This window comes from Rhinolophus hipposideros, assembly GCF_964194185.1.
Source record: "Rhinolophus hipposideros genome assembly, chromosome: 3".
NCBI classification, from domain to species: Eukaryota; Metazoa; Chordata; class Mammalia; order Chiroptera; family Rhinolophidae; genus Rhinolophus; species Rhinolophus hipposideros.
This window is the reverse complement of record NC_138049.1, coordinates 66,500,518-66,754,977: the sequence shown is the minus strand read 5'-3', so window position 1 is coordinate 66,754,977 and position 254,460 is coordinate 66,500,518. Positions and strand designations below refer to the sequence as shown.

At 36.2% G+C, this 254,460-nt stretch overlaps 2 protein-coding genes across 14 annotated transcripts; one reads left to right on the top strand and one right to left on the bottom strand.

Moving 5' to 3' along the window:
* The first annotated feature begins 11,730 nt into the window (after positions 1–11,730).
* On the top strand, positions 11,731–25,265 carry PRSS35 (serine protease 35). Its single transcript, XM_081039846.1, has 2 exons — positions 11,731–11,913; positions 22,421–25,265. Exon 2 carries the CDS (start codon positions 22,437–22,439, stop codon positions 23,676–23,678), a length of 1,242 nt encoding a protein of 413 aa, XP_080895972.1. The 5' UTR covers positions 11,731–11,913; positions 22,421–22,436; the 3' UTR covers positions 23,679–25,265.
* Positions 25,266–33,818: 8,553 nt separating this feature from the next.
* Positions 33,819–172,979, bottom strand: SNAP91 (synaptosome associated protein 91). 13 transcript variants are annotated; one of them, XM_081040042.1, is made up of 29 exons: positions 172,862–172,979; positions 171,285–171,444; positions 132,622–132,764; positions 131,881–131,956; positions 131,024–131,126; positions 129,130–129,223; positions 127,354–127,465; positions 120,781–120,887; positions 111,167–111,208; positions 99,286–99,356; positions 93,583–93,610; positions 90,680–90,789; positions 88,484–88,602; positions 74,148–74,162; positions 73,839–74,006; positions 67,783–67,890; positions 66,890–67,156; positions 66,567–66,644; positions 66,340–66,411; positions 65,842–65,925; positions 64,500–64,583; positions 59,409–59,543; positions 57,601–57,750; positions 51,806–51,836; positions 50,793–50,904; positions 41,408–41,491; positions 40,661–40,765; positions 37,105–37,207; positions 33,819–35,233 (listed from the first exon to the last, which is right to left on the bottom strand). In XM_081040042.1, exons 2-28 carry the CDS (start codon positions 171,412–171,414, stop codon positions 37,115–37,117), a joined length of 2,721 nt encoding a protein of 906 aa, XP_080896168.1. In that variant the 5' UTR covers positions 171,415–171,444; positions 172,862–172,979; the 3' UTR covers positions 33,819–35,233; positions 37,105–37,114. The 13 variants fall into 13 exon arrangements, with proteins under 13 accessions (XP_080896168.1, XP_080896167.1, XP_080896165.1 ...); XM_081040041.1 differs by lacking the exon at positions 172,862–172,979 and adding an exon at positions 172,691–172,820; XM_081040039.1 differs by lacking the exon at positions 172,862–172,979 and adding an exon at positions 172,661–172,789.
* Between the last annotated feature and the right edge of the window lie 81,481 nt (positions 172,980–254,460).

Sequence of the window (254,460 nt, the reverse complement as noted above, 5' to 3'; positions counted from 1 at the left end):
GAGTCTTTGTGGTTCAGACCCAATGTTTTAGTCCTAGCTGCATTCCCTGGAGTTAATGTCCTCTTCAGATTTTTTTATTTCACACTTATTTGTGATGGTTCTAGGTTAACTCGCAGTGATTTCTGTGGGAAATCCAGTTTCTTCTGATTGCCTTCTCTATTCTCTCTAAATACAGATGAGGATGGCAGAGAATCTCTTGATTCTGGTCCATTTTTGGAGACTTTTTCATTTTCTCAGTTAATATTCATTAAACATCTAAATTCTAGATCCTGCACTTAGTGCTGGAGATATGAAAGTTTTACTGCCCTTGAGGCTCTCATAGTCCAGTTTGGGAGGCAGACATGGAAAACAAGTAATTCCAAGAAAGTGTGACACGTACTCAGATTCAGTGCTGGCACACAGGAAGGAGAGATCAACACTGTCTATCAGAGACAGCAGGTCCAAAGTGGAGGATGGGGCTACACCATGGCTGAAATGAGGGACCCAACTTTCAGATATTTTTTTTGGTAGGACATAATTGCTTATTCTTGAGCCACACAGAAAGATGGAGGAAGTCAATGGTTCTGCAGGTTTGGAAAGCCAGTAACTCTTCCTCAAATTAGCTGATTGCAGGTGGTTCCTTTCAGAGTAAGTATAATCTGAGGACAAATGACACCTTTCCTTCTAATTTTTCTTACTATTGCATTTGCTTAATTATCTTAGTTTGTCTCAACCAACGGGCCCTGGGTTTTTAAACATGCAGATCCATGTTCCTACTACCCAGTGAGCAAAACGTTTTGTTCAAACCTTGGAATTAAAATTTAACAGGAAAGATTACAGCCACAGCAAGCCATGCCCCTTCTACAAGGTTGAGTCATCACTTAGACCTTTATCATGAACCATGAAGCATCACCTCTTCGTGTCTTTCCATTGTTAAAAATTTCCAAGTATATTTCCATGGCAAATAATATTTAGCTTTGGAAAGGAAGCTGTTCTATTTTGGTCTGAGTCTCTTGAGAAATCAAATCTTGGAAAAAAAGGTAAAGTGGTATAGCCTCAATCATGGCCAGGCCTGACATGGGTCACCACGTCAGAATATCCCCAATGGCCTGAAATATGACAAGAAATATATCCAGACCTCTTGGCCCATTTCCGGAGAGGTATATAAATGTCTCCATTAGGGAAGGGGCCCCACACATAATAGGTAGTTCTGAATTCTATTGCTGCATTAATGGAGGGTTTGGGTTGTATCAAAGTAATTTGATGAAATCTTTGGTCACGATGGTCACAATATTTGACGACCAAGTCTAGGAGTATTGAGGAAAGAAAGCTATAAATTTCATTATTAGCGTTTTTAAAAAAAATATAACATTTCCTACAATGCATTATTTACTAAAATAGCAGGAGTCATATTGTATAAAGTGTTCATTCTCATGTAGAAAACTGGTTGAAGAGCATTGGAAAATTGTAGGATCATAATAATAGGACAAAAGTGGGGGAACTTAAAGGGTTGGGAAGGGGCCTTTTTCGGATATAGTAGCATACAGGTTGCTCATTGCTTATACAAGGCGACAGAAAACCTGAGGGATTGAGCTAGGCCAGCCAGGAGAGGGGATCCTGGTTAAGAGAAGGCAGAATCCTAGGACCAGAGAAGCAGTAATAATCAAGCATCAGGGCAGATGAGTTAAAACTAGAAATTAATTAGTTCATTAATTTTTTAAAAAGTCAAGTTGATGCTAAGACAACCTCGAACAGATCCAGAAGTAGAGTGCACTAGGGAAGTGATGTCACCAAGATGGCAAAGTAGGAGACCTCAGCATCCATCCTCCACAAAGATCAATAGTTAGCTATCCATGAACAAAAACAGATCTGGAAAAGCTCTAGAGTTCACTTAAGAAACTTCAGCCACACAATGGAACAAAAACCCTTCAGGATAACCACATTAGAAGGTGGTTAGAAAGAACAGGCTAACAGGCTGAAAGAACAGCTTCATTTACCTGCATTATCACATCCCCCAAGTTGGTATTGCTTGACACCAAGAGGAAACTGCCCAGCTAACGAGTTGCCCTCACAGGGAAATGAAGCAAGAGGTGAGTGACCAGCTTCCTCAGGCTGTCATAGAACCCCATGAAGGTGCTGCTTTCGTTCACTCACCTAGAGATTAGCAAAGTTGACACGTATAAAGATGGTTAGAAACGAGGGAAAAAAGCAGGGGCACCAATAACAGCCATGCAATGCAGTGGGAGTAATCATGGTTCCTAGTGACCTGCTCTATAGACAAACCCAGCAACTTTTGCCACTGAATAGCAATGGCCAGCACAACCACCACGGTCCCCTTGCAGTTTTCATTGGCTTTCATAGTTGGCCCTGACCCTTGCTGCCTGTCGTGGCCCCCACTACTACACGTGTGTTTGCCACTAGCCCCTGCCACTACACAGGCACATGCTACCGCTCGCTGCAGCTGAGCCACTGTGGCTATGGCCACTACCAGTGCTTGCCCTTGCCCCTAGCTGTTGTACTTGAAGGTGTTACAGAGCACCCAAACAGCTCTAGCAGCCTCTGCATATCACCTGTAGTGCTCATCTACGACTGTATGGTGGTTGATGCTCTGGACCCCAATGGCCTGAGCTGACAAGCCACCATGCCCCCCTGGATCTGGGGCTGCCACACATTCTGCACTGGCCTGCAGCAGGGCTAGGGGAGGTAGCTTCAACCTCCAAAATACTGAGTATGATCCTGCTGTTAAAATGCAATAAGCTGGCTTTGAACTTTGGGCAGAGGAAGATAATCTACTCAACAGGGAAAATTAATTCACATTAGCAATTGTTTATTTTAACATGTAATGAGCACATAGGCTAAACAATCTCACGTCTAAATACATGAAACAGATTCTTAAAAGTGTACAGGTTTCTGAGCTGTCTGGAAGAAAAGTTTGGAGAGTTCAATCTTTTCTCATACTAAAGGAGCTCCTCTAATATTTCCCTTAAAAAAATAAAATTCCAAATGATGCTTGGCCACTACTTTCAAGCCTAGCTGTCTTATTTGGCTGAGATTTTCACATTCTTTCTTCAACTTGTAAACCAGATTCTAAGCATAATTCTCCAAGCAGCAAAATATGACTTTTATAATCCTCTGTAGAGACAATTTTCTTGGGATAAAACGAGAATTTCAGAAGTGAGTAGGAGTAATAAAGGGGGGGGGGGACACCTAGATAGGACGTGCAGCCTCTTTTCAAATCAATGACACTATAAAAGGGTCAGAGGAATCAGGCCACAATGTTTCTACATCTTTCAAAAACTTTATTATAGGAAATGTCCAAACTACGCGAAAAGTAGAATGAAAAGTATTTTAAGAAGTGGAGAAAAAAGTATATCCACATGCACTCAACACCCAGCTTCAACAATTATCAATATTTTGCCAGTCTTGTTTTATCTAGGTCTCCGCCCCCCTTTTTAAAAAGCAATTCCAAGACTTTTGAATTTCATTTTACCTTCTCATTTAAAAAAATGTTTTCCACTGCTCCTTTTGCTGACCTGTGAAGCCAAGTTCATGAGAAAGAAAGAGGGAAAGAGTGAGAGAGAGGAGAGAGAGAAAAGAGAAGACAGAAGAGAGACTGATGGATTCTAGCTTTCATAGTAACCCTGCCAAAGAGGCTTTCAAACTAGATTAAACTGATTGGGAGGCTAAAAGGTAGAATCCCTGGGAAAGTGAGAACAAAGGGGAAGATGTTATGGTAATTGACAATGAAACACTTGGAGTGGACTAGGTAGTCAGACCCCAAATACAAAGGAAAGTTTTAAATAGCAATTACCCTAGACTTCTGATAATAGGGAAATATATCCCAAAACTTCTAGGAGAAAACTTGCATTCTTTCTGTCTCTGAAACTTTTGAATCTTATCATGTCTTTGAAATGTAAACACCCCAAAGCTAACCAAAACATTGCCCAGGAAACAAGTTTAAAAGAGCCCTTTTTAAAATACAGACTGCTGTAGCCAAAATTGATTTGTAAAAGAGCTAAGGTTTTTTACAAAACTCCCAGAACATAATAAGGATGAAAGAAAATGACTGTATATGGAAAGTGGGATGTATGTTTTCTGTAAAAGTAGGTGTGAAAAGAAAGGAGATGCGTTTTTGTTGAGGGAAAGGAAAATAGAATGTGTTTTTTAGCTAAGGAACGATGGAAAAGACATAGTATTTTATAGTATGTTGTTTTTTTGTTTTGTTTTGTTTTCTATTGGTAAAGGAAAAAAATAATTTTGTCCTAAAGTAAAACGATTGTTTCAAAATAAAAAAGGAGAGGATTGGACAAAAGCTGAAGGGTATATACAAAAGGTTTATGGAAAATGAAGCTTGAGAAAAGAATTTTATGTGTGCTCAAGCTGACCAAGGGTGGAATGGATAATGAAGTCAATTGCATCATTTTGGTTTATATGTGAACTCTCATCAGATCCTTAATCATGGACATTTTTACGTCTTGTCATTTGCAGACTGTCATTATTTTACTCTGATGCCTTTGCAAAAGTGTTCCTGCCAAGACGCTTGATCTTCAAGGAGATTCATGGAAAGACTGGCAAGTACAGACTGACAAGTACAGATTTCTGATAACTGAGATCAATTTGCCTTCATGTGGGAGGGACAATGATAATCTTCCAAACGCTTCCCCAAGGCTGCCTGCATAACCCCATAATAGGTCACGGGATTGTAGCCCAGGACCTGGCCCTGTTGTCCTCCCCCAACTCAGTAAAATGTTAACTTGTGAAGACTTGCCTTTGCTGCAGGACACTGCATGCTTTGCTGGAATATATGCCAGGGCAAAGATGGATGGTAAACCCACAGAAAATTCAAGGCCCAGCCTCTGCTTGAAGGTGTTTAGGAATTGTTAGGTCAGGTAAGACCCATGTTGTCCCAGAAACTAGGTTTGATGAGAGGCTAGCCTATCCACATCCTACGAATGTAAAGGAGAGGCAAGCCTTTGTAGGGGACTTTTATTCCCCACCTGGCACAGTTCCTCCTTCCCTTACACTTACTGGTAAAGGAAGGGCTTAGGTGGGACTGGGGCTCAGAGCAATAAGCCTTACCCTTTGAGAAGGCAAAAATACTAATGAAGCAGATTAAAGCTTCGGATAGCTCCCAAAGCAGGCTCTCATCTGAGTTAGATGTGTCTGTGACTCTGGAACCATGGCAGAGACAACAGAAGGAGAGAGTGCCCCTAAGATTTTGGTCCCAGCTCTAGAAGGGGTCAGAAACCTGATGTACCCCCATAGAGCTGGAGCTCCTGACAAACAGTGTATACAGCACTCCTCCAGGGGGAGCCTCTCAGGCAGGAATGAACCCCAGTAGGCAATGGACTGAACTCAGAATTTTTTGGCTGGTGACCATAGATGAGCTCTTTCATCCTTTGCACTGAGAGTTAGGCGGTTCTAAAGAGATTAACCCTATGGTTTGGACAATGGGAAGCTGAGGGGTGGATAATTCATGAGTAGGTCCTTATGTAGAGGGACATTTGGGTTTACCTACGTGAGCCTGAGGCAATCCTCACTGTCTTCCATGTCTCGGCTCATAAGGTATTGACATTTCCTGGCAATCAAGAAGTTGATGCCCTAACTCAGGTATGAGGTCTAGCAACTGACCCTTCCATAGATACAGCAGATTGGGTGCATAGAAAGAATAGCTACCACACACCTGGGTGGCATGGCATATTGCCAAGGATGCCGAATTGCCCTTGAAATACAATGACATGGTTAATGCAGTAACAGCATGCGTTATGTGTTCTTAACAATGCCCAAGGTAACTGTCAAAGGAGGCTAGGCCATCTATCAGAGTTGGGTGTGTGGACACTGATCTGGTTTAACACAAGCTTCTCTCTGTTGCTGTGCAAACCAGATTACCACCATTAGGGGATTAAAGAAGCTGAGTACCATGTATGTATACCCTTATCAGATAGATAATGATCAGGTCACATTTCAAAGGTCATGATATGCAAGACTGGGCAAAAGAACATGACATTGAATGGAGATTCCATGCCCCCTATAATTCGTAAGCAGCAGGGTTGATAGAAAGGAAACATGGAATATTAAAGCAGCAGATTCATTTACTAAAGAGTAAAACCACGTTGGCTGGGTGGAATAGTGTACAATCCCAGACTGTAATACATTTGAGTGATCAATCAATAGGGCCTATTGCCGCATATGCCAGAACTGGGGATCTCTGCCAAGGCACCCAACATTTAAATGCACTATACCTGGAATGGAACACATAGCATTGACAGCAGAGAGAAAATGGGGTTCTGGTCTGGCACATGCTGCCTCCAGCCCATCTGCTCACCCCTGACAGTGTTGCCTTTCCCAGCCAACATGTATGGTATGCACCACCAACTCAAATTCCTTAAGTTGCTAACCTCCCTCTCCTCAAGGCCACATGGGCATGTTCTGTTTCCCACTGGTACAATTATTTGACTGCCATCTTCATGTAGAAGCCCTTAGTAAATTCACCCGGCAAGCTTTGAGTGATAGTCCACAAAGCCTGTCTTTACTGAGCACTGAGCTGTCTCTAATGAGAAAAGCTCTCCTCCAAAACAGAATGGTCTTGGATATTATTACTGCCTTGCAACGAGGCACCTGTGCCATTATCTGTACAGAAGGCTGTGTTTTCATACTTGATGAATCTGCTAATGTGTCATCTGTTAAATCACAGGAGGCACAAGTGGACACCCTGACTGATCTAACCCCCAGCCCAGAAGACTTAATAAGTCAATGGTTTAGATCATGGGGCTCTTGGTGGAAAATGTTGTAATTGATTATGGGAATCATTGTCTTAAGCTGTGTTTTTTCTTACATGTGCCTATACTGTTGCTGTGACATCTGCCTCCAATGCAGCCAGATATCTGCCAAACAAGCCACCTCCATGCTAGTGAAAGCCGTTGTCGACTGCTCAGGGCACACTGCAGAAGAGGGGGCATACATGATTGTAAGAGCTGGTCACAAGGAGTAGAATATTGGGAAAGGTCATCAAGACGTGACCACTCATTTGACACATGAGCTGGACTGAGGCAATCAGAGGCTCTCCACCCCCTCCTCTGTGTTTTGGAATGTGTACTTCACTTGCCTTCCCTGCTCCAAGGATACAGCCTTTAGATTGAAATGTAGTGTTGAGACTATCTGGACTTGTTATGTAACTGACTCCAGTTAAAGCCTCCTATGTGTGTGACTGACCCCAGTTAAGATTTGATAGGCAAATCTTAAAAGTTTATATAGAGGCTTTAAACTACATAAAGTGTGGAGAACTACTCATCTTGAGGCTACACAAGACAAATCTCATAAGTAAATTCCATGACTTATGAAACTTGCCACCAATCAATCTGGAGTGGTCTACCTTTTCCTTCAATCTCTCTCTGCTCTCTGCATATTGGGGCCGGATTCAGGTTTTACCTGGGAAGCTCCTGAACAGGTTGAAACTCAATAATCCCTGAAGAATATGGATGCAAAAATTTTCAACAAGGTACTAGCAAACTGAATTCAACAGCACATTTTAAGGGTCATTCATCATGATCAGGTGGGATTTATCCTTAGAAGGCAAGGATGTTTCAACGCACATAAATAAATAAATGTGAAACACCATATTAGTAGAATAAAATAAAAAAAATCATATGATCACTTCAATAGATGCATAAAAAGCAATTGACAAAATTCACATCCTTTCATGATAAAAACCTCTCAAAAAACTGGGTTTAGAAGGAGCATATCTCAAAATAATAAAGGGCATACAACAAGTCTACAATTAACACCATACTCACCAGTGAAAGGTTAAAAGCTTTCCCTGTAAGATAAGGCACAAGACAAGGGTACCCAGTCTTATCAGTCTTATTCATCATAGCATTGGGTGTCCTAGCCAGAGCAATTAGGTAAATAAATAAATAAATAAATCTAAATAGGAAAGGAAGAAGTAAAATCGTCTCTGCTGATGACATGATCTTGTATATAGAAAATCTTAAGGATACCACCAAAAAACTAGACATAATAAGCAAATTCAGTAAATTTCAGGATATAAAATCATACACAAATCAGTTATGTTTTCATACCCTAATAAGCAGTTATCTGAAAATGAAATAAAACAATCCCATTTACAATAGCATCAAAAACAATCAAATACTTAGGAGAAAAATCAACCAACGAAGTGAAACATTTATATAGCAAAAACTATAAGGAGAGAAACTGAAGAAAATAAAATCAATGGAAAGATATCCTGTGTTGGTAGAGCAAAAGAGTTAATATTGTTAAAATGTCCACACTACAAAACCATCTATAGATTCAATGCAATCCCTATGAAAATTCCAATGCCATTTTACACAGAAATGGAAAAACAATCCTAAAATTTGTATGGAACCACACACACACACACACACACACACACACACACACACACTCAAAAAGCCAAAGTAATCTTGAGAAAGAACAAAGCACAAGGCATTATACTTCTTGATTTCAAACTATAGTACAAAACTACAGTAATCAAATAGTAAGATATTGACATAAAAGCAGATACATATAACATTGGAATAGAAACAAGAACCCAGAAATAAACTCACACATATATGGACAATATTTGATGAGAAAGCCAAGAATACTTAATGGGAAAAGGATAGCCTCTTCAATAAATTGTGTTAGGGATACTGGATATCCACATGCAAAAGAATGAAAATGAACCGTTATCTTCCTTATCTTAACACTGCTCACAAAAATTAACTCAAAATGGGTTAAGGACTTAACATATGATCTAAAACCATAAAACTCCCGGAGAAAACAGAGCAAAAAAGCCACTTGAGATTGGTCTTGGCAATGATTTTTTGATTTAACACCAAAAGCACACCAAATGCCAAAATAAATAAATGGGACTATGTCAAACTAAAAGCACAGCAAAGAAACAACAAAATGAAAAGGCAACCTTTGGAATGGGAGAAAACATTTGCAAGCCATCATCTCATAGGGGGTTAATAGGTTAATATCCAAAATATATATATAAAAAAAGCTCATACAATTCAAAACCAAAAACAATAACAACAAAACAAACAAACAAACAAAAAAAACCCATCCAATTAATAAATGGGCTGATGACTTGAATGGACATTTTTGCAAAGAAGACATAGGAATGTCCAACAAGTACATGAAAAGGTGCTCAACATCACTAATCATCAGGGAAATGCAAATCAAAACCACAATGAGATATCACCTCTCACCTGTTGCATGACTACTATCAAAACTACAAGAAATAACAAATGCTGGTGAGGATGTGGAGAAAAGGAAACTGGTGAACTCTTGGTGGGATGCAAATTAATACAGCCACTATGGAAAACAGTATAAAGGTTCCTCAAAAAGTTAAAAATAGAACTATCATGTGATCCAGCAATTCCACTCTGGGTATATATCTGAAGAAGATGAAATCACTATTTTAAAGAGATATCTGCACACCCATGTGCACTGCAGTATTATTCGCAATAGCTAAGTCATAGAAACAACAGATAAATGGATAAAGAAATGTGACACACAAACACACTCTGTCTCTCTCTCTCTCTTTCTCTCTCTCTCTCTCTCTCTCTCTCTCTCTCTCTCTCTCTCTCTCTCGCTCTCTCTCACTCTCTCTCACACACACAGATAAATATTATTCAGCCATAAAAAAGAAAAAAATCCTGCCATTTGGGACAACATGGATGGATCTTGAGGGTATTATGCTAAGTGAAATAAACCAGACAGAGAAAGATCAATTCTGTATGATCTCATATGTGAAATCTAAAAACATCAAACTCATACAAAACAGAAAGTAGAATGCTGGTTACCATGGACTGAGGGGTAGGAGAAATGGGGAAATGTTGGTCAACAGGTACAAACTTTCAATGATATGTTCCAGAATCTAATGTCCAGCATGGTGACTATAGTTAGCAATACTGTAGTGTATATTTGACAGTTGCTATGAGAGTAGATCTTAAATGTTCTTACCACAACAATAACAAAATGGTACTTATGTGCTGTAAAGGATGTGTTAACTAACCTTATCGTGGCAAACATTTTGCAATGTATCCATGTATCAAATCATCACACTGTACATCTTAAACTTACACAGTGTCATATGTCAATAAAGCTGGGAAAAAGGAGGGCTTGGGGTAAAAGACTCAGGAAGGCCACCTGGAATATGTGAGAGCCCTTGAAGTCAGCTGTATGTGAGGTCCGGGAGGGGTGCTGACTGAATCAGACCTGGGTTGACATTAAATCCTCCTGGATTTATGCAGTGCTAGAATCTCAAAACTGTTTGAGAAGTGCAGACTAATGAACTCCTTCCACCCAACATTCTTAATTTACTGGTGAAGAAGTTGAGGCCCAGGGCACAGCTATTTAGTGTCAGACAGGACTTCCCTTTCTGGACTCTGGGCTTTCTCTATGACTTTCCCGCACTCCGTTTCACTGGGAAACTTTTTCAGTTCAACACGTAATCAGCACCCATTATATGCCAGGCTCTGGGGTAGAGGGTGGTGATTCAAAAATACATACAAATGAAACTTATGATCTAATTGGCGAGATGGAGAGATTCAGAACTAATTATATTATACCAGATAAACATTACTAATAGATTTTAATTATGTGGTAAGGACATAAATGAAAATGCTAAGTGAAAAACAAAACAGGAAACAAAATTGTATATATGTTCTGATCTCATTCTGTTAAAGAAAACACACAGGAACTTGAGAAATGCAATAACTCACTAATGAACCAAGTGTTATAGGACATGCTAAGACCTTGCGTCATAAATACTTGTGCACTTACTTGATTTCCCTGCCTCCAGGGGCAGGCCAGAGTTTTTGTGTTCATTGTTGTATCTGTGCGTCTTGCCCCAGATTTGCCACCCAGTAGAAACTCACATGTTGAATCAATGAAGTTCCCTTCCTCACTCTGTTCCCACCCCAAAGCAGCACCTCTCTCCTAAGGGAGAGAATAAAAGAGTGAGAAAAGATAAAGTTAGTATTCAGGTGGACTGGGAAGGGCAAGGATCCTAAAGAACACTCCTCAAAAGTTAAAAAAAGAAAAAAAACAACAACAACAAAAACCAAAACGCCTACTACCCTCCTGACAAATGGAAACTGACGCGCTCCCCCTGGAGGCGGCATAGGACGCCCACAAGACTCAGCAACTCAGTCTGGTCGCGGGTCCTCCAGTGGGGTGTTGGGTGCCTGCGGGAACCTTGGGCTACAGGTGACTTCACCCTTGGTCCTGGCACAAATCGGATTTGCTTTGTGCGGTGTGTGCCCTGGGAAGCGAGGGCCCCGATAAAGGCTGGCTTGAGATGGGGTTGGAACGCCTGGTTCTGCTGTATGGCTGGGGTCTAAACAGGGAGCCAAGGGAATGAGACTCAAAGAACTCTCCTGTCCCCACACACTTTAGACTATCTTCTTGAGATATTTAAGGGATGAATACTATCATAGGATCAGACGTCTCCTGTGAACCCATTCATGAATTTTTCCTGATGCTTAATTAATTCACTCCTGGGACAAAGATGCTGGGGTGGGAGGTTGCCCGGTGTGCCCCGCCTTCCAAGTGAAGCCCCCCCCCCTCGCCCCCTGGCCCCTTCTCCTTCGTCCTCTCTCCCTCCTCTCCTCTGGCCCACCTCCTTCCCCCTTTGACTCCCCCCGCGTGCGCTCGGCGTCATCGCCCCCTTTCCCCTCCCATCTCCCCTCCTTGGCGCGCCACTTGGCTCTCGCCTCCTCCGCAGTCTCTGCCGCGAGCTCCTGGTGCTAGCCGGGCAGTGGCGGGCGGCCTCCGGCTCTGGCAGTCTGCTAGGCTCGTAGCAGCAGCGCCCCCGCCCTCCCTGCCTTGCCAGCGTTGGTGACCATCTCGGGGGCTCTTTGATTTGAGCTGGGCAGCGCCCCGGGGACTCAATAAGCTTCACAGGTAAGGATGGAGCCGCCCCACCCCCACCCCAGGGCGAGACCCTAGAACTTGGAAGTTTCTCTGAGAAAGGCAGAACCCATCTGAGGAGAGCTTCTTTGAAGGGCTCTAAAGATAGCGATAAAACATCGCACTTTTAAGTCCTCAAAGAAACGAACTTCTCTTCCATTCGGCCTCTGCACAGTTTAACGGTAACAGTAATAAATGTTTGCATTGGAATATAAATGGAATTCTTTCTACTTAAGCAGTACCCGAGGGGACCCTCTTTATTTTTATCATTATTAACAGATGCCATTGAAAAAGGTGTAAAACGCATCCCTGGAAAGTCTACTGTTGTTGAAAGCCTCTTTGGCAGGGTTACTATGAAAGCTAGAATCCATCAGTCTCTCTCTGTCTTCTTTTCTCTCCTCTCCTTTCTTCTTTTCTTCTCTTCCCTCCCTCTCTCTAATCAACTTGGCTGCACAGCTCAGCAAAAGGAGCAGTGGAAAACATTTTTTTAAATGAGAAGGTGAAATTAAATTCAAAAGTCTTGGACTTGCTTTAAAATACTTTAGCAAAAAAAAAAAAGGGAGGTAGATAAAACAAGATTGGCAAAATATTGATAATTGTTGAAGCGTTAAAGCTGGGTGATGAGCACATGTGGATATACTTTTTTTCTCCACTTCTTAAAATACTTTTCATTCTACTTTTTGTGTAGTTTGGACATTATCTATAATAAAAAGCTTTTGAAAGTTGTAGAAACATTGTGGCCTGATTCCTCTGACCCTTTTATAGTGTCATTGATTTGAAAAGAGGCTGCACGTCCTATCTAGGTGTTTTTCCCCCCTTTTATTACTCCTACTCACTTCTGAAAGTCTCATTTTATCCCAAGAAAATTTGTCCCTACAGAGGATTATAAAAGTCATATTTTGCTGCTTGGAGAATTATGCTTAGAATCTGGTTTACAAGTTGAAGAAAGAATGTGAAAATCTCAGCCAAATAAGACAGCTAGGCTTGAAAGTAGTGGCCAAGCATCATTTGGAATTTTATTTTTTTAAGGGAAATATTAGAGGAGCTCCTTTAGTATGAGAAAAGATTGAACTCTCCAAACTTTTCTTCCAGACAGCTCAGAAACCTGTACACTTTTAAGAATCTGTTTCATGTATTTAGACGTGAGATTGTTTAGCCTATGTGCTCATTACATGTTAAAATAAACAATTGCTAATGTGAATTAATTTTCCTTATTGAGTAGATTATCTTCCTCTGCCCAAAGTTCAAAGCAAGCTTATTACATTTTAACAGCAGGATCATACTCAGAATTTTAGAGGCTGAAGCTACCTCACCTAGCACTGAGTTAACTTGGCAGATGAGAAATCTGAGATGACAGGTTAGGAAACAGCAAAGTCAAGTTATAAAATAATAACACTTGTTATAATTAATTCTTATTAATAACACTTAATAATAATAAGTATTATTTTATAACTTTGCTTAATTAAAAGTTTTTCTAAAGCTTCAAAGAGGTTAAACTGACATATGATTAGTGAACATCATTACGATCATACAATGCTTTAAAGCCTGAACATTTACAAACATTCTTTGCTTTCACAGATCAACCTGCAAGATACAAATATAAGTCGGGAGCTATATGTTGAGTTCTTCCTGTCAGTGCATGAGCCAACCAGCAGAGGGTTCCCTTGGTGCTCCCTTACTGCCATTCACCCCAAATTCGATTCGCGTGTCCATTGCATAAATTGAAATGTACAAGTCCTGGAAAAATAACTAAAAAAACAAAGGGAATGTATTTTTTATTGTGATGAGAAACAGAAGATGTGGGTTACCGTAAAAATAATCAACTGTGTAACTTTACCGTCTTCCTTTCCCTCAAGTACTGCCAAACTCTTAAAGCAGACATTACTTTGTCTCCATTCCTGAAACTAAACTTGAAAATAGTGCTATGGTATAATAGTTTGAATAGACATTGGCACATTGTCAATGAACTTTCTTGCCATTTATTTTCAGCATTAAATTAGCAGAGAGCATATCCTTTAGGAATGGATTATAAAGTATCTGATAAACATATGTGAAATATTTGGCAGGTTGGAGATTTTCCTTTGTGTTGAAATGCATTGCAGCCATTTGGGGACTATTTAGCAGTGCTGTAGGTCATAGTGGAAATGTGCTGGCACTACAATAGTTTTTAGAAAACCACCTGCCAGAAAATTGTCTGGCTGTGGATAGCATTATCAGTTCTCAGTTCATCAGGATGGGCTCTATGGCCTGTAGGTGGGTTTTCTAACTGATAAATTCCATATGTGACAACCATTTTGTATTATTATTAGCCATAATAATACATAATACATAATAATTAGCCATAATAATACATATTACATAATAATTTTGTAGTATTATCTCCCCCTGCTGAATCCCATATGCTTTTAAAATAAATTCTATATCACAGCTCAGTGAATGTAAACAATTTAAACGCAGGAGCTTAGATTTGTCATCAACAGGCTAACGTTGCCATCTTGTGGTAGAAATATGGATAGCAGGAAAGTTCCAACTCCCGAGGACTAGGAATTGCGGTTTCTTGAGGATGGATCACTGATGAGTAAGTTGTGTTTCCTCATTTGTGGTTTAATATAGGACTTTAGAGCTGAAAGAGATCTTAGAAATTTTCTAGTGCAACTCAATAGCTAAGAAGAACTATTATAGGTTCTTTTTTTAAAACTGATATTAACAGGGTGACATTAGTTAATAAAATTATATAGGTTTAGAGTGTACAATTGTATTATATAATACACCATCTGTATATTACATTCTGTGTTCACCACCCAAAGTCAAATTTTCGTCACCATATATTTAACCCCCTTCACCGTCTTCTATCTCCCTCCCCCCCTTTTCCTCTGGTAACCACTAAACTGTTATCAATGTCTGAGTTTTTGTGTTTTTCTTTTTTGTCGTTTGTACGTTTGTTGCTTTCACTCTTATACCCCACATATGAGTGAAATCATATGGTTCTCGACTTTCTCCAGTGATTCTTAAACAAGGAAAGAGGCTTGGAAATGATGCATAGGCCTCAATATCCAATTTGTTGAATAAACAAATTTATCTATCCTGTTCCAAGTCTCTTTTCTCTCTTAAAATACTGCTCCATGCCACCATAAAGTTTTATGTTTTTAGTTCTACAATTGCATGTTTGGATACTTAAAATGAAATTTTTCATTTATGTTTAAGTTTCTGAACCAAACATTCTTTTCCACTTTGTATCACTCCCTACTACTTTTTTCTTTCTAAACATTCAGGGCGGACACTTTAAAAAAACTAGATTCTTACCTTTATAAGTGTATGAATTTTCTATTGCTGCTGTAACAAATTACCGAAAACTTAGTGACTTAAAATAACACTTTATCTTATCGTTCTGTAGGCCAGAAGTCTAAAGCAGGTCAACAGGGTTGCATTTCTTCTGGAAGTCCAAGGAATCTGTTTCCCGGCTTTTTTTCAGGTTCTAGAGGCCACCCTGCATTCCTTGTGACCCTGCATCTCTCTGATCTCTGCCTCCATCTTTGCGGCTCCTTCTCACTCTAGGTCTTCCTGCGTCCTTCTTATGAGGATCCTTGTAATTACATTGGGCTCACCTGCATAATCCAAGCTAATCTCATCTCAGAATCCTTAATCACATTTGCAAAAGCTCTTTTACCTTGTAAGGAACAGTTCCTAAGTTTTGGGAGTCAGAATGTGGCTCTTAGGGAGCCATTATTTGGCATAAACAATGAGGGACACAGCAGTTAGCGGTGTATAACATCCTTTGTAAATACCACCTATGTTTGGACTCCCATTGTTTGAGATTAGCAATAATAATTGCTGCCTTTTGTTGAATGTTTTTTTTTGTGTGTTTTTTTTTTTTGTGCTCTGGGCATTGTGCTTATATTAGATCCTATTAGTTCCTCAGAAAAATACTCTAAAATATTATTTCTGTTTATCAAATGCGGAAAATAATGTTTGGAGAGATTAAGTAACCTTCACAAAGTCACACAGCTAAGAGGTAGCAAGTGTACTTAAAGTGCCCACTGCCTCCATAATGACTGAAATACCTTAGTTCTTACTCCCCAGGCTCATTAACGTCACTAACACTGTTATTTGCTCATGGCTGTAATTTCGTACACCTTTGAATGCTCTAGTCGGTGATTAACAGTCAGTGAGGGCCTAAAGGGGGTGGGGAATTGAACTTTATAAAACACCTATTCTTCTCTACATCTGCCCCGAATTTGTGAAAGTGACTATTAAAGTTTTTACAAGTATTCTCCAAAACCTAATCCATTTAATGCTTGCTTTACACCTGTTTACTCTAATTAGTAATGTGGCCCTTGCTGTGGCCTTTGCCGAAACTAGCACTTCTCTGGGTACTTATTTAGAATATCTGGGCCAGGCTACAGTATCTACCTGTTGTGTGTCACTCTTTACTGAGCAGGTGGAGGAGGAAGATGGCTGGTGTATGTTTTCACATTAATGTATGCATGTAAATGTAGGCAGTGATGTTGGAGGGTGCTTGGGATCGTGGATGGCTAAAAAAAGGACCAGCAAGTTGTAAAAAGTGGTTATATAATCGTTGGTGTGTCCTAACATACACATTAAGGTGGAAGTTGGTGTCATCCCTGTGAGATCATTGAACTGACTGAGCAGTCCCTGACCCACACCGGCCCCCTCCCCAAAAATGTTTAACAGGTTAATGCAAAATTGTGTTCCATGCAGCATACTATACACATAAATATGGACAACTACCTAACTATACGTTACAAGGGACAGGTGAAAAGACAGGCCTGAGTAGGTGTGAAACTAACACCTGGTGAGGGAAAGCAATTCAGTGGAGATCGTTGATGGTAGGTCAGCAGCCTCATTTTTCATATACAAGAAAATTTATTTGAAATGTTTAACGTAGTGAGGAATCACTGGCCCTACCGAAGTTAAACTATAAATATGTCATGCCACAGTAATACTCTAGAGACACTCTCTCAAAACGTTAGTTTTTTTCTTTCACTGTAAGTCATTCCCTTAGAATAATTATTTTGACATGGACTCTGTTTCTTTTTAGGCTGAGTGCCTGATTCAGTTCCAGAATTCCTAATGTAGACCCAGGCTATAAATAAGACGCAGGAAATGCACTTCAAGTGTTCTGTGGCTGGGTAATGTTTGATCATACTGAAGTTTAATAGTAACGAGAAAAATATATTACAAAACCACAGATATTCATAGAAGGGAGTAATTAGGAAAAAATTCATTTGGGAAGTCTCTAAAGTGAAGCTGTCCTTAAGCAAAACAAAACAAAGCAAAACAGAATCAAGAAAAAAGGAAATTTGAGTGTTACAAACCATCCTGAAATAAAAATATTTGACTGCATAATTGATGTTTTTTTTAGAAAACTAAAAGCACTATAACTTTGGTTTATGCATAAATTGTTTTAAAGTGGTAGTTATTTACCCATGAAGGTAGAACCGTAGTGATAAAAGAACCTGTTATTGATGCTTACCATGCTTCAGGCTCAGTGGAGATTTTTTGCATACATCATCTCATTTAACCCCCAAAATTATGTTATAAAGGTAGAAGATCATTATTGCCCCCACTTTGCAGGTGAGGAAACTGAAACTAAAGTGAACTTAATGAACTTAACGAGTGGTCCAAATTCATATGCCTACTAAGTGGTAAAGATGAGACTTAGCCCAAGTCTTCTCATTTCTTGGTCTGCATTTGTAACCACTAGGCTGGTATAGATACTCAAATAGTCTATACTATCAGCAATCACATTTCTGAGAAAGCATAAGCAAACACATAAAAAATAGTCATCTTTTGTTATGTGTGGTTTTTTCTATTAATATAAACCGGATACAAATTCGGAATAATACTTGCTGTATCAGTAAAAGTTCATTTGCATATCCTGATAATCTTCCTTCCTAATTCCCTTGCACTCCATTTGTTTCCATGGTCCATCCAACCCATCATCAGCTTTGTGTTCACTGATTCGTGGTGGAGAGCCATGACTGCAACCTCACTTTCATTAACCAAAATTGGAATTTGGAGCCCCAAATCCAAGCCATCTGGAAAGTGACAGCGAAGGTCACATTTATAATGAATGATAGGAAAAAGGAGGATGAGGGAAGACAAGGGATACGAAGACTTTCCAAATATTACAGCTGCCCCACCAGCTGGGACTGTGTTTCTTTAGATCAATGACTTAGTGCTTTTAGGATGATGGGTATATGTAGCTGTATCCGCAGAACCATGGATTACTCTATCAGTAAAAGCTGTCATTTCCATTACATTGACATTTTGCCACAGGCAAACTTAGATTTTCCAAAAGAAAGTGTCCTTAAACATTTGCCCAATTTTAAATTACAGGCCAAATTAGGCTAACTGAATCCATGTCCTCTTATTACTGTGATTCTGAGGTCACATTACAAGGCTCTGCCCTTCCCATGCCCGAGGATAGATGTGGGCATGGTTTTATTTTTGTGGGGAACTGCAACAGAGCTCCCTCAAAAGGCACCAGACGGGGCTGGCGAACCAATGCCCTTGCATGATCCGTGGCATTGGATGATGGAGGTATTACATGCAAGCCTACTGAGTTTGAATCGTTTCTTTTTCTGCATTAAATGGGGGGACCATTCAATATTAGTAGTTGCTAACATAGCAAAAGAGCAAAGTTCAGAATACATTTGTTTTGTACACAAACGTGAGGCAGATGTCATTCGGTTAAGCAGTCATCCCTGGAAAGACTGCTTTCTGGGGTGTGGCTCAAGCTGCTGTTACACCAGGGCCTTGGCTGCCGCCGGGATTCTCAAACTAATGAGTGTCAGGATTGCCTGGAAGGCTGGTTAAAACGTAGATGGTTAGGAACCTGCTCCACTCCTGGAGAGTTTTGGACAGTAGGTGACTGGGCCTTGAAATTAGCATTTTAAACAAGTTCCCAGGTGATTCCAACCCTGCTGGTCTGGGGACTATAAGCTGGACATCCTTTGATATGACAGAGTTTATGTTTTGCCATACACAAGTACTGAATTTTATTAACAAACTAGTAACAATCTTTTGAGTTGATTGTGTTTCATTTTGAGTCCAAAGGCAGGCAAAAACCACTGTCCCAGCTCAAAGCAGTCAGGCAGCAGGAGTTTCCTCTTACAGAGGAGTCAGCCTTTTTATTTATTTATTTTTTTTTTAAAGGAAACAGTGTGTACTTCCAGGCCTTTTTCCCAAGTCAAGTTGTTGTCCTTTCAATCTTAATTGTGGAGGGTGCCGTTCAGCTTCAAGTTGTTGTCCTTTCAGTCTTAGTTGTGGAGGGCACAGCTCAGGTCCAGTTGCAGTTGCTAGTTGCAGGGGGCACAGCCTACCATCCCTTGCGGGCGTCGAGGAATCGAACTGGCAACCTTGTGGATGAGAGTCCACTGGCCCATGTGGGAATCGAACCAGCAGCCTTGGAGTTAGGAGCATGGAGCTCTAACCGCCTGAGCCACCGGGCCGGGCCAGCCTTTTTATTCTATACAGGCCTTCTACTGATTGGAGGAGGCCCACCCACATTAGAGGGAAACTGCTTTCCTCAGTCTACCGATTGAAATATTAATCTCATCTGAAAAGACCCTCACAGACACACCCAGCATAATGTTTGACCAAATATCTGGGCTCCCAGTGGCCTATTCAAGTCGACACATAAAACTAACCATTACATGGGGCTTTCTTAAGTTTGCCTACAGAATTATGGCACAGAATGCATGTTTTATTTGGTAAAGAGTAGGGGAACTTATGTATTTTTGGTTCATATGCTAGTTCAATGATTTGTATAGTAAAAGATCATCTTGTGAGCTATTTAATATTTGCATTTTGCCTTTCTAATCCCCAGCTAGCTAAAAAGTTGCAAGACTAAGTACTGAAAACAATTAAACCTAACTGGGGAAGAAATACCACACTATGATGATTTAGATATCCTCTATTTTGCCTAGGAATGACTTGTACACATTTATTACTCCACAGATCATTAGTATCAACTGTTTATGTACAAAGTGATTGTATATATTTTTCAATGAGGATATTTGACTGACTTTCAGTATTTGATTTGTAATCATATATTAAGTATGCAATAGATAGCTGTTATCTAAAGGGCTATATGAAAAATCAGTTTTCAAATTTTTGTTTCCCAGACCAAGTAATTCCCTTGATTGAAATATTGATCACAATCAAGTGGATAGAATATATATATATATATCTTTTTGATCTTCTATTGTGGTCTATTGGTAAACTAAGAGGCAGCATATAACTCTCTGATTTTAGGTTGTTGTTGTTTTCTTTTTGGCAAAGGCATAATTTTTCATCTTGGTAACTACCCAGTTAAACATAGGATTTCAAGGTCTCAGTAGAATTACTGAGTTAGCCTTTTTGCACTCCAATACAATTGAATAAAATTGATGAAATATTCATTGTGAAAATTGCATAGAAGATCACAAAAGAAAATACTGTGTGGCTCAATAAAATCATTATCAATATAATTACTACTTTGTATAAAGTTAAATTTGCCATGGTAAGGATTAGAAAATAATTGTGACATACCCTGTTTCCCCAAAAATAAGACCTAACTGGACCATCAGCTCTAACACATCTTTTGGAGCAAAAATTAATATAAGACCTGGTCTTATATTAATATCCATCATTTCTACAGAAGAATGCCGTCACGCGAATAAAACAAATTACAAGCTACTTAGCAAACAATACAGTCTAATATTAACCAGTGTCACCATTACTTAGCATTCAAGTGTGAGCAGATAAAAAAATGGAAATTGCAAAAGTTCTATGTAATCTTGCTGATGTCAAGGTATGGTAGAGATTACTATTAGGTTGGTGCAAAAGTAATGGCGGTTTTTGCAATGATTTTTTTTTTTAACCTCTTAAAGAGCAATTACTTTAACACCAAACTAATATAAACTTATTTAACATGTTCAAATGTATGATGATTCAAGTTAATTATGCCATGTTTTGGTGAATAGATGTTTAAACAGTAAAGGGGTTCATGTATATTTTTTGTTTTATCAAAAAGATGTTATTAGTTTATTAATGAAATTCTGTGCTCACATATGGCAAAATGAACTCATATCAAGAGATGCCCATATTCAACTTTGCATCAGAGACAACTTCTGCTTTTCATGCCCTGCGTGTACCCTGGGTTGAGGAACATTCCCAACAGGCAAAAAAAGTTTATCAGAAAGCATTGAGAGTACAAATATTGTAGGAATAATCTGACCTTAAATTTACAAAGTGTAAATCATTTGCTAAGCCGGGATGTTTTAGCTATTAGTTAAAAACTACTTGGAGCATAGCTTATGATTTCAAAATTGCTGCTCCTAAGAGTGCTACCACTCCCCGCACTCTCAAAACGGACAAACATCTGTTCCACTAAAATGATTAACATACTAGTGAGCCTAGAGAAGTGGGAAAAGAGGTCAAGAAGATGTAAACAATTGAAGAGGTATGATGATTTATCAACTACTGTACTGACAACTTTAAAAATACTTAACACAAAAGCACTGCTCTTCAATGATGTGACCCGTGATGAAAGGGAGTATATTTAATCATGGTCATATTCCCCCAACTGGCTAATTCAGACTCATAGCCTGTGCTCCATAAATTCTTACAACTAATTTTAACATGCAATAAAATCCCACTAGGAAGCATTTTTCTATGTTGCTTTGGTTAGATGGTAGTTCCAGGCACAATGCTGTTTAAAAACCAAAAAAAAAAAAAAAAAAAAAAGTGCAGGGTACATTTTTATTTCTTTAGCCTAAAATGGCCTGTGGACATTTTCTTTTTTTATGATAAGGGGCTCTGCTTATAAAAATAAAGCAGGTCAATAGTAGATGGACCTATTTATTTATTTAAAAAACCTCTACTGACTTTAGAATATTACCCGGTGATTTACATTACACCATCAGTCAGTTAGGTCTGCAAACGATGGTTGAGGGAAATTCACTGTATTCCAATGAATTTTTTGAACTCTGTGCTACACATTTACACTCTAGAGATGAGGAATTTATGATCCCTGCTTTTAAGGAGCTAAGGACGGGAAAAGTGCAGGATATCTGCTGCTATCTTTACATCTGTCATCTGGAAATAAGGTTGTAGGAGACCTAGGAAGGAAGAGAGTGTGGGGTAGGCAACAAAGGCCCCAGTTAACCATCCTTTCCTACTCTCCCATGCATTGTGCTGTCTGGGGAGGTAGAGGTGGAGATGGCAGCTGGGGGTTGAGGGAGGTGGGTTAGGGCTAGTGGAGGGAAGGTTGGGTAAAAAACGATTGACTGATTTTGGAAATCTGGATGAGCCTACTTAGCAGGGTGTTTAATCTCAGTAAAACCTAAGTATGGTGAAAATAAGGAATCCTATTTGTGGTGAAGGTGCATTTAGCCCCCGAGGTCTAAATGAAATAGATAAATAACATTTAAAAAGGAAACATGTAAAATCTATCTTTCTCTCTCCCTCACCCATCCCCTTTTCTATTTTTAAGGACAAAGAAGAACAAAATGGAAAACATGCTATTTTGGTTGATATGTTTCATGCTTGGGTGGACCATGGTTGATGGATCAGAGATGGAACAGGATTTTATGTGGCACTTGAGAAAAATACCCCGGCTTGTCAATGAAAGGACTTTCCATCTCACCAGCCCCACATTTGAGGCAGATGCTAAGATGGTGTTAAAGAGAGTGTGTGGCATCGAATGTCAGAAAGAACTCCCCGCTCCCAGCCTGACTGAACTGGAAGATTCTCTTGCATACGAGACTGTCTTTGAGAATGGCACCCGAACCTTGACCAGAGTGAAAGTTCAAGGTTTGGTCCTTGAGCCAACGCAAAATACCACCACAAAAGGAGCATCTGTTAGGAGAAAGAGACAGGTGTATGGCACAGATAGTAGGTTCAGCATCTTGGACAAAAGATTCTTGACCAATTTCCCTTTCAATACAGCCGTGAAGCTCTCCACGGGCTGCAGCGGCATTCTCATCTCCCCTAATCACGTTCTCACAGCTGCCCACTGCGTTCATGATGGAAAGGACTACATCAAAGGCAGTAAAAAGCTTAGGGTAGGGTTGTTGAAGATGAGAAATAAAGGCGGTGGCAAGAAACGTAGGGGTTCTAAGAAGAGCAGGAGAGAAGCGAATGGTGGTGAGCAGACAGAGGGTAGCAAGGAGAATCTGAAGGAGAGAGCCACGGTGGGAAGAAGAAGAAAGGCAGACGCTCGGGGTCAGAGAGGAGCTGAGGGGAGGCCCTCCTTCCAGTGGACCCGGGTCAAGAATACCCACATTCCCAAAGGCTGGGCTACAGGAGGCAGGGGAGACGCCGCTTTGGACTACGACTACGCTCTTCTGGAGCTGAAGCGCGCTCACAAAAAGAAGTACATGGAACTCGGCATCAGTCCCACCATCAAGAAGCTGCCGGGCGGAATGATTCACTTCTCAGGATTTGATCACGATAGGGCAGATCAGCTGGTCTACCGCTTTTGCAGTGTGTCCGATGAATCCAATGATCTCCTCTACCAGTACTGCGATGCCGAGTCAGGCTCCACTGGCTCCGGCGTCTATCTGCGTCTGAAAGAGCCCGACAAAAAGAGCTGGAAGCGCAAAATCATCGCCGTCTATTCAGGCCACCAGTGGGTGGACGTCCATGGTGTGCAGAAGGATTACAACGTGGCCGTGCGCATCACGCCCCTCAAGTTCGCCCAGATTTGCCTCTGGATTCACGGAACTGAGGCCAACTGTACTTACGGATGACAGAAACCTGAAACCAGGCCGTGGATTATCTGAATCGCACAGAAAACCAATGCTGATTATTGTAGCAAGATCACTTCACAGGTTAGGCTCGAGCTTGAACCCTATCAGATAGAGTTTTGATATTCTTATAAATTTCCTTTTTTTCAAATTTAGGAGATTTTCATACATTTAAAAATGTTTAGGTGAAGACTGAAACTAGATGGGCATTGCAATGCTAAGTATATAGTCTTATATTCTTTACATGGTGATAAGCTTCATTTGTTGGAAATTGTTTTTTTCTGGCTTTTTAAAAAAATTAGACACTCTTTAAAACTTCAAGCTGGTACTATAACTAATATGTGATTTCTCAATGGACTTATTCTCAGGGTCCTATTCTAAGAAGAATCTAATAGGATGCCAGTTGCATATTAAATGTGAAACTGCATATACAGAGGTAGACGGTAACGTAATTAGAATCAAGTTAGAGACAAAAATTTACAACAGTTATTACCACTCTGAGAAGGACCCATTTAGTTCATGCCCTCAGTGTTCATATTGTGTTTTCTGTTGGGTCTCAGAAACTTCAGTTTTGTTTTTGTTTTTGAAGGATTACAAGGAACAGCAAACCGTATAAACAAAACTATGAACTATTTTACCGCTTAAAAAAGTATCAGCTGAAGTGTGTATTATATGAAAATGAGAGAAATACTTTGTTCTATGAAATAAATCTAGTTCAAAAATAGGGAAGCTTAGAGTTTAAGAACTGAAGTTTTTAATTAATATTCAAAATATGCACTTTTCATGTATACATAGTGAAGACAGCTCCAAAATGATAAATGATCACGCATTGAAAGGCACACCACTTTATGCTCCACATTCTCCTATATATGAGATGTTAAAATTTTAGGACAAGGACTTCTAGTCGTTTTTAAAAGAGAGCCTTTTTCTCCCCCTTGACAAATTCAGCTTTTTTAATAAGGCCATAGGCATATTATGTTGGTGAATTCCCTAATGAGTAATTTTAGATATGTCCATTCCTAAAAATGAATATAATTATGAATATAATTTTCAAAAGAAGGTTCTGATTATTTTGACTAGGGACCAAGGCTGTACACTCACTATGGCCATCATGGCAACCTAAGCTGACAGAGAGAGCCCAGTGGCTGCCCTGGGACACTCAATCCAGATTTCCTGAATGAACAGATATTTACTGAATGCCTGTAAAAGAGTGTTAGTTCAGGCCCTTATGTTTAAAGGGTTGTAGTGATTTGTAGTTGAGTGAGTCATAAAATTCAGGAACTGCAGGCCTAATTTTTGGTCTTCTTTTCCTGGTGGTTTCTAGGGCACACATTCTTTTCTCTCATCACACACCCAAGTCACTGATTCTGCTGGAGTTCAAATTTATTTTCCTTGTTATTTTTTTTTTTAAGCAAGGGGTGTTGTATCTTGACTAATATGCAAAGGAATATTTGATCAGATTACGATAAAATGATCTTGTAAATGGTATCCAAAATAGCTAAAATTCAGTACAAGTGTACATTCTTTTGTAATGTGAATCAGTTAAAAGTCATTCAATAAAAATTAAGAAATAAATGAATTATAACTCTTATTGTATGTGTATATGTTTTATATACAGGGTTTCAGTAAGTATTAACTGTCATTTATTTTAAAATGATTCTATTTAATTCTAAACACATCTCACTGAGTAGTATTTTATCATTGGTACTAGTGGAATAGGGCTACTGACTTGAAAGTTTTGTTCAGATCTTTCCCAGAGAATTACCTATATGATCACTGCAACGAAAAATGTTTCAAGGTGAACTTTTCACACTTATTGCAAACACACACACACACACAAAATCTTCATCTTAGATTCTTAGAAAATTCCTGGGATTTGAGTAAATTAGGATTAATTTAGAGTGCTGTGTCAATAGTTTGGTACTTAAGGTTAAATTCTAAATATACATATTTTCTTTAAAATCATTGTACTACTTTTCAAAAATACATTTAGCTCATTTTCTTTGCAGAGGTTTACTTGATTCTCTCATCTTTTTTCTAACTGAATCATGAATCTTATATGAGCTATTTAGGACCACTGAAATATACTTGTTCTGTTATGCTTAACAGATTTGAAATAGAAAATCTGAATTCATTTAGCTAAACAAATATACTCTACACATACGACATCTACTTTGTGCAAAGGACTACATATTGACTTACTGTTTAAAGAAACTAAGCAAGTTTTGGAGGCTGGAAAGTTTGCCAAGGTAAGTTTAAGTGATACAATTGAAAGAAAGAAAGACTGGAATACTCTAAGAGCAGAAACCAGCAATCATTTATCCCAGAATTAGTGTGTGTGTGTGTGAGTGTGTGTGCTGGTGTACATGTTGGGAGGATTGTAGCGAGGCAGCTCTTGTTCTCTGAAACTACTCATCCTCCCCTCTCTACCATTCTGTTACTTCAAAACTTCTAGCTTACTGGTGTTTAGCTAACAACCCAGTGGTTTTCTAAGAACTGCCTATTAAGGAGTTTGTTTTTTCTCCACTAGATAAATAATTCATGGACTTCACGAGAATAATCCTTAGAGTCCAGAGGTTTCTGGAAGATGAGGAAGAAAATCCCCTTTCTGTTCTATGCTCCCTTCTTCCCCTTACCAGTCTTTTCATTCCCATTAGTTGACAGGAGTCCTGACTATGCAATTTTTATTTTACTTAGAATTTAAAGTAGTGCTACTGACCCAGATACCAGATCACAGAACAACATAAAGCAGGATATAGGCCAAAAACCTGTACTAATATACAGCAGAGAGATCTGGGAAGACGTGAATTTTTCCCCTCAAACTTATTTAAATGGATCAGTTGTTAGAAAAATTTGTAGCTAACAACTTAGACGATACAACTTTTTAAATTTCCCAATTTTTTTTATTGCAATACCTGCAAAAGTGCCGTTCATTTTTTCATTTTGTTTTGTTTTAAAAATCAGGATGCGGTTGGTGCCAACATTCAACTGCCAAACGAAAGTACCACTTCATCAAGCAATTGCCTAAAAATAAAAATGTGTTATTTTTGAGAGAACTGAATTTAGTATTCTGCCACTGCACTTGGAACTTTTACTTAAAAAGCTTTCTTTGTGGCCTGACAAAATAAGCGACACTATTGCAGCCACCAAATGGACAGTTGTGCCACTTCATGTAGACGGGTACATGACTGATGTGGCTCCATAAACGGATGTCCTGGGCCCACATATGACAGTAAGCCTCTCCTGCACACACTCCTAAATGAAAGCTTGGGTTTTCCTGAAAACTGGTGTATGTATCATAATGCTACATGGACCACCTTTTTATAACTAGCAACTCAATGTGTCAATTTTTAGGCTAGATTAAACAAAATACTCTTTGTGGCTTTCCTATTTTGAAATTTTCTCTTTTGCTGGAATCATCTGTAACTTTCAAACAGAGCTACACACTGTGAGTCCACGGGGTTTATGATATGTCAGTGGTTTCCCTTAGCCTCGTGGTTTTCAAATTTGGCTGCTCACTGGAATAACCTAGGGAATTTTAGAAAGCCCATTTCCAGGTCCTCACCAAGATCTTCCCTGGAACCCCTAAGAGTGAGGCCCAGAAATCTGTATATGATAAAGCTCTCTAAGTAACTATGGTGATCATTCAGCTTTAGGAGTCACTGTCACAACCTATCTTTCCTAAACTAATTGTTCTCCCACCTCCAGGAGTTCTCCCTTGTGCACAATGACGTTTTCCTTTTTCTTCCAGGTTAAATGTCTTCACAGTTTCACCTGCCTTTATATTTTTTCTTGTTAACAACCTCAAGTACTTTGGTAAGGAATGTGGTGGTAAAACTATCAAATATTTAGATGGCATTCTTTTCAGTATTTTTATAAAACGAAAGTATATTTTAGCAATAACGTTGTCATAATAGTGTTTTATGATGGTAAGAAATGAGTTGAATTTACAAAACTTCTGAACATATGGGATCATTTTACAATCGGTGGCAAAATCCAATTTTTCTTATTTCCTTTTTTCCCTTTTCCTTATTTCCTTATTTCCTGGAAATTAGATACATATACCCCCATCTGAGGGCGATATGTTGCAGGACCACCGATGGATGCCTAAAACCACATATACTACTGAACCCTATATCTACACTATGCTTTTTTCTTATACCTACATACCTATAATAAACTTTAATTTATAAATTAGGCACAATAAGAGATTAACAATAACTAATAAAATATAACAATTTAAACAATACACTGTAATAAAAGTTATGTGAATGTGGCATTATGAAGTAAAATAAGTGTTAGTTGAACACAGGCACTGTGATACTGCGACGGTCACTCTGACAACTGAGACAGCTCCTAAGTGACAAACAGGTAGCATATGCAGCGTGGGTACACTGGACAAAGGGATGATTGATTCATGTCATGGGCTGGACAAAGTGAGATGGGAGTGAGATTTCTTCATGCTACTCAGAACAGCACGCAATTTAAAACTGATGAATTGTTTATTTCTGGAATTTTCCATTAAATATTTCAGACCTAGATTGACTGCAGGCAACTGAAACCCCAGAAAGCAGAACCACGGATAAGAACCATGGAACTGCTATACCATACATATATATGTTTTTATTCCTAATCCACTTTACAATATAGGTTAGATTAATTCAATATAGTTCAACAAACTTTTATTGAGTCCAATCTTTGGCACATACTGTGTTTCCCCTAAAATAAGACCTAACCGGAAAATAAGCCCTACCATGATTTTTCAGGATGATATTCCTTGAACATAAGCCCAAATGCATCTTTTGGAGCAAAAATTAATGTAAGACCCAGTCTTATTTTCAGAGAAACACAGTAGATGCTAGAATTAAGGCATAGATTCTTACCTTACTAAAAGAATTCATAACAAAGAAGTCAGATATATTTTTTAAAAATAATAGTGTGAAAAAAGTGAAGTAAATATAAGGTGCTGAAGGAACACATTTAAGAAGGATCAACTGTATCAGGGTGGGCAGATACGATGAAAAGACAGGTTTCCTAAAAGAGGTGACACCTAGGTTGGGTTTTGAAGGATGAGTTAGAGTTTTCCAGCCTATCAGTGGGGAGCATAGGGTAGTGGAGGGCATATTTGGAAGAAGAAATAGCTTGTGGAAAGGTATGATGAGCGTGAGACACTGCATGGTGTGTTTAAGATACAGCAAGTATTTGGGAATTGCTGCCATAGAAGGTTAACTCCTCCTAGTGGCGATGAATGGCAAGAAATGAGGCTTCTGAGTTAGACTTCTAGCCATGGATAGACTTCTGGTCTTGAATGCCATGCTAAAGAGTTTGGACTTTAACCTTTAGATGACCAAGAATTGAGGCAGGTTTTTAAGTCAGGGAAATGTGATCAGATGGGAAATTTGAGAAGGAAACCTGGCAGCACCAAATGGCTGGGTTGGGGTGGGTTTGTGTGGGGATTAGAGACTAAGAGCCCAGTAAAGAGATACTGTACTAAGGAAGTGGCAGTGGGAATGGCAGAAGAGACATTCCAAGAGCAGAACGTTCAGTATACTTAGTGACTCACTGAATGTAGGAGAGAAGAGTTGAGTGTGTCATGTCACCCAAATTTCTGGCTTAAGAGATAAGGTAGTAAGACCACCAACCAAGACAGAAAAACTAAGCTTGAGGAAAAAAATGAGTTCACTCTTAGACATGCAAGTTTAACATTTCTGTAGAATATTCATCAATAAGATTGATAAAACCTATACACAAAGAAGCAATGACAAGAAAGTTAAACAATTAACATTATATAATTTTATAGTGAACTAATCCATTAGCTAACATAACCAACCTGTAATTCATGGTATATTTTATTCTGCACCCAATCAAATATCAAACACACTTTTGTTAATCTATTCTACACTAAATGCTCCTTTTAATTTAGCTTTGAACCTTTTTGTTTAACCTGAGAGAATGTGGATAGGTTTTCTAAAAATGTGACCCAAAATTTACATCTGACTTAGTACATACATGGTACATGTACATGGTACATGGTACATACTCAGTGGTGCATGTGTTTTGTAGGGCACCAAAGTCCATGTGACCCAAAATAACAGATGATTTAAAAAAGTAATTCCAGATTTTCTTGGGACATATTTATAAGCCTTTTCAGGCTGTAAGGTTTAACTTTCTGTTTACGTTTTACAAAGATAATTATAAATTATAAAATTAGTTGTCTTACCCCCAAATGTTCCTACTCTGAGAGACAAACCACGGATGTCTGGGTATCTAGAAATGAATCTACTATTAAAGATTGGGTTAACAGCAGAGAACACAATCAGTAAGAATGATTGTCTCTTCCTCCCTTTATTGGGATGAGACCCTTCTAGGTCCTGGCCCTTTGTAGGCCTCTTGCCTGCAGGCCTGGGTTCTGTTCCAGGCTATAGTCTCTTGTAGCCACAGGCTTTCATTCAAAAATTTCCCACTCCTGCAGCCCTGTTGGCTGCCACCTGCACATGCTATGTCCATTCTGGATATTTTTAACTTCAGCAGCATCTTCCATCTCATTCAAATCATCACTCAATATTTCTTCTATTTTTTTTTAAGCCACTGTCAAAGTATATTTGTTAAACTTCTTGATTTCCAAGTAGGAACACTTTTAATTTTACCATTGGCCAAAAGCATCGATCATATCAGCATCTTTCATTTATGTTCTTAAAAAGTATTGTTAGATATTGGAAACTGTGTTTGAGAAGGAATCTCTAGGAAGCTTAGTTTAACTTAGTGGTGCATATGGTTTGTACCTGGTCCAGACACCCTTTCCCAGCTGAGGATGCACTAATTCTCCACTTTTGTGTTGAATTGTGAGTTGTAGTTACATGTGTAATAGGCATTTATATTTCCCAAATTTTTAAACATATTTATTTAGTTCTTCATTAAGGAATATTTCTTAATAATATTAATATTAATTGAGATTATTGACTATTTTTATACTCCTGTCTTCATCCTTTAATGTCCTTACAATTGCAGACAAATGACAAAAACTATAGCAAAAATAACCATTTTTAAAGTAATAACAGCAATATTTATCAAGCACTACTTTTTGCCAAGTGTTTTCCATGCATGATCTCGTTAAATAATAAGCACATAGATAGAAACTTTCTCCATTCCACAGACAAGAAAACTGAACTCTGGAGACGTTAAGGAACTTGCCTTAGGTAACCATAGATGGTTGAGCAGGGATTCCCTTCCGTGCAGGCCGATGCAGACTCACATTCCTGCACAAGACTTAGCAACACTTGAAATGGAATGTGGGGGGTGGGGGGTGGAGGTGGATATTTGGAGAGACACTGAACAAAAAAGAGTGCTCGTGGTGGAGTTATTCTGTACACATACACACACACACAACAATGCAATCTATTAATTAGCAATTTTCTTTCTTTCTTTCAAAGAACAGGAGAACAATTCTTTTAGATTTAAAGAACAGTTCTCAAAGTATGTTCTGGAGACTCCTGAAATTACCAGAGACCCTTTCAAAGGGTCTTTGAGATCAAACTTATTTTTATAACAATACTGTGAGGTAAAAATTATTTTCATAATAATACTAAGACACTCATTTTCTCACAAGTGTGCTCACAGTGGAATTTTCCAGTGACTGTATATAACATATTGAATGCAAAAGCAGATATAAGAATGCAGCTGTCTTCTGTTAAGTCTAACAGTAAAGAGATCTGCAAAGATGGCAAAACTTTTCTAAATTATTTTTTTGGAAACTGCAATTTTTCATAAAAATATTTCATTTGCTACTATATAATGGTTGTACTATTTTAATTTTCAAATGGATTAAAGAAATATGTAAAATTTTGTTTTAATTTCTAAAGTAGTTGAGAATTGACAGATATAACCCAGATAAACAAAGCTTTTGGAGGTCCTCAATATATTTTAAATTTTAGTACTGACACCAAAGAGTTTGAAAACCTTTGTTCTGTAAATCAGAGTTATAGAATACTATTATAGACTCAATTATAGAATGTCTTATTTTTCAGAATCATTTGAACATGCATGTAAAAAGTAGAAATGAATGTGGAAGATTTAGCACTACAGCTCTAAGAGTTTAGTTAAGGTTAATTACCATACCATATGATTACATAACATTGCTCCTTCATGCATTTCCACTCACAGAGGAGATCTGAATAATGGATCCAGTAGTGAAATCTGCTGTCAGCCAGGCTACAAGAAACAGAAATTTTCTCACTGCCCAAGAGGATGAATGACAAACTACCACAAAATTTGTTGCTTCAAAAATATAGACCAACATGACTGATTTTTCAACTAAAATAGCTCTACTTCCACACAAGAAACACTGTAATCAGTGTTGCAAGATCATGCCCCTTTTCCACCGACAATAATCTGCAGACATTATTGTTAAAGGTATCTATTGAAGAGGCACAACGAAGGCTTTGCCCAGCTTATCTTCTGCGAGTCAAGTTCTTATTTCTTTTTTCATATCCACTCCTTTCCTTCTCTTCTGAACCTTAAGACTCCTCCCAAAAAGTCTTTGGTCTTTCGTCTTTACTTTTTTTTTTTTTAAGTACAGCAAATGACATGAAAAATAGAGAACAAAGGAGACATGTTAATACTGAGGGAGCCATTTGCAATCATTATACCATATGTAAAGTGATTCCAATCTTAAACTCAAGATGAGTTTTTAATTGGTGTTAGTTCTTCTATTACAATGAGCTGACAGTGAGCTATGAAAACTCTCATAACATTTGACAATAAAAGCACAAGAGTTATTCTTCAGTCATCAGAAATGTAGTAACAGCCGAGCAGGATCCATGTAAGTGAAGCAACCTCTAAGAACTGAAGTACTGTATTCATCCTTCAGACACTTATCTGGCACCTACTGAAGTACTAGGGGCTAAGGACATGAGGAGATGTTTCCTGCCTTTGAGGCTCACAATCACCCAGAGTAGATGTCATCTTCATAGCTGATTATAACACAGGAAGTTAAGTGCCATAAAAGCTGTTGAAAATTGTGCTCTGACAAGAACAGGGTGGGAGTCGTGCTGGACCAGTGAGATTCAGCTGTACTGTGGGGTTAGTGAGGCAATTTCAGATCGAAGGCCCTGTGTGGGCCAGCAAAGTACTTGCTTCCTCTGAATGAGTAGCATGGCCACACACAGAACAGTGTGCTTGTACAGAGGGTGGAACTGAGGCAGAGGTTACGCTAGAAAGGCATCTCACCATGTGAAGGGACACCACAGACAAACGGGATCTGAGCTGAAAATGATCCAGAGAGATGAATTTTTTACGTATCCAAGGGACTTCATCCAGAATATCATCTGTAAGAGAATTTCTCCACAAGGACACCAAGACTCTCACTCTCAAGGATCCAGTGTCTGATTTAAAAATAATACTCTCATAGCTTTGCCTATTAAGAATTTATACCACAGTCAATGAAGAGAAAAGCTTCTTTTAAAATAGTCAATATTAAACTTAAAATTATTTGCAATCTAACACATTTTTATTACAATATGCCCACAAAGTAATATATGATCATATGTAATCAATAAAAACCATTATTACATAATCAGATACTAGTTCTTGAAAGCAGGTCTTGAGATACAAAACTAGGTAACTAAGGAAAAGATAGTTTTAGAAATGAGAGTGTGCTTCTAATTGATTAATACTTCTATTTGAGATTGGACTACTTTTTGAGATGTAACAACGTAGTTCTAAACATAACATCATCCAATTTTACTATAATAGGCTAATCTACATTTTGTGTCTGATGACTGCATGCAAGTGTGTGAGTGAACGACAACCTACAGTCACGTGATTCTTCAACTTCCATGGAGAATTCTCATGAAACTATTATAAGAATTTCACAGTGTATTTTAAAAGAAAGTTCATCCTTTTCTTTTTTGGAATATGGAATTTCAGTTTATTTGGCAGCAGCCACAGAGTCCCAAGTTTAATGACAGCTGCTTAAAATAGTTCTTTTTTTACTTGTTTTTAATTTATTGTAGAATTAACAAAACTATGTCTGCATGGACAGCATTTCTCACCCTTAATTTTTTTTTTATTTTCAATATTTTGTATGTGCTATGTGTATCACTAGGAACTGACTTTTTCCCCTAAAAAATAACCAGAGAGAAAGATAATGATTGCATTTTCTTTGTTCAAGGTGTTTATTGCATCTCAGAGGGCGTACATGCACTGGGTTTTTAAACTGAAATACAAAGAAAGCCATTTTGAAATTGGTTTTAGGTAATTTTCCCCCATTACAGTGTATGTTATCCCCACAGTAAAGTCAGATACAACCACTTTTAAATGGTACCATACATCTATTAAATAATTTGAAAAATAGGCAAACACCTTTCCAACCCAATATGCTTTTACAAAGAGCTGCCAAGCCACTAGCAACACTGATCAACAGTGACCTCATTTATGCATCAAAATCTTAAGCCAAGCCATCAGCACAGACAGTATGACAACAAATTAAAAATTAAAGAATACAGTATGTACAGTAAAGGATACAACTCTCTGAATTAGTTTAAATTCTAATCACAATGGTACAACAAAACCTACTTTGAGCTCAAGTGAGGGATGGAAGAACAACTAGTCTACAGAACATACAAAGAAATACTAAATTAACAGATGTACATAAAATTCACAATAAAATTAAAATATTTGCAGTAATCTTTAAATTACAAATATACCTTAAGGTGCCTTCATAATATCACTTGAATAGCACATCTCTAATTGCATTTGCATGGACATGATAGAAGTGGACCCTTTATTTTTCAGTGCATTTAATCAAGAATGAATAAGTAGGTCAATTTAGATGCAAAACCTGTCAAACATAATTAAAATATATATTTTAATATAGCAGTGATTAAATATGGAATTCTTTCCATATTATTTTTTTTCATTCTTGATAAGGTATCTTCAAGGAGAAATATTTATTATGGACGTTAACCTTTACATTTTTTAAAATAAAGTTTCTTAACATATATAGTGCCACAAAAATAAACATTTCTCACAACAGTTGAAGTTCCTGTGATTGGAAAAATGTACTCCACACTGAAAAAAGTTTTGTATATTTAAGTGTTTTCCTTACTATTTGATGTTATCACACTATGTTTGTAACAGAGATACAGAAGAAAAGAGAATTTATGGGGAGAGTTTAGGTTTGTCCAAAAGTTATATATACATTGAAACCTTCAAAAACACAGACACATCTTTCCAAATGGCTCACCACACACCAGCTTCATCATCCGTCCATGGGTGAGGTCCAGAAAAGCACTAAAGGCATCAGCAACATCCATTCATTGTTTACATCATACAACACACAAAGAACCCAGATACACTACAATTTTGGGAGTCGGGATAACAGCTAAGGTAGTACACATTCCTAATGTTCACTTTCACAGCTGTGCTACACATTTTGGAAGAGAAGTTATGAGTAAGCATTGGGTTTGGTACTGGTGGCTCACTTTGTAACTCTGAGCATCAGTCTTATTTGAAGTCTCCAAACTCAATTTTTTTTTCCTATTCAGTCACAAAAATTGCAGCTGTAAAGATAAAAAGCACTAAATTAAAAAAAACACAAAAACAACAATATTACATATTCCTCAAACGTTTTTACCATCCTTGCAATTTTATTTCAGTCAGTATGAAAAATCTTTATGCAAACCATTTCTACATTATCAAAATCACATTTATATATTGTTTGCAATTTAAAACAAACTTAAAATTTCAGTCAGAAAACAATTTTAAAAACCTTTTAAAGAATAGTTTTGTTTTAGAAAAATTGTGTCAGCAAAATTTTGGAAATTTGGAGACTTAAAAACCTTAGTTTCAACTCAGCATTCAAGTAAGAACAGCTAACCTTCATAAAAAGGGCAGTGGAAAAAACGGACTGTGAGTGACTTCCATTATTATTATTATTTTTTTTATTTTTAGTTACGGTGTTTAATAGTCACCAAACAGTTGAACAAGCGACAGAAGAAAAGAGAAGGGAGATATTCCTGGTGATTCAATACCTTCACTTACACGACTCCCCACTTATGTCCTTGGCTAATCCAAGCTTTAGCAGTCATTTCTGCCAAGAAACCTTTCCTGGGGTCTTAAGCATTAGCCCTGTGGGTAACTCTTCTTCAGAAAATAGTGTGTGTGTCCCTCTTGACTGTTACTCTTTAAGGGTAGGGACTAGCTCAAGGATCTCTGTTTTGGGAACGTATCAGCATTCCTGGCATATGATAAGAGCAATATTTACTGAATAAGAGGTAGATATAAAAGTCTGCTCTATGCAGTGTCCTTGGTCACTCCTCAAATTTCAATTGCTACAATAAGTGCTCATTGTCTTATTTATGCCTGGATCAGCCCAGTCCAACACAAAGTGGAATATAAAAGTTAGACACAAGGAGAAATTACTTGGCTGAGATATCAAGGTTGTAAAATGGCAAAATATTACTCTTATATAAGAAAAAGAATCATAAATCAGGAATTCAAAATATCTTAGTAGGCATTAGAGAAAGTTAAAAAAAAATATATATATAGGTATAGATGTGTAATAAAAATAACTGGACAGTGGTCCAAACACTTCCGCACTCTTACTGCTCTTTCAGTGTGACCTCACGCTAATCACTTAATGCTTTGGATCAGTTCCTTTAGCTGTGAAATGGAGACAAAAGCACCTGGCTAGTTTATCTCACAGGATTTGATCTTCAGAGATGATTAAAGAAGTTAAGGACGGGGAAGGCAGAAAAAGTACTGTACAAATGAAAATCAGCATTATTACTGTTCATCCACAGTCAGCAAGGATTTGTTGAGAACCTACCCACTGTGGTAGGGGTTGGAGTTAATAGTAAACTTTTTCCTTCATCAGTTTCCTTTCATAAGTTCATTGTTAATCATTTCATAAATTACATTAGAAATCTAAAACTAGAATGTTAAAATTTAAAATTCTGCTTGAATATCAGAAATTCAAAGGATAATAATTGAAGTTTTATTTGATGAGGCCAAAAACAGATAAACAAATAAAAATATGATATGTATCCAAATACATTCTTAGATGTTTTATAAATACGGTATTATAAATGTTACCTTTCTATAAATTCCAATGATCAAGTAATAAAGTGGCAATTTTCTAATTTACCAAGTGGCTTGGACAACTTTTTGCTTTATCAGTATAATCTCTGTGCTTTCCAGTGTAAGGACCATGTGGAGGTTTCTCTTCCTCTTAGTTTTATAAATGGAGATTTTAAAAATGTCATTGATAGCTTTTAATACTGATTTAAAAGTATAAACATTCCAGCTGTTGTTGTTATTATTATTATTAACATATATTCAAAACACAGAAGTACAAATATCATACCTGAAATAGCTAAGCAGTACATAGATCATTATTACAATCCCACAGGTAAAGCTCTATATTAGATACCTTAAATTGTTTACAAGAAATCCTTGATGTTAAGATCCGCTAATGGGTCCTTTGCTGGAGGTTTCTTGGGACTCTGAGTGGCAGGTGTAGGACTTGGAGAAAGCTAATGTGGAAAAGCCAGCCCAAAAGAGCAGAAATAGAAAGCAAACAGAGAGATAGATAAGCATTAGCCAGAGCACATACCACAGAAAACAAACATGCAGAAGATTAGATGGCTAAAGGTTTATAAAATCTACTTTGTTCTACTTAGTCACAGTTGTGTTTAATTTCGGATTTGTAAAAGACACTGCAAATGATATTTGGCTTTCTTGAAATTCTTTGACATCAGATGTAGCCAAAGTAGAATTTGAGGACTCTGGTAGAACAATATGGATATGAGTTAGAGAAGATGTGAAAAACTAGTCACATGAAGATATTACGAATATATAGTAAACAAAACATTTTTTCTAAACAAAAGCATTCTGACTTTGAGTTATGAGTACCACTGAACTAATAAAGGAACTTAAGTGACTTTTCTTATAGTGAGAGTGAGTTTGAAGGAAAAATTGAAAGTAAACAGTTTGCAGAAAGCCACATAAGAAATTTCTTTAAATTATTAGTTAACTATATTACGATTTCATATAAAGTGTTTTAAGTGAAAACCAGTCAAGTTTGGGGCACTTGACTGGACGAGCAAAAAGTTTTGGACGAGCAAATAGTTTCCTAAATAATGAATGCCACTAAATTTCAATATTGCCTGTCCAGTTTACAGCAAAGACTAATTATTAAACACTATAGCAAAGAGTCATACCTAACATACAGCAAAAGCAACAAGGAATTTATCTTGTTTCTGTTTAATTAACACCTAAATTATTTTACTGTGTGACAGAAATAAATTCTGGGAGCAGGCTTTTGCAGAAATGTTACGGTACAAGGCCTTGAAAATGTCTGTAATCGATATAGAGCAATAATTGACACATGTCCTTTGAGTCCAGTTAATCTCCTATGCTTATAACACGATGGAATTCTCAATAATCTGGGATTGTGGGGCAGGGATGTATGTTTCTATTGGTTCCATAAACAGAGCTCCAGAAGTAAGGGTTTTCAGATTTGTTCCTATGTCCAGAAACTGCTGACTTGCTGTAGAATCTATCAGTCAGATTTCCATTTTAAAACTTGATTCAAACATCATAGGTCAGGAAAAAATAAGTGTAAGGATTGAACTTGTTTGGAAGATAAGAAATGCCAAGATTAGTCCATAATTAATAATTAGGTGAGATGACAAGAACATCATGATACCAACCGAGGAATAACGGAATAGTCCAGACATCAGTAATGAAAAGCTGTTTTGTTCTCTGAAGCTACAAAGTCATGTTTGTTTTATTATCTAGTATAATCAGCTATGCTTCTTTTCTGATATAGGGTATACAATCTAAAAATTGTATAAATATGGCATACCATTTCTTAAATTACTATAAATTCAATTACATGATTGAAACACCATGTTTTCGTATCATCTATTTTTCATTTCCATTCTTGGAGGTAAGTAAATTGATGCTATGTAACACTGGCATTATGCAAGAAGACAACTACCTTAAGTAATACAATTGTATTAATTTACTTCTAAAGTTTTTAGCACACCAAATACAATCGATTTTTAAAATCTCAATAACATTCTTCAAATTTCATAAAAATAGAAACATTCTTCCTTTTTTTCAAAAAGGTGGTAAATAGTCATGGATATATTCAACCACCAAGGAAACACTCCTAATTAATGACAGCCTTCCTAGAATATAAATATATCTACACTAATTTTAACTCCAACTATTAACCCCCAAACCTTCTTCATTCTCCCCACAAACAACTCTAGGCAGGGTTCATTAGTCTCAGAGCAGACTAGAAAATTTCTCATGAAGACAGTGCTTTGGTTGCAGGCATTAAAGGCGAGGCTTTTTCATATTCTAAATTTATCTCTTTGAATACCTACAATGCTCTCTCCTGGTCACTGTGGCTTTTGAGAGGTTGAAGTAAAGAAGTTGAAAGCAAATTCTGGAAATAGCTAGAGAATGGATTTAGAGATGATTCAAGGAAGAAAAGGGGATTAATATACAGTTAGAAAGTTCACAGTAGGACTCCTATGGATCAAACAATATAAATACCCATCTGGTAAGTTAAAAATATAGAAGTGAAACCATTTACTGACATCATTCAAATGTATTTGAGTTATTTGTTTTGGTTTGCTCAGCATAGCACTAGTGAAGTTATAACTTGGTGTTCTGATTCTATCCGAATCTTTTTCTAATAATGAAAACTGCTCTGGTTCTACACATAGCTCCACCTTGGCCAGACGATTTATAAGAGGAATCAAAAAAAGGCTGACGCATGACTATCATCAACATGACTGTAACTATTAGCAGCAAAAACAGTTCAATAAACTGCATATATTTTAGCACCATTGTCAATGAAGTTAAGCCCATCGTGTAGTAAGAAATTTCACTTTACCTACAAAGAGGTTTGCCCTTTGTCCTGGATCCTGGTAGGTAACATCTAACCCTTGTAGTTTCTGGATGATAGGGATGCTTTGTTATTCAGAGTGGCTTCTTGGAAGCGCACCTGATAAGTTCATACTAACAAGATATCCCAGAGTAGGGCTGGCCATGACGGAAACACCAACCTTGGGATTAGAGAGTTAAGTCTTTAGGCCACATGGTATTAGCCTGACTTCAAGGAGAGAGTGGGGCTGGAGATTGAGTTCAACCACACTGGTAATAATTCAACCATCCCTATACAAGGAAACCTCAATAAAAACTGCACACTGAGGATCAGGTGAACATCCTGGGTTGGCGATACGGCATGCGTATGGTCACACATTGATGTCAGGTTGGTAACACATCTCTGAGGACAAAAAAGCTTCATCCTTGGAACCCTCCCAGAATTTGCCCGACGCATCTTTTCTTCTGGCTGCATCTAATTTGCATCCTTGCGCTATAATAAAACTGTAACTGTAGTTAGTATTTTCCTGAGCTCTGTGAGTCTTCTAGGAAGTTGTCTAATCTGTGGGTGGTCCTGGGAACACTCAAACTTGTAGGCAGATGATCTAAAGTGAGGGTGGCCCATGGGACTCCCAAACTTGTGGCTACTGTCTAAAGTGAGGGAAGTCTTATGGAGACTGCTCCCTTAGACTTTGCAGTTTCGTAAATTCATTGCAGTTAGTGTCACAAGTCTTGGGCAAACTTGACAGTCTGAGTTTGGCTAACTCTAGGAACATATAACTATGGATCAGAAGTGCTCATTTTTCTGGAATAAGTGCATAGATATATTTTAAATGCCTGGTTGTTCTCAGGAACCATTCTGAATTAAGTAGGAGAGGAATAGAGGGCCTTTAGAACAGTTAGTTATTTCTAGAATTTTCTTCCAAACCTCACACTATTGCTAATCTGTCTTCCATGTTACCTTTACCTCTGAACCAACAGATATGAGGCTCATAGTAAGGAAAACATTTTAAAACAGTTTTCCAGACAACAGTTTTATACTTGTAACTTATTGCCATTATTTTGTGGACATATAAAAAGCTGACCTGTGTGCCAGGTACAGCTGCAGCTCCAAAGGGTGGCCTCATCATGGGCTGTGCAAACATGACTGGCTGCTGAGGCATCATGGGCATGCCCGTCCCGGCAGGAGGCTGAAAAAGAAATGTGGTTCACAGCATGAGGGGAATCCACTATGGCAAGGCCCTGACATTTATGTCTTTAATATGCTTCAGAAAAGTTTTCAGGAATCCAGGTCCATGAGAAAGTATAATTTGTAGTTCTGAACGCTGGGTGCTCTGTGGCTTCTGGATGGCAGAGAAGCACAGTGTACAGTAGAAGGCTGGCTGGCCACATCGCATCCTCATCCCAACCAGGCTTTGTTGCTGTCTGTCTTCCATAAGCATAAGTTTTGAAGAGATAAAAACTTGTTTCTCTAGGGAAGATGGCCCTAAAATTTGCTAGTGATAAAAGCAGTAAGTGAAAAGTCCTAGTATAGTGATTAAGAGTTGATTTTGATGATTGAAATAAGAATATGCTTGATAAATATTACTCCAAAAATAACGTCACAACATACTATAGAAATTATTTTGATGGAAATAATTTTAAGTATTTTATATGTGACTTTATCACATCATGGGTACACTACTAATGTCGAAAGCAGATGACCTAACTTTTTAAGTTTTACTTGACTGCATTTTGGGGAGAATTATATTTCTATAGCAGTGTTTGTCACTCTGGAATTTGGCAAAGGCCTTAGATGTCCATTACAATTTTTAGCACAGGTCGTCACTCACCATTCCAAATCCCGCTCCTGGCTGTCCAACAGATGGGGCGCCGGCAACAGGAGGAACTGAGCTGGTTGGAGGTACAGCTCCTTGCTATCATAAAAACCACAAAACAAACACACACACAAAACAACAAAGAACCAACACAATTTGGTTTTAAAATGACAGAATATAATTTTTAGAATGCATGCCCCTTAGGTATGTGTGGATATGTAAAGAAATCGTAAATTTCAGATTTAAATATAAAAAATTGACTCTAGCGTAATGCTATTTATATAAATAAGGTTACTATGTTTGCTGTTGTGGTGTTATTTGGACTCATGGGCTAGCCGATTTACACACAGCATTGGGTTTCCTCTCTACCATCTTACACCCTCACTATAAATGAATCACATTTCTCTAAGCTTGTCTTTTCTTGTCATTATATCCCCTGACAGGCATTGGGTTAGACATTTGAGGAATGTGTTTTCATTTACATTTCCAGTGTTTGGTTTCCAATTCCCCCCCACACACCATTTTTAAATTATTCTTTTCTGTGCTGTACTTGTTTCTCTCTGACTTTTGACAGTTATAGATTTATACAAGTATCAACATTAATTCTCAGTTTTAGGATGTATTTAAAAGACTGCACATAATACAGCACACATGTCCCATTTCAGGTACACGTCTAATAGTTTTCAGTCATACATCAAAACCCCCTAATATTTCCTTTATGTTTAAAATTAACCCTACTGCAATGCCTTACATTTCAGTTAACCATTAGAGCAAAACCCTAATTAAAAAGAAAATAACACAGTGATGTCAGCAAAAATAGTGAAGTAAGGAACTCTAAAAGCCTCCCCCATAAAAATAATAGAAAAACAGGCAAAACCTCATACTCAAGTGTTTTGGCACTCTGGAAATTAAGAGCTTTCAGCAACGTAGAAGGTACTTATTCAAGAAAACCAGCTGAATCTTGGCAAGAATAGTGAGCTTTGAGGCATTTAACTTACCCTAGTTCCATTTACTGTTTTTCAGCTCAGCTGTAGTCTTGAAAATAACAGCATACACTCCAAATAGTTCAAGAGTGAGCAACATATATTTAACTGTTTGTTTTATCTTGTCTGGGTGGCTCCCTGGAAAGAGTGGCTCAAAAGGCTTGTCTTTATTTTGCCAAACTGAGAATGTACCTAGTGATAAGGTTGTTACCTGAAGCCATTTGTGGAAAACATTTATAGGAAAATGTTTTAGTTGTTGCTCACTGAGGCAATGAATAACAGTTAGGGCAAACAGTGGACTAAACAAAAAGCTTGGAAAGAAAGTCTGGAGAATGAGATGCTTTGGAGATTTAGAGATTGAAAAGCTCAAATACGCTCCTAGGGATGTAAAAGGCCATGCACATACCCAGGGCTATGAGCATGCTCAGGAAAGACTTGAGAAGGCCCTGGCTGACCGTGAGGCTTTGAGCGAGCAGTAAGTGGTTGCCAAGGAAGGCTTGCAAACTGCCCAACTGAGTTTGAAGACATGCCCCAGCAAACACTCTGAGCCTTCTGCAAAGGCTGAGAGACATTTTTAGTTCTAGGAGTTTAAGTAATGTCTATCTAATGATTAGCTGGCCACTTAAAGGAACAAGAGACTTCAGTGGTCACAGTTGACAAAGAACACAGACTACAAAATCAGTTCAGAATGTTCACTAAACAAAAAAATACAAACTACAAAAAGTAGCAACAAACCTTTGGGGAAGGGGTACAATCTAATTTTGATGCCACATTATAATATACAAAATTCTGAGCTTTCAGAAAAAAATTATGAGGCACACAAAGAAACAAGAATATATAGCCGAGGGGCGGCCAGATGGCTCAGTTGGTTAGAGCGCAAGCTCTGAACAACAGGGTTGCTTGTTCGATTCCCACATGGGCCAGTGAGCTGCGCCCTCCATAGCTAGAGTGAAGATATGGAGCTGCTGCTGAGCTTCCGGAGGGGCGGCCAGATGGCTCAGTTTGTTAGAGCGCGAGCTCTTAATGACAAGGTTGCCAATTCAATTCCCACAGGGGATGGTGGGCTGCGCCCCCTGCAACTAAGATTGAAAACGGCAACTAGACTTGGAGCTGAGCTGTGCTCTCCATAACTAGATTGAAGGACAACAACTTGGAAGTGATGGGCCCTGGAGAAACACTGTTTCTCAATATCCCCCAATAAAAAATTTAAAGAAAAATATAAAAAGAATGTATAGCCCATATGCAGGAGAAAGAACTCAAATCAATAACTTAAACTTCCACCTAAAAAACTAGAAAAGAGAAGAATACACTAAATCCAAAGTAAGCAGAGGAAGTAAATAATAAATATTAGAGTGGAGATAAATGAAACAGAGAACAGAAAAACAAAAGAGAAAAATAGAAGAAATCAGAAGCTTGTTCTTTGAAAAGATCAATAAAATTTTCAGTAGACAAAATTTCAGTAGGTAAACCAAGGAAAAAAAGAGAGAAACTTAATCAACAAAATAAGGAAGGAACTGGGGACATTACTACCAACCTTACAGAAATAAAAATGATTGTAAGGAAATATTATGAGAAATTATATGCTAAAACATTAGATAACAGACAAAATGATCAAATTCCTAGAAAGACACAAACTATAAAAACCGGCTCAAAAAAAAAAAAAAAAGAAAATCTAAATAGATATATAACAAACAAAGAGACTATTAGTCAAAAAATGTCCATTATAGAAAAGCCCAGAACTAAATGGCTTCACTGTTAAATTCTACTGAAAGTATAAAGAAGAATTAATATCAATCCTTCTCAAGCTCTTCTCTCTAAAAAAAGACCACTTTCTGATTATTCTTTGATGCCAGCATTACCCTGATACCTAAGCCAGACAATGAAATCACAACAAAAAAGAAACTATAGATCAATATCCTTCATGAACATTGATGCAAAAATTCTCAACAAAATACTAGCATACTGAATCCAACAGCATATAAGAAGAATTATACACCATGACCAAGTGAGATTTATCCCAGGAATGCAAGATAGGCTCAACCAACGTAATATGTCCTATTAATAGGATATAAGGAAAAAACAAACAAACCCACATGATCATTTCAATAGATGCAGAATAAGCATTTGACAAAAATCCAACACCCTTTCATAACAAGACCAACAACAACAACAACAAAAACGCTCAACAAACTAGGAATAGATGGGAAATTCCTCAACCTGATAAAGAACATCTACAAAGAACCCTCATGACTAATATTGTATTTAATGCTGAATGACTGAACAAGGAAAAGATGTACTGGGAGTTCTAATCAGGGCAATTAGGTAAGAAAAAGAAATAAATAGCATCCAGATAAAATAGGAAGGAATAGGCTTACATGGTCAAGCTAAGACAAAGGAGGCAAGGATATACAATGTGATAAAGACAGTTTCTTTAATAAGCGGTGTTGGGAAAACTGGACAGATACAGGAAAAAATGAAACTGGATTATTTACTTACACAATATACAAAAAAACAAAAACAAAAAAACAAAACTTCAAAACGGATTAAAGACTTAAATGTAAGACCTGAAACCATAAAGCTCCTAGAAGAAAAGATAGCTAGTAAACTTTTTGACATTGCTCCTAGCAATATATTTCTAGATGTGTCTTTTGGGGAAAGGAAAAAAAGAAAAAGAAAATGGTATTACGTCAAACTAAAAAGTTTTTGCATGGCGAAGGAAACATCAACAAAATGAAAAGACAACCTACTGAATGGAAGAAAATGTTCTCCAATGATACATCTGACAAGAGGTAAATATACAAAATACAATCCAATTAAAAACCAGGCAGAAGACTTGAATAGGTATTTCACCAGAGAGGACATACAGATGTCCAACAGACACATAAAAAGATGCTCAACATCACTAACAATCAGGGAAATGCAAATCAAAACCACAATGTGATATCACCTTATACCTTAGATAATAGCTACCATCAAAAAAATCAACAAATAAATCCTGACAAGGATGTGGAGAAAAGGGAACCCTTGTACACTGTTGGTGGGATTATAAATTAGTGCAGCCATTATGGAAAACAGTATGGAAGTTCCTCAAAAAATTACAGTTTCCATATGACCCAACAATTCCACTTCTGGATATTTATTCAAAGAAAACAAAAATATCAATTTGAAAAGATATATGCACCCCTATGTCATTGCAGATTTACTAGTTATAGCCAAGATATGGAAGTAACCTAGCTGTCCATCAATAGATGAATGGATAAAGGAGATGTGGTACATATATACAGTTGAGATCTTATAGATAGAGAGCCCTAAGGAATCCACACACAAAAAACTATCAGAGTTAATCAACAAGTTCAGCAAAGTTACACGATACAAAATCAATACACAAAATCAGTGTAATCTTCACTGTACACTAGCAATGAACAATCAATAAATGCAATTTCAAAAACATTTTCATTCACAATAGCATTAAAAATAATAAAATACTTGGAAATAAATTTACCAAGAGAAGAACAAAATTTTTACACTGAACTCTATAAAACATTATTGAAAGAAATTGTAGAAGACTTAGATAAATAGAAAGGTATCCTGTGTTCATGGATCGGAAGACTTAATATTGTTAAGACGGCAATACTTCCCAAATTGCTTTATAGACTCAGTGCAATCCTTATCAAAATTTCAACTGCTTCTTTTGGAAATTGACAATCTGAACCTAAAATTCATATGGGAATGCAAGGGGCCCAGAATAGCCAAAACAATCTTGAAAACAAAAAACAAATTTGGAGGACTTGCATTTCCTGATTTCAAAACTTGCTATGAAGCTATATTAATCAAAACAGTGTGGCACTGGCATAGGACAGATACATACACCAATTGAACAGAATAAAGAGTTTGAAAATAATCCCTGATCTACGGTCAACTGATTTTTTACAAGTATGCCAAGACCAATGACTGAAGAAAGAATAGTCTCTTTAATAAAAGGTTCTGGGACAAGTAGATTTCCATATGCAAAACAATGAATTTGGACCCCTATCTCACACCATATATAAAAGTGAGCCTAAAATAAGTCAAAGACCTAATGTAAGAGATAAAACTATACAACACAGGTGTAAATCTTTAAGACCTTGGATTAGGCAATAGTTTCTTAAGTATGACAACAAAGGCACAAACAACAACAAAAATAGACAAATTGGAGTTTATCAAAATTAAATACTTTTGTGTATCAAAGAACACAATCAAGAAAATAAAAATACAACTCACAAAATGGGAGAAAATATTTGCAAATCATACATCTGATAAGCATCTAGTAGTATCCAGAATATATAAAGATATTTTAAAGCTCAACAATAAAAAGACAACCCAATTATAACATGGGCGAGGATGTGAATAGACGTTTCTCCAAAAAAAATATACACAAATGGCCAATAAGCACATGAAAAGATCCCCAGCAGCATTAGTAACTAGGGAAATGCATATCAAAACCACAATTGAAACCCTATGCATTGCTGGTGGGAAAGTAAAATAATGCAGCTATTGTGGAAAAGTTTCTGTTTTTCTCTTATTAATCTGTCTTTTATTTCAGGAGTTCTAGACAAGAACTCAGAACAGTAGAGGGAAAGTTATGTTCCTCCCCCACACATATAGTTCAGATTCACTCTTTTCTCATTATTTCAACAGGCTAGGTGGTAAGCTATTCACCAGACCCAGAATTGTATCATTTACTGGAATTGTGTCATTTATCAGAATTGAGTTATACAATAATGATTGTATTATTTACCAGGACTGTATCATTAGGACTTAAGGCTATGAAAGAAAAAAACGTTTTTTAATTAGTCATCAAAATAAAATGAGCTCGCAGAAATTCCTGGTCAAATATAAATGGGACAAATAATTTGTAAAGAGTTTCTAAGTTAGTCATTTTGCTCAAATGGTAGATTAACCTAACAACTACTCTCCAAATACTATTTATCTTAAGGTTTTGAAATTGTTTTCTTTAACACTCACCTGGATATTTTATCTATAGTCATAAAAGGTTGTTTTCAGAGAGAATTGCAGATTCTGTGGCCTTCTGTAAAATGCACGTATTTCTGAATTGCAAGCATCTTCTCATTTTGTGTGATGGAAACTTAACAGGTCTCATGTGCATTGGGAAACAGAGCTAAATAGCTCTGGAAACAAGGCTCTTGAGGGCCCTGCCAGCAGACGTACTTCAAATATACAAGTCCTGTTAAGGTTTCTAAATCTGACATGGGTTTTCTGATCTGAAAAATTTTATAGTTGTACCTTCAAGTAGCAATTGAGGGAAATTTGACACAAATTGGAGAAAGCAACTTTAACTCTTGTCTACTAATAAAAACTTTACAAAGCAGCAGAAGGATCCTCCTCTCCATTTCTGCCCCTTCATCTCCTACTCAAAGATCAAGTCCTGCAGATTACCAGGAAAATTTGTAAACTCTGCTCTGCTGCTTTCTGAAGACCAAGTCTTGGCTGTCTCTCCTCTTCTTCTTGAATATTCTTAGAAAAAGAAACTCAAACATATTTTAAGGAATAGGAAAATGGAAAAGGTGTTTTATGTGAGAACTGGGTGGAGGGAAGCCAAAGGCCCTCAACGTGAATTCTGAGGCAAAAGTAAAGCCAGCGCTTTGTTAAGGAAGAAGAGCTTTGCAGTAAATGGAGCAAGTGGTAGTGAAGTTATATGGAATACTTATAAGAATAAGTGAGTTAATAAGGATACAATCGTTCTGCATGAGAGCCTTTGTGTTGTTGCCTAAATGTGAAGGAAAACAAATAAAAGAAATAGAACTACACGTAACTAACTCTGCCCTACCAATAAATTATTTGTTTTAATTTCTTTCCAGAGCTGCTGTCGCTACTTTATGCTAAAACCTACTGTTTTTAATTTTCTGTAGTTTAAATAATAACAACTTAAAGTTTTCTGCAACGTAAATAAACACAAGGAGCTTCTGAGATTAAAAAAAAAAGAGAGAATATTAATCTCAGTCTCAGCGATGGTGCCTGCCAATCAGACAATTGGTGGTCCTGTTGCCCTGAAGAAGCAAAACTGTTGTAATAAAGTATCTGATGAATTCTTAACCTATATGATTAAAATCTTGAAACTGTACACTTCAAATCTTGATACTGTATGGTTAAAATCTCGATCTCAGGGGAGGTGATGGACAAGGAAGGTCTCCAACTTAATACTATTTTTAAAGTATTTCTCTCTTCTTCCTCTTTTTGGTTAATGGCCTCATTATTTAGCAAACTGTCCTACAGAGAAACCTGGGCAACCACTGTCTTGATGGCTTCATTCACAATGATCCCCAGTCATGTGGATCTACCTGAGAATTGTCTGTCTTGTCTTCCTTTTCACCTTCACCTCAGGCTCTCAACCATTTTTTTTTTCTTTTTAACCTACAGCTGATATGCCCAATATCAGTATTTTTACCACACTTTCTCCACTCCCCTTCACTCCACCTTAGACTCTGCTATCACCTGACTGTTCTGAAACTAACTTGTTATAAAACTATTAAAAACTATCCTGCTGATAAGGGCAAAACTACTAAAGTATAAACTCCTCAGAACAGCACATATGTCTTCTTTAATTTTGCACAGAATACGAAAATTCGTTCCTTTAATTTGATAATAGTAATATAAATTGTGAGATTTAATGTAAATGTATAGCATTAATAGATTTCTAAAAGCGTTTTCCTTCTTTGGAGATTTTATTTACATTTATTAAATTACTCTCCTTTTACCCTCAACAAGACAGTGGCTCGCTGTCAGATGTTTTTATATCTAAGAATGGGGTGCAGCCCCCTATGCCTGGAGCGCTACTTGCTTATGATTTTAGCATCAATCTGAGTCACTAGCTACAGGTATATGCTTGGTGTCCCAGGATAATACTTATGCTCCATTTCACCTTCAAATAAGTCATAGTTTGGACAATAATAAATTAAATGGTGATCCTTGGCATAATCAGTTTAAAAGAGAAATGCAGTTCTCTACTAAGTATCCTTTGTAAAAATCAAAATAGAATTCTCATTTTATAGCAAAATACAAAAACAGTCCTCTTAAGCATTGTTTTTAAATAAAAAGATTGGAAGGGATACCTAGATACAATAGGCAGTTTTCCCATTGTTGTGCTAGAAATCACTTCTTAAAATTAAGTTCTTTCAGACTTTGAACTCACCAAAGGCAGACACTATTAGTCCTTGAATTTCCTGCTCTTAGTAACACCACCGACTGGGGGGGATTACTGGAAGAAGCGGTTTCGAGAACCAAAGTCCGAGCACAGGATGTATTTTCCTATAGAAACTATGGTACAGATTGTAATTCATTTAATACTGTTAGCTCTGCTTAGTGGTAAATTTTGGTTTGAAAGGTATTTTTCAGATTGGTTTGAACTTTTATTTATATATATACTTTTATTTATATATACAAACATTACTATTTATAAAATTATTTAAAAGATACTGTGTTCTAAATTCTAAAACTCAGATATTTAAATTAATTTCTGGAACACAATATTTTTAATGGAGTCTATTTAAAATGTTTGTATTTTAATTTATATTAATTCACTTCCATGCATGTTGCTTGGCTGGGGTTGACGGGTGATAGGAATTAATTTAGGCAACAAGCGGTGGATGGCATCAAGAAAGCCTTTGAGATGGGTATGATTTAGATAGGTGAAGGTGGTAAGCAAAAGTGAAAAATTAAGAGTGAACTTGGGAAACAGATTAGCCTAGTTTTGCTAAACATGTGGCAAATATAGGAAAACAACAAGTTTTCCTACGCTGGTAATATCCTTTTTGTGGTGGCATATTCACAAAATAATAATTAGTTTTTATTTTCAGTGACATGCTGTTTCACAGAGTGAATGGTGGTATTAATATATTAATAGATATTTAATATACAGAAATAATACCTATTTAAATTCTATAGAAAAGATGGTGTTAGTAATTTTCAATTTTTAAAATGGTAAGCAGAATAAGTAGGGTTTTAAAATGAAAGTTCACTTACACAATAGAAAACTGCCCAATCTTTCTGGTAAGAAAAAAAAGTTTGCATTACTTATTAAGACAATCAAGAAGTTCGGGCAAGAATTGTAATAAAATATAGACAATTATCAATGATATTAAGTGCTTTTGAAAAATTATTTCCATAACTGTACAAATACAATATCTCATGAAGCCAAATACTATTTTGAAATAATTAAAATTAAAAAATAGGTCATAATCTTTATTAAATATAAAGTGAGTAAGATTTCCATTTTGGTAAATATTGCATCTTGTTTATATTTCCTCAGTGTGGATGAAGAAGTAGTGTCAGTCACAAAATTAAGTACAATGCGCTGTGCTCTATACCCGTGGTAACTGACAAACTGCCCCCACTTTTTTTAGCCTCTGGTGGTTACATACCAAAGGTGCACTTGATGGAACGCCTGCTGACCAGGTTGCTGGGGCTACTTTCGGCTGCCAGTTGGCTCCACCCGTCAACTTTTTCTCTCCAGCATTCCACTGAAGATCTCCCCTAAAATCAAACATGCAAAACAAACAAAAACCAAAAACACACTAATCAGACGAAAATAGTAGGCGGCACCTTAGATAACTTTTATTTGGGGTGAGAAGCAGTCTGAGTCAAGTGGTAGTAATGAGAACAGGTTAAAACTTACAAAGGAGTCTTACCATGTTGTTACCTAAGAAAGCTTAAAAACGTTAGACAAAAAATAATTTTGAGTTTGGACCTCAATGAGAACAGGAATTTTCTATCACTCCTAATAGAAAAATAGGTCACAAAATTCAACTGAATTCCTCACTGGTTATAAAAAATTCCAAGTAAGTATATCATAGATAGTGTATACCTATACTTTCTTGAATTTAAAATGTATCCATGATAGTACTCACTGGATCTTAGAGGGCTCAATAGAAGGTTTCACAGAACTGTATCACGACTACAACCTGCCTTAAAGTGATCGTAAGATGCCATCTATTGTAAAATAGATCTCAATTTCAGATGTTGAAATATGCATCTAAAAAAGGATACACTGTTTATCATTCTTATTATCCTTCCTTAAAATTGATCCTCCATGAGAGACGTTTTAAAATCAATGTTAGTTAGGAACAGTACAATGATCTTCAATTTAAAGCTATTAAAATATTCAAACCAAAATCCCTCACTATTTCTAGACATAACATAGTGACAATATGGGAGACTGAAATAGATTATTCCTTTTCATTGCCAGAATCAAGAGTTTGGAGGTTCAACTAGCATAACAACAAAAACAAAAATCCAGAATGAAATACAAACCAACTCTGAAATTACCTAGAAGACTGAAAATGAGTAATTATTCCAATGAGTACAATGTTTGATAGTCTCAAATAAATACAAATACATCGTCACAAGGAAACCAGATAATTTCAAAAACACTTACTTTTTGGATGTGGTACCAGAAATTCCAAGATCTATAAATGGATAAAAGAAAAAAGAACTTAAATCTCTATACTCAGCTTAAATGATATGACATTTAAAAGATCAAAGAATCAGAGGTCTAGAAACAGTCCGTATTTTGCCTAGGAATGACTGCATTCAGTTTTACAAAGGGTAACTATGTTAGGAAACATTCACAAATCTAACATTTTCTTTTACTTCACGTTATACTTAAGGATCACATTTTAATGTCAACTAGTGTTCAGAAAAGAGTAAACAGAGCAGGCTTGAGACTGCTATCCTAGAAAGGTCTGTGTGGCTCGCTGGCATCTGGGAACCTGTCTAGTTTATACCGAGATGAAACTTCTCCCAATGATAGGCTTACCGTGTCTAAACAGTGCAAACAACGTGGTTTATGCTGCACACCTGCTTTCCTTCTACGAGACTGAAATTTTGGTACATGCTAGGCAGAGAGCGCCCACACAATCAGCATCCAATACAAATCCTGGGTGCTGAGTCTCTAAAGGGCTTCCTTGGGCAGAAACATCATATATGTTGTGACATTTTTGCATGCTCTTCCCCTCACACAAAAAGGGGAGGCATAAAGAAGTCTGTGTATGGATTCTTCCAGACTCTGCCGGTGTCTTTTCCCCTGACGATCCAGCTCTGCATCCTTACTAGACTGCTGGAATAAATCTCAGCTGTGAGCACAAGTATGTGCTGAGTCCCCTCCGTCCCTCTAGTGAACCTACGAATGTAAGATCTTGGGGACCTTGACACAATTGGCTTCATCACTCTGCTTTAATCTCAGTTCATTTATTTTTTCAGCAAATATTTACTGAGCCCCTACATATGCCAGGCACCATTCCAAGCACTTGGGATACGTTACTGAAGAATAAAAACTCTAATCCTGGATAACTTGCATTCTAATAGGTCGAGACGGATGGTAAAATGATAAAATAACGAAAAAGTAAATTATGTAGCCTGCTAGAAGGTGATATGGACAGCCTCAGGAAAAATGAAAAGGAAGACAGGGTAGAGGGATCAGGGGGGGTGGAATGAGAGTGAGGGGCAGACAGTATTAAATAGGATGCTCAGGGAAGAAGGTGAGACTTGTGCAGAGCTGAGCAGAGATCTGGGGGAAGAGCTTCCTCGGCTGTCATGTGGTGCACTCTCTGCTTAACGGTAACTCTATGTTTAACATTTGGAGAAACTGCCAAACTGCTTTCCACAGTAGCTGCCCAATATTACATTCTCACCAGCAGTGTTAGAGGGGTTCAATTTCTCTACATCCTCATCAATACTGGTTATTATTTGTCTTTTTTTATTATAGCCATTGTAATGGGTGTGAGGTAACATCTCATTGTGGTCATGATAAGTATTTGATAAGTATTTCACAAATGACTGATGCTGAACATCTTTTCATGTGCAAATTGGCCACATATTCTTTGTTTGTTATTTGTCTTTTCATTATTGAGTTGTAAAAGTTCTTTAGTCTGGATACAATCCTTATCAGATACGTGTTTTCTTTCATTCTGTTGTTTGTTTTTCACTTTTTTTAAAAAACTTTTTTTTTTAAATTTAAGTGTGTTTTTCCAGGACCCATCAGCTCCAAGTCAAGTAGTTGTTTCAATCTAGTTGTGGAGGGCACAGCTCACTGTGGCCCATGAGGGGATCGAACCGGCAACCTTGTTGTTAAGAGCATCATGCTCTAACCAACTGAGCTAACCGTTCGCCCCTTGTTTTTCACTTTCTTGATGGTATCATTTGTAGCACAAAAGTTTTTAATTTTGATGCAGTCCTATTTACCTATTTTTTAAATAACATTGCATGTGCTTTTGGTGCCATATTTAAGAACACTACTAATAAAAGATCATGAAGACTTACTCATGTATTTTCTTCTAAGAGTTTTATAGTTTTGATTCCCACACTTAGTTCTATGATCCATTTTGATTAATTACTTTGGAGTAAGTAAAGAGTTTAACTGAATTATTTTGCATATGGATATATTTACCCAGGACCATTTGTTAAAAAGATGATTATTTTCCCACTGAATTGTCTCGGCACATTTGTTGAAAATTAATTGACCAGAGATATATAGGTTTACTTCTAGACTTTCCATTGATGTATCCCTATGTAGTACCATCTGTCTTATTTACTGTAGCTTTGTAGTAAGTTTTGAAATCATAAAGTGCGAGTCTTATCGTTATTCTTTTTTATTCAAGATGTTTTGATTATTTTGGCTTCCTTGCATTTCCGTATGAATTTTACATTCAGACTGTCAATTTCTATAAAAAAGTAAGATGGAATATTGGTAAGGCCTGTGTAGGTAAATTTCTTTTCAGTTTTGGAATACATTTTAATTAAAATATTTACTTATAGTGAAATTCATTGGGCTTTTTTGGCAGGGTGATACATTTATACAAATTTTGGTAAATACATGGGTTCCTGTAATCATCACTACAATCGGTATACATAGGAATTTAATTACCCAAAAATACTCTCTCGTTGACTTCCGTAATTAAAACTTCCCCTTACTCCTAACCCTAACAATGGATATATTCCTGGTCCCTACAGCTTTGCCTTAACAATAAAAAAATCATATAAATGTAATACTACAGCATATACAGCATGGCTTCTTTCATTTAGCATAATGTACTTGAGAGTCATACACAAGTTGTGTATATCAACAGTTCATTCCTTTTTATTTCTAAGTAGTATTGTATTGAATGAGTTTACCACAGTTTGTATATATATTCACCCATTGAAGGACAGACATTTGGGTTGTTTCTGGAATTTCTGAATAATACTGCTATAAGATACATGTAAAGATTTTTACATGAACATCTTTTTATTTCTTTAGGATAAATACTTAGAAATGGGTTTACTGAGTCATATAAATATAGGTTTAACTATAAGAAACTGCTAAACTGATTTCTAGAATGGCTAAACCTTTTTTGTATTTCCACTAGCAAAGTTTAAGAATTCCAGATGATCCATATCCTTGTAAGTATATAGTATTATCAGTATTCTTTCATTTTAAAATTTTAGTCTTTCAAATGGGTGTATAGTGAGGTGATATTTCTAAAAAAACTTGATATATCAAAAGATCCATACTTTTAGAGTAAAATTCAGTGCAAAAAGTATGTTCACAACATTGTGAAATCATTACCACACTGTAATTCCAAAACATTTTTATCACCCCAAAAGAATCCTCATATTCATTAGCAATCACTCCCATTCCCTCCTGCCTTAAACCCTGGACCACCACTCATTTACTTTCTGTTTCTAAAAATTTCCCTGTTCTGGACATTTCATATAAATAGAATTATGTGCTATGTGTCTTTTTTTTTTTTTTTTGGTGGGTGTGTGTGTGTGTGTGTGTGTGTGTGTGTGTGTTTGGCTTCTTTTCACTTAGCAAAATATTTTCAAGGTTCATCTATATTGTAGCAAATATCATTACTTTGTTTCTTCTTATAGTTGAACAATTATTATGTTATGGATATACCACATTTTGTTTATCCATTCACCAGTTGATGGACATTTAGGTAGTTTCCACTTTATGGCTATTATGACAATTGGTGCTATAAATATTTGTGTATAAGTTATGTGGACCTACACTTTCAATTCTCTTGGGTATACACCTAGGAATAGAATTGTCTGGTCATATGGTGACTCTCTGCTTAACTTCTGAAGAACTATAAAACTGTTTTCCAAAGTGGCTGCATCATTTTTCATCTTACCAGAGATCATCTTATTTCTCTATATCCTAGCCAACACTTGTTATTCTTTTTGACTATGGAGTTCCCAATGAATGTGAAGTAGCCTGTGTTTGTGGTTTTGATTTGCATTTCCCTAATGGCCAGTGATGTTCAAGATTTTTTCAGGTACTTATTGGCCACTTGTATCTTCTATGGATAAATTTTTATTCAAATCCTTTGCCAATTTTTAAATTTCTTTTTATTACTGAATTGTAGAGTTCTTTATATATCATGGATACAAGTCCCTTAGGAGATAAATGATTTGGAAATATTTGTTCTCATTCTGTGGATTGTTTTTTTCACTTTCTTGATGGTATCATTTGTAACACAAAAGTTTATAATTTTCATGAATTCTTATTAATTCATTTTTTCTTTGATTGCTTGTATTTTGGGTATTATATCTAAGAAGCCACAGCATAATCTCAGGTCATGAAGATTTACACATAAGTTTTTTCTTTAAGAGTTTTATAGCTTTATGTCTTATATTTAGGTCTTTCATACACTTTGATTTTTGTGGATGGCATAAGGAAGAGGCCCAACTTCATCCTTTTGCATGTGGCCATCCGGCTGTCCTAGCACATTTTTTGAAAAGACTCTTTTCCCACTTTCAGTGGTCCTGGCACCTTGCAGAAAATTGACAATGTATATCAGGTATATTTCTGGGCTCTTTATCTATTTTATTAATCTAATTGGTCTATCTTTATACCAGTACCATTTGTGCTGATTACCATAGCTTTCATAAGTTTTGATATTGAAAAGTGTGACTTCTTGAAATTTGTTCTTCTTTATACAGTTTGGCTATTCCTCTAATGGATTCGCTTTATTCAGCTGAGAGAATTCTCAAAGACAACATCTGAAGGCTGTGTGCTGGTGGCACTCTCAGAAGCTGGAGGTAGAAATTCTGTATTTCTGGAGAAGGACCTGGGTGGTACATTATAATCTCTGGGAAAAGCAGTTACCACTGAAGACTATCTATCAGTGAGATGAAATTTTAGAGTAGGAAGAAATATTCAAATAACCTCTCCATGGAATCATCAAAGCATTTTCATGGATGCCCAGCTGAAGGATGATGAATAGGAAACAAAAGTATGTCCACAAGATAATGCATAGGAAAAAAAAAATCTGTATCAAAGATCTGCTAAACCTTTGATATAACCTTGAGTAAAATGAAAGGTATCTGCAATGCTAAACCCATTCACCTTAATAAAAAAATCAAATTGAAAATTAAAAGAAAAGGCTGACCTTTGTCATAGCTGCCTTCATCTCCTAGGACTCTCTCCTTCACTTACCTAGCTCCAGACACCAGTCTCCTTGATATTCCTTGAATATGCCTGGCAATCTTCTGCCCCAATGCCTTTGCACTGGCTCTCTCCTTTGCCCGCGAATGTTGTTCTTCACATATCCACATGGTTCATTCCTTTACCTTTAAATCTTTGCTCAGATTTTACCTTCCCAGTGAGTCCTACTCTAACTCCCACTCAGTAGCACTCCTCATCCCTCTTTGCCTGTTCTGTTTTTCCCCATGGCACTTATGGCCTAACACACTGTAGAATTTATTTATTTGAAAATGTTTAAGGTTTGTTTCTGTCCTTCCTGAACACCGTAAGAACAGAAATGTATACCTGTTTTGTTCACTAATTTATCTGTAGAGCCTGAAAGAGTGCCTGGTACTCAATAAATATTTGTTGAATGAATAACTGAGACTCACTTGGATATTCAATTGGCAAATACACTGCATTTAAGTTACTCTATGTTCTCATTTCAAAAAAAAATTAAGTACTTATTATACATGATGCAGTTGGTTTCATACTTGTATATGCTAATTCTTCCTTTGGTAATTTAGATAAAAAATGGCATGGGCAGTGCTTGTGAGACAATGACGTAGTAACTACTTATCTTCCAAGGAACTACACTCAGTAACGCACTAAGAATATCTGTCCACTCCTTAATACACTCACCCGCAGTGAATCCAGACACACTACATATGAAAAGACGGAAAAAAACATATGATTCAATTAAATAAAACTATATTACTCACTGCCTACTAAGCTGGCAAGAGATGAGTCAAGGTCACTCCCAAGGGCTTTGCTTGCTGCCATTGCGGGACTGGGAGGTACCATGGAGATGGGTGCAGGCTGCCCCACTGGTGCCATGGTTGGCATCAGAAGATCACCTAGACCATCAAACACTGGAAATCAAATAGACTAGGTTCAGAATAATTGAAGGAATAAAAGGATCACACGGAAAATTGAAGGGAAATTGTCTTTTGAAAAAAAAAAAAACTATGGAAACAAGTGAATGTATAATCTTATAAAAGAAGGCATGTAATTCACACTTATGACTATAACAGCGAAAAGAACATCTCTACATATGTCTACTCATAAAGTATGGAAATACTAATGAACATGAACAAAGATGGAACAAAAATTCTGTGTAATGTACAGAAAGAACACAGACTTTGGAGTCAGAATTGAGGTTAAACTCAGTTACATGCTGCATTAGCTGTGACTTTAAGAAAGTTACTATCTGAGCTTTAGTTTTCTTTTCTGTAAATAGGGAGAGTACCATTACTACATGGATTTATTGTGAAGATTAAATTATATAATATACATTATGTCTTTATGATGTTTGCACTATATAAGGCACTCAATAAATGGTAGCTATGGTTATTCTTATTAAAAACTATCACTAAAACACTTTTTATTCAAAATGGTAGCGATTTATCAAAGTTTAAATGGTTTACTCTAAAATCCTACAACGTTTACTTTTAAAACAATTCTTAAATGAGAAAAGAAGGCTGAATCTCCTAGTTTAATGTGAAATTAATGTCGGAATAAAACCTGATCTAATGGTCAGTACCTAGTAATGAGTACCTGCAAAACAGTTGACAATATTTTAGAAGAATTTTGATTTTTTTCCTCCCATTGTAACAATCACCTTTTGTTTTAACTTTAAGGGAATATTTAAAGTAAACACTATTTTAAGTAATAGGAGTCATGCCATTATTAATGGTTCCTGATTACCATGTAACAAATTACCACTTGTTTAGTTCCTAGAATACACAAAGACCATTCAAAACGCAGACTCATAGGATTTGCATAAGTTATCACTAATATCCATGTAAAAATTTTGTGTTTAATTTTTATCAAAAAACTATGCATATTTACTATACATACAAGAAATCTAAATTGAACTAGGCATTCAACTAGGCACTGGCAATAGAAGCAACCAAATTGTCAGGCAGGGGATATATTTAGGGTGTTTCTGAAACACATTTAATTGCCAAAAACTCACCAATTGAAAATTTGTAGTAAGGACCCAGCATGGGAAGAGTAGAATGAAAGAGAATACAAACAAAATGACAGCAGGATGAAAGGTTAAAGGCAGGCAAAGAATACTGTTTGTGTCTCAACTTCATAAAACCGAGGGCCATGCAAGCATCAGAGAGTGTAAGCAACAGCAGGGGGAATGTCCACATATTCAGATACTGTGCAAAAATTTAGTAAAGTACTTGTTTTTCCCTTAACCATCTCTAAACCATGTGCATGTAAGGTCAGCCGAACAGATGGTGTGCGTGTTAAGTTAAATTTCTGCTAAAAATTAAAAACAGAAACACAAAAAGGGACTGCAGGTTATTCTTAAAGCTACCAAAATATACTGAAAATATTTACTTGGTTACTGAATGAAAGATTTATTAGATTACTGAATGAGAGATTTATTGAACAGTTGTAAAACCAAGTCATCATTCAATATTGCACATACATTTCCTGATACCATACTAACCTTAGATGGTGTTATCTCATAGTCAGAACAAATGAAAAGAATATCTGAAAATCACTGCCTCACCTGATGGATCGAAGGAGCTGCTGCTAGAAGTTGAAGGTGTTGTTCCAAAAGCTGCCTCAAAATTGGGCTGTAGCAGGTTATTTGGAGCAGGAGTCACTGGTGATGGAGAAGGGGCCATGAAAGAGCCCCCAAATCCTGGGGGAAAAAAATAGTTCCAGAAAACTATAAGCAGAAACAACTAAATATGGGTAAAGGCCATAAAAACAGTCAGAAAAAGTTACAGAAGCCCAAAAAGGAACTGAATGCATGTAGACGAAAAGTCAGTAACGACACCTGGGAAGTTAGTTTTTAAAAAGTTTTTCAAATATCTTGATACTTGTCATGTATTCATGAGCGATTTAATTAGTTAGAAATAAGACAGCACACACGAATATACACCCTTGTCAAGAGAACCTGTGGCAACCAAACCTATTTCTACAATGGAGTTCATAAAGCTAAGAAGGTCTCACTAGGGTTAAAATTCAGATACTTACTGTCATTGTATTTAAATTTTGTTTCTTCAAATCAAAATACCAGATAGTTAGAAAATATTTAGTCGTCCACATTGAATCAATATAATAACAAACTACAAATCAGAAAAATACACACGCACTAGCCACCAAATGCTTTTAAATCTCTTCCATGTATGTTCTAGTCCCATTGCTGCTACTGCCACGTTTAGGCTCTCCCAACACTGCTCTCAGGATTCATAGTCACCCAAGAGGCTTCTAGTCTGGACTTCCTCCAATCTAGTCTCTGCAGTGCAGCCAGAGAGATTTTTCTGAGTGGAAAATGTTGACCAAGTTACTTCTCTAAAATCCTTCTCTGGCTCCCCATAACTTTCAGATCCACAGAATGCAGATTCCTTTTTATAGCAATCAAGGTGTTCTGTCTCTGGCTGCCTTCCCATTCCTGCAAACTATGCTGCTGCCTATGCACCGTCGCAGTGAGTCAGATGCCTGCTCTCGTAGGGCTCCTTGCCTCACATTGTCACACACTGCTATCAGCCACATCTACCCCTGCCCCATCCACACTGCATACGAGTGAGTTCTGTGCTCTGCTTCTGTGTCCTCAGCACCTGGCACACATTTCCATTCTACTCCCATCAGACTTCTTCATTCTGACTCCCAACTTCCTACACCAGGGATGGTCTTTTAATGTCGGGAACCGTGTCTTCTTTTCCCATCTCTTCCACTAATATTGAGCAAAATGCCTAAAATATTGAATTAATGTTTATTGAATTAAGGAAACTTTTGAATACAAAAGGTGAGGAGAAATCAGACTATTGTAAAGTAACCAAACTTCAAATTAAATATTTAACTTTTGAAGGCTGGAAGCAAATCATTTCTCTCAATCAACAAACAGAAGCAGAAGCAGAGCTCATCTGTATCGCTTCTCTACAAAAATATGCAACTGTGAAGAAAGTGATTTCTTAATAAGGCATTAGATCATGTCCTATTATCAAAGAGTTTATTACTAGCAGAAGTCTTTTTTATACTCAGTTTGAATATATATATATATGTGTATATATATACATATATATATACACATATATATATTCCTTTTTAATATAGCTATATCTTTTCTTCAGAAACTTCTTGCAAAGAAAAACACGGACAATAACACATGGCTCATCTGCTTAGTGCTACTGAATTCCATAAGATAACTAGATCACATCCATAGGTGAATAAATAACACTATTCAATGAAAAAAATTTAGTGTATTCTCTAAGAAAGTGAAGGATGAAGCCAAATTAGCAGGAGGCTTACCAAGTTCACCCACTATTCTAAGCATTACTTTAGGTTGAACCATATGAACCACATGAATTTCCAATAGACCATTTTGGTCCTACACAAACAGCAATTTTATATCATTCAACCTAAAATAAATATTAGCTCATTTAATCCTCACAACAACCCCATGAAGTTTCACAGATGAGGAAACTGAGGACAGAGAGGGTAAATAATTTGCCCAAGGTCAAATTATGACAAATGCAGAGCCAGGATTCCACACGGAAGTCTTCCAAACCCTGGGTTCGTCACCACAATACTACACGGCCTCTTTCCCACAACCAGGACTAACGCCAGAGTGGACCCTTCCTACAGGTTTACAAACTTGACAGAGATTTGGACAGATGACTTTTTCCATTATACTCAGTTCTGATGAAATAAGTGCCCTCACAAACCTAATTTAAAAGCTAAAAAGTGACATAAAATAACCAACTGATTATCTTAAAGAAAAAAATCTGTTGCTGTACTCTAAATGAAGAGCTAAAGAGAAAAATTATAGACATCAATAAGATATTTGAGGAACAACTCCTGTTCAGTGGAAAGTTTTAGAACCCTAGAATAAAGGTCGGTAATAAGAAAAACCAAACCTCTAATGTTTCTTTATACGTGGTTCTAAATTATGCTAAGAAAGGTGTTCCACAGAATTGAAAGTAAGGTAATAATCAGTAGGCTTTTGGATATTTGAACTGTCCTACACTACAACTGAATTGCCAGCTATCTTTAGGTGCTCGACCATCTGCAGACACACTGCCTTTGTCACAGGTGATTTGTCTTTAGAGAGACAGATATATCTCTCTAAAAGAGAACAGCCTACACACTTAATAAAGTTTTATCAATACAGACATAGCAAAACTGACATTCGCAGTCTACATAACACATCGTATCATTTGGGTCAAGAGAGTAAAAATTTGAAACTATTGGTAGATAAACAAACTCCCACACATACTCTCTCTCCATCCACATTTGCTCCATTGTGTTAAAGATGATGTCATTTCAATTATTCTCAGTGGTACATTCCATTAACCAAGATCAATCTTAGTCAGTATTTCTAGGAATAGCCTGAGAACCTTTTGTCTCACACGTTTCAGTCTGTTTCCCATACCGAGGGAGGATGAAATTTTTGGTCATCTGTAGCCCTTCCCATTTAGTGAAAATTATTATTTATTAATTCAACACTGAACATTTTAATACTTTAAATCAGTTCAAGGATTTCTATGGCTCTGATAAAAAGTCATTTGTGTCATGTAGTTAGCAGAGAATACAAAACTGAAAGGGCCTCATTAGGCTGGCTGATACTCTTCCCTATCTTTGGAATTAAAGATAGGATGTGACACATTCCTGCATCAGCACAGATTTATGGTACAGTCACTCTATAATTGGGTCTGTTATGGAAGAAAATGGTTTTCCTGCTTCGTGTCAACCTCACAAGTTAGGCATATCCTTCAACACACCTAATCTCCCTTAATAATCCATTTTCACATCCGTCATCCAATATCAGTCTATAGCTTTCAAACATCTATATTTTCGGCTGGCATATCATGAGAGGCGTTTGACAGCTTTGATTTTCTCTGTGTAAAATAATATTTTCTTTTATTTGTTATAAACTTAATTCTCAAGTTTCCAGGCAGACTTCATTTGAGATATGGATAATATCTGCTTCCTACCAGTAATCTCAATGACTTGGAGAGAATACCCAGAGAGAAAATATATACTTCTTGGAATTCTGCAAAATGCCAGAACACTTGATTACATATACCATTTCAACCTAATCATAACTTCAAAGCAAAAGCTTATAATCAGTAATCTCATTCTAAAACTGACAAGGTCATTTCCCCTAAATAGCCATTTAAACTATGCTATTTCTTTGGCAACCTATTAAAATCTATGGCTACACTTGAAAATCTGCGTTAAGTTTATTGGTTTAGTAAGAGCTTGAAAGTTTCTTTGAACAATTTGAAGCTATTATGAAGACTATTTGGGCCAGGACAAAAGCCAGATAAGCTAGTATTTTTTTCACCAAGCAATCGGTTGTGGCTTAGGTTAAGTGCAGTGCCTCTTATCCTATCTGCAACTTCCAAAATGAAACCCTGGATCATCATCATTCAGGAAAATGCCAGCTGGCAGTCACTGGTATGAAATGGATTCAGCAAATAGGACTATCATGTTTCCGGGAGAGGATGGGAAAGACACAAAGAATGCTATCGCACTTGGGGAAGATTGTTAAATAGACAGTTTGAATTATTGATGGAAGGAAAGATCAACAGTAGGGCTGTGATTACCCCCTCATCCCTTTAAGACCTGACCTCATGTCAAATGTCTTCCTACAACTCTGAAGGTTGATGAGGGCCCTTTAATGAGGCTTTCATTTATTATTAATCCAAAAATGAATGTTCCTTCAGCCCCTTGCCAACCTCATGACCAAAATACATCCATTGTGGTGATGGTGGAGGGACAACGGAAGATGCATCTGAATATCTGAGGCCTCTGTGATGCTGCTGAGGTGCTTTCTGTTATGTACTGTTCTAAGTCAGAATGAGGTAAACCAGCAGTGTCTTGTGAATGTAATTGACAACTGGAACCTGAAACTCACTATTGCAGTCTTGCAATTGGCAAGTGCTTTGCCTATAAAAATAATAATTTCTAACTGGTTGTCATTAAGCACACTTTGCTTTGCTCCCAGGGAAGACTGACAGTTGACTGTTACTGTCTTTGAGTCCTTGAAATGTTTCCCTTTATTCTACCTATCCCATTCTGGCACTAAGTAATAATCCCAGGCATCTTGTGTCCATCTATTCCACAACACGGTCCTAAGGAACTGGGATCACGTCAGGGGTTTTCAGATAGAAAACTGATCAGCTTGTCATATATGGCAGCAGCTTCAACCCAATGGTAGAAATCTACAAGAGTTTCTCCTAGTGTGGTTCATATATTATAGAAACAATTGTCAAACACCATAGTACTTTTTCTCATAAGTTCCCTAAAAAGAAAAAAAAAAAAGAAAGATGGGAGTAGGTAACACAAGATAAAAAAACTGCTAATACAAACAAATTATCTCTTTAATAAACAAAAAGAAATGTGCTCCCTGAAAGTATGGCAGATTAGGAGCCACCCACAGGTGGCATGTATACAAATGTGATTTTAAGACTAATATCACAAAATCCTGGGAAATAATCAACCCTCTATTATATAATGTTTTGTTTTCCAATTTCAAGTCTCAAAGAAAACATGCATCTTAAAATTTATATAATATCTGTTACTTATAAAAAATATATCCAAACTTAACTTCCACACAATATCATTTTATTTTAATTTAATAAATTACCAGCTAGTAGGTCTGCCGATGCTGACGAACTAGAAGCAGCCTGAGGTGCAGGTTGGGGTTCAGAAGCACTACTTCCAAATGCATCTACCCATTATCCATTATGCAGCAAAAAAGTAAAACAGGTGTAAACAGTAAGTACAGTAAGTAATTTAAGTGTTTTGCAGAGAAACGCATAGATGTGGAGCTTTGTATGGTGAGCTTTTCTCCTGTGGATATGTGAAATGATGGAGTGAACTGAATTATGCTCTGACCAGTTTATTCTCTCAAAAAAAAAAGTTCTAGAATATTTAAGAATTAACACCTTTGTAAGAGTAAGAGAATTTTTCGTTTTAAGAATAAAACTTTTGGACCAAATCCTGTCATCTATCAAGATAGGATCAAGGTGTTAAAATTTTGCCCAAAGGTAATAAAATAGAATTTGCCCATTTGGAACTCTATTAAACTTAAAAAAAAAACCACACTTTTATTTTTAACAAACTTAATTCAAGCAGCAGCAACAGCCCCCTTGTACCTATATATCAAGGCTCAGTGTTTATTTGCCACAATTTTTGAGCCTCTGAATGTCAGTGACATTGACATCTTTGCACTCATGTACCCTACCAGCACTGCACATGATGTTTCAACGTATAGTAGCTACTCAATGTGGGGTTAACTTGCAAAAGATGGTATTTTGGCCCATAGCAAAGACATTTATGAATATTCATGAAGAAAGCACTTCAAATTCTGTACTGTTCCCTATACATTTACGGCTAACAGAATACTTTAAACATATCATACAAAGAAGTAATCCAAGAGTTAATTCAACGAATGTCCCTGCCTTTAAATAACATATAAAGGAAGAGGCGAATACATTTAAGTCAGTGAAACATCTTCCGATTCTCTGGAAAGATTTTAAAACATTAAACTCAACATAAATAAACTCAACAGAATAATGCATGACATCTAGACTTATACTTTCAGTTTGCGTGTCTTATTGTTTTCAATTCTGAATTATCTAGTTAATTTTTATATCACTTTTAAGAACTTAGAAACATTGATTTAGCCCACAGATCAGGGTCACCAAGGAAGAACAGTGGAAGAAAATTCCAATGAGCTGATAGGATGAACAGAAAGTTAAAAACACAATGATCTGGTGTTGGTAGGCCACGCACTGAAAATTATGATGAACTGATGAGGATGAAGATGATAATGGAAAAGAAGTGGAAAAGATCTTAAAACTCAGGTTTACATTTAAGAGATGGAAATGACTGGTCAAAATATATATATCATGAAACAGAAGATCTAAACACTATTCTGAGGGAAAAAAAGATTCTTTAAGTATTGAAGGAGGAGAGATACGCACCCCCAAAAAGGTCTATCACACCTGAGGAATCCACCTTTGCTGGAGAGGCAGTGGTTGCAGGAGATGGTGCTGCAAATGTATCCACTGCAGTGAAGCACATAACAGGAAAAATTGCATGTCACCCAAAGGAAAAAATGAAACCACAAAGCCAAATAGCTTTTTGAGATTTCATGTTTAACAACAGACAGTAAGACTACAGATAATCTTAACAGTTAAGGAAAAGCAAATGGATTTTAAAATATACACTTTTCAGAATAAAATAAAATTTGACTTATTGAGATCAGAGGGTTTAAGTGTGAAAAAAGCGTTGTCTTTTCATTGTGTTAGATAAGAAACATTAACCCCCATCAGTGGTCATGGGCCAAAGAATGAGATTTTAAAAAGTGATTTTTGAGTATAAAGGAACTCAAGACAAACCCGCATGTGTTCATATCGGTCTCTCCACACATAATCCCCACAAGACATCTCTGAAGGCTTGACTTTGGCAAAAGGACTCACCGGATAAGAGGTCAGCAGTGAGAGAACTCTCAGGCACAGGAGAGGCCCCTTGTGGTGGAGAGGAGAAAGCATCTTCCAAAAGAAAAATCAAAACCAAGCAGAAGTAAGTAGAAAGCTGAAATCAAAGTCAAACATCTAACAAGTGCATTATCACAGGTGAGTACAAAGAGCTTAACCATGAAAACATCTAGGAAAACTAATGCAAGAAAAGGGTTGCTTTGTTTTACCTGTACCAAATAGGTCTATGCTAGGAGCAGCATCTGCCTTAGGCACTGCAGCGACTTCAGGAGCAGACTCAAATAAATCTAAGACCAAGAACAGACATGCCTTTACTCAGTTGGACAAACCAGCCTGAAACAGTTATCACTTTCCAGTTCTGAATTAGCACTCTAGAGAATTCCGAAATAAGTGGCAAATGGTTTCCAGGGAACCATTTCATTACACAGTGTTCATGCAGTAACAGTTGTGGATGCAGTATATCTCAAGTACCAGAATTCGATCCACCAGATGGAAAGAGTTCAACAACAACAACAACAACAACAAAAATTACCACCAAAGATATCTAGAGCAGGAGGAGCGGTGGTGGTGGTAGTGGTAGCAGAGGTGGTGGCAGTGGTGGCGGCGGCGGTGGTAGCAGCGGTAGTGGCAGCAGTGGCAGCTGCAACGGCGGGAGCAGGAGAAGGAGCAGTGACGGGAACCGGAGGGGCTGTGCTAGCTGTAGGGGTAACTACAGGAACACTGGTCTCAGGTGGCTTCATTGCAAAGAGGTCCAGCTCAGGTGCAGCCTCTGCACTACCTTCAGACGGGGCAAAGGGGTCTTTGGAAAGGAAAGTGGAGACACATACGGCATTGATAAGGAAAGAGACAAGAGAGAGGCGTCATAACCATGGGTAAGAGACACCTGACACAGGTATTTACACACTAGTTAGGCATTAGGTTGCTTGCATTGAACTACTTTCCTATTAGCAGAGGGTCAGTGATTAGGATGTTTTTGTAAAGAAAAAAAAATTTAGCAGGTACCGCAAGTTAAGAAACTGAAACACTGCAAAGTACTATAAGATTCACCTACAGTCTAGCATCGGAGATTGTTCTTCTATTCCTTACTTAATGTGGCAATCTGGTAGCTTTGAACATTCATTAAAACATGCCTATATAATTGAACTCTGTGTTACAAAAGAGTACAATATAGCATTAGAGAAAAAAAACATTAAGTGAGCATACTTGCACTGACAAAAATTGTCAATCTTGAGAAATTGTCAATTTTGATAAGTATGCACGTCATTGTCTTAATGTTTTAAGTGTCAGCATTATTTATTCAGTTATGATGAATGATACTTTATACTCAGAAGAAATTAAAATCAGAAGAACACATGGCCACATCTACTAGGGGAGTTTCACATTAGGACGGAAAAACAAGAGACGGGCTCATGACTTTAAACCCACCATTTCCTGAACATGCATCAAGAGCTGCTGCTACAGGGGTTGGGGTAGCTGGTGCGGCGGCCCCTTCGGATGCTGCAGGGGCCTCCCCAGGAGAAGCTGCAAAGGCATCTTGGGTGCAGTTTTTAAAACAGTAGAAATTAAAGGAATAAAAAGAGAAGAAAATATAGTAAAAGAACCAAGTTAAATTGTGAAAAAGGCTCCCTTATACAACATGAATTTCTTAAAATGCATTTTTATGGCCCATGCATTGTTGGCAATCACAAAACAACAATTCTTTGTGCCCCTTCATGTTAATTACATGCAAGTGGTACAGTGCTGATAGTGTGAGGCCTATTAGAACTCAAAAGGTAACAAGATTCTCATTGTATAAGGGCTCTGAGAAGCATGTTTTATGTATCATTAGAAATTAATGGATATGAAAATTAAAACACAAAAATAACTTTATTATGTAATTTAAGACATTAATTAAACTTTGATGGTCAGGTAATACTAATTCACTATGTTACTATGAAATCTTTGACTAGTGGTTTCTAGAAAACATGGATGTCTTCTTTAATGCCAATAAAATGAAATATATGATGGTAATGTAAACAAACAATTCTAGTTTAAAATTTTTATCGTCTAGTACAGGCAAAATTATACAGTTAATATGAAAGGTTTACTAAGTATTCATAAAGTTAAATCTTCATTATCCTTGAAAAGCATTTGCAGACACAACCAAGGAGTTGCTTTAAAGAAATAAAAAGAAAATAAAATTAGGGGGTGACACCATAATGCCATTATTTTGACTTAAATTTATTGTTCTTTTAAAATATTGTATTGCTCTAGTTATTTGGAAAATGATCTATTTCAACAGATTAAAATATAGTTTCCTGTTTTAAGAATATGTGTTCTTACTGTTTAGAGTAGAAAATCCATTAAAATACAGGCAACCCAAATTTACAAATGACTGAAGTGTATAAATGGTTCGCATTGTGTTTCTACCAATAAACCATGTTAATTATGGTAAAAAAAAATCCTGGAGTTTTCAAAGCAACTCTATAGTTCCAAAGTACAAAACGAATGAAGCCATCATAAGTATGACTTGCTTAGGAGAAGAAACTCCTGGAAAGAGGGGACCAAAACCCACCTAGAACCTGCCATTTACCTGCTCAACTTCCCACTCTAAAATACTGCCTTCCATAATCTCTACCAGAGTTCCTTAGAACATGTTCATCTGGTCACTAAAACAACTTATCAGTTATGCGTGGGAAATCCTACACAGTATATATCCCCTTTCTCGGACATTCACATAGTATATTAGGCTGTAGGAAGTCCGACAGTCAAAACACCTGTTTCTCAGTTTAACTAAGTATGTTCCAAATTGATCTGAATGTGAAACACACTTTAGTAATGTCTTTAAAGGTCCTTCACAAAAACACAAATATCCCTAGAAGGGACAATCAATTATTCTTATAGATTTATTTGATCTGATTGCTTCTCTCAGCTACACTAAGTGAATATATGTTCTGAGGAGAGGTCAGTTAGGGAAGAGGCCAAATAATAATACTGGAGTATGAACAATACATCAGGGGATAGGGCATGCCTCCTTCCCCAGATTCATGTTAAAGGCACTATAATAGAGGACTCAGAGCAACATGAAACCCCAAGAGCTGGGGCAGAACACAGGAAAAGTCTAAGAGGTGGTTGGGAGGGCTCAAAATATTTTGCTGTGAGTCAGCTCTATTTTCTTTCTTTTTATTCTAATAAAACCTGGAACTGAGGCTAATAATATTGGAAACAGCAGAAACAGTAATATTACCATTTAGTATTTATGTGCCAGTCACTGTGTAAGTATTTTATATGCATTATTAAATTTAATTCCTACATATTTTGTGATGTAGGTTCTATCTCCACTTTGTAGATAAGAGAGTGGAAGCCTGGAGCGTCTGAGTGAATGGACAAAGGTCACACAGCCAGCAAAGGGCAGAACGTGGATTTGGCCGTAAATTGTCTGACTGAGGTTTGTGTGTTTACCCACCACACCATGATGCTATGAACTATGCCACATTCTACTATACTATTTCCTCCATGTAACATGGAATAAGCACCAGTTATGTCAGGGCTAGGGGTCAAATCTTCATGGGCTGACTTGCTGGTCTCTTTATCACTTACGTGTAAGCAGGTGAGACATATTTATAGCTCTAGCCTCAGGAGAGGTGGGTTTTGTTTGCTTTCCTGTCTGCAATCTCCTTTTAATGCTTCTCCTGTTATTTACAACTAAATATTATAAACTCAACTCTTTCACTCCCATCGAAACTTCTTTAAGGATAGGAGCCCAGTTACTCTAGCCCCAGGCTGTTAAGTATTGCCAGTCCAGGAGGTGGAGATACGAATGAGCAAGACTGCAAATGACTGCAGTCCCAGCCACTGTCTGAATGTGGCCACAGAAGTGATCCTGAACGAGAACCATCCAGCTGAGCTCAGTCAGCGCCCAGAACTGAGGGACATGATAAAATTTTGACTTTTTTTATACCTAGCCTTCTTTCATTATCAATGGCAACGTTATCCTTCCAGTTTTGAAAACTAAACCTATTTCCAATCCAGTTCTCCTTCCCTGGTTACCCATTTGTAGTTCATTTCTACATTCTGCCAATTTCAACCAGTGTTATTTCCTGGAAATGCATATCCCTGCTGTTCTATAATTATGGACTCAGTCAAGGCCTTACCCAGCAAAATGGTCTCTCTAACACTGATGTAGACTACTCTTCTTTTCCTTCTAGCAAACTAGGAAGAATTTTCTCTCAAACTTTTTATCATGTGACTAGCTCTCTAAATATTTCTAATAGCTGTCATTTTCCCCAACCTGAACTACTCTCCCCATCTTCTCCAGCCATATAAGTCATCTTTAAATGACATACTCACCACAAAGTTATGAGCCCAAGAGTTCTCAACAACCCAAGATTCACCATTCCAGTTCCTTTTCTTCTAAAGTCAGTTTGTTAATCAACATGTACAAAGGAAGTCAGGCTTGTGAGGTAAGTTTCTTGGTTTCCCTGCCACTTGGTTTTGTGTTCAGACTACCATTCTTAGGAAGGCTTGCTCACAAATTGACACAGTTGATTGAAAGGGTAGCCTGGGGCTTGTGCAAAGGACTTAGGATCAATTTAGCATTCTAGTGCTTAGGAAACCCTGTGTTGTTACAACCTAATGCGATGTTGTTGGTAAGATTTTCATAAATAAAAAATAGAAACGTTTTTAAGGATGTTGTCTCTTATTTTGTATCTGTAAGTTTTACTAAAATTTTTAAACGTAACATTGCCTTGTAGTCCTGTTACATATAACCACAGAAAACAGATTTTATTTAAATGTTCTTTAAAAAATAAAACATTTAGTAAATAGAACATTTCTGAAAAAAACATTTTAATAAGTTACACTAAGTACCTAAAATGTTATGTGGGTATAATATGAATATTTTAAAATAACAGACATTTCCTGTTTTTTAAATTTGTAATAAAAATATAAAATTAAAATACATAAAAATGTTAATGTTTTAACATTTCATATCCATGGAATTAAACAGTTAGCCATTTTTTCAGAAATTAAAATTCCTTAAACTTATTTCTGAAGAAATCTACTTAATACTGCTGTATATGTTACATAAAATCTCAAAAGAGCATGTTTTAAAGGTTTGTAAACAAAATACCTGATGCCCTCATTATTCCAGAGTTCTACCACTTGCCCATTATAGAGATAATTTTTTTAAATGGTCATACATAATGTCCAAAGAGAATTTAGTTTAAGTTTTTATTTAAAATCCCATCTCTAGAGGTGGCTGGTTAGCTTAGTTGGTTAGAGATCGGAGCTCTTAACAACAAAGTTGCCGGTTCGATCCCCACATGGGCCACTGTGAGCTGCAACTTCCACAACTAGACTGAAACAACTACTTAACTTGGAGCTGATGGGTTCTGAAAAAACAACACTTAAATAAATAAGAAAGTTAAAAAAAGATCTTAAAATCCCATCTCTATATGATTCCTTATAAATCAACAGAAGAGCAGGAAAAAAATTAGGGAATGTCACTGAAAACTGCAAAACAGACAGTGACACATATAGACAGACTCCTGAAACATAAAGCATAGAGATTTTATAGCTGTCAGAATCCAGGAGACCGTTTACAGAACTATACAGGTCAATAAAAACAATTGCGATGAGATTTGCAGATGTACGCAACCTCCAGCCAGATGACTAGAAAGGATGTAGGTAAAATCACAAGGAGAGCCCCATTCTTAGGCATTAAGTTATATGATTTTCTGCAACACTACTCCTTTAAATTTGCATTTTAGGGTAGAAAGAATGCCATCATGAAAATATTTCCAAACATACATACTTCTCTACTTGACGGATGTAGTCAAAGCAGTAATAAATGAAAAATACAAACAGCACAATGGCATAAAGAATATTTCAAAGAAATATCTTAAGCTTTATTCTAAAGAGCCATGAGGGAAGCAATGGAGTTGATTGATTTCTTAGAGGCAATGAAGTTCCTTACAAATAGACTGGAAAAACAAAAATCTAAATAGCAAAAGGTATAGAAATATTTAAGCACAAAATTGTTCTCCATCCTGTCAATATTTTTCTTGAAGTTCTTCTGTCAACATGAGCCTATGACAAACCACCCATACCCAACACCAACAAAGGGGGGAGGGGTACCTTACCCCCTTTACTGAGGAAAGGGGAAAGAAGGTGTGAAGAAGTTGATTTTATAAATTTAAGCTAAAACTTTATTTTTTGCTCTCAAAATTTATAGAGAAATAACTGAAAAACTAACTTTCTCCAGTGGATAATGCTTTATGATAAATTATTTGAGAGTCTGCAAACCAAGTCCCCTTTATTTTAAAAAAAAGACAACAACATGTTTCTCCTGTAGTAGGAATGGCCTTGCAAATTCCTGGCAGCAAGGCAGCAGCAAATTCCTTGCATGAAACAGTGGCTGTGATGCTGTGTCTAGTGGAATGCTTGTCTTAGGCAATCCTGGCAAACTCCTGAGCCTGGGGTACGGTATGTAGCACAGTGGTATGTGACAGCGTGTAAGTGTATGCTCCCAGGAGTGTACGTCATATATTACCTCCACCAGAGCCTGCCAAATCTCTCCTGCCCTCTCCACATTTGCTTCCTCCGATTTCATTACCATAATCTCAAAATGCCCTGGGAATGATGTTATATTGTAAGAAGAAACACAAAACTATGATGAATAGAACACTACTCGGTGGATTTGATACAAGCACTTCTCCAGGTTTGCACATTGCACCACTCACAAGGGAACACGTAAAGAACCTGGCTTCAGATGGCTCATCAGATCCAGGAACACTATACTGGCAGAGTCTAGGATATCTGACTCAAGCCCACAGCTGTAAATCAACTCTGAGTTAGAATGTATATTTGCAGGGAAAGCGTATTTTCAGACAGTCATTTCAAAGTCTGACCTAAACCTGTTTTCAATCTATTTTAAATGCTGATTTGAATAAGCTTTCAAAGTCTCAAATCCAAAGATGATCCAAGCTTTTGCTTAAACAGTACAAGCTTAAAGTTGTAAAAATGGGCATATCTGAACTCTCTTCAGAGGCCTCAAAATCTGAAATACTCTCAGATGATTTTTTGTCCTAAATCTTAAGAAATAACTCAGGGCAGGATTTCCCGTCCCATATTCCCCAAATGTTTTTCTCTCTGTGAGTTTCAGTCCCTCCAAAAAGCCAAACCTAAATATGATAGAGAGTCTGGTACCACTCATATGGATACTGAGGATAGGAGCATGTATGGGACAAAAGTTCTAGCAGCAATTTAAATCCTAACTTTTAAGAAGTGGAAAATTAAATGGATCTAAAGCAGTGCAACCTCTGCTCTAAAACCACTAAAATTAAGTGAAGATATATGTACATGAATAAACACTTAAAAAGTACTTAAACACTGTGACATGTTGGTATATACACATGTACAATTTTCTGAACACCTTAACTTGAAGGTAATTTTAGCAATCGTGGAAGGAAAATTCAAGATCAGTGATGTGACTAACTAACCTCCAAAGAGATCCACTTCAGCAGTGACAGCAGTAACAGTTGTAGTAGTTGAGGCAGAAGCTGAGGCAGTTGCAATTTCAGCAGTTGTAGTAGGAGGAGTAGGTTCTGGTGCAAATGGATCTGAAATCGGAGCTTCAGAGGGAACAGAGGAAAGTGTAGCCAAAGAATCTATGTTGCACCAGAGATGGAGAAAAATAGAAGAAAAGGAAAGGACAAAAGATATACCAGGCTCCCAATGATCAAAATGAGGACAGTTATTAAGATATGGAAGTCTCTCAAAACAACAGTTTAAAATAAAGCTTTACTCACCCTCTCCCAAAAGGTCTATCCATGTCCATTATGCGTCAGCATTTGAAGAAATAAAGAGACAAAGCTGAAACATTCAACCACACCAATATCCTAGGGAGGCACCTACTGAAGAAATCTTAGCTTTCTGGAGCGTTTGTATTAGAAAAGGAAACGCACAGTCATCCCTCTGTATCAGCAGATTCCACATCCATGGATTCAACCAACCACGGGTCAAAAATATTTGAAAAGAAATGTTACGTTGTTGCTGATATGTACTCTGTAGTTAGGCCTACCAGGGTTACATCTGTACTGAACACATACAGACTTTTTTCTTGTCATTATTCCCTAAAAAACAACTATTCATATAGCATTTACGTTGTATTGGGTATTATACGTAATCTAGAGATGATTTTAAAGTATACAGGAGGACGTGCGTCGGTTATATGCAAATACTCCCCATTTTGTATAAGGGATTTGAATATTTGCAGATTTTGGTATCCGAGGGGGTCCTGTAACCAATGTGTTGTGGATACTGAGGGATGACTGTATTATCTACTATCATCATGGAACTTTTGAGCTGGAAGGGACCTTAATGATTCTCTAGACCAAGTTTCTAATTTCACAGATGGGAAAGTTGAGAACAAGGGAGGTCAGGATACTTACCTTAAGTCAGCTCTACACAATTTTCACAAACTACTTATTTCTTAGCAGATTTACCATTTCATCTGCTTTGGTTGATTTCACTATACTATAAATGTCAATTCTGAAGACACTGTAGTTAACCAAACTTTATTGATCTTTATTATTTGATTTACTACTGCAGCCCGTAATAAGTGGAGACTTTTATAGTAGCTATAATGTGATGTAGAACATACATACAAAACATAGTCAAAGAAAGGAATGTAAGTTTAGGGGTTAGAAAAAAGAAACCCTAACCTAAACCGTTTTCTTCTTCAGAAGTTTCACATTATCAGATATTTAAACATTTTAATACATAATCTTAACATTTAAAAACATTATGTAATAACAGAAATATTTTAAAGACAAATGTGACATATTATACATCATCAAAACTCTTCAGCCCTTCTAAGGTCAGCATTCCACTGGGAAGTTCATACTTTCTTAGTGTTCAACAGTGAGATTACAGTTGGCAACCTAAATAAAAAGCTAGGAGGGGTTATTCGCAACCATACTATGACTTCGGGTTAAACATTTAGCGTGTCCAATGACATTCTTCTACTCTCAGTCACATAATACACCTCAGCGCTGAAATCTGAATTCATGAATATTACTGGAAATTTTACCATAAAAAAATTTACCAGACTCATTGGAAAGACATTTTTGTCAAAGTCTTAAAAACAAATGAGAACTCAGTAAACCAAAGGTTCTAGAAGACATTTAAAAAACTGAGAGACATAAATTTGGCACAAAAAATAATCACATTCATTTAATTGTGCATTTGGCTTTCCCAATACTATGTAGAGCCCTCTACAGATATACTGCCCTGTTTCCCGAAAATAAGACCAAGCTCAGAAGACCAGGTCTTATATTAATTTTTTTCTCCAAAAGACTCATTAGAGCTGATGGTCTGGCTAGGTCTTATTTTCGGGGAAACATGGTAAGATAATCAAGACTCTTCCTAACCAAATCTTACCTATTTCATAACAACATTAGAAAATTACAGCACATGGTTATTTCACATTAAAAACAGTTTGAAACGTGAGGATGTATACTTAATAAATAGAGGCAAAAAAGGATCTATGTTGACTTGAGGCTAGGGTATATTCTGCTGTTAGATGGCCAGGTTCCAAATCCTAACGAACAGAAGGTCCTTCCAATAATTCTTCAATAGTACCTGGGTCAATACATGCATTACTCCATAGTCACACTTCCTAAAAATATTAATTAGAAAGCAAAGTGAGTCATCAGAAGCCAGACAGACTTGGCTGCTCTCTTCTCTTGGTGTTTGCGGGACCCTCCCTCTCCCTGCCCTTATCAATGGCTATTTCAAGCTGCAATGTGACATAGCAAAAGAGCTAAGAACCATGTGATTTAACAGTTTGCAGACCTGCTATTGTCTATGACAGGGAATGAGCAGCTTATTTCGTACATTTGCTAAGTGAGAGAAAAACAGACTTACTATGTGTACTAGGCGAAATAAAAAGATTTTTAAAAAGAAGTATACAAGATTAAAATATTAGTTCTTGCTTTTGACTAGTGTTTTGTTTAGCTGGAAGGTGTTGAGACTTCCTGCAATAATATGATGGAAAATGAAAGTAAAATTTCCTTGGAAATTGTGCAATTATTAAGAATATTGGTGGATAATTGAAACTGAAAAACTTTCCACTCCTGGAAACCACAGGGTTTAGTCTCCAAAATCTTAATTTTCTAGATGAACTATAACTTATGTTTACTTATTCCTTGTTTTATATAAATTTTTCTCTACTATAAATGGAAGTCCCTTCATTTCATTTAGGATGATGGGGACAGTTATTAAATATTTCTCAAAACTACCACTTTTTGTAAAGAATTAAACTATACAAAAAACCTACAGCAGTGCAGTTCATATGTAAGTAGTACATAATCATAGATGTTTTTGCATTATAGAAATTACTAGAAAATATTCATTGTAATTGAGGAAACAGAAGTACAAAATTAACACGGAAATCTATATTCTGCTGAGATGTAGATAAACTTTTATGTTATTATGAAGATTAAATGTGTTAATATATTTATTACGTGCTCACCCATGATAGCAAATAATAGTAATAAGTAATATTTAAGTCAAATTATGATTTTCATTATTGAACTGCGAATTTCAAAACTTCTATAAATCTCTCAGTGTTTGTGTGCATGTGTGTTTGCGTATTTGCATGTGTATGAAAACGGACTATAAATATGTCCCCTAGATTTAATTAACAAGAAAATGGTAATATGGGTTGCAAAAACTGCTTGTACTATAGCTAATATTCCACATGGAAACTATTAAAGTCATATGATCATATAATATTGATGAGCTTTCAAATGTATGTTGATAATTTCTATTCGGTCTATTAATTCTAATAAAATCTTAGCAGTGATTCCATGTTTCCCAAAAAATAAAAATTTCACTTCAAGCATTTATAGTAAGAAATTATCTGTTTACCCACTTCTAAGATACAAAAAAATATGACACACACACTCACTTGTTTGTGCTGAGAGATTAATTTATTATGACGAAAGCAATGCTCTCCTCATTATGGGTCCAAAGGTAGGAATTTTAAACACACTTAGTATTCTTTTAAACATGTTCATTGTTACTGCACATGATGTCAAATATTATATGCATTATTTAAATTAAATTTACTAAAATGTGCATCTACTAAAATTTGGTTGCTTTACACTAACAAGAAAAATTAATGTCATTTACAAAATATCCCCTAAAATGGCAGTATTTACCAGTACCTACAACTTCCAAAAGAACTTCATAAAGACCTGAAGTGGTGACAGTCTTTGGAAAATGAAATCTTACTATGGTTAGGGTCAGATAAAAACATCCAAATAGGTCCAAAAAGTTTTAAAGTTTGTATTCTACAGTCTAGTTATACAGAAATCAAATATGCTTCAATAATAGAAGCAGCCTGATCTCATCAAACATGATTGAGAATGTGATTTTATTTTATTGTTCTGCTTAATCAAATGAGCCAAAACGTATTTGTTACAATTTAGCATCATCTTCAATCACGACCAAGTATCTGTAGGATAAATGCAAACTGAAGGTAACTATTACACTAGTTTACTCCAATTTCTTAAGGTTTATAATTTTTACTGTTTTGCTTAGAAAATGTATTTGTTGGTGTTTTCTCCCTACCTGGCTTTTCTACTACTGTGCAATACTGCAGTTGTAGATGTTTTGTTGAGACAGAAGACTAATGCTGTCTAATCATCAAAAAGTGACCATGAGGCCCTAAGTAAGGTTTTTGGTAGCCTACAAGGTGCTCAATACTAATTATAATAAATAAATAAATAAATAAATAAATAAATAAATAAATAAATAAATAAATGAAGTGCCAGCAGATTAGAAAAAGAAAAGCACCTTTTTCTCCAGGATCGTGGCAGGCTCTCAGCTTGGCTAGAAGCAGGCTGGATATGAGCCCCTCCCATCCTGCCTTTGAGTATCACACAAACTACATGTCCATGTCAGACAGCCAAAAACCACATTATTCTGCTTTCTTCTGTATCCACCATGATATTGGGATGTTTCAATCAATTATCAATAGTTACTTATTTCTAACAAGTAACTATTATTTCTAACAAGACTGAAATGTATTCTAATAAAATTAGTTACTATAACTTATTCTTACAAAGATTATGTTTTAGCAAAAAGTCCTTGGAGATGAGTATGGATGAAAATGTTATACTGAAATTTAAAAAGAGTTCACCTAGGTTTTTCTTTTGTAAATGAAAATGTGTCTTTGTAATAAATCAATGATTGAAAGTAACCTCACAGGGTGATCTGATAATAGATTTCTAATTGAGCAGGTCATGGTGGGGAGTCAGCCCTAGGCCTATAATTTCTTTAGTAAAAGGTTTATCTTTGCCTTAAGCAAGTCCTGTCCATTGTTCTTGCACATCTATCTAGGTTAGCACACCTTTGAAATGCCAGAGTAATCCTCCTTTTCAGACTCCTCAGAGGCAGTAACCACCCTCAAGGTAGTGCAGAATCTTGTGAAGCATCCTGTAATCCAATCAGAGAGATTTCCCTGCCTTGCTTTCTCCCATCTTCATGTAATCTTTCTTATGATCTCTTCTTAATTCCAAACATATAAAAGAAACTGCAAAACTACCATTCTCGGGAGCATCTGAGATCTTGCTTCCTGGTATGTCATCAGTTTGGCTCAAATAAACTCATAAAAATTCTCTACAGGTTTGGACATTTCTTATGTCAACATTTTTTATTTGACATTCTTTTGGTGCCAAAAGTTAAAAAAGAGATAAAAATTTCTCTTCAATTTCATGCTAGAGAATAAGGTTAAAGGAGATAGTTTGCAGTTTCACGGTTCATTAAAGTCCTAAATAAATCACTAAATGTTTGGTAAGTTCTAAAAAGCACGAAGAGTGAAATACATACTGATTTAAACAGTTGAATTACAGAGTTAATACAGTCATATAAAACTGAAAAAAATGTATTTATAACCCCATAAATTTATAATTAACACTAAAATTTAAAACACAAAAGTTCTATAGAAGTTATTTATATGAATTTTATGTTGGAGAAAGAATGATTTAAAAATATGGTTTTGAAGGATCTTAAATAGGAAAACATAATACACTGTGTATTGTATAAGACACTGTGCTGATGAAAATAAATTATTAGTAAATTGAAAAAAATCAAACATTTTAAAAAAATGAAGCTCAAAATGAAAACATATGAACCAGAAGAATGCCTTTATAAAGTCTCTTCAGCATAATTTTCCTTTACTAAATGAAATTTAATTAAGTTAAATGAAGTGGAAAGAACAATTTTATTTAAAAATTGGTAACTGTACACTTTGGAGCTGAACATTTCAACATAGGAATGGGTTTAAATATTTAAAATGGAAAAGCACCTATATTTAAAATGTTCCCATTTATAGTTAGCAACTTTATTTCAGAGCTGGTTATCTTTTGTTTACTTTGTAACCAAAAAAACTTGGAAATAAAATTAAGAGATTATAGTATATACTTTGGATGTCATACTGACAAACTCTTTACCAAGCCCACCCAAGGATTATTTAATTATCTAGGGGAATGTAACTGCATTTGAATTTGAAATTTGTTAATTAAGGACTCTGAATCTGAGATGATATATAAAATTACAGATCTTGTCTGTTAGTGATGCAAATATTTTGTCTGGGAGAAAAGATGACTTCAAGATATGATTTTTATTGCCCTATCAGACATTAACCAGTTTTGTATCTATCCAAACCACCTTATTCTAATATTCCTTTTCAAATGTCTATACTCACTTTCTCAAAATGTTCTTTGAACTAGAGTTAAAATTTTGTTTCCTCATCAGAAAGTTAATGTCTTTACCTGTGTTGTTTCTTCTCCCTCCTAGCTTTACTGAGGTATAATGGACAAACAAGAATTGTACATATTTAAGATGCACAATGTGGTAGTTTGATATACCGTGTATAAGGCACTCCCATGTATAATGCACTCCCACATTTTTGGCCCAAACTTTCAAGGAAAAATATCTTTTGTTTTAATTTTTAATTCAAAATTTTATTTGTTTACACTTAGGTACTTGTTTTTTGTATTATAAAGGCATTTAACACTCATTTTTTAACATATTATAAGAAATTTCATGTAACAAATATTTACAAAACACAAGAACAGATACAAGTTCCAAGAAATTTTATGTACTGGTAACAAATTAATGATATTTATGCATCATAGAAGGCCAAGAGCTCTTCGTGGCTGCAAGTTCCTTACGAGTTCAACAAAACTGATTATCATATTCCAGGGTATTAGTTTGCATACAGATATCATTATTGATTTCCAGAGTTATACTTTTAACTCATAAGCATAAATAAAAGAATTAAAAACATTTATATAGATATGGAATTAGTACTACCCATGTTTAATGTGCATCCTTATTTTTCTCTCATAAATTTGGGCCAAAAAGTGCGCATTATACATGGCAAAATACGGTGTGTGTATATATATATTGTGAAATGATTACCACAATCAAACTAATTAATAACACAGTCATCATCTCACATAGTTACTATCTTTATTTTTGTGGTGAGAATACTTAATTTTATTCTCTAAGTAAATTTCAAGTGTACAGTAGAGTATTATTACCTATAGTCACAATACCATATATTAGATCTCCAAAACTTATTCATCTTACAAGCGACCAGTTTTGTACCCTTTGGTCAACATCTCCCCATCCTGTACCCTGCCCTCAATCCTCCATTCCCCACCTCCAGCCCTTGGCAACCAACATTCTACTTTCTGCTTCTATGGGTTTGACTTTTTTAGATTCCACATCTAAGTGAGATCATACAGTATTTGTGTTTCTGTGTCTGGCTTATTCACTGAGCATAATGTCTTCCATGCTCATCCACGTTTCATCACTGGAAGGATTTCTTTCTTTTTTTTAGGGTTGAATAACATTCAGTTGAATAGAGATATAATATATTTTCCTTATCCTTTTGTCCATTGATGGAAATTTAGGTTATTTCCATATCTTGCCTACTGTGAAAAATGATGCAGCGAACATGAGAATGTAAGTATCTCTTTTATTTATATCCTAATATATTATATCCATATCCATATCCAAATCCACATGTATATATCCAGAAGTGGGATTGGTTAATTCAGTGGCAGTTCTATTTTTGAGTTTTTGAGGAATCTCCATACTGTTTTCCAACTGGCTGTACCAATGCCCACCAACAGTATACCTGGGTTCCCTTTGCTCCACACTGTCACCAACACTTGTTATCTCTTGTCTTACTGATAACAGCCATCCTAAAAGGTGTGAGGTGATATCTCATTGTGGTTTTGATTTGCATTTTCCTAATGATTAGTGATATTGAGCACTTTTTCATATACCTGTGGTCATTTGTATGTCTTCTTTGGAAAATATCTGTTCAGGTCCTTTGCCCATTTTTTAATCAAGTTACTTGCTTCTTTGCTATTGAATTCTCTTATATATTTTGGACATTAACCCCTCATTAGGTAGATGGTATCCAAATAATTTTTTCCCATTCCATAGGTTGCATTTTCATTTTGTTGACTGTTTCCTTTGCTGCGCAAAAGCTTTTTAGTCTGATGTAGTCCCACTTCCTTATTTTTGCTTTTGTTGCGTGTGTTTTTGGTTTCCTCAAAAATTCACTGCTAAGACTAAAGTCTAGGAATTTTCCCCTTATGTTTTCTTCTAGTTTTATGGTTTAAGGTCTTATATTTAAGTCTTTAATCTGTTTGAGTTAATTTTTGTGTATGGTTTAAGATAAAGTTCCAATTTCATTTTTTTTTTTTGCATGTGGATATCCAGTTTTCCCAACTACATTTATTAGAGATTATCTTTCCCCTATTGTGTATTCTTGGTGTTTTTGTCAAAGGTTAGTTAACTGTATAGGTGTGGATTTATTTCTGGGCTCTATTCTCTTCCACTGGTTGAAGTATCTGTTTTTACGTAAGTACCATAACATTTGGATTACTATAGTTTTGAACTATAGTTTGAAATCTGGAAGTGTCATGCCTCCAGCTTTGTTCTTTCTCAAGATTGCTTTGGCTATTTGGGATCTTTTGTGGCCTGTATGAATGACAGAATTATTTTTTCTATTTATGGACAAATGCTGGGATTGCATTGAATTTGTAGATCACTTTGGGTAGTATGAACCTTTTAACAATGTTAATTCTTCCAATACATGAACAAGGTTATTTTTCGATTTCTTCGTGTCTTCTATTTCTTCCACCAATATTTTATAGTTTTAACATACAGATCTTTCACTTCTCTGGTTAAATTTATTCCTAAGTATTTTATTCTTTGTTAATGCCATTGTAAATGATTGCTGTCTTCATTGCTTTTTCAGATAGTCTATTGTTAGTGTACAGAAATGCAATTGATTTTCGTATGTTGTGTATCTTTCAACCTTACTGAAGTAATTCATTAGTTCTACTAGTTTTATGGTGGGGTCTTTAGGCCTTCATACATGTAAGTCGTTAGGGCTTTCTACACATATGTCATCTGAAGAGACAATTTTACTTCTTCCTTTCCAATTTGGATGACTTTTATTGCATTTTCTTGCCTAACTGCTCTGGCTAAGACTTTCAGTAGGATGTTGAGTAGAAGTGGAGAGAGTGGGCATCCTTGTCTTTTTCCTAATCTTAGAGGAAAACATTTCAGCTTTTTTCCATTGAGTATGATAGCTGTGAGCTTGTCATATATGACCTTCATTATGGGGTACAATCCTTCTATACCGAATTTGTTGGGAGGTTTTATCATGAGAGAATGTTGAATTTTGTTAAATGTTTTTTCCTGCACTTATTGAGATGATATACTTTTTATCCTTCATATTTATGATATGGTGTGTTATGTTTATTGATTTGCATATGTTGAACCATCTTTGCATTCTAGGGATAAATCCCACATGATTGTTGTGTATATCCAATTTATTGTGGAATTGGGTTTAATATTTGTTGAGGATTTTTGTAGCTATGTTCACCAGGGAGTGGCCTGTAATTAATTTTTCTGTAGTTTCCTTATCTGTTTTTGGTAGGGTAATACTAGCCTTAAAAAAAACATGAGTTTGGAAATGTTTCCTCCTTTTCAATTTTTTTGAAAGAGTTTGACAAGGATTGTCATTAATTCTTGTTTGAATGTTTGGTAGAGTTTACCTGTGAAGCTATCTGGTCAGGGGTTTTTCTTTGGTGGGAGGTTTTGGATTATTGCTTCAATCTCCTTATTCATTATGAGTCTGTTCAGATCTCTATTTCATCATGATTCTGTGTTGGTCAGCTCTGTGTTTCTAGAAATTTATCCATTTCTTCTAGGTTATGCAATTTGATGGCATCTAATTGTTCATAGCAGTGTCTTATGATCCTTGCATTTCTATGGTTATCAGTTGTAACATTATTTATGATTTTACTTTTGAGTCCTTGTTCTTTTTTTTCTTGGTTAGTCTAGCTAAAGGTTTGTCATTTTAAAAAATCTTTTTAATTTTTTTGAAACAACTCTAGTTTGATCTTTTCTATTGTTTTTCTAGTCTTTATTTCTGCTCAAATCTTTATTATTTCCTTCCTTTTGCTTACTTTGACTAAGTCTGTTCTTCCTCTAGTTCCTTCAGGTGTAAAGTTTGGTTGTTTGAGATCTTTCTTTTTCTTTTCCTTAAATGCCTAAATGTAGGCATTTATCACTATTAACTTCCCTCTTACATCTGTTTTTGTGGCACCCCATAGGTTTTGGTGTGTTGTGTTTCCATTTTCGCGTGTCTCAAGATACTTTTTGATTTCTTTATTTCTTCTTTGATCCATTGGCTGGTCATGAGTATGTTATTTAATCTCCACATATTTGTAAATTTTCCAATTTTCCTTCTGTTACTGATTTCTAGTTTCATATCGCTGAGTTCTAAAAAGATATCTGATATAATTTAAAACTTCTTTAAAACTGTTAAGATTTGTTTTGTGTCCTAATATCCTGGAGAATGTTATATGCATACTTGAGAAGAACATATACAGGTATCTTCCACTTCTCAAAAGTTCACTTTTCGCCACTGGACTTCTACAAAAGACCTACAATAGTGCTGTTTTTGCTAACTGAAGGAAATCTGAAGAGGATTTTTGCTATTACAAAAAAAGGTAAAAAGCAAAAATAGTGTTTAGCATTTGTCTGAGTATCCTTAAACTTAATGTAAGCCTCCTGTAGACAGCATATTGTTGGATCATGACCCACTCTGTCTTTTGATTGGCGAATTTAATCCATTTCCATTTAAACTAATTATCGATAGATAAGGGCTTACTATTGCCTTTTTATTATTTTCTGTTTTGTAGTTCCTTTTTTCTTTCTCTCTTGCTGTCTTCCTTTTCGATTTGTTGATTTTCCTCAATGGTATGCTTTGATTCCTTTCTCTTTCTCTTTTAGAATCTACTAGAAGTTTTTTTCTGTTTACCATGGGCTTACATAAGACATCTTATAACAGTCTATTTTAAGCTGAAAACAATTTAACTTCAATCTCATATAAAAACTCTACACTTTTACTTTTCTTCCCCCTTATATTTTATGCTTTGATATCACACTTAACATCTTTTTGTTTTTATTAATTATTTATTTATATTGGGGAATATTGGGGAGCAGTGTGTTTCTCCAGGTCCCATCAGAGCTCCATGTCGTTATCTTTCAATCTAGTTGTGGAGGGCGCAGCTCAGCTCCAAGTCCTGTTGCCTATTTCAATCTTTAGTTGCAGGGGGCACACATCCTATGTGGGAATTGAACTGGCAACCTTCTTTTTTTTTTTTTTTTTTTTTTTTTTTTTTTTTTTTTTTTTTTACCTATCTTGTAATTTTATTTTATTTTATTTTTTTTTATTTTATTTTTTTTTTTTTGAGTTTTATTCTTTTTTTTTTTTTTATTAATTAATTTATTTATTAGTTTCAGGTGTACAAAACAAGGTAATACTTAGACGTTCATCATTTATATCCCTCATACTGTGAACCCCCCTCCCCCCATCCACTATCCCTCCGACCTCACACTGAACCATCACATTATATATATAAAATTATAGTTGGCATTCATTAATGTTTAGCTTCTGATGTACAATGCCATGATCAGTTATCCACAGTATCCCTGAGGTGGTCTCCCAAATAGGACGCATGTCCATCGGATACCCAACAAAATCTTTACAACATTATAGAATACCTTCCCCAAATTAATTTTCAAAAGAAAAACCCTGAGGTGAACTGGCAACCTTCTTGTTGAGAGCTTCCACTCTAACCGAGTCATTTGTCCGCCCCTCTGGAAGCTCAAAGGCAGCTCGTTGTCTTCAATCTAGTTGAGGAGGGCGCAGCTATCTGGCCCATGTGGGAATCGAACAAGCAACCCTGTGTTCAGAGCTCGTGCTCTAACCAACTGAGCCATCGGCTGCCCGTTAACATCTTTTTATATATTAACAAGTTATTATAGTTTTAGTTATTTTTATTTCTTTTGTCTTCTAATTTTTATGCCAGTTAAAAGTGATTTACCTACCATTATTACAGTATTAGAATATTATGAATTTGACTATATATTTACCAATGAGTTTTATACTTTCATATATTTTCTTGTTGTTACTTAACATCCTTTTGTTTTAATTTGAAGAACTCCCTGTAGCATTTCTTGTCTAAGGTAGGTTCAGTAGATATGAACTCCCTCAGCTTTTGTTTGTTGGGGAATGTCTATCTTCGTTTCTGAAGGTCTGATTTACTTGGTATAGTACTCTGGGTTGGCAGTTATTTTCTTTCAGCACTTCGAATATATTATCCTACTCTCTTCTGGTCTCTCAGCAGGAATCAGCAGGGTTTCTGCTGATAAATGTGCTGATAGCCGTTCCAGGATTCCCTTGTATCTATCTAATTTAAGTCAATTTTCTCTTCCTTTTCTCAAACTTTTCCCTTTGTCATTGATTTCTGACAATTAGTTAACACTGTGTCTTGGGGTAATCTTCTTTGGGATGATCTTGCTTGGGCCTTTTGAACTTTATGAATGTGAGTGTCCATTTCCTTCCCAGGACTTAGGAAGTTTTTAGCCATTATTTCCTTAAATAAGCTTCCCCTTTCTCTCTTTCTTCTCCTTCTGGGACTCCCATAATGCACATATTTGTTCATTTGATGGAATCCTATAGGTCTTGTATGCTTTATTCAATCTTTTTCCTTTTAGTTCCTCTAAGTGGATATTTTATAGTGATCTGTCCTTGAGTATGCTGATGCTTTATTCTGTCTGATCCAGTGTGATGTTGAAACTTTCTTGAGTTTTTCAGTTCATTCATTGTGTTCTGAAGCTCCAGGATTTCTGTTTGGGTCTTTTTTACGATTTCTATTTCTTTATTAAACTTCTCGTTTTATTCACGTATTATTTTCTTGATTTCATCTAGTTGTCTATTTATGTTCTCTTGCATATTATTGAGTTCCTTTAAGATGATTATTTTGAATTCTTTGTCAGGCAATTCATAGATCTCCATTTCTTTGGGGTAAGTTACTAGATCTTGATTTGTTTCTTTTGGTGGTGTCATGTTTGTTTGCCTGATTCTTTGTGATCCATGTAGCCCTGCATTGGTATCTATACATTTGAAAAAGCAAACACCTCTTTCAGTCTTTAAAAACTGGTTTTGACAGGGAAAGACTTTTTCCTGTCAGGTCTCTGGGCTGATGGTATTGCCCCCAGGACTGCTGTTGAATGGGGATGGAGCTGAGCCATGTGGCTGTTGCTGAGTCTGCTATGGGTCCATGGCTGGTGGGTCTATAAAAGGGGCTTGGGTGGGTATGGATCCTGTCTGATCCCTGGGTGGATGAGACTGCCTTCAGGACCTTGGTCATTAGTGCTGGAGTTGGGACAAAGGTCTACTTCAGTGTCTGCAGTTGGGTACACAGATGGCAGGCTTGTTACCAGGAGCATGGATGGATGTGGCTCCTGCTGGGCTGCTGGGCAGACAGGAGTAGCCCTGGACCACATCTCAGTGTGTCTGGAACTTAGTTAGAGGGTGTGTCTCACACCGGCCCCTTGGTTGGGTACAACTACTTCCTGACTGAGGCAGGAGGGGCTGGAGCTGAGTCATAAGACTGCTGCAGGATCTGAGGTTGGACAAAGGTGGGTGGGACTACCTCTGAGGTTTATCCCACTGAATCCCTGGGCAGGCAGGACTGCTTCTAGACCATGAATGAAATGGGCTAGAGCTGAATCACAGGTCATTTCAGGGTCCACAGGCGTAGGCTAGCCTTCTCTAAACAACCCTCCTCAGTCTTGGGCTTCACTGAGGTTTTGCAGCCTGGATCTCAATGCTCTTACAAAGGTACTTTTGTCCATGGAAGGTTGTCAAATTATTGTTGCTGTGGGGAGATAAGATGGAGCACCTCCTATTCCACCATATTGCTTATGTCACTTTATCGGTATTGTTTCTATAGTGAGTCCATTTTAAACTTAAAAAAATTATTTTCATAGTTTGATGCAGTAGGGCAAGGTATTAAAACCAACTCTGTGCACCTTTGAGAATTGTGCAGTAATTAATTTTTACATTAGCATTACAAACACTTTTTAAATCAAATACTTAGAAGACCTTATTTTTCCCCTGAGATCTAAGGATAAAATGGGAAGGCAGCACTTAGGTGGCAGTCCTCTCAATCAGTTTAGTGTGGATCTTTCCTGGCACAAAGAAGAATCTATCCCAGATTTCAACTGCGTTACGTTTTAGCAACTGCAATGTCAATAAAACCAATTCAGGTCTAAAGGAATCCATGAAGGAGGCTATATGTGAACAAACCACACTAGAAATGCTGCCTTGGAGTAATTTCATAAATTTGCAGGAATACCTAATTCTCTAAAGCCTGTACTTTAGAGAACTACCAAAAATAATCAAAATTTTAGAATAGCAAGAAAGGAATGCCTTTATTCTAACATATAAAAAACAACTATATGACTACTTGAACGTTTATAGGCACTTTATTACTGTATTATAGGTACTTCTTCTGTCTCTGTCTCTCTCTCAATAGATATTTCAATCAATATATGCCATTTTGAGCATTTTCTCTCCAAAGATTTTAGCACCATTTTGGATCCTCAGAAGGTAAGTGTAACAATTATATAGCCTGAGTAAAAACCCCTGAAGAGAAAAATGGCATGGCTATCTGGTTTCACTCACCTCCCCATGTGGTGGCTCCTCCAGAAGGGGGTGGTGGTGCTGGTGCTGCAGCTGCTGCCGCCCCTCCAGAGGAAAAGTCTGGTTGGAGGTCCAGGAGATCACTAGATGGTTTAGAAGTGCTGAAAGGAAAATATAATTTTAAAATCAGATTTTGACGTTTTATGATGTAAATATATTCTTAAAGACTCATGCAAAAAACATCAAAGATTTTGTATATTTTAAATCAAATAAGAGAATAATATTTTGGAAAAATATAGCAGTATAGCATATGTCCTTCTATGAAGGGCTGGCAAACTACTTTTGTAGAGGGCTAGATGCTAAGTATTTTAGGTTTCTGTGCACGATGATCTCTATCACTACTTGACTCTGCCATTGTAGAATGAGACATAGTGCATAAACAAAGAAATGTGTCTTTGTTCCAATAAAATGTTATTTACAAAATTAGACAGTGGGCTAGATTTGAGCTCTGGGTCAAAGTTTGCCAACTCTTGCTCTACAGACAATAACAAAGTTAAAACATATTTCAAACAATGGGTCACTCACCAAGTCATAGAGCGGAAATTAAAAGGGAGAACCTAAATGCTTCAAAGTAAGGTGGAATTTTCTTAAACATGTTATGAAATGCTGATTATGAAGACTATGACAAAGGAAACACACTCGAAATAGTAAAGATATTAGGGTAATAAAATTATGGGTAATTTTTTTTCCTTTTCTCTATTTTCTAAGTATTTCTTTTTTTGTATGGAAAATTTCTTGTTTTTAGAAGAAAAATTATTTATAAGCCAAAGATACTAAAATGAATAATTACTAATGTAGCTCTTCTCTAAATAAACTACAATATATCAAGTTTGCCTGTTAGGAGGCCTCATCTAAAAATACTTCTATATTTTTTATTCTTATTCACTTGACGCTATGCTTTTCAATACCCCTTCATCTGTAGAAGTTCTAAGGAGGAGCCTAGAGCTTTGCTATTCCAAGTATCGTTCCCAAAATAGTAGCATCCTGAAACCTTGTTAGAAATGCAACATCTCAGGCTTATCCCATATCTACTATATCACAATCTTTATTTTAACATGACCCCAGGTGTTTCACATGTACATTCAGGTTTAAGGAGCACTGGCCTAAAAGTTACCAGATCAGAGACCAAGCCATCAGGGTCCCGGGGTCCCCACCTCTCTTTGTAAACAGTAGTTCCATCTTTACCTTTTCACATGTTAGATTTTCAACTAACATTCTTTTGAAGAAAGGATTATGATGCTTTAAAAAGTTTCAAAACCCCTGAAACTTGCCTAGTTTTGATGTCCATTTCATAAACACAACTGGTGTTAAGTGCCAGGATAGGGAAACATTTATTATTAAGACCCAAGTGAAAACTTTTATAAGAAGCGACTTAGTATAGAGGCAGAAAGGACTTGGTTTTACCAAGTGTGAGGATATAAAAAGCAGAACTAAGCAAGTAGAGGGTAACACAAATAGCTAACATGGGTACATTAGTTGGATTTATTGCTCAGTTCAAAATTTAATTCTCAAAATATAGGACATTCATAATCAGAGTCACAGATACTCTAAAATTAGATTAGAATCCTTTCAAGGCAAAACAGTCAAACAAAGAGTTGACCTAAAATTATTATTTGAGGAAACTCCCATAAGCTGGGGCTTCATTTTAGGGAGCCCTGAAATTTCACAGAATTCAGTCATCCCCACCTTTCTCACTTCTGACCTGTAGGTGCTTTAAAAGCTGATTAGGGATACCACTGCAGTCTCTTCCTACCACCAGAGTTTTGAGTCCCTCAGATGCACCAGCTAATTCATCTCCAACTGCAAGCTTTTTTAAAAAGCACTTTAAGACACCCTTTCAATTTCCCACAAGAAGAAACTACTTTAGAAAACATTTTCCACATCAGCAAATTTCAGAACTTGAAGTGTGTGCAGCATTTTTCCACTTCCTTTTCCAAATGCGTGAGCAACAAGGTGATCACCACAACTTAGGTCTTTCTAACACTTTGAGAGGTACAGGCCTAAGTAACTGTAAAAGGTACAAAATAACTTATTTGTGTACCTAAAAATAATAAAAATATATCACTTGTTAGGACTAGCTTTCATTTGTCTGAAATAATTTGGGTTCAGTACAGAAAAGCAAAACAAGAATTTCATCAAAATATTAATAAACAATTCACTGCATACTCGTTAACTAACCTGACTGGGACAGCCGCAGATGCAGTTGCAAATAAATCAACCGGTGGGGATGTGTCAATAGTTTTAGCTGGTGTAGAACTAGGAGATGTAACAGTTGTGGCTGGAGAAGACTGAAAGTGAAGATGTACAACACACTCTAGTCAAATACGAATCCACAAGACACAGAACAACAGGACTTTCACTTTGCAGACCCATGACATTCACAGCAAGTGTCTGGTAACTCATATTGGGAGAAAACACTCAAGAAAATTTGAAATAAACAATTGTAATAAATAATAAATAGTGGACAACACATCTTTCAAATCTTAAAAGTTAAATGTAATTTGTATAAAATGATAAAACGATTTGGCTTAACATTGCAAAGACTTCTATTCATGTATTTAAAATCAAAGCTAAATGTATTTCGTGGACAAAAAAATCGGTGGGAGTGATTTCTCTAACTGCCAAAAAAATTTTAAATTACCAGCTGAAATAGTTGTTATAAAATCAAGGCCATTCACTTTCCTTCACATCCTAGACAGACTTCATGTTAAGTCTTCTCAGGTGCCTTTAAAAATCTAGAAATCTAACTTACAAAATAGGTCACAGATGGCAGAGAATAATTCACAAAAAAGATTCAAGTCACTGATAGCTTGAGGATATCATGACTATCTCATCACTGATATGACAGAGATCAAACTAAAAAAGTGAAATAAAAGCTAACATGTATTGTCCTGGACTGGTTTATTTTTCAGAAGAGGACTTAACAGTCAACTTAACATATTTATAAATTAAAATTCTTATTGAGTTACTATGCCAATTCTACTGTCTTTTATTTTGTATATTTAATTCTCCACATAGTCACAAGAGAAAGATTATGGGAACATCTCGAAACAGTCCACTGATATTTAGTTCTGTAAGTGGAAATGAGCTATGATAGCAAGTAAAGTACACGAAGACCAAGACCAAGCAAGGGCTCCTAGATATAGCTGTAACTGGACATCTGACTTCAAATAGACCAAACTTAAAAGACATTTCAAACAGAATATTTTAAGCAAAAGGACTGAGGAGATGAGAAATTTTTAAAAATTTCTAGACGTATCTAGTATCTGTCCAATGCCTGTTTGTCTAAGAATATAACTAATTAGGAAGTCAAAATTCAACAGATACACAAGTGCCAAACATTCAGCCCTTCAAGAAAGACAAAGTATAAGCACTACGGCTGTTACTCAGAAAACATTAACTCAAACCTCTCTTCACTCAAATTTCAAATTTTCCAAATGGAATGTGAAAGATTATCAAGGGAATGGAAAGGGCTAACTAAAATTAATTTGCACGTCATCCACTGAGGACACTGAAAAATTCCTCCAAAAGAATTTTTTTTTAAAGCAACACAGGTAAATGAGCTTAAAAAGGTGTATGAAATACCACCAAGAACTTAATGACAGCAATGAATCTACAAACATAAATACAGAAACGAAGGTCTTCAAAGGCCCATTAAAATCTGCCTTGTAACAGCAATTTCTGAAGAGATGAGAGAGCTAGGGAAACAGAACCAAAATAACCCCATTATTATAAAAAGTCAGTAAAATTCAATTTGGCCAAAATGCAGAAACAGACCATCCCAAAGGATGTCGTAATTTTACCACACTCTTCTCAACAGTCATATATTGGAATTTTTCACAGACATAATGATTTTTAAATTTCGCTTTGTATCAGAATCACCACTGTTTGTTTTATTTGATTGTTTGTTCTAGCTTTCCTAGGGAGTCTTAGGTAGCCAGCCAGGCACTGGCACAGAATAGGGTGTCTGGGACCCACCAGTGCAGCCATGATGACATCCTTCATGTCTGTAATGACAGCAATTATATAATGGAAATTTGTCAAAGAGGAAAGAACACATCACATTTTTTTTTTTGCCTGAAAAATACAATGACAAATATGAACCACAGACCTACAGAAGTAAATGCTCTTGTCACTGATAACCCTCATCCTGTCCTTCAACACGCTAAAAAAGAGACAGGGAGGTGAAAGGGTTATTAAATTCATTAAAGTAGACTGTGTAAAAAGGCATGCTTGTGGAAAGATACCCAATTGCAACTGGCTACTCTGCCATTAAAACATGCATATTATATGCCTTACCTATCTCATAGGGCTGTGATACAGGTATATAAAAAGTGCTTCGTAACTAGTAAAATGTTACACTGATATGTTTTCAGTTGTAATAGAAATGTATGAAATTTCTTCTACTTAAAAAAAAATTTAAGTCCAAATAGAGGACTAAGTAAACTGCTATATTACAATGGACTTCAAAAATATAAAGAAGAATATATAAACTTACTTTACCTTTCATCAAAAAATTAAAAATAAAATTACTGTATGATCCAGCAATTCCCCTTCTGGGTACATACTCAAAACAATTGAAACCAGGGACTTGGACAGATATTTGTACACCCATGTTCACAGCAGCATTGTTTACAATAGCCAAAAGGTGGAAGCGACCCAAGTATTCATTAACAAATAAGTGGGTGAACAAAATGTTCAAGCATAAAATGGAATATTATTCAGCCTTAAAAAGGAAGGGAAATCTGACATATGCTGCAACATAGATGAACCTTGAAGATATGCTAAGAAAAATAGGGCAATCACCAAAGGACAAATACTGGATGATTCTACTTACTTGAGGTACCTAAAGTACTCAAAGTCATAGAGACAGAAAGTAAAATGGTGGCTGCTTAGGACTGGGAAAAGGGGAAATGGAGACATAGTGTTTAAAGAGTACAGAATTTCAGTTTTGGAAGATAAAAAAAGTTTTGAAAATGGATGATAGGATGTAGTACAACAATGTGAATGCACTTAATTCCACTGACCTGTACACTCAAAAATGGTTAAAATGGTTAAAACAAAACAAAAAACAAACTTACCTTACTTAAAGGAGAGGGAGCACCAGATCTAAAAGGCAACAAAAAAATTAAAACTGAATGTACTCAGGAACATTTACAGAAGCATTTAAATTTGATAATATTACTTGGTCAAACATTAACTTGTTTAAATATAAATTTTTTAGTAATGGACACACTATTTTTAAAAAATACTTTTTATCTTTTACTCAATTATGACATCCTCTCCTAATATTTTCCATCCACTTAATTTCTAGTACTAGAAATTCTTACATTTAAAATTCTTTTCTATGTCTTTAGTAATTCAATTCTTCGAGATGATCATTATTGCTTATGTCCATCAAAAATACACTGTCCAAATTGGAATTTTAAACATTTTGCCAAGATTTGGGAAAATGTTTTATAGAATTAAAAAAGAAAAGCCCCTGGTTTATTATTTTCAAAAGTTAGAAAACTCATTAGGTCAAAGTACATTGTGATTCATTTAATCCTATTTGTGTTGCATAAGAGGAACATCAGAATAATAATAGTAAAAAAATCCCTATGAGCCCTGTGCCTGAAACGTGTCTCAGTGTCCACATTCACACTCCTGAACCTTTTCTGTTCTTTTATGGCTGTAATGAAATCTATGAAAAATATTCCTATTATCCTATAGTTAGAACTAGAGGGAGCTTGAAAAAGAACAGTGACTTCAATGCTTGTTTCTAACGGAGTGAAGGAAAATTAGGAAGAAGTAAACACTTTTTTTAGTGAGATTATGAGTAGCAGTGATTAGTGCCCATCATTTCTAGCAAAGTGCTTTAGAAATAACTGCCTAAACAGCTTACATTTTACTAACCTGAGTTGATGAAAAATTAATAATAAAATAAAATGAATAAAAAATACGTTTCAATAAGAAGCCTACTGTCAGGGTCCTACAGAATGGCAGGGATGGCTTACTACTTATCACAGAGAAAATATCACATGTAGCAGTAGCAGAACAAAATTAGCAGAGATTTAGTAACTGAAATTCTATACAATATCATGAATTTTTGTTTTATTGATGTAGCAAAAGAAATCTAGCAGTTATTATATGCTCGCTTAGTACTTTTTACATTCAACTTCATTTGTAAATACTCATAACATGTCTGCCATTTTGTTTCAATTTAGTTTTTACTTAAAATGAACATAAATAACATCAAGTAAGGGCACAGAGATTTCTGATATATAATGAAGGTAAAGCAGAAGGGTAACTCTTAATTCAGTCATGTGTAGTTTGGCTAAATGTTATCTTAAGAGTAACATATCCTATGAAGAAAATAATATACATTTGTCTGTATTACTCATTTCAAAGGGTTTACTGAAACAAATGAAATCACAGTGTTCTCTGTATCTACAAAAAGTTCTTAGGCACCTAAAAACCTACTACAACATAAGGTTGAAAATTCCCCAGTGAGTTTTTGACTAATAATTTCTCCACTCCTACCTTTTTTCCTTTATATATGTGGCAAAGGAAGGGAGTTAAATATAAATAAAAATCCAACAAAATAGTGGCTTTAACTCAGCAAAAAAAAATTAGAAGCCATTTGACATGGTCACTTCCTAAGAATGAAAAAAATTGAAATTAACTTGTTTACCTCTCAAGTAATTTCTAAAACCAATTCTCAGTGGTACTGACACAATGAGAAATACTATTACAAAAAAGAAGTGAGGATAACCAAGAACTTTTTGACATATTTCCAAACTAACAGGTAAAAATTTCTGAAATATTCTATCATCCATAGCAAGAATAAAAATATAGTAACAATGATAAAATTGCTCTACCTGTTATTAAAGAACATGATGTTTAAATCTAAGTATAAAATATCAAAATTGGCACATCAGTTTGCCAAGCTCCGACATGAACAACTATTTACTAAATGACACTTGTAATTACTCCATGGATTAAGCGGACATGAAAATCGCCACTCTCTATGTCAAGCTATCATGCGACTTACTGTATTGTATCTTAATTCTCCGTTCAAGTTTCTGCCTTCTCCTGTGGATGCTAAGTTCTTTGAAGTGACGGCACCCATCTCAATGTTTCATACCCCACCAGCACTTTACAGAGCTCCTGGTATTGTGCAGGTACTGAAATACCTATATCTCTGCATTATCTGAATTTTAAATGACAATAATTCATGCACTCTTTATATAAAAAAATAAATTAACCAAAAGTCTTAAATATTATTTTGCAGGAAACTAAACTATCAGGATGTGTGCCTCTGTTCCCATGGATCAGATCCAGCCTTTTACCCAGATTTTATTAAAAAGGTGAGAACCATTGTGAAGGGATTCTATCTTGAATAGAATAGCCTATCAAACTATTGCATTAAACTGAGAGGTAAATAACTTGCCAAAGTCTCATCATTCTTTAATGGTGGATTTAAGACTCTTGTCCAAGTCTGATGCTTGGAGCCTGTGCTCATTTCACATTCCAGCCTGCCCTGATGGAAATATAAATGAGCCTTGCACATTTGTTCCTCTCTTAAACAATACATAAATTGCTTCCTTTTACCCATACCTGGGTTAGTGCTCTACTCTACCAGTCATTGGTTATTTCTCCTTTATAAAAGAAAATGCTACAATATTTTATATACTGATAATGACATTTATTAAAGATCAAAATTTATTTTAAATATTTCAGCTAGAGAAATCTAGTACACAGCAAAACCATGTTTGGAAATTAAATAAAACATGAATATAATTTTAGAAGTGAATGAATAACCATATAGTACTCTACGCTAAATTCTGTAAAATGCTACAAACAAGTATGTGGGTTTTTACAATAGATAAAGCAAATGCCAAGGTTTACTTCCAAGTTGCTAATAGTAAGCTATCAAAAGAGGAAATTTTGTTATTTCTTATTCACAACAATAACCCCTACATAGTTCTGGTTACAAATGCTGGCTAGGAAAACAAACAAAAACCAAAACACAGGTGTGAAAAATCTGTCTTCCAAATAATTTCTATTACAATGGACTTAGCTTGCGTTTTCTATACCCTCAACACTTCGTAAACCCACATGTAAAATAAAATCAACTTCTCTCCTTTGTTCTGTGGAATCACAGAAAGAGACAATATACAAAAGTGTATCATACAATAAAATTTCAAAAATAAATATCAGTGGATATAAGGCACTGAATATAAAGAACATGCATTTTTTTTATAGTAGACATTTGAAAAAGTTTTGTTTTATCCATTTACTTGACTTAGAGGGTAGAATAACTTTATACTTCTAGTGGAAGATAAAGAAAACAAGCTTAAGTAACTCACTTTCTTTATAAAATTGTCTTTGGGCACTTATGCCATGTGACATGAAAAAAATCTTTTGTTTAGGAAACAAATGAAAAAACCTTTGATTTTTAAAATCTGAAAGAAATATATATCTATACCTATGAGAGATTGCTAGTCTTGATGTAAGAAGACCAAAATAAAGTAAAACCATTTATGCTAGTCACCTTGGGAGACAAATAAAAGTACAGTGAAAAAACACAGGTGTGTAAAATTGACAGAAATCAGTTAAAAATGTTCTAAATACCACATGTGGGCTCTTAAAAGAGTGTTTTTTGCATTTTTAGTAATAACCAAATGCAAAAAAGTCACTCAGTATAGTACTCACCCTTCACTTAAGTTCCCAGGTAAGCACAAACATACAAAGAAGAAAATAGTTAACTACTACAGTTCATTTACTTTAAAAATAGGGAATAAGCAAAAGACAAGTTCATATGTGGTCTCAGCCAACTCAGAAAAGAAATCTGACAAGCATAAATTGATTTTAAAAGAGAGAGAAAATTTATGCTTAGCAAAGGTAACTAAAAATAGAAGTTTTTGTTTCACTGCTCTTAGAAATGTAACTATACATAGCTGAATTTTTCAAAAATAGTTTGCAGCAGCCACAAGGGGGCGAATTTAGACTAGAAGTAAGGGCTAATGAAATCCACTCCTGAAGGCCACTTCTCCTGTGACTGCAGCCCTGGGAGATTTAACAAGGGAAAAGTGTGGATCTGTGCAGGGTATGGGAGACTCTGAAAGGGAAAAAGTGCAGAGAAGTTGACTTTTCACTGATGCGCATCCCACATTGACCAAGGGAGAGGCTCTAAGTCTTGGGGATATGCACTGTATTTCCTTACTAAAGAGGTTCTTCTGCCGCAGGAGCAGGGACATTTCTCAGGCTTCCTGCCTCCTTCTGCTTTAAACCTACGCAACTCACTTGGCTTCCCAGATACCCCACAAGGTGGCTCCAGCAGTAACTGGAAGCGGGCGCCTTCTATTGTGACTTAATACACTCTCACGTCTTTTTAGCTGACATCAACCTATCCACAAAAGTCTGATCCTCCACAGCCTCACTGAAGCTGGGGCAGATGTGGCAGACGTGGGAACAAATTTACTAGAACCCCTGAGAAATCCTGCCATCCATCATTCCAAATAGCTCTGCCATAACTGCCTGAGACTCCTACACACACTGTCGCTTCTCACTGAAAAATTTAAAACATGCAATAATTTTTATACTAACTTGGAAAAGATGATAGAAATAACACTTAGCTAATAAACTGAGAAACAAAAAAGTAGCATCAAGACTTGAATCTAGATTCTGGGTGAATGCCCAGAGGGAAGAAAGCAGAAAGAAGTTGCATTTTGAAAGCTATATCATAGGTGAAATCCACGATCAGCCTACAACCCTGCAATGACCACTTCTTAGGTTGTCTCTACTGTCAGTCTACATGGAATAAACGATGACCCACAAAGACATTTCAAGCTGACTCTATAGACAGAGCTACACAGTGTTCACGTGGAGATAATGAAATATAAAATACTCCCTGACCTTTAGAATCCGAAAAATCTATTTAAACCACATATGTGGGGGGAAAAAATTGCCCAAACAAAGGGCATGATTAAGGAAGTCTTCATGAGATGGCCCTCCCAGGATGTATAAGATTTACAGAGATAAGGAGGGTAGACATCCAAGAATAGCAGAATTATCATTTGAGCAAGGAACAAAGACTGGAAAGCACTGGGTCTCGTGAATACACAAGTTTGCCACCTGCTAGAGTGAAGAAAAGAAATGGAACCTGGACTTTTATTTTTTTGCATGCAACGAGGAAAAAATACTCAAAAATGTAAGTGCACAACACAAAGTTATGACAATCCAGTAAAACTGCATTTATTGCTGCTTGTTTGCTACTCTCTCTATTAAAAGATCTCTGAGTAAAATGTAAGCAGCATGCCATTCTTAATGGTTCAAGTGGGTGAGAGTCTTGAGTCTAAAACATTATAATTGAGGGCTTGTTAACATAACAAAACTATACTTGTGGGGTTGTTAACATCTCAGAGTATTCAAGACTGTTTGAAATTATGATTGTTTTTTTCACTCATCCCCAATGATAACAGCCTCAGTTTTTAAACATTAGCAACTCTTTCTCTGTGTATTGTGAATTCCTTCTAAGGGCAAGTTCGGTCAACACAGGTAGAACCTATTAATTTGTTGCATTAGTTTGTAGATATACAAACTAATGTAGCCTATACATGAGAGTCACACTCTTATAAGTTAATGGGAAGGAGGGGGATTTTAAGGGAACCCAGAAGAATTACAATAAAACATACCCTAAAACTGTAGTAGTAAGTATAAGTTGTACCATGATAAATCTCATTTGTGTAAAGAACGACTGGCATTTTTCATCTTACTTAGAATACACAACTAATGCGTACTTGTTTCCAGGTTTCTTCCCTTCTAATGTATTTAGATGCTGTTCAAGGGTCTCCATAAGACTGCTGGGAGCCTACAATAAGAAAGTAAAAATAAATTTCTGTATTGCTTGCTTTCAGGGTAAATACACTGCAACATCACTGTAACTTTGTATGGCGGAAGTCTGTGGGTGGACCCCAACACACATGTGAGATAATTTCATTCCAGGTTCTCTTAGTATTTAAATATTTAAATTCTATGGAATCTCAGACAGTCCCATCTTATATAAACTTAACTCCCCTGAATAACAAAGAGTGTTACAGCGTGGCTTCAGTGTACAGATTACATTGGATACACTTTTCCTAAGATATTATTTACATGCAGTAAACTCAATTTAATCAAGTTCACCATACGTTACCATAAAACCACAGTGAAAAAAGAACAGGTATTTGTATCCAAGTCAAAAATAAGTCAAAATAAGTGCCCAAATACAAACTTACAGAAATTTGAAAATACAGTAAAATCTCACTTATCCACATTTGACTGATATACTCGGAAAATTGCTACTATATTTAAAAAAGGGGGGCGGGTGAGTGATAGTTGGAAGGAAGAATACAACTTTAGTAATAAACAATAAGATTTTCTCATTGAGCTATTTAATTTATATATAAAATAAAGTTACTTTAGCAAATATAGTAATGTTATAATAGACTGTGTATTGGCAGGTTTGATATATTTCAACTGTTTTATTTTAAAAAGTGACTGTTTTTGTAAAAAAGTAACTGACCATTTTTATAGTTTAGGCAATATAAAGTGACGGCATTTTACTGTATATTAGAAAGAGAAATAATAGGTTCATATAAATATTCCAGCCCATCTATTCCTCAAGCATTAGAAATTTAAGTCAAACTTTCTCAAATAATTATAACCTAAATTAGACCTTAACAGCAGCGCAGGCATTCAAAAAATAGAATTTCATGAATGAAATATGTAACTACATTTATAGTTACGTTGAATTTTGACAATTGTTCTTTGTATTAATATGAAATTAATTTTGAAGGACTTTAAAGTATGTAATTGTTGAAAAAGCTCACATAATTGAAGGAAATTCATATCACTGTACATTTTACATTGTACCTATAATGACAAAAATAAAATTCATATTAAAATTTTTAATTTTGAAAGGGTTATTTATTTAACATTCATTTTAATTTCCCAAATAGACCCATAAACTGTAACAGCAATTATGTGATTTTATATATGTAATTATATGATTATTGTAAGTGTAAATTACTAAGTGAACCAAACGTAAATTTATAAATATAAATTACTAAGTGAACAAAATATTAGTATGATCAAAGTGATGAAGGCAAGGTATAAAGAAACAGCTCTATGAACATTATCTAAAACATTATGAACTATAGTGTACAACGAATAAGGACTATAAGGGGATATAATAAGTTTAGAAAGTTATAAAAATTAAAAATTTTAAATTAAAGTTATAAAAATTAAAAATATAAAAATTAAAAATTTTAAAGTTTAAAAAAGTTTAGGTGAAAGTGGATTTACTCAACAAATTCCAGTAAACTACAATTAGGAGTATGTTTCCAAGTATAAAAAAATGAATTTTTAAGAGATAAAAGAAATTTTGCTCTATAGAATAGTCAACTATAAACATTTCCTCATTTAATAAAGAGAATGTAAACTGTAACCTTAAAAAGAAAATAAAAATGACATCATAATTTTTAGGTGAATTCACATCTGATATCTCCAAATTTTCATATTAATTATCATCATAATTATTATTGTCATATTAATGGAACCTGGGCCTATAACTTCAAACTTTTCATATTTCCCTTTTTTCACTGATATCACAATAAGAAAAAAATATTATCAAGCTGTAGATCCTTTCTCTAGTTAGAAGACTTAGGTCCTCTGAATGTTAAACACAATGTAAAAAAAATGTGATTCTATGCTAAACCTGTTACAAAAATGCTATTTATAAGTAATAAACTAGAGAACAACATGGGATAACAATAAAAGAGGTAGTATTTTTTTCTGTAATGTTTCTTAGTTGTCTAAAAACAACAACAAAAACTCAGAACCAGGAAGATAGTTTGCAATTTCATTCTTTTTGCAATTTCTTAATAATTTAAGGGGGAAAAAATTAAAATACAGTCACAACAGTCACAATAGTAATTTGATCAAGAACACAGACTACAAAATTGAGTTCTGTTTTTAAGGGAAGATATTTTGTAATACATTGCACATAAATTAAATTTGGAGCATTTTACCTTAGAGGCTTAAAAATTCTTCATCATTTATATTACTTATAAGGACTTATGAAATCTAATAGAAATAAATTCTTCAAATGTATTCAAAGGGTAAAGAAATTTTGATAGTAATGTTCAGGAGTGCTATCGGCCGACTTCTCAGCTGTAGCTATGGGACTGAGCACAGCTGGCATGTAGTAGGCAATAAACAAATACTGTCTCAAATGTCCAAGGAAAAGCTTTGAGAATGCCTCTGCTGTTGTAAAAGGAATTGAATATTAACAAAGTATAATTATCAGTATCTTTAGTTGCTTATTTTTAAAAATGCCAAAGTCAATAGACCAATCAGATGGAAACACCAGCCCAAAGAACAAGAGTCAGCCTGTGAAAGCTAATAGATAACAGCAATATATCACGGTTACCGATTCATCAGTGGTACAGTCTTTAAAAGGAGACTTTTCTTTACCAGTAGTTTTCAGATCAACCAGAATTTCTGACATCAAAACCTAAGATGTTTTTCATAAACGGAGATAATTTTAAATTTGGATTGCGCACTCACACACACCAAACAGGAAATAATATTTTTAAAGTCCTTTTCTTAGAACAAATTCATAGATAATTTTGAGTCCAGAATCAAAAAGGATGCATTCATCTACAATTCAGATACTTTAGATTCTAAAGCATCATTAAAACCAAATGGAAAAAAAAAGCAACCAAAAAATCATTCAAAATTTTGATCATTAGCTCTAAGAAAACAATTGAAAGTGCTGAGGAGAAATATTTCAGTTCTGATATCATATTCACTTCTTACCCTTAACAGCACTTTTGAATGTTTCTAAAATTTTTTCACTGATAGTCATAAATCATTTAAATGCAGCTATGATGATATTATGTGCACAATTTAAAAAGGGCTACAGACGTCCATACTGGTATTTACTGTGCATTTTCTAACCTAAAATATATCTTAACTCCCAGTCAGTAGGTAGCCCTTCCGGTCTCCATCTCTTCTTTAATCATCTCCCATGTTTGGTGTTTTGTTCATTGCCATGGCTAGATTCAGTGCCATCGTGGCCACAGAGAAACTTGGCAGAGAGCAGAACCTAATCCCAAAAGTGTTAAACTGAGTCCACACAACCTGGCACTTCTGACCCACCTCCAGATTAATGCTGGTCTAGCACTCTCTAAAGGATTAACCCTACATAGAGTAGCTTACATTCCACTTTGGACCTGTCTATACTGTCAGAGTGGGTCTAAATCTTCAGTTCAATTACAGTTCTCCGTTAGACCTGTGGAAGGGGCTTGAATGAGAATTAGGGAGTGTTTAGTTCTATTGCTCATAATCTCAACAGAAACCACAATTGGGTAATTTATTAAGAAATTTCAGAGGCACACGATACTCTTCTACTGAGACATAAATATATGCTAAGGAAATAAACTACAGAATTTTTTTTAATGAGGAGGTAATTTTAAAATAAATGTTAATAATTTATGTGGCTCTTAAGGTCATAACAAAAGTAGAGGATATGAGATAACAGATTCTAATGAATCTCTACCACAGAAAAGCTTTTTACTAGACCCAGGACAAGATTTTACCTTAAGGATTTTATCTCTATTCCCCAAATTGTGATAACACACAATGTATATCATTAAATAAAATATTATGTCTCTGGACTTCTTGAAGGAGATTATATAAATTATAATATTATATATAGTATTATTAAAAATTAAACCCAAGTATGTGAATCCTTCTTTCAATGATATACTATAATCTTCTAATTTTAAAAACAAAGAGGTAGTATGTATTCTTTCAAACATTTTCTTGTCTCTCTTCAGACTGCCCAAACTGAGACAAACGAGGACCTATTTTCTTATTAACTGAGAGCCTCTCTAACAATATAGCTAGTTTTTCTTTTATTCTACAGTGAGCTGTCTGTAGAGTTGAATAAAGATGAGTTAGCATTTCTAAAAGCTATTCATTAAGCTAAGTATTTTAATACCCAACTTTTTTTTTTTTTTTTTTAATTAATTTTATTGGGGTGACAATTGTTAGTAAATTTACATAGATTTCAGGTGTACAATTCTGTATTACATCGTCTATAAATCCCATTGTGTGTTCACCACCCAGAGTCAGTTCTCCTTCCATCACCATATATTTGATCCCCTTTACCCTCATCACCCACCCCCCACCCCCTTACCCTCTGGTAACCACTAAATTATTGTCTGTGTCTATGAGTTTTTGTTTCTCATTTGTTTGTCTTGTTCTTTTTGGTCTATATACCACATATCAGTGAAATCATAGGGTTCTCTGCTTTTTCTGTCTGACTTGTTTCACTTAGCATTATTCTCTCGAGATCCATCCATGTTGTCACAAATGTTCCTATATCATCTTTCCTTAACGCCGAATAGTATTCCATTGTGTATATGTACCACAACTTCTTTATCCATTCATCTATCGAAGGACATTTTGGTTGTTTCCATGTCTTGGCCACCGTAAACAAAGCTGCAATGAACATTGGAGTACACGTGTCTCTATAGAGAAATGCTTTTATATTTTTGGGGTAGATACCCAGGAGAGCGATTGCTGGGTCATATGGTAATTCTATTCGTAATTTCTTGAGGAACCTCCACACTGCCTTCCATAGCGGCTGCACCAGTCTGCATTCCCACCAACAGTGTATGAGAGTTCCTTTTTCTCCACAGCCTCTCCAACACTTGTTACTATTTGTTTTGTTGATGAAAGCCATTCTGACTGGGGTGAGGTGATATCTCATTGTGGTTTTCATTTGCATTTCTCTGATGATTAGCGATGTTGAGCATTTTTTCATATGTCTATTTGCCATTTGTATATCCTCTTTGGAGAAATGTCTCTTCAGGTCCTCTGTCCATTTTTCAATTGGGTTGTTTGTTTTTTTGTTGTTGAGTTTCATGAGTTCCTTGTATATTTTGGATATTAGCCCCTTATCAGAGGAACTGTTTGCGAAAATCTTCTCCCATTCAGTTGGTTGCCTCATTATTTTGTCAATAGTTTCTTTTGCTGTGCAGAAGCTTTTCAGTTTCATATAATCCCATTTGTTTATTTTAGTTTTTACTTCCATTGCCTTTGGAGTCAAATTCATAAAATGCTCTTTGAACCCAAGGTCCATAAGTTTAGTACCTATGTTTTCTTCAATGCAGTTTATTGTGTCAGGTCTTATGCTTAAGTCTTTGATCCATTTTGAATTAATTTTGGTACATGGTGACAGATAGCAGTCCAGTTTCATTCTTTTGCATGTAGCTATCCAATTCTGCCAGCACCATTTATTGAAGAGGCTGTCTTTCCTCCATCGTATGTTTTTAGCTTCTTTGTCAAAAATTATCTGTCCATATTTATATGGTTTTATTTCTGGGTTCTCAATTCTATTCCATTGGTCTATGTGTCTGTTTTTCCGCCAATACCAAGCTGTTTTGATTATTGTAGCCCTGTAGTACAAGGAAAAATCAGGGAGTGTAATACCTCCAGTATTGTTCTTTTTTTTTAATATTGCTTTGGCTATTCGGGGTCTTTTGTGGTTCCAAACAAATCTGATGATTTTTTGTTCTATTTCTTTAAAAAATGCCATTGGGATTTTAATGGGGATTGCATTAAATCTGTATATGGCTTTGGGTAATATGGCCATTTTAACTATGTTGATTCTTCCAATCCATGAGCACGGAATGTCTTTCCATTTCTTTGTGTCTTCTTCAATTTCTTTCAAAAATGTCTTATAGTTTTCAGCATATAAATCCTTCACATCCTTGGTTAAGTTTATTCCTAGGTATTTTATTCTTTTTGCTGCAATTGCAAAAGGAATTGTTTTTTCTATCTCTTTTCCTGAGATTTCATTGTTGGTATATAGGAAAGCAATGGACTTTTGTACATTGATTTTGTAGCCAGCAACTTTACTATATTCATTGATTGTTTCTAATAGCTTTTTGGTGGAGTCTTTAGGGTTTTCTATGTATAGCATCATGTCATCTGCAAAAAGTGACAATTTAACTTCTTCATTCCCAATTTGGATGCCTTTTATTTCTTTCTCTTGCCTGATAGCTCTGGCGAGGACTTCCAACACTATGTTGAAAAGCAGAGGTGATAGGGGACAACCTTGTCGTGTTCCTGAACGTAGAGCAAAGGGCTTCAGCTTTTCACCATTAATTATGAGGTTAGCTGAGGGCTTGTCGTATATGGCCTTTATTATGTTGAGGTATTTTCCTTCTATACCAATTTTAGTAAGTGTTTTAATCATAAATGGATGTTGTATCTTATCAAATGCTTTTTCTGCATCAATTGATAGAATCATATGATTTTTGTCCTTTATTTTGTTTATGTGATGTATCACATGGATGGATTTGCGAATGTTGAACCATCCTTGTGCCCCGGGGATGAACCCCACTTGGTCGTGATGAATAATCTTTTTAATGCATTGTTGTATTCGATTTGCTAGAATTTTGTTTAGGATTTTAGCATCTGTATTCATCAGAGATATAGGTCTGTAGTTTTCTTTTTTTGTGTTGTCCTTACCAGGTTTTGGTATCAGGGTAATGTTGGCCTCATAAAATGAGTTAGGGAGTACTGACTCTTCTTCAATTTTTTGGAAGAGTTTGAGCAGGATTGGTATTAGATCCTCTTTGAAGGTTTGGTAGAATTCACTGGTGAAGCCATCTGGTCCAGGACTTTTGATTTTGGGAAGGTTTTTGATGACTGATTCAATTTCCTTACTGGTGATCGGCCTGTTAAGATTTTCCAGTTCTTCATGATTCAGCCTTGGAAGGCTATATGTTTCTAAGAACTTGTCCATTTCTTCTAAGTTATTAAATTTGGTGGCATATAGTCCTTCATAGTATTCTTGGATAATCCTTTGTATTTCTGTGGTGTCCGTGATAACTTCCCCTTTTTCATTTCTGATTTTGTTAATTAGTGTCTTCTCTCTTTTTATCTTAGTGAGTCTAGCCAAGGGTTTGTCGATTTTGTTAATCTTTTCAAAGAACCAGCTTTTTGTCACATTAATTTTTTCTATTGTCTTTTTGTTCTCTATTTCATTTAGTTCTGCTCTGATTTTTGTTATTTCCTTTCTTCTGCTGACCTTGGGTTTCGCTTGTTCTTCTTTTTCTAGTTTTTTAAGGTGTAACATGAGGTTATTTATTTGGGATTTTTCTTGTTTCTTGAGATAGGCCTGTAATGATATAAATTTCCCTCTTAAAACTGCTTTCGCGGCATCCCAAAAATTTTGGTAGGATGTATTTTCATTGTCATTTGTTTCTATGTATCTTTTGAGCTCTCCTCTAATTTCTTCTTTGACCCAGTCGTTCTTTAAAAGTATGTTGTTTAATCTCCATGTATTTGTGTTTTTTCCTGCTTTCTTTTTGCAGTTGATATCCAATTTCAAAGCTTTGTGATCAGAGAATATGCTTGGTATGATTTCAATCTTCTTAAATTTGCTGAGGCTGATTTTGTGTCCCAATATATGGTCTATCCTTGAGAATGTTCCATGTACACTAGAAAAGAATGTATAGTCTGATGTTTTAGGATGAAGTGCTCTATATATGTCAATTATGTCCAATTCATCTAATGTGTCATTTAGGGCTGCGATTTCGTTATTTATCTTCTGTTTGGATGATCTATCCATAGCTGTCAATGATGTATTTAAGTCCCCTAATATAATTGTGTTTTGGTCAATTTCTCCCTTTAGTTCTGTTAGTAGTTGCTTGGTATATTTCGGTGCTCCCTGATTGGGGGCATAAATATTGATGACTGTTATGTCTTCTTGTTGTATAGTCCCCTTTACCATTATGAAATGTCCATCTTTGTCTCTTGTTATCTTTTTCACCCTGAAGTCTGTTTCATCGGAAATCATCATGGCTACACCTGATTTTTTCTGGGTACCATTTGCTTGAAGTGTCAATTTCCACCCTTTCACTTTGAGTCTATGCTTGTCCTTGTAGCTGAGATGTGTCTCTTGTAGGCAGCATATGGTTGGGTTTAGTTTTTTGATCCAATCTGCTACTCTGTGTCTCTTTATTGGTGAGTTCAGTCCATTTACATTTAGGGTGATTATTCATATGTGAGGATTTCCTGTCATTCTGTCTTTAGTTTTCTGGTAAGGCTGTGTCTCCATTGTTTCTTTGCCTTTTTGTTGTTGTCTGTTATTTCTGTGTGGTAGTATTCTATGATGTTTCCCTCTGTTTCTTCTTTTATTACAGTATATATTTCAGATTTGGATGTTTTTTGAGTGGTTACCCTTGAGTTTATGTAAAAGAAAGTTTGATATTTAGAGTATTCCAGTTTCTTCAGTACGCTTACTTTCTCTATTCCCATATTCCAGTTCAGGCCTTTACGCTCCCCCTTTTTATGTTTCGGTTGCCACAAGTTGTCCCTGTTGATGGTGGTCTAATAGCCTCCTTTAGTATTTCTTGTAGTGCAGGTCGTGTATTAGAAAATTCCCTCAGCTTCTGGATGTCTGGAAAGGTCTTTATTCCTCCTTCATATCTAAAGGAGATCTTTGCTGGATATATTATTCTTGGCTCATGATTTCTCTCTTTCAATAGTTTGAATATTTGGTTCCATTCCCTCCTAGCTTGTAGAGTTTCTGCTGAAAAATCTGATGATAATCTAATGGGCTTTCCTTTGTAAGTTACCGTCTTCTTTTCCCTGGCTGCCATGAGGATTCTTTCTTTATCATTGATTTTAGACAGCTTCAATACAATGTGCCTTGGTGAAGGCCTGTTGGGATTGAGGTAATTAGGTGTTCTATTTGCTTCTTGGATTCGAGGATCCAGTTCTGTCCACAAATTTGGGAAGTTCTCATCGACGATTTGTTTGAATATATTCTCTGTTCCCTTCCCTCTTTCTTCTCCTTCTGGTATGCCCATTATTCTTATATTGCTCTTTCTGATGGAGTCAGAAAGTTCTTGTAGAGTTCTTTCATTTCTTTTAAGTCTCAAGTCTCTTTCTTCTTCCCTCTGTGTAAATTCCAGGTTCCTATCTTCGATGTCACTGATTCTTTCCTCCATCTGGTCAACTCTACTACCTAAGCTGGATATTTTATTGTTAATTTCTTCTATTGAGTTCTTAATCTCCAGAAATTCTATTTGGTTCTTTTTCAAGATTTCAATCTCTTTTGTAAAATGCTCATGGTGTTCTTTGATTGTGTTTCTGAGTTCATTAAACTGCCTTTCTGTGTTTTCTTGCATCTCGTTCAGTTTTTTCAGAATTGCGATCTTGAATTCTCTGTCATTTAAATCACAAAGGTCCATATCTCTAAGTTCCTTTTCTGGAGACTTTTCACTTTCTTTCTGAGCTATCTTGTTGCCTTGGTTATTCATGGCAATCACTGATTTACTATTTCTCTTCCTAGACATCTACAGGAGTGTCTTCTGCAACAGGTTGATAGTTATGCGAAGAGCTTTTGGAGTTCCAAAGCTCTTTCTGCACCAGATTCAGAGCCCGTTTGTTTCAGCAGTTCTGTTTACTCCTGCAGGGATCCGCCCAGATAGGTGGGGCCAGGGGCGGGGTGAGTTGTGAGAGGTGGCCCAGAGCAATGGCGGCGACCACCACCACAGCCAGTCCTGCTTCCACAGCTCCCTCCCCTTTGCCGGAACTAGTTGAGCTGCGAATCTGTGTCTGCGGTCCACAGTTCTCAGAGCAGCAAATATTCTGTCCTTTGATCCGACACTGCTACTTTATCGCTTCTAGCACGGGGCAGGTGGGGGCGGGGCGAGCTCTGGGAGGGTAGGGAGGGGGTGGCTAGTCTCCGTGCCTAGGGCTTCCGTTCTCCGCTGGGCAGTGAGGGCTTAAACCACCGATTTCAGCCCTCTTCCCTCAGTCTTTGCTCCGAGGTCTGCCGTGAGCGTTGGGTTCAGCGGTTTTGTATGCTGCCCCCTCAGCTGTGGGCCGTAAGCGGAGCCCTAGCAGTCCGAGTCCTTCCCTCTCCCACAGAGGCGGTAGTTCCGGGAGCAGCGGGCTCCGAGCACTGAGCTAGGTCTGTGTCCTGCGCCCGCGCGGCTCCGTCTCCGCACTTCTCCTCTCCCTCCTCCCCCGCTCGCGCGATTCACCCACCTGGAGGTGAATTCAGTAGTCGGCCTCTTCGTCTTGCCTGTCTGCTGTGCAAGGAGTCCTTTGTGGAGTTATTGTTGTCCGATTCGTTGTAAATTCCAGGGGAGCGTTACAGAGGCTCACCTCACGCCGCCATTTTTTTTCCCCCTCAATACCCAACTTTTTAGGTTAACATGCATTATTTATTTGGGCTATTTTACAAAACTTCAAATAAAAACACAATGATTCTCTTTGCTTTTTATTAGTGCTATAAAATTCAAAAATCTATTATCTAATGAAGAGAATTTTTTTATAAAGAGATTTTTAACAGTACTTTGTGCACACTTAATTTTTTAGCCGTATCCAAAATGATACCAATATCTTATTCAGATAGTTATCTGATCATCTTCTCATAGTAGCAAAAATATTTTATACTAATATTCTGTCTACTAGGAGCTCTCTTCTAACTTTTAAGTAAACAACAGAATGTCATCATATTCTGAACTGTTCTGTGAATTTTGTTTATGAAAAATTCTTGGTAATTCATTGGTATTTTAACAATATACATACAGAGACCAATTACATTAGATTTCTCTAATTTTTAATAAAAATTTAAAGTTAACATGATTTTAAATATGGAAACATTTTAAGGAATTAAAGAACGTAAATTGTTAAAAATATTTTGATGTTATTAAAAAGTGAAATGGATAATCATTCATTATGACACTTTTCTTCTATTGCAATGATTTCTTTATTTACAAAGACAGAAAACTTATATATTCATTACTGGTGTAACGGCTCTATAATCTCTCCTACTATCTCGACTGTGTCTAGTTGAAAGAAATGTTTGGGATAGAAATTTACCACAACAGAATGAAGAGCTGATTAAATAAAAATAGTTCCTGCCAATTATGAAAAAGGTCATATAGTAATTTTGTACATGTGAATGACCTTGATTTTTTACCTTAGGACCCTCTTGACAAATACAAGGATTGATAAGGAAGCCCACTACTGTTTTTGCTTACTAGATGGCCCCCGGAAAAATCACTCATCTACCACTACTACTTTTTAAACAAGATTCTTTTATATATGGAAATTTCCCCACTTCAAAGGGGAGACAAGAATCAGTATAGTAGAACTATGTCAGAGTTCATACAATTCACACCCCTCCTTCATCCTCAGAATATGTTGAAATCTAGAAGCACAAACAGGACGAACAGTTGACATGTTCTGATTATCATGCCTATGAATAATCATTTTCATGAATACAACACTTTTTTAACATTATTAAAGGCTTCCTTTGGACTCAAGTTCAAGAATGAAAAGATGAGCTGAATAAGTAAGCTCAGTTGCCTTTAAAGAAGAGACTATGTCATAAGGACAGAAAAATCTTCATATTACCACCAGAAATATATTCAAATAGCTAGAAAAAATAAGTGAAAATAATTGCTAAGAAAGTTGGTTGGCCTAAATTCAAAATACACTAAATGCTTACAAGACTATGGCCTACATAAGACCTTTTATGGCAAATTATGGAATAAAAATTTCATGCACACTGAATCTTCCACTCAGAGAATCACTTACCTGTGTGAGGTCAGGAATGTCACCTTTATCAATGCCAACTTGCTGTGCATTAAAAAGAATAGAAAAAGACGTTACTTAGTGAGAATTTAATAAACGTAATTTCTCTGAATTTAATTGAAGATCATCACAGAATTAGTTAAAACCACAGCTCAAACTTGGTATATTAATCTCATTTTGAGCATATGCTCTGTGTAGTTTTCCATCAATATGATAAAACAATCATTTTATTAATACTGTTAGATATCACAGGTATACAGAATTATATTAGAACCAAAATATAGAACTTAAAAAAACTGAAGTGTAAAATTTAAAGGTTCCCTCCATGGTTAACAGCAGCTAAAACACTAAAAAAAAGCAAAACAATGCTTTGACTAAATTTAAATAGTTAATTATGCCAAGTAACTTTCCTGTACAGGCAATGTCCACTTATTTTTTTAAATTTATTTTTAATTAAAAAAAATTATTCAATTTATTTAAACAGAAAACCCCTCAAAAAACAGTTCATCCATTTCTCCCACCTCCATCACCCACCTCTTGCTACCACCAATCTGTTCTCTCTCTCTATGACCTTAGATGCTTTTCTTCCCCCTAGATTGCACATATGAGTATAAGAGAGATCATACAGCATTTGCTTCCTCTGACTTATTTCACATAGGATAATGCCCTCGAGGTCCATCCATCTTACAACAATGGCAAGGTTTCATTCTTTTTTATGGCTAAATAATATTACATTGTGTGAATAATATTACATCTACATAACATTTTCTTTATCCACTCACCCATCAACAGACACTTAGGCTGTTTCCGTATCTTCACTAATATAAATAACGCTGTAACGAACATGGGGGTGCATATATCTTTTCATTAGTGTTTTCTTCAGATAAATACCCAGAACTAAGATTAGTGGATCATACAGCAGTCCTGTTTTTATTTTTTTGAAAGTATCTCATATTTAATTTATTTATTTGATTGGCAAAGCTTGCAATCCTGGCATTTTTGGTTGTTGTTTTTTTAAATTCAATTTATTGGGGTGACATTGGTTAGTAAAATTATATAACTTTTTGAGGAACCTCCATACTGTTTTCCATAGTGGTCACATCAATTTATATTCCAACCAACAGTTCTCAAGGGCTCCTTTTTCTCCACATCCTAACCAATGATTGTTATTTATGGTTTCTTTTTTTTTTGATAAAAGCCATTCCAACTGGTATGAGGTGATATTTCATTTCAGTTTTTATTTGCATTTCCTTGACGATTAACGATGTTGATCATCTTTTTATGTATCTGTTGACCATTAGTATGTCTTCTTTGAGAAAATGTCTATTCAGATCTATTTTAAATTGGATTGTTGTTTTTTTGCTACTGAGTTGTAGGAGTTCTTTATATGTTTTGGATATTAGCCCCTTATCAGACATACGATTTTTAATTATTTTCTCCCATTTGGTAGGTTTCCTTTTCATTTTGTTGAGGATTTCCTTCGCTGTGCAGAAGCTTATTAGTTTGATGTAGTCCCACTTGTTTATTTTTGCTTTTGTTGCTTTTTCTTTTGGTATTGGATTTAAAAAATTATTGTCAAGACTTATGTTAGATTATTGCTTATGTTTTCTTCAGGAGTTTTGTGGTTTCAAGTCTTATGTTCAAATCTTTAATCCATTTTGAGTTAATTTTTATGTATGGTGTAAGATAGTAGTCGTTTCATTCTTTTGCATGTGGCTGTCCAATTTTCTCAACACCATTTACTGAAGACACTGTCCTTTCCATATTGTATATTCTTGGCTCTTTTGTCATAAATTAATTGACCATATATGTGTGGGTTTACTTCTGGGCTCCCCATTATGTTCTATTGACCTATGTGTCTGTTTTGATGCCGATACCATCCTGTTTTAATTACTATAACCTTTATAACATATTTTGAAATCAAGGAATGTGATGTCTCCAGCTTTGTTCTTCTTTTTCAAGATCGCTTTAGCTACTTGGAGTCTTGTGGTTCCATATCAGTTTTAGGATTGTCTTTTCTATTTCTGTGAAATTGCCACTGGAATTTTGAATCCGTATATATTGCTTTGGGTAGTATGAATATTTTAACAATATTAATTCTTCCAATCCATGAGCATGGAATATCTTTTCAATTATTTGTATGTTCTTCAATTTCTTTTGTTAATAGTCAATATACAGGTCTTTCATCTCCTCGGTTAAATTTATTTCTAGGTATTTTATTATTTTTGATTCAACTGTAAATGGGATTGCTTTCTTAATTTTTCTGATAGTTCATTATCAGTGTAAAGAAACGCAACAGATTTTTGTGTATTGATTTTGTAGCCTCAAACTTTACCTAATTTGTCTATTACTTGTAACAATTTTGATGGGAGTCTTTGGGATTTTCTATATATATCATGTCATCTGCGAATGGTAAGTTTTACTTCTTCCTTTCCAATTTGGATGCTCTTTATTTCTCTTTCTTGCCTAATTGCTCTTGCTAGGTCTTCAAATACTACGTTGAATTAAAGTGAAGAGAGTGGTTATTGTTGTGCTTTCCTGATCTTAGAGGGAATGCTTCCAGCTTTTCACCATTGAGTCTGGTATTAGCTGTGGTCTCGTCATATATGCCCTGTATTGAAGTACATGTCCTCTCTACCTGCTTCGCTGAATTTTTTAAAAAATTATAAATAGACATTCAATTTTGTCAAATACTTTTTCTGCACCTATTGAGATATTTTAATCCTTCATTTTCTTAATGTGCTGTATCACATTGTCTGATATGCAGATGTTGAACCATCCTTACATCCATGGAATAAATCCCACTTGATAATGGTGTATGATCCTTTTAATGTATTGTTGAATTCAGTTTGCTAATATTTTGTTGAGGATTTTTTTTTGCATCTATGTTAATAAGAGATAATGGCGTGTAATTTTCTTTTTTTGTGGCGTCTTTATCTGATTTTGGTATCAGGGTAATGCTGGCCTTATAAAGTGAGTTTGGAAGAGTTTCCCCCTCCTGTATTTTTTGAAAGAGTTTGAGAAAAACTAATATTAATTCATCTGTGAATGTTTATAAGAATTCACCAGTAAAGACGTTTGGTCCTGGACTTTTGTTAGTTGGGGGATTTTTCACTACTAATTCAATCTCCTTGCTAGTAATCAGTCTGTTCAGGTTTTCTATTTCATCTAATTCAATCTTGGTAGGTTGTATATTTCTAGGAATTTATCCATTTCTTCTAGATTGTTCTATTTGATGGTGTGCAATTGTTCATAATAGTCTCTTATGATCCTTTGTATTCCTATGGTATCAGTTGTAATATCTCTTTCATTTCTTTTTATTTATTTGAGTCCTATCTCTTTTTTGTTGGTGAGTCTAAATGAAGGTTTGTTAATTTTGTTTATCTTTGCAAAGCGCAAGCTCTCAGTTTCATTGATCTTTTCTATTATCTTTTAAGTCTCTATTTCATTTATTTCTGCGGTAATCTTTATTTTCTTCCTTCTACCTTTGGACTTTGTTTTTCTTTTCTTGTTCTTTGAGGTGTAAAGTTAGGTTATTTGAGACTTTTCTTGTTTCTTAAAGGCAGTTATCACTATGAAATGCTTTTTCTGCATCCCAGAAATTTTGATATGTTACATTTCTACTTTTGTTTGTCTCAAGGTATTTTTTAATTTATCTTTTTATTTCTTTTTTAACCCACTGGTTGTTCAGTAACATATTCTTTAATCTCCACATATTTGTGAATTTTCTAGTTTTCTTTGTGTAATAAATTTCTGGTTTCATACCACTGTGGTCAGAAAATATGCCCAATATGATTTCAATCCTATTAAATTTATAAAGACTTGTTTCGTGGCCTAATATATGATTTATCTTGAAAAATATCCCATGTGCACTTGAGAATAATGTGTATTCCATTGCTTTGGGATGGAATTTTCTGTAACATTGTTATCAGTTTAAAGTCGACTGTTACAGATAAAAGTTGTATGTAAGCTTCATGGTAACCACAAAGGAAAAACCTATAGGAAATACACAAAAGATAAATAGAAAGGTATCTAAGCATACTACTAAAAAAGCTCACCAGAGAACAAAAGAAGAAGAAAGGAGCAGAGAGGAACTACAGAAACAGCTAGAAAACAATTAACAAAATGGCAATAAGCTCAGACCTATTAATAATTACTTTAAATGTAAATGGGTAAGTTCTCCAATCAAAAGACAGAGTGGCTGAATGGATAAAAAAACAAGACCCATTTATCACTACAAAAGACGCACTTCAGATGTAAGGATACACACATAGTGAAAGTGAAAAGTTGGAAAAGATATTCCATGCAAATGGAAATCACAAGAAAGCTGGAGTAACTATACTTATATTAGACAAAATAGACTTTAAAACAGACTGTAATAAGAAGAAGGGTGTTAAATAATGATAAAGGGATCAATCTAACAAGAGGATGTAACATTTGTAAGTATTTATGCACTTAACACAGGAGCACCTAAATATATATAAGGCAAATATTAACAGACAAAAGTGAAAAACAAACAGCAATATAATAATAGGAGACTTTAATACCCCATTTACATCAAAGGACAGATTGTCTAGATAGAAAATCGATAAAAAAACCTTGGCCTTAAATGACGTGTTATATCAGATAGACTTAGCAGATATCATAGAACATTCCATCCAAAAGCAGCAAAGTACACATTCAGTTTTAATAACTTGTTCAGGATATAGTTTTCATTCCTTCTTTCACAAAGAGAACCATTTAATTTATTTCTTATGTATCCTTCCAGAGTTTCTTTATGTGCATCCAAGGAAATGTGAGATATATAAATATTTACCCTATTATTATACAATAATAGTGTATTATATACAGTGAGCTTATATTTTTCATTTAACAATTTATATTAGTGCTATATCCATATTAATACACACAGTTTCCTTATTTTTTTAACAGCTACCTTGTCCTATAATTTATTTAACAAGTCACCTATTAACAGATGTTGAAGTTGCTTCCAATCTCTTGCCATTGCGAGCAATGCTGTACACACTATTTTGCACCTGTGTGGACACATCTGTAGGATTATTTGTAGAAGTGGAATTATTAGGTAAAAGCATACAGCAATTTTTAACTTTTGTAGGTTGGAGACAGAAGAAAGCTAACTAGGAGCAGAAGGAAAGAGCATGCAAGCACACAAATATGAGACTATATTAATAAAGGAGAATCAATGAGGAGAGTATATAGGTGTTCACCTATGCTACTTTAATCAAGTGTTCTGTAAGTGTGAAAATTATTCAAAATAATTAGAAAAAATGCAAATCATAATTTCAATTAGATATCTAATTTTATACAATGATGAAATTTAGTCACAAAGAAACAAAGTGAGTTAAACCAAAGTCTCTCTCTTTGAAAAATGAAGTACTTTGATTATGCTAATGGAAATGTAGAAGCAAATACATGGGGCGTAAGTGTTCGGCTCCTATAGAGAAAATAAAGCAAACTGGAGATGGGAAGATCTACTTGTGGGTCAAGTGCTGAGTTAAGTTCTTTTTTGGTCCTTCCTTCCTTCCTCCCTCCCTCCCTCCCTCCCTCCCTCCCTCCCTCCCTCCCTCCCTCCCTCCCTTCTTTCCCTCCTTCCCTCCCTCCCTCCCTCCCTCTCCTTTTTCTCTCTCTTTCTCATTCATTCACTCATTCATTCATCTAAATTTATTGGGGTGACAATGGTTACTAAAATGATATAGGTTTCAAGTATACGTTTCATCCTTTGCCTTTTCTATGACTAGATCAGTCTCGCTCAGTCTGGACGCTATTGACATTTTGAAATAATTCTTTCTTGGGAGCTGTTTTGGGCACTGCAGTATATTAGCAAAATCTTTGATCTCTACCCACTGGATGCTAGTAGCCCTCCCCATCTTCTCTATTCATCCACTGATATAAGTGGGGTATTAAATTCCCCTACTATTATTGTTTTGCTATCTATTTGGTAGTTACAACCAAAAATGTCTCCAGATGTGTCTTGGGGAGGAGGAGGGAACAGAACTGCCCACTGTGGAGAACCACTGGTGTAGGGAGCACTGGCCCTCAACTTACTAAATCAACTTACTCTGGAGATTCCTCCCCAAAATACAGACTTTAACTGCTAATGACTGAACTCTGGCTTTAGGGAAGCCACTGATGCTTCCCTATAATCACTTCTATTATACAAATTATGGAAATTATAAACTAAGGCAACTTCATTCCATTTATCTCCATATTTAATGCCTCTTTAGATGATCCATTAAAATATTAATATGAATGAAGGTGGCATTCTTTATTATATTGTAACAAATATAAATATTAAAAAAATTTGTTTCAGCTAAAGTTGGCATTCAATATTATTTTATATTAGTTTCAGGTGTACAGCATAGTGGTTAGACATTTACATAATTGAAGAAGTGATCCCTTGACTAGTCTGGTACCCACCTTGCACTATACATACCATTGCAACAATATGCATGGACCTAGAGGGTATTATGCTAAGTGAAATAAGTCAGAATGAGAAAGACAAATACCACATGATTTCATTTGTATTTGGAATATAAAGAATAAAATAAAAGAATAAAACAAAACTGAAACAGACTCATAAATACACAGAGCAAACTGATGGCTGCCAAGGGAGGACTGTTGGGGAGCTGGTTGGAAGAGGTGAAGGGATTAAGAAGTACAAATTGGTATTTACAAAATAGTCAGGGAGAATTCAGCATTATTTAAATAAATATATTATGGATCCCTAATATTAGAGTCACTTTGGTAAAGGATGATGTGTTTCTATTAAATGGATAATTCGGTTAAAGACACAATTTAGGAATTCTTCCTTGACATTGCTAATTTTACCACCCTGAACTTCTGAACCACAATGTAATTAGAGGATTGAGCTGAGGTGTGATTGTATTGCATAAATCTCCTCACTTTGCGTCTGCAAATATTCTGGGAGACATAACTCCTACGACGTGGTATTTACCTTGAAATAGCAAACTGAAAATAACTTGGTTCTATAAAAGGAAAGTGTGTTCAGTAGAAATGCCTGTTACCTGTAAAACCAACATTTTACAAAGCTTCAGTTGCCTGCTTTAGGAGTCTTTAATACAGTCAGTCCTCCATATTCATGGATTCAAACAATCATAGATCAAAAATATTTGTAGTAAAAAGTTAAGCTGTTGCTGATGTGTACTAGGTATGTAGTTAGGTCTATGATGGTTATGTCTACATTGAGCATGTATAGGCTCTTTTTTCTTGCCCTTATTCCCTAAAGAATACAGTATAACTATTTATATAGCATTTATACTATATTAGATATTATAAGTCATCTACGGACGACTTAAAGTATATGAGAGGATGTGTGTAATTTATAGGCAAACACTTTGACATTTTATATAAGGGACTTGAGCATCTGCAGATTTTGGTATCTGTAGGGGGCCCTGGAATCAATCCTCTGTGGATACTGAGGGACAATGACTCTTTAATAATACAAAACACGATAAGTTTTCTGCACTTCAACAAATTCCTCTGGGAAATTTGAGTATTTCCATAGAAATTATTCTACTACTCTACATTTCTTTTAATATGATGAACAACTTATTGCTAACATTTGCCGAATACCCAAGACAGCTGAATTTTTTAAATGACATTCTGGAAGTCTTCTACACACTCTTTAGGCAAATGGTACTAACTACAGGATAGATATTGGGTATGAGTCCATACATCCACATACACTATACGAATACTAACTGGAAGAGAAAGAAGCTTTGTACATTTGTCCAAAATTTCTGTATTAATTAATCATAACCAATCCACTAACACTGGTATTCAAACAATTAGCATTTAAATTATGAACAAAGTAATTTTAATGTAAAAGAAAACACAAATGATTATGGTTATCCATTGCAATTTAATGTTTATTATATTAAAAATAATTTTGTAAATTAATATCCATTCCATAAAACATTAATTATAATGTTCAAATATAAGTAAAATATTTATTGTTCAGTTATTTAAAGATAGGCTCTCAAAATGATGTCTTGACTTTTGTAGCTCTCATTTACAATGGCCTGAATTGGGCCTATGCTAATGTCAAGAGACACAAAGTAAAATTTTACATGTAACAATAGAAGGAACTGATAAACAACTACCCCTTTTCTCATGGAGACCTTGAGCTCAGCATCATTAAGCTGATTAGAGAAATGCATATCCCAGACGTCACATATCCAGCTCCTTAGTTATCCGATATAAACAATAACAAATGAGAAAATTGGGAAGCATGCACACCAGGAATTAGTGGAACAATGAAATAACCCGCTCTGGGTGCTTAGGCATAATTGATATTTTCACAGAAAGAAATCAGGCAAATTTTACTATATTATGTTGATAATTACAGTTAAACCATGGGAAAATCATACCAAATACAAAAAATTAAACTTGTGTAACAGCAAAAGCAAAAGTTTCAAGCAATTCTATCCTTCCTTAAAGACCAAACATGAACATGCTTTAATGTGTATGTAATTTACATAAGCTAATCTTTACCTTTTGTTTCCCATGTTACGTAAAAAAATAATTTTACTCTGATCACAAGCCATCTGGATCAAAGCTGAAGAGGTAGCATTTTACAATATTATTTTGGTCTCAGAATTTGAATTTGACAATTATAATAATTGTCAAATATTGTCAATACTGTCAATTTATAATGTAACAATTATTATAAATAATTTGACAATTATTATTCCTGCAAATAAATGAGACTCAAAGTATAACATGGGCTAGAATGCTTTTGAAATTGTATATATAATATGCTTATTCTGTGCTCTCTCCTCAAAATAGCAAACACATAAATCCTCAAAAACATGGCATGAATGGCCCACGTCCAAAACATCGTATGCTTTGATGTTTAGCTTCAGAATCCCTTGCACAGAGTATCTCTGCCAGTCCTAGCAATCAGTTAGTTGACATGCAAGATAAAAACCCATTTGTCATCTTGCCAAAGAACTACAATAACAATGTCATAATTCCCAATATGAGTATGAATCAATAATTGGATTTTATAAGAGAAAAGACCAACTTACAGATAACCCAAGAACATCAACTATATGGTTACAGCTATTTTGATTACGTATAAAAAACATCCTTATGAAACAATTTATAAACTTTACAAAATCTATTATATTTTATGTTTTATTTCTTCATTGCTTCAATCATTGACAAGTAAGAAAGGTCAGATATTTTATGATTTATCATTTATACACTAAGAATGGTGGATAGACTTTTCTAAGGCTCTTTTCTAGAGTTCAGTAAAAAGTAAGCACTTTCTTACAATCAAAAATCACCATTAGGTAGAATGGAGGAATGGATACCTTGCAAAGCAGTAAATGAGCTCATATCCATGAAACCTTTATTTGAAGATAGAATGATCATCTAATTGGGATGTAGGAATGCAAAGTACAGCTCTGAATGAAAAGTTGGATGAAATGATTTTTAAGGTTACTTCCAACCCTAATACAATGTAACTCTGTGGCAGAATGTCTTGCCAGACTACAAATTTTATCAGTTACTCCAGGTACATGAGCTAATATTTTAAAATCATAGTCCCAACAAAGCTTAATATTACTTACCTCTGCAACTTTGAGAAATTCAGAAACTCTTGTCATTCTAGTCAGAAATCGTTTGTAAATTTCTAGAGCATCTTTACATTGTCCTTTCTTCATTTCAAAAAACTTTTCTAGAAGAGATGGACATTTTGAAAAGAGTTTTATACTTGATTTTATTAAAGCTTATATTAACAGTATTACTTAAAACTTAAATATGTTTGAATCAAAACATTTGGCACTAAAATCTATGAGGTTCTAAGCACCTAAACAAGGGGACCTAAGTAGTTTAAAAAAGGTGTTATGCTGTAAGGTATGTCACATGAAACAATTTAAATAATGAAAACACAGTTAAAGCAGAAGAACATAAGAATTGTCACAACAGATTCAATTCATGACCCATATATAGCAGTATTCTGTTTTGGAAAACAGTATCAAATTCTTTATAACAATCTCAAAAGTTATGACTGCATTCAACAGCATTCTTATTTTTTTACTAGCTCACTATAAACCAATAATTTACACATCATAAAGCAATCATCTATAAAGTTCCCTGAATTAAAGAATTCTCTAAGTTATCTACACTCTGTATAAATTGATACTTCCTTTACTGACCATAAATTAATTCTTTCAAACATTATAAAGTGTCTTTTAGTTATGAAATAGTGAAGTTTTGTGAAAAACATTTGGTTTACTAAACTCTTCATGACCTTCCAATCTATAATTCTATCCTCTTGCTCAACCTGTAGCTTTCTAGACAGAAAAGCAGAGGATCCATTTGCTGTTGTTCTTTTCTGCACTCCCAAGATTAGATTAGACTTCACAGTCACTAAGGTATATTACACTAAGCTCCATTACAATTGCAGCACGAGAGTGTATTTTTCTTCACAGTTTTGAAGAAAACCAGCAGTTTATCAGTGTTTTTGCCAGCCAGTCATTCATTAAGTCACTCAGTCAATAATTATTGACACTGCAGATGGAGATATAGTAGGCCAACGTCTACAACAGAATAAAGGCAACGTGGGTCACAACCGATGACTCAGTATCTTCATTATTTAATATCGGCACATGGTTAAACACATGCTATTTTTGTATTCTCCCATACTTTAAAGTCCTTGATTTCATTCAGCATGTAATTTTACTAGCTCAAAAGTATTTTTAATTTTTTCAAGAAAGGTTTAATAATATATAATTACACAAAGAACTAATTATTGAGGGTAGCTACTCCTGTTGACAGTCTTTTCGTAATTTTACGTTTGGCACGGACCACCCCTGTAGGGTACTCAAGGGAAGCAAAAAGATCAAGAAAATAAACACATGCTGTGTTCTACATGTAAAGATTTGAGAAGGAAGTGAGTCTTTTAAAAAATGGCCAAATCTAAGGATACTTTCTTCTTCCACTCTATCCTGGTTTTTAATGATACAGATAGAATTGTGACATGATAAAGGAACAAATCTTTTTTAGTTTAAACTTTTGAAAATAAGGACTTATTCTGGTAAAACATACTTTCATGCAAAACTAAAGATCAGAATAAAGGCAAGGACTGAAATAATAGATTTGGGACTCATAATAATGGAGATAATAGGTTTTCCAGTGAAGAACATACTACAGAAAGGGAACGGTAGATGACTAGAAATTAACTTTAGCAAAAGCTCACATTTAGGAGAGATACGGAAGAGTAAGATCAGTCAGGAAATGAAAATGGGAAAATCTGTTTTATTTGGATTACCGATAAACTCTCCCACCTGAAATAAAGGTAACTGGTTTTGAACTGCATATTATGGACAACAATCTTTCCCCACTGAAGGTAAAACCTCCAAGAGCACTGTATGCAATGTGGGTGATTGGCTCAAAAACCTCCATTCTATTTTTTCCCCTAGACTCATGGAAGGCAGGGTTCTGGACGAAAATTTAGTTCTGCAAGTCAGACAGACCTGTGGAAGATCTGGAAGGTGAAACTGAGGCAGAAGCTTGTCTTTCCTGTACCTTTTTAGCTGCTTCTTAACACAACTTTTATGATCCTGGAAATGTGAGATTATCTTTTGGCAGCATTCTACAATCTACCCACCAGCTTCCTGGGTTTTGAGGAGTAATGATTATGGTCATAGCCACTTAATCTGGCTCCCTACCACCTGGATTATAGCTTCTGGGATCCATTCTCCAGTTTCCTAGGGTTGCAAAGCAGCAGAGGTGGTAGCGGCAGCTTCTTGTTTTTAGCATATATTAAAGAGGTGGCCTCAGTAGTCGCATCCCTAGTGTGTAAGAATTTACTATTTCAGTAGTCATCTCAGGAGGCTGAGTTTAGAACCAGTTCCTGTAGGCTTCCAATAATTACATAAGTACACAACTCCCTTTATTAAATCCCTTTTATTTAGAATATGTAGATTGGTTTCTGTTTCTTGAACAGACAATAGTACTAAGTACAAGAAGTGATTGTAGAAATCAGACCCTCAAAAATGGGAATCTGGGATTAGAGATGTAATCCGATTGGATTTTGAGGCAGTGATGAGCACCTGCAGCTATTGGAAAATTGGAGTCTCATAGTCTGTGCTGCACAGGAGCAAAATAATTACTTAAATGATCATCTATCATTTTCTGAAATGAACACCCGGAATGAAGCTTATCAAACCAAGTAACTGCTGGGACACACCACCATGATGGGAACAAGGCAAGCAGAACCGTGTGTGGATGGCTGCTCTTTACTGGAAAGCTTAAAAGGAAAATGAGAACACAAGATTTTAAATTATTGACTCAAGGCTCCATTCAGACTGGGGTACTTTAAGCTTCCCTAAAATAACCTTAACTCTTGCAGACACAGGGCTGTCACAGCTGAAAGTCAGATAGAGCGTCTAATCTCATGAGCTGCCAAATTATAACATATGTGGGTAAGTGAAATTTCCAGCCTCACCATGGTCTCCTTTGTGAAAGTTAAGATATTAATTATGAAAGAAAACTGGAAAAAAAACCCTTGGGTAGATTTTAACCCAAATGAGCTATACATGCTGGAAAAATCTTCTCCCTCTCAATTTCAAGAAGCTGGTCCTGCCTACCTTGGAGAGCCTGTAAATAACCCACCTCTCATGAGGGAATCAAAATTCTCCTCATGCCCTATCTCTCTACTTCTTACCCCTTCCGCCTGCGAAGTGCCTCAGTACCTAGAATGAAATTAGAATCCAGCAATTCCAGCATGCTTGAGGGAGACCAGCACAAAATCTGACCCAGGAGGAAAAAATATACATACTAAAAGAAGTGCAAGATTTTGTAAATTTATGTTCGCAATAGGATTGTCAGACAAAATGCAAGACACTACGTTAAATTTAAATTGTAAATAACAAATAATTTTTAGTATGCGCATGTCCCCAATATTGCATGTATTAATACAAAGAAAGTCATTTATGTTGATCTGAATACAAATTTAACTGGGCGTCTTGTATTTTTTCCCTCTTCTGAGCAGAAATCAAGGATTATTATATTAGATTTTAGAGTGTAATTCATCATCTATCAATTTGGGTGAACATACCAAAAAGTGGGGATTCAAAATGCTAGCCTGAGCACCTAGAAGTGGCTCTAACACACTGGTTTACAAACTGAAGTCCCCAGACCAGCAGCAGTAGCCCTGCTCAGGACCTTATTAGAAATACAAATTCTCAGGCCCTTCCCCAGACCTACTGAATTAGAAACTCTGGGTTAGGGTCTAGCAACCTGAATTTCAATAAGCCCTCCAAGTATTCTTGAGGAAGATCCTAGAAGCATAGCCAAGGCTCTTTTTCATCTCCTGTAAAGGAACCATTATCAGAGTGACTATGCACAGGGGAAAGGGACATACTTTTCAGGGACTCACGAAGCTGATGCTACTCAGTGGGGACCCAAAATGTCACTTACGTTCTATCAATCTCAGCAGAGGTTTCATGAGGATTAGGGGATAAAGGAAAACTCTGTCCAGTGGGTGCATGAAAATATCTGTGGTTATTTCCCCAATTTTATGTATAGTTGGAATAGATATACTTTGAAACTAGCAAAATCCTCCCATTGGTTTCCTAATCTCTGCAAAGATACAGGGCGAGCATTCCATCATATCTCCAGTTAACCTGAATATCTGGTTTGTACAAAAGATGAATAGACTGTAGAGATTAACAGTAGGTTACTGTAAACTTAATCAGTGATCACCCCCTACTTGCAGAGGTCCAGATAATGTCCGCCTTAGCAATGTAAAATCAGCACAGTTCCCGACAGGCAGCTATCAAACTAGCAAATTCTTTTATCTCTATCCCAATAAACAGACCCCATCAAAAGTAGTTAGCTTTCATCTTGCAGGGATGCCAGTATACTCTCACTGTCTTATTTCAAGGATATCAACTTCTCTAGCTGTCATAATCCCAGGGGATATCACTTTGATGACATTAGGCTGCTTGTATCTAGTGGGCAAGAATTTCAGGTATGCTAGGAGCCTTGATAAGACACATGCAAATCAAAGGGTAAGAGATAGAATTTATGAAAGTTCAGGGACCTGATACCTCAGTGAAGTTTCTGGAGGTCCAAAAGTCCCCTTTGTGTGCAAGACAAATTACTACACCTTGTCCTCCCTATAACTAAAACGCAAGCAAAAGTTTGCTAAGCTTTTGTGGTTTTGGTGGTAACTTGTACACAAGCACGTATTGCTCTAAATAGAGTATCTGCTATGGTGTCAAACATAAATAGGGTCCAGATGAAGGGAAGGCTCTGCAACTGCTCCAAACTGGGGCCACACGGGCCTTTGTTCCAGCAGATCTGAAGGCACTCAAGTTGCTGGCAGCAGACCCGAATGCTGCAGAATGCCTCTGGCACACTAGAATAGGATAAGAAAGTAGAAGAAGCTCCAGTGCCTTGGAGCAGAGCCACGGCTGCTTCAGACAGTAACTGACACCCTTTGGAATATTTGCTCTTGGCTTGCTTCTAGAGACGTAAGATTCTGACCACAGAATATCAAGTAATTGTAAGATCTCAAGTATTATACCAAACCATAAAGTTGGACAAGTGCACGAGTGCTCCATCATGACATTGAAGCTGTACATCAGAGATCAGCCTCAAGCACATCCTGAATACCCATGTAGGTTGTAGGAACAGATGGCTCTTATTCTCAGGGTACCTACGCTTCTGTACTGACATTTCTCCCTCAAATCACACCTATGACCTCTGGGGAGTTCCCTATCACCAGCTAACTGAAGAAAAATAGACCTCAAACTTGGTTTGGAGATGGTTTCTCATGCTGGCACCAGCTGAAGAGGTTTGCTGAATCATTACATCCCCACAAAGGAGTGGCCTTGACAGTAGAAAGAAATCTTGTATTATAAGCCAAGCTTCAAGCAATATATCTATCTGATTTTCCACTTTATGTTGAAGGGAAGATGGTGAGATGTATGGAACTACAGGAAAATATGTGCAGTAACTAACTGCTGGCCTGGATAACCACGGACTTGGAAAACATAACATTGGAAGATTGGTGGAAGACAGTCTTGAGAAAAGGTAGTGGATAGACCTTTCAAACTGAATCAAGAGCATGAGACTATTTTCATCCCTTGCAAATGCAGACCAAAGGGCATATACAGCACAGAAAGGCTCTCAGTAATTGGAGGCTAGGAGGGATCTATAGGTTGATGAACGACGTGTCCATTATATCAGAAATGGAGGCTATGAATAGGTTCAACAACACGGGCTGATATATGCGCTATCATTGCTAAGTCTTAGTCTGTCCAAATTCAAGATCAATGCTGCACTTCCACCATAGCATTATACTCCAGGGAGTATGGAGTCATCCACCAGGTAACAGGATAAGGATTAATTCCTAGGGAGGAGAGAAGCAATCTCTATACTGTAACAGACAGTTTATCCTGGATATGGATTTACCATCTCTGCTCATGTTGCTCTGCCAGAACCACCATCTGGGGAATTACTCACCATCATGGTATCTCACACAACACTGCCTCTATTTTTACTGCACAAGAAGTGAGACAACAGACTCACCCCACAGAATTCATCAGTCTTAGCACGAATCCCATCAGTCCAGAAGTAGCTGGCCTTACATAATGATGAAATGGTTTGCAGAAGAATTCATTTCAAACCTGCTCTATAAATATACTTTAAGAAGTCAGGGATTCTAGTATGTACTCTGAACTGTTGATCAGTATATGGTACACTGTTCACCACAGCTAGAGTACATGGGTCTGAGAATCTAGGAGCGAAAGTGGCCCCTCTCACTATTAATGACGTGGCTTCTCGTTTCCTGCACATCCCCAGGATGTGGTATCAGTGGTAGCTGTTAGCAGAGATGAGCAGTTATTTATTGTTATGGGACTTATTCCAAGACACAAACCTAGAACCTACTCCTTCAGGCATTCTAGAATTTCATAAGCACGAAAATCCCTGTATGAAATCCCTTCCTCCTTAAAACGTCTAGAGTGCTTTCCGTTTCCCGCACTTAATCTTGACTGATGTCAGAATCCACAGATAAATGGGACCTGAATGAATTATACATTTAGATTTTTATGTATTTCGCCTGCAGTATCCAAATCTTTGCATTCTTATGTCTTTATTCAAAGATACCATTCAGTAGTTCTACCTACCAAGTAAGTTAATAACTCCATCATTGTAGCAAGCAAAAAGTTTGATAAGATCTTTGAAAAGAAGCATAAATGCAGCATTTATGACACCATTTGTTAGCTCATTTGGATGCACCTAGAAGGAAATGAAAATTTAATATGTTAAATTATATCATCAAATGACAGTTTTTCTCAGAGCACATTAAAATATCTTAAATGATTACTAAGAAATTCATTCATATTCTATAAATGTTGTATAATTCTTTTAGTAACCCTACCAATATCAAAAGATAGATTTCATTTTTTTTTGCTTCAATTTAATACAATGAAGTGAGTCCTATTAATTATAAGACACATACATTCTATTTGATCAGTGAGCTATAGATTACTCAAATCCAGCTTTTGAACATCCACTCGTTTTTTGCTTTTACTATGTCACATTACATTCTTCTAATTCCCCTACGGAATATTCTCTGAGGAAGGGTTCGGGCTCCAGGGGCCTGCAGTGACTCAGTGAGGAAGCATAGCATGGGGAATAGGTTACCAGCTGCCCCTGAAACAATTCTTGAGACTCACAGCATTAACCCATCCGCCAAATACTCTAATCACCAACACAAAGAAGAAGAATCCCCCAATCCTTGTCCACAACTTCTCAAGCTCTGTTCTTTTTCCCTTTATGACTTTTCTCCTTTAAGATAGTAGTACCATTACTAAGGGCAAGAAAGGCAAACAAGAATAAATGCGCAAAAAGAAAAACAAAGTTGAGAGAAGTAATTCCATAAATACCTAGTGAAGTCCTTACTGTATCATCTGTCAAAAAACAAGATGATTTGCTGCTTTTACTGAAATGTCATAGGAGCTGGGTGTTGTGACTAAGGCTCAATTATAGATTAAACCATGCAACTGTAACAGACTTTAAGTTATTAATATTTGAGGAAAATTGCTTTAAACAACCACCAAAATAGAGGAAAGCTAACAATGTGAGTTAAGAATCTTACTACATGTCAGAATATTTTATTTTAATGAATCAGATGTTTATTTAAACTTGTTATCATGAAATAACTGTAAATCCATATGCAGTTGTAAAAAATATAGAGATTCTCATGTACCATCTACCCATTTTCTCCCAATGGTAATATCTTGTAAAACTATAGTACAATATCACAGCCAGGATATTGATATTGATACAATCTACCAGTCTTATTCAGATTCCCTCTATTTTACTTGTGTTCATTGTGTGTGTGTGTATGTATGTGTGTGTGTATGTGTGTGTGTGTTCAGTTTTATGCAGTCTTATCACATGTGAGGTTAGTGTATTTACTACCACAACCAAGATACAGGTATAGTTTTAAGAGACCAGTCATGTTGGTATTGCCAAGAAGAAGGACCAAGAAAGAACAAAAATAATTCTCTTTGGTGGACAATATCATTTAAGCAGTCTCTATAAAATGGCTTCTAACAGCAGGTGGCGTTGCTTAGCTTCCTGAACGTACATTTGCAGCTACATCCTCTCGAACACAATAGGCCACTACCATCCTGCTCCAAACATGGGGTTCCAAGAACACATCGCTGATGTTTTTCCATGATTTAAGTAAATACCCGGTAAACTGCTCAGACAATCTGGGCAGCCCAAATCATCTCTACTGTGCTAACAGCCTAAACTAAGTGTTTATTTAATTCGTTTCAATGAGGGAGATCAAAATCTGCTTCCTGAGGATATTCCCAGCTTTATCTAGAGCCCACCTTCAAATAAAAGACAATATTGATTGTGTGAGAAACGCTTGCCAGTGAGATACATACATCAAATTCAAGCAGTGCATCAATCTGCCCCTGTAGTATTGGCATACTCTTCAGTAGCTTCTCAGGAGCCATTGTCCTCATTACGCCATCAGCCCTACAATTTTTTTAAAAAGAGAAAGATAAAACTTCCTCGTATATGGAAAATTCAAGACCACATGCATTGTTCTAAGCTGTTTTTCCCCTATTTCCTCGTTAATTTTGTGGGATTATTTTGAGACCCGAAGAGGTTATATTCGACTTCCCTCTCTATTCTACTTCCTCTTATCTGTTCTCTTTCTTCAACCACACAGGCAATGCTTTCTTTCACATCTGCACTGCCTTTGGGAAGAAAGCAGTGTGGTCTGGATAAAAGAGGTCAGCTGAATTTCTGAAAGGATTTTTCTAAATCTATAACAGAGATAATACTATTAAAAATGCAAGTTTCCTAAATGTCAGTGTGTTTCTGAGAAAGGGAGTGAAAACATGTCTTAGAAGTCTTCCAAACCTGTAGGACTGGGAGTACAGACGTTACACTATGAAGCATCAGTGAAGAAACATGCATGTGGATGTGCGTAGTTTGGCCATAAGGAGCTAAGAGCTTCACTAGCTGTAGAGATCACAACTGGAGGTTAGTGGTGGAGGGTGTGTCAGAGAGGGCACTGAACCCCGTATCACCCACAGGTCTCTTAGGGAGTCCCTGTATCCAGTGATGGTCAAGGATTCGCAGCACTGAAGTAGCTGAGGAAAACACCGAAGTGAAGTGAACAGGCTGATAATGACAACTTTCAGGGTCTTTCCCACTTCAGCGGTAGGGAAAGCACCCCAAACTGTCCTTACGTGCCCATGAACAGGTGCAGAAGTTTCTAAGAAGGCTGTGGACCTGTGGTAGAGAGGCCACAATGCAGGTGGGAACATCAACAATGGTTGCCCAGGGCTATGTTAAAAGTCAGCGGATGGTGTATGAACTGGAATAATCTCTAATAAGAAGGGGAAGAAGTAAAAATCTTATTTTTAAAAAATTAAAGTTTATTGGGGTGACAAGTGTAAGTAAAGTTACATAGGTTTCAGGTGTACAATTCTGTAATTTTATAAAATGGTCATCCACACGAAATCAATTTATTTTAAATAAGCAAGTTTATATTGTTTACTACCATGATAAAAAACAAGCTCAAAGTTAAGGTTAGGTGAGCTATTAGGAAAATAGAATTTAGCTTTCTGTGTGGATTCTTGAGACTAAAATATTAAGCCTCGTACACCTACAACACCTTGTCATTATTTCAAGTTAGGAACAGATACAAGATTTGCACAAACTTTTGGCTGAACACTTGTGATTAAATTCAAACATCTTTTTAGAGGGAAATACATGTTAATTATTAATTAAAATGCAAATTTTCAATGAGGCTTAATTAATGGTTAGTATTAATGATTAGTACAATTATAGTGTGTGTATGGGCATGCATGCACACGTGTGAAATTCTAGGATGGTATGACCTCTCAAAAACAGATCTCTACTGTATACACAGTTCAGTTTCACCTCAACCAAAATACATTGAAATAACTTTTGTGATCTATACCTACTGTACTTCTAAATGAACTATATTTAAATTCTCCCCATTTAAAATTTAAAGGTATATGTGTTTTTAAGAATTGTGCATTCATTTAAACAAATAAAGTTATGCCATGTCAGCTCTGATCAGAAAGACAGATTTCCTGCATGAAAATATAAATAAGGTATGCATATTGCAACCTCAAAGCTAACTTTTATAATATTATTAATCAAGTTTCTTTTTTCGGGTGATTGTAAACTTGTCCTTCATAAACAAAATTAGTTGGCATTTAAGCTTAGTTAAAATAAAGGCTGCTTCAAAAACTTATTCTGCTCAAATAAGTTCATATAAGAAAGAACAAAACATACCCTTTTTTCACTCTGGCAAAATCAAATGCCATCTGTCTGTAAGAGAAAGCCTTTTCATTCAAATATCTACTATAGCGCCTTATAAAGGTAGACATATCATAACCTGGGGGATGGAGCAGAAGAAATTAAACTAATTAATAAAATACCTTCAATTGTGCTTTGCTTAGTATCAATTTTTTTAACTCCCTAAATGTAAATAATTCTAGAATGAGGTCAATAAGTGTTATCAGATAGGCCTCATTTAAAATCCTACTACAGGAAAAAATACTTTTGGCATGAGACATTCCAGGAATATTCAGATAAGTTATGCTACCTTCCTTGTACAGACTGCTCTGATTTCTCCTTGCATTTTTGTTCACTGTTTCAAATAACCGCCTGTTTCAGACTTAACAAGTGTAGCTCTCTGAAAACTATCCACTTCCTTGGTGTGTGCTTGTCTCACACATAATAGCAACCTGTAAATATGACGAATGAACAAATGATTGCAATTCGAATTTTATTAAGTTATAATGAACATTTCTTTAAGACTGGAATCTTTTTTTTTTCAATTCACAAAGTATCTTTCATTTCATTGCTTCCTGCACCTTCATAAACAAACAACTGTGGGTCTAACATATCTACTTTTTAAGGTAAACACTGAAAAAGACACACGTAAAATCAACATATAATTTATATGTGAAGTTATCTAACAACAAAATATTTTAAAACCACTAAACTATATGCTTTTACACTTTTTCATAAGCACCCAGGGGAACTATCAATTACAATGATTTTGGATTAATAACCTCACTTCAAAAATAAAAATAATCTGCATCAAAAACATTAGCAACAAAATAATAAAACATAAGTATTCTCACCATGGGATCCACTTTTGTCCAAAAAATTGCTGAGATTGAATAGTGTATTTCTAGAGGCCAAATACTGAATAAATCTCTGAAAAACAAAAATACTAGAATTAAACAACAATATTCTCAAATCATACCTTTAAATAATTTCTGATTCTAAAGGGAATTTTTTTATTTTTTACACATTCTCACTATGATCTCTTTTCTTTCAGTTATGAAGCTTCCTAGTCTGCTTTCTCTGAGGGAGGAATAAAAGACTAAATAAAACTCACTGAATTAGAATTAAATTATATGATCTTTCATTTCTGTATATAACAGAAACACTGCAATTTAATAGGACTCAGTAAGCATCCCATATAAAATGGGTAATTTTTATTTTATTAATATTTTCCAAAATTAAACATTTTTATAACAGCAATTTTCAGTTAAAGGTACAAGGAATATTTCTCATGGGAAAAACAATCTTATTGTTCCTTTCTCCTAACATTTTTGCCCACTAATATATTTACATGGTACATACATTTTAGGCACCAGTAATATTCAATAGTTCAATCCAAGAAAATGCCTAACTTAATTTTCATTTTTTGAAAATAGCTAAATAGAAGATTAAAATTGTACTCTAGATGATTTTCAACCATAGATTTTCCCTTTTTCTCCCAATTGGTGGAAATGCAAAGTGCCTTAAGTCATCACCATACTCTTCCGTAAAAGCCTCCCTCCTCCATCAAGGAAAGAGAAGTTTACTTAGTTTACCTCATTTCCGTGCACCATGAGATGATGTGTTGTGACTAAAGCTTTAAATACAACCACCCAGCTACTGTTTGTTGCCCGCTCAAAGAGCGTGTCGGCCATCTGAGGAATATTAACATTGGTCTCATTGGTAGCCTGGATCAAATCTATGAAAATAGAAGATATCAATTAATGGTATTAATTGTTACATACAAAAATTCATTTCAAATTAAAAATTTTTAAACCTATTTACTAAAATATGAATCTGAAATTGCTTTGACAATAGCTCATAAAATGTAAAAGAATTAAACTGTAATATTTTCACACATATTTTTGTGGATACATAAATATATTTGTTACCCAATGTATTTGTTTTCTCTTGAACTTATCTTTTCTATTGAATCCTCTTCTGTACCCTTTTCTGATGTCATTTATCTCTTTTCTGATACCAATGCCATTTTTGAAAATTACAAACTCCAGGAAAGCTAAGCCTCATATTAATCTTCTTTGTTTTCCCTCCAAGCACAATTGCTTCAAATATGTGGACACTTACTCTATGCACCATTTGAAGTCAATAACATGAATGTATTTTTTTTGAAATACTATAGCTAAAAGCATACTTCACTTGGATTTTAATCTTGATAGATGCTAATAAATACAATCTTGACATATGCTAATAAATACACTTGTCTTTGTAAGTGGCAGAATGAGAGCAAATGGCAAGTAAAACAGGAAAGAATTCTACTGCAACCATCTAATCTTTTACAGAACATCATGCATGCACTAAATTACTATAATTTGACTTGAATTGCTAAGAGAGTAAACTTTTAAAATACACTCACCATCCACATCTACATATAATCAGTATGATTCCAGGTGTATCTCAGGAAAAATTATTTTATATAGTGGCCAAGAGGGGCTGCCTAGCACTCAGAAAACATGGTGGTGCTGTCAAAAAGTTAGCTGAGATAACCAAAGATCATGTGCTAAGAAGAGAAGCTAAGCCACACTGAGGCAGCGAGGATGTCAGAGAAAACAATACCCTATGATTTCTTTTGCAGGCAATACCTGCCATGCAGAGAACTGCGCATGATACCCAGTTCCTAAGAAATCCCACACAACAAATACAGAGACAAACCCATGTTTTTCCTTACTCAAAATCCATACTCAGTAATCATTAAACTGTGCATTTGTTTTATGCATTTCTCTATTTTATAACAAGGTTTAAAAAGCTGATATTCCATCACTGAAATAGCTCTTAACTTCTAGACTAAAGGGTATCAATAATTGTTGTGAATTATAAATGGACCAAACCAGGCCTATTTCTTACTTTATATATTTTTTAAAAATTCCAGTCATCATTCCTATCCCCTTAACACCCCTCCCTCAATATTTTCCTTTATTGGAATGCTATCCATCCTTCAAGAAATCTTTCCCAGTCCCTTTTAAATACAGCCCCAAGTGACCTCCCTCTGCTTTAAAACCTGCGGCATTTTGTTCTTGCTGGATGTTCAGATTAGATGTGTATGTGTCATAAGTTCCTATGATATCAAAGCCCCTTGAGGATGCAAACAGTCATATCAATGTCTGTTCCTGGGCAGCACTTCTCAGAGCACTATGCGCAATAAAAATTTGTTGAAAAAATGTACAAAACCCACATTTTAGCCCAAAATATGAAGTTACTTGAAAAAGAAAAAGCACTACATTATAACATTGTTTTCTGAGACTATATCATGGGACCATTTTATACTTGAAATCCTGTGTTAGTTATAAAATCCTCTATTTGTTTATTTATTGAACTGAGCTCTGGAGATATAGAAATGTAGTGCTGGTCAGAGGAGACAACAGATAACAGATAACAGATAACATTCAGATAACAGAGAAATTCCTATAAGAGATGAGTAAAGAGAGGCAATAATAGAGCAGAAAGAGCCCATCCAGAACTCAGCACCTGCCTAGAAGTGTGACTCTGGGCAAATTCCTTAATGTCTCTTTTAAATGGGGGTAGTAATTACTACCTCTCAGGGCTATTATTGGATAGCAAATGGTCTGAAAAAAGTAGGCAACCAAAATAAATGTTTGTAAATATGTTATTCATAGAGTATACTGCATTATGAGAACACAGTGGGTTATTAGGAAGGACTCCATGGGAAGACCCTAAAGTCAACTATGACACGAGAGAGGAGTGAGAAGTACATTTTTAGTAAATATGCAAAAACACTCCCATAAGAGGTGTTATGTCCTTGGAGAACTGTGGTGGTCTGGGGGCTGGGTGTGGGCAGGAACTTAAGAGCTAGGGAATGGCCAGTGAGGGATCTCACTCGTGACATTAAAGAGTTTGGACTCTACAGACTAAGGGGCTACCCTGGAAAGGTATCAATAAAATTTCATTTTTACAGTCAACCACATTATTCAGCAACTGATACATACTATCTGCAAAGTAAACAGAAGCACAGGATAAGGAATAATCATCTTTGCCTAGAGATATTACAAGACAGAAAAATGGTTAAGTTAGAAAGCTCAGTTGAGACAAAGAGATGAGAAGAACCTAAACTAATGAAATAGCAGTGGAGGTGGAAGAGATAATGAATGGAGCAGAAAGGTATTTAGGAGGTACAATTGACAGGATTTACAGGTGAGTAAATAGATATTAAGAGGTGAAGGGAAAAGGAATCCTGAACAAATCATGGTTTCTGGTTTGGGGGTCCTATAAATGTTTTTTACTGAAATAGGAGGAAAGTTGTTTTCAAAGGAGATAAACTATTTTGGACATGATACATTTGAGGTTGCTGTTGGAGAGCTAATTCGAGGTGTCTGATAGGAGACTGGAAGCATATTCTAAAGCTCAGGAGAAACATTTGGCCTAGATACAAATTTGGGAGTGATCGGCAACGAAACTGGAGCTCAAAGTAGAAGAAGTACCCACAGATCACGCAAAGATCATGAAAATTGTATGTTATACATAAGAAAAGAAGTAAGAATCAAAGAAAAGAAAGACCAACATTTAAGAGACGAATGGAAGAAACATAAGTGAAAGAACAGTCAGAATGGTAAAGAGAAGCCCAGGAAAGTGAAATTGTGGAAGCCAACTAAGAAGAGAGCTTCAAAAATTTCAAGAAGCAATTGGGAGTCCCCAGGGTCAAACATTACAGAAAATCTTAACAAGCTGATTCCCAAGAACAGAATGTACAACTAGGAAAGTGCTACCAAAGCCTAAAGTATTTACTGTCTGACCCTTCATAGAAAATATCTGCCCACCCTGTTCTGTCACTAAGTAGAAAGTATGCACAAAGCACTTCTGATGTATAACAAAAATCAATGGCTGTCTCCAGGATAAGCAATCATGTGATTGAACTGTGAGCTGAACTAGCCACTTTTGTCATAGACTACTGTACTTTAAAGACTGATTGACAGACTTCAAACAAATGGTGATTCAGACTTATTTTCTTGAAAATAAAGAAAGTGAGTTGTCACTTCAAAAAGAAAAAAGAATGACAGCACTTGTTGCCAATGATAAAATGTAATCTTTCAAGTAAAAGCTAGAATTTTAGAAAACTTGTGTCTGCAACCGTAATCCTGATAATTTTCCAGTTCTTTAACACTTTTCTCATAAGGTCACTGATGACATTAATGAGTATCATTTGTTGATATTATATAATGAAAAGTGTCAAAATTTTGGAAGCTGTGAATAACTCAGTGAACTAGTATTTTCCAAATGATTAGTGTAGCTGTTACACTTAAAATAACGCATTCAATTCATTCAAAGTACAGACAGACCAATGAGAACGGATTTTAATATAACAGAGTATAAAAGTTGGATTTTAATGGCAGAGTAAAAAGTTCACTGACATAGTTTCAGATTCAACATTGCAATTTAAATTTAAGAAACTACCACTTAGAAAGTTATGGTGTCCTATCAAAGAAGAATATCCCCAATTTTCTGAAAAGGCTACTAAGTTTTTCAACTGTATATCTGTGTGAGGTCATATTTTCCTTATATACATTAACTAAAGCAATATAAATAATCCAACAGATTGGATACAGAAACAGATATAAGCATCCATCCGTCTTCTATTAAACAAGATATTAAAGAGATATGTAAAGAAATAAAATCATATCACTCTTCTCACTGTATTTTTTGTTTTGGAAAATAATTACTTTCCTTAAAAGTATTATTTGTTTTAAAATGTCAATAGATTTATTAGTTATTTTAACATGAAAAATATTTTTAAACTTTCTCAGTTTTGATTTCTAATAGAGTAAATATCTTGAGGTATAACTCATGTAAACAAAAGCTCTTTGAATTCCTCAATAATTTAAGAGTACAAAAAAGTCCTCGGACCAGTTTGAGAGCTGCTATTGTTGGTATATACCTAAAAAGACAATTGCTAGTTTTGTAGGGTATGCACATATTTAACTTTACGAAATGTTTTTACATAGTGATTGCACCAATTTACTAGTAAATTCTTGTATATTTTTACCAGTAGTTTATGAGTTTCTACTGCTTTACTCCCTCACTAATTGAAGCGTTTCCATTTAAAGAATTTCAAAAAAATTAAACAAAGCATAAACATAAATATACAAAAAATACTAAAAATTGTGAGAATCTAAATGCTAAATATCTGTCATATTTGAAATCCTTAGACTTCAAAGTTTTAGTTAAACTTGGGGATATAGATATCTTTTTGGTAGTTTTAACAAGTTTTATTGAAGTATAATTGACATACTAAAACCTGCACGTATTTAAAGTACACTATTTGCTACATTTTGACAAACATATGCACCCATAAAACTATCAGCAAAATCTAGATCATGAACATACCCATCGCCTCCAAAGATTTCCTCAATCCCTTTTATAATTCTTTTTTCCTTACTCCTCCCCATTCTCCTCCCATTGTCCCTTAGTAATCACCAATTTGCTGTCAGCCAATATACATTAGTTTGCATTTTCTAAATTTTCTATAAAGAGAATCATGCTTTTGGGAGTGGGGGTGGGTAGGGGAGAAGTCTGGCTTCTTTTTCTCAGCATAATTATTTTGAGATTCATCTGGTTGTTGCATGTATCACTAGTTCATTCCTTTTTATTGATGACGTGTATTTGTTATATGGACATACCAAAGCTTTTTTTTCCATTCACCTATTAATGGACATTTGGGAGACTCCAGTTTTTGGTTATTACAAGTAAAGCTGCTATGAACATTAGTGCACAAGTATTTCTATGAACATGTGCTTTCATTTCCCTTGGGTAATTGCCTAGGAGTGAAATGTTTAAGTTATTTGAAAGCAAATATTTAGTTGCCAAACTACTTCCAAAATGGTCACGTCATGTTATCTTCTCACCAGCAGTGCATGCACATTACAGTTGTTTTTGTTTTGTTTTGTTTTTTCCCATTCTAATAGGTGTGACATGGTATCTCTGGTGGTTTTTCTTTGCATTTCCCTAAAGACTAATGATGTTGCGCATTTATTTCATATGCTTTTTATTAGTTTATTTGCCATTGCTATATATCCTTTGCCCATTTTTATTGGATTGTTTCTTATTATTAAGTTATTCTAGATCAAGGCTTCTAACATATGATTTGCAAATACTTTCTCTAAATCTGTGGCTTCTCATTTCATTCTCTCAAACAGTAGCTTTCAAAAAACAGAAGTTCTTAATTATGAAGTCCTATTTATCAAGCTTTTCTTTTATGGATCATGCTTTTGTTGTCATATCTAAGAATTAATCTTTGCTTAAGTCAAGGTCATAAACATTTTCTCCTATGTCTTTTCTAGAAGTCTTTATAGTTTTAGGGTTGTATAGTTAGGTCTATAATACATTGTTAGTTTTTATAAGTGGTATGAGGTGTGACTAATGATTTATTTATTGATTGATTTGTTTGTTTGCATTTGGATATTAAACTGTTCCAGCACCATTTGTTGAAAATACTTTTCTTTCCCCCACTGAATTTCCTTTGAATCTTTTGTCAAAAATCAATTGACCACAAATCTTTGGGTCTATTTCAGGACTCTACCCTGTTTTATTGATCTATTTGTATATCTTTACACCAGTACCACATTATCTTGATTATTGCAAATTTATAATAGCTCTAGAAATCAGATAGTGTTAGCCCTTCAACTTTGTTCCTTTTCAAAGCTGGTTTGGCTCTTTTAGATCCTTTGTGTTTCTATACGAGTTTTAAACTGAGCTTACAAACTTTAACAAAAAATGTCTGCTGGGATTTTGATTGGGATTCTGTTGAATCTATAGATCAATTTTGGGTGAATTAGCATCTTAACAATATTGAGTCTTCCAATCTGTGTACATGGTCGGTCTCATCATTTATTTAGATTTGCTTTAACAGTCTTTTGTAGTTTTCAGTGTATAGGTATACAGGTCTTATGCATATTTTGTCAAATACATTCCCAAAGTATTTCTCATTTTTGATGATATGGTAAATGGTATTTTTCATTTCAATTTGTAATTGTTCACTGCCAATAGTGAGAAATAAAACTTATTTTTATATATTGATTTTGAATCCTGCAACTTTGCTAAACTCATTTATCCGTTCTCTTTGGTAGACTCCATCATATTTTCTTCATAGACGACCATGTTATTTGTGATAAAATCAGTTTTTTGTGATTTTGATATTTTTTTCTTTTGTGGCTAGGGTCTCCAGTGTAATGTGAATAGAAGTGGTAAGAAAGGACACCTCCATCTTTTTCTGATCTTATGGAGAAAGCACTCAGTCTTTCAGTAGTCAGTGTGATGTTAGCTATAAGTTTTTCATAGATGTTCTATTATTTTATGTGCGGTTAATGAAGTTCTCTTCTATTCCTAATATGCTGAGAGGTGTTTTTAAACCATGAATGGATAATGAATTTTGTCAAATACATTTTCTGTATCTATTGAGAAAATCACATAGTTTTTCATTTTCAGTGTTTCAGTTTTGTGAATTGCACTGATTAATTTTCAAATGTTTAAGCAACTTTGCATTCTTGAGATAAATCCCCTTAGTTATGGTGTTTTTACCTGTTGTTGAATTTGATTTGCTAAAAATGTGTATGAATTTTTACATCTATGTTCATGAGGGATACTGGTCTATAATTTTTCTTTTCTCATAATGTCTTTGGTTTGGAGATCAGAGTAATGCTGGTATCATAGAATAAGTTGAGAAGCATTCTCTCATCTTCAATTTTCTGGAAGAATTTGTATAGAACTGAGATCACTTCTTTTTTAAATGTTTGGTAGAACTCACCCATGAAGTCATCTGGGCCTGGAGTTTTGTGTGTCAGATGGCTGTCAACCATAAATTCAATTTATTTAATAGATGCAGGGTTAGTCAGGTTATTAATTCATTTTTGAATGAGCCTTGGTACTGTGTTTCCTGGAAAATAAGACCTAGCTGGACAATCAGCCCTAATGCATCTTTTGAAGCAAAAATTAATGTAAGATCCAGTATGATATATGATATGATATGTGATATGATACGATACGATACCTGGTCTTATGTTTTAGTAAAATAAGACCTGGTTTCATATTAATTTTTGCTCCAAAAGATGCATTACAGCTGATTGTCCGGCTAGGTCTTATTTTCAGGGAAACACGGTAGTTTGTGCCTTTCAACAAATTTGTCCTTTTTATACAAGTTGTTGAATTTATTGGCATTAAGTTGTTACTAGTATTCCCTATTGTCCTTTACACATCTTTAGAATCAGTAGTAGTGTCACCTCTCTCATAATTACCTGCTATTGATAATTTATGTCTTCTTTCCTTTTTCTGATTGGTCTGAATAAATGCTTTTCATTTTTCTCCATCTCTCAAAGATCTACCTCCTCCACAATGCAGGAGATCAGTAGGATCCAAATGAGGTCCTCCACACTTTGCTATAGTCTGAAAATTCTCTCATGGCAGTAAGCTGGGAGAATCCTAGATATCACCTTGCTTGTTTTCCATTTCTCACAGATCACTGTCCTTTACTGCCTAACATCCAGCACAGTGAAAAGAGTTACTTGATAAACTCTGTCCAGTTTCTCAGTTATTTTGGGTAGGCAGGTAAATATAAACCCCACTACTCCATTTTGCCACAAAATCTTTTTTTGATAGTTTTAAACAATGAAAATATGTTAGAAAATCTCTCTGAGGTAAGAAATCATCATCAAAATAAGAGAATTAAAGAAGTAGATGTAAGTGGGAAAACAACTTTAAGAGTTGTAAATAATTGTGCATTAAAAAAGAAAATAGCAACAAACCTGAATAGCTCTCAAACTTGCAATCACCTACTTTTTGCACTATTACATCAGACTCTCAACCACTTGAACCAAATGAAAAGGTAGCCCATGACAGGGCCCTCATTACCTCTTGCTTGGACTGCTCTATAACCTGTTCTCTGAATCACCTCCAGCTCAACTAGATATATTTATGGGAAAATAACTGATCATAGCAGCCACTCAAAAAACCCCTGGGGCCTCCTACTGCCCATTTAATTAAATATAAATACCTCAACGCCCTAAGTATAAGGTCTTTCACTAAAAGGCTCAGCTACCTTCCTAATATTTTCTTGGCTACAAACTGCGTCGACATTATTGACGCATTATTTACACCTGGAAAAATTGGAATGGAAAACTGGAAAAATTGGGAATGTTGCGTCAACATTATTCATGCTGTTCTAATTGCCTAGAATGTCTCTACCCTCACCCTTTTGAGATCTCATCTCTCAGGAACAATCTTAAATACTATAATCTTCAAGAAGTCTTTTCTGCTATCACTCTCAAATGAAAGACAGGCTTTGATTTTTTCTTCCATGCAGAGTGGGGCAAAGGACACTGGATTTGTAGCCACAGACCTAGACCACAACCTGACTCTGTTACTTATGGACAAGTTAATTTGACCACTTTGTGGCTCTGCTTTTTTACCTAGAAATGAGAGTAATAACTACCTTACAGAACGGACACTGACATTTGTGTTAATCCTTATCATATGTACTTCTATCATAGTCCTTATTACACATAATTATAATTGTTAGTTTACCTATGTCTCTGCCCCACTGTATGTAGCTCATGGTCCAATATGTAAAAATGGAGTCATATCTGTGTCTTTGGGTCCCTGGTATCTAACATAGGCCATGACATATAAAAAACACTTAGTAAATGACATGGCTATGACTAGCTTAACGTTAGTCTGCCTCAATCTAAAATGCTTTCATACTAAATCTAATAGTTGGGATTAGAGACCTATTTCTTTCCATAACTCTTACTAGACACAACTGAATCACCAAATTAGACCAGAAGTGTTACTTTTATTTCATTCTTAGGTATACTTTTATCAGAAGACTAAATTTAGAAAGGCATCCTCTATTCCATTTAGAAAATATTTAAAAAGAAAATAAAATTCTCTCTCTAGTTTATATTACAGGCCTATCTCAAAACAAAACAAAACAAAACAAAACACCAAGAAAAGTCCAAAATAAACAACCTAACATTAAATCTTAAAGAACTAGAAAAAGAACAAATGAAGCCCAAAGATAGCAGAAGGAAGGAAATAAAAATTAGAGAATTAAATGAAATAAAGAACAAAAAAAGAGAGGAAAAGTTAATGCAACGAAGAACTGGTTCTTTGAAAAGATTAATAAAATTGACAAATCCCTAGATAGACTCACTAAGGAAAAAAGACAAAGAAAATCAGAAATGAAAGAGGAGAAATTATGACAGATACCACAGAAATACAAAGGATCATACAAGAATACTATGAAAGAAAATATGCCACCAAATTCAATAAACTAGAAAAAATGGACAAGTTCTTAGAAATATACAACTTTCCTAGACTAAATCACGAAGAACTGGAAAATCTAAACAGACCTATCAACATCAAGGAAATTGAAATAATCATCCAAACCTCCCCAAAAAACAAAAGTCCAGGACCAGATGCTTCACTAGCGAATTCTACCAAAGTTTCAAAGATGATTTAGTACCTGTCCACAAACTTTTCTAAAAAATTGAAGAAGAGACACTACTTCCTAACTCATTTTACAAAACCAACGTTGTCCTGATACCAAAACTTGGCAAGGATAAAACAAAAGAAGAAAACCAGAGACCAATATCTTTGATGAATACAGGTGCAAAAATGCTAAACAAAATACTAGCAAATAAAATATAATAACACATTAAGAAAATTACACATCATGACCAAATAGGGCTCATTCCAGGGGTGCAAGGATGTTTCAAAATATGCAAATCATGTGATACACCACATAAACAAAATAAATAATAAAAATCATATCATATCAATAGATGCAGAAAAAGCATGTGACAAGACACAACATCAATTTATGATTAAAACACTTAATAAAATGGGTATAGAAGTACCTCAACATAATAAAGGCGATGTATGACAAACCCTCAGCTAATATCATACTTAATGGTGAAAAACTGAAAGCCCCCTCTCAATTTTGTTCAACATAGTATTGGTAGTCCTAGCCAGCGCAATCAGGCAAGAGAGAGAAATAAAAAGCATCCAAATTGGGAATGAAGAAGTCAAACTGTCACTTTTTATAGATGACATGATTCTTTATATAGAAAACCCTAAAGACTCCACCAAAAAATCTATTAGAAACAATAAACAGATATAGTAAAGTTTCAGGATACAAAATCAATGTACAAAAATCCATTGTGTTCCTATATACTAATAGTGAATTTTTAGAAAATGAAATAGAAAAAATAATTCCTTTTACAATTGCAACAAAAAGAATAAAATACCTAGGAATAAACTTAAAGGATGCAATGGACCTATACAATGAAAACTACAAGACATTATTAAGAGAAATTGAAGACAAAAAACAGAAACATTCTATGTTCATGGACTGGAAGAATGAACGTAATTAAAATGTCCATATTACCCAAAGCAATGTACAGATTTAATGCAATCTCCATCAAAATCCCAAAGGCATTTTCATAAAAAAATAGAGCAAAAAATCACCAGATTGTTTGGAATCACAAAAGACCCTGAATAGCCAAGGCAATACTGAGAAAAAAGAACAATGCTGTAGGTATCACACTCCCAGTCTTCAAATTATACTATTATACAAAGTGATGCTCAATTTCACTAGGTATTAGGGAAATGCAAATCAAAAACCCAGTATTACCTCACACCTTTCAGAATGGTTATTATCAACAAAACAAGTAATAACAAGTTGTTGGAGAGGCTGTGGAGAAAAGGGAAACCCTCATACCCGACTGCTGGGAATGTAAACTTGTACAGCCACTATGGAAAACAGTATGGAGTTTCCTCAAAAAAATTAAGAACAGAATTACCATATGACTCAGCAATCCCTCTTGTGGATATCTACCCAAAAATCTGAAAATGTTTATTTTAAAGATACATGTATCCCTATGTTCACTGCAGCATTATTCATGCTGGCAAAGACATAGAAACAACCAAAATGTCCTTTGACAGGTGAATGGACAAAGAAGATGTGGTACATATGTACAATGGAATATTACTAGGTTATAAGAAAAGATGAAATATTGCCGTTTGTGACAACATGGAAGACTCTTGAGATTATTATACTAATCAAAATAAGTCAGAAAGAAAAAGTCGAGAACCATATGATTTCACTCAAATGTGAGATATAAAATTGAAAGCAACAAAATGAACAAGACAAACAAGCAAAAACTCATCGACACAGACAACAGTTTAATGGTTACCAGAAGACGAAGGGAGGTAAAAGAGGGTAAAAGGGGGTCAACTACATGGTGACTTGTATTTTTATATTATTACATGTGAACATTAATGTAATCTAGTTTCTAAACTATTTAGGTAATTTCATTCATCTCAAAGGAAAATATGTATATTTTGTATTTCTTTTTTTGTAGTCCTTTGTAGAAATATATACTACAAATGTTCCTTTTTTATACTCTTTGTTCCCCTACAGGATCATGGCAGATTTAAAATTAGGAGATGCAGAAAATGGACAGCACAGTTAAGTCATTCAGTTAAGGCTTTGGAGCCAGACCAGATGCAGTTCAACTATAACCTGTTACTTAATGACTGTTTGATCTTGAGCAAAGTTGCCCCCTTTCATCTACATTTCTGCATTACCATGATGGGGATAATAGCACTTATGTGACAGCTGTTTTATTAAAGTGGGTAACACAAGCAAACTATCTAGCACAGAGACTGATACATTATAAGGGAAGGATATCAAAGTACTAGCACTGAGCCTGATACACTATATCCGTCCCTTACAGCATATCAGACTCTGTGCTAGATACTTTGTTTGCAATATAAACATACCAGGGTTGCCAAAAGAATGTATACACATGACCTGTATACACATGAATATCTTGTTATCGGTATATATTGAGTATTACAATTTTAATACAGTTTTTTCCTTTCTTAAAATGTGTATACATGTTTTTGACACGCTCTGTATACAGAGATATATTACACTACATGGTATAGTATACACTAAAAGGGATAGGTACAAACACACACAATTATAATTAGATCCATCCTTTGGCTACCTATATCAAAAAAGACTTAGCATACTTTGTTAATTAATTCAATCAATTCATTCATTAACAAATACTTACCGAATGCTTACCATGTGCCAGCCCTGTTCTACCTGTTAGAAATACAGTAGTGAACACAAGAGACATAGTTGCCTTCATAGATCTGACTTTCTAATGGAGGACACAAACAACCAGCTATACAATGTGAGGCAGGGATAAGTAATGCAGTAAGAAACAAAATAAGGGGATGGAGAGTTTTAGTGAGTACTTTTTCAGACAGAGTGATCAGAAAAGGCCTCCCCACGGAAATGACATTTAAAGAGGCCCACATGCAGTAAGGGAGCCAGCCATTCAGTCATCTTATGAAGGAACGTTCCATGAAGAGCAAACAGCAAATGCAAAAGTCCTGAGGTGAGAACATGCCTGATGGGTTCAAGAAACAGCGGGTTCAAGAAACAGCAAGAAAGCCAGTGTTCCTGGAGAGCAGCAAGTGAGGGAGAAAGTGGCAAAAAGAGAATTGACTGGGACCAGGTAACTCAATGCATTATAGGTTAAAGGTGGGCCTTGGTATTTCATTAAAATGCAGTGAAAAGTTGTTTGAAGGTTTTGATCAAGGGAGTAACATGACCCAACTTATATTTTGAAGAATTACTATGGTGGCTACATGGAGCACAAACTGGACGGGGAGAGTAGAGTTCGGGAGACAAAGGAGATTATTTTAATAGTTCGGGTGAGAAGTGATAATGAGTTTGTATCAGTGTGCAATGGGGACAGAAGCAGGAAAACAAAAGGTAGGATTCTGGATATTTCAAAGGTAGAGCCGAGAGGCTTAGCTGGTAGATTTGATGGGAGGCATGAGCTACAGAGAAGACAAGAATGATAAGCTTGTAGCATCTGCACAATTGGATGAACTGTGTCGTTTTCCCTCTGGGAAAGACATTCAAGCAGTGGATGGAGGTGAGGTATGTGCTTGCATAAAAGTGCTTATTTCTCTTTTCACCACTTTCACCTACTTTGTCACTCTCTTCTCTGACTTCACTCCCAACCCCACGGAGCCCCAGGCCCTGTGTAATGTCTGAGCTGTATGCAAAGGTATGACTATTGTCTGGAATACAGAAAAGGATGTCCTCAGAGTCATGTCAACATTTAAGCATCATAGTAAACTATATTCCAAAATTCCCCAAACGTGGGCCAGTCTGAGACACAGGCATCAGCCACTTTTCAAAAAGAGTATTATGAATTTACGTGATTCTTCTGACCGATTGGAATAGAACAGAGACTGCCCACGATGCCTCCCGAATGCAGCGTCACAACTCAGAGAGCTTCAAGGAGCCAACATAATTGCCCAAATGCCAACCTGCATGACTCTGAACCCAGGGCCGTGTCCCACTACTGCTTGGGATTGGGGTAAGGGGTGAGTGAGCAATCCACGTGTCAAATATTGCATCCTCAGTTCCCTCTAGGATGGTAAAAAATCATTAGGACAAAAACTGGAAGTTTACTTTTTGTCTTTTAGGATCTGTCCAGAGCTAGTTCTGGCATTAACACCGTCACCTTTAGGCCAATCAATAGATTTCTTTAGCACAGTGTCTTCATCCATGAGATAGAAATCATCACATACGTCCACTGGCCATACTGTGTTGCTTTCATATTCTACCCTCTTCCAATTGTTTCCTTAAAAATTATCATGGGGTTCTCAAAAGAACTCTGTGCTTTAACAACCAGAGGACAATTGATACGAACAGAAATTTAAAAGCATACAGTATTATAGAGGTAGAAGATGACATTTGTAACTGACCACTGAAACAGAAGATCGTGGTGTTCTGGGCAATCCACAAACAATCTCAAGCCAGGTCTCTAGCTGGCAGTAATTGCTGGAAGGACGGCCTTTGCTGACTTCGTTGCCAGGGAGATTTTAGAAGATATGTGCAGCTTGGGTTTCTGATTTCCTGCTACTGCCACAGGGTGATCAACTACCTATGTCTAGTTCTTCAAGTGTGTCAGATAAATTAACTCATGTCCTATTTCCATGGTAGCCTTATGCTTGTTTGTTTTGTTTTGTTTTGTTTTTTGCTGTTTGTTTTTTAACAGAGCCTTGGACTGAAAATAAGCTTAAGGCGTTTACATTAATATTCTCAAAAAACAGTATTTTAGGAGTCTCTAGAAAAGAATTTGCCACGTTAGTAAGTTTACCATATCCCAACACTGATTAACCCTGCGTGTCTTTTTAATATCTAACCCAAGTTCTTCAGGCTCTAACCATAGCCCATTCCTCGCTATTCTGCCCTCAGAAAAGAGCAGCCATTTCATCTTCAGTTAACTCTTTATGTTCAACGGCTCCTTTTCAAGTGTTCTCAAGCCATAACGAAAAGCAATGTGTCATAGTCAGGACTTAAGCAGAGCAGCGAGGCATCTGCTTTCTGTTCCAATCAAGCTCCCTACCCACATATGTGAAACATGTTTTCTAAAAATAAACAGTATCCCTACATGGTAACTCCTGCTGCAGACATGCAGGACTCCTCTCCTCTGTTGTACCTACAGCCCAGTCACTAGGGCATCTCCCCAATGCTGATCTGGTTTTTACTGCAAGGCTAGTACAGGGTAGCCTCGTAATCTACCGTCTACTCCTGCTCCTCTCCTAGGTAAGAATCCTCGGCAACACCTTCTAGCATGATTCCCATCCTTGGCCTTCCCAAGTCTTGCTTTTATTCTTCAGAACCTTCCACAGAACTTCCTAGAAGAAAATGTCCAAAAAAGACCCCAATTTACTTTCTTTCTGAAATACCCAGCACTACAACATATACACACACACACACACACACACACACACATATATACACATATTATATGCATATATATATGTATATATGTATATGCATATGTGTATGTATATGTATACACACACGTTAAGTATATGATCACTTTATCTTTACTGCAGTGAAAGCGAGAACAAGAATTTTTAAGTGAAATGAAAAGAATATAAAAGCCTCTCCTTCATAGCCTTAATTTCTAGGAAGAAAATAAAACAAAAAACTGAAAAGATTTTACATTTGCTTTAGAGAACATTCTAAGACTACATTTACTGATGAATGAATGCAGGGGTGGGAAATGAAGAGTGGTCAGAAATTTAGATATAACAGGTTGTAGCAGTAACGAAATCAATCAGTAGGTCAGCCCCTGAGACCCCAGGCTCCCCCCTGCCCCTTCCATTTTGCCAAGTCCTGCACACCTGAGAAGCCCCAGCAGGCTACCCCACACTACCTCTTCTATCCGACAGATAGAAAAAGAATCAAGTTCCTATTTCCACTATAGTTTTGGGGGCCAGCAGGGAAAGATCTTTCTGATGTCTCAGAATGGAACTCAGTCATTTCCACCCTAACAACATCGTAACAATTAGTTTCTTTAGTAATTCAATCCTATACTTCACGATAGTTCAGGTACATTATGATTAATACAGGCCTTGGCCAGATACTTGGAGAACTTAAATATTTATCAGAACGCTGTTCTAGACAAAAGTGGTTTTTAAGATTTAAAACCTTCCGTGTTCATAATTGGCAACAAAAAGTTACACACTACCCATGTCCACTTATATTTTTATTCATACAGATGAGCTAAATCAAAATGCAACCATCTGTTTCATAACACATACAATGCTTCATTATTATTCATTTTGAACAGTTCTTTACGAGGACACCCCTTAACCTCCATTCATAGTTCTCAGAGTTAAAAGCAATTTAAGTCAAATAGGTTTATCATATCTTCTGGGTCACACAGCTAATTTATGTCAAAGAAAAAGCTAAACTTCTCTCATGTGTATCAATAAAATCTAAAAATTTAGGACTAAAGAGTTTATCATATCACAATTTCTTTTTCCATTCTTACCTGTACCAGTACCTCTCTAGGACTTTACACTCATTTAAATAACCATAGTAGAAGATACATCAACTATATAATTCAAGTAAGGTTTTCAATTTTCAAAATTTCTGTTGTGGCTACTTCCCTCTTATCCGACTCCATAATTGCCGATCTTCTAATTTTCATTTCCCTTCATTCAAGTGTATAAAAAACTTGGCACTGTTACATCCCACCAAAAACTCCCTCTTGGGTGATCCAACTCTTCTTGAAAACTATCCATGTCAAGTGCTTTGAGGGTGCCCTGCAGATAAGCAGCTCCACAAGTGCGGGATATTTTGGTCATCAGTTTTGCTCCATTATATGCTCTCCAAACTATTCTTCCCAGTTCTGCCTATCTCCTCACAAACTTTTCATGCTCACCACTGAGAAGTATGACCTGCAACTTTATGTGTGTTTTCTGAAGTTCCCTGGTATTTAGTCTCAAGTTTCTCAACGTTGGCAGCACTGACATTTTGAGCCAGATGACCCTTGGCTGTGGAGGGCAGTCCTGTGCATTGCAGGACGTTCAGCAGCACCCCTGGCCTCTACGCACAAGATGCCGGTAGCACGCTCCCGCCCCTGGTCAAGACAGTCAAAGACATCTCCAGACGTTGTCGAATTTTCACTTTGGGGCAAAACTGCCCTGTTAAGAATTGCTTGTCTAGAGTAATTGTTAGGAGATCTCAAGACCTGAAGTCCGGCCAGAGTAGGGCCCAGGAAAGCTGTCCCAGATTTTCTCTAGTTTCCGCTGTAGGCAAATAACTGTTGTATCAATAACAGTCTGCAAGAACTGAATATATACAAGTATGTATAGCATATGCTGTTGTGACCAAATAGGATTCACAGAAAAGGGACTCTCACACGTGATCAAGGATAGCAGTTCCGGCTTTCAAAGGGGTTACAATTTAAGAGTTTACAAGTGTATTTAGAATCAGAAACACAATTGGTTGAGCTATCAAAATTACCATCTTGGAAGTCAAAAAATGATTTAACAACATCAACTTTCACAGAATTCAACCTAATCACTTCTGTAGCAATGAGAGGTCCCCATTAAATCCTACTGAACTATTCTACTCCTGCTGCCCCTTTTTCTCTTAAGGTCCTCAGGTCCTACTGATTTGGATTTTCATTTTTCCCAACAGCAGTCATTGTTTCTGATGAAGTTTTCCACCTATCCAGGCCCTGTGGAACAATACACAGCCTCATAGCTTTCCGAAGACCCTGTGGTCCAAAAAGAGAGAGAGATGTCTATTTCCTATGTTTCTCTTCGGCTCTCTTCTCCCATTTATTTAAATCTCTGAGATAAAGAAAAATGATGGGTCTTCATATTTCTACTGATGGAAATGAACAGTTTCATATAATCCAGTCCTTCTCAACCTGGGTTCCCCACTACCCTAAAGCAGCCATTATATGTAACAAATTAACTTACCTTTCATGCATCTAGAATGATATTAGTTATATGCCATCATTGAAAGGATTGAGAAAATAGTCACTTATATTTTGCATTCTGTGGTTCAGATGAGGAACCCCGGTTGAAAAAGGCTGACACAGGCTTCGTGTTGCCCAATTCCTGCCAATGAAACTACATAGCACTCATACCAAACTACATAACTATAAGACCAAGAAAGCCAATACCTAGCAAAATATTCTATGGTCCTCAATAAACATTTGTTGAATATAACAAAACAAGCGATAATAAATGAACATTTTGCTCATATTGAGAATGGTAAAAAAATGGTAGATTACTAGAAAAAATAAACACAAAACAAGTGTTAAAGTACTTTTGGGATATTTTTAAAAACCTGGTAAAAATTAACTCAATTTCAGCATGATGCTGCTCCCTTCACTCTGTAATATAAGTACAAAGGTCATTAGAGAAGGTAACAAAGAATGAGGTCTCAAATTTAAAAAACAATTTAATAAATAATCTTTGATATTACTCCTCAAAAAGATTCTAGATATATCATACTTTAGTTTCTTTTTAATCCATGTCAAATACTTGTTTCCAAACCTCCCATTTCTTCATCATGTCAGTTGCCTCACCTTTCTATCTTACACATTCTATTTCGACATTTAACTCTCCTCCGAATTCAGGTTATAAAATGCTGTCTTAAGTAGCTTACTGTAATTTTTTTCACTTTTTTTTCCCATTTACTTCCTTTCCATTTCTCATTACCTTATTTTCTTTTATATACTAAAAGTTTTTATTAATTTTAACAATTTCCTTCTACTCAACCTTATCTCTAAACAGTTAAATTTTTCTTTGCATTATAATTAATGTAAAAAATAAAAAACGTATTTTTTGTATTTTATATTAATACTCTCAAGTAAGTTTTCTTGAACATAAGAATAAAAGGGAGCATCATGTACTGGGATTTTCCTAATGGTTATGGACAACAATAACTTAATTTAAATATTTTAATTTTTTTCCAGGGAGTACTTCCTAACACTACTATTCTGGATCAAATCTCTTCTTGAGGAATGAATAATATTGTGATTCAAGACAAATATAACATAGTACTGAAGCACCTCTCCTTTAACACAGATCTTTAGGAAACCTGTGACCTTATTATCCTCCTTTTGCTATATAACTCACAAAGAGACAGAACAAATTTTTGAGATCTCAAAATTGCTTAGGAAGCATTCATTGAAAGATTTGTAGGTCTAAGGAAACACAATTCAACTCAGTCACACACTAATAATAAAATACTTAATTCTCTGCTAAAGCAATAGGTACACTGAACCTATTGTTTTGTTTCGTTGGTTATATCTATACCTCCAAGGAAAGAGAAGGCTGACAGTCAAAACCCTGTGTATATTTCATAGGAGTAAGTTTGGAAACAGGAAGAGCGAATATTTAGCTTGACAGAGACAGGTTTAGTCTTATAACTTTGGCAATTTCTGCTTTTCTACCTCATGCCCTAAAACTCTTCAATTTTCTCTCTTCTGCTATACACTACAATAAAAATGAAATGGGTAATATTAGTTTGGGCCCCCTATTAACTACAGTCCAAAAATAATTATTAAATTAGTATAGGAAAGACACTAATATTTCTAAGAACTTTCACATCATATAAAGAAAATTATTTAAACTATAATATAACAGTTTTACATAAGATAACCAATGTATATATATGAGTCATACTATGATGCAGAAATTGCTAATATTCTATTATGTATTTCAACTCTAATGATCTATTACAGACAATTAATTTCAATTACAGACAATTAATTTCAATTATATTATACCTGGTCAATTAGTAAATTAATTCAAAATTGGTACTCCCAAGACAAGGCAAATGTTCATCCTTTTCACACTTTTACCAGAAGCTGACCAAGTTTAGCAATATTAAGAAATACATAGCAAAATACACACAAATAGTTTAAAAATAAAAGAGCGCATAATTATGACCTAACTAAGATTGTGATAAGCTCTGTGAATTATAACCTCTCTGAAGTTATATTATACCTGGTCAATTAGTATATTAAATGTTACGAATTCTTAACCGTAACTACATAACTTACTATTAGCTATAAGGACTAAATTCTTACATGCAAAATTTAAAATGATTCAATTATCCAGCTAACAATTTTTCAAAAAGCCTTCAATCCAAACAATGAACCTCAACATCCTTAACATTATTTATTGACTGAATTTTGTTATATGGTTCTACTGTTTGGGTCACCTTCTATTAGTACTAAAAACTGTCCAAGTCCTTCAAATATATTTCACTATTAGTGCATATAATATAAATTGAGATTCACTATGAAACTGATCTCACTTTTAAATCAGTTTTGTAATCAGTTCAAAGTTTTTACTAAATATTTAAAAAGCCTTTCTTCAAGGACAATTCACTACTGTTTAACGCAAAACAATATATATTTAATGGCTCTTCATTTTCAGTCATGTCTTCAACTATAACCTGAGAATAGTACAAAACCGTAACCATGAAGAATTGTAGGCCCAACAATATACACTCCACATATTTTAGTTTTATCACTTCCTACATGTCTTAAACATTTCAGTGGATAACTACCATGATTTTTTTAAAGAAGCAGTAACTCTCTTTTACTGAAAGACTCTGTATTTCAAAAGTTTAATATCTAAAAAAATGTTAAGTCTAAACCTATTTACTAAGTCTCCATAACTAGGAGATAATTTTAATCAAACACAAATTATATTTTAATAATTCGTGCTAACATTTGCGAACAGAACAAAAACAAGATCATGACCCCACATAGTGAGGGTTTAATTGCCCCCATATGTTTTCATATCTTCTAGAAATAAACTATCATCTCTTAAGCAGATGACAAAGATAAGCACAGAGCAGCAGAGGCTGGGCTCGTTTTGCATATTATTGCTGCATGCAGTACCTGAAAGATACCTAGAAAGATAACTGTTGGGGCCCAAAATGCTTTTTCCTCCAATAACAATAATTTATAGAGCAATTTAGAGTTGAAATTTGGTTATTATTTCTGTTTTTTAACAAATATATTCATTTAAAGTTTACCATATCCTCACGTTGCCTTAGAAAAGAGACTAAGTTAATTAGTCCAAGAGCACAGCCAGAGAGCAATAGAGCCTGGAATTATACTAGGTCCTCTGATCACAAATCAGTACTCCTTCTGCTGTACTTTCCATCACCACCCAAAGTCCTTAATTAAAAAGTATGTTAAAATAAAGGCCTCAATAGCAAATCATCAAAAGACATAACTGATGAGGGGAGAGATTGTTTCAGTAATTTGCACCCACCCTCTCCACTTCACCCCCCCCAATTAGACAGAGGAGGTCCTTTGAAGGGGATTTGTCTACCTAGCTAATTAACTAATAAACTGCCTTGAGGTCTCACCCTATTTTTTATTCCCTAAAATAATGTTTTAACGGGTTTTGTTTTGGATTATTGCTACTTGTGACACTTGGAGACACAGACAACAAGCAAAAAACATGCTGCACAGGAAAAAATGTCTTGCAATTAGTATCCTTGGTGAAATCCTAACTCTTCCCTCATTAGCTGCGGGACCTTGGGTGGTCCCTAAACTCCTTAGGCCTTGTTTTCCTCCCCTGGAAAGTAAGGATAAGAGTATTTCCCTTCCAGGGGTTTGTGAGGATAACAGCAATTGATCACATACATGTGCCAAGCACAATATGTAAGCCTCGCTTTCACTCTTACAGAACCCCTTTATTTTAATTCACTTAAATCTTACAGGAAAAGACAGATTGCTAATGCATTATACATCAAACAAGGGAATCAAGAATCACCTTACGTTGAAAAAGAAACCATATCCATGTAGGTACCTGAGTAGCAACTCAAAGAAAATTTCCTGGTACTAAAATTCAAATGTGCTTTGTGTAAAGCACTGATTAGTATCAAATTTGATGGCTGGAGAAAGTTCAGATGAAAATCTAAATGAGAAATTCAAAACATCTTTTCCATGTCTCACAATAGCTATAAACATCTCCATTAAATGCAAAATATAAAGTCAGCCTTTTACTATCAAACAAACCAAAATGAATTCTGCACTTGGCACTATCCAAGTTGAAGGCCAATTCTTGGTGTCTAGGTAAATCCAGGGAGCAGTTTGCATTAGTACCCAGTACGGATCAATTGTCTAAAACAAGTTATGGCAAACCTATTTCATCTTAAGTTTCATCTATGACTGACAGTAGAAATTCAAAGCACTGTATATGGATGCACTTTGAGACCAAATGAAAGTTTTGAAGAATGTCAGGATCAATTTGCAATGTCTGCCAAGGATGGAGGAATATACCGTGAGTCTACTGACCAGCCATTAGTTATCCATTTCCAGAATCATCTGGCTTCACTGGAAAAAAATTCACAGCAGCTATCTCATTACTAGATGCTAATGATCACATGATGGTGGCAGTGAAATCTCTGGGGCAAACTCAGCGGCACAAAATAAGTGTTTTTAAGATACAGGTGACAAATCACAATCCAATTTCTTTTTCTATGGACACGGTGAAGTTAATGCTGTGTGCTCACTTCCCGTTTCTTTCTCCTTCTGAACTCACAGCCAGACTTCATTTCCCACCTTTGCCTACATTATTGGAGAGCCAACTGAATTCTTGCCAATGGAATACAGGGGAAATGATTTCTAGTCCTTGATCTAAATCCTCCCCTACAATACAGTCGGTCCTCACTTAATATCATAAATAGGTTCTGCAACTTTAAGTGAAATGACACATAATGAAACCAATGTTACCATAGATATAAGCAAGAGCTGAATTCCTCCTACTGCATCTCATCAATAATGAAACAGAGTTGAAAGAAGTGACATTACCTGAGGACCTGCGTATTCCCCTTTCTGCCTCCCTCTGTCAGACAGATACATAGAATCCAGTGGAGAACTTTGAAACCCTAGGGCATAAAATCCCTAGATAGAACAAGCCTTCCACAGAAGACTGTTATATGAGCAATAAATAAAATTTGTACCAGGCCATTATCTCTTGGGATTCCCAACTAGGCAGTTCTGGTTGAGACTGACAATCATAGTCTTATGCCACATATTCAGATATGTAAACCATGACCTAACCAAAGCAAATCAGAATTCTTCCCTATAATTTCGTATAACTCTAGTTGTAGAAAGAGAGTTCCTTTCTCTCGATGAGGTTGTGGTGATGTGAGCCTTAGTCCATCATGTTTCCAGACACATTGAGAAAGTTCATTTGTGAGAATTAAGGAGGTGCTCCATCACTATTGTGTGAACTGGAGGTAAGAGAAAGAGGAGGTGTAGGGACAGAATACTGAGCGAGCACCAGAAAGACCCAGCTTCATCCCTGTCTTTCGGTTACAAGGGCAAAAATGATCCTCTTTTTGCCCGAACTAGTTTGACCTATGTTCCTGTAACCCATAATAAAAAGTCATGATTAATATGGATATAAAGTAGAAAGTAAAAAATCTTCAACCTGCAGACAAAATACTGGCATATATTCTACCAAAATACATATTATGGGCATACACACTTTCAAAAAAAATGAAAACCAGATCATATCAATTGTCTTTCTGCGTAAAATATGCTTTAAAAATCTCATTTTTCAAGGTTTCCCAGTATCTTATTGTTTGGATACACCACCATTTTTAAATCAACTATTTATGTGTATTTAATTTTGCATTCCCATACACTGTATATATTGCTGCAACAAGTACCCTTGAATGAATATTTTTCTCTATTTTTACATTTATTTATCTAAGATAAATTTATAGCAGTTAAATTGCTGGATCAAAGGATTTTCAAGAGTTTTGATCGATATTACAAATCCACCCTCCCAAATATTTGTACCAATTTACACTCTCACCAATTGAGGGCCCAGTTTACACTCTTCTTTTTCCATTTGAAAAAGTAATACTGAATTCAACCAATGGCATAGGGAGCATTCTCAGGAACACTTCTGAGGTCACAGCCGGCTGAATGAAATGATTAGTATAACCCACAAGAAGGATCCGAGTCACATCTCCATTCCACTGAGATACATGGATAGAACAGACCCTCGACAGAGTAATGTTGCTGTATTGCACACGGTTCTTCACAAAATGCAGTAAAATATAACTAAAAATTAAATGACTCCTTTGGAACAATGATAAGAGAATTCGGGTGGGAAAAACAGAATAGAAAACCACAAAGCAATGAGGAGATGCAGGTATTTAACAGTGCAGCCTTCTCTTTAGCCCAGCCTCAAATCAGCCTTCCATTGAACTTCCACGGCCATAGTTATGCTCTTTCAAGGGTAGCCAGAACCAAAATGTACAACGTTACAATACTTAATGAAGAGACCAGAAAAACCTGAATAGACTGCAATCCTGTTGCGTTAGGGAGACAAAAAGAACAACATTTCATCAAGCCGTGGTCTAACTGAATTATTTAGCTAGATGATAGAGGATTTGTAAGATGTACAATGTGACGCTAATTAAGTTGATAGGGAAATTACAGGAAGTTTTGAAATTTCATTTCAGGAAGAATCAATAGAATCTTTTATGACGTATTTTTAATATTTATCTTGAGGAAAACAATTACAGAGGATGGTGACATGAAAACAACTGGCTTCGGAAAAAATAGGAGAAAGGTAAAATTCTTCACTTGGATATTTTCTTAACCTAAATTTTTAACTTTAGCTTTTGTTCTTTAGTGTTAACAGACTAACAAACAAACCCAGTGAAGTATGGCATTAAAATACTTAGATACACTCAATATATATGATGATGAGAGGTTTATTTTGTTTTAGTGTTTCAGATTTTTAAGTTAAGCCTAATATATAAAAATCTCTGATTTCAGTGATGATACTTAGGAAAGTTATAAATTATGTCACCACAATCATAAACCAAACTAAATAGCCTTTAAAGTTTAACATGCAGTTTTTAGAAGACTTTCAACTAAATTACCTAAGTCTGTAATCTTTTTTGTCTTCATTGTCACTAATGGCATAGGTAGCATTCTCTGGTGGCAACACCACCAAGAACTTCTTACCAAGAACCAAGCAATAGGTAAGAAGTGGGAAAAGATACAAAGAGGTCAGGCTCGGAGGAGGAGTCCTGGACCATCAGGAACTGACTGATGCTGTGCATTGTGTCACGAGTGCCTTGGGTGATGCATTTATGGTGACTCTGAATTCAGACTGTTAAAATGTTTGTGTGTGTGTGTCTCTCTGTGTGTGTAAGGTCTGACAGTTAAGTTCGTGAACTTGTAGCAACAATGTTGCTAACCTTTTTTGATAGCAGAGGGATTATTCATTATGAATTTGTACCAACTCCACAAACAGTTCACCAAGTCTACCATTTGGAAGTGCTGAAAATGCTGTGTGAATAAGTTAGATGACCTGAACTTTTCACCAACAATTCATGGCTGTTGCATCACGACAATGCACCAGCTCACACAGCACTGTCTGTGAGGGAGTTTTTAGCCAGTAAACAAGTAACTGTATTGGAACACCCTCCCTACCCACCTGATCTGGCCCCCAATGACTTCTTTCTTTACCCCAAAAAAAAGGAAATATTGAAAGAAAGATGACATTTGATGACACTCAGGACATCAAGGGTAATACAATATAATTCTGAAGGCCGTTCCTGAAAAAGTTCCAAAATTGCTTTGAAGTGTGGACTGGTGTCGGTGCAGATTCCCAACGGGAGTACTTCGAAAATGACCATACTGATAATCAGCTATGAGGTATGTAGCACTTTTTCTAGGATAAGTTCTCAAACTTGTCAGACTTCGTATATGTATACATACACACATATACACATATATGTTTAAATAATTTTTCATTTCCTGGGTAGAAAATGAAATATCCCACACAGAGGATATTTTCTGGCATAGATACAGCAATCAGAAGTAGATGAACACAGCAATGACCCACGGGACACCTGCTCTAGGCAGATAAGAGTTACTCAGTATTAAGACATATATAATGCAGGATATTGCCTCTCTGGGGCTCAGCTTCCTCATCTGTAAACATGAACAGGTTGGACAACTTGTAAGTGTCTCTCCAGCCTAGAAGACTTCCCAGATCTCGCCCGTTTACAACTCAGCTCTCATCTCTTAAAATTCTCGGGCCTCTTAAACTCAGTTTTCCAGCAACACTTAAGTTCTTTAAATTCCTAAAATATGCCTTGCTCTTTCTGAGCTTCTTCCTAGATAACAGATAACGCAGCAGCCCTTATCCACACCTTAGTGAGGTTAAATCCCACTCATTCTTCAAGTCGGGCTCACACATCACTTCCTCTGCAATGGACCTCTACTGTAGTCTTTGCCTCCCCTGTTAAAAATCTAATTCTTTTTGCATGACTTGTAATTATTTCTTTTATTTTTCTGTATCCCCTACTAAGTTGCAAGCTGTCTGATGCTAAGAATTGTGTGTATCTTGTTCACCATGGTATCCCTGCCTCTTGGAACAATTCCTGGTATTTAGTAAATACCCAAATATTTGCTAAATGAATAAATAATGGGATTGTGTTAAATAAGCTACTGAAAGCCTCAATACTGGAAGTAATTTATATTTTCTCCAAACAGGTCATTAAAGGCCAAATTAAATATGATAACATTTATTGCTCTCTTTACAAAAGCAAAACAATCCAAAGCTTTAGCTTAAGCTTGTCCCCTTTCCTTACTGCTTTTCTAAAACCCTCAAGTTGTTAATGGTAATATTATCAAGTTAGGGAATAATATCACTATATACAGTACATAATATCATTTCAGTGAAACTTGACAGTATGTAGCTACTTCTGAAATAATGCTTTTCTCCCATAACTACCCTTACTATTTATAATGTACATACTTACGAATTATAGAATGAATATGGAAAAGCAATGCTACCAAACTCTATCCAATTCAGAACAAACTAAAGCAAGTGGGTGCATACATACATACATACACAAAATAGTAACAAAGAATTTTCTCTATATTACTACCTAATACCTACTATCTAATCATTGGTGATATGCACCAAGAGAAATATACACAAGCTTTTAAATCCACAACTAAAACTCTCTTCGTATCAAGAATATAAATTTCCCCAAACTAAATTTTTATCATATCATATGAATGTAAGTGTTGAGAGACCTTCAGGAAATGCACATTAATATCTACATTGGCAATTTTATGTTTCTTTTATTTGTTTGTTTTCCTTCAATATTACATACTTCTATTGCTTTCATAACTTTGAGAGAAAGTGGATCAAGTTTAATTCCTTGCTCTTCTGGAAGGTTAGCAAGTAAAATTTTTAAATACAAATTTTATTTTAAAAAAGGGCCTAAAATTTGGTAAATGTAAAATGTGTAATAAAATAAAAAATCATTCAACAAAATGTTTACCAAAACCTGCTCCCATGATATGGTTTTAGGGATAAGGTAGTTAGGGATAAGCAGCCTCAATGCAACTGCAGACCAGACAAAAAAGAAAACCATTGAATAGAATCCCACCATAGCTCTCTGAGTGATCTGACAGGTATATAGGTACGTATGCACAGCAACCCTTCTAAGAACTGAGAAAGAATGGCTAAAGCTAGGGTTTAGATATGAGATTTAAAAAATATATTACAACACAGAAACAGCATTTCAAAGGTTCCAAAATAATGCATAATGAATCTAATAAATTTCAAAGCTGCTCGGGAATGAACTGTGTTGTGTGTGTTGGGGGGAAGAAGGTTAGTGGGGGAGAGGCAAGCACAGAGGATAGGAAAACAGGCTGGTTCCATTTCTAGTACACAGGTAGACTATCAAGAAAATAAATACCTCATAACCTAGATTAATATTATAGGCATTCTTCCACCCATTTGGGTGAACTCACGAGAAAATAAAAGTAATCCCCAGGTCCAACAAAGAAAGAAGATGCAGAAAACCCATGGTAAACTGATACTGAGGAGAAGGCTCCCTGAGGCCATGTATTAATCTGCATGGACAGAAGCTTAGATTTTTAACAGCCCTGTGAGGAACAGGAAACAAGGTCTTTGGGACTAAGCAAGGTGCCTATTTGGAACTGAGACCTCCACATAAAGCTGGGATCTTCAAAGAGTTACTTCCTTAGCAAACTTAGGAGAGAGGGGGAAGAAAAAAAGAACATCTCCCAGCAAAGGAAGACAAGAGAAAATCTTGTCCCACTCAGTCTAGATTCTGAGTAGATAAAAGGGAAAAGTATCTCTGGGGCATTTGTAACCATAGCTTTCTCCTTGCCCAAGTTTGTGATTCACATTTTGACTAAAGAATCATATTCCTCTAGCCAAGACCCTCAGAGTCATACATGTTTCAAAATTTAAGAATTTTCAGATTTTACAAAAGTAATATGGGATATACACCATATATTAAGCAACACCCCAGTATAATCTGGACAGCACACAATAATATGACAACGTTTCTATAGGTCAACACATGAAACTTCATGTTAGGTAGTATAATGGTTATATCAGGTCAAATTTTGCCATAAAATAATTTACAAAAATAAAGGTCTTTTGAGTTTTTTGGATTTTCAAATCATGGACCTAGACCTCCGCTACATGAGAAACTCCAATAGCAGACATTAACTTAAGACGCTCCCAAAATAGCAGCACTTGTAGGACCTAGCAGAAGCAAACACAAATCCTCTTTAGGTGATCCTAGGCTTCCCAGAATTCCCACAGTTGAAATCCTAGTCAATATGATCTCAGAGTCCAAAATTACAAAACACACGAGGACACAAATCATGACTGAGAGGCAAAAACAACAGCAGAAACAAAACTTCATGTAATGGATCTATCTATGAGATACAGAGTATACAATGAATTGTGTTCAAAATGGTAAAGAAATAAATGAGGAATTCAAAAATGAGAGCAAGAAATGTAAGTGATCAAAAATAAAAAAATAAAAAAGAGAACAAAGTTGAAAAGCTTCAAAAATGAAAAAATGTAAATGAATAAAATTAAAAACTAAGGATGAGTAAAAGCAGACAAGAAAGGGCTAAAGAGAATTAATGAACTGAATGAAAGATATCTGAAAAACAAAGCATGCTGAACAGTAAAGAAAATAATAGAAACTATGAAAGGTATATTTAGAGATATAAAGAGATATAATGAGAAGGCCTACCATATGTATAATCATATTTGAAGGAGAGATGAAAGAGAATGGGTGTAGGTAAAAATTAATGGTAACTGAAACATTGAGAATTTTTCAGAATTTATGAGACCTGAATTTTCAGATTCACGTAACCCAAGTTCCAAATAGGATAATAAAAACAAGGTTATATCTAAACCTACACATACTACAGAAGGACAAGACAAACAAGATTTTAAAAGCCGTCACAAAAACAAAAATAGGTACCTAAAGACATTAGGAAGACTAATAGTTGACATCTTAAGAGCAACAATGGGAGCCAAAAGAGTGAAATATTATCTTCAAAGAAAAAAAATAACTGTCAATCTAGAATTGCATATAAGGACAAACTAACTATATACAAAAATAAACTTGAAATGCATTAAAGACTTAAATGTAAGAGCTGAAACCATAAAATTCCTAGAAGAAAACATAGGTAGTAAACTTTTTGACCTTGCTCTTAGCAGTATTTTTTAGATGTCTCCTCAGACAAAGAAGACAAAAGAAAAAATAAACAAATGGGACAACCACAAAATAAAAAATTTTTGTACAGTGAAGGAAACCATCAACAAAACAAAAAGACAACCTACTAAATGGGAGAAGATATTCACCAATGATACATTTAATAAGGTGTTACTATCCAAATTATATAAGGAAGTCATACATACAACTTAACACACATACACACACACACAAAATCCAATTAAAAAATGGGCAGATGACCTGAATAGGTAACATACAAATCATCAACAGACATATGAAAAGATGTTCAATGTCACTAATCATTAGGGAAATGCACATTAAAACCACAATGAGATATCACCTCATGCTTGTCAGAATGGCTATTATCAATAAATCAACAAACAAATGCTGATGAGGATGTGAAGAAAAGGGATCCTTTGTGCCCTGCTGGTGGGATTGCAAATTATGTAGCCACTATGAAAATCAAAATGGAGATTCCTCAAAAAATTAAAAATAGAACTACCATATGACCCACCAATTCCACTTCTGTGTATTTATCCAAAGAAATCCAAATCACTAACTTGAAAAGATATACGCACCCTTATGTTCACTGCCGCATTATTTACAATACTCAATATATGGAAGCAATCTAAGTATCCATCAATAGACAAATGGGTAAAGAATATGTGGTACATATATATAATGGAATATTAATCATAAAAAAGAATGAAATCTTGCCATTTGTGACAACATGGATGGATTTAGGAGGTATTACATTCAGTGAAATAAGTCAGATAGAGAAAGGCAAATACCATACGATTTCACTTACATGGAGAATCTAAAAAACAAAACAAATGAAAAAAAGAACAATAGATATGGAGAACAAATTGGTCACCAGATGGGAGGTGAAAGGGATTAAGTACAAATTTCCAGTTATAAAAATAGTCACAGGGATATAAAGTACAGCATAGGGAATATAGTCAATAATATTATAACAACTATGTATGGTGGTAGATGGGTACTAGAGTTATCGAAGTGATCACTTCCTAAGTTATATAAGTGTTTAATCACTATGTTGTACACCTGAAATATAATATTGTATGTCAACTATAATTTAAAAAATAAATTAAAAAGAAAAAGGAAAAAAGAAAATCTTAGACATAATGAAGGAATGGTGAGCAAAGAAGTCAAGGTGGATACAACTAAATAAAAACTGCATATATTGAATAATGTCTAGCTTTAGGGTTTAAAACCATGGTAAAATTAAAACACTGGACAATAATAGCACGTAAGTAAGAAGTGAGTGATTGGAGTTAAAAGTTTCTTTTCTTTGGGAGAAAAAAAGAGATGCTGATTTACTTTAGATTTCAAATATGCATGTTCAAATTTTAAGGATAATCATTAAAGAACAGAAATAATATATATATATATAGCTTCCAAACTACTGAAGGGGACAGTTGGAATTAAAGCAAAAACTGAAGTAACTGAAAGGAGGGGGCAAAAAACAAGCATGGAGAAGTGGTAAGGGCAAATCACTAATGATTATATAACAATAGTTATGGTGGTAGTAGGAGCAGTAATGATACTACCATGTTTCCCTGAAAATAAGACCTAATGGGACCACCAGCTCTAACGTGTCTTTTGGAGCAAAAATGTAAGACCCGGTATTGTGTTGTGTTGTGTTATATTATACCCAGTCTTACATTAAAATAAGACTGAGTGTTATATCATATATTATTGTATTATATATTACATAAGACCCAGTCTTATATTGTGTTAAATTAAGACTGGGTCTTATATTAATTTTTGCTCCAAAAGATGCATTAGAGCTAATGGTCTGACTAGGTCTTATTTTCGGGAAAACACGGTAGTAGTAGCAACAGTAGCAAAAACAGCAATTGTGCTAGTTATGGTTAACAGTAGTGGTAATGATAACTGATGTTTTTTTCTCCATTTATGTGTCAAGATCTGGGCTAGGTCTTTTACACGCACTATCTCACTTGTTTCTCACCAAAAGTGAGGTTGCTGCTATTATTAATCTTCATTTTACAGATGAGATTTATTACTTATCTAAATGAAGGCAGAAGACAGCTAAAGAAGGAGATTTCAGAGAGTTTTTAATAATTAATAACCCTCTGGACTAGAGGGATGAGGGATACCTCCCAGGTTAGTGGCTTGGGCATATGGGTGGGCAATGCCTAGTACCTAACAGCAATTCTAATGTTTGAATGAAGGCAATCAAAGACGCCATATCCAAAGAGGGGTAGAGTTGTGTTTGTGTTCTTTGGAATGGTGAGCTACTGTTTCAAGAAGTTTGGTTGTGAAAGAAAAGCAAGGGATGACAGGCTGACTGCTGGAAAAGGGTCATAGAGTCCAAACAGACTTGTGTGTAGGTGGTTTTGTTTTAAACAGAGATAACTGAAAATGTTTATGAGAGATAGAAGGGGAGGTTAACATACAGATGACAGAGGGAATAATTGATAAAGAAAAAAGGAGAATTATAATTTAAAATAAAATTGCTAACTGTAGGAAAATAATCAAATGATGAGGCCCAAAAGCAAAACCACATGAAGCAGGCAAAGATCCAGCTTCTCTCTCTTGAGTAGCCAGAAACAGTACATCATAAAATCCTTTAGAAGATATTAGATCCTAGATGAGAGTATAAAGGATCAAATATATGGTAATGGAAGGAGAACTGACTCTGGATGGTGAACACACAATGTGACATATAGATGATGTATTACAGAATTGTACACCTGAAACCTATGTAGCTTTTACTAACAATTGCCATCCCAATAAACGTTAATTTAAAAAAAGATATTAGACGCTTCTTAAAGGTGCATAAGAGAGAAACCTTGAGGACATGTGGGCTGGCGGTAGGGGGTCCTCCCTCACACACTTGGGAGAGCAGGAAGACAGCTACAGAAAGCTGTGGGCTTTAGGGTACAATTCTCTTTGGTTTGTGCCCTAAGAAATACTCCATCATTTTTTACTTATAGGTCATCATGCAATTGATATTGGGTATGTCATTCAACTATTCTCCCTTTTATGAGAAACAAAAAACAGAGCACATAACACTAACACCTAAGAAAAAACAGCCAACATTTCACTTCACAAGTAAACAATATATTCCTCTGAAAAGAGGAAGGTATTTACAATATTTTTAATGGCAGAAACGTGGCTTTTCAAATTATTTAACTGCACTATGATTATAATTGAAGGTTCTCTCAGTAGCTGCTGGCTCAGGAGTTGAGTCACCTAAAATACGACGCAGTGAGGAAAGCATCCCTGGTCCCGAGGGAATAGCAGTATACAGTATGTCACTTCTGACCCTCCTTACCAAGTTATTGAAACCAAGATAAGCTCCAAAGAACACTCTAGCCTAGCATCAATAAATTTGAAGAGAGGAAATAAGATATTTAAAGGATATTTATTTGTGAAAAGCTGAGAGATCCATGGCAATTAAGTATCCAGATTAAATTACAAATAAGACTTCAGTGGACATCTATTAAACATTAAAACTAATATGGCAATGTACCAAAAATCTAGATTTTAATATAAAATGCTACAAGCTAATTTTGTAGTTAAGATCTGAATTTACCTACTACATACATAATTTTACTTATTTATATATATATACAATTTTTTAAATCACTAGAGCAACTTTCAAAAAATTAATTTGAGTTACCAAGTTCATAATGGTTTTAAGAAAACATCTGCTCACCACATTGATTGCCAAAGGGGGGAAAACATCTAAAATGACCCCAACATATTTAACATTATACCATAAGAAAAGATTTCTTTGAAAATGAAGATGTAAAAAGATCCAGTAAGAAATCCTTATTGTTCCACTGGCTAGTAAAAAGCCTCCTTAATTACTTAAAGTCATTTCAGAAGCAAGCTCCCTACTATTGCCTAAGACTCTTTGCCACTCTTCTGCTTCCCTGGCTCCTGCCAACCCCTGAATCTCACATGATCCTTTCTCTCCCTTCTTGGGATGCTGAGCATAGACTGTAAACATTACAGGACCACGCAGATTGGTGATAGATTTATGATATAATATAGATTTATATATAGATTCATGATATAATAATATCATAAATTTATGATTTATGATATAGATTTATGATATAATAATAAGCTTATAGATTTATGATATAATAATAATAATAAGCTTGAAAGCTTTTCAGAAGTGTATTTTCCTCATCTCTTCTTGATTGCCTAACAAATAATATGGATTGTTCTAAACCATCTTCACATTTAGACGAGGTCTTCTGATGAAATCAAGAAGGAACACAGTATGCCTTGATATAGAAAAATGAAAAGTATATTTAGACAATAATAAATAGTTAAATGATAATAACTGGAACCAAAGTAAAATATATTTACAGTAAGCTAGTGTATGTCTCGTATTGAAAGTTGCTTTAGTGTTCAGTAAACTTTTATACATTGTTCCAATTAATATATTTAATAAACTTTGCTTACTTTTTGGATCTTAGCATTGTAGAAAGCTCTCTAAATTACCACAAATATAAATATGGTTTTAACTGAATTTGTGCGCAAATAGCATTTCTATAAATCAAAATATATTTTATACCAGGGGTGTCAAAAAAACGTATACACATGTTAAGAGCTATGTATTACTTTTCGAGTTGAATTACGGCAGCAATGTGTAGTATGACGTTTGCTCAAAAGACGGCGTTAATCAAACGAATGCTAAGTGTCACCATGCGACAGGCAGGACAGTTAAAGAAAATGGCAGAAACAGTTGTCGTTTGAGGAGCACAAGACCATTTTGAAGTGGTATTTGAAATTCGAGAATGTTACCTAAGGACAATGACAATGGAGGTGTGAGTATGCAACAGAACCTCCAACACACCTAACAATTGCACGCATTCGTAAATTTGAGACGCATGGTACTGTGTGAGCAAATTGAAAAGGCATGTGCAGCAATGCAAGTGGACACTTTGGTCCACATTGCCCAAGCAGTAGTTCCCTGTAATCAGAAGTGTCTGGACGCTGATGGGAACCACTTTGAGCACCTCCTGTAATTGCAGAAGTCAAACGGGACTTGTATTATTTATCCTTTGTTATTGGTATGTACTTAGTATTACAACTTTAATACAGTTTTTTCCTTTCTTAAAATGTGCATACATTTATATTTGGCACCCTATGTATATACCAAGCAAGTTTATTTAAAGGAAATGAACTTTTAGGTTTAAGTTTTCATTTTATATTTACTCATAATTTTTTTTTACTTATTAGCAGATACTTTATGAATACAATTAAAGCAGCAGGAATTTTGTGGTAATGTGCCATATTTCCCTTGAGTCTAAACACAGACCATATGTCACCCTACCTTTATCAGATATTCTTATAATAAATACAATCTTATTTTTTTTTAACGTGAGAGGAAAAGAATCATTTATAAAATGAAAATATCTCTCAAACATAAGATTCAGAACTTGAATCACCTGCTTATTATGTGGGATAAGCTCATTATTGAAAACCCTCAAGAGGTTTAGAATACATATATGTATATATATATATATATATATATCAGTTATATATACATATATCAGTTATATACATATAACTGATAATTTGGCTTTTCAATAAGGTTTGGTTTGATGTCAGTAGTAATGTCTAAGTTTGAATTTTGATAATCTTAAATAAGGTACTTTATAGCCTATTGTTCATAAGAACTATTATTCAAAATGAATCTTTGTGTCAGGGCTGCAAAACTTTCCAAATTTTCCTTCTGCAGGTGTTACACTTTTGCCCAACTTTATTATTTTTTTCTTGCTGTTGTTCTTTAACCTTGACACAGCATTTGGATAGGTACTGGGTGGCCTACTGGATCTTGTTACTTTATTATTTGACTTGAGCTATCCTTTATGCCATCAACTATAAAACTATAAAAGAAGAAAAGCAACTGAAATGCACAACAGTTGTAAACAAGAGGCAAATACTTGCTGGGTCTTGGATGTTTTATGTACTATCAAATAAGTATACAAAGTTACAAGGGAAAGGAAGTGAAGATGTGCAGAGGAACCCAGAAAAACTGTCAAACTAACATTGATTAGGTGTTTAACTTTCATGGGCACAGGGCAACATTATTATAGTAGGGTAGAGTACGGAATAAAAGTTTTACATAATCCAAAAGTACCTTAAAATATATAATGCTTATTTAGATTAGGTTAACCTTAACCTTTACATTTACTATATCAATGCTGATTATAGTGAAGCTTCACTGAATATATTTTTTCTCTAAGAAACATACTGTTATTGGAAAAAAAATCTGAGAATATATGTCTAATTTTTCTCCACCTTCTCATCATATGTTATTCGGCTCCAGATGTTAACAAATAATTTCTTCAAATGTATAAATCATGTACCATTAAGCATCATTTTATAATCACTATAATTAATAATTTTCTTGGCCTATTAGCCTAAAGAGAAAAAAAATTATCTTTTAAACCAGTACTTTAAATAACATTAAATACACTTTTCATAAAGATTTTGAGCCTGTTCAATTAATCTGATATCTAAGAGAAAACAAATCACAGAACCATAAACTCTATTCTTATATAATCTTTGAATCCAAACTCCAAACTAGAAAGTTATACACAAATCAAACTAATTATAATTTTTTTTGTTTTTGGTTTCAAACCCCCCACTCTACATTTTGTGCTCTTTTCCTCCCAACTAGTATTCAATAATTTCAAAATTAAAACACTAACTTTAAGAATGCTTCAGTGTCTATAAGGAAAATTAGTTACATGTTTGCATTTTTTAATACCAGGTTTGACTCACTTTTATAACTGATAAATTACTGAAATCCTCTGAATAAATTACTAAGGCAGCTTACTGTTATTTAATAAGAACTGCACAAGGAATTTTGAGCCCTCTCAAAAAGATGCCCTCTTACAATGCATATAAACATTATTTATATACTCAAATTTCCCATATCATCTTTTCTTAAAATAGGACACATCAGTAATGTGATATTTATCTTCCAAAATTCTACCCTAATGATGGTTGTAACTGCATATAATTTATTTTATGACTTAGTGGAAAAGTAAAATGCTGAAAAGAAAAACTAACACTTCTCAGTACTTGGCATTTGATCATTATTTTAAGTGACAGAATTAAAAATTTTTTTAATGCATATCATAGAGACTGCAAGGAGTGTGTTTACTGTGATGCTCAATTTCACACAAAGCCATACAAACAGGATGGGTGTTGTGAAGATCAGACCATTCAGGGTAATATGGTTCCTTTTTCTCTGTCTCTCAACAGAGAATGTTCCTAAATAAACTACAGATGGCAGTTGGTGCAGTGGTTAAAAGCTTTGAGAGTTAATTACCCTCCATGAATCTGTTAAGTAGTGATAAATTAATAATGTAAGGCCCAGTGCATGGCATACAGTAACTGCTCAATAAACGTTTAGCTCATATGATTATTCAAATTAATAATTCAATACCAGTTCCTACTTCAGCTGCTTTAAATACGGAATCTTACCCTTATGTCCCACATCTTTAACATCACCCCACTCACTAACATATGCTGCAGACACTGGAAAACCTCCCACCTTGAAAATTTTAAAGAGACTTTTCCAGATCTAAAAGATTAAGGTGACTACATATATAAATATGGAAAAGTCCCTCTTTACCTGAATAATGTTTTCATGAGATGCTCAAAATGCAAATATTCTGTGAAATGCATTGATATATCGATTTATCACATTCATAGCATTTAGCCAATCCATAACCTACAGCTTTCTTATTATGAGGATTTACTAGACTGACACATACCTTTAAGACATGAGTCATCCTACCAGAGTTGGGGAAACTGATGGAAAGATGGCTAAATGATTCAGCATGCTGCAGCAAGACAAGCTGGTCATGAATTTGTAATTTCCACTTCTGTTAGGTGCCCTAGCCCCGGTAGCCTCTCTCATTCTGTATTGTATATGTAACACATGATGCCATAATCAACAAATGCAAAAAATTACCCCAGGAAAGGAATAATGGTGTTTTTTCCTCAGACAAGCTAATAGAAGCAAAACTATTTAATTTAATGAGACAACAGGTTCACATGGCTGGATAACCCTTTCAATGTCCAGTTGTAAGTTTCAAGTTTTGCTTATACAGTTAATAGCACTAGAGTCAATTCTAACACTGGTGCCATTTTTTTCAGCAGCAACAAGGCAGACACTGGGGAATGCCTGAAGCAAAGGAAAACCAGGAAATGGGCAAAGGAAGCCAGATGACAAATGGCTATACCTGTGTTTCTCATACCAACACTGACCTTTACCAACAAACATCGGAACAGGACAGATCCTAAGCAGGTCAAAAAGTCTGAACAGCAACTCCAGAATACACTCTGATGTAACCTTATTTAATAAGGAGCCTCACTGGCTAAAGCAGGTGAAAGCCTTTTTCTACGGGTCCCTATTTGCCCTTCAATAACAAAAGATTTACTGTTAATCAAATAAACATTTCAGACATATAAAGATTCCAAGTTACTTTTTCCATCAAATAACCAACATGGGGGAAAATATTATGAATCAAATGTTTTAATCTAAAATTGCACCATCTCAAATGCTGGGAAAGTACATCCATTTTGTGACCACAGCAAAGTCATTCCGCCCAGTAGTTTCTGAGAATGGGACAAAGAAGTGTGCCAGGAAGTGTCAAATGAAATCGCCATTATCTATGAAGTGCAATTTCCTCATTCAATAGCTTGAATTTATTTGTTTAGTGTGGTTACATACAACAGACACTCACCCTCCCACACTCACAGACCAAATCTCAGCAGCACACTGAAAAAGAGGACACTATTCAAAAACTATCCAAAACATATTTAGGAAATAACTAGGGTGACAAGTTTGACCTTCCATGAATCCATCTTTTGCTGTTAAGATCGTGCAACCCCTGATTTCCTCTAACCTGGAAGAGGTGGGCATGGATAAAGGGGAAAAAACAGCGAAAAATGCCTAATCCAGAACGTACAATTTCTAGGTATCTTATAGTATTTATATATGTTTCTCCATCAAGACCTTGGAGGTCAATAGGAAAAAAAAATGGCTCAGAGACAAGGTTTCAGGGCTGATCCAAGGAGATCACAGTTGGAGATTTTGAGCCCAGGGGCAACAGCGCTGGGAGTTCGGAAGGCCGCAGCATTAAGGACAGTGAGCCCAGGCTGCACCGCAGGCATCCAAGGCGCCTCTGCCGTGCGCATGTCCCACTTATATAAAGAGATGCTTACAGTCCAGGTGCTTTTTCTTGGGGCCCATCACTTCATGAGTGGTGGCTTTGCAGACTGCTCTGGCTACAGCGGAGCCTGTCACGCTGTACTGAGCCGCGGCGATCCGATCCGTGAGCGTTTGGCCCGACATTTTCTCAGTCTGCTTCTACTGTCTCCTTTTCTGCGGGGGGAAAAAAGGGGGAGATGGTCCCGCTTTAACCCGCAGACCCTACCCTCGGAGTACCCAGGCCTTTCTTCCTCCAGCCACACGGCGGCTCTCTTCGCGGTGCCCGCCCCGGTACCACTTCTAGAGCCAGCAACGCGTGAAGCCTCGCTCCTGCGACGCGATGTGGGGGTCTTGAGCAAGGGTAGGTCCCTCACGGAACCCCAGCGCGGGCTCGGGTCCCAACCTCGTGACACCGTCCCCGTCCCAGCCCCGCCTCACCGTTTCGGCGCCCCCCTGTCAATCAGCACTTTGCCTGCAACCTGATCCCCGGGTGGCGGAGTGGCGCGCGTCTGGGTTATTCCCTGGGCGCCGCGCCCTCCGGGTGCCCACCTCTCACCTCCCCGCCGCAGCGCTGCCTCCTTGCAGCCCGCAGGCTTGGGAGAATGAAGCGGATACTCAAGCCTTGGCCGCTTCCCTCCTCCTCCTCCTCCTCGCGCTGCTGCAGCAATGGGTTCGTCCTCCCTCGGTCACAGTACAGATTATCCTAACGTTGCGCCATATTATGCCCTCGCCTCCCCTTTCCTCCCCGCCATCGCCGCCGCCCTACGCCCGGGCTCCCTCCCCCGGCTCCCAAATCCCCGCCGCAGGCGCCTCTCCGCTCTGCGGAGGCGCCAGAGACCCCGAGCGCCTCGCCCTTCCCGGCAGCCGGGCAGAGGCGGGCTGACAGCCCAGCCCAGCCCCCCGCGCGCCCCGGAACGCGCCGCGGCGCTGTCACCCCGCCGCTGCCCTTCTCCGCGCCCTAGGATTATCCTCTCCGGATCCCCGCGCGGCCCTCCACGAGGGAGGGGGCCGAGCCGGGGCCGCGGGTACTCACCCCGCCCGCCGCAGGTTGAGCGGAGCCTGGGCTGCCGAGGAAAGCCGCGCCGGGTGGGTGTGTGCGGCCGCGCGCGGACCCGGTACCCCGGGGCGCGATGCCTCCAGCCCTGGCCCGGCCCCCGCCCTCAGCTCCGCGGTCCCTGCGCCCGCAGCCCGTGGCCCCAGGAGCCAGTGCCCGCCCGCCGCCGCCTCCTCCGCCAGAGCTGCCGCGTCTCTCTAACACTCCGCGCTGCGTCCCCATCCCCGCCCCCACCTCAGCTGTGGCTGCTCCAAAGAGTCAGGTGACGACGGCAGACAAACCCGGGCGAGCTCTCCACGGAGCGCCTGGCTGCCCCCCCCCCCCCCAGCTACTCACACACGCCGTCCTCTCGGGCCGGGAGCTTACAGGCAAGGGGGGGGCCGCACGCGAGCATCCCCGGCAAGCGCCAGAAGAGAAGGTGGCAGGGAGGCCGTCATCCACCCAGCCAACCACCCTCCGCCAGGCGCCCAGCAGCCCCTCCACCCGCCCGCTGGACCCGCACCCGACACGCACTGCGTGCGCGCGCGCCGCACACACCTGTCCGCCGCCTGCGGGATGCGCTGGGATCCGCGGGGGCGTCGGTGCAGCCCAGCCCGTGGGCTTCCGGAGTTCTGCCCCGTGAAGGCCAAGGCTAGGGCGTGGTCGCGCTCTGCCCGACTGAGTCCAGCCCCTTCTCCCCGACTTTCTGTCTCACACACGCCCTCCTGTCAAACGCAGTCTTGGCCCAGATGGGCAGGGGGATTTAAAATGTTAGATTTCTGCTGGCCAACCGCACCCATGACCTGTGCGTCCTCAACTTCTTGAAGCTCCTCTACTTGTCTTAGTTACAATTGGGATCCAGGATGGGCAGGTCATTCTAGCCACTTGAGTCTTAACGGCTACTAAGGTCTGCCGCAAGGACGAATAATTAACAAAGCCATGAATCGAGTCCCCGATTATATTACAGTAATCATTTGGGTGTGTACGGAAAACGCTTTGTACCTTTAAGAAGTAATTTCTGCCAATTATATTTGAATGTCTTAAGTGTTTGAATGTCTCAAGTATATTCCAATTGCATACATGAATTTCTAAATGGATTTGGACTTGGTTAATAGTTTCATGTGTTGACATTTTCAAAGATTTTTTTTTTTTTTGCCTTAACCTTAAAAAATCTTTTGAGTTCTCAATGTAGAATCAGGATCAGAACTTCGGTTGTGAATTTTCTTGACATTTTTATCCTGGCCGCAGGTAGCCTCTATTTGGCCTCTAGGCAGTAAAATGTCTGTCTATAGATATCAAGGTTTTGTTGTGTTCTCCTTTCTTTTGCCAGGTGCAATGTTCAGTATGATTTCAATACTGTTGGGACAGACTCAAACATTGATTGGAAGCGTGATGACTTAAGAAAGACTGCCCCAAACCACCATTGTCAGGTCTCAAATATCAGTCTTACCATATGATCTAGAAATATCAACCTAGGTATTTATCCAAGAGAAATAAAAACACATCTCCGTTAAAACACTTGCACTCACATCTTGTAGTAGCTTTGTATAATGGCCCCAAACTGGAAGAAACCCAAATGTTATTCTACTGGTAGATGGATAAACAAAAAGTGGTATGTCTACACAATGGAATGCTAATAAGCAATAAGGACCAGACTAACATGGCTGAATATCAAACGCATGATGCTAAATCATAGACGCATAACCCAAAATGCTACTTATTGTTGTGATTCCATTTAACTAACATTCTGAAAAAGGCAAAACTATAGAGACAGAAAGCATATCAGATGCCAGGGGTCGGGGAGCAGATCGACTGCAAAGGGGCTGAAAGTAGCTTTTTGGAGTGATAGAAATATTCTGTATCATGATTGTGATGATGGTTACACAATTGCATATGTTTCTCAAAACATCAATTTGTACACTTAAAATTGGTGAACTTCGTTACATGTAAATTATACCTCAAGAGATCTGATAAAAAGACCTAGTGTGGCAATATTAATATCAGACAATGTAGACTTCACAATAATGAATATTAGTAGGGAGGCACATTTCATAATGATAAAAATTCAACAATGTATGTAATAATTCTACATATTTATATCCCTAGCGACAGAGCTTCACAATAGGCTGAAGCAAAAACTAATAGCATTAAAAGGGGAAACAGGCAAATGCACAATTATACTTAAGGGTTTCAATACTCTTTTCCTAGTAATTGATAGGACAGACAGACAGAGAAACCTATAAGGGCATAGATGACTTGAAATAACGATACCAACCAATTTGACCTAATTGACAACAGTGGAATACATTCTTTTTGAGTGAACATGGAACATTGACCAGGATAGACCACATTCTGGGCCATAAAATTAGTCTCATAAATTTAAAAGGATGACAATCATGCAAACTGTGTTCTTTTACTACCGTGAAATCTAACTAAAAATCAACAACATATCTGGAAATTGCTGAATATTTGCTAATTACACAGCACATTCTAAATATGGGTCTAACTTGTAGGAAAGTTAGAAATTACTTTGAACTGAATGATAATGAAAATGCAACATATCAAAATTTGTGGGATGCAGGTAAAGCAGTGAGTGGAGGGAAATTTTTAGCATTAAAATACTTATATTAGAAATGAAGAAAGACCTGAAAACCACTATTTAAGTTTCAACCTCAAGAAACTAGAAAAAGAACAAATTAAACACAGCATGCAGAAAGAAGGAAATAATAAAGAGTAAAAATTAGTGAGAGAGAAAATAGACAAATAATAGGCAAATCAATGAAACTGGAAGCTTGCTTTTTAAAAAAGATCCATAAAACTAATAAGCTCCCAAGCCAAACTGAGCAAGGAAAAAAAGAGATGACACAAATTTTCAGTGTTAGGAATTAAAGAGTAAGTAGATCATATGGACATTAAAAGGATAAGAGAATGTTACGAACAACAGTATGCCAATAAATTAGACAATTTACGTGAAATAAGGAAATAGTGTAGAATAGTGGTTCTCCAATTGTCCGATAGTAATGTTGTGTCACATATGTTGCTATTAGTTAAAAGGTTTTGAGCAAGTAACATATTTTCAATAATGGTTAAAATAATACCACCTATGAGTAATTCACTTTTCAAAAATAAATTGGAGCGGATTCACAGTCAACCCTATAATAGTGTGAAATTACATATAGTAAATTATGTACAGATAGCACTGAGAAGTATGGGAAGCCATAGTCTATCTTTGGTATACTACTCTTATCTCTGGTATTATTCATGGGAAAGTATCCCACACATGGACATCCTTCCACCATGGGTGTTAGCAGAAAAATATTTGAAAATCTCCCAACTCTAGAAGTATCATATACAAATTAGTAAATTATGTCCAGGGTAGTACCAACTTTTGAAATGTTATTGATCATTTTGAAAATAGTAGCATGGTTCCAGTGGCAAAGATTAAGAAGCACCAGGTTCTCATATCCAGGAAAACTTAGAAATATAATCATGAATGTTGTATACTAAATTGAAAGAAAGAAAACTGTTTAAAATAAAGAAGTATATTCATAGAAAGAAAAATGATTCCTTATCGATGTATTCCCTTTGAAGACTCAGGCACACAATAAATAATATTCAATAAATCTTAAGCAAGAATAAGCATTGACTTTCACTATTTTTACAAATTGAAAGATCTTTTGATCTCTTTCAGTGGTCAGGAAAGAAATCACATGCAATAGACATTCAAAACATGCATTTTAGAAAAACATGAACTTTTTTTCTAAGCTAATATACATATATGTCACTGTACAGATTATTTTCTGTTTCTGGTTTAACAAACATGTTTTCTTCTGAGTATCAGATTTACTAGAGAAAAAAAACCCAACAATAATTACATGTTGACTGACAATTTATATCAACATGTGAGGGCAAATGTCTTCAAGCTCTTGGTTTCAGCTTATTTGTAAGATACAGCAAAAGTAAAAGAAAAAATAAAGCTAAGAGCCATCTGATTGCCTCAGGTAACAACTGAGGTGGAGGTTGGAAATTCATATTTTTTCTCTAAAAAGTCCAGTCTTCTTCGTGTGGTAAAACTGTAGGGTGATTTCATTCCAGGGGTGCTTTTCTGTCAAAGTAGAAAAAATATGTGAGGTGCAGAAAAAGCTATATTGGAATATATCCCCCCAACCCCCACCACACACAAATGTGACTAGTCTACCAAACTCAAAAGCCACTGGCAACAACAACAAGCAAATTTTGATATCCTGAATGCACTTGTATGGAGATGAAAAGATCGCTTCTCTTTTATAAGACAGCATGAAAGAGATCATAAAACTGATGAGCATTCTAATGTAGCAAGAAAATAGTAGGTTGCACACAGTATCAGTAAGATTGAGATACAAACAAGTAGATCACTTTGGGGAAATATAACATTTTATCCATGAAACCATTCAAGTTACTTAAGAATGAAAATAAATGAAGAGGCAGTATATTCCAAGACAGGACAAACATATTTATTCAGTTTTGTTCTGCCTGATATTCAAGTTAGAAATAAATTGCATGACAACTGACATATTGGAAGGAACATGTACATTTTACATGTATAATAATACTTAAAACAATTTAAATATGGTATTTTCATTTTGCCTCCCTGTTTTAAATCTAATGTGACTATTCTGGTTACCTATTGCATAGCAAACTGGCTTAAAAAAACAATTTTTGAATTCTTTCTCACAGTTCTGTGAATTAACAGGGCTCTGCTGCATAGTACTCCTTTGAAGTCTTTCATGTGGTTGCGATCAGATGACAACAGGGCTGCAGTCACCGGAAGTCTCTACTGGACTGCGCAATATGACTTACTCACTCACATGTCTGGCAGTTGATTCTGGCTTTTCACTGAGAGCTCAACTGAGGTTTTAACCAGAACACAAATACAGGGCATCTTTATGTGGCTTGGGTTCCTCGTGGCAGACTGGTCCAGGTAGTCACATTTCTTCATGTGGCTGGCTTCCAAGCAGGAACATCCCAAGGTGGAGTGTTCTGAGAAACACAGGTGGAAGCTGCGAGGTACTTATGACCTGCAAGGTCATGTAGCATCAATTCTGTTGTAGTCTGTTGGTCAAAAGCAAGTTATAGAGACAGCGCAGATGCAAGGGGAGAAGACTATTACTGGGACCTTCATTGTGGGACCAAATATCACAGTGACACACAAAAGTAAACCCTTGTGAAGAAGCTATAGAGAGAAACCTATATGTTCAGAAGTATGAGGTTGGGTAATTTACTTAAGGTTCATTGAAAACTATCCCCCCAAAACTGGCAACTGATCAAAAATTACTTGAGCATACATTCAAATCACAATGTATATCCTTTGGTTTGACTCTTCTCTGTCATATACCCATCAACTCCTACTCATCCTTCAAGACCTCACATCGAGTTGTAGATGATCTGCAGATCTTTCCCAAATCCTCTATTTTAGCCCCTTCTTTATACCGATGAAGAAATTTAAGACTAGGAGTTAAGTGACTTTCCCTCTATCACACAGTGAGATAATGGTATAACCAATCCTAAATTCCAGTTGTCGAACTTCCAGTCCAGTTTTCTTTCCACTGCACTTGTTGCTTCTGATAAAGGTATGATAATATTATACTAGATTTCATTTCATAATATTAATTAGCTCTTTATTCAGAAATAGTTATTGCACAGTAATGCTGTTATAAACAGCACTTTGTTCTTTCTTTTTTTCCGATCTAAAGAGATGATTTCAAGGGAATTCTTGGGAGTGTAAAGGTTTTTCTTTGAGAAGGGAGAGGAATAATCAGGAATGTCTGCAGAAGGAAGTTTCCCAAATAAACTTCTATCTTAAAAGCATGTGAGGGCTGAGCTAGTGTACTTCACTGCCCCGTGTGTATCTCTTTAAGTTTTCCTCTTATTATTTTGCTTTCTCCTCTACTTTCAGTTGTTTGTATTTGTCTACAGCTCAGTTTACACTGTCAGCTGCTTACGGCGAATGCCTTGGGCTCTACTTGATAAGCCATTGCTTGAGTGCTGTAGAAGGCTATGCACTTTTCTTTGTACAGCTCCAGGAACACAGCAGTGTACTGGGAGGAGAGCTGATATTCTCACACTCCCTCAAATTGTGTAACTGGAACATACACATGTTACTGGCCAGTTAAAAAAGTTCTCATGCAAAAATAATTATATAGATCAACTATAATTATAATTATATAATTACCAACTATAATTATGTCAGTCAACCACTTCTGTTTCTCCAATAAGGAGAACATTAAAAATAAATAGAAAGTTTATGGTTTTTTGATGTTCAGTATAACCAAATGAGAATGAAATGCTGTGGTACTATTTAAACTAATTTTGTCTGGAACAAGGAAGGCCTTACTCTTTCTAGAGCATAATACATACTTTTAACAATATTGAATTTCTTTTCCACTTGTCTTGAATACTTTCCTTTGTCCAAGAGCTAATGCTTCAAACATTCACAAGTCATTACATAACACAGAGCATTGTTGTGGGATGTTTAGAAAATTAGAAGACTCGACATTTGTAGTTTATTCAAATACTTATGTTAGCCTCATGTCAGAAAGTTCCCAAAATAACCCCCAAGTAAAAGCATAATGAAACAAAATGTATAATTTCCTTTTTAAAAAAATGTTAGTTTGGAGACCAAAGCTTTTCAATGGAGGATCATATTTTCACTTTTAAGTAGGAAAATGAGTAAATCATAATGGTAGGGTGCCAATGATTTCCCATGGAGAAAGTAAAGAATGAGTTGATGTACTTCCCCAAATTTATTACTATTACTGACTCGATCAATGGATGTCTTGACCTTAAAATTGTGTCTTACTCAACCTAAAACAGGGTTAATTCTGTTGTCACTATGCATGATTTTAGATGTATTCATAAAAACAAAATGCAAGAAATTCTCTGGCATCATCACTAGTGGACTTGGAGTCTTGTTATGTCTCTCTATATAAGATGCTTCTAGAGATGTGAACTTGGTTTGACACTTCAGGGTCGATGGTGCGTCTCTTATATCTAGATGTGGAGAGAGAGCCAATTTGTTTCCATTGTTACTGACTTTATTCTTCAGCCCCTGTCAAGTTTTCTCAGGATTGTGCGGATAAGAAAGAACAAACATTGAAACTACAAGAAAACCTTAAAGCTTCCATTTCATGGGAAAAAGGAATAAATTATGAATCAAGTAAGAAAATCAATAAACAGCATTTATATAACATTGTTTCCTAGGGATATGAAAGTATTTTTCATTAATAGTCCACAAAATTTTGAAGATGTCCATTAGTTCTGAGATAACACACACTGTTCTTTGCATCTTTGAAATTTTGTTTTGGGCTTTAGCTCTTAGCCTGGTGACCTTATAAGTCAGGGACCTTATTTGTCAGCTGCATGGTTTATTGCTGGTTGCTGTCCTTTGCACTTGCAGATGTTATTGATTGCCATTACCACATGGTCCCTATTATGGAGCCATAGCCCTTTCTGAACTGTGTATATAAATATTGTTGATTGATTTCCAACTATAGTAATAGTTTGTGTGGCTGCCTCTGTTTGAGATCTGCCTCAGATACATAGTCTCCTGCTTATAAACCCTTCATGGTGATTACATCTGCTTAAGTACATTGTCTTTCAGGGGCTATAATCTTCTAGTGGCCCACAGCCTTGCCACGTAGTAGGCATTGATAAGTCCTTAAAACATGTTTTGTACTTTCTGTAGTTGCAGTTGTCTGGGTTTCAGTTGGGTATCATAGAAGCATTTCCATATCCTTATCTCAACAGCTTCATTTCCTACAGCTGTGTGTAAGAGAAATCATTTTAATGATAGGACACAGTCAAGGAACTCATTACTGGAGAGTCTCTGTTGCCATTTTTTTCTCCATAGTCACCATCTCAAAGGCAGGACGGGACATTTATGATAGGTTTAAGTGTCACTGTCATCTGAAAGGTTAGACACACACCTCTGGAGCTTAATACTTAATACTTAATAGTCAGCAGGCCACAGTCAGGGGCAAGACCACAACATTGGTTAGAGTGCTAGTAAGAGAGAAAATGTAGAACCAGAGCTGAAAGTCATTTTTAAATTCTACCTGGTTTGGTTCAGGCTTGGAGTAACAATAAAACTGCAAATATGAATATAGTAGCCCAATTTGTAAGAATGGGTGCAGATGCAAGAGACCAAGCTCAGCAAGAACTATGCCCTGTTTTAGTTGTATTATATTATAGTTTCATGTGTAAGATGTCTTCAAGTGATTTAGAAAATAGATTAATAATATTAAAACACATTTACTTGTAGTGCTAAGCATTTAATCAAAATAACATAATTGTGGTGTTTATATATTTGGTGTAATATATCTATATGCAGAGGGTGCCAAAAAAAGTGTATACACATTTTAACAAAGGAAAAAACCATTGAAATTGTAATACTCAATATATACTGATAACAAAAGATGACTACAAGTCATGTGTATACATATTTTTGTCACCCCTGGTATGTTTAATATAAAGATTTTCAATTATAGTCTCATCTTCTTGATTTCAGCCTTCCAGCTAAAATAATATTTAAAACTAGCACTAATTGAATAAGTTTTCTTTTTATAAAAACCAAATATATCTTCCTCTATCTACCTAAGCCTTCTCTATTTTTATAGATAAGTTAATTTCCTATCTATGTAATTATCCCATTTTATCTCTTAAAATTTGTGCCTCTCTTCAATACAGGTAAACAAATGTTTGATGAGTGAGCTAATGAATGAGTGGATCAATATCTAACATAGTACCTAAAACATAGCAGTGCATGCTCACAGAGTTTAATAAATGAATTAATAGGAAATCATGGATAGCAACGACAGTGACAATGAGAGTGAATTCTTCTGAAAAATTTAATTTGTGAAATAAATTTGTGAAACCAGGAAACTGTTAAGGTCCTTTTGATTATGAGGCCAGGTACACAGAGAAATTAAAAGAAGATTGCCTGGCACATTGTACAAGTCAACTGACTTTTCTCCACGGAATTCTAGACATTGTCACAACCTGCAACTTGCCAACTGCATGTTAGTCCTTAAAATACCTTCAAGTAAGGCTACCATTGTTCAAAAGCAGGTTCAAAGGGTTAATCACTGCTGTGTTTTGAAAATACTATAATTTTGTTAGCATGGCAATACGATTTGATAGGAGTATGTAGCAACATTGTAAAATAGCAAAGCTATCACTGTGACTCATGATTCATGACCAAGTTCATAATCTTTTCTTCCTAAAATTTGCTCAGTGTCTTCCTAGCAGCTAAATATATTTGTATGTTGCATTTTATCAACGAAAAATATTTCCCATAAACCTGAATAAGTAGATGATAAATTTCTGCTGCAGCAGCAATTTTCACATTTAAGAATTAAATCACAGCAAATGCTTTGCCTAGAGACCACATAATTAGTAACTAGTTATTTTAAACTAAGTATGTTGAATCATGAACACCGATCGGTATACTATCTTACAATATAGCTTTAAATAATATGATATGCCAAAAATTCAACAATTTTTGTTCGAAACCTATGTGCTAAGCACTTTCTAGAAAGAAAAAAAAAATCCTTGCCTCAGTGGAGCGTACATCCTGGGTAGAGAAGATATACAATAAGTAAATTGTCTCAAATGTTAGCAAATGGCACATGCTATAGAAAAAGAGTATGTGGGATCTAAAGGCTGATATGAGAGGAGTGGCAATGTAATCTTAGGTAGGAGGGTCAAAAGTGGGGGTGGTTTCATGGAGGAGGGACATTTGAGTAAAGACTTGAAGGCAAATGAGCCACTGTTGTTTAAAACACATTGATAATTACCCTTGTAAATGTCCTTTTGAACAGCCCTCACATGTCTAAATTTCTCTATATGGATGATATCATTTTCCTGCCTAAAAGTTCAGTGACTTCCTATTGCTTTAGCATAATGTGCAATGTCCTTAATCTGTTCTGCAACAACCTCTAATCTCACCCCTGGCTCAACCTCCAGCCCTCTGCCTCTTTCTCTTATTCTGCTTCAACCACGCTGGTTTTATTGAGTACATGCTCATAGAGTTTAATAAATGAATGAATGGGAAATCATGGGTAAACCAATGGCTTTCCCACTTTGGGGCCTTCCCACAAGCATTTCTCTCTGCCTGTAATCATTCCCTGGACATTTACCTGACCAACTTCCCAACTAGCTGACCATCCCCACCTCCTAAACTATCCCGTTCTTAGATTCTCATTACACACCGTATTTACCTTCACAGTCTTTATTGCAATCATAAGTAAATAATTGTTTCTGTAGTCATTTGTTTAATTTGTATTTTTCCTTATAGACCTTAGCAAATTGGTGATAGCCATGTTGTCTGATGTCTGCCCTATTCATTAGTGTATCCCCAGAACCTGACACATGGTAAATGTTTAGTATTTGTTGAATGAATAAAGCGTGCTTGAAACGGGGTGACATTCCTATTGTTGGGCTAGGGAAAGTGAATGTACCAGATTATGGTAGGAAAATAATAATGAAAAATATTATTTTCTTGAATGAACTTAATCTAGTATTAAGTTAAATGGTCGAAGTGGAAGGGCTATTAAGATCTTCAGGCAACTTTTTGGGGTATATTCTCTCATGGATCTATAGATAGCTGGCAATGAGTCTCCTTAGATAATGATTATAAACTAGGAAGTGTAGCAATCAGTGTTCTTCTCCAAACATTCTATCCCCTAATGCCCCTCTTGGCCCTCTTGAATTTGGGTGTGGCAATGTGACCTTCTTTGGCTCATGAACTGAGTGGATATAGCGTTTGTCACTTCCGGAAAGAAGCTTTAAGAGTCAGCATACAACTCGCCATGTTTCTCTTTGTTTGCCACAGCACGTGGCAGTGCTTCCAGTAGCAGCTCATGTGTTAGTCATTCCCTGAGTGGGCATGACGTGGAGGCCCCAGCTGACCCATTAAGGATATAGGGCATGAATAAGTAATTCACCTTTATTTAAGTCACTGAAACTCTGAGTGATTTTTTTCCCACAGAATAATCTAATCTGTCCTGACACAGAAATAGGTTTTGAGGCTCACTTGAACACAGAAATTTTCAAGTAGCAGGACTGAGATGAAAACCATAATTCAGCATATTGCCTCCCAAACTGGTGTCTTCACAAGACAACTGACCCAAAGGAAACCAGTTATCCATAGCAAAGTAGCTGACTCCACTCTATCTCTTTCCTTTCCCTTGTTTCCCACAGGTAATCTACTACTTTCCTAATGCCTCCTGAATACATTCCTTTCTTCACAGGTTTCACTTTCCCCCTGTCTCTGTCTTAGGTGATCACCATTTCTCTCCTGGATAACTTCTCAATGATAGTTTCCACTTTGTCATTCCTTTCTATCTGATCTTCTGCATTGTTGCCAAAGTGATTTTTCTAAAAAAGATCTCTGATCACAGTCTTCTTGTGTTTAAAATTCTCCAGGGAATTCTCACTAACCTCAGGATTAAGTCCAGATCCTCAGCAGGATGTACTGAAGTAGGATATTTGAGACCCTCGGTCCCTGCCTCTGTCCCTTCACAAGCTGAGTTGGATGCCCATCCTCCATATTCCCATAGCATCCTACACATTCTCCTACATTCATGCATTTTTGCAATATATTGTCCATTCACAGCAACCCCTTGTCGACTCTGCAGCAGCAGAACATTGGGCTGCAAGGATTGTAGTTCCTCTCCAGGATGGCACCCCCTCAGCGCTGCAAGTCTTTCTTACAGCCAAGCTAGTGAGCACACCATGCTTTCAATGGAAACAGCCAGGTATGTATTTCTGCTCTCTGATTTACTTTCTTTCTTTTTCCTTAATAAGAGAAAAGAGTTCTTCTATCTTTTATTGATATTGAACATATTCGGTCTTGAAATGTTCTTCTCTGATATGTATGTTTCTTATATGTGAATCACAGGCTTTTTTGCTAGTCTTTTTATCATTGGATTGTTGCCTTTTTCTTAGGATTTATTGCAATGCGAGCCTGAACAAAATAAAAATTTATGTATAGATTATTTTGTTTAATGTATCTCCAGTACATTTAAGTCCTTTTGTGTTTATAATAGGAAAACAAGAGTGTGTGGTGGGAATTAATTCGTGTCAACTATCACTGTCATAGGGTCACACCCAAAGGCCCTCAAACTATGTTCACAGGCTCCAAACCTTCCTGTGGTCCTATTCCAAGTAAAATAAATTATTGACTGAAATTTACTTGCATATCACCAAAGCTTGGACACAAAATTAAAAAGTGCTTATTTTCATGTTACAGAAAAAAATAAATTAATGGTCTAGTTTGAAATACCAGGACCACATGAATAGGAAGATTGTGTAAGAATAAAGGATTGTTGGGCCCAAGATAGTCGAATGTTTATCTAGTATATCCTCCCACCTCTGGCAACAACCCAGTTAAGTCATTCTATTATCACTAGGGAGTTTTCTCTCTCTCTCCCTCTCTCTCCCTCTCTCTCCCTCTCTCTCTCTCTCTCTCTCTCTCTCTCTCTCTCTCTCTCTCTCCCTCTCTCTCTCTCTCTCTCTCTCTCTCTCTCTCTCTCTCTCTCTCTAATACTCAAGAAATAAATTCCATAAGCTCTTTTGATTATTCATTCCACTGGGTTCCCTTGGTGATCCCAAACGTCTGTCCCAACATGTTAGTTGATTTCCAATTTCCTTATTATCTCAGATCTTGGCCTACCTTTTGAATCTTTAATGTTGTTTGTCTGGCTCACTTATTCTTATGTCATAGTTATCTTTGTCAAGGGTAAATTTTAGTTTATATTTATTTAGGTGGGTTTATATTTTTTAAAACTATGTTTTTTGTTCTGAAGGAAAAAGTCATGCAACAATCAGGTATATATAACAATATATCATATATATACAGAATTTAAAACATGTAAACCAGATTAAAAATTCTTTGGTGGCAAAAACAAAGATAAAAATTTTTACTTTGTAATTAATAAGATTTAATAGTCATTTTTTTCAAAAGTAAAAGATTCATTCTTCTTTCTAGCTTAAAATTTAATCTATAAACCATAATATATGATAAAAGTTTAATTTTAAACATATGAAAAATGTTGAGAATGACCATAGTAGTATCTTCTTTAAAAAACCAACAAAAGATGATCAGATTTCTGATCTATAACAAGTCCTATAAATAAAGTACTTTATTTTAGCCAATGAATTTTCCCAATGCTCTTTTGCTTCACTTACTTCCCAGGAAGTCTGCAGTTTTATTAGGACAAAGACATTGTATCTTATTGTTGTTTGAAGACCCTATTCAGATAAATTCACCAGACCTAAACACAGAGAGAATGTTCTTGAGGAAACTTATTTACCTTTATACAATTACCAGGTATATGTATTTATTATATTAGGGAGCTGTCATCATAAAAAGCACAGAGACTCTGATCCTAGATGAAGCAAATAATGAGCAACTAAGTTCTGGTAAAAATGTTTAAAGAGCAAATTATAGCATCAAAATATTTCATTTAAGGGATAAGGACTCAGGATCTTATTAGGATCACCAAGGTCAAGTATAATGGAAGATGTTAGAGCCATTCGGAGGTCAGGCAAAATGTGGTAAATGTGATAGGCTGACTACATTTTGTTTTTTACTGTTTTGCCTAGGACTGATACTTCATTATTTATTTAATTTGGTCATTCCTTCATTAGTTTAGTTCTTCATTCAATACGCAGTTACTGAACACCTACTTTTGATCAAACACTCTTCTGGGCATTGGGTGACAAAGATAGAAAGGACAGAGTCCTTGCCCAGGACGTAGTCAGAGTTGATGGAAGGCTTTCCAAATCCTGGTGTTCATAACATTCACGTAGTGGTTTTGCTTCAAAGAAGATTCCTCGATCCCATCCCCAAATTTGGGAATTCAGGAAGCAGGGAGGGACTGAAGCAAATGTGCAGTGATCCACTAGGTATGGGCAGGTCTGTCTCTTGGCTTGGGGTTATATATGCTCTAAATTCAGGCTGATATCCTTCAATTTATTAGGAGCAATAAAGTGCATCTTGACAAAATGAAAGGGATAATTCAGGAAGGAAAGTATCAAGGAAGAGAAAAACTTACCGGGAAATGGGGGTGAGGGACAGAGGGAAAGCAAAATGAATGTAAAGTGATTAATGGAACACAAAAGAGAAATGAAAACACAATATTGGTGTGACTCACAAACACAAGACTCTCTCCACACAGGAAGGGTCGTTACATCTGAAAAAGTGGAATTCCAAACTTCACAGAGTGGAAGAAATTACAGTCCCTGACTGTGAGGTGAGTGAGTTTCTCACTGACACTAGAAGGAGGTACAGTGTCCGTGGATGTGTTTCTGGGGCAGCCACCCTTGTGTTCCCAGAGAGGCATTCTAGCTTCCTGCAGTGTGTGCCTGATGGACCTTAGAAAGCCCTCAAAAGGCTCAGAGATCCAGTAATCTGCTGCCCTCCCCGCCCCAACCAACCACCACCTCTGTGTCCCTCACACAGCACACACCTCTGTGCCCTGGGACCCCCATGGGCGAACTACACTCAGAGCTCAGGCTTAGTCCTTAAGGGGGCTAAGTGAGAGAGTGCCTTATAATGGAAGCCATTGTCCCCAGGGCAAGAAGGCAAGAGCAGAACAGGGGGTGTTTATAGACCCATGTCTGCCCCTGTCTCATCCACAAAGCTCTGAGAGAGAAAGTAACTTCCCTGTATTCTTCCCCCCCCCACCAACAACAACAAATAATAATAACATATTAGAATTCTCCAGGCTACCACCTAGTTTGAGGATAAGATAGATAAATGGCCTCCACCTGACAGGCGATACAAAAAAAGTGGCCTGGATCCTGGTGTCACTGGACAATAATGGAGCCTTGTCTCTGCTCTTCAAGAACTAGGAGAAGTCAATCTTGCCAAACATTACAAAGAGGGTGTCTGGAAGCTTCCTCTGCCTCTGTGGTTCTTAGTCACCTGCCACGATTTGCCTTTGCTCCACCTTGGACTCTCCTGGAGGTGGTGACCAGGGTTGTTTTCACTGAAACCATGTGGTGGGAGTCATAATGTGTATGCAGGAAATAAGTGATTTAGGCTACTTTCCTCAGAAGTGTACTTGCTGAGACTATTAATAGGATTTTGATAATTTATGAACTCCTACAGCCCATCAGGAACATAAGGTTGACTTACTCTATTTTATTATTTGAAGGAATTTGATATGTTCTTCATAGCAGAGGGCACAATTCTTTCCTTATACATAGCAGAGACCGTTAGCTTGGACAAGAACGTATAAAAATTTTTTTAACAGTAAGAAACTTACAAGAATGGAATGACAATTTCTTCGTGAAGCCACAGAGAAAAGGAATTAGGTAGAAATGAAAGCACAATACGGAACACAATTTTTTTTTCTTGGTGAAGCGTTTGCTAAACACATTTTATCAAGTAAAACTGAGAACTCAAAATGGGTCATCTGACTGACTAAAAATCTCAAACTCTGTTTTAAAATATTATAAAGACTAGGTTATATACGCATAGGCAACACACCTCTCTTCTCTAGCTGAGGGTCACATTTATTTTTACTATTCAAAAGCTGTAATTATTGGTGACGCCTACTTGCCCTGACTATTTCAATCTACAATCTCTTTCCTAGATTCCTCTTCTCACACATTCCTGGGAATCACTAAAGAATGCTTACACATCTCTAACTCATCCTGGTGGCCACTTTGAACTCCACAGCTCCCCAAGTTACCTGTGGCCATTCCTGATAAGACTTGACCCTGTGCATGCTGGACAGAGTTGCTCCAACTATCGACACATTTTTTTCCCCTCTTAATCCTTCTAAATCCCTTTGAGGTGAGGGACAATGTTGCTTAGTAAGACTTTACTGAATGTTTGGGAAATAATATCTGATGCCAAAGTAATTTACCCTGGATGTTTGAACCCACTGTCAGGGTTGTATGTAGCTCAGATCCCTCTACAGATTCCTGTGGGTCTGGAGGCCAGTTTACTACTTCAGCCAAGGAGAAATCTCCACGTTTCTTCACTTCAGGCCCCCACTTCTTTAGCTCCATATCTCAGAGAAGATTCCCTCCTTCCCCATTGCCAAGATCCATCCATTCTTGTCCCAGCTAGACTGACATTGGAAACTCCTATTCCTTTAGCAGAAGACTCAGAGCATGGGCTGACAGTCAAGGCTCAGATAATACAATCACAATAGTTGAAAATGTGTTTCCCAAGTTTTGGATAATTCAATCTTGATATGTGTAGGGCACTGACATTCAGTGTAAATCCATATTTTGGGAAAACATTTCTCTAACTCTGCAAAGTCACAGTCTGCCTGAAAATGCAGCTATTTGTATTACCTGACATAACAAGGATGTGTCCTGCAGCGATTACATTCAGTTTTATGGTGACTTCACAGTTCTTTTCAGGAACAATGGTAGGTATGTTCATGTAACAAAAAGTTCTATCCTGGTGAATTTCCCAAAACAAAGGGAATTTATTACAAAGCCTAATTGATATTTCCACTTTAGGAATTGGAACTTTTAGTAATTTCAAATGGTAGCTTCTTTTCTAAAAAGAAAATTAATAAAAGCAATTCTTAATGATCCTTCCCAAGCACTACACACTAAGTTATAGTTAACGTCCACCATAAATTCAGGTTAGCATGGGGAAATGTAGAACACAGATGAGATAGTTGTATTCCTTTCTTTTAAAAAGGAATATAGAAATGGATTGACATTTCTAAGTGTATATTCATTTTTCTTTTTGTGGTGACATGTTCTGGTGAAGGCTTTCCTTTCTATTCTCAGAATAGCATTGACACACACTCCTGCAAATAAAATTATGATCTTAGCCATTGTGGAAATATAGATCATGATTAAGTTGCAGAGGCAATTTGAACAATTACCTGGAGCTGAAATAAGTGAAAAATAAATAGTGATTTGGTAATATTTTAAACATAAAAGTTTTGAAATCACACATATAGTAACTGTTCATTGTAAAAAATTTGGAAGATATGGAAAAGCATAAATAAAAATGTGAATAATCCTGCCACCGAGAGATAATCACTTGTTATTTTGGTGTCTTTCTAGTATATTTTTCTAATAATTAAAAAATGGTTGTGATCAAATGATATCCTAATTTTCCCATGTTGTTTAAAATGAGAGTATTTTTTTACAAATAATTATAAATGATTTTAAACATCACTTTGATGATCATAAAGTAATATTGTTGAGCTCGTAGTGACCTTTTAATTTCTGAGGTTAGTTATAAGCCATGTTTGTACAGGTCAATATAGAACAAATAATTATGTCAGAACTGAAGGTTCTATTATAATACAGTCTTATTTACCATATTAGGAGACTGGATCCTTCACAAACCAGTTAAAGTCAAGAGCAAATCATATGGTTTGCTTTCAATTTAAGGTGGAATCTGAGATGGAAACCTTGGTGCATTCTTCTGTGCTAGCTAATCTGCTATTGAATCCTTCTAATGTGTTTTTCATTTCAGTTATTATATTCTTCATGTCTGTTTGGTTTTTGTTTTTGTGTCATTTTTTTAGTGTGTTATTTATTTATTTTAAAGACTTTTATTAAAAAATATAGCTAACATACAACATTTTATTAGTTTCAGGTGTATGCTATAGTTGTTCAACGTTTAGATACCTAAAGAAGTGATCACCATAAGCCCAGCAACTATCTGACAACATACTATGCTATCAAAACATTATTGATTACATTCCCCATGCTTTTAATTAAATCCCCATGACTTGTCTGATATTTGGAAATTTGAACCTCTTATTCCCCTTCACTTTTTCTCCCGTTTTTAAATGTTTCAATTACAGTTAATATTCAATATTATTTTATATTAATTTCAGGTGTACAGCATACTGGTTAGACATTTGTATAATTTAAGAAGTGATCTCCCTGACTAGTCTAGTACTCACCTGGCACTATATGTAGCTATTACCATATTATTAACTATATTTCCTATGCTTTACTTTACATCCCCATGACTATTTTGTAACTATCAATTTATACTTCTTAATCCCTTCACCTTTTTCTCCATGTCCCCCATCCCTCCTATCTATTACTCTGATAAATCTAGTACCCGTCTGACACCATACATACAATCTGACACATACAATCTGACACATACAATATTATTAACTATAGACCTGTGCTATACCCCATATCCCTGACTACTTTGTAACAACCAATTTGTACTTCTTAATCCCTTCCCATTTTTCATCCACCTCCTCAACCCCCCTTCCATCTGGGAACCATCAAAATGTTCCCTGTATCTATGAGTATGTTTCTGTTTTGTTTGTTTGTTTATTTTGTTCTTTAGCTTCCACATATAAGTGAAATCACATTGCATCTGTCTTTCTCTGTCTGACATACTTCACTCAGCACAATACCATCCAGGTCCATCCATGCCGCCACAGGTGGCAAGAACCCATTACCCTCCAGGGCCAAGCAATAGTCTATTGAATATATGTATCACCTCCTCTTTATCCATTCATCCATTGATGGACACCCAGGCTGCCTCCACATCTTCGCTATTGTAAATAATACTGCAATGAACATATGGAGGCACCTGTGCCCTCAAAGCAGCGTTTTGGGTTTCTTCAGATACCCCAGATTTTTTTTTCTTTTCCATTTTTATTTTTTTGAAATAACTTTATCCATTCCTTTACTTTCAGTCTATGTGTGTCTTTCAGTCTGAAATGAGTTGCTTGAAGGCAGTATATGTAAGGATTTTGTTTTCTTATCTATTCAGTGACCCTATTTTTTCTATTGGAGTATTTAATCCATTTACATTGAAAGTAATTTTGATAGATGTGTAGTTATTGCCATTTTATTATTCCTATTTTTTAATATTTTTTCCCCCATCTTAAAGAAGTCCCTTTAACATTCCTTGCAATATTGGTTTGGTGATGATGAATTCCTTTAGCTTTTTCTTGTCTGGGAAGCTCTTTATCTGTCCTTCAATTTTAAATGACAATCCTGCTGGGTACAGCAGTCTTGGTTGTAGGTCCTTGCTTTTCATCACTTTGAATATTTCCTACTAATGCTTTCTGGCCTGCAAAGCTTCTGTTGAGAAATCAGCTGACAATCTTATGAGAGCTCTCTTATAAGTTACTAGTTGCCTTTCTCTTGCTGCTTTTAGGATTCTCTCTTTGTCTTTAATCTTTGCCATTTTAATTATAATGTGTTGGTGTGGACCTCTTTGGGTTCATCTTGTTTATGACTGTCTACTTCCTGGGCTTGTGTGTCTATTTCCTTCACCAGATTAGGAAAGTTTTCAATCATTAGTTATTCAAATAGATTCTCAATCCCTTGCTTTCTCTCTTCTCCTTCTGGTATCCCTATGATGAAAATGTTGTTATTCTTGTTGTTGTCTCAGAGGCTGCTTAAACTATCATTTTTAAAATTCGTTTTTCCTTTTGCTGTTCCAATTGGGTGTTTTCTGCTACCTTGTCTTCAAATCGTGATTCAATTCTCTGCTTCATCTAGTCTGCTGGTGATTCCTTCTAGTGCATTCTTTATTTCAGTTATTGTATTCTTCACTTCTGACTGTTCTTTTTTTATTGTTTCTATGTCCTTTTTCATGCCTGCTATCTCTTTCTTGAAGTTCTCACTAAGTTCCTTGATCATCCTTATAACCACTGTTTTGAACTCTGTCTGTGGTAGGTTGTTTACCTCCATTTCATTTAGTTCTTTTTCTGGAGTCTTCTATTCTTTCATTTGGGATATGTTTCTTTGTTTCCTCATTTATGCTGCCTCTCTGTGTTTGTTTCTATGTATTAGGTACATCAGCTACATCTCCCAGTCTTGCTGGGTAGCCTTATGTAGTATGTGCCCTGTGGGGCCAAGTAGCACAGTCTCGCTGGTCACCTACGCTGGGTGTTCCAGAAGAGTCCCTATGTGGGTTGTGTGTGTCATCCTGTTATATTTGAGCCTTGATTGCTATTGGCACATCAGTGGGTAGGATTGACCCTCAGGCTGACTTCTGTGGGGTTTGGCCATGTCTACAGCTATGAGCTGCTGTGCAGGGGCTTACTACATAGAGTAGGATTCCCCCCAGTGTGCACTGGTACCTGTTTAGACAGGCCCTTGAGTGTGCCACTTGTAGGGTTAATTGGGTGGTGCTCTGGTATGGTCTGAAGTCAACCTCCAAGTATGTTGGTTTTGGGTCATCTTGGGAGGGGTTCCAGTGCACACACAGGTCAGCCACTGCCTGTGACCTGTTGGAGATCCACCATTGGTCACTGCCTCTGCTGCACCTGAAGGTGTGTGGGAGATGCCACACTGTAAACCGAGAAAGCTACTGCCAGTATTGGGTTTAGGGTGGCTCCACATAAAGTCAGGACACACCAAGCCCCGCTGCAGGTTGCCAGCTACCATAAGTTTCAGCTGCTGATAAAGCCTTGTGCAGTAGAGTTGGGTGTGGTGGGGTCTCATGAGTCACCAGGGTGGAGCATGCAGAGTTCACCAGACCAATCAAATTCAGATTTGGTCATGGGAGTGGGGCAGAGAGCAACACTGAAAGATTGCACACGCCTGCTGGCTGCACAGGAAGAGGATTCCACACAGGGAAAATGGCACCTATCCTCCAGCCCACACCTCAAAGCCACTCACCTGTCTGTCCCTCACATGTCTCCAAAGCCCCCTGAGTTACCATTCCTCCACTGGTGCCCAGGGTGAGGGCCCTTTAAGAGGGCATCTGGGTTTCCTATGTGACTTCCGTCACAACTAGATGGTCAGAATCCCATTGTTTTTCACAGTCAGATGTTGTGGAACCTCCTCTTCCCAACACCAGTTCTCTGGGCTGGAGAGCCCAGAGTGGGGCTGAGGTCCCTTTCTCCTCCATGAGGAACGTCTGTGGCAGAGATATCCCTTTCAATTTTCGTCCACTACATGAAGGTTTCACTCTTTCTACCAGTCTTTGTGTGGCCTCTTTTTTATATCCTTAGTTATAAAACTTCTGTTCAGCTAGACTTCAGATGGTTCTCCAGTTTGATCATTCTATAATTTAGCTGTAATTTTGATGTGTTCATGGGATGAGGCAAGCACAGCATGTATCTACTCTGCCATCTGGGATTCTCCGTATCAAAATGTCTATTTGGTTCTTTATTATGCTTTCTAACTCTTTGCTGAAGTTCTTCCTATGTTCCTCTATTCCACTCTCAAGTTTAGTGAACATCCTTATGACCCTTTCTTTCCATTCTTTATCAGGCAAATTACTTATCTCCATTTTCTTGGGGTTATTTTATCTGGGAATTTTTCTGGTTCCTTCATTGAAGAGATATGATCCTGTCTTCATTTTATTGGAGTTCCTATATTTTTTATATGAATTAGACAAAATAGCTATCTCTCCCAGTCTCAGAAAAGTGGCCTTATGTAGAAACAGCCTGTGTATGTTGTGTGTGTCAGTGGTTTGGGCAGGCAGATAGGAGCCCAGCGGGTGCCTAAGGCATCTGAGGCAATGGCCTATCAAGCCCAGGCAGCTCCAGGTGGAGAGGCCAGTTGCATGAAGTAATACCCTATTGCTCCTGCTTGCTCCCTTTGTTTGGGCCAAAATGGGCTCAGACGGTATATCCAGGAACGCACTACAGGAACCTTGCAGGTAGGTCAGAGCATCTGCATAGAGCATTTTGCCCACTCTATGGAGGTGGAAGGGGACACAAACAATGGTGCTCACTGGCCCCTCCAACCCCAGAAAATTCCCAAAGTCCCTGGAGAGCTCCTGCGTTTCTCCAGTCTTCTCCATGCTGTCTCTCTTCTATTTGTTGTACTGAAAGTGGTCTTGTGAAGAAGAGACCTCTGTATAGGCTTTATGTGCTGAATAGTTTTGGGAAGCCCCTTGGACCCTGGCAGGCTGTGGGGACAAAGCCCCAAAAAGCAGTTTCCAGGCTCTCGGCCTCACATTGAAAGGTGCTGGCTTGGGTAGTAAATGGCCATCAACTGTGATCAGATGGCCATCAGCTGTGGCTAGTTGGCCATCAGCTGTAACCCGTAAGCCATTGGCCACTAATATAACTGCTGTGGCTACGCTAGCAGAGAAAAAAGATTGGGGGCTAGCAAGAGCAGATTACAGAGAGGCGGATGCCGCCGGTGAGAATATAGTGATATGACTCCCCTACTTATGGCTCCGTGGTGTTCCTTTTTGGCCTCACCGTGTCCTGCGTTCTTATGTGGGGAGCAGGACCAGAGACCCCGCTGGACGCCCTGCACGACAAATGGCGCAGTGAGCAGGGTCCCCGGCACGACACAGGCCCTTATGACTCTTGGGTCACTGGCATGCAGGGCCAGAACAGCTCTCAGGCAGGGCATGGGGTGGGTGTGGTCATACCCTGCTTGCTGCCTTTGTTCAGTGCAAAAACCTCCAGGCAATGTTGCTGGAAAAGCACTGAGGTGATTTTGCAGGTAGTCCAGAGCACCTAAATAGAGCTCCCACCTCCCACCCTGTAAAAGAGGAGGGGCTGTGAACAATGGTGCTTACTGGCTTTATCAGACCAGAGTTCCTGCGGCTCCTTGAGTGCTTCTGCAGCTTCCTACCCTGCTCTGTTCTACCTCTTTCTCTTGTTGTTCAGATGCTGCTCATTCAGCCCTCAGTTCCCAACTATCTTTCTTGGTATCCCATACCGTGCCAGACTGTATCCTAGGTGTTGCATGTATAGTAAGCAAATAGATGCTGAGCTTTTGGCACTAGCAGCCCAGCTTGAGCTTGTTGACCAAATTTTATTTGGAAGTTTCTGTGCAGTGTTCAATCATTGGAGTGAGTCTTATCAATCACCAAGCATGTAGTATAGCATTACAGATTATAAAGTCGTATTTCAGTTCTTCAGAATGAAACAGATGAGGAAATATCAGTTTCGTTATCTGGTATATGTAATTTCTCAAACCTTGCAAAATATCCTGTTTAAGAGCGGATGATGACCCTTAGGAGCCAATAAGTAATTCTGTCAAAAGCACACTGTACAAAATGTATTTTTCATAGAGTTTTAAATCAGAAGATTGTGTACCAGGCAGTTAATTATATATCTAAAATAATCAAATAGACAGAGCTCTTACAGCTGAAAAGTCATCTACTTCAGAATAAACAATTCATCTATCTTACAGGGCATTTTAAATGGATTTCATAATAGTACAAAATAATGTACATTGATTATGCTAAAAGTCACTCCAGGTAACTTGTTCTTGAATAAGCAGTACAGTCTGTGGCTTCAAAAAGCAGAGTAACAGAGAATGGGAAACAAACACAGAGAGGCCCTATGTACAGTTCTGTATGTATATTTATATATCTAACACCTGCTCCTGAGAAATTCTGAAGCTCTCATTCCATGCATGCTATACTAAAAGTGACCATTTTATCACACACACATTTGAATTGTTGTTGCATTAGATAATATTCTTTTTTCCACTTGCTTTCTACACTCCAAGATTCCTGAGAGTGTGAAGTGTTACTAATTATGGTGTATGACCAGTGGTAATTCTGTTAGCACACAGCAAAGGGTGAATTTGTTTTATTCAGTTATTTGTATTGCCACAGGGCAAAATTTACCTGTCACTACAATGTGGGGATTAAACATTTTCCATTGCATTCTTCAGTCTGTAATACAAGCAAATGAAACCATTAATGTTTTCTAAAGTGTCCACAAATATCTTTCTAACTACAAATTCTCGTGTTATTGCTTTCCTTTATGCCTACATTAAAATAAAATTAATAATGATAAAAAATAGATGATTAACATCACAATGAAACAGGCTCTTTAGCTAATCGCAAAGGTGTTAATTGCCCATTTATAAGCATTACTAGACTGAACTCAAACGTGTGTGACTGTAGGAACAGTTATATGTTGCTCGTTTATTTTGAGGGGAAATGGCCAAGATTCCACACTACACAAAAACACAAACTGAAGAGTAGGTTTTTAACCTGTTACTCTTAATGACAAGTTAAAGTAACAGGGTACCTTTCATACCAGGAACCAGTTGTTCACTTGGTGTTGCCCGTGAGTCACTGAGAAAAAGCTGCATTTAAGGAACTAAAACCAGTGCTAGCTTTCTAATTTTTATGCTTTCTAGTATTCAGTGGGGTAGTTCGTGAATTTTCTAATTACAAGATGTTCATTTTTTTCAGTCTTGTTCTCTGGAATGAGAGATTACTGAAAGTCAGGATGAATAGGATAAACATTGCCCTAGAAACACATAGGCCTAAAAATAGAAATCTGTATTAGATTCTGTTTTCTGAATGGTGAGGGGTTAAACTAAAGATTCTAGCTCTGGAAAATGAGAGAAAAATATCATGAGAGCTTGCTAAGGGAAAATACTAATTTGAAGTTTTGTGTGTGTGCATTCAGCTAAGAAAATCCCCATAACAATGGGAAAATGTCAAGAATTTCATAGGGGAGGTGAAAGGTTTTCATGTCTATTATGCTTGCTCTGTTGCTAGGGTTAACGTGGGTCAGGGTGGAATTTATGACATGCAATCACTTCAGGACTTGAATTGCAAATTTTAATACCCTGGCTGTGAACCTACTTTCTTATAGCTGAGCCATTGAAAATTTATTTTGTAATGCAAAATAATGTCTGAGGCAGAAGTCGAATTCTCTAAGTGATCAGATCACTGAACTGTTAGTTAATTGTACCTGGAAATGTACAGTTTCACCTGAAATCGATGAAATAATGGACTAGAAGTGGCAAGAGTCTTTCATAGGAAGACAGAAGTCATCTGGGATAAAGTGGAAAGAGATTTATCTTCATAAACAACTGAAATATCTTAATTAAGAAAGTGACAATTACTTTTTATATAAAAGGAGTCTCCGTTGTATTCTTCTCAAAATAAATCCTATAATATCTTGATGACTTTAAATAAATAATCTGCCTACTTTTAATACATATTGGAAAGCTATTTTAATGCAAATCTGGTGATCAAGAAATATCTGATGAGCCAAATAAAGTAACAGTCAATTTAACCTTCTTAAATATTTATGGTTCTTCTCAAAAATTTACCAGACTTAAGGAATCTTGTGAAACTATAAAACTAGGGACCTTAGTAGTAGATAGCCTTACCTCTGAAACTGACAGAGACTATTAAGATGGAATGAAGGTCCGTAGTCGTTTAGGGGTATCCCATGTCAATTTTACAACTTCTGAATATGGAAAGATTAAAAAATATATGAAACACACTTCACAAAATCCCCAGGGACATCTTTTCCTTTCTTAACGCAAAGACATTGTTTTATCAGGCAAATCTATATAAACAATCTACCTGGATTTCTGGACAGCATTTTTGAAAGTATGTAATGAAAATATAATGGATCAGAGAGGGACATGCGAACCAGGTTACAGTACAGCTGTGTGTATCCTTAGGTGTTGCTATGAGACAGGAGGCCCTGAGTATATGTAAGCAGTCATGTATGAAGCCAGCACGTTTGATGACAATGCAAGAGGCATTTATTTTTATCAACTTTTAGATGATAAGTTTGCTGATGTGAATGTATAGAGAAACAGAATTCATATTCAGAAAAGTGATGAAACGTGGATTAATAATAGGTCAAAATTCACGAGATTAAATTTTGGAGGAAGAGCATGACACCTGCCTTCCAGTCCCAATGTCTTTCAGTGTTTGACAATTTCCTAACCTTTGATGTAAGAGAACAAAACATGAAGAAAAAGACCAACAGAGTCTCTTAATGCAGCCAGGCAGGCTGGAATCCCTACAGAGGGGCTGTGGCCAATGGGAATTGAGTGAGCCAAGCAATGGCAGAGGACACAGAACGGGGTATAGGATTGTAAATCAATACTTTGGAGGGTCGGCATCCGCATAGCACTCTAAGGAATGCCATAGTCTCTGTGGTCGTAAATGACAGTTTAAGATCATGACACCCAAAGGTGCTTTGAAGGGCTTTGAGGTTGGCTCAGTCTCAAAGGAAACTTGTTATTGTTGCAAAGGGTTCTGTGTGATAGTAGGAGCAAGGCAGTGGGAGTTTCTCAGTGGAAGGCACCATCTGCCTAGTAGTGTCCAGGTGACCTAACTGAGGCGAGTAGGACAGCCGGCCAGAGGAGCAGCCAATCCCCAGCAGTGGGGTGTGACAAAAGCTTTGGAGAAAGTCAGGTAAGTGAATCTTGGGTCTCACAAAATGAAACACAGTAAATTACACTCCGAAAAAAAAAAAAAAATTTCCACAGTCAGGATTGCACGTGAGGGGGTGGGGGAAGGAGTCAGTGGGTGTGAGGATGCCTGGGGTCCACTTCATGGTGCCAGAAGCCAGAGTGGGCAAATCAACATTGAAAACAACCAACCTATTTGAAGGAGAAGGGCTTTGTGGATCATAACTTAGTTTTGGTCTGGATTTTCCTGGACACTGAAATCATTTCCAAAGTGTTAATACAACTGAAAACAAAGTAGCTAAAATAAAAAGCACAACCATAAACTAGATGATTGATTATAGAAAATATTACAGAACATTAATTTGAAAATATAAATAGGAATAGCATAAAATAGGGGTTAGCGGCATGGACCCTGAAGTCCCTAAGTTCGTATCCTGGCTCTACCACTTACTAACTGTGTGACTTTGGACACGCTTCTTAATTTCTCTGTGCCTCTGATAGCACGAGGGATTTTGCAAAGATTAAATGAGTTAATAATTGTAAAGCTCTTAGAGCAATACCTGGCAAATAATAAATGCTATATAAGCATTTGCTAACTGAAAATGAACATTCAGATTGATTAGGGAAATATAGAAACTTATCCCAACATATAAATGGGCAAACAGCACAATCACACAACAGATGATTCAATCTTGAATAAGCATGAAAAAATATTCAACATTAAGAATAATGTTTAACACATCTTTAAAAAATAACCAGGTACCATTAAAATGCTAATATCATTGTAGACAAGATGGAATAATGGTACTATCGTTGTAGACAAGATGGAATGAGTATCTTTCTCTATTTCTTCATAAAACACTTATTCTTTATGTTAGATACACTAGTAGTTACTGGTAACAAAAATAAAGACCTCATCCTTCCTTTGAAAACCTCACAGTCTAGGTGAGAGACAAACACGTAGATGACAATTATGAAACAATGATACAATGATGAATTGTATATCTTACTCACGCTCTCTTACTCATGCACAGAAACAAAGGACTATTGGAAGACATAGAAGGTATTAACTCTACCTGGAGAAAATGAGGAGGGCAGGAGTAAATGATCCAGAAAAGGTAAGCTGAGGCCATGTTATAAAAGATACTTGCATAGCATTTGCTAGAAAATTTGTCATAAAGTAGAAAAGAATAATAACTGTACTTCATTTTCTAACATTAAGAAGTTAAACCCATCCTATAATCTGAGAAAAACAGATATTCTTGAATGGTCATTCCTGGAGAGTTAGGGAAAACCTAGCACAAGCATCTCCTTCCATTTGGGAAACAGTTTGGAAATACAGCTGTAGATTCATAAAGGTGTCCTTTTAACCTTGTAACCCTGGGATTTTATTCCAAGGAACTAAGTAGAGTTATTTATAATAATAAAAACTGGAAGTGCTTAATGAAACTGTAGTATATCAACTTAATGGAAAATTTTGCAGATTTTTAAAAAATGAAAATGTTGGAATCCATGTAGAAACGTACTTATGACATAATGTGAAATGAAATAACAATTGCTAAATAGTATCTAAGATATGATTACTACTAGCATATAGGAAAGACTTAAGGGGAAAATTTAAATAGTTGAATTGACCGACTTATATTGGTAGAATTGTGGGTATTTAAGTATTTTTTTATTCTTTTTTTGTTAGTTAATTTTAGTGCAAAAGAAAACAATAAAAATTTCTTCATACATGTCCAAAAAGGTATATATTGGATTATAGAGACTGGCTTGACAGCAGATAAAAAGACCCCGGGAGTTTAATTCACTGTACATTCAAAATGAAATAACAATTTGATGACACTTGTCAAAAAGCAAATTCCATATTATGGAGCAAAACCACAAGAACAGGATTTATACGTACATAGGGAGGTGACAGCCGTATCTCAGTTGTCATTGATCAGATGACATCTGAAACTTATTTTTTTCTGGAAGCCACATTTTAAGAGGGATATAAGCAAACTTATAAGATAAGAAAGGGTGAAGGAATGAAACTGAAGAATGTGTCAATGCTTAACTTGGAAAGCGGAAGGCAACAGGGAGGTAGGTAGATATACAGTTGTGTTAAAAAATGTTAAGTGCTTTCTTGGAGAAAACAGAATAGACATTCTTTATTTAAATATAGGAGTCCTTTTAAATAGTCACATTAGTATTATTCAAAATAAAATGCTCTATCATGAACGGTGATGAATTCCTTGGAATTAAATTGGTTTAGCTAGATGCTGTATACCATCTGGGAATATTACAGAGGAGGTAAGAATTTGGACTAAGTGTCTAACATCTATCCCAATACTGAAAGTCAATAACTCAAATTGTCCTCTTAGGAAATTCACAACTTGGCATGCTTTCCTGAACCTGTAGAACCTACTTGTTACTTCTCTTCTGTATCATGCTTATGATTAACTGGGCCTCTATGATTAGGAATAAGAAAGGGCTGGTTAAGATGTTAGAATGACAGGTGAAGAGAGTCGATATTTAAGGACTAAGAGGATGGCTTGGAAAAGGTGCTACTATTAAATCCTCTAGTAATGAAAAGTTGGATGAGAAGCTGAAAGCTTGAGTTACAGTAACTATTCCAATCACTGATTTTTTGCAATGAAGAACAGTTTTATTAAATTTCATTCCAGTTAAAATTAAATCCACTTAAATCCTCAGAAGGAATGTTGAAGGAACAGTGCAGAACCTAGAGAAATAGCTATGGACTCACATGGTTTCTGGTCTTTGAGAATGAAAGGTATACGTAAGACATTTCAAAGTGGATTTTTTTTTTTTATTCTTGGAAAGCTGATTTCTGAACTAGGATTTTTCTGTGATCGATTATCAAAACCTAGTCTCAAAATTTTCCAATATAATAGGATATTTATTGTTTCCTACTTCAGTGGTGTTCATAGGATAGAATTCATTATAAGCATTCAGTATAAATAGATTCAAAGACTCAGATTATTATTATAATTCCTTAAGGCTGTTTATTTTAATTGAATGATTTGTGGCAAACTACAAGGACATAATTCAGCCAGAGGAATGTTCTGAATCTCTTTTGGTTTGTCTTTTCATGACCCCTGAAGTGTTTTTTGCACAGTGTAATCAGTGAGGAACGACTAACATTTCAGAAGTTCCTTCTTATAATAACTCACTTTATTATGTTTTAGAATTTTTCTTTTAATGTGGAATTTTAAGTGTAATTGTTGGTATATATTTTTAAAGTTCTTAAGTGTCTATAAATACTGTGTTTAGTTATTTCATCAGAGTAAATGGGTGCTGTAGTAAATTAGTTTAATTTAAAATGCTTACTTGAAACTACTTTATTCTGTGGCAAATTGATTTTGTGACTCCAAAAGAGATGACCCATGTAGCACATATTTCATTTCAAGACAAGTTGGCTTTGTTCTTCCTGTCTAATGAGATCTTGTTTTGGTTGTTGTTGTTGTTGTTTTCATCAGGAGTTTTATAGATCTTGAAACTTTGATTCAGTCTAAACTTCAGGATATTTATTTTGAAAAAAATTATATACGTATGTATATATGTATCACATATAGATACACGTAACTTGTCATTTTGAGAAAAAGTTCAGAAGTTATTACATTTTGTGAACTTTTTTCTTGGTTTGGAAAACTTCAAAACAAATTGTTTATATCTTAAATTTTGCCTTGATGAGTGGTAGGCCGAGTGACATTTCTTTTGAAGATAGCAGACATGACATTAAGTAAATTACAATGAAAAGAGTTAAGTAGGTTAAAGAGTATAACATATTGGTACGCCAAAACATTACAAAGCTCCCATTTCTGAATAAAAAGTCGACTTTAAATGAAGTATGAATGAATAAAGAAGTTGTGGCATATATACACAATGAAATACTATTCGGCGGTAAAAAAAGATGATATAGGAACGTTTGTGACAACATGGATGGATCTTGAGAGTATGATGCTAAGCGAAATAAGTTAGACAGAAAAAGCAGAGAACCATATAATTTCACTAATATGTGGTATATAAACCAAAAACGACAAAAGAACAAGACAAACAAATGAGAAACAAAAACTCATAGACACAGACAATAGTTTAGTGGTGACCAGAGGGTAAGGGGGGTGGGGGATGGTAGATTAGGGTAAGGGGATCAAATATATGGTGATGGAAGGAGAACTGACTTTGGGTGGTGAACACACAACGGGATTTATAGATGATGTAATACAGAATTGTACACCTGAAATCTATGTAACTTTACTACAAATTGTCACCCCCAATAAATTTTAAAAAAAGAAGTATGAACATAATGACACTTATTTATTAGATTGCTGTAATCTTTTTCCCTCCCCCCCTCCCCTCCCACCCGCACCAGCAGATAATTAGCATTCAGATACTTTGTAATCAACAAAATGCGAGGTGCAAGGCAGAGGCAGTAGAGCTTGACAATTATGAGAAAATATTCCTTCTTCCAAAGATTTATGAGCAGGTGTCCTTAGCATGCACAAATACACACAAGCACACACCCACACATGCCTTCCATTAACAACTGCTGCTGCTCTACCCTATAGGCCAGTTCTGTTCTTGGCTGATGGCCATGCCATGTGTTTCTGGCCTTGGGCCTTGACATTGTCCTTAAAAGAGGAAACAAATGACTAGGAAACTAGTCCAAGGAGATGTCCTTACAGAGCCTGAAGCACTGCTCATGGCATCCTTTGATGGCAAGAAACAAATCAAGAGTGACATTGATAGAAGAAACCTTGTAGGGATTAAGGAGAAGTATCACATCAAGTCTGAATGTTCTTGCATCCTGGCTACATTCCAGGAATTTTGAGTTAGTAATATTAATCAATAACCCTATTTTGAGTACTATGGTTTTAACTACTCCAGAAAGCATTAGAATATGAAAGTTTATTAAGAGGTAAGAAAAACTGACTTGATTAAATGGAAATTCACATAGTTGATGTTCCTGGTTGGGAAGTCTAAATAGAATATCAATTCTTCCCAAATTAAATTAAAGTTTTAACATATCTAAACACAATCTCAGTGACATTTGGAGGAATTTACACTAAAATTAACAGAGATAAAGACCTATGACAAAATTAACTGATGAGGACCTATTTCCCCATCCCATCCATTTCAAACATACAGAAATTCTAAATAAAATGTAATACAAAATTAAGTAAATAGTGAAAAGCAGAGAGTGAGAAAAAAACAAGACAAAAACCAAACTTTTGCATTCAAATTGAGCCTAAAAACAAAATTCTACCATACATGAAGAGATTTAATTTCAGATACATGACCAAACTTTTACAATGTGTGAAGAAATTTAATCTCACAAGGCCATCTAACAGAATCAACAATGCGAAATGGATTGATCTCAGATTACAATATTATAGAACAGTTGGACAAAACTTTAAAATAAATATATGTACAATGCTAAAAGAGCTAAATGAAGGAATCAGATTAACAAGAAAATACAATATAAAAAGTAAAAGTAAAAAAATTGGACATAAAGAACTTAATATTTAAAAATTATAAAAAATAAAATATGCATTAAAATTAAAAACTGAAATAGAATATACCATAGATTGGACTAAGATAAAGAGAGAATTAATAAATTAAAAGATGGTGCTGAAGAGTTAGTTCAGAGTGATAAAGAGATAAAATATATGAAAGAACAGTTGAGACTTGCAGAATAGATATAGCAGCTTAACACATGTGTAATAGAAGTTCCAGAAGAAGGGAATGGAAGAAAAATAATATTTGAAGAAATAATAGCTGAACTTCAAAAAGATATATGAGTTCTCATAACAAAAGTACACTGTGAATATCAAGCAGAATAAATAAATTCAAAGTAAGAGGTATCATGGTGAAACTACAGAATATTAAAGAAAAAGAAATTGTTAAAACTACCAAAGGAAAAAGGCAAAATATGTTGAAAAACAGTAATTTGAAACCAAGAAAATAATAAGCAAATTTGACAAGTCCACAATCATAATGAGTGATTTTACACAGCGTTCAAAAATTCATAGATCAAGTAGATATAAAATTAGTAAGTATATGGAAGATCTTACCAATGAAATAAAAAGCTTGATTTAATGGGTATGTATATAACCCTGTGCCTTCCAATCAGAGAATTCACATTTTTTTCAAGCCCACATTGAACATTTACAAAAACTGGCACTGTACAAGGCAAGAAGGAATTCCAGGATATTCCAAAACTATCTGTGCAATACATATAAAAATGTCTCACCATAATAGAATATTAGAAATTAACAATTAGAAAACCAAAACCTTGAAAATATATAGGAAAACAGCAAGAAAAGAGTTGTCAATCATGTATGTGAGTATACCATAGAGCTACAATAATAAAAACATTGTTGCCCACTCAAGAATGGATAGCCCTGGGGGTTCACAGTGTGAGGGATATAAATGATGAACGTCTAAGTATTACCTTGTCTTGTACACCTGAAACTAATAAATAAATTAAAAAAAAAAAAAAAGAATAGATAGCCCAGAAACAGACAATAGAATTATTGTGTGTGGTATAATAACTGAGTAGAAAAGAAAAAGATTCAATAAACTGTATTGAAATGTTGGCTCATAATTTGAAAAAATTCCTTTATATTCTCATCTCATATTATATACCACAACCAATTCCAAATGGACTAAACAGTTGAATCTAAAAGTAAAGACAGAACATAGACAAAAATAGAAATAAATAACGTATCTCTGAGTAAGAGAATATTTTCTAAGCCTAGATATAAATTTAGTAAGCAAACGATAGATTTGGCTATATAAATATTTTTCTTAAAAAAACCTGTACATTAAAATGTCTAATTAAAAAACATTTGCAACATAGATTAAAACAAAAACAATATATATAGTAACTATAAATATCACATATAAATCAATGAGAAAAGTGCCAGGAACTTTAGTAGATAAATGAGCATTGGAAAAATTAATTATTCACAGGAGAAATAAAATATAAAATTTTATTTTGTATTTATATAATGATATTTGATTTTCCGTAATCAAATTAGTAAATACTTTAAAGGTTGGTGCGTTTCTGATGAGATGGGAAGTCTTTGTAAAGAGTTAGTATTCAGTCTGGCAGTCTGTATCAAGGATTTCATAATGCTTCTTTGCCAAAGTACGAATAAAATTTTATTGCAATGATCATTTTCTCCTCTTTATTTGAAAAGTAAAAATTGTTAACAGATTAAGTGTCCACAAATGAAAGAATGACTAAATAAATTATGGTACCCAATAAAAAATTATGCAATTATTAATATTATGATTATAAAAAGAGCTTATTATAGAGTATGATTATATGAAGTTTTGATTATATACCAACTAATGCCGTGATAATATGCTTTGTCGATTTAAAATAAATCAGCATACCCAACTATAAATACAGTATGATTTTTTTGCATTTATTTGAATTTTAAAGCATGAGCATTGTTTTCTTTTTTAATTTTTAATTTTTCGTTTACAGTTGACATACAATATTTTATTAATTTCAAGTGTACAACATAATGATTAGACATTTATATAACTTAAGAAATAATCACCCTGATAAATCTACTATGCACCTGGCACCATAGTTATTATAATATTACTGACTATATTCTTTATGCTATACTTTACATCCCCATGACTATTTTGTAACAATTTGTACTTAAAATTTTTTTTTGTATTATTTAAAAATTTTTAAATTATACTTGACATTCAAAATTATTTTATATTTGTCTCAGGTGTACAGGATAGTGGTTATATATTTATATAATTTATGAAGTGATTCCCCCCAATATAGTTATTACAATAGTTTTGACTATATTCCCTATACGGTAATTTATATCTCTGTAACTATTTTGTAACTTCAAATTTGAATTTCTCAATCCCTTCACCATCTTCCCAATCCCATTCTCATCTGGCAACCATCAAAATATTATCTGTATCTATGAGTTTGTTTTCGTTTTGTTTGTTCATTTATTTTTTTTCTTTAGATTTCACATGTAAACTAAATCACATTACATCTGTCTTTCTCTGTTTGACATACTCCACTTAGCACAGAACCCTCTAGGTCCACCCATGTTGTTGCAGAAGGCAAGATTTCATTCTTTTTTATGGCTGAGTAATATTTCATTATGTATATACTTTATTTTATATATATATATATAATATTTCATTTTATTTATATACATATTTCATTATATATTTCATACACTATTTAATCCATTTACATATATATGTATGTATTTATATATGTGTATATATGTATATATATGTGTATATATATGTATATATGCATATATATATATATATATATATATATATATATATATATCACCTTTTCCTTATCCATTCATTCATTGATGCCCACCCAGGCTGCCTCCATAGCTTGGCTATTGTAAATAATGCTTCAATGAACATATGGAAGCAAATGTCTTTTTGAAGCAGTGTTTTGGGTTTTTTTTAATAAATACCAAGATGTGGGATTAATGAGTCCTTCTCTATTTCTTGTTATAGTCTTTGTTTTAAAGTTTATTTTGTCTGGTGTAAGTATTGCTAACCCCAACTTGTTTGTTTGTTTCCATTTTCATAAATTATCTTGTTTCATCCCTTTGCTTTAAGTCTGTGTGTGTTCTTCAATCTGAAGTGAGTCTCTTATAAGCAGCATATGAAAGGGTCTCGTTTTCTTATCTACTCAGCCACCCTGTGTGTTTTCATACACTATTTAATCCTTTTACGTTTAAAGTAATTGTTGATAGAGATGTAGTTGCCATTTTTTTATTCATATTTTTGAGGGGTTTTTTTCCTTCTTCTTCTTCTCCATAAAAAAACCCCTTTAACATTTCGTGTAATACTGGTTTGGTGGTCATGAACTCCTTTAGCTTTTTTTTGTTTGTTTGGAAAGCTCTTTATTTATCCTTTGATTCTGAATGATAGCTTTGCTGGGTAGAGTAATCTTGGTTGTAGGTGTTTGGTTTGCATCACTTTGAATATATTGTTCCAGTCCCTCTGGCCTGAAAATCTTTTTTTGAGAAATCAGCTGAAAATCTTATGGGAGCGCCCTTGTAGGTAACTAGCTGCTTTTCTCTTGCTGCTTTTAAGATTCTCTCTTTGTCTTTAACCTTTGGCAGTTTAGTTATGATGTGTCTTCATGTATGCCTCTTTGGGTTCGTCTTGTTTGGGACTCTCTGCACTTCCTGGGCTTGTATGTCTATTTCCTTTGCCAGGCTAAGGAAGGATTCCCTTATTATTCCTTCAAATAGGTTTTCAATTTCTTGTTCTCTTCTTCTGATACCCCTATGATGTGGATGTTGGTACGCTGGATGCTGTCCCAGAGGGCCTTTACACTATCTTCATTTTTTAGGATTCTTTTTTAGTTTTGCTGTTCTGACCGGGTGTTTTCTTCTACCTTATCTTCCAAATCACTGATTTGACCCTCTGCTTGAATCCCTCTAATGTCTTCTTTATTTTCAGTTGTTGTATTCTTCATTTCTAACTGGTTCTTTTTTATGTTTTTTATCTCATTTTTTCGTTTGTTTCCAATCTCTTTGTTGAAGTTCTCACTGAGATCATTGAGCATCCTTATAACCAGTCGGTTGAACTCTGCATCTGCCAGATTGCTATCTCCATTTTGTTTAGTTCTTTTTCTGGAGCTTTGTTCTTTTATTTGGGGCATGTTTCTTTGTCTCCCCATTTTGGCTGCCTCTCTGTGTTTGTTTCTATGTATTAGGTAGAGCTGTTATGTCTCCTAGTCTTAGTAGAGTGGCCTTATGTAATAGGTGTCCTGTGGGGCCCAGTGGCACAGTCTCCCTACTCACCTGAGCTGGGTGCTCCAGGTGTGTCACTTGGTCACTTGTGTGGGTTGTGTGTGCCTTCCTGTTGTAGTTGAGCCTCGGTTGCTGTTTGCACATTAATGAGAGAGATTGATCCTCAGGCTGATTGGTTGTAAGGACTGGTCATGACTACAGTAGAGATGTTGTGCAGGGGCTGACCCTACAGAGCAGGAGTCGCTTAAGCAGGATTCTGGTGCCTGCCCAGTGTGCCCTTTGGGTGTGTCGTTTGTCGAGGTAACATCCATGCTCTCTGCCTAGTGGACCTTTTTCTGTTTTAAGCTGCTCTGCTGGTTAATAGCAGTTGTTTCAAGCAGAGAAAGCTTAGTGGTAACATGGAGCTCAGTTTTATGGTGAGGCAGAACAAAGAAAACTCTCAAGAAAGAAAGGAATTAATGCCCCCAAATTAGGAATTTTTAAATGTCTACTGAATTTAATGATTAAAGCTTTCCAGTGCCAAGAATGGAGTTTCGTTGTTGTTTTTTTATTTTTTCCTAGAATGGAGTTTAAATTTCAGATTTATGGAATCCTGGTCTGGGTGGTTTAGGGAGATAGGAAAAGGCTATAGATTTTTTTTGGAAAATGGTCCCTAGACCCCTAGAACCTGACTGAAGCTCATAAGCTCAGAAATTAACATCTAAAGCAGGACCTAAGGTCGAACACACATCTGTTAAAGGCTGTGAATTCTTTTCTCCCCCAATCCTTTGCCCCTGATGATATTAAATCACTTTTAGTTAGAGTTACACCGTTTTCCTCCAAAATCTTTTTTCATATGCATTCTTTCTTGAAAATCTAACAGTAATCTCTTTTAAAAGCACATTTTTTAAAAAACCCTCTTAGTGACCTTATAGTGCACCAAGTATTTAGGTCAGTGAGATTTGGAAGTATTTTCCAAAGTACATGGGGAAGTTGGGCCCCCATTCTGGGCTGCAAATTGAGATCAGGCCTGAATAAAACCTATAGTCTTTCAAGTGGCATCTGGGGTCATCTTGGAGGATTGGGATCATTTTCAGACCTGACCTAATCTGCATTCTGGCCTCATAGATCTCTGTGGCAGAAATCAACCCCCTTCCAGGAAGGACTTGAAGCACCAGCTGTCAGCACCTTCTGCGTTTGCTCAGCTGCAGACAGCCCCTTCCCAGAGGCCACATCCAGTAACTGATGGTGGCAGGAATTAAGGGTCCAGTGTGGCACCACGATCATGAACAATGGCATGTGCTCTAGCATACAGCAGATTGGCCGAGGCCTTGTCATTCTGTGCCACAGTTTGACATTTCCCTGTGCCCAACCTGCCACTGCCCCTCCCTTACACATGTGTTGATTTCCACACCCAGAGAAGCCAACCTGAGACAGTACGAGAAGTGGTACTAGCACACAGGTAATAAGATGGGGCTTTGGAGCTGGATCACGTGCCACCCAGCTGGCAATGTGGACTGCAGTACTGGGGGTGGGTGAAGTGTAGAGAGCCCCTGGTTCTGGCTGTGAATCAGGATGTTATACATGCGGAAAGGAAGTCACAATTACATGGGTGTGATGTATCAGGCATGTTGAGAAGTAAGAGGAAATAGTAAACTCTAAAGAATATGGCATGGGATAGCTATGGCTTAGTACCATTGATGTACTTAATATAAAAGAAAAGCTACAGGTTGAGAACCAGTATTCTCCCTGGTAAGAAAATTAGTTGGGATTCAGATAAACTAATAAGGAACTATATTTCTAGTCCCACTGAGCATGTTGTATAGGTGACAACACTCTGGAAGCCAAAAAAGAAGGAGGATGAGGAGAAGGAGAGCAAGGAGTTTAGAAAAGAATAAAGATTTCAGAAAAGAAAAAACAAAAAGGCGAAGGGTTATCTGCACCAATATAACTTGTTGCAATAAGGCTTATTATTGTTAGTCACTCTCCTTACTAGTCTTTCTTACTATCTTACTTTTCTTTTGGGTTTTCTGGGTGTCATCTGTCTCTACATTTGTGAATTTCAGCTGTGAATATTCCAATCTTTTTCACACAGAAATGTGTCAATTGATTTTCCTTCATAGAGCTATTTGTCATGATTGCTAATTACTAGATGTGCAAAGTGATAATACATCTCTTTTGTTTATATTGGTGACACTCTTGAATTTTATTGATTTGAGTGTATTCCACATTGTTCATACCAAAAGCAGAAAATATGAGCATTTTTCTGCCTTTTTCACTTCTCATGTAGAATTAAGGCTCTGAATGAACAGAATAAGATTTTTTTATTGAGGCATAATTGACATATAACATTAGTTTCAGATGTACAACACAATCGTTTGATATTTATATACATTACTAACTGATCACCACAATAAGTCTAGTTAATATCAGTCACCACACATAGTTACAAATTTTTTCTTGTGATGAGAACTTTTAAGATCTCTCTTAGCAACTTTTAAATCTGTAATACTGTGTTATTAACTATAGTTGTCATTAGTGCATTACATCCTCATGACTTATTTATTTTATAATCTGAAATCTGTATCTTTTGACCCCCTTTACACATCCCTCACATAACCACCAATCTGTTCTCTGTATCTATAAGCTAAATTTTGTTTGTTTGTTTGTTTTTATATTCCACATGTAAGAAAGATCATACTATATTTGTCTTCTCTGTCTGACTTACTTCACATAGCATAATTTCTGTAAGGTCCATCCGTGTTACTCCTCCTCCTTGGTGTGTGTGTGTGTGTATGTGGTGTGTGTCACATTTTCTTTATCCATTCATCCTTTGATGGACACTTCAGTTGTTCTCGTACCTTAGCTATTGTGAAAAAATGCTGCAATGCATATAGGGGTGCATATATCTTTTCGAATCAGTGTTTCATTTTCTTTGTCTAAATACCCAGAAGCGGAATGGCTGGATCATATGAATTTTATGTTTAATTGTTTTGAGGATCTTCCATACAGTTTTCCATAATGGCTGCACCAATTTACATTCTCACCAACAGTGCTCAGGGTTCCCTTTTCTCCACATCCTCGCCAACGTAACACTTTTTATTTTTTGTGTTTTTGGTAATAGCCATTCTATCACCTTTAGGTGATATCCCATCATGGTTTTGATTTGCATTTCCCTGATGGTTAGTGATGTTGAGCACCTTTTCAAGTACCTGTTGTCCATCTGTATGTCTTCTTTGAAAAAATGTCTTTTCAAATCTATTGCCCACATAAAAAATGAGAATGTTGGGTTTTCGTCTGTTTGTTTGTTTACCATCGAGTTGTATGAGTTCTTTATGTATTCTTAATATTAACTCCTTATTAGATATATGATATCCTTTGCTGTGCAAAAACTTTAGTTTGATGTCATCCCACTTGTTGCTTTTTTTTTTTTTTTTTTTTTTTTTTTTGCACTTGCTACCTTTGCTTTCGGTGTCAAATCCAAATAATGATCACCAAGACTTTGCCAAGGAGCTTACCTCCCTATATTTTCTTCTAGAAGTTTTATGGTTTCAGGTCTAACATTCAAGTCTTTAATCCATTTTGAGTTAATTTTTGTGTGTGGTGTAACATAGTGGTCCAGTTTCATTCTTTTGCATGTAGCTCTCCAGTTTTCCCAACACTATTTATTAAAGAGACCATCCTTTCCCCATCATATATTCTTGGCTCCTTTGTCATAAATTAATTGACCATGTACACATGGATTTATTTCTCGGCTTTCTATCCTACCTCACTGATCTATGCATCTGTTTTTATGCCAGTACCATACTGTTTTGATTACTATGTCTTTATAATATAGTTTGAAATCAGGGAGCTTGATGCCTCCAGATTTGTTCTTCATAAGCATTTTGTAATGGACCAAAAACTATGTTTCTCGTTCTCCTGAAGGGGAGAGAAAATTGCCTTTCCCTGAGTCTTTTCATAATCTTTCTGAATGATTTTTAAAATGAAGAGAAAGTTCAAGCCAAAAAATTAGAATGTGAACACTGGGGAATATCAGAACATTGGTTTAACTAGTATCAGGTAGAGATGTAAAATGACATTTGAGAGAAATATATATTACCTCCTTCCTGTTTCTTTATGGACATTCTTACACACATGCCATTTAAAAGTAATAGAAATTGTCTAAGAAATTTTTCTTGGAAAAAGACAGAAATGTTGACTCACTCAAATAAAAGTGATCTCTCACGCAGTCTATGGAATCTACATCGAGTGGGTTTTGGGGGACTGTATAAATAGCTTAAGATTTGGGAATCCAACTATAGCACATGTAATCAAGTACTGGTGAAATCGTTATTTCCCAAACAGCAGAGGCAGTATTGTTCGCACAATTAAAACAAAGGTAGACGTCAAGAGAATGTGGCCAAATCACCTCCGTTCCTGGGACCTTGGTTACCTCCTCTTTATATTAGTGGTTCTCAAACCTAGATAAACATTAAAATCATTTGGGAGTGTTTTTTTTTTTTTTTAAAACTATCATCATAAATTAGTTTTGTCTTTCTTTGAACTTTGTAAAAGGTAGAACATGCTCTTTTGTGTCAGTTTGTTAAGTTCGACAGTCTTTCTGGGACGATTCCCTGTTTTCTGCTCCTAGCTTTATTATTCGCAATGCTTTTACATTTAGATCTACAATCCATTTTGAGTAAGTGTGAGTTACAAGTCAAGGTTCATTTTTTTTTATATGGATCTCAAACCATTTATTTAAAAGATTTCTTGCATCCATGTTCATGAGATTGATTGGGCTATAACTTTTCTTATAATGTCCCTTTCAGTTTTTGTTGTCTGGGTTATGCTGGCATGATAAAGAAGTTGAGAAATGTTTTCTGTTTCTCTATGCTCTCAAAGAGTTTGTGTAAGATTTCTATTATTTCTTCCTTAATTGTTGGGAAGAATCCACTAGGGATGCTATCTGTGCAGTTTCCCGAATAAAAGTTCTACTGGGTTACTGTTACAGCCTTCTAGATATTCTCTAGCCTGCATACCTCTTTTTTTTTTCTTATTTGCTCAGTTATAAAGCTATTTTAAAGCATGAAAGAGGACTTGAATATCATCATAGATTTTCAGAAGGTATTCACATTAATGCCCAAGATGGAAATTCTAGTTAAGGTTTTAAAAACTAGGAATCATGTGTCACTTCTCCAGAAAATGCATTTAAGTGGATAAAAAAAACAGGAACAAAAAATAGTATATAGGTGTGATAAGTACTTCCGTTTTTGTACAAAACAAGATAGGAGAGTTGTGTCTGTGATCTAAGGATGCATTTGCTTATTTGTTAGATTTCTAAAACTGTGCCTTCACTAATAGGCCATTGGTTATTGGTAAAATAAGCATTGTGCTGAAACAAAAGAAATGACATGGCTCTGTTGAACAGTGAGAGTTTTGTTTCAGACAGAGATGACTATAGGGGAATATTGGCTAATAAAATAGGTAGGTTGTCCAGGTTTGTGAAAAATATAATCACCATATTCTATAGGAAGAAAAAGAAAATGACTGCCTTCATTAACTTAACACTGTATTAGGTGACTAGAAAGCATTAACCACTGCAGCATGTGGGGATTTTTTACAAAGGAGATTCTCTCTCTCTCTCTCTCTCTCTCTCTCTCTCTCTCTCTCTTTCTCACCCCCCTCTCTGTGTCTCTCTCTGACAGCTTTGACCTTCTATGCTTATACTTCAGTGGCTTGGACCTCCCTGACTCCCATCCATCCTGCCAATACAGCTTTAACTACAATGGTGCAAAATAAACTCCCATCTCTCAACAAAATCAAAGGAAGACTAGACAGTAACACAATAATATGGGCAATCAGGAGAGGTGCTGTGGCGATGCTTTACATGTTGTTGAGGAGGAAGTACAGACCAGATGTTGGCCTTGGAGAGGGGGCTCCCTGGGAATGGAGAAAACCCTAGGTGGTGGAAAGAATCATTGGTAAATTTTGAAAAATACTTTGGATCTTTTAGAGAAGGTTTTAGAATAAGAAGTGGTGATAGCATGGGTAGCTTTGAATTTCTGACCCACAGACATGTAATTGGGGATAATTTTACAAGTAAATTAAGTGACAATTCAAGTGGATTCAAGCAATTAAGTGGATATGACCTGGAACCAGAGGTGAACCTATAGCTCAAAGAGAAGGAATTTCACTTTCTCATTAACCAAGGAAGCTGAGAAAAATAGCTCTGGTTTGCAAGGAAGATGGAAGTAGAAGCATATTAGGAGAGGGCCTCCAAAATTGCCATAAAATGCCATCAGGTGTCAACTTATGTCAAAGGAATGTGTTGCTACAAGTTCATGTAGCTTTAATCACCTGCCCTAAGTGTAGTAAAATGTTTGTGTATTCTGTACAGCTGGCTGAACAAGTGGGGAACAGGACCATGGGAGAGCCAGAGGGATCATGCCTCAAGGTCATGGTCTCTTCAGGGGAAACATCTCGTCTTCTGGGGATTGGAGGCAGCGGGCAACCTAAGTGAAACTGCAGCAAACTGTTTTGTGACTGTCCTTGGCCACTTTATATTGCCCTGACATAGCAGCCGAGACAGAGATGGTTTACCTAACTTCTAGAGGAGTCCAATTTGGTTGGCTACAAGAATCCCCTGTGTAACCCCATGTCAGTGTCTTGGGCAAGATTTAAAGCTTTGTCTTTGTAGCCTTTGTATGACGTCAGTCTAAACACAAAAGCCCTGGCCTTGATATCACCCTCAGGAATATTTTGTCAGGTATCATGTTTCCCAGCTGTTAGCAACCATGTTAAATTATTCCCAACTGTACTTCAGTGGCACCTTGAAGTGTTTCATCAGACATTAGATGTACTGATACACTGCCTGCCCTGCTTGCCAGTCACTGTGAAGCAGACGCTGGTGTGCTCTGCCATGGTTCGTCCTCCTGTGCCTTCCTCATTGGTTGACCTGAAATCACACACAACTTTGCTTCCCTTCCAGAAATGAACCAGAAATATGTTGCTCTGCTTTTTGATGTGAGGTGCTTTATGAGACAGAGAGATGTGGCTTGATTTCAGGTTAGCCGTTCTAGTATAAAACTCTATACAAGGATCCTCTCCCAATTCATATTTCTCTCTCTCTCTCTCTCTCTCTCTCCTCTCTCTCTCTCCGCCCCCTCTTGTCCTTGCTATCATGTTGGAGACCATAAATCTGTTGGCAGGGAGTCATTATGGCTAAAGATCAAGTGACGCTTGAATACAGTAACCATTTTTTCTGGGGTGGGGATGGTAACCTCTCATGATTCTGAGGAAGTTATATGTTCTCAGCCCTAAACAGTCACTTTATTTATTGCTGACACACTGGCGAGTGAAAGCAGAGCTAAGAGATCATGAAGGTAAAATAGGCCAGAGGGGCCTCCAAAAGAAGCAGTCCAAAATTATGTTTGTCCCTAACCCTTGCTATTGACCATAAACAATAAAATCTGGAAACCTATATCAACTCTCCTCTGGTTTCTACAAAGTGAGATAGATACAGTAAAACTTGGTGTGCACACTGAGTTTATTAAAGCCTCCCTGGATGGTTATTTTATTGCTAACCCCAGTGCATTCACACATTCCCACCTGGCTCTGGAGCTATAGTAAGTTGTTGTGATGTCATGGAGAAATTGCTCTTTGATCACTCTCTCCTCTCTGACCATAGCAGGAAATTAGTAAATATTGACTGAATAGATGAGTGGGGAATTTCCGGCCAATATCAGTTAAGTGAGGATGGGAGAGCAGAGCAGCCAAGAAAGCAAAATAGAGCATGGAATAAGGGTCTAGGAGCCAGAGAAATCAGATGGAAACTGAATTGAGGAATGAAAATGGATAAGGTTTTGTAAAGGGAGTTGGAAAGTTCTTAAAACAGTTCTCCCTAGATGCTAAAGAGGAACCTTAGCCCCTCCCTGCTTCTTCTCATACATTGCACACACCCATGGTAAGACACGGAAGAAAGAACTGGGGTTTCCACTAGGACCTCTGTTAAGGGGTGGGTTTGGAGAGTATTTAAGGAGGTAAAGCTACCAGACCCCTGACTCCCTTTTTCTTTTAGGTTAGTGTGTGTGTGTGTGTGTGTGTGTGTGTATTCTATTTTCTTAAGGATTCTCAAATCCATCTGTTCTTCTTCACTCCAGTGGCATGCTTTAATTCTGGTCCGTACATATTTCCTACCTTGAGGCCTAGAGTGACCTACCTTGTTTTCCAGCCTCCAGTAGCATCTGCCCAATCCACTGCCAACATTGCTACCAGAGACATCTGTATAAAATGCAAATCTGATTGTATTACAGCCTTATTAAAAATTCTTCAGTGGTTTCATTATCTTCCCTACTCCTACATATGCTTTATGATCTAGGTCCTGACTACCGCTTAGTCTCTCTCTCACCAGGCACCCAGCACTACCAAACCACTTTCAGCCCCAGGAGTTTACCCTGTGTCCCTGACCACTGTGCTTTTGCACCAATGGCTTTCTCTGCCAGGAATCCCCTGTGTTCTTCCACTTCACCAACCTCCCACTCCCATCACCTGGGGGACTCCTACTCATTCCTTTAGACTTAGCTCAAGTATCACCTTCTTAAGGAACCTCCTGGCAAGCTCTCCTTTTGAAGCTCTTTCTGAGTGCTTCTTTAGCAGCCTTTATTATAGCAGTTATGACAGGACCTAATAGCTGTTGCTAGAGTGCTTTACACTTCTTCTCGACCACTAGCTTTTTGAAAGCAGGGACTGAGTCTTTAAAACCCTATTGCTTAGAAGAGTAACTATTTGAAAAAAATAAAGAGAGAAAGCTAGGAGACCATGCTAGAGTGTTGATGATTGCCTGCCTTGCTCATAGCCCCTTCTGCACCATGTAATCCTAATCCAGTAGATTAGGACTATCAATGCTCTGGTTTGTAAAGATGAACTGAGCCAATCAGATTCATTTCTTGGGGCTTCAGCATTGGAGAATGAGAAATTGAGTAAACTAGGAAGAGGATGATAGTATGATGCAGAGTCAAGACACAGGTATGGTGGAAGCAGGAATTATAATAATGAGAAGTCAGTTAACAGATGTAAATAGAGCAGGTGCACAAAGAAAAACAGATGTCATAAGAGAAAAGTCATACAATGAGAGAGAGACAGAGAGAGAGTCAGTCTTCTGTGGTTCCTATCACAATCCCACTCTGGGGTGGGTTCTCTGTATTCTAACATTCAATCTTTATGGGAACTAATCTGAATGAATTTATGTTTCTTTAATTAAAACCGAAGCAGGGAGAGAGGAGAGGAGAGAAAAGGAGGTATGACATTGTGATTTATGATTATACTTGGTTTTGTCCAGTTTCTGGCACAGAGCTCCTAAAACTCTAGAAATGTCCTAAGGTATCTTGTGTTATGTTAATTATGTGACTTTTGGACCACACCTTAGGATTATGACTGGTTGTCAGGAGAACCAACCATGTTGGGTTGATATTTTCAATCACACCCCTGACCTTTGGGGAGGGGAGTGGGACTGCAAGTTGAATCAATCACCTATGGCCATTCATGCCTATATAATGAAACCTCCATAAAAACTCCAAAGGGTGGGGTTACTAGATGGGTGAACATGTGGAGATGTGAGGAGAGTGGCTGAATCTCCATGCCCCTTCCCCATACCTTACCCCATGTATCTCTTCCATCTGGCTGCTTCTGAGTTATATCCTGTTATAATAAACCCGTGATCTAGTAAGTAAAATGTTTTTTTGAGTTCTGTTTGACACACTAGCAAATTAATCAAACTTCGGGAAGGGGTTGTTTGAAATCTGATCTAGCGGGTAGGTCAGAAGCACGGGTCTCGTGATGATTGGCATCTGAAGTGTCAGGGGAGGAAGCAGTCTTGTGGGACTGAGCCCTTCACCTGTGGGATCTGACGCTGGCGTCTGAGGCTATTTCCAGGTAAGTAGTGTCAGGATTGAGTTGAATTGTAGGACACCCAGCTAGTGTTGAAGAATTGCTTGGTGTTGTGAGAAAAACACCTACACACTGGAATTGGTGAGGAGAATTGTAGGAGGGAAAGAAAGGAAAAAAGTAAATAAGTCTTTTTTTTTGTTTTAGACTATCAACTTCCCTTTTCCCTAGGTTTCTCTGCTTGCTTCAGTATTTAGTCCATGCCAGAAAGGAACAAGGAAACCATTTCTCCTACCACTAGCCTAGACCCTAGGGGCTTGATACCCATCATCTCCTCCCTCCTGAGGGCTCACTCTGGCCACTGCTCTGTTGCATTGCCTTTGTGAATTATGTACAAATGAGCAGAGGTCCGAAGGAATGCTGTAAATTCCTGGTGCTAAAATGATGAGATTAATTAAGGAAGTTAAAAATTTAAATACTCTATTGAACTTCAAATGTAATTTATAAAAGCAAAACTTCAATAGCAAAAAATAAATGCAGTCAAGAAATACTTTTAGCTTTAGGAAATTGATTACTGCATATTTTTAAGAGATGCAAAAATCAAATATAAATATTTGAAGAGAAAATTTATAAGGCAAAGATTTTCTAATTCCGTATCTGAATGATTATTTTATTGTTGCAAAATTGACATTATGACTTGTGATGCCACGAAGTAGAACTCTTATTTACTACTGTGTGGATTTATTAATAGAATTATCTTGAAAGAATGTCTTACAAGCACTCTCAAAATACTAGTTGGTAAATGAAATTAATACAATTATATGAGATTCAAAAAACAGTGATAGAGAGAAATGATAATTTGCTTATAGTTGGAAGCATGACTATTTTAATAAACTTTTAGGAAATAATTGAAAATCTATGATAAAATGTTAGGTGTTAGCAAAAATTCATTAGCTATGTGATAGTTGTCATGAAAAGATTATCTTGGGAAAGAAAAAAATCCCCAAAGCATATTTGTTTGGAGAGGAACAAAATTTCCAAGAAGGGTGGTTTTTGACTTGTTAAATGAGAGGAGGACTCACATTTAATTCTTGAATTCTTCCCTTATGAAAAACAAAGCTAGAAAACTGCTGACTAGAATAACAAGTATGCTGTGTAAAAATCTAATGAATTTTGGGGGGAATTCCATATTTTTTTCAGCTTTATTGAAGTATAATTGACAAACAAAATGGCAAGATATTTAAAATGTACATAGTGATGATGGGATATACATACATATACTTTGTGAAAGGATTCCCACCATTAGTTAATTAACATGTCCATCACCTCACATATTTATCTTTTTTGTGTATTTTTGGTAAGAACATTGAAGTTCTAGTCTATTAGCAAATTTCAATTATACACTACAGTGTTATCAACTAGAATCACCATGTTTTATGTTAGACCTTATTCATCTTATAGCTGAAACATTGTGCCCTTTTACCAACCTTTCCTATCCCATCCCCTACCCATCCCCTGGCAACCACTTTTCTACTCTTTGTTTCTGTGACTTTGACTTTCCTTTCCTTTTTTTTTTTAGATTCCACATATAAGTAAGATCATACAATATTTGTCTTTTCTTGTTTTGCTTATTTCACTTGACATAATGCCCTCAAGTTCCATCTGTATTGTTGCAAATGGCAGAATGTCCTTTCTTATTGCTGAATTTTATATATATATATAAATGTAATTTATATACATTTATGTACATTTATATTTTTATATACATTTATATTTTTGTATACATTTATACATTTATATATATATATATATACACACACACACACCACTTGGTTTGGTATGTAAGGCTGGTTCAACATTCAGAAGCCAGTTCATATAACCCACCACATTAACAGGGTAAAGAAGAAAAAAATCACACAATCATATCATTAGATGCAGAAAAAGCATCTAACAAAATCCAACACCTATTCACAATAAAATTTTTCAGTAAACTAAGAATAGAGGGGAACTTTCTTAACTTCATAAAGAAAATCTACCAGAAAAACAACAGCTAACATCATACTTAATGGTGAGACATGCAAATCTTACCTGCTAAGATCAGGAACAAAGGAAGGATGTTTTACCACTACTTCTCAACATTTTACTAGAAGGACTAGCTAACGCATTATGACAAGAAAATGAAGTAAAAGGTATAGGGATTTGAAAGGAAGAAATAAAACTAGCTTTGTTTGCAGATAACATGGTCATCTATGTAGAAAATCTAGAAGAATTAACAAGAGAGAGAGAGAGAGAGAGAGAGAGAGAGAGAGAGAGAGAGAGAGAGAGAGAGAGAGAGAAAGAAAGAAAGAAAGAAAGAAAGAAAGAAAGAAAGAAAGAAAGAAAGAAAGAAAGAAAGAAAGAAAGAAAGAAAACTAAAAAACTCCTGGAACTAATAAGTGATTATAGCTAGATTGCAGGATACAATGTTAATATATAAATACTGTTTGCTATAACCAGCAATGAACAAATGGAATTTGAAATTAAAAATACATTACCATTTACTTTAGAACCCCCAAAATTGAATTGATGATTATAAAACTAATAAAAATGTACAAGATCTATAAGAGGAAAACTACAAAACTGATGACAGATACAAAGAAGAACTAAATAAATGGATAATTATTCCATGTTCATGGAAAGGAAGATTCAATATTGTCAAGCTGTCAGTTTTTCCCCAACTTAATCTGTAAATTAAATACCATTCAATCAAAATCCCAACAAGTTATCTTGTGATTATCACCAAACTGATTCTAAGGTTTATATGGAGAGGCAAAAGACCCAGAATAGCCAACTCAATATTGAAAAAGAAGAGCAAAGCTGACGGACTGTTTCCAAATTCAAGACTTATTATAAAAATATAATAATCAAGATACTATGGTATTGGCAAAATAGTACACAAATAGATAAATAGAACAGAAGAAAGAGGCAGAAATAGTCCCACATAAATATAGTCAACTGACCTTTGAAAAGAAGAAAAAGACAATACAATGTAGCAAAGATGATCTTTTCAACAAATGGTGCTGGAACAACTGGACACTGCATGCAAAAAAATGAGTACCGACACTGACCTTACATCCTTCACAAAAATTAATTCAAAATAGACGATCGACCTAAACATAAAATGCAAAACTATAAAAATCCTGGAAGATAACTAGGAGAAAACCCAGATGTTCTTGTGTATGGCTTTTTAGATACAATAACAAAGGTACAATCCATGAAAAAATAATTGATAAGCTGGAACTCATTAAAATTAAAAACTTCTGCTCTGTGAAAAACAATGTGAAGAGAATAAGAAGAATATCCTTAGATAGGGAGGAAATATTTGCAAAAGACACATCTGATAAAGACCTGTTATCCAAAATATACAAAGAACAGTTAAATCTCAACAATAAGAAAATAAACAACCTGATTAAAAAATGATCAAAACACTTGAACAAACACCTCACCAAAGAAGATATATAGATGGCAATTAAGCAGATGAAAAGATGTTCAATATCATATGTCATTAGGGAATTGCAAATTAAAACAACAATGAGATACCACTACACATATATTAAAATGGCCAAAATCCAAATTATTGAAAACACTAAATGCTGGTGAGGATGTGGAGCAACAGGAACTCTCCTTTTTTGCTGGTGAGATTGTAAAATGGTTCAGCCATTTTGGAAGACAGTTCGGCAGTTTCTTACAAAACTAAATATACTCTTATCATAAGATCCAACAATTGCACTCCTTGGTATTTATTCAGATGAACTGAAATCTTATATATACACAAAAATCTGCACATGGATATTTATAGCAACTTTATTCATAATTGCCAAAACTTGGAAGCAACTAAGGTATCCTTCAGTAGGTGAACAGATAAACTATGATACACCCAAGCAATGAAATATTATTCACCAATAAGAAGAAGTGAGCTATCAAGCCATGAAAAGACATAGAAGAAACTTAAATGCATATTACTAAATGAATGAAGCCATTCAAAAAAAGTCTATATACAGTATTATTCCAACTACATGACATTCTGGAAAAGGCAAAACTATGGAGTCAGTAAAAAGATTAGTGGTTGTTAAAGGTTAGTGGTGAGTGAGCGATAAACATGCAGAGAACGGGATTTTTAGGGCAGTGAAATTATTCTGTACAATACTACAATGGTGGATATGTGTCATTATACATTTGTCAAAACTCATAGACCACACAATACCAAGAATGAATTCTAATGTAAACTGTGGACTTTGGGTGATAATGAGGTGTCAGTGTAGGTTTATCAAATGTAACACATGTACTACTCTGGTGGGGGGTGTTAGTAGTTGGAGGGGCAGAGGGTATATGGGAACTCTGTACTTTTCACTCAATTTTTCTGTGAATCCAAAATTGCTCTAAAAAATAAAGTTTATTCCTTCAAAAAATGATTAGAGAGCTTTATTGAATATTCAATAAGCACAGGACATAGTACATTGTTTCTATTACACGTTATAACCAATTCAAGGAGAGTGGCACTGTCACCATCAGCAGTCTCTCCCCTTTGCTCCATTTTGAAGGCCTTAACTTCCAAAACTGTTTGTTCCTCCCCTAGGTCTAACAGAGGAAATCTGAAGAAAGGTCCTGAGAGGTTTTAGAAAAGCAATTTTTCAATATGCATAGTAGTTCTGCTGATTTTAACGACAAGAAAATTAACATTTAGAGACTCTTCACTAGAAAACCTCCACAGGACTAGATGGAATTCAAATACTTGACAAACCAAATCGTGACCTAATGTTTTCTTTTTTAAAAAAAATTATTATTATTAAATTTATTGGGTTGACATTGGTTAGTAAAGTTATATAGGTTTCAAGTGTACAATTCTATAATACATCATCTATATACTGCATTGTGTGTTCACCACTCAGAGTCAGTTTTCCTTCCATCACCATATATTTGACCCCCTTTTCCCTCTTCTACCCTCTGGTAACCACTAAACTGTTGTCTGTGTCTATGAGTTTTTGTTTCTTTGTTTGTCTTGTTCATTTGTTGCTTTCAGCATTATATCCCACATATGAGTAAAGTTGTATGATTCTCAACTTTTTCTGTCTAATTTATTTCTCTTAGCATGAAAATCTCAAGATCCATCCATGTTGTTGCAAATGGCAGTATTTCATCTTTTTTTATGGCCAAGTAATATTTCATTGTTTTAACATCAATGTAGTCTTTGAATCTAGTTAAAATATATTTTCTCCTGAAACTGATAGAGGTCTCTAAATAATTTTGATCCAGACCCAATCCCAAATCATGATTTCCATGTCCTACAAGACCTGAAACTATCTCTAACTTATCGATATTTAATTATTGTTTATGCGGTCAGAGAAATGCTGAAAGAATGTGTTATAGTACAATTTCATGAACAAAGTGAGAACATTTTTAGTAGGAAAGATCTTAAGAACCCTCTCATAAAACACCTCACTTTACAGGTTAGGAAAGTGAGTGACAGTGAACACAGTGACCTGACCAGGGTGTCATCTAATTAGCAGCAAACCTGAGACTAGAACCCAGTTCTCCTGACTCCATAAATAAAGAATTCTGAGTTCACAGAAAACAGTGTTGGCCTCAAAAATGAAATGGGAGAATATTTGCAGACTTATGCTTTTACCAATTAAAATTTTGAGTAATATGAATCACTAATTTAACCAAAAATAGTTATTGCATCAACTCATACTTTCTTGGACTTGGTACAATTTGCTCCTAGTAGCAATCCACTGTAACACAACTCAAAAACAAGGAATATAGCAGGATATAACTTCAGTTTGGTTTCTCCTTAAATAGAAGCCGCTCTATTTAAAGAACAGGTGTGTTATTAGGAAAAACGTACCAACTTGACAGTCTGAGTACACTCCAATGGAGTACTCCGTTTCTGACAAAGAGAAGCGAGGAAATATGCTGAATATTTTATGACATGCTGTTTTGTGGTTTCTTCCAAACCACAACCGTGAAGGTAGTATTTATTGTCTTGAGTGATGATTAGATTTGTGCATTATGTTCCATTTAGTATGTAGTATATACCATGTCAAAATGGTTAGTGCTGTGAGAGGAAGAACAAAATAAAACTATAGTTGTTTGTGGTCATGGAGAAGAACAACAATATTTTTGTCAGTATATAAATCAGTTTTCACAAATAGAATGCATCTTCACAAGAGACAAGAAAATAATAAATACTCTCCTTACCTGAGCTTTCCAATGTGTCCGTTTCCTAAGATGACTCTTCCTTTGAGTTAAAGAATGTGTTTGATTGTTTCTTTCCTATCACTCAGTTCATTGATTTACTCTCCACCTTGTGATAAAGAGGTTTGACAACTTTGTTAAGATGATTTTAGATTTCTATCGAAAAGCAAGACTGATGGCTCCCTACCTCAAACTTTTAAACAATGTTTTGAATTTACCTGCATGACATTTCTTTCCCTTGCTCAGTTCTCAAACAGCTATACTGATTCTAACTTTTCCACTGACAACTCCTCTTTAGAAATAACTTAGATTTTAGAACCAATACTTAATATGCAGTAGCCCAAGCAAGCACTGTATTGATTTCTCCCCCTCTAACTATTTTTTGCTTCTATTTCAGTTAATACTGACATTGGTGAAAGTATATCACATCTCAAAAATTCCATGCTAAATGTAAAAATTTCTTTTGTCATTTATGATGAAACATTATAATGTTCTTTCCTTGTGTCACAGTCCCTTATGTTGCTGAACTATCAGGCGAATCCCTGAACTTTTATTCATGACCATCGTTTGTCTTCTTCACACTTAGCTATAGGGATTTACACCAGGCATGCAAATAGTTTTGAAAAATCTTTAGGTGGCAGAAATTGTATATCAGTTGGCCATTCTTAAAATTTAGAAGTTCTTCTTCCAGACACTCCTGAGTCTCCTAACGCTTCTCCTTATCACTGACAATGAGAGTGTGGATGCCTTTACTGCAGCAGATACCCCAGGAGTGTGTGAAGATACCCACGATTTAGCTAACCAAACCAGAAGCAGGGCACGGTTGTTTTATGAAAAGTGAGCTAATTTATGGGAGAGTGATTTGTGCTTGCAGCATAAGGTAGTGTAAATGTAAATCTAAGGTATTAAATTAGTATTAAGTTGTTGTTGAGGTAAGGACAATGGGCTGGAAGCAGAGCACTTAATTCTATTCTCCACCCTGCCACTGACCACTTACACTGAGCTGTGAATTTAATTATCCTTTCTATTTGGGCTTGTATTTATTTGAAAATTCAGCTAACACCAAACCTATCATGTTTTTATTAGAATTTTTTATAATTATTTGCCTATGTATCTTTGTCATCTATTAAAAGTTTGGTCTTCTTAAAGATAAGAACCATATCACATTCATTTCTCCATCACTCATGCATAGATAGCCCTGTTACTGATACAAAGTAAATGCTAAAGGAACTTCAGCTGATGGATGTATTTAACCAATCTGTGCCTCTAAAATCTTATGTCTACTGCCTAATTCTCACGAGCTCTGTCTTGCCTTCTTTCAGGCCCTGGGTACAAAGCCTAGTGCCTCGTTTTTCACATCTGATTTAAAATAATCTTAGTGAAAGGAAGTGAGATGAAGGATGTAAAGCACAGGGGATAATTTCACAGACAAAATCTCTGTGGAAAACCAGTTGCAGTCTGATCCAGGGAAGGCATGTGACATGATCACTGTCAAAGTTTAAACGTATGCACGTGAATCTCCCACTGAAATGGAAGCTCTGTGTGTCAGATCCTGCCTTCCCTCTTTCCGCCAGACAACTCACCTCCCACACCAGGAAAACCACCTCAAATGCCTGTGCATACTATTTTCTTAATGCAATTTTAGGGTGTGCTCTGGAGTAAGTACTATTTCTAGCACTGTCCGTTCCTTGTGATGTACTTTTCATCTGAGTCAAATGGGAGTGGCTGGTTGGGGCTCTGTTCAGAAGGATTCTGTTAGAAGGATTCAGTGCCTATGTGTGTCTTGAGTTCAACAGAAGAGTGTGCTCTTGGTACGGGATGTAGCACTACATGTGCTAACGGTTTGCCTACTCTGTTGAGTATGTTTGATACTAATAATGTCTGATTTTATTAAACGCCTTCTATGCCGTGCACTCCTGTAAAACACTTTATGACTGTTAGGATCCTTTTAATAATCTATAGTATATACAGTTATCACCATCTTACAGAGGAGGAAACTGTTGCCGGAGATGTTAAGTAACTTGTTCAGGACTGCATATCTGTTCAACAGCTGATCTGTGATTTGAACATAGGCAGTCATTTTCCAGGGTTTGTATGCTGCCCACTGTGCATACTATCTAGATATACTCACCAAGAAGTATCTTATCTAATCTCTTATAACAATGACACCAACATTTATGAGACTATGAAGTCTCTGAAGTTCTGCCATGGCTTTCCTGAAGGGGACAAACTGATTTCTATGGGCAGGAGGACTCTGACTCCTCCTTTTAAGTGACCTTCAAATGGCATGTCTCCAACATATGATCTTTGCATAAATTTGGAAGTTTTAGGAGGCTGTGGGCATATTGAGTTCATCGCTGTTTCTTCACTTCTTCCCCAGGAAAGACACTAGCCATGATATCATCTGACAAATCATTTTGCTTTAAATGTACTTATTTCATTAGTAAAAGGCTCATTTATGAAGCACAGTGAAGAAAAAATGAGAGGGTGTAGGGTAACATGCTGTTTTGTGCCAATTTAAAAAATATAACGCAGAAAGATTTTTTTTGCCCACACTGATTCATGTGGTAGGATTTTAATAAAGATTCTGAGAGAGCTTTAAAACTTTAAATCAATAGTGCATTTGAACCATTTTCTCCTATATATGATTCTTGTCCATGAAGTAAAAAGAACAACACATCATTCAATACTTTCAAAAATAAAAAGTATTCTATACAAAATTATGTTAAAACAACGTAATTGTAACATATCTATAACATAACAGTAGTCAATGTTACAATCGTTAAAATTAAAACCTGATGACTCCTCCTGTGGAAAATTAGATTGAAAAACCCATATCTCAATTTATTGGAAAGAAGACTGGCATATCATTTTAAAGGAAATATCCAGTTGAAAGACAGGTTTTAATTTGGGGAAGCTAATGAGTTTCCCTTTTAATAGATTAGACATACACTATATGTTGGTCCATCCTGTGGACACTATATTCAGTCTTATTCAGATTAGATAGTTACATAGACACATACACAAACACACATCTCTAGCTCTCCTAACCATCCTACAGCGTGGTCATCACCCTTTTTTTAGATGAGGAGACTGGGGATAACAGCAGAGTACTGCAGCTGGGTTTTAAATCCAGACCTACCCGACCTCACAGCCCATTTTCTTTCAGTATATCAACCCCACACTATGCCATTACTTTGATTATTTTATTTCCTAGCCTATTGCTCTGTATGTGCTAGGAACTCAATAAATAATACTTATTAAGTTGTATAAATAAATAAATACTTTAAATACTGTCAAAAGTTTCATCTTTGATTAAAATCTATAAGCTCCTATGATTATAAGTTCTTATTTACTGATGTATCCTGTGCAGCTGGCATTTAGCAATCACTCAATAAACATTTGATAAAGGAAGGATAAGAGAGAAAGAGGAGGGAGGAAAGATAGGAGGAGGGAAGAATAATTATAGCCTAGGATATATTAGCACTAGAATTATGAAGATGATTTTATAATTATCATCACCCAATATAGCAGAGTGGCACCAGAGGCCAAAATCAAGCAGTAGAAGGACATGCTTGGCTCAGATGGAGCCGATGGAACACACAGGGCAGGTAGAAACATGAAAATATATGATTTCAAGAGTTGAAAGTTTGGAGAGCATTGAGGTGAAAGGAGAAGGAGAGAGAAAATGGAAGAAAACAGAAGTGATGTTATGTATTCCACACTATGTCCAATTAGTTGTAGACGATGGGTGACTCATGCATACACCCAGAGGCAGATATGACAGTACGGAAGCCGACAAGTCTAGTCATCTAAAGAGAGCCTCATTACAGTAAATGAAGAACATTAGATTATTAACACTGTAATCTTGCAAAAGACTGAGACAACAACAAGAACAACTTCTGATGTAAAATTTCTAAATTTCTCAAATTTCAAGCATCAGTATGTGACAGTGACATAAACCTAGGAAAACAATTATCAGAAAGCCTTAAGGGTAGGATGTGCTGAGTCTTAGAAATGCTAACAAAAATTTTTAAAGGGTTTCAGGTGGTTTTTTTCTTAAGCTAATTTCAGAGCAAGAACAACAAAAAAAGAGATATGGTCAAGACTTGGGGCAGATGGTATGATATTAAAACAGATGGCAGAGAAAAGGCAGAACTCTTGAGCTCTCTTTTTTTTATTTCTCTATGAAAAAAAACTGGGACTAATGTAGTTAAGAGAGCACAAAAGACCAGTTTCAGAGAGGCGATCATTTCAAATCACTTGTTTCTTTAAATGTCTTTAAAACTCCAGGTAGGAGGTCTGACAATTAAGTTCATGAACTTGTTGCAACGATCTTGCTAACCTTTTTTGATACCAGAGGGCTTATTCATTATGAATTTGTACCAATTGGACAAACAGTTAACCAAGTTTGCTATTTGAAAGCCCTGAAAAGGCTGCGTGAAAAAGTTAGTGACCTGAACTTCTCACCAACAATTCATGGCTCTTGCACCAGCTCACACAGCACTGTCTCTGAGGGAGTTTTTAGCCAGGAAACAAATAACTGTATTGGAACACCCTCCCTACTCACCTGATCTGGCCCCCAATGACTTCTTTCTTTACCCAAAGATAAAGGAAATATTGAAAGGAAGATATTTTGATGACATTCAGGACATCAAAGGTAATATGACGATAACTCCAATGGCCATTCCAGAACAAGAGTTCCAAAATTGCTTTGAAGGGTGGGCTAGGCACTGGTGTCAGTGCATAGCTTTCCAAGGGGAGTACTTCGAAGGTGACTGTAGTGATATTCAGCAATGAGGTATGTAGCACTTTTCCAGGATGAGTTTGTGAACTTAATTGTCTGCCCTCGTAAACACAAATCATACTCAAGATTCTCCCCTCTCCCCAGCTTTATTGAGATATAACTGACATGTAACACACTAAGATTCTTAGAGATATGATCACAGAGAATCTGTGGGTAAGCTCGGTGGTTCATGGCAAAGGGTTCAGGTACCGCAAATAGAAAAACATTGCCACAATTTTTTTTTCTTTTTGGCAGAGTCAAAGAGTTTTTATTTCAGCTTAAATTTAAATAAGCATTCTCATAGTACCGCTACCTGTTTTAGAGTGTTTCACTGACACAATCATCATATTACTCAAACGTGTAAAACTAAATTAGGTTAGGGCCGAGTTGGTAAGCCACCAGGGATTCCTTCTTCCTTTAGTATTTCTCTTGCCACTACATTGGAGGTCTCAAACTGGAGGCTCACCAAGGCCCCATCTCAGCCCCCTAAATCCACGCTATGTTGAGAGAAAAAAAAAAACAAAACACTAAGAAATACTTGCCACCGTTAAAAGGAACTATTATCTAGAAATCTGGATTTCTTTTTTTTTTTTCCGGAAACACACATTTTAATGGAGGAGAAAGACAATAAACAAATGCAGAAAATCATTGAATAATAGCAGGTACTGCTAAGTACTATAAGCAACAACAACACAAACTTGGTTAATGGGGTATATTAAGAGAGAGTGAGTTTATCACAAAGTATTCCTCTTTAACACATGTGTGTGTGTTTTGTTTTTGATTTTTTTAGTTTCAGGTGCACAAGACAAGGTAATACTTAGACGTTCATCATTTATATCCCTCACACTCGATTTTTTTAAAGTCAGATTTCAAAGGGTGGATCTTGGAAATGCAGGTCAATGAATTTCAGGTCAATGCCTGGCAAAATTCTAGATGACCTGCAGACCAGCTGCAGACTCGTGAGGGACCCTCAGTAGAGATGAGTCAAGCCTGCCCAAAGCAGTGTAATGGCTCAGTTGAGCCCAGTCCAAATTATTGAACTATGAGCTAAATAAATTGTGGTTAAGTCATTAAGAGTTGAGGTGGTTTGTTATAGAGCAAAAACCAACAGTGTAGTAGTCAAGGATTTAAAAATTTATATTAGGTTCTTAGTTCAGGGATCTATGTTAGGTTCTTCATACTACTTACTCTCGATCTTTATGAGTCCTGTGAGTATTTTTAATATTTTAATTCTTAAGGGACCTGAGGACTTTGGTTAAAGGAATACGGTCACTATCAAGTTAAAGAGTATGTGGAAGGGCATCTATGATTTGTGGAAAAAATATTCACAGGTGTATTGGAGTATAAAATAGGTTTGTGGGAGAGGTTTGAGGGAAGAGCCCAGAGAACTGTTTTGAGTTACTAGTCAATGTGTACTTTTGTGCCTGTAAAATTCCGTCACTTGAACATGTAAAAAATACACTCCTTCCTAATTCCTGTACTTAGATTTTAAAATAAAGATAAGAATTTGGGGGAGTCAGTTTTCTTCACAAGAAGTCCAAGATTGCATCTGACAGTTACTACTAGTGATTCTACAAATATAGTGATGTTTCCAAGTACCTTTGAAAGATTAACATTCGGTTAAAAATAACCTTAAATGCTTTTTAAGGTTGGATGTCCTTTCTGAATTTCATAATGATAATATACACGCAAAGCTCTTCCCTGGCATGATGACTGTTAATATTTATTGCATTTGAGTAAGATTATGCTGTAATTCCCTAATTTGAAGTAATACATTCACAGAGAAATTTAAATCTCTTTAAGTTATACACAAACATGTAAACAGGTAATAAATTGGTATATATATATATTAAATTCATATTGAAATTTTTAAAAACTGCCATGGCTTACTTACACAAACCTTGGTTTTTCTTAAGAAGCTAATTATGAAAAATATGAACTTCAAATCATTTCTCCTATTCCCCATTGTTCTCTCCTTAAAATATCCCTATTCTCACTTAGATTTATGTATACATATTTTCCTGGGTGTGTTATAAAATAGGAAATTCTGGTAATACTGTCTGCGTACAGCAAGAAACTATTCACTGCTTCCTAATTATCCTCTGTTTTACTTTCTTGTGAAAGAAAATTATTTGGAGACCATCTCTTAAAATCCATAGGGAAGCCAATAGAATTATATGCACATTTGTTTGTTAAAGGGATTACAGGAAATATAAAGCTCATTCTAAAGATGCAGTATTGGTCCCAGGCCAATCAAGACTATGGTCAAATTTGTCTTTGGGGCTCCATTTCCTGACTGTGGGCTCATTTCTTTCCTCTTCTGCTTCTTTCCCAGCATCCTCTCTCTCCCTTCTCACCTATCCATGATAGACAAGCCTTTACTGTATAACTCGTCTTCTCAATTATTTACATTTTTTTATGAGGACCAAATGCTTAAGCTAAATGGATAAAATTTTACAGCAAAAAATTCTCAGATTAGTTTGGTTGGGGTGTGGGGTGCAGGAGTAAAAAGGAGGGATGTGTGGATCACATGACATCACATCATGACATCAGTGACCTGTTTCATGTTTGCAGATTTGGATCTCCAAGGTTTTAAATACTGAGATTGTACAGCCATTCTGCTATCTGTAATTTAAAATAAAACCAGTATTACACCAAAAAAAATAAATGCAAGGACTTCAACAAAGATCTGGCTTTTCTAATAGTGTCTACTTGAATTGGTATTAATATCAATAGTAAATACCTCCAATCATACTATTTTGTCTTTATGTTTGGGCCTCTGTTTACCTCTGATGCCATAACCCAGATACTGAGGGCTGCCTTTGGTGACCCAGCACACATAGCTAAGACAGCAAGCTCGCTTTCCAGGAAAAGTAATATCAAGGTAGCCTCATCAAAAGCCATTCAACATGGGTACAAGAGGCTTACCTCTTTTTAGTCATTTTTTAAATTGCTAAGTATTGGGAAAGATCTTCTTTGGGGATAATTGACCTTAAAAATCCACATATAAATTCATACAAAGTCAGGAAGGATGGTAACGGTGATATCTCTGGGATATCACTGGCGTGTGGTGGGGAGTGGACCAAGTTGGGATGGTATAAAAAAGGGACTTTAACCTTATCTGTAATAACTTAGAATTTTTACAACAAATATATATTTATATGTTACTTGAGTACTTAAAATTTAATGTCAAATGAATTAATATGGTTGAATAATACTCAGTAGCATCCAGAATTCTCTGATTTTGGTCCACTTTAATTTTTCTTGGTCCATTTTCCCCTCAGAGTTTCAATCTGGGCTCCTTGCGCATTCGCTCAGCCTCTTCCTGGCATTGCTCTGACCTCTCCCAGCATCTGAGCCAATGCTATCTGCCTCGGTCCCCCTCTGGTGAGATTTGGTACTAAATCCCTAAGCTCTTGTCCAGGTCTTAGAGTTGCAGCTGGCCTCTTGTATGAATAATATTTGCACTCTGAGCATAGGGCTCCTGCATTTGAGCTCCCCTGTCCTTAGTACTTAACATTGAGCACCTCCCTGCCTCGGCCCCTATTCTGAGACCTTCTATTATTACCTGCCTAGATCATCAGCTGTATGATATGAGTAGCAGGGCTCTGCCTTTTTCTTTTTGGCTCTCCCCTAAAGATTGGACAGTGTCTTGTAAACGCAACCTAGTAGCTGGAGCCTTGATCCTGTGGACAGACCTCCCCAGGAACCACCACCACCCTGTCTAGATTCCTGGTATTACACACCTGCACTCTCCCCATGACTCTGCCACCTCCACCAGCCTGCTGAGAAATTTCATTACAGCTGGGGCTTCCTCTACCTAGTGCCGGGTGTTTGCTTGAATCCTGAATCAAGCTGTTCAAACAGGTCAGCTAGGCCAGGAGCTGCACCCCAAATCCTTCCCTACATGAAAGACCCCTCAAGAGATCTTCAGAAAGAGAGGGCTATCAGGTGCAATGTCTAGTCAGACTCAGCCAAGCCACCTAGGAAGACTTAAGTTGTCACATAAAAGGCAGAAATGGAAATGGCAAGGCTAGAGATAAGAATGAAGAAAGGAAACAGGCAACCAAGATGTGAGTCAAGACAGTTAGACACAGGTGGAGGAAGGCCTGGCTGCACTGTGGGGTGTGTGCAAAATAAATCACACAGATGGGGTACTGAGGCCAACAGACCTCTTCTAAACAGATTTGGTGTGCTCTTGAGGGTCTGGGAGGGTGAGGAGAGAGCCTAAAGTGACGAGCTCCACCAGAAAGATGCCTGCCCGACTTCACTTTGTGTAAACTGCCATGACTCGCTAGAAGGAAAAAATCTCCCCAAATACAGCAGTCAGATCCAACAGTACCATTCTGTGTCATCAACTCTGACATACTGAATCATGCCATGGGCATTTATATGAAAATGAGAAGTTTTGCTTTTAAATGTGTTTTTTTAAATAATTTTCTTATTTCAAAGTAGTATATAATAACTATAGAAAATAAGGAAAATGCAAATAAGTAAGAAGAAGAAACAAGAATCAGCTGTAAATATACCATTAATAAGTTTATAAGTATTGTTAATATAAAATAATTTTGGTGTGTTCTTTTGTACTTTAAACTGTGTACATGTGTAACCTATCTGTACTCTGTCGCTTTTTAAATGTGGCTAGACTATACATAGTATTGGCAGGTGTTTTTTATGCAACAATATGTCATAGTTATCTTTAACAGAATTATTTTCAAGTAGTTCTTTTCTGCCCCCTTCTTCCTTTCATAGAATGATCTCACTGCTCTTTGAATTCAGTAATTTTGAATTATCTGACATAGTTTTTTAAAAGTATGTTTTGAACAGCTTCATACTAACTTCAACTGGTTTATAAAGAATTTTAATTGAGAAATTGTCAAGGAGGGCAAAGAAAACAAAAGCAAAATGACTAAGACTGGAGAAGTGTTTACTAGGAACAAAACACTATTTTTTGAAGTTTCTCTCCTGATTTTTAAATAAAAGTAAACCACTCCAATTACCGACTTGTCTCAGAGCTCTTGCTGCTTATATTTCAATTAAACTTAAATTATTCATAAATTGCTGTTATCATTGTATTCCTATGGGTAAAACATACACTAAGTATCTAGAAGGCAATCATTCGGTGAAAATATAGGCTCAAGCCAGGTCCCCAAAACACTCTGTGATTCTAACTGTTATGTTTTTTTCAGGGCAGTGAAGCCCACTGAATGTCAGTTTCATTCTGGTTACACGCACTACTGTGAGATTTCTCTGCAGATGTTCCGCCACAAAAGCCTCTTGAGTTTTTTACTCCCCTTCTTACTTGGAAATGTCTATCCTGACCGTGAGACCTCCTACCTTTCAATAATTCCCAAAGCAATGGAATTGCTGCTTTTCCCAGTAGACTACAAAGCTCAAGCAGGTGTCCATAGCCTCTCGGTCCGTTCTAGTAGCATCTTCCTAAACATTGCTGGAATACTTAAATTCCTGTCTAAATGATCTTTTTCTTGCTGCCTGAACAGGAGTTACACTGGACTATTCATTTCTTATATACATGGCTGATCTGAAGCCCTTCGCAGTGAAATACTGTATCATGTTTACAAATAAGCACAAAGATGTGATGATTTGTCATTATTTCTGGGTGCATGGATTCTGTGGCTCAGCCACTCAAAGATAATTTTAAAAATAAGAATGGATCTAAAACGTGTGGAGGAGTATATGGCTGATGTATCTGCACAACTTCCTCTTGACTGGCCTGTGTTTTTCATGGTCATCCTTTCAATTACTTTGATTCTCTATAAATTCTGCTTATTTTCCCAACATGTGGCATATTTAGCTGTCAATTCCACTTAACTGGAGAAACATTTTTTTCGTGGAAGCATTCGCAGTTTTCTGCACTTAGAATTATGTAGTCAGGGAGCCATTTCTCCCAATTCACCATCATTCCCTCCCAAGTCTTGACCACACTCTGCTTCTTCCTGAGAAGTAGCTTCCAGGGATATGATTTGCCTCCTGAGCAGGATTTCAGTGATTTTGATAGAGGTCTGAATAGTGTAAAGACCTCTTGGGTTGGGTTTTATAGCAGCTAGTCATTGTTTTGCTTTAAAAGGTCAAATGTCAGATATCTCCCCCTTTTCCTGCTCTGGCATGTTCCCCAATATCCACTTTCTGTTGTTGTTGTTGTTGTTGTTGTTACCCTTTAGAACAACGTCAGGTTTCTGAGAGCCCAGAGGATGACACGTGCTCCAGGGTCATCACTGCCTCTGCTCCACCTGAGCCCCTCCCATCACTCACGCTCCCTGTAGTGTCCATGCAGTTGGGTTTCTCATTTTCCTTACCTTTTCCCTCAAGGGCTCTAGGCACATTTATCTTCTCATTTAAAACCACCAAGATCCATAACCGAGTTTTAATGTTGTATTCCTGGAGATGCTTTAGCCCTCCATGATTCCTGTTTTAATGCTCACGGTTTCTCGTGCTTGCTTTTGCTGTCTCTTATCCTGAAATAGGTAACCTCCCCTCACCTTTCTATCAGAACATAAAATAGATGCCCACCAAACTTTTAGTGTAATATTCTACAGCATTCACATTCAGGAAAGTAGTCCTTGCTTGTTCATTATTGACACAGAAATGTTAAAATGACTTTTACCTTTGTAAAGTGTAATATTCGCATTTCCTGGAGCCAACACATGGTGCAGAATAGTTACAAATTCAGTAAACGTAAATTTTGTGGTCTTGTTCTTAATAATTTTCCGAGCCACTATTTTCCAAGGCCCATATTTGCTTAAATGTTCAGAAATTGTTCCTTGATGATTAGGATTATGATTTCATTCTGCTACTTTAAAATCTTGTTAAATTAGCTTTTTGGATCATCTAGTGCACTCTAGTGGGGTCTACTTGAACTACAAACAGTCCTGTTCCAACTCCCTCCCACCATTTTTGGGAGGGTGGAGCAAGACAAGGAGAGGCAGAAATTAGTTAAAGATATACTATGACATAATATTTATGATAAAAAAGCTGGAGAACTTTTTGAGTAAAAAGCATAGATCTGAAAAGGATGTGGTGATATTCAATTTATTTCATCGCCCCTAATTAGCACTTCAGCCAAGACAACCCAGAAGATAAATTTCTACCCTACGCATGTGTCTGAAGGAGAGAAGCTGTGATCATACAACATAGCCATGCTTGTGTTCACTTCAAGAATATTTCAAATAGATGTTAAACATCATTATCATCAAAAATTTACAGAGTATGGCCTGTCTCCATGAAATTGTACTGGACGTTATGATTAGTTTTCCTGGGCCACTATATACATTATAACTACTAACATGCCACTACCTGCAACTGTTTCTTTATAGGTCAAACCATTTAATAGAGAAACTGAAATAGAACTCTTTTAGGAGCAATACCATGCCATTGTGGGAAATAGCCATTTTCTGCCAGTAAATTCAGGGGTCAGAGACAGTCTAGCATGGGAAATTTCTATGCATTCTCCTTTAATATAGCACGTATTTGTTCCAGTGTAGACAGAAGGCTGTGCAATGATGCAAAGCAGAGAGGAATGAGACGTAGGAGATTTCAGTTTGTGTCCATTCAGCTGGGAGACTGGGTGAGCCAATGGACAGTCTGGGCCTCCACTTTCTCATCTGTAAAGGGGGAAGGTTGACCACATATTTCTTCATTGGTTGGTTCATGAGTTGATGTTATCTATGAAATTTCATTGCTCACAAGAAGAAAGACTATTTTTCAAGGCCCTCAAAAATCTGTGAGAAATTTAGGGTACTTCAACATTTATATCAAAGTACTGTTCTCACATCAGGACAAGGTCATTTTAACTGTGTTAAAATTGAACATCAAATGCTTATTAATTCAAGCAAATAATGTCTACAGCAGAATGTTTTTCGAACATTCCCATTTGTTTTTGATGTTTCCATTCTCTTGAATCACCAGAACTCAGTAGTGGATAGTGGGTTTATGGTACTTATAATAAGAAAGAATGCCTAATTGCAAGTACTGTTTGTTTTTCATAAGCAAATGGAGATACAGATAGACTCTTATCAGAGTCCTTACTATATACTTCAGTATAGCATGGGAAATCATTGTCCACATTTTTGTTATTATTCCTATTAAATATATATTATATGTAATATAAAAATATTTATATGTGGATTTAACTATCTCGATATGCCTATGGTTTTTTATTAAGCCATACTAAAATGTATATGGCTTCTGAGTAACAATTTCCACTTCTCACTTAAAATTTATACAAGAGACATTCTGCTGAATGCAGCAAAGTTGGAGTAAGAATCAATGTAAAAGATTCCTAGAGAAGTGATTAAATCCATCTCTTTGTCCACAGTTAAACCTATGGGCTACGTTATCCGAGCAGAAAGAGAACACTGATCTACGTATTAAAAAATTCCCCGTGCTAGTAAGTTCCCCAGTCCTCCTGAGTAATGCTCACATTCCTATGTGTAACTGCCTCTCCAGACCCCATCCTCCACACCAGGATACGATGTTTAAAAACACTGTTAAAGGATACAAAATTAAATAACATGTGTACATAATTTATTCTACAAAGTAATCCCCGTTCCATACACATATTTCCATTGGTTGTCTGGTTTGCTTTTAGCTTACCATGATTGTCAACTAGATGTAGTTGAATCATAATTTCACCATTCATTCATTTAAAAAATAATACTTATTAGTACCTAGTATACTCTGAGAAGTGTGTAATGCTAGTCTTGCTGTCTATTTTAAACTTGTTCTTTTTTTTTTTGGTTTTATTAATGTCCCTAAGTTCACAAAATGAGCTCTATGGTTAACTGCTTGATATCAAGCTACAGAGTTGATTCAGACAATATAATCAAAATGTAAGTAAAATTTAATTCAAGAACAAAGTTAAGAGAAAATAAATCAACGCTATCAAAACTATATTTGGATTCACACAAAGCCAAGTATGTTGCCATAGCATGATATAATTTGTATTAGTTTCTTGTATATACAGAAAACAAAATTTTAAAGATTATCAAAATATTGAAATATTGTTTGCTTAATGAAATGTTGTTTGACTTTTAAGGTGCCTGTCCCTGATGCTGGTTAAGTGTATTAAAGTCAAATTATGTAACATTCAGCTTACTACAGAAGCTTTAGTCATCTGCATCACTATTCTATATAAAGGCACAAGCCAAGAACATTTGAAGAATTTGCCATATAGACACCCAGATCAAGTTTGTGCATTTAATTAGCTACAGACAGACCTATATTTAGATCATTTCTCAGAGCAGTACTCCAGTTATTATCTTGTAAAATATTGGTGGAAATGAATCATTTTAAAAACTGATAGGCTTTCAAAATTACCCTAACTTGACAAATTCATGCTAAAAACGGATACTGTATAGATTAGCACAGGAAAAATAAAATATTCTGAGATGGCTCAGGTCCTCAGAAATTCACACGTAGTCCATCTCAGGAAAGAATTGGTTTTAATCCAGTAAGAATTATCTCCTATAACATTCTTGTCTGTCATAGGCCATTTTCCACATCACAATAGAGGTGTGTTTAGACTCTGTAAATAAAATGGTTAGAAATGTCACATTGTGGCATCATGGTTGATATTTTACCTGGCTAAACCAATAACATTTAATTATCGATTTTTAACCTGTCTTTTCTATAAATTCTCAACAACCCCAAAAAGGATATTTACACCTACTTTCATGAAAATATTCTAATATCAAATTCATGAAGTACTAAAAGCACCTCTGTAGAGGTGGAAGCATTTACTATAATGGAAGCCCTTGGAAGGAATATATTTATACACAACAGAAATTCTCATTTGAGAAAGGCATTTGCTTGAGCTATTTTCTTCCTGTTATATAAGGACCTGGGAATCAGCCAATGGACATCTTGCCACAGAGAATTGACAGATGCCTACCGAGCAAAAGTGGAGACAAGCCAGGAAGTCCAAATTGGCTCGTTCCATGTTAACTATGGACAAAACATTGGCTTTAATGAAAGATATTCAACTAGTTTTCCAGTTTTGACATAGGCCTTATGACTTTATTAACACATTTATTGCCTCCTTTTGAGGTTTCTTAATAGCAATTCATATACTTGCTTTTATCAATGAGATGGTGTTATATTTTATTTTAGACCAGTACATGAAATGCAATATGGTATGTGGTTACAAACGTTGACTATTCCAATATTACAGGTATATACTGCTGCTTTTAAGATGGCATGGGAAACCTGTGTATTGACATGGGAATTATCAATTAGTAAAATTAGTAGAAAAAAAAGAAACAGAAGTTTTTCTGCATATAATCATTATCCTGCAACACTTCATTTTATTAGTGTATCATGTGCTTATAATCTCCAGTGTGGTTCTAGTTATCCACATTTCCAGTTAACTGTGTAGTATAGTGGGAAGGGCATAGGTTCTGAAATCTGACAGATCTGCCTTAAAATCCAGCTCTACCATTTACTAGCAGAATGGTCTTGGAAACTGAGCCTCTGTTCCATCATTTGCACGATAGGTATAATAATATATAATTTGAATGGCTGTTATGAGGATGAAATCAGAAAATGCTGCTTGTCACACTTAGTGAGTAGGCAGGTATTCAGTAGCTGTTATTTCCCTTCAAATCCACCCTCCACCCTCAAAACAATAAAACCTGGGTGCATCATGAGTGTATCATAGTTTGGGGGAGAGAATGGGGGGAGAGAATAGGGGGCCTACCCATGAACCCTCCTCAAGTGCGGACAGAGTTGTTTGTAGTGTAAGGCCTGTCATTTTTGTCTCAGAAGAGGTAAAAAACAGTGAGAACACCAACCCTCCCTGTGAGAAAATAAACTGGATGTACCTAGAACTCTATGTCCTCACCCCTCAAAAAAACAGAGCTTTAGATCCACTTGGTCATATGGGAAAAAATAATTTCACCAACAAAGGACCAAAAATCTATATGAGTAATATCAAAATGTTGAATAATATTGCTCTAAGTATAGAATAAACAAAGGAATGGTAGAGAAATTGACCAGCATGGCGTCAGTTTCTTGGAGTCCTCAAACTTCTGTCTCATTGCTTAACAAAACAAAACTATCCCAGACTAGAAATAATAAAAATTGAAATTCAATCAATCGTGCTAGAAAAAAATCTGAATTATTTTTCTTTTCCCCATATAGAAAAATGCTATTACAAAATTGTCATATGAAGAGGATATGATTTTCATCTGGATATTTAAATCAGTGTCTTAAAAATTTGTAATTTGCTATGATTTTTCTTCTAATTAAATATTTACTTTGAATACTAATTTTGTATTTTTAAGCTTCACACCACCCAAAACTAAGTTAGCATTTTCAGTTGTGTAGTTGACATGGACTTGAGGTCCTGCAGAAGGATTTGACTGAGAGTCTTCCAGAACTCAATTACTCACTTTTTTCTGAATTTCTGCTCCATTTCTAATTCATATATTTTGGAAGGAGGGGAATGTGGGAGAAGTAATGACTCCTGACATTTGCCAAGGATTCAATACCAGAATCAGAACTTTATAAAGTGGTTTCTTAGTGGAGTCTCAGACATTAGCCCACAAAACTGAGCCCTTTTACTATTTAAATCCAAGTCTCAGGGAGGGCAGGGACTTAGTTAGTGCACTATGCTATTTGTACTCTCTGCTTATGGACCTCCAATTATGTATTATCTCCTCAAAAACTATACGCTTATGAAGGGTTAGAAATGTCTCTTCTCCCCCCACACACATCTCCTTCTCCCTCTCCTCTCCTCCCCTCTCCTCTCCTCTCCTCTCCTCTTCTCCGTCTCCTTCTTCTCCTCCTCTTCCTCCTCCTCCTCTTCCTCCTTCTCCTTCTCCTTCTTCTTGGAATTCCCAGACAGTGCTGGTTACATAATGGATACTCAGTAAATACATGCAGGTTAAATGAGTAAAGGATTTTTTTCAGAACATTGAGAAAAATTCTATACTTCTGTTTCTTGTAAGAGAGTAAATTATGTTTAACCTTGTTTGTTTAAATTGACTATATAAGCTTAATACTTATTAATTTCCAGGAAATCTTGATACATGGGAAAATAAGGAGAAAACCACTTAGATTTATGAGCATGAGGACACATACACAACATTCCAATTGTTTGGCCCCTCATTAAGATGATAGAATATGTCAAAAACTACCATCTGCCATCCAAAGAATGAGAGATTTAAAAACACACAAATTCAGTCAATTGATGACTCACAAAAGGGATACAAGTTTGAAAGGCAACACATTACATAATGAGTAATCAAGTCTAAAACAATGGCAAAGCAGGGAGGCTAGAGGAGGAGGAGAAAAGGAGGGGGAGGTCTGATGATGATTATCCAGTTGCCATGTCACTGCTGAGCTACAAGACAAGAAGATGTAGGGGGGAAGATGACTAAATTAACTATTTTCTTCCCTTATCATTAGCAACCTACTGTTGCTAAGACTCAGGAAAGTGTTTAATTTCAGGAAGACTTCTTGTTGTACTTCGGTAATAACGACTGTCTTTCATTTCTTGCTTAAATCTATGATGAATGGTGGAGAAAAAAAGTGAAAGGACTGAGAAGCTCTGATTTACTCACAGAAACATAGTTACACTCGAACAGAAGCATGCTGATCCATGACTGTTTACATTTTCTCGGGGGATAACCCAGCCCTGAGCAAAAAGACTGTTCCTGAAAATAACTGGAAGCTGACATCACATATCCCCAACTGAGGAGTAATGACAAAGTTAATAGCTACCATTTCCTGAGTTCTTACTGTATGCAAGGCACCTCTAAACGCTTTACAGTTATGATTTCAGTGATCCACACAAAAACCTTATGAGTGAGGAACAATTATTATCCCAATTTTACAGATAATGAAATTAAGGCACAGAGAGTAACTTGCCCAAGGTTACGCAGTTTGAAAGTATCAGAACCAAGATTTGAACCCAGAGAATGTGATTTTAGATTTCATGTCTTAATGAAGAAAACATTTCATTCTTATTACTATATGCCATTATACCACAGTACATTTTAATGCATTTAAGTCATTTTGTTATAAAAAACCAGAATAATATAAATTAGCTGTATTATTAAAATATCAATAAAATTTAAAATTCAATAAAAGTAGATGGTAACTATTACAATTACTTCAGTTTAGTAATAAAAACTGGAGCATAAATGAATTATAACTGAGAATCAATGTAAAATAATGACATACTTAAGTATATATCACTTCTGTCTCCTAAGTGATCTCAGATTACATACAGTGTTACAACTAAGTTAAGAACCTTAATATAGTTATGGATTTATCCATTTTAAATTTTAACTCATTGAAGATAAAAAGGTAAGAAAACATTGAAAATATTTTTTTCTACTGTTGCAGAAAATTCAAATATACAGATTTTTTTTTTTTGTACCTCAACTCAGAAAATTTTGAAAGGATTTGAGATTTGTATCTATAAAGTGCTTAAGAACAAGGCACAAGGTCGTTTTAAAAGGTTTCCTTTCCAATAAAACTCATATGTGTGGTAAGTCAAATTTCTCATAACTTCCTATCTTCATTTGGCCTCCCACAGAAGCAGACTCTGAAATAAGAATTCAAGTGCAATAGTTTGTTTGGGAGGAGAAGGACAAGACCTGAGGAAAGAGGGGAAGTGAGACAAGGAAGGAAGGAAGCCAGTACAGGGTGCATTAGGAAGCTAGCTGTCATCATGTATGAGTGGAGCCTAATCCCACTGGGGAAACCCTGAAAACCATTTTAGACCATGTACTTCAGAAGGGTGAGGGAGCTGGGGCCTTTACACACCAACTCCCATCAGTCATTGCTTCAGTCACTGAATGAGGGCTGCTCTGTTGACAGGCAACAATTCTGCCATTTGTCAAGCCTGCCATATGGGAGGCAGAGTAAGCTCCAATAGCAAGAGAAGTGCAGGTGCTGGCAGCTGCAAGTCCACCTTCCACTCTAAAGGATACTGTTTTTTCTATAAATCTTTATATCCAAACAGTATTTACTCTTGGAAACAATAAAATATAAGATCATATTATCCTGCAAACAGACTCCTTCATCATATTGGTTTGTGTGAGGGCTCCACAGAAGCAAATGCCCAGTGAGAGAATCCTGTTTCAAGCTGCTGTGATCAAACACACAATGTTGTGTGGAATACATTCCCAGTGAGAAAGGAGATGTGTGCAAGAAGCTAAATCTACTGAGTGTGTATCACTGATCTAGGATATCAAGATGACCTCTAAGAAGTCTCTCTCCCTTCCAGTCCTAGAAGTAAAATGGTTATTATTGTTGGGCTTCATGGTCATCCTTCTTTATTCACAAAACACTAGTTCTGTGGGCCTCCAAATCCTTAATTTATGAGGCAAGGACATTTGTAGTCAAGAGAGAGAGACCAAATGGCTTCTCTTTTGTTCATAAAGCTAGTGGTTCAACTAAGGGCTGGACCTAATTCCATACAGTCAAGAAGATGGCAGGGATTGGAGTAGCAAATCTGCTCTAGCTTACACCACGCTTCTCTAAGTTGTGCATGTTTCCATTCTCACTCACCTTCTAATTTGTCTAGTATTCTTGCTTCATGATGGCAATAGGTTATGAATTGTATCCTCCTCTTCAGAAATGAAAGACATTAGGTAATAAGATAAACCCTCATGGGATTAGAGATGTAAAGAATATGTTGACCATTCCGGCATCCTTTGTACCCTGTTTTTATTCATCTATCAGCCATACACCCACATAGATAGAAAAATAGATTTATCTGTGTATCTTAGAGTTTGCCCCAGCTCTCCTCTAATTAAATGTTTCCCTAAAATATACCCTGGTGCTTTTTCCTGAAACATCCTAACTCATGATCTAAATACTAATAATCAAAGTTACTTAACTTTGAAAAATCAATTATGAATATTCTCCAAATGGGGAGAAAAAAAACAGTCAAGAAAGAAATGTCATGCTTTTAACAAGGTGATGAAAAGTGGGAAATCACATGCTCAAGTAAGAAGTATAATTTTCACCTTCTTGTTGGATGTCTGGCAGGATTTCTTAGAGGAGGAAAAAAAAGGATCAACTATGTGATTTATATTTGCACTTTGAAATTTGTCCCTAGCCTGAAATCAGATCTCTGTGTTTACTCAGCCATAAGATGGAATCACATTACTCCTCAGGATGATGACTCACAGGAAACACTGGGTGATTTTAAACAGAAAAATAAGCATAGTACTATTTTTCTGAGCATCCTGAAAGATAGGGAGATAAGAGAAGGATGGAAAATATCTTCCCACAGTCACCATTCAATCCTCATCAAGTTCTGAAGAGAACAGAAATGCTGACACTTTTTTTCTGACCTATGCAAGGGAAAGTATGAAAAGATGCTGTGAGTGGATTTGTTGAAAGATTTTCTTGCAAGCTATAACTCCAGGGTGTGTGAGCACGTGTGTGTGTGTGTGTGTGTGTGTGTGTGTGTGTGTGTGTGTGTGTGTAAAGAGAAAGGCAAGGGCATAGGACTGGGAAAACAAAATTTGTAAATATTTATCCCTAGGCTTTTTATGCATTTCTCTTTTATATCTTTGGAAAGAAATATCATAAAGTTCTGAAATATATAAACGTATAGATTATAATTACAATGGAAAAACAAAATACAGCAAAATTACTAATGTTGCATATTACAACTTTGCTTAATCCAAGCCTTATATTAAATCATTCTTGCTGGAGTAGCATGCATTCCTCTAAAAAATAATGTTACTCAGAGTAAAACCTATATGCCCACTACTGTGTTTTAATTGCATCAAGAACACTGGTAATCAGCAAACATTGATTAGATTTAGGGTTGCTAAGAACATCCTGCCAATTTAGGGTTTATTTATTTACTTTGCTTGGTTATTTAATTGACGCTATTTCAATTATTTATTTAATGCTTTTGTTAATTTGATCTGCACCACATGTCTTTTCATCTATGGTCTAATAGACACTGGCTCTTAAGTATGTACTTAAGACAGAGACTATATTTATACATGGGCCTGCTGTCCCTATAAAATGCTTCGACATTCAAATCAGACAAAAGAATGAGTGCCAAATCTTCATTTCCCAGTGAGCACTCATGTTGTCCTTTTATATCAAAATGGAGATCGAGACTCAATGAATACATAAGGAATACAGATCCTTAAATATAGACTTAAAAATTACAAAAAGATTATAGCAACTTTATAGACATTTATAATTGCCAGAAGCACCTGGGAAGAGTACAGAATTGCCCTATCTATTTCTAGCAATGACCCATTTAGGTGGAAATTTAATTACAGGTGCAAAATAGTAAAAGTATCAGATGATTCTGGCATTATGTAGAAATATTATGATCTACAGATGGAAAATGTAGCATGTTCTTATCCTGTGGAAATATAATCCCCGAAATCTAAAGAACAGCACTGTCTGCTAGAACTACCTGTGATGATGGAAATGTTCTATATCTTAGTTAGAAAATATTTGCAAAAGACACATTTGATAAAGAACTATTCCAAAACATACAAAGAACTTACAAACTCAACAGTAAGAAAACAAACAACCTAATTTTTAAAAATGGGCCAAAGACCTTAACAGACACCTCTCCAAAGAAGATATACAGAAGGCAAATAAGCATACGATACTCCACATCGTATGTCAGCAGGGAGATGCAGATTAAAACAACAACGAGACACCACCACACATCTATTAGAAAGGCCAAAAATCCAGAACACTAATAAAACCAGGTGCTGGTGAGAATGTGGAGCAACAGGAACGCTCCTTCAGTGCAGATGGATTGCAAAGTGGTGTCATGACTTTAGAAGACAGTTTGGTGGTTTTCTATAAAACTAAACACACTCTTACCATATGATCCAGCAATCATGCTCCTTGGTATTTACCCAAAGGAGGTGAAAATTTACGTCCACACAAAAACCTGCACACCGATATTTATAGCAGTTTTATTCGTAATTGCCAACACTTGGAAGCAACCAAGATGTCCTTTGTAGTTAAATGGCTAAAATCAATGGGCATAATCTGGAAATACATTAAATTTTAAAGTAAGCTCTAACTCTAAAGGCTTAGAGATCCTTTTAGGAAAATCGTTTTTCAATTCAGCTTTGACCTCTCTCTTTTGACTCAGCTAAAAACTCCTTGAAACTCTCCTCGTCTGGAGTGTTTTGGCACTGATGTCTAGATTCTACTCCTACTCATCTATTCGTTCTCAGTCTCCATGTCTGGCTCCTTGGTTTCTCTTTTCTTATATGTCTCCGATTTGGGGGTTTGTCCCCTAAGCCCTTAAGGTGCTTTCCTTGATATCTGTTTGCTCCATCCAGTGTCTCACTTCACTTTTCATTCACATAACTATGTTTTTGACTCCCAAATCAGCATCTTGAGCGCCAGACTTCATTTAGGCTACTTCAGTCTATGCTACTGACTTCCCAGGACCCTTCAGCCTGAATGTTCCACACAAACCCAACATCAGAAGATTTGGCTCAATGATCTCTAATACCTTCTGACACTATTAGGTTATAGGTACATCGTTTTATATACACATTGATCTTATCATTGACCTTTCCACATCTCACCTGTGGTTGGTAACTCTACCCTTCAGACTAAAAATATCAGTATTTACAACACTATCCTTTCATTCATCCCCTGAAAGTAATTCATCGACAAAACAATCCTTCAAAAAAACAAGTCTTCAAAAAAACAAAAACGAGAACAAGCCTTCCCCTTTAAATGTCTCATACTCATTCAGCCTGCTTTTCCTCCAAGGTCAAGGTGGAGGCCTGGAGTTCTAGGAGCCAAGGCAAGCTGGGCGTGGGAGTGGGAAGGGAATTGGCCATGACCACAAGATCAGAGCACAGGGGACTTCAGATTAAATTTCCACGAATCAATGAAAGCTCAAAGCAAATCCAAGGGAAAGGATTGAGAATACCAACGAGAAATATGGAGAAGATTTTGTTGTGTAGAACCTGCAAGATAGACTAAGCGGGTTTGAGAGGTCCAGAAAGAATTTTAGAAGCAACTGGATAGAGGGCAAAGGAACTTTCATGAGCTTCTTTCTGGTAATTCACTTAGGGGCAGGAAGGGAGCTGCTAAGATTACAGAGCGTACTTGACTGGGTTTTTTTCTTTTCCCTGCTACATTACCCTAGTCTAAGCCCTTAGACACATATTACTACTTAATTGCTTTCTCACTGCTTTTTCTTAATGATGTTACCTAATAAATGTTATATATACATCAATTATTGCTATTGTAGTAGTAGTATTATTTCTATAACAGTTTTTAACTAGTCTATCTATCCCCTCCATTCCATCCTGCATTTAATTTAGTAACTATTTTCTTCATGGTTCTTCCTTTGGCCTTCAATGGCTCCCAAATTACCTGATGATCAAGCCCTAACTACTTCACCTTACTATCTCGACCTTCAATAATTAGCTGCCACCCACTCTACTTGCCTTCTCCTTGCTCCCCAATGCTTCACCTCTCCTTTTTACATGACCTCCTCAGTGTCTCCTGTGGAAGTCAAGACCTTCCATACCACCTTACCTTTGTTTATATTGCACTCCTTCCCTAGAAGGATCCCTTTTCTTAACCTTCTACCTGTCTCTTTTCTAACCACTTTTCAGGGCCTGGCTCAAGTTCTGCTTTTTCTGTTACAGCAGAGTGGTGTCTGCTGTGCTTTCCCAATGTGTATATCTAATAACATCAAGCAGTATACCTGGCACATAGCACATGTTTGATAAATATTTCTGTCTTAGTTGTTCTTTCTCTAGTATTCAACATCACAAATTTTAGAACTCTTTTGCTAGATTGATAATTAGTTTATGAATATATGTTGTATCAGTTTCGAAAGCCTTCTGTTACATGTCATAGAAAGCTATATTCATGGAAGGTTAAACCCTAAGGAGATTTATAGTGTGCTTCCAAGGTTTCATCAACAACTCAAAAATGTCTTTCCACCCTTCGTTTTCACCATTCTTAGCTTGTTGAATTTTGCTTGTTGAAAAAGCACATTTATGTGCTTTATACCTCACCATCACAAGATTACTGCTGTGGCTCCAGGTATTATTGCATCCTTACATAGGCATATATATATTTCAAAGTGAAAGGAAGTATCAAGGCAACTGTGTCATCCCTAGCTTGAGAGGCTAGGAAAAGGAGTATCTGGGAAAGGAGAAAAAGGATGCCATGATTGGCTTAGATAATGCATCACTTGGGGCAGGGCACATTGTTACCTAAACAAAATTGGAGTTCTATTGGGAAAAAGAGAAAAATTACTCTTGATTTGGCATCTTGGTTAGTGTCTTCCCCTCTCTTACATTTTTACTCTTCACTATACACTCCTTGAAGGGAGAAATAACATCTTTATTCCCCAGAGTGTACAGTACAGTCTTAAAAACATAGAAAGCACTCAGTAAGTAATTGTTTGATTGTTGAATTCTTAACTAATGTTCAAGGCATTCCCTAGGCCCTCACCTCAGGTCCAGTTAGTTCAGACTTATAAACAGCTAGCTACTTTGAAGGTAAGAAAGGTTCAACAAGCAAAGCACACTGAGAGCTAACAGACATGCAAATTTAGCACTGTTTATATAGACTTCTGCGGAAGCTCAGAAGCCAAATTACAAATTTTGAGAAGATTTTTTGTTACAATGTGCCTGATGTAAACATTATGTGGTTAGCTGAGCTGGGAGTCCTTTAATTATCTTTTCAGGAAGCCTTGCTGAGCCTACCTACCTCATACCAGCCTCCTGACAGCCCATGCTCTAAAACAGGAGTCAACTCAATAATAGTTACTTTCCTCACATATTATAGTATTTATCTGAACACAAAGTAATTAACATCTCCATCAAGTAAAATCTCCGATTGCATCATATGTTCTCAGCTACTCTCAAGACTCTCACCCATCTGGTTGCATTGATTTTGCCATTTGCCAGCATGTGGGTGTGTGTGTGTAGTGAGGGGGTGTGTGGGGGAGTGGAGGACTGTTGGGTGTTTGGAGTAACACGTTGCCACATGTGCATGGTTGAGTTTGTAATGTGTACCCAATCACTCCATCCTCTGCTCAAGAAAGAAACAGATACTCCTGGTCACAGCGCTCTTGGATTTTAAACTCGGATACATTCCCTGCTCAGTGCCTCTGGAGAGCATCGCAGCATGGAAGAGATTAATGTTTTATAATTAATTGGATGGAAAGCTATAGCCTTGCAGTTCCTCAGCTATGAAAATAAAATTCTACAGATCAAGGAAATAACAGCAATTCTAGATAAAAGCCACACTGAGTTTTTGAGCCATGGGAGAGAAACATACAGAAAAAGAAAAAGAGATTACTAAAATAGTCTCGGTCTATTTATGTATTCCCAAATTATGCATATGCAGATTAATTTGTACACATTGTCCAAATATTGGAGTGGATAGTGAAAAGTTCCAAATATCACCAGATGATTTGGTTATGTGACACTCTGTGCCCACATATTTTGGATCCAGTGCCTTATTTTTCTTTCAGATGCTTTGAAAGCACATAAATGCAATAAACAAATCTGCATAGGTATAAGGAGAACTGGCCTAATTTATATAATAGTCATTACCAAAGCTGGGAAATATTCAACACCCGGTTTTGGACTGCTCAAAGTTTCTCTTCCTAATGTTATCCTAACAAGTCATTGAGTGAATATAGATGATATAGCCGATGTGTTACGGTAACTCATGAGTGGCTATGTTGAAACAAAATAAATGAAATAGATTATAGATATTCCAAACAAACTAAACATTGCAACGAATATCACCCAACAACTAACACGTGTTGTAAATTTTATCCATTCGTGTTGTAAATTTTATCCATTATTTCAATAAGACTTTTTGTTTAGTTTTGTTTTCAAAGGAAAAATGCCAGCCCAGATTGGAACAAGCACTTAATATGCTCTGCTCACAGGAGCTACGATGATCTTGACTTGGTATTAACAATTACAGCTTCCAGGCTCAGGCGGGGGTGGGGTGGGGGGGGTGACAGGAAGGGGCAGACAGGGAAATGATCCAAAAGGCGCTACAGCCCACAATGTTCATGATTATTCTTTCCCACTGTTGTCTCTGACTCATTTTGACTCATTTAGTCCATGCTGATGCTCCCACCCAGAGTGATGGAGGGCAGTAGAAGAGTCAGTGTTGTGGGTAGAGGGGAGATTCTGGAGGGTTGAAACCCTGCCTTCCAAACTTTGATATGGGCAAGTTGCTTAACCTTTCTAAGTTTCAGTTTCCTTTTTCTTTCCTTTTCTTTTTTCCTTTCCTTTCCTTTCTCTTTCTTTCTTTCTTTCTTTCTTTCTTTCTTTCTTTCTTTCTTTCTTTCTTTCTTTCTTTCTTTCTTTCTTTCTTTCTTCCTTCCTTCCTTCCTTCCTTCCTTCCTTCCTTCCTTCCTTCCTTCCTTCCTTCCTTTTCTTTCTTTCTTTCTTCCTTTTGTAAATTGGGCATAATAGTAGTAATTTTCTCATAGAATTAAGGGCAGATTGAATGACAAAATCACATAAATTATTTAGCCCATCATAAGCCCTATAAATGTTAACTACTATTATTATTTTAGTTATATTGGTGATAAAGAAGAAGGGTATAGGAAAGGGGTCTTTTGAAACTTATTCAAGGCATCTCTTCATTCAAAAGAAGCACCTTGATTGTCAATGTGGTTGTGCCCACTATATATTGGGTAGACATAATGGCTTTGGGCATAACACAAGACATTAGTAAAATCTCAAATAGGTGAAATTTGCCTCTCAGATCTCCTCACCTCCCCATCAGCTGCCCTCCTCCAGAATGTCATTTTCTTCCACTGCCCTGATGATTCAGAGCTACTCACTGAAGTTCACCTGAACAGGCAAAACTGTCACCTCAGTCATCTCCCACTAAGTCTCCTGTACCATGTCCCATTACTCCGATGCCTTTTTGGTCAACCGGCTTAATTCATGCTAAGGTGTTAAATTTTCTGGTCTGTTGTTACAATGTATTAACTCTTCTCCATAATAAACCTGCATTTCAACAGGGCTCCAGTAGTGACACAGTGCCTCACACAAACAAGTCTTTCTCATGTGGAATTTCAGAGCTCAAAGTGGGCCTATGGGCCAAACACCTTTGGGCAGATAAGATATTCAGCACCTCGCAAACTAATTCACACAGGAAGTTGTCTGTATACAGGGATAACTTGGCAGAGGTTGTGAGGTCCTGTTCAGATCTGATGGAGTGTACAGCTTAGTTAGAGAGACAAGAAGTATATCAAGTAGACAATAATGTAATAAAACCCACTGCATAATATTGTTAGATGATAATTGTTAGGTAATATTATCCTAAGAATACATAAAAATGCCAAGTTATTTAGTAATGATAACTAATGTTTATCGAATGCTCACTAAGTAATTACATATATTACCATAGTAAAACACATGTAACGTAAAATTTACAATTCGTGACATTTAGTATATTCACAATGTTGTGCAACAATCACCTCTTATCTAATGGCAGAACATTATCATCACTCCAAAAGGGAAACCCCATATCCATTACACTTTCTATTCGTTCTTTCTGCCAGTCTCTGGCAGCTCCTAATGTGCTTTCTGTCGCTATGGATTTGTCTATTCTGGCTATTTCATATAACTTGCTTGATATAACATGTAGCTTTTTGGATCTAGCTTCTTTTACTTATCAGAATATTTTCAAGTTTTCATTCAGGTTGTAGCATATATCAGTACTTCATTTCCATTTTATGGCTGAATAATATTACATTGCTATAGACACAACACACTTTGTTTATCCATTCATCAGTTGATGGACATTTGAGTTGTTTCTTTGTTTTGGCTGTTGGAAATAGTGCTGCTCTGAGTATCCATATGCAAGTTTTTATTTGGCCACCCTTTTCCAATTCTTTTGGATATTTATTCAGGAGAGGAATTACTAGGTCATATGGTAATCCTACATTTAATTTATTGAGGAACTGCCAAACTGTTCTTCACAGTTTCCATTTTACATTACCACCAGCAATGTATGAACAGGGTACTAATCTTCCCACGTCCTCACCAACGTTTGTTATTTTCTCATTTTTTGATTCTAGCATTCCTAGGTGTGTGAAGTATATCTTATTGCGCTTTTTATTTGCATCTCCCTAATGACTAATGACATCGAGCACCTTTTCATGTGCTTGTTGGCCATTTATATGCTTTTGTGATAGCATGACAATACCTTATCTCAGTTAATTCATACCATAGAACTGACTGGTATTATTGTACATAAGGTAAGCTGAGGCTTTGTAAGTAAAATTAGGAAAATTGTCCAAAGTCATGGCAGAAATGGGTTCAAACTAATTTTTACACTCTGGACCCAGGGGAAATGAGCCTGGAAAATGATGGACTTGGGTTTCTGAAGAGAATATAGACCTCCCAGGTTAAGAAAAACTTCCAAGGACAGCACAGTTATGATCGAGGCATGTTGGAAATACCTCACCTGTAAGTCAGGCCAGGTTCAGAGGCAGAGCCACACACAGCTGGGTCCGTGGGCCAGTTGTTGAGTGTGTTTCCCGAGGCATTCAGTTTTCAAAAAGGAGGCTTGAGGGAGCCACTGCAGCCATTGGAAACTTTTATTTTCATTTTGTTTCTCATTATTGAACGAAAGAAAAAGAAAGAAGGAAAGAAGGAAGGAAGGAAGAAAGGAAGGAAGGAAGGAAGGAAGGAAGGAAGGAAGGAAGGAAGGAAGGAAGGAAGGAAGGAAAAAAGGAAGGAAGGAAGGGGAAAGGAGTAGCCTGTCATAACTGCACTGAGATCTAATCTCAACCACAAAATGCCATTTCATTTGATTAGCTAGAAGAGTGTGGTCAGAATGTAGAAGATGAAGAAATTAGGCTTACATAACCCAACAGTAACAGAGTCCAGACTGGATTTCAAAGAGCTTTGGAGTAGGACAGGTGAATGAACGGCACATGCCCCAGAGCCAGTGCCCTCTGCACCCACAGACTCACCAACCTGACAACCCATAGAAGACTGTCTGTGCACTGACATGTCACACATACCACACACATGGATATGCCCCAGGCATCCACACAGCATTGGCAACTTTACACATCTCTTGGTTAATGACCCTTTAGATGATTCTGCCATTGATTACCTAATTTGGAAATTAAGATAAATAATGCACATATGGTAATAAGAGTTCCTGCCAAAGTGCCTTTGATATAGTAGTTTCAATGAAGAGCCCTCCATGGTAAAAAAAAAAAAAAAAAAAAAAAAAAAAAAAAAAAAAAAGATGCCTAAAGTCACATGGACATTGAGCCAATAAGGCTCCAGTCTATTTTACCTCAAATACTGAATAATCTTTTACTCTGTGAGATGGTATTAAAGTAACATACAGCATGACATTGTAAATCAGAAGCAAACAGAGTCAACTACACACTGGCATTAGTTAGAGAAACCAAAGGTTTAACGTCAGTGACTTTAACATATCCTGACAAATCCCCTTAACGGGACCAAGCTTGCTGCCTGTGGTATGTGGGAGCAATGTATTTTCCCAGGTACTGTGTGAGTAACACCAGCCTGCCACATATCTCCTGAACCATGTGGGGTGTTTTCACTGGCAGGCAGATGCAGATCTCCAGCCAATACCAGGCTTTTTGTTTACTTTAAAGGAAGTGAAAAGTATAAATATTTACCAAATCTGGACTAGACTGCCTAGTCTCCAAATGAATTTGGTTGTGGTTCCGATTGTTTTCTTAAATGTATTTCAACATGGCTAGATCTATTTTGGATAGAAAATAGCAAGATTCACTTGAATACCTTTTCTCCTATGCTCTGAGCCTCCCAAGGAAAGGTGAGGAAATTGGCAGGAATGTTATCAAGGATGGTGATTGTGTAACATCCTCCATGTATAAAGTATATGGTTATATTTTTAAGAAATACTTTTTAAGGCAAGTGATTTTTAAAAATATTTCCCCCCAGAATCTTCTCTCCTCTACTAAAACTAAACAAAACAAAGTAACATTTATGTAAAGATTAGGCATTAGTGGAAACAACTGGAGAGCATTTGCTGGTGCCAGGCCTGATATCTGGAGCATTTGTTTCCTGGAGAGTGTGGTGAGATAAAGTGAACTCTTTTATCCTCGGAATCCAAAATACAGATGCCTTAAAATCCTGCTTTAATGCAGAGCTTAACCAGAGATGGAGTTGAACTGTGGAAGCACAGATCGTTCATAACAAGATTTATATATATATATATATGACTGGCTATATTTAGCACGTACAGTGCACCTCAGTCTATTTGCATTCCCTGGGTGTTATAAAATACTTATGGACCTTTCAAAGCAGTTACATATATATTTGAACTCTGAAATTCCAAATCCAAAAATATATAATATATTCTACATTTAAAAGTTTATGGAGCATTACAAG

Coding starts and splice junctions, on each gene's coding strand:
- SNAP91 (XM_081040042.1), bottom strand. CDS start 171,414: ATGTCGGGCCAAACGCTCACGGATCGGATCGCCGCGGCTCAGTACAGC. Junction 93,611..99,285: donor GGGAAGAAACCTGGAAACAA/GTACGCATTAGT, acceptor GTTGCCTTTTAG/ATCTGGTGCTCCCTCTCCTT. Junction 67,891..73,838: donor TGAAGTGGATCTCTTTGGAG/GTTAGTTAGTCA, acceptor ACTGCACCCAAG/ATGCCTTTGCAGCTTCTCCT.
- PRSS35 (XM_081039846.1), top strand. CDS start 22,437: ATGGAAAACATGCTATTTTGGTTGATATGTTTCATGCTTGGGTGGACC.